This window comes from Pomacea canaliculata, linkage group LG10 (assembly GCF_003073045.1).
Source record: "Pomacea canaliculata isolate SZHN2017 linkage group LG10, ASM307304v1, whole genome shotgun sequence".
Lineage (NCBI taxonomy): Eukaryota > Metazoa > Mollusca > Gastropoda > Architaenioglossa > Ampullariidae > Pomacea > Pomacea canaliculata.
This window is the reverse complement of record NC_037599.1, coordinates 10,123,914-10,331,185: the sequence shown is the minus strand read 5'-3', so window position 1 is coordinate 10,331,185 and position 207,272 is coordinate 10,123,914. Positions and strand designations below refer to the sequence as shown.

Sequence of the window (207,272 nt, the reverse complement as noted above, 5' to 3'; positions counted from 1 at the left end):
GCCACGAGCAAGTATTCTGACGTGGCCGTTACGTCTTCATGCACATCGCCAATGTGTCTGTTACATCTTTTGACATGCTACCGGATGAAAGCGCCTTCATGGTCAGGTTAAGTGCCAGAGCACCCGCTTCACCACGAGTAACCATGTAGCGTTGCAAAAGCGAATCTGGACTAGAATAAGACCAGAGCCCCGCCATTTACCTCCCTCGACACCTGTACAGTTGCTTCCAGAAAGCAAAGCTACCGGACTTTCTCGACATTACCATCACCTCTTACAACACTTTCCCTGCAGACTGTGCGCCATGCAGCCAGCGCAGCAGCACTCAAGCACTGCGACCACACCACGTCGGACTAGAGCGCCCCTACGGCGTCAGCACCAAATCTGACAGAGAGACAGGAACTGGCAGTCAGCGCCATTCACGTTGTACCGTCCGAGGTTCGAACAAGAAGAGATCATCGTGGTCAGACGACGACATCCTGAACGACGTGGAGGAGATCTATCGAGGAGAGCCCCGCCCTCAGCCCCACGAGTGCGCATGTACGTTCGAAACGGTAGACAACAACGACGACGACTGCAAAAAAACGTCGGACCGACAGCTACGGGCCGGTGGAGGTACGAAGACATTTTGCCAGTGTTGGGAGGGTGTTCATCAGGCAGGTCTGTCACGAGGGAGTATCTGAGGAACGACTGGACTGCGGCAGACTGGTGGGATCCCGCAGAAGTCCTCCTCCCGTGTGCTCAAGTTATTCTGAGTGTGTTGTCGCAGGGTTTTTCTCAGTGCACAGCCCGAACTGCCCTCCGTCTTTAGATGATAGCTAGAGAAGTCATGGTCTGTGCTCCTATGATGTCTTATATATTACATATGATTTATAATAAATTAATTGAAGTGTATAATGTTTCGAGGTTGCTGGCGGGTATAATGTTTGTTATCAGCGTGGATTGCGTGTGGCATAAACAACAGACAGCTCTCAGATTGTTGTGCTTCACTCAGGCACACATGCACTTCACTATGGGAATAACTCTGGTCTTCTTAAAGAAAACAAGTCCACGCTCCGTTGAGCACAAATCACTTTTTTACAGAAACAATGACCAGGTTCAGGAAGTGCAGAACAAGTATTTACATGCAGCTTTTCATATTATTTATTTAGTGTTTCGACGGAGGTTCTGATACAGACCTGGACCTCATAACCGCGACATGATATTGACTCGATGACAATAGGACTTGTCACAACTATTAAAGATCAATCTGATAAACAGCACTTAATACAAACCACCTCACATCTACATGGTCATTCAAGTCTGTGAGGATTGGCGCAGTGTGTGGTGGGAAGCAGGATGGATGAAAAAGTAGAGCATGCTCCGTAGGACAGTCGTGATATACGCTATACAATCTCATTTATTGGGTGTGAGGGATTAAGCTTACCGTATACTACTTATGTGATGGAATAGAAAATTATAGAGGTTGATTGCCAGAAAACACTAGGTGCTTGAAATTGCATAAAAAATATGGTGTATGTTTGGCGGGCACTAAATTGAAAAACACACAATTATGTCATTTTCGTGGGAAGGTTCATACGTTCCACACTTTTGCTTGAATGGGGTTTGGAAAAAAAAATAATCGAAGGGTGGATGGGAGGACAAGTACCTTAGGGACAGTTTTTATATTTAAATAATAAATTTTTAACCAGGGTTGATAGGAAATTACAAATCTCTGTATCTCGCAATGTATGTAAAACAGCTATGGTGTGTTTGTGGTCTGAAGTAGAAAAGCTCACTTACGAACACTCAAATTAACCTCTTTGATAAGTATGTTGTAAACAGAAAACGTCTATTTTGTGTAGGAGACTGAATCCTGAGGCTATTTGAATCTCTTGTATTTGTTTTGATAGATGACAACTCTCGTAGAGGAATGATGTTAATGTAAATATTACAGCACACCCATAACATGTGGTGGGTCTTGGAACTGGCGATTTTCCGTTCACTGTTAATGTGCAAGGGGTATTTGGGTTATTTGTTGCTTTTGGAACACTAACCATGATGAGGGCTTTTGGTCTTGAATCTGCCCATTGCTCACTCACTGTGTCCAACTTGCACGTGCACTTTGATTGCCCAGTCACCAAAATGAAGAAACTAGCCGATTTAGCTACATCAATGTACTTTAATGTTAACTTTCCTTCATAATAGAATATTTATTGTAAATTAGCTGTTCCATCACTGTTAAAACTATTCGCCAGCGTCGGGTTTAAAGGATATCTTAGTTAAAAACTGAAGGACACATATACTAGATACATTGATTGCCTTTTATGTCTTTCCTAACTAGAAATTTTTGGTTTAAACATATTTTTTTGGTCACATCCGTTGAAAAAATAATTTGCACTGTGTTAATCAAAGTTGGTAACGTGGCCATAAAGTTCCTTATCAGAACAACTGGAAGTGTTCACTCAACAATTAAAGATCTGTCAATAATGTGTATCTGCAATGAGGTTAGAGTGCTAGGAAGGATATTTAATCATGTAATGTTTATGAGTGCTAGACACTTCGTTGGTTTAACACATCATTTTTTGGAGGTAGATAATAGATATTGTCGGTTAGACACTGCTGTTTAGTCATCCAAATTTAGGTATACATTGTGCATCAACGCTTCCTTATCACATTTATAGTGATATATATTTTAAGAAATGTCTTTGTGTAATTGGATGAAGGTAGTTGCTGATCGGGAATTTATCTATGTTTCTGAGTGCCTGACCTTTGTTAATGGGTAGTTGTGGGAACTCCAAGAGTTGAGAGCGCTATTGTTGGGAGGTGGGATGGATGTGGTCCTGTGAGTAGTTATGTATTCAAATTCAACCTTCTAAATATGGCCGACTTATTTCATTTAGCAGACATATTCGAATCGCATTCTCTCTGTTAGGTAATTTATGTTAGACATATGTTCATGTATCAGCATATATTTTGCCATATTTGATTTGATGACATACCGAGATATGTTGGTGTGATGTGTGTCTTATCTGATGTAATGGCTAAAAATGTCTCCGAGCTTCTAGCGAAGAAATAAAATGAAAATGTCATAAATTAAAGAAGTCTTAGTTCTTTATATTTTATCACATTTGGACTAGTGAAGACAAGGCTAGGAACGGTCATTCTGAGGAAATGTTCACTGATGTGAAATTTTAGAAGAGGAAAAATTAAATACAGACAGCGACTATTGCTTGCTATAATTATAAATGACTGATTAATTAAGCTTGCATACATTCGTGCAAAATATTATTAAGGATTGAGTTAAGTTTGTTTTATTTATTTATTAATAAATACATCAAGTCAGTTTTCGATTTGATAACTAAATTTCAACTAATGTACTTATTTATAGTTCTTTGCACAAAATATTAATATACAGTACAGTATTCTACTTTATTTAAGGTGATCTGTCTCAAAGAGATAACAAATTACTTGTCATTGAGACAATTTGATGTAAGGTTTGACATGTTTATCGTTATCTTACAGGTTGCAAGACAAGCCACACTTCATGGCCACTTGTATCCAAGCCTCCTTGGGAATATTCTAGATGTTCAGTACTGCATGGATCAACAGAAGAAAAATTATTTGGCAAGAATGAATTCAGGAGCACTCCCAGCTCAAGAGATTATTCTGCTATTCTCGTCTTAGATATCTCTAAGAAACTCAGAGATCCCCCTGCCTCAGAAATCCGCTCTATAATGCGCATGCGTGATATTTAAATATACTTAATCAGGCATTGTTTTTTGTTTTTTGCTTTGTTTTGTTTTGTTTTTTTGTTTGTTTTTGTTTTTGGGGGGGAGGAGATACCTTCGTGAAAGTCAATACTCTGTATAATCAGTGATTTATTCACACAACACACGTGATTTTAATATAACACATGCGAATTACAGAGGTTGAGGTGTAGTGACGGAGTGGTGGTGGTAAGAAGAGACGATTCAGCCTCGGTGACCTTTGCTTTTTTTTCTTCTTCTTTCTTTCTCTTTCTCAGATCAGTGGACTGTGCACAGCTGTAATTTGTAATTGCCATAAACCTCATAACCAAACGTGACATATACATAAAACATTTTCTCTCCCGGCATCGTTTGAGCGCCGAGCACATACAAGTACGAACATGTGTTCTCCAGAAAATAACAAAGGCCTCGCACATGGTATCAAGGTTTGAAAAGCAGTTAGGTCAGGCCAAATAGAAACGCAGCCAACATATACACTAATAACCAGTGTCAAATGAGTCTTTCTCTCTGAATAGAAATATTATACTCAGTAACAACTTCCAGTCTGACGATGGATAAACATCTGTCAAGCCAGAAATAGATGTTGCCCCGGAACTCCCACATGAGTCTGCACTCAAGCGAACAGCTAAACATCACACAGCTAAACAAACATTTCTATGTCTATCTCTATCTCATTTTTTCTAAACTTTGCCTTCTCGGAAATTGTGCAGATGTCATGGTGCTAAAAATACTGGGTGGTCAGTGTCACGAGGAAATAAACAAACATTATTACTCACAGCATAGTTACCTGACTACTCACCTTCAGTCTGAGCATTTTACGATGTCATAATTCTTCAGGTCTTAGAGAGTACTTATTCACCCAGTAAACAAAGAACACTCGACCTGACAGAGCTGAAGGATAACAGCGTGTACAAAGATGAACCGCCCCGCTCGTCTCGTCATTAACCGTTTATTATTATTATACTTATTATTATTCAAACCCAAGCATAAGCTGTACACAACAGTCAACATAAAATTCAAGTTTTATATATATATGAAAGTCATAAGATTGAGGATTATCCTTGCTGCTGTTACATATAACTCCAGTCGGATTCGTCACAAGGACACGGGTGATACAGTGGCGTAGGAACCAGGGGGGCAGCGGGGGCAGCCGCCCCCCCAAGGAAAATACAGGGGGGGCAGGAATATCCTTTTGCCCCCCCAATATTTGAGACGTAATTCTCACAAAGAGCAAAGAACTGAAGAAAGGTAGGGGAACGTAGAGAGGAGACGGTCATCACCGTCACAAAAGCGGGCCCTGAGGCAAGTGGAGGCTCTAACACTGACGATCAGATCGGGGACAGTCCGTTGGTATTGTTTGCCATGCTAATTGCAGGCTGTGGTTGAAGCCTGAGCGAAGAAAGCAGCCGGACAGTACATCGGTACATTGAGTGTGGTCTCCCTCCCCTCCCCCATAATGCGACGCCTTTTCTTTGGCGTTTTTCGTTTGACCAACATAAAACATCCCCACCCACTCGCTGTCAACCCTAAAATTATTGCTATCGCTTACAACCGAAGGGGCCGCACTGGCCATCGGGAACACAAAGCCAGTAACGAATTAGTTGCATACCAATACCCCAGTCTTGCCAATCAGACAGGAACCCTTACACTTTGTGAAAAGCTAGCGAAGCACGAGGACTTCCATCTTACTAGACACCAACGGTTTAGTGCGAATTGACGGCTTTGACTTCACCTAAGTAAGGCAAAGACTCTGAGTCCCTATATTGGTAGTTTTCTTTAGAGACAGAGAGACTGGTATTATTGCTATCTGCGACTCAGGGGGAAGTGCATAAGTAACATTTCTAAAACTACACAAGGGCACTCTTTTATCATCAACGACTGTGGCTGGTACTCAACATAAGTTATCTGGTGTTATACTGTTTGGTTTGTATATATGTGTCCGTGTTTTGGTAGATGGCCATACAACGTGTCGCATCGCTGGCTCAGCACCGTCGGGTAGCGGAGCGATGAAGGGGTGGCTCTGCGGCCATTCCCACCCTAGTTTCGTCCCTGGCACGGTGGTCTGGCCAGTTTATGGCCCTTTAATTTATAGGGTAGCCTTGCGTCCCTTCCTCTCTGGTCTCTTTGATTCTCTTTGGGGTGGATGGGGCTATTTTTCCCAGGGTGTGCGGACACCAAGTTCAGGTATAGGGCTGTGCCTCTTTGTAACGTGTATTATCTCGCGGACGCTGGTCCCTGTGGGTAGGGAAAGGTTCTGGAGGTTTCTCGAAGCCTATAGAAACCTGCCACACAGGACTGGGAGGACGGCGGGGCGGAAGAGGAGTTTTTGCGGTGGTGGAGAGACCTGTGCCCGTCTCTGGGAGTAGTCGGGCGTTTGCCACGTGCTGTGTGGACTGTCGCTGGAACTGGCGTGGTGTCTAGAAGAGGGTTCCAGCAACCAGCGTATTTTCCCCGCGTTTGTTGTGAGATAGAACAAAGCGTGTCACGAGCCGTTGGGTGAGTAGGCCTTAATTAATCTTTACCTTTGTTTTTCCACGCAGTTTTCTTTCCTTAAAACAAACAAAACATACCTGAGAAGTTCCATGACACAAACGCGCTTGAATAACTGTCTCATTATGCATGTATTTAAAGAGAGGGTTGATCTGCTTAATCTGGACGAGATTGCAATTGGAGTTCATTAATAGAAAATCACCGAAGACGCAGTTTGTTTGGCACACTGACTTGCCAACATTGATTAATATGATTTATATGATTATAACGTTTATCACATTTCTTGTGAATGCGTTAGCCGGGGAGTCATTCTTTAATTTGTTTTTTTCTTATTTAATGCTGCTTTGCCTTTTAACAATAAAGCAGCGTGTTGTGATACTGTGTACGTGCGTGCACTACCCCCCCCCATCCTTTTTTACGTAATGTGCGAGTGCGAACGCGCTCACTGTCAGCAGGGAGTTTGCCCCCCCAACGCCGAACATCTTCCTACGCCACTGTGATATTCTAGTCACGTGTGATTACTGCACAAAAGGACGCACCTGGCGGAAGTTGACACTATCACACACCCACATGCACGAATGGACATTCATCTTTCTTCAAATAAAAGCACACGCACACTAATTACTATCTCATATATATATATAGAGACGGATACACATGTATATAAACTATTTTCACACACATGCGCACTTAAACCCTCTATCTTTCTACATACATTAATACCCATGTATTATTGCTATTATTATGTCCTTATTATTACAAATTATTCAAGCCCTCACACCACACACACAACAAATATTGCATTCACACACACTGGCTTCTTGGTTTGGCGGGAAAGAGCTTCACTGTACAAGTGATTTCGCACTTTGAGGGGAGAGAAAGGAGAGAGGAAACCGGAGAAAATCCCGTTGGCAGGAACTGGGATCAGGTATGACATACAGAGAGTGTTCCAGGACGAGATCTCCACCCGGGGCCTCCCACCTGGCGACAATCGAGTGTTTTAACCACTGCACTACCCGGGCCCACACACACTCTCTCCAAGGGAGGTAATTACGCAGTGAACAATTTTATTTCCCTTTCTGACAGATTTTAATTTTGTATTTATTTTTAAAAATAGACAGAAAAGAAGTACATCAACAGTCTTTTACAACCCTAATTATATAATATTCCACGAGCTGTTGCGAGTAAAAAGGCTTGAGCTAGTCATTTTAATGTCAGGAATGTGGATGTTGCCAAAGTCTACCTTATCGGAAATTCCCGGTTGAAACGAACTATCAGAAACTGCTTCATGTCGGAACAAAGTGTGTCACATTCGAGCGGGAGAAAAAGGTAAGAAATAATTGAGAATATTAATAAATTCATGATAGTGTTCGTTACCTAGTAACATGCTCAAGACAATCCTATTTACATATCGGCAGTTCCCGAGCCGTTACATGTAGACTACGTACTACCGGAGCTGTTCCCTCTCTGACTTTCTGAACTTGTGCAGGTTACAAATGGCTGCCACAGGGAGCATTTATCACAAGATTTTATTATTATCAGTGAGCTAGCGTGCTTCAAGCAATCAGGTTCAGCATACAACTGATTCAACTTGTAATTAATATAAGACGAATAGCCATCGTATGACAGAGCTGGTGCAGCGGGTATAGCTCCATTGACCGGTGACCTCTTTGCCCTGAGAGGAAGTGTGATTGTCAGCGTGTTTATTCCTGCAGTAAAGCAGACGACAGTTTTTATACAGGCTGTGTAGTGTTTAAATCACTAAATGAATTGCTGGTAGTTTTTACAAATGTCGGAGACTGATATTTAATGTGGAGTGCGTCCGTGGGCGTTTCACACACACATACAAGTACGCGCGTACTAACGGTTAGAGGTCAAAACATAATCCCTGCATGATAACAGTAGCGATAAGATTGAAGAGAACCAGGATAGTAATAAGCTGTATGGCATTACTTTGATACCCTTCCCTACCCAGCACAGCTCAGCACGATATATTTATCAGCAAGAACTGCTAAGCAACACTAAGCCCTTGTTGTGAGCGCTGTGACGTCAGCGCGACCTGTAAGAGGTTAATATTGGGGTCATGAAGCTACTTTCGTTTCTCATGATCAGGCATGTTCTGAGAAAAATAAATTTACGTGAATCTCTTACCTTCATAGACTTCCCTATGACGTCTGTCACTCACCTGTGTGAGTCTGTGAGTCTGTTTGTGCTAGCGAACGAACTCTGCAGGTGGTAACGAATTGGCAACGTGTAATTTCATGGTATGTTTTGTTTATGTACTTTTTAGTCTTCAGGTGATTTTGTTTTTTAAAAATATCCTATGTGGACACCTCTCTCTCTTTCTTTCTGGCTCTCGTTTTCCTTTCTCCTCCTTTGTCTATTCTGTTGTGATTTTTTTTTTTTTTTTTTTTTTTTTGCATGTAACTGGATTTTTCGAAGTTATTTTGACGATGTAGGAATCATATTCTTTTTAGCGAAAGCAAGACCGGAGACAGTAAACCTCATGACCTCCACGGGAAGTTCAACATCGACAGACAAATACATCTGCACACCTAGCAGACCACGGGTAGCTGCCCTGCCCACCCCGTATTCTCCGAGGACAGACTGCAGTAGCGGATGGGAGCAAGTCTGATCAACGCTGTTTTATCACCGACCAAAAGGGTGACAACTGCGTCTGTGTCGAGACCGAGAGTTGCGTACCCTGGCTTCCATGCTTCGCTTCGTTCCAAGTTTCGAGAGCAACATCAGCGAGAGGTTAAAGTTCGATGGGTGTGCTAAGACCGACAGGACAGCCGGGCAGTACAAGAGCGCCCTCCCAGTCTGGTGGTCACGGCTCACTACAGGCGCGACTAGAGGTCAGCCAGTCGGAACCCTGTCGAACTGCCAAGTTCTCCTTCTACAGTCAGGGAAGTCCCCACGAGGTGGAGCTCAAAGAACGCTGCGGTCTCCTGCTGCGCCTCGCGCCTCGGGTTCGTCCAGATGATGCTGAGTTGTAACAGATGTGACAGCGGCAACTTCCATACCGTCGCTTAGCAACTGTGGCTTACTCGCTACAAATTCCTGGATCTCACAAAGACACTCACTACAGAGTACAACTATTCTTGTACATTCCATTACTCAATTTAATTTTACATAACTCGGCGGAATATCTTGAGGTCGTTTCTAACCGACGTTCGTAATCAGGCCTGTCAGTGGGATTATTCAGTTCACCGTTTGTGGTTAAGGCTTGTGTGTCCTGTGGAGGAATACTATTCTTTGATGTGGATGTGGATTACAGAAGATTGTGGACTTGAAAATACGTTTTTAAGATCATCATATCATTAAAACCACTTTTGTCACATAATTTGCTTTTACTACCTTCCACCGAGTGGACTTCTTTGACTACTGTTGGAGGGACTTTATTCTAAAGGTTACAAGAACTGTTGGAATCTTTCATTATCTCGTCACTCGTGACCTTCTGACCTATTGTGGTAAAGAGATCTCACTCGTCCATCTCTGGGATAGTAAAACCATTCAACTAATATAAGTGAAGGCGTTTAAAACTGTTGGACAAATTTACCAGTGACAACAATGGCGAGAAAAAATCGTTGCAATTGTTTTGACGAGGAAATAAATGCAGTGCTAACAGGGCTGAGAAGGGAAGGTCCTTCAACAGAAAGGAGTATCCTAGAAAGACTAGTTAACCTGTTGTCCAGGGCGGCGGTCAAAGACAGGGGTGAAGTCAACCCGCAGAAAGTCTGGACTAAGGAACTAGAACCCGTGTGGTGGAAAGAGTTCACCGATTTGAGGTGGAAAAATCCGAGAGAACATCCCAAAGATAGGAAAGACGACCTTAAAAAGAAAGTTAACATTTTGCACAACAGGCTGACCGAGCTTGGTGGCATGACCACAGTGTTGGAGGAGGAGTTTCAGCTGGCCACGAATAGTAATAAAGCCGACATCGAGCTAAAATCGGATTTTGAAGCCATCATCGCTAAAGTTTCTGGGCTTCATTTCATGTTGGAGAATGTGTCAAAGAAGCTTAAAGCAGCTAAAGATTTTACCGAGAAGATAGCTCACTACGTCAGAAAAATCAGTTCCTGTTTTGAAAAATGTCAGTTGGTTGTACAGGAAACAACGCTGATAGTGGAGGCCAAAGACAAGAAGAAGGATCAACTCTGGCAATCCATGGGCGTTGAGCGACCAGGTACACAACAGGTCGGTTTCAAAAAGAAATCATCTGACCCTATCTTTTCGATAGAAAAAATACTTGAGTCAGAGGAGTTCTTGTGTATGTTTGATTCGTCCCCAGAACCCAGTCCCGGAGTTGATACGGAAGAGATTTTGTTTCGTTTTCAAACAGACGATATTTCTGAAGACAATACGTTGCCAAAGAGTTCAACCCAGACTCGGCGACCGATTCTGCCAAAATGACCGCTGACAGTTCACACCCTTCCCTTGTAACCCTGGCTTCGTGGCCACTAATAAAGAGTGAGAAAACTAATGATTGGTCCCAAACAAATAAAGAAAGTTACCTCTTGACAACTTCAGTTTCCTCTGCGTCAGAACCATCCCGCCCAGACAAACCACAAACGCCTTCGTCCTCCAAATTTATTTCCTTAGACTCACTGGTAGACACATCAAGGCAACTGCATTCGAAACTCAACACGATCTCCGTGCAAAAAACAAAGGACGTAAAGAACAGGGTGGACGAAAAGACAGGAACGAGGCTGTCCAGGACAACTCCAACCAGTACCGTGACTTCTGTGGAGGAATTTTCCCCTGACACTAACGGTGAGAAAGAACTAGCGCCACAAAAGACGAGAGACTCAAGTTTCGTGGACCGTTCGAAGTCGAATCGTGAAAGGCCCGTGTTCAAGCCTTATCCTCCCCAGAGACCGGGACGAGAAAAGAAAAACTGAAGCCTCCCTCTCCCGCTGAAAGCACTCTCGAACGTCAAAGGAGATCTTCATCAGAACGCAGTGGGTTGCCAGTCAGAGATAGCAATAGAGACAGGGCGCAAACTGAGCACGTCACGAGAAATCCCGAGAAATCTCTTGCAGAGAATCATGGGAAATCTTCTAAAGAAAATCTCGGGAAATCTCACAAAGCTCACGATCATATCACTCGGCTGAAGTCGCATAGCAGCAGCACTAACCAGAAAGCGAAGATCTTTGCAGGAGGGCCTGGTGGTGGTGATGTCGTCTGGGTGTCGGACTGCTCCAGTTTGGAAGACGTTGTGGAGATCCTGGAGGAAAGGCCGGCGCCAACCGTCGACATGTACGTCACACCCATGGACGTCGACAGCGGCTTGGGGCGAGTCTCGTCAGACCCCGAAATTCCATCCTGTGAGGACATCTTGCCCAGTGTGGAAGGAGTCATCATGGAGGGGTTGCCAACGGATTCCACTCCCAGCGCACCTAGTATATCAGTAGAAGATAATACTGAAAAAATCGCTACAACTGTGGAAAAAGTGACTGTAGAGAGTGCCGGAAGTAAAGTTTCAGAACGTCGAGATTCTGAGGCATCAAAGAATGCAGATGAAAAAGTCTCGGACATGACGAGGCAGGAGCCTGTCGAGTGTGTTGAGCACAGCAGCGGTCAGACTGAACTGCAGCAGAAAGTGCGGGTGGATAGTTTGTCAGCTGCTATAGGATCACAGCTTTCACAGCTTTTTGTGTAGTAGACGTGTGCACCATTTTGCTTTCTTGCACAGACTAGACAGTCCCAGAAAACCTTCACGTGTTTCTGTCACGAGACTGAGTCATCTGTGCACAGCAACGGCTCAGAACCACATGGTTCAGAACCACATAGGTCATGGTAGAACTCAGGTTTGCTGACACTATTTAAGGTGCAGGAGTTCGAAGAGTGTACTACGTGTACTATGTGTACTACGGTGACATCTCATTGATGATTGTATATACTTGTGTACTACAGGGACGTCACATTGATGAGTGGACATACATGTCTACTACGGTGACGTCACATTGATTTTGTCTGGGTGAGAATGCGGACATTTAATAGTTGTAGCTGATTCCCTGAAATAAAATTTATTTTCAAGCTAAGCTTAACACAACCTTTAAAAACGAACGCACTCCAGATAACTATTTTGAACAGATTTTCTTCCCTACGCTCGTTTGGTTTTTGTTTCCTACTTCTGTCTCTCCTTTTTCCTCATTTAACTTCTTTTTATTCCTCTTTCTCCTATTTCTTCTTTCTTTCATAGCGTATGTGTACAGACTATATAGATGTATGCAGAATAGGGATGAGAGGGGTATAAATGGATAGGTGAAGGGATGAGTGTGTGAGAGTCTGCTATACAGTGTATACGGATCATATGTGTGTATGATAGAAACTAGACGGTTATGAATGGACAGGTGATTGGAAGAGTGAGAAAATGGCTTATACATGTTCACCCTGTACAATTGACAATGGATTGAAATGGCCGTAAGTCAATAACATGTTCGAGTTCTTTCCCACTTTGTATTCTTTTTATTTTTTAACCACCTGCATCTGAATGTAAGTCCTTCGTTTAACGCCGTCTACAGGTTCTTGGAAACTGTGACTGCGAAATGACATTTTACTATAGGCTAATTGATTACCTGTAAACAAGAGTTTAGTTCCTGCGGTATATTTCTAATCACAAAAAAAGTTCTAAAGACCCAGAACACGTGAGAGGAAAGCGGAATACCAGAAGGAAGTTCATGGAAAGAATGTTTAAACTGGAATTTTCTCAGACACTGGATCCTGTCGGAAATCAGTTATTTCCCCCCTAACCCCAGCAACTTATTAATGAAATGACAACTTTGTGATCGTAGTTATGAAGCGAGGGTAAGTATTTGTCCTGGGGCAACATGGGGAAGGATAGGACAAGCCTCTTGTCTCCGATGTTATAAAACAGTGTCCAGCAGTAGTTTAAAAAGTAGTCTGATGATCACATTACTAGAAAAGTAAGAGAATTTTCATTACTTTGCCCTAGGGAAACGACTTACACTCGCTTCATTACTACGGTCATGAGTGAGGATTTATTAGGTTTTGCTTTTGAGAAAATCATGTGCAGACCTGGTGTAAATAATTTGTATTTACGTTTATTTGAGAGGGGAGTAGGGTCTGCTCAATAAAGTTAGTGCTCAGATTATTGTTTTGGTTATGACAGTGTATACATGTGTGTGTATGTTAAGTGAAGCCGCAGATGATTGTGTTGTGGCTTCCTACCATGGTTCTCTCTCTTTCATACACACACCCTAATACAGGAAATGCAATAAAGAAACCCGAAAAAATGAACAAAAACTCTGTGGATAGCCATGGAAGTAGCCTAACCCTTGTTTCCGAGATCGCAAAACCAGAATATACTGAAGAAGCTCATGGTATTAGTGCCACACCATAGAAAATGGAATGACCAACATGATGTCTTTGGCTTGATGTCAGAATACTTACTAAAGTTTCCTAAGATAGCAATCCAGTTACAAGCTCCAGTAACAATGGAAGCTCTGTAGGAACCTCGCTTCTTTGGGATAGTATGTTGTAGGTGTGTGTGATGTGTATACTTGTTTGTGCAATCCTTCCCAAGTACAATTTAGTACGAATTGTGAATGACAAGAACACGCACACACACCCGAAACACACTCTCTATAGGATGCCAGGAGGGAATTTTTATAATTTACTCTCTAGCTATACAATTCATTTTATAATTATAGAATGAATTATATTTGTTCAAAATGAATTGTATAGCTTTAAAATGCATTTTATAATTATAAAAAATACTTAAATTATTTGAATAATTCTACATTATAAACAATTTGTATAGTTAGAGAAAGAAACAAAAATTTCCCTCTTAGTGTGCCACACTCTCATCTCTCTCTCTACCAGAGAAAATAACACGATATAGAAAAGGTATTGAATCCATAAAAAGTTACAAAACGTGTCTATTTAAATATGCTTAAATATATTTACATACAACTCGGCAATCATGTGAGCAAGAATATAAAATTTTGCCTTCAGATAGTTTGCTAGTAACAATCGTGGAGTCCATTTCAAACGAACTTTGACATTAGAATGTTTGAATATCAGACAAAAGCTTTGGGATTTTTTTTTCAATAATCCACTGGGACTAAGACCAAGGAAGATAGAGATGAATGTTTGTATATGTTCGACTTCATGTGTGTGTCTGTGTGTGTGTTCGAGTACATGCATGCGTGAGTTGCATGTGCAGATGTAATTTTATGGACATGCGTAGTCTGTAACTCTAATCAAATTAAAAATAAGTTTTAATGTGGAGTTCACTCTTTCCGCATTCCCTCCATTGTCTGTTTGTTCATCTAGCTTTTCCTTCGTATCACCTGCACAGAGTACGATGGCGGCTTGCAGGATAACGGCAGTCTGAATAAAACCAGGAGCATACGGGGGTGGAGAAACCCCGGGTGGGGAGCAGAAATCGAAATTCTGGAGCAAGGTGACAAGGTACATGAAGAGCCGCGCACGCGCAAAGCTGTCCCCCGGACAGTGACGTCTCCCCAGACCGAAGGCGGCGAACCTGCGAACACGAAAACATTTTAGTCGGTTGTGTCAGAGCATCAGCTCCTGTCTTCTATGAATACAAGTTGTTCCTTTGTTTCTGTATCAGTAGGTGTTAGTAGGTTAAGTGTTGGTGATACAAAATCTACGTCACTGTCATGTCAGTTACGTGTAATGATACAAATTGTTCGTCACTGCCATGTCAGTCGCATGATCCATGAATGTAAAAGGGACTTAACTTGGGTCTGACTTTGGATATTGGATCTGACAAGGTTATCTCCCATGTGTATTTTTCCTGTTCTCTCTTTACTCCCAACAACATTTAGTTTTGTTTGACGACACAGCGATAAGTGTTAACAATCTTTCAGTTAGTATGTATCTTCCTCCTTTTCTACATATTTCTTTATCTTTCCCGCTAATCTTTTCTCTTGACTACTTGTCTGAATTTGAATTACTCCAAAGAAACAGATAAAAAGGTCTCTTCCTCAGAGTAGCTCGAGAAACTATATCAACATATATCCTCTGTATCTAAATCTAGAGAATATACGCACATAGAAACACCTTCAGCAACTGATAACAAAGAACCGTCACTCACTTTAGTCGAACAGGATGCGTAGCTGAGAGTGGCTGCCCTTGGTCGTCCAGAAACCTTTCCGGTCGGAAGGTCCAGGGGTCGCCCCACTGCTTGTCGTCATGATGAATGTGCCACATATTGCAAAACAGCTGTAGAGAGGAGCACAGTGAAGTTTAGTTCACATACAACAACTGTGAACAAAAGATAAGTTGTCAGCACATGAACACTGAGGTCACAGTCACAGGTCATCAGCAGCAGCTGAATAATTCCACCAGCTGATCTGGACATGCCAAAGTTTGATAGAAACCTTGTTTTTTGTGGGTTTTTTAATCCCCATGGTCAGTTTTTAATTATAGCTTTTTTCTGATGTCTTTTACAAAGCACTGATTAAGTTTAATTGTAATTTTGAAATGTCTGTCTTCATCTGTATATTTGTATCCCACTAAAGGAATGAATGCTCGTTCCTTACCGTGGAGTTCTTGGGAATCGTGTAGCCGTTGACCGTGATCTCCTCTCGGTTGCATCTTGGAATGCCCAGCGAACCCTGACTAAGAATGCGTAAAGTTTCCATGACAACAGCATCCAGGTAAGGCATGCGCAGTTTGTCCCAAAGCGGCATTTCCTTTCACCTATGACCTCATCGATTTCCTTCTGTACACGTTTTTGGACGTCTGGATAATGCAGGAGAAACAGGAGACAACCAAGCAGAGAGCTTCTTGTTGTCAAATACGCTGGAAAAAAGGATTTATGCAATTATTATTTGAAGCACTCGATGTACAGAATATCACAACCATGATTCTATGTAAAAAAAAAACAAAAACTGATGAGCAGATGATTGCTACCGTAATTAGACAAAAGAACAGTAGAGAGTTAGTTGGTAAAGTATGCTGACATTAAAAGCCATCCAGCTGTGAGTTAATGAATCCAGCTGTTAGTTATTTGAGGAAAAGTGTTGGGGGTAAGGACAGGAAGTGTCCGTTACCTCCCGTGACGATGTTGAGCAGAAGACACTGAATGCGTTCGTCGCTGAGCCACTGGTCGGTGTCCGACTGCTGCTGAGCCAACAGAACATTAACCAACCCTCGCTGGTCGCCAGGGCTTTGCGTCTTCTAGCAACAGAAACAACAACACTAGTCTCCTTGCTCTGTGATTAATTTGGGACATGATGTCAGTGATGTTTGTGACATTGACGTTTGTGATATAATGGCAGGCATGATGACACTGGTCGGTATATGATAGCAATGATGATGATGTTGTTGCTGGTTGTATAGTGGGTGAGGATGATGACGTTGATGTCCTTGCCTTCATGTGATGGAAATAGTAGTCCAGGAATTTTTTCTTGTAGCCATCCGCGAGTGACCACAGATGGCCAGCGCGGCACGGGAAGAGTCGGAGCCAGGGCGCCACCTGCAGCAGGATGTCGATGTCAGGGGTCAGCAGGGCCGAGAACCAGTGGTCGAACTCTCGCATGTTGAGTACGTTTGGATCCCCCTCCTCTGGACGACTTCCGGTTAGCTGTGTGGTCAGATTTCGTTAGTCGATGCTGGGTGCGCAAAACGCAATTTATCCGCACGCGCGCACTCACTCACGCACTCACGCACGCACTCACTAGCGCACACACATATTCAAGATACAGAGAGATAAAAGTTTTTATACTCACGAGAATGTGGATCACGCTGAGGATCGAATCTGACACGAGATTCTCGAAGTCCTGCCCCGAGACAGCGTCATGCGTTCCGTGCAGTCTGGCGATCACGTGGTCGATCTCGCTGTGCACCGTTTGCTCGAACTGCTGCACGCCGTCGCCATAGAAACGCAAGGACGCATGTAGCGCTTTGCGCATGCGCTTGGTGTCGCTGTTGTAGGGCGACATGCAGGCGTCCTGGCAGTTGAAGAAGATGTACTTGCCGGAGAAGGTTCGAGGCCTGATGAACAAAGCACACGTCAGCGGACTCGTCACACACACTCACACACTAAAGAGGAAAGATCAAGCATAAACTTCGAACACAGTGGATGATAAAGCGGATTGTGTGAACAAATCAGGGTATTTCCAACTTCTATACTACTCATCTTATCCTCTTTGCATACATGCTCGCAAACACGAACTTAGGGAGATGCATCTGACCTGTCAGAACAGACTTCACCAAACTCCTCTCCGAAGACCCGACGGAGATGTCAGCCGAGTTGAGGAAGATGATGTTCTGCCCTAAAATGTTGCAGGCGACGATCTCGCCGTACTGCTTGGCCCACTCCGTGGCCGTCAGGTGCAGCTCGAACTTATTGAGTCCTCGGAAAAACTTCACCAGTCCCGCCAAGCCTGTAGGGCCAGGAGGCAGCTGTGGGCGACCCCGACTCTTGGTGGTGCTGCTGCTGTGATCAAACTTGGTGTTGGGCATCATCGACGTCGACAACCAGAACAACGCCGCCATCGCTGCGGCGCACAAACCGTATGTGAGAAGTGAGCCGAGGTCAAGATCCAGCAAGAAGTCCATCAGGAGCTCCTGTGGCTGGAAGGTAACGAGATCCCCAAAGACCTGTGCTCAGGAAGGGTGGACAGACGGGTGGAGAAGGGATCAGTGAGTCACTATACTGGATACGACTAGACTGAAACAAAAAGGGGTAGACAGCCAAACATGAGCTCTTGCACGTATGGGGGAGCATGTTATCCTCATACTCTCTTCTAAGTCTCAAGACAGATTGTATTTCGGTTTCTTCTTTCCAGGTCACACACTTTTTGTTTCAGAATCTGCTACGTGAAGCTTTCAGACACGACTTTTCGCGACTAACAAAGACAGAAAAGAGAGAGAGAAGAGTTTGACAGTTGACACTTTCATGTCATTAACTTTGTCATTATGACAAAAGGAAGATTCAAGTATGATATTAACAAAGTAAAACAACATGTAAAAGCAACATGTAAAAGTAGACATTTTTTTTTACGTTTAAGGGTATGACTACGACCTTCAGACACCAAATATTAATGTATGATAATGAATTTATACTTTTAGTGTAGAGGAGGATGATATCTTCATCTTACAAGAATGTAGAACAATAAGCACACACAGAACGACGTATACTACTTCCATGTTTACATATGCTTACCCACAGACCCGTACACATGTTTACATTTTTATCGTGCAGCATTGCGCAACCAGCTTTTTCAGCTTGTGTCTACTGACATCGTCTACTGACATTGTTGTCCTCATTTGACTCGCTTCATCTTTGCATTTTGCTACAGAGATAATCAATCTTCATTTTAAAGCGTCAGTACATTCTCTGACATCTTTGTACGAGAAATTTGGAAAAAATACATTTTTTTACGAATAATATTGTCTGCCTCACCATCATGTAGAAAGGAAATTCATCTTCAGTGACATCAGTCTTCCAACACACTACACACCCTGTTCGTATTGTTGCTCCTCGGTCAACGACCTCTTATTGGCATTTAGGAACCACGGGATGGAACCCCGAGAAAGAGGAAGAAAAAGAGAGTAAGAAAAGAGAATAGAAGATAAAGAGGATGAAAGAGAGAAACAGAGGAAGGAGTGTGGTCCGACAAGAAACATGAGTTGTTAGAGGAAGGACGAGCTCGCTAACAACTTTACAAATCCCAATTATGCTGTCGTGTCTAAGTGATTAATCATTGTGTATTGCACATCCATGTGTGTGGTCAGTTGGTGTTCAATGTGTGACAAACAGACCAACAGACACCGTGGCAAGTATTGACTCCAGTGACTCAGTTGATTGATTGTCTGGTACAATTAGGTGAAGTGTACTGGTGATTGTGCAATGTTTTGAACTCACGAAGCTTGCATTGCACGCCTGAATGAACCTATTTGTTTTTTTTGGGGTCATTTGTACAAATCCTTTGGACAGGGGCTCGGGTTTTTGTTATAATTTCTACTACTGCTTATGTAGAGATTTTCTCAAGACTTAGCATTGCAAGTGTAAAAATACAGCTTGACATTTGCTGGCTGTTTACTTGTTTGCTATTCATTACTAAATCCAATCAAATTATTCGGTGAGATTTACTACGGTTAAGTTTTTCGATGCTTTGTTGTATTTTGTATTGTATGTTGTATTTGTGGTGGTGGTGGTGGTGAGGAGGAGGAGGAGCATGACGATGGTTGTTGTTGTTGTTGTTGTTGTTGTTGTTGTTGTTAAGGTAATTGATGACGTTAGAGTTACTGCTACAAGACTCTCACCTTGAACCTTGTTGTCAGTAGAGCCGTTGGAGTCTGGTTGGCTCAGTGTCTTTGTGGTCAGTGTCCCTCAGGGTCGGGTTGTCTTGCGGTGGTCGGCGTTGTTCGCTGGTGTCTTGCTGGTGTAGGGGTGATTGGACATGGACTGTGGAGGCGTCGAGTATTGCTGCAGCTGCTCTCACCATCCTTATATCCATCTGCTGACATGCGCACTGCTCGTTTCCCGGATCAGTGGCGACAGGCTGTCTCCCTTCCATCCCACCCCCAATCTTCGCCACGGCTCCTGGCCAGCGTCAGGTGTTCCACTCAAAGGTCATGGGCACTCCGCTTCCAGACTTCTGTGCCTGCAATTCCAAATGGTACCACCGGGGTCAAGGTCATCCCATCAGGGCAATGAAGCCTGAAAATCGAGGGAAAGTGTCACGGTTGGATAAATTACCTATTGCTCGTTTTTATCATTGTTACTGTTGGTATTACTTTAGCCACAACGTATTCCCTATCCCCTAACAACACAGACCACACCACCCTGCAGGTCTTAACTAATTCTGCTCCAGCCACCACCATACCAACACCAACACCACATCCACTATCACTACCACCACAATTTTTCACCAGCAAAGTCGATCAACAGCTTACTTTGCTCTACAGGGGATCGGTATCAAGGTAAAGGTCGACTCCTAACCTTTCTCGGTCACCAGGATAAACTGTTCGTGAGGGCGGTGCCCATCTTCTTCTGCTTTAACTGGTACCAGTTAAAGGGATGATGATGATGATGAGGAGGAGGAGGAGGAGGAGGAGGAGGGGGGATCCTTTATCGAGTCAGGCACCCATTCTCAATAGCTGGATCGACTGGGAGGAAGTTTGCTGCTCCACACAGGTAACCACTCAGCTCCTCCCTAGCCCAGGGTAAAATGTCCACTAAACCCTTTTTCATGAAGAGACCAGTGAAATAACATCAAGAAACACAGAATGGAATCCAGCACAATGAACAAGTGGGTAAAAGTGGGGATAAGGACAGAATGAACGAGTGTGTAAGTCAATGAACCATAAAGTCAGCAAACAAACAGAACATCACAAACCAGTGCACACGAACGTAAAATTCTCAGCTACAAAAAAAAAAAAACCACACACACAAACAAACAAACAACAAACCAGGAAGGCATGAAGCACTTTTTTTCTCCTCTCAATTCGCTCTCTTTCTGTCACCACCCCGGCTTGTGTGACACTTGACCTCTCTCTTAATCATCAGTCATTATACATGTTCCCCGCCATGTTTCGTTGTGCGACGCAAACAAGATGTTTTCGAAGCAATTTCAGCCGGGAATGAGTTCAGAAAAACAGCATGAGCAGCCAGCAGTTGTGAGTTAATTACTTTATTTGTGACAAGGGATATGCTCCATGCTTCAGTGCGTGAGTACCCGAGTCTCGTCTGTCCACGCCTTGCCTCGCCGGCTCCAGTGACAAATTAATTCCCCAGCCATCCTCCGGACACGGATCGCAGCTAAAGTACAGTTGTAGTGAGGTCGAATAATGTAACTTGGTGACATTCTAGAAACTGAGAGGTAGCAGAGCCAGCTGCATGCAAATTTTAGTTGATTGATCGGTTAATTTATTCGCGTGAATGGGTGATTCTGTAATTGGAAATCTTGTAAGTTATTTTTTTCCGAGTTCCTGCCGGAGAAATTTTACATGTTTTTGTTACCAGTTTTTGTTTATGTTTGTGTGCATTTCACTGAGTTTATCCATTGGGTAGTGTAAATTTTTGGTATCCATTCACGAAAATGTTCTTAGAAAAATACAGAAGCATACACACATACAAAGGTCTGTCGGCTTCTTTGCGTGTTCACAAAGACCTTGAGGACATTATTTATGAGTTGGACATCGAGAATATTCTGACTTATTTCATCTGTAATTTGCTGAGTCCTGTGTTATGTAGCCAAGCAGACTTTTTACATTTCCCCAAACTCTGTTAGTTTAATCAAATTTATCCGACTGTCTGCGTGTATTCGTGTGCATTCGTGCTTGCGTGTACACCAATAATAATAAGTATTATGATGTAATAGACGAATGTTCACTTTTTCTTAATCGAACTCGGGGAGATGTCCGTGAGCTGAGAGACTAAGGTATGTAAAGCAGGTCAAGGAAATGTCATTAAAATGCACTATACAGGTGATGACAGCGAGGTCAAGGGCGAGGCCTGAATAATTTGTCCTCATTACCCAATTATTCCGCAGCAGCTGCAGTCGATAAGAAAGTACATCTCGTGTCTGAGATTACAACACTCTCGTGGCGACTACCCAACCGACTTCCTTCCCGTTGCTTCATCCTCTCCTCCTTCCCTCATCATGAACGGTTCCCATGACGACACCACGAAATGCAATATGGCGCGATCTGGAGCCACGTCACGTGACAGGAACGAGAGAGAGAGAGAAGCCGCACAGCTACACATGACGCGAGGCCAGTGAACAAACCATTACTTTCTGATAATTTATATTTTCCTTCCTTTTGTAACTTTTAAATATGTTTAACATTTATGCTAGGTCCGCTCCAGGAAGCTTTTTTCCTCCCCAAGAACGGTATTCCTTTCAGAAATAAATTCTGATATGAACACCTATAACGGATTCTCGACTATTTTTGAAAACTGAGCAAAAGGTTTTTAATTAACCGTGTAGCACAAAAAAATTATGATGATCCCTTTTTTTAATATATAACCATTCCAGCTATTGAAAGGGATGTAATAGGTAAAGGTCTGTGATTTTGTGCTGCTCATAGGGATGCCTGCAGAATGGCTCTTTGAGTTCACAAGCCATCTTGAGAGAGGCAGTGCACACCCACCGATATAATACTTTGAAGACTTTAAGTACTTCTTAAATACTTTGAAGACGTTCAACTGCTCATCACCCTTCATGAGTCCAGAGACGCTTCGCTTAATAAAGGGAGCTTACTGAACGTCAAAATGTTTTGACTCATTGTGTAGTTTTCTCCCTTACTTTGGTAGATTATATTGGGGAGCTACAATAATTTACTGTACAATAAATCTTTATTGTGTACTTCTGTTCACAACAGAGACAGAAATTTTCCTTTTTTTGGAACTCTCATAAGCAATAAGCTAAGCAAAAGGCAGTCACATCCCACACACTCACACTTAATATCAGTAATTGATATTTGATTAGTCAATTAGTTGGGAATTCTCTGACCGAACCAAAAGATGAGAGACTGCTGCACATCTCTGTCCAGTTCTTTCTGTTTGGTGCCTTGTATCCTGTGTGCCGCACTGCAGGATGACACGAGATGCGTTTTATCACCTGACGACATCAACTCAAGCGAACTGATCGAAGATGTAAAACCTTAACTAAGACTGTAGCAACCTGCATGGTCCGTCAAACAATGAAAAGGAACCTAGTTTACAAAATGGAAAAAATTTAAGTGTCGATAAAGAAGGCTCATAACCTAAAACAAGATGGCAAACCGAAGCCATCATTTGATGAAAGTGTTGACTGGAAGAAACAACCCATCACAAGCAGTGAAGAACATTCGAGAACAGAGGACAACGGCTCAACAAACATCACACGTCGGTAAAACACGCTAAAACTTAATGTCGATCCATTAACAAAACAAAACGAGAGATCGAGCTAGTCCCCTCTAGCCAGCTAGGCCAAGTAATATCATTACTGTAAATAAAATTTAATGCCAGTATGAACAACGTGTATGAAACAATCGCAGTGTATTTAAAATCATGTCTTTGTATTGTGAAAAAAGCTTTGTTCAAAGTAATGCAAGTAACAGCTGCTAACCAAATACGATGTCCTCCTTCGCTCTTTCCCACTTATCCACACCCCGCCTTTGACAGGGATGGCTACCTTGCCGTGATGTAGCCTTAGTTGCTGGCTCGGCGTAAAATGCCGATCCCCCTTCCCTACAGCCTCCCCTTCCCTACACCCATGCATGCCCAGATGTACGCTCGTCAGCAGCAGCAATGCACACTGAAGTTGTCGGTGGAAATTTTGATGTCGAAGTCGACCTCAGAGTTCAGATTGGCGATTCTGAAGAGCGTGGACTGCCAGCAGGAAAACCTACTTACGGCAGAAGGTCAGAGGTTTCTGACAAACGCCGTGTACCCAACCGCTGATAATTGCTAATGCTTTCTGAGAAGTTTCATTAAACAGGCTTAATCGGCTCTGCCTCACTTTCATCCACAAGGACTGCATACATGTATGTCCTTCGGTGACTCGTCCCATGGACTATTTTTCCTTTTATGTGTGATATTGAGAGGGCCAAGCGGAACAAACAGTTGCCATCATCTTGCAATGGCGACAACCCAGAATATGGATGAATACGTTTTCTTTTTAGCTAGAAACTTGGTGTAAGCTTGTGTTGATTATTATATTAATTTTGCTATCCAATCCCATATACCTTTACCGTTTTAAATACAGCCCCATGAAGTTCATGGATGTTTTTATTTGAAGATCTTCAGTCGATAGGAGTTGGACATGCGCAGGCTAAAAACTAAAACAATAATTATGTTTATTTGTATAACTATATCTCAGCCAATAAACACGCTCAGTACGCTGAATATAATCAAAAAGATGTAAAACGAAGAACAATGTGAAGACTCGCTGCAGATTTAACGGTGACGATTCCAGAAAATAAGGGTTATTGGTGTCAGGAGAATATTTAAAATCTATCGAGAAATGGGTTAGGTTTGAGAATATGAAGAAATGTTTTCAATATTAAACAGCAAAAAGGTGATTGTCGTGTCAGCTTATTAATTGCAACTCATGGTCTCTTCTGAAGCGAATGAAGCAAGTCCCAGCAGAAATGCTGTCAATAAGATTCAATGTTCGCACTTCAAAATAACATTCTGTACAAAACAGAAAGGGCAACAAGGGCAGCAAGGGCAACAAGGGCAACAAGGGCAGCAAGAGCACGTGTAGACATGAAGCTCAAAGACTTTTATCCAAATGACTACAACAAAGAAACAAAATCAAACAAAACACTAAAAGAAAACAATCTCAACCACACACAAATAATTTTCCTTCTAACCAAGAAATAATAACATGAACTGAGCTCATCGTCGAAGTAGTACAAAGATAACAAGATGTACAAAGACAATAAACATTTCTACAGTACTTTATTCCTTTGAAGAGCATTTTCTATAATTACATCAAGGACAGTAGGTTTCACAATACTATAATGGTCTACAGGTTATTAAAATGTTTCCTGGATATTTCATACTAACTGGTGTGTATGCGTGAGTGCGTGCGTGTATTAGAGAGAGAGATGAGTCCCTGTAAACGTGGATTCTGATGATTAAGGATTATTTCTCATTAGTAAGCAAGTAAGTCTTCTAATTCCCAAGCCACTTGACGTCTGTCTTAACCACATGCAAATCGTGTTATCACAGGACACCTTGCGGTTGAATCCGCTGCGTCCTCTGACAGAGAGAGACGACGCTTTCCATTGGCCACACCCTCCACGTACGTCGCCAGCGATTGGCTACAAATACATCCATGATTCTTGAGTGTTTCGGTTCGTTTCTCCGCCTTTACGGTCTGGACGATTCTCCCACTTTGATTCCAGTTGGCAAGCGTTGGCACTAAGTGTTCATCATCTTTTTATCGTTTCTATCGTCTTTCACTTCAATTTCAAATGATTTGATTTCTGTTATATTTTCCCCCCGTACAAGTTTCTTCTGCTATTCAAAAGCAGATCATTCACATGAGACATTTTAAAGATAAATTGAAACCACTAAATGAATAAGAAATTACCTTTGATTTACATATAAGTAAACAACCAAAACATAGTAAAAGCAGATATCATCCTATAAATACACAACGACGGTATATACTAAGTAGACATGGTGTTACTGTTCACGTGTACATTTCTCTGCTCTATATTTTTGTTGTCCTTTGGCCTTTTCAAAACATGTCTCCTCCCCTCTAACCTCAAACCTTTGTTTGTTTTTTATTTTTGCAGTTTGTAGTTGTGCTAATGAATTTATTTTTCTTGTAGCTCTTGTGTTCTAGCTTGTTGAGCTCGCTGCCAAGCGGGGAAATGAAGTAGGTAAGTGCTAGTGTTACATGTAGATGCCACATCCAAGAAACTGCTGAAGTTTGCAGACATACTGTAAATGGATAGAGTTAATTAATATTGAGGCTCTTTGAACGATTTTATAAGCGTTCCTTCTTTACCTCAGAGGGACACAAGCTAACCATGTGCCAACTTTTCTTCCTCATTGTTCTAACCTGCTCTGACCATCATGGACAAATTTAAAATACTTGCAAAAGCGCCGCCAACAAACAAATCAATTTTATAAACACCTAACCCTGTCAGTGTCAGTAGTCCAGAGAGTTCAGTAAGTGGAGCTGGCTAATAAAGCTGAGTATCATTAGAATAACTCACATGTGACATGGCATGGCGTAACATAACATCAGACAGAGGGGAGATATCTAATGCAAAAATTATTGGATCCAATACAGATCCCTGGGGGACACCATATCTCATGACAGAAGCCTGATAAACATCATTCACAAAGTCTAGGTTCGGTCCCTGAAATAGAATCGAAATCAGGACAAAGCAGCATCATGAAAACCAAAAGACTGCTGAAGTCTGTGTAGAGGCAGAGAATGATTCACGGTATCAAATGCACCTGACAGGTGTAACAAGGCCAGAAATGACACTTTATCATCAGCACCCTTTCTATAACCGACTGGAAGGGATCAAGGAGATGAGTTTTGTCCACGTGCTCAGAACCTCAGAACCCGGGGTAGTGTACCGGGTGGACGGGTCAGTGGAGTGTGACTACCTAGCGTAGCATGGAGAGTGCGGAACAGCTCGGTGATAGTGGATTCAGAATGTATGACAGTATACATGGACAATTACTATGATACATAATTGTATAGACACATCTTTGCGTCAATATAGGAATTCTCCGAGTTTCAATAAAAATCCAAACTTTCCAGCCAACCCACCACGTGTACAGTCTGTGTACTACTGCTGGACTGTTTGGGAGGCCTCACACAGGAAGTGACGACCTCTGAATCCAGAGTAAACCCACCATCACTTGCTTTGAAAATTATAGTAGAAGAATACAGCACTGTGCTGGGTATTTCGAAGTTTGGAGAGGGTAGGGGTTGCAGGAGAGAGGCTATTCAACCCGCTGACCCTTTCCGCATCAACAGGAACACGCGACTGTCCTCACCTCCGATAAGCTCTTCAACCACTTCCGTCTCTTGAGAAATATCACCTATCTGTGCTGGACAAACGGAGTCCACATCACCATAAACAGGATCTCCAACAGTTTAAATTCTCGCGTCGGACAGCTTGAGGACCAACAGCCTGCACCGACTGGCCAGCAAGAAAGGACTGAGGACTGACTGACCGGAGAAGCATCCACATAATCAGAGGTGGTCTTGACCAGGTCTTTCATTACGAAGTGAGATAACTGTCATCAAAATGAAGAGTTTCTACCTGTTGCTGGCCTTGTGCCTGGTGATGGCTTTTGTTGCTAAGGACGCCGACGCGGCCAGCCTGGCGCTTGCCAGCAAGGAGGACGCCGAGCTGGAAAAGAGGATCTGGCCGGCTTTGATTGGACTTGCTGCACGGGGCGCATATCACTGGTGGAGAAACAGACAGGTGAGAATTCTGTCTCTTTCTTTCTTTCTTTCTTTCTTTAATAATAATCAACATGTGATTTATATGCATAATCATAATCACTATCACAAAGGAGCATGCTCACAGCGCTCTCAATTTCTTGTCTTTTTTCTGGCTAACCTGGTCTAATTGAGTGTTCCTTGATTTCGACTAACTTTTTGTATCTTACTTGTGTGTGTGTGAGAAAGAGAGAGAGAGAGAGCTCGCCTCATTATCTTTTTTGCTTGTTCATGTCTTACCTAAAATGAAATTTAGCAAACGTAAATGGAGACTAGGACCATTGTGTCAGTATTTGTACCATATGGTGACTAATATAATTTCACCCAAATGTATCCATGTATGTAAGCTGTTCCAAAATCTCTTTGTCTCCAGTAAAATTCCGAACACATTTTATTTTTCAGGGTAAAAAATAAAGACAAGAAATGACAAGAGATATTTCAAATGGTAATTATCCTTTATGAATTCTATCCACTTTATTCAAGAGCATTTTGAGAAAATAGAACTCTTGACATGTTTTTTTTTAAATGCGTGTAAAAAATAACTTCGCTTCTGTCCATCAAACTTTCCTTATTTATTTTTTATATAGATATTACACTGTATTTTACTGAGATAGTTGATATAATGGAGATACGAAATACATCAATGTCCATGACAAGCGGGAGAATAAAACATCAAAGTTATCAAATTGTTATGAGTTCATCTACTTAATGCGAAATGGACACAAGTGATGATATTTGTGAATTGATGAAGTCGTTTCCCATGACATCTTCCTTTGTCTACAGATCCACAGCAGGAGGCAGGTCACGTGGGGCACCGCTGCTGACTGGCATCTCGTCATTTCACCTTTGACCTCTCACAGTTGTCGAAGTCGTCATTCTGATATTTTTCCCTCCCGGCCAATCCGAGGTTTCTCTTCCCCACGTTTTGAGAAAATAAAATATGGAAATTTTATAAAAGTTTTGGTGTTTTGTGCGAGTTGTAGTCGTTCTTTTAGAGGTGGCACGTATTGTTTTCTTTAAATGTCAACATTATTTATTTCTGTATTCGTTGTCTGTCGGCCTGTGTGTGCAGTCACTGTCTATTTTAACACTCTGTGTAAATGTTTAAGATTTTAGTCAAAGGAATTTATCGCAAAAGTAACCCTCTCCGACAGCAAGACACAGAAACAAAGAACTCTGCCTTCAAACATTTTGACCTGTCTACAGTTTCATAATCCATTCTTTTCATCTACAAGAGAATACAGGCTCATACATATTATTCTTACATCCAGAGTGGATGACAAGAATACTACAAACACTAGTCACAATGCATGCTGTGCCGACTAAGTACTGTCGCTGGGAGGATGTCGTAAGCAGTCGTAACGCATGACAACTGCGATCTAATCCGGAAGCAAGGGCACACAACTCTCCGATACCTCAAACAATCGTTTCCCTTTTGATGAATTATCAACAACTCATGAGTACGAAGTTAAAGTGAACAGTACTCGTATAAAATGAACTGGCTTTTTCCGAGTCGCCCAATTTCATAGCGGGAGGATCACAATTGGTTAGAAAATTTAAAATTGGCGGCTAAAAGATCACGTGGTGTGACACTTCCGGACAAGTACTAAAGATGTTTGAAGCGGCTTACTGTCCAAATCCTCTACAGCAGCGACAGAACAAACATCAGAGATTTAACAGACGTCGTGTCTCCAGATTGGTGTGATGACGACAACGACGACGATGATGATAATGACGCTACGCGACACCAAGAAACAGAATTCTAAAATCTCCCTCCATCTCTCAGAAGTTGATGGCAGTTGTCCCTTTTGTTCCGTGATAGTAAAATTCTGTATTGCAAGACAGTACCATTATTAATAATGACAACATCACAGACAACTTATTTAGCTCTTTATTCCACCATCAAAGGCTAGCTCACAGCGCTTTACAGAAAAATTAAAAATAATAATAATGGTCTCAAAGAGTTCAATTTGTTCTCATGTTGACGTCTGGCCTCTTCGCTCTTTCATTTAGTTAAAGTTACAGAAAGATATCAATAGGTCTGCACGCTTGGGGTAAATAAGAATAAACGGAAAACATTATACGCTCGACAAAAACGCTTAATCACAACAATAATAATAATATATGGAGTTCTTTCCCTTGCCCTCTACTATATACCTTGCAACCATGTTTCTTTTTTCCCCCTAACCCCAACTTGAACGTTTGTCGACGGATCTTTTATACTAGAATATATTCTTGTAAGAGCATAACGGATATCTTCATCACAATGTCATTTTAGTGTTGTGAACTGCCAGTAAGTCCGTATCTTGGCATCACAAATAAAGGACCGGTTTGTCCTCTTGCTTGAATTGAAAACTACTCATAATTTTTCTTCTATCCAATGTCAAAATCAGTAAGGGGCCAAAACAACAACAGCAATAATAATAAAGAATTTTTAAATAAACCTGAATATAAACGGACTGATCTCTACCTCATCAGTTTTTAAATCAAAACATTAAAGCGGTTGAAAGACGCAAAGGGTATGACTTTGACAGTTTACGAAAAATACGAAAATAGAGGGGCAAGGCATTCCCAGTACTTAGTTTCGACAGTTCCGATAGAGATTATTGGCTTTCAGCAGACCCAGCCAGGGTATTGTCATTAGTTTCATTAGTAGTTGAGGGAAAACCAGGATAATGATATATTGGAATGTGTGTGTGTGTGTTATCAAACATCGCTGGCGATGGGTTTGTTTTGTCTCAACGATCCTTCCACGTCACTTTTGTCACGTGAACAGAAAGGTTGACAGACTGGTCTTGGAGAAGAAAATACATGTATATACAGTGGAACCTCGGTTAACGAACTTAATCCGTTCTGGAAAGCTGTTCGTTATCCGAAATGTTCGTTATCCGAAACATTTTTTTCCATAAGAAATAAAGGAAATAGATTTAATTGGTTCCCAGCCCCTGTTGACTCGCTAATATTTTGAAAGTTACAGGCTATATATATATATAGGTATTTGTTTTAACGAGAGCAGTTATAGTGCAATATAAATGGAGTTAAATAAACATAAAAACATTAACGAAAGCATTTAAACAACAGAAAACTTGCCGTTTTGACGGCGTGGTTGGAAGCAAGTGAGGGGAGGAAGGGGTGGAATTACTGTTTGATTCCCCCTCCATGAGCACACGTGACATTATAAAATCGGGGATAACTTCCTTTTTCTGTAGCTTTCAAGTTAAAGGACAAAACTTGTCCAGTGTCTGTTGCTTCTGTCTTTTTGTAAAACTCTTGGGTAATGCATCACATATCTGACAGACGCATGCCACCTTCACACTTTGAAATCATTTCATTTTTCAGTTCATTTGTTGGCCGCTTCCTTGACATTACCTCACTACTGTTAATTGCTCTTAATCTTCTTTGGAGCCATTATTGGGGATTATCTTATTAAAATAAAGCACAAAAATCACTAAATAAGAAGGATGCTCATAGATAAAGAACGACTGATCGTAACTGTGTCTCGAGCGCGAATGATGACATGCTGGTCGGTCACGTGTGGTTCACGTGGCTGTTCGTTATCCGAAATTTTGTTCGCTATCCGAGACAAATTTTTGAAGAAATTTTTGTTCGTTATCCGAAAAATTCGCTATCCGAGGCGTTCGCTAACCGAGGTTCCACTGTATCTTAGTAAACACGAGAGAGAGAGAGAGATTGTGGAGTTTGTGTGTGTGAGAGAGGGAGAGAGAGAGGCAATAGCGGAGGTACAATAAAGAGATGAAGATGTGCAAAAAAGCAAGAAATGGCTTTTACAGATTGCTTTTCAAAGGGTAGCATTGTCTCTATTCTATAGTATGTAAAATTGTCAAATTCTGGTTAAAATTACAGTTGTGCTTGCTCTTTGTTTTGCTGTATCAGCTCTGCTTATATGGTAGGCTTTATATGTGAAAGGTCTCTTCTTTGATAATATCATGTAGCCACAGTGAACTAAATAAAGTTACAGAAAGCCTACATTGTTATAAATTCACTTTTTCTCTTACAACAGCAACTGAGTTTTTAAAGGAGCAGCTAAAACTATTGTTCCTCTCTAGAAGTCTGGTGGTAATGTCACGGGCACTGGGAAATCACCAGGGTATATTAAATTAAATAACCTCCATGTCTTTCCATATTGCAAAAAAATCCCTTCGGGTGGAAGCACTTTTCTCTTCTAACATCAGCATCTTTCCATCCATCAAGACATGTAACTTCAAAGTGTGTTTGGTCAAACGTACCAAGAGACAGTATTCACAGAGTGAATGAAAACTGTGTCGCATGATTCTCAGTTAATGAAAACCTTCTGCTCTCCGGATAATTTCGGATTGAGGAGAGAGGTCAAATAAGGACTGATTACCTAGTGACACTAACTGTGTCAACCGGAAGAACTAGTAAACCACTTTTCGATGGCTTTCTTCTATGAAGAGCGAGGTGAGCACCACAGTAACCAAGAATGGTTAGGAAACTGTAAAGAACAATAATGATTTTTACAGATTAAATCTTGGGTTCTGTCCCGTTGTTTTATTGTCCATCTTCGATGTCAAGGATCTGCTTAGTTTCTTGCTCTATAAAAGAACGGGGTTGTTAAGGTAAACTGTTCTAACATCCAGATGTTGCATGTCAAAACGTTAGACCTCACTGAAGATAGAGAAAGTATCAATCTCCACTACCTAGCGAATTTTTTCCCTTTAAAAAGTTCTTTTGGTTTGGTGGTAGTTTTACCAGCATCTGGCTATCACAAGGAGGAGTCTGGGTAACCGAAATGTGTTGTTGGGGTAATAGAGATGAATATGGGAGGAATAGATGGGTAAGGGAAGGGGTGTGTCTTTGTTTGTTGTCTTTGAAGAGAAAGGACTGAAGACTGGATCCGATTAGTAGTATAGTGCATGCGTCTATCAAGAGACATTTCACATGAAAACATCCGAGTGGAACAAAAGCTATGAAGGAATAAATTTTATGACAGCTGGATCAGCAGAGAATCACAAACTGGTTTTTGTTCTAACGCTTAAAAAAAGAAGAACGGATAATTGTGGTCCAAGTTCGGACGGTGATGGACCGAAGGTCGCTGGAACTGGGACTTCCAGAACTAAGCCAAACGGATATGGGTTAACATTTTCCGATAACACCATTAATCCCATTTTAAGAAGACGGATCGCTAGACCACGTGATGTGAGGCTGTATTAACCACTGGAAGAAGAGCCAAGATTGAAATATAAAAGGGACAACCCCGTGGACACAGGCAAAGCGTTGGATCCAGGTCCACGAAGAAAGAAGACATTTCTACAAGATGAAGACCTTCTACCTGCTGCTGGCCCTGTCCCTGATGCTCGCCCTTGTCGCGGGTGGCGCTGATGCTGTCTCGGACTTCGACCTGGCTGACGACAAAAGAGAGGAAAAACGTGAAAAACGAATCTTTGGATCGCTTGCCGGCATGCTTTTTAGGGTAGTCAGAGGTTTTTTGAGCAGAAAAGGTATTGATGCTTTGTCTTTGCTTTGGTGAATCCCTGTGTTGGTTTTTGTGTTTTGTGTCTGTGTTCAGCTTCGTGTCTACACCCCTTGTCTATGCATTTCTTGTCAGTTTGTCTTTCTCTGTTTTTCTCTCTTTTCGCTTATCTCTTTGTCTTTCTAATTTATTCCTTGTTTTGTCTATGTATGTGCATGTTTGTGTGTGTGTGTGTGGTATGACGGAGAAAGAGAGTGTGTGTAATCGTGGGCGTGTGTGATTATTTGTCTTGATAGTTTGGGTCTTTGTGTGTGCGTGCGTGTTTGTGAATATGACAAAGCAACTGTGCTTAGTGTATGCTTTGATTTTTTTTTTTTGAGCGCGCGTGTGTGTTTGTGCTTGCGCGTGCGCCTATTTTTTTTTTTTTACAAATGTTTTGCTTTGTTGCAGGTTAAAGGTCGCGGCAACTCACGCAAATCAAAAGACGGTAATGTCCATCTACCTTAAAATGTTTTAATGTGTTCTTTAAAACTTTACTGTCAAGTTGTAGTGAGTTGTGGTCTCGTATTGTCTCGTGTACGAATGACGTCTTGTGTGCGTCATTTGTTTACGTCAATTGGAGCGCTGGAGTTGGGCGGTGGGGGTGGAAGACGTCATATATAAGAGAACAGAAGTTGCTCTAAAAATAGCCAAAGCGGGGGAAAACACAAGTCCTCTCCGCCATCTTCTTTATGACTCTCTCAGTGACATTCCTCTGAAAGTTTCGGGAGGGAGGGAGATAATTTTTTCAGAAAAATTGGGGGGGGTGGACATTCAATCGTGTCTTTGTGTGTGTTTTCGAATGTGTCCGCATGCGTACGTCTGTGTGTATGAGAGAGTCTATGTGAGTATATTACAGACGAAACGGAGAGAAATGTCAGTATTTCAGTATTTCTTTGCAAAATGGTGTAAAAATAAAACATTTACTTTTTTCTGCAGATCAAATCCTAGCAGCCACGACACTTTCAAGCAAACTCACACTGACCATGTTGACTTCAATTCCATCTCCTTCTTAGCAGCTCAAGGGCTGCTGATGTTACTACTCAGACCTTCTACACTTACAGACCTGTTTCCTCTGCTGGGTTGAGAAATAAAACTGTAAACTGCAGATTACTTTAAACGTGTTCTTAATTTTTGGGTGTGTGTATGTTGATGTTAAGACCACCTGTGTTTCTTCTATAATATTTTTTTTTCCTTCACGACTAGTCTGTCAACCAGTCTGTTCACGTGACATAACTGACGTAGACGAATCTTTCAGGCACAGAAGAACAAAAATGAAAGAGAGAGAGAGAGGGAGGGAGGAGCCAAGGAGTAAGAAAGAGGAATAAAAATAAAGAAAGACAACATAAATTAAAAACAACACCCTTGTCAGACATGTAGAGAGGAGCAAGTACTTAATTTTGCCCCCAAAATATCAAAGACCAAGAAAATGATACAATATAGAAATAAAGAACTGCAACAGACTTCTTTTCCTTACCTATAACTAAGCCTTGTTACTCTTCTTCTGTTTTAAACAATCCAAATGTTCAGAGAGGCTATTTAAAATTTCTGGCAGGATGAGGTGTAGCAATCTCTTTCGGTGTTGTTTCAACTGTTTTTTAAAGCAGCAAAACGTTTGTATAGAAAATATGTCTTTTACATTATTTGAATTCTTTGATATTTACTAATTTTTCTATCATTATAAAATTACTAAATTATTCTGTAATTTTAACCACTTTCTCAACTTTTTAGCAATGATCACTCTTTTTACTGACAGAAAGACAGTGTTCCTCTGCATCAGTTATTATTTTAGGGATGACTAGCTCCTTTAAGGGCTGAATAAACTTTTATTGTTAGAAATTTGAAAAATCAGCATAATCAAGAAGCAATAATTTCAACAGATGTCATTATCCCCGGTACGAATGCCTAAAACTTTTCTAAAATAACTTAACTCTCTGCTTGCTCTTTGTATTGTTGAATCAGCTCTGCTTGTATGTTATGCTTTATACTTGAAAGGTCTTTTCTTTGATAATATTATGTAGTCACGGTGAACTAAATAAAATTATAGAACGTCTACACTCTTATAAATTACCTTTTTCTCTTACGACTGCAACTGAGTTTTTAAAAGTATTGTTCCTCTCTAGAAGTCTGATGGCAATGTCACGGGCACTGGGCAATACCTATGGTATAACAACCCCATCTTTCCATCTTGTTCAAAATCCCTTCGGGTGGAAATACTTTTCTCTTCTACAATCAGCAACATGTTTCCATCCATCAAGACATTTAACTTTAAAGTGTGTTTGGTCAAACGTACCAAGAGACAGTATTCACAGAGTGATGAAAACTGTGTCACATGATTCTCAGTCAATTAAAACCTTCTGCTCTCCGGATAATTTCGGATTGAGGAGAGAGGTCAAATAAGGACTGATTACCTAGTGACACTAACTGTGTCAACCGGAAGAACTGGTAAACCACTAAACCACTTTGCGATGGCTTTCTTCTATGAAGAGCGAAGTGAGCACCACAGTAACCAAGAATGGTTAGCGAACTGTAAAGAACAATAATTACTTATTTTGACAGATTAAATCTTTGATTGTCCCGTTATTGTCCATTTTCGATATCAAGGATTTGCTAAGTTTTTTGCATAATAAAAGAACGGGGTTGTTAAGGGTAAAATGTTTTAACATCCAAATGTTGCACGTTAAAGAGTTAGACCTCACTGATAATTGAGAAAGTATCAATCTCCACTACCTAGCGAATTTTTTCGCCTTTATAAAGTTCTTTTGGTTTGGTGGTAGTTTTACCAGCATCTAGCTATCACAATGATGTCTGGGTAAACGAAATGTTTGTTGGGGGAAAAGGGGTGAATATGGGCGGAATAGAGGTGTAAAGGACGGGTGTGTCTGTGTTTGTTGTCTTTAAAGGGAAAGGACTGAAGACTGGATCCGAGTACTAGTATGGTGCACGCGTCTATCAAGAGACATTTCATATGAGAACATCCGAGTGAAACAAAAGCTGTGCAGAAATAAATTTTCTGACAGCTGGATTAGCAGAGAATCACAAACCTTTTTCTTCTAACTCTTAAGAAAGAAGACAGGATAATTGTGGTCCAAGTTTGGACGGTGATGGACCGATGGTGGCTGGAATTGGAAGTGCCCCAACTATGCCAAACGGATAAGGTTAAACATTTTCCGATAACATCATTAATCCCTTGTAAGAAGACTGTTGGCTAGACCCACGTGATGTGATGCTGTGTGAACCACTGGAAGAAGAGTCACTAGCATTGAAATATAAAAGGGACAACCCCGTGGACACAGGCAAAGCGTTGGATCCAGGTCCACGAAGAAAGAAGACATTTGTACAAGATGAAGTCCTTCTGTCTGCTGCTGGCCCTGTGCCTGGTGCTCGCCCTTGTCGCCAGGGGCGCTGATGCTGTCTCGGACTTTGACCTGGCTGACGACAAAAGAGAGGAAAAACGTGAAAAACGCATCTGGGGAACGATTGCGGGCTTTGCTTTTAGTGGAATCAAACATCTGGTGGACAAAATAAAAGGTAAAGATGCTGTGTCTTGACTTTGGTGAATCCCTGTGTTGGTTTTCAATGTTTTGTGTCTGTGTTCAGCGTCGTGTCTACACCCCTTGTCTATGCATTTCTTGTCAATTTGTTCTTGTCAGTCTATGTTTCCCTCGTTATTGTTTTTCTCTTTGTCTTTATAATATATGCTTTGTCTCTGTATGGGCATGTTTGTGTGTGTTTGTGCACGCGCATACGCCTATTTTTACAGATATTTTTGCTTTGTTTCAGGTTAAAGGGTGCGACATTCATACAAATCAAATGACGGTCAATAATGAGACGGTAATGTCCATCTACTCTAAAATGTTTTAATGTGTTCTTTAAAACTTTCTATCAAGTTGTAGTGAGTTGCGGTAGGTCTCGTATTGTTTACTGTACGAATGACGTCTTGTGTCTGACGTCTTGTGTGCGTCATATGTCCACGTCACTTTGAAGTAGAAAAAAGACGTCATCTATAAGAGAAGCAATTGCTCTAAAAATAGCCAAAGCGGGGAAAACACAAGTCCTCTCCGCCATCTTCTTTGTGACTCTCTCAGTGAGTACTGTTAAAACTGATCATCTACAGTCTGTTGTTCACAGTAACTGCAAAGAGAATTTCCTTAAAAAAACTTCCAGGCAAAGGGAGAAGCGTCAAGGGCTTAGTGACTTTAAATCCTGTGGAACAAGTTCCACCAAAGAAATGTCAGTATTTGAATAATGGTGTAAAACATTTACTTTTTTCTACAGATCAAATCCTAGCAGCAGGACCGAGGCAAACTCACACTTACCATGTTGACCACAGTTACAACATCGCTTTCTTAGCATCTCAGGGGTTGCTGATGTTACTACTCAGACCTTCTACAGCTTAGAGACTTGTTTCCTCTGCTGCGTTGAGAAATAAAACTGTAAACTGCGGAATACTTTACCAGTGTTCTTCCTTTTTGGGTGTGTGTATATGTGTGTGGGTGTGTTGATGTTAAGACCACCTGTGTTTCTTCTATAATATTTTTTTCTTCAAGACCTGTCTGTCAACCAGTCTGTTCACGTGACTTAACTGACGTAGACGAATCTTTCAGGCAAAACGAACCCATCACCATCGCCACCTGATTTCAAACGATTCCCAAACGATTCTTTATGTCAAGACTTCTATAGACTTATTACTTGTTGATAATTAAGTAAAGGAAACCTCAATGTAGCCAGAAGGAAGGACTGGTTTCTCATTACACTTTGTAGACGCCTGTTCGGCTCTCTTTACATCTCTACGGTATTCGAGGGTCTCTTCGCTCTCACCTTCAGCTTGAGGTTCGTTAGAACAAAGTCATGGTGGTCCCTGGGTACGTCCTTGTCTTGGACTTGTTGATACTGGATACTTTTTACAAAAATACAGACAGAAAGTCTTGATATAACTTTCAGTTAGTCCCTCAAACGGCTTCCACATGGATCCCAATTCCTGCATCAGTGAATCGTCTGAAAATACCCTGGCGGCTCTGCTTGAAGCCAATAATCATCTATACCGGAACTGTCGAAAATAAGGACTGGAAATGCCTCGCCACTCTAATTTCGTATTTTTCGTAAACTATCAAAAGCATGCCCTTTGTGTCTTTCAACAGCTTTAATCTTTTGATTTAAAAACTGGGGAGGTAGAGACCAATCCGTTTATCTTCAGTACTGGTTTGCATGTGGCTTGAGCCAGAAATAGGAACATCAAATTCATAAACAAACGAAAGAAAGAAACAAACAAACAAAAAAGAAAGAAAGTAGCATGAGTAAATAAAGACATTCTCCTCTAGTTTTTAAAGGAGCAGTTAAAACTATTGTTCCTCTAAGCAGTCTGAAGGTAATGTCACGGGCACTGGGCAATACCTATGGTATGACAACCCCATCTTTTCATCTTGTACAAAATCCCTTCGGGTGGAAGTACTTCTCTCTTCTACAATCAGCAACATCTTTCCATCCAACAGTACATGTAACATCGAAGCATGTTTGGTGAAACGTACCAAGAGTCAGTATTCACAGAGTGAATGAAAACTGTGTCGCATGATTTTCAGTTAATAGAAATCTTCTGCTCTCCGGATAATTTCGGATTGAGGAGAGAGGTCAAATAAGGACTGATTACCTAGTGACACTAACTGTGTCAACCGGAAGAACTAGTAAACGACTTTTCGATGGCTTTCTTCTATGAAGAGCGAGGTGAGCACCACAGTAACCAAGAATGGTTAGCGAACTGTAAAGAACAATAAATATTTTTACAGATTAAATCTTTGGTTCTGTCCCGTTGTTTTATTGTCCATCTTCGATTTTCAAAGATCTGCTTAGTTTCTTGCACTATTAAAGAACGGGGTTATTAAGGGTAAAATGTTCTAACATCCAGATGTTGCACGTTAAAGAGTTAGACCTCACTGATAATTGAGAAAGTATCAATCTCCACAATCTAGCGAATTTTTCCCCCCTTATAAAGCTCCGTTGGTTTGGGGGTAGTTTTACCAGCATCTAGCAATCACAAGGAGTCTAGGTAAGAAAGAAGACAGGATAATTGTGGTCCAAGTTCGGACGGTGATGCACCGATTTTCTCTGGGACTGGGACTGGAACTGGGACTGGGACTGCCACAACTATGCCAAACGGATAGGGTTAAACATTTTCCGATAACATTATTAATCCCTTGTAAGAAGACGGATCGCTAGACCACGTGATGATGTCATGCTGTATTAACCACTGGAAGAAGAGCCACTAGCATTGAAATATAAAAGGGACAACCCCGTGGACACAGGCAAAGCGTTGGATCCAGGTCCACGAAGAAAGGAGACATTTGTACAAGATGAAGTCCTTCTATCTGCTGCTGGCCCTGTGTCTGGTGCTCGCCCTTGTCGCGGGTGGCGCTGATGCTGCCTCGAATGTACCGGCTGAAGACGAAAAAGAGAAAAACAGTGGAAATACACTCGGAACGATTGCCAACTTTGTTTTGGGGCTAATCAGAGCTTTTAAGGGCAAAAACAAACGAAAAGGTATTGATGCTTTGTCTTTGCTTTGGTGAAATCCTGTGTTGGTTTTTAATGTTTTGTGTCTGTGTTCAGCTTCGTGTCTACACCCCTTGTCTCTGCATTTCTTGTCAGTTTGTCTTTCTCTGTTTTTCTCTCGTTTTTGTTTTTCTTTTTGTCTTTTTAATCTATTCCTTGTTTTGTCTACGTATGTGCCTGTTCTTTTTATGTGTGTGTATGTAAAGGAGAGTGTGTGTATAAGCGTGTGCTTTGGCTTGATAGTATGGGTCTTTGTGTGTGTGCGCGTGCGTGTTTGTGAATATGACAAAGCAGCTGTGCTTAGGTGTATGCTTTCATTTTTTTAATCGTTTGTGTGTGTGTGTGTGTGTGCAAGCTAGTGCGCCTATTTTTACAGATACTTTGCTTTGTTTCAGGATAAAGGGCGCGACAACTCATACAAATCAAAAGACGGTAATGTCGATCTACTTAAAAATGTTTTAATGTGTTCTTTAAAACTTTCTATCAAGTTGTAGTGACTTGTGGTAGGTCTCGTATAGTTTACTTTTTTTTTCGCTGCGCAATGAGCATTCTTCTGAATGGATACCTGCGCATTACAAATAGACATCATCATCATCATCATACTGTACGAATTGTGTCTTGTGTCTGACGTCTTGCATGCGTCATTTCCTCCACGTCACTAGAAGCAGAAAAAAGACGTCATGTATAACAGAAGCAATTTTGCTCTAAAAATAGCCAAAGCGAGGAAAACACAAGTCTTTTCCGCCATCTTCTTTGTGACTCTCTCAGTGACATTCCTCTGAACTTGTGCCTCGAAGGATTCACCTACAAATCTCTTCATCCTCATCGTCGTCTGACGGGGTCTCTTCGAGCGTTGTGTTGTTTATGTGTAATATACGTCATGTAAGTGTATGTAAGTGTACGTTCGTCATATTACACAAGTATTTTTGCTGTTTGTCAATGTCGCACTCACTATTGTACCAAAATACTTCTCACTCGTTATTATTATTTCGTATTTTTCTTTCAAAATCGTCGCAGTAATGAATTCCAGACAACACTTATCTCTCCATCACACTAACACTTACCAGCTACAGCATTTACCGCATGTGGCCAACATCGTTAACAGTAGCAACATGATTACATTATCTGTAACAATATCTGTAACTATATATGAGGGTTTTCTTCTCATCTCTAATATAAAATCATTTCATCGTTTTACAGATCACGGATGTGATGTCAGCTGCCTCTCGTCGGGTCCTGGACGAGACCCTGTCACGTGATTCAAGCTATCAATCTATTCTCATCGTCTTCAGAATCCATCAGTGTTGACAATGTTTTTATTCCAACTGTTTCCCGTCTGCTGGATGCTTTATTTTTTCTAATATTTAAAAAATAAATTTTGCACTCTACGTAATTGTTTGTTTTTTACGTTTAAGGTTTGAGGAGTCAAAAAAATTTGTTTTTTGTCACTCAGGGCATTTGTGTTGTGTACTCTCCTTCCGGACCAGATGACTGTCTTTTTCAGTGCTTTTCGCTCTGATCTCTATTTCTCTCCTTCCTTTTTAATTAAAATTGAAGTGCGTGCATTCGTAACAGCCTCTCTGTGAGTGAAAGACAGACAGCTATTATGAGGAAAAGGACGTTTGGTGAACAATATAAAACATAGAAATGAAGATTCTTGGTCTTTGTTTTGGTGAATTTCTGTCTTGATTTTTATGTTTTGTGTCTGTGTTGAGCCTTGTGTCTATACCCCTGTCTATGCATTTCTTGTTAATTTGTCCGTCTGAGTTTCACTCTCTCTTTTATTCTATTCATTCTCAACATTTTGTGCTCAATGTGTGTGTGTGTATGTCCTTTGAAATGAAAGGACTGCAGACTAAGTTCGAGTCAAAAGCGCATTAATGGCCTTTTTAAGCAGCGTTCTTCCGTTGTCTGAACCAGCTATTGAATAGATACATGATCTCATCTAACTGAAGACAGACAGACAGACAGACAGACAGACAGACAGACAGACAGACAGATAGACAGACAGTAAAAGCTGTCACTGGGTTAAATGTATTTTTTAGACCTCAACCATCGAACGGCCAAAACGTTAAGAGACTATTTTTACCTTCTTTAAACAAAAATGGATCGGAATATATGTCGTATTACTGAAGAAGTGAAGGACAACAGTATAGTTCTATTTAACAGAGTTCAGTGGATGAGAACGATGGTTTTTAGTTCCTGCTGGTTATTTGTGAAAAAGTAGAGATTTTGTTTTTAATTTAGTGGGTGCTCGTTAATATACAGGTGCGCTCAATAGACCGAAATTGACGATAGATTCTTACTATACAGTGGAACCTCGGTTAGCGAACGCCTCGGATAGCGAATATTTCGGTTAACGAACAAAAATTTCGTGAAAAGTTTGTCTCGGATAGCGAACAAAATTTCGGATAACGAACAGCCACGTGAACCTCACGTGACCGACCAGCATGTCATCATTCGCGCTCGCGACACAGTTACGATCAGTCGTTCCTTATCTGTGTGCATCCTTCTTATTTAGTGATTTTTGTGCTTTATTTTAATAAGATAATCCTCAACCATGGCTCCAAAGAAGATTAAGAGCAATTAATAGTAGTGAGGTAAAGACAAGGAAGCGGCCAACAAATGAATTGTAAAAGGAAATGATTTCAAAGTATGAAGGTGGCATGCGTCTGTCGGATATGTGATGTCGTATTACCGAAGAGTTTTACAAAAAGTCAGAAGGAACAGACACTGGACAAGATTTTTCCTTTAACCTTAAGTTAAAGAAAAGGGAAGTCACCCCCGATTTTATAATGTCACGTGTGCTCATGGAGGGGGAATCAAAGCAGTAATTCCACCCCTTCCTCCCCACACCTGTTTCCAACCACGCCTTCAAAACGGCAAGTTTTCTGATGTTTAAATGCTTTCGTTAATGTTTTTTTTTATGTTTATTTAACTCCATTTATATTGCATTATAACTGTTCTCATTAAAACAAACACCTATATAGCCTGTAACTTTCAAATATTAGCGAGTCAACAGGGGCTGGGAACCAATTAAATCTATTTCCTTTATTTCTTATGGAAAAAATTGTTTCGGATAACGAACATTTCGGATAACGAACAGCTTTCCAGAACGGATTAAGTTCGTTAACCGAGGTTCCACTGTATCTACTTCCATGAATTATACATGGATGTCATCTTTAATGTTTAGTGTTTCAAGATAGCAGGATTTTGTTTTACAGAATATCTTGCTTACTGGGATAAGTGTAATGTACTTGATTTACCACCAAGTATTTCGTAAATCATATAAATATTTGTTTGATACAGAACTTTCATTTTATGAGAAAGTGTTAAGTCTGACAAAAATTAAAAAGATATTCTGATCACACATCTTGAATGGTAGAAGGAGCAACTGATTGACACACAGAAAACGTCATCTCATAAGCTTATCTTCAGTATCTTCAGAATCCATCAAAAGGAAAATTCTGAGGCAAACCACTCACACAGGCCGGAAAGTTTGTTTTTTTGTTTTTTTTTTTTAATGAGTGGAGACATTTTCTTCACACAGAGGCACATGCGTGTTATTGGAACAAAATGATGCCTGATGTGACTTCTCACTCGGACCGAACAAATTCTTTGGTAACACCAATTCTGCCATAACGAATCATCATTTTTTTTTTTTGGTCTACTTCTACACATTGATGATTGCAGAGACAAATTTGCAGAATGATATCTCTCTCTCTCTCCTTCGTTTAAAATTAAAATTGGAGTGCGAGCATTCGTGATAGCCTCTCTGTGAGCGGAAGACAGACAGACGAAGACAGTCCCACACATGTATATTCCGATAACATAATAAATCCGTTGTGAGAATACTGGGAATTAAGGATACATACTATGACACCAAGCTAAACATCCAATACTAATGTATCACTCGCGGTACTGCCATCCTAATCCACTCACAGACAAGTGGTCTCCATACTGGACTATTTAAAAGAGAGAACCGTTCCTTGACCTCAGACACAGAGTTGCATTCAGAACGTGAACGAAGAAGGAAGACTCATTTCGACAAGATGAAGACCTTCTGTCTGCTGCTGGTCCTGTGCCTGATGCTCTCCCTTGTCGCGAAGGGCGCTGATGGTGTCTCGGACTTCGACCCGGCTGACGATGAAAAAGAGGAAAAACGGGAAAAACGTAGAATGACTGCCAGCTGGGCTGCTCATGGAATCGGACATCTGGTATACAATAGAAGACGAAAAGGTAAAGATGCTTTGTCTTTGCTTTTGTGAATCCCTGTGTTGGTTTTTGCGTTTTGTGTCTGTGTTCAGCTTCGTGTCTACACCCTTGTCTCTGCATTTCTTGTCACTTTGTCTTTCTCTGTTTTTCTCTCTTTTCGTTTATCTCTTTGTCTTTTTAATTTATTCCTTGTTTTGTCTATGTATGTGCATGTTTGTGTGTGTGAAAATATATATAAAGGAGAAAGAGAGTGTGTGTAATCGTGGGCGTGTGTGATTATTTGTCTTGATAGTTTGGGTCTTTGTGTGTGCGCGTCTGCGTGTTTGTGATTATGACAAAGCAGCTGTGCTTAGTGTATGCTTTGATTTTTTTTGTGTGTGTGTGCGCGCGCGTGTGTGTGTGTGCGCGCGTGCGCCTATTTTTTTTTTTTTTTCCTTTTTCGTTACAAATGTTTTGCTTTGTTTCAGGATAAAGGTCGCGGCAACTCACACAAATCAAAAGACAGTAATGTCCATCTACTTTAAAATGTTTTAATGTGTTCTTTAAAACTTTACTGTCAAGTTGTAGTGAGTTGTGGTCTCGTATTGTCTCGTGTACGAATGACGTCTTGTGTGCGTCATTTGTTCACGTCACTTGGAGCCTGTGGGGAGAAGACGTCATATATTAGAGAAGCAGATGCTCTAAAAATAGCCACGTGAGCGGGGAAAGCACGTCTTCTCCGCCATTTTCTTTATGACTCTCTGACATTCCTCTAAATTTGTGCCTCTTCCATTCGATTCATCTACAAATCTTTTCATCCTCATCGTCATCTAAAAGCGGCTTGTCGAGCTTTGCGTTATGTGTAACACTTTGTGCTTATATACAAGGTAAGTGTACGTTCGTCATACAACTTCCAGGCAAAGGGAGAAGCGTCACACCCGTAGTGACTTACAATCCTGTCTAACAAGTTCCACCAAAGATCAAATGTAGCGAACGTTTGCCCAAAATCATTTTTTCCCCGTGATCTTCATACACACATTTTCAAACTTAGTTGCCTCGTTAGGAAGAACCGTTATCTTCGTTATTATTAGTTCGTATTCTTTTCAAAAAGGTCGCAGTCAACACTTATCTCTCCATCACACTAACACTTACCAGCTTCATAATTTACCGCCTGTGGCAAACATCGTTAAAAGTAGCAAAAACATTACATTATCTGTAGCAATATATGAAGGTTTTCTTCTCATCTCTAATATAAAATCATTTCATCGTTTTACAGATTACGGATGTGATGTCGGCTGCCTCTTGGCGGGTCCTGGACAAGAACCTGTCACGTGATTCAAGCTATCAATCTATTCTCATCGTCTTCAGAATCCCTCAGTGTTGACAATGTTTTTATTCCGACTGTTTCCCATCTGCTGGATACTTTATACTTTCTAATATTGGAAAAATAAATTCTGCACTCTACGTAATTGTTTGTTTTTTATATTTAAGGTTTAAGGAGTCAAAAAAATTGCATTCTGTCACTCATGGCACTTAATTGTGTTGTGTACTCTCCTTCCTGACCAGATGACTGTACTTTTCAGTACTTTTCGCTATGATCTCTATTTCTCTCCTTCCTTTTTAATTAAAATTTGAGTGTGTGCATGCATAACAGCCTCTCTGTGAGCGAAAGACAGACAAAGACAGTTAGCTATTGTGGGGAATAGGAGTTTGGTGAACAATATGGTTGTCATCTTTAATGCTTGTTTCAAGATAGCAGCATTTTGTTTTAAAGAATATCTGTCTCATTGGGATAAGTGTAATGTACTTAATTTACCACCAAAGTATTTCGGAAAATCATATAAATATTTGTTTGATTCAAAACTTTCATTTCATGAGAAAGTGTTAAGTCTGACAAAAATCAAAAAGATATTCTGATCAGACATCTTGATTGGTAGAAGGAGCAACAGGTTGACACACAGAAAACGTCATCTCATAAGCTTATCTTCAGTAGACTTAATCGTGACATAGCTGAAGCCTTTCTTTTGTCCCCAACCGGTTCGCCCCATACCGGGTATAGATGAGGGTAGGGGGCTGTTGCAAGTGATGGGTAGATGCAGACTGCCGACTGTTGATGCAACTGTTGGTGGGAGTGCCGAGTTTTCCTCTTTCCTGTCGCCGTCAAAGTGTTTGATCCATCCACACAGGACCGGAAGTTTTTTTTTTTTCTTTTTTAATGAATGGAGACAGTTCTTCACACAGAGGCACAGACATGTCCAACCTCCGCCATGATCATCGCTCATCCCCACAGTCCTTCCTTGACTGTGCAAGGAACGAAATACAAAGATTCCCCTGTCTGTCTTCACACCTTTACAGGTAGGACCAACCATCTCGCCTGCTGCATTGGGAATCTCACGAACTGTTCACTAAGCGAAAAATAAAGACCTCGAGGTGAACTCTCGTTACTAGGGTTACCAGTTGCGCTCCTGCACGGGGTTTCCGAGTAAAACTCTTTTTTTTCAATTCTCACTCAGTACACACACACACACACACACACTCGCACACTCTCGCGAACCACGTTTACAAGGGAAATAAAGCATTTCCTTTAATTGTCATCAGTTACTATCAGTAGACGACACTGATCAGGATGTGAATATGAAACTTCGTGTCTGTATACGTGTTATTGGACAAAATGTGTGATGTGACTTGTCACTCGGACCAAACAAATTCTTTGGTAACACCAATGCTACCATAACGAATCATCATTTATTTTTTCTCTACTTCTACACATTGATGATTGCAGAGACAAATTTGCAAAATGAATAAAGTACCTACAGGCAATAAATAACTGTTAATCCTATAGTTCAATTAAAAATCGTAAAAATAACTGTAGTTGTCAAATTTTTCATTTGGTCTGAGATGTGCTTATAAAATACTCAGCAACTGGCATTACAAATGTTATTCGTCAAATGATAAATATTTATTTAGCTTGTCTATGGACTCTTAGAATATGCTGTGGATCTCAGTGACAGACAGCAACTGGATCCATTCACAAAATGAAGCAGACAACAGAATACAGCTGATGTTAAAATCCTTGTGCTACAGAAAATTAGTCCCACAGTTCCTCCTTTTGTTGACCACAAAAATATATAAATTTTGATGTTATCTCTGTTATTTGCTTAATGGGGCACACACGCGCGTGAGAGAGAGAGGAGAACGAGTCGACGAGTTGAGAAACCGAGAGCAACAAGACCGTTGTTGTAGGATAAAGTGATTTAAAGAATTATTTAAATAATGTAGTTCATAAATTGCGGAATATTAAAGGCGATTACGAGGTCAGAGAGTTAAATCCCTTGCTGGGTATGCGGTTACAGGCTAAACCGCTAAAGTAACGCCCTAATAGCTTACATAGCATGCTGAGTAGTTGTTTATTTATTTAGTAGGAAAGTGCTTCCATATTGCGTCAAATTCACACTAGGGTGAGGGCGGGGTAGAGGAGAAGACCGGATAATTGTGGTCCAAGTTTGGACGGTGATGGACCAATGGTCGCTGGGACTGGTACTGCCACAACTAGGTCAGACAGATAAGGTTAAACATTTTCCGATAAGAAGACGGATCGCTAGACCACGTGATGATGTAATCAGCCACTGTAAGAAGAGCCAAGATTGAAATATAAAAGGGACAACCCCGTGGACACAGGCAAAGCGTTGGATCCAGGTCACACGAAATGAAGGAGACATTTGTTACAAGATGAAGACCTTCTGTCTGCTGCCTGGCCCTGTGCCTGGTGCTCGCCCTTGTCGCGAGTGCGCTGATGCTGTCTCGGACTTTGACCCTGCTGACGATGAAAAGAGGAAAAAAAAACTAGGAAAAAACGTATCTGGGGAACGTTTGCCCGCTATACGGGCTATTGGGCAATTCATAAGGAATCGGCGTCTGATGGGAAATAGAAGACGAAAAACGGTAAAGGATGCTTACAGTGTCTTTGCTTGGCGAATTCTGTGTTGGTTTTGTGTTTTGTGTCTGTGTTCAGCTACGTGTCTACACCCCTTGTCTATACATTTCTTGTCACTTTGTCTCTCTCTGTTTCCCCCTTTTTTTTCTCAGTCTTTTTATTCGATTTCTTCTCTACCGTTTTGTCTGTATATGTTTGTTATTGTTATTGTTGTTGTGAGAGAGAGAGAGAGAGAGAGAGAGAGAGAGAGAGACGAGAGAAGAGAGAGAGAGAGAGAGTGTGGGTATAAGCGTTTGTGAATATCCGTTGTGAATGGACGAGAAACTGTGTATAAGTGTATGCTTTGATTTTTTTTTTTTTTTTTTTTTTTGCTCGTTTGTGCGTGTGTGTGCGCGCGCGTTGTGAGGGTGTGTATAAGTATATTTCTTGACCATTTACCTGTTTGTTGGTGCGTGTATGTGGATATAAGCGCGAGTGTGTAAGAGTGTATGCGTTGATATGTGTGTGCACGCGCGTGCGCCTATTTTTTACAGATACTCTGCTTTGTTTCAGGTTAAATGGCAACTCATACAAATCAAGACACTGTCAACAATTAGACGGTAATGTCCATCTACTTTAAAATGTTTTTAATGTGTTCTTTAAAACTTTACAGTCAAGTATTACTGCTGTTTGTTGATGACTCACTATTGAACCAAAATACTATCTCAATTAAGAAGTTCGATTCTGCCTAGAAAGCGTTTAAAAAGTAAATCCAGAGATATGTTGAAATCAGTTAGAAACAAACTAGGGCTAGTGTTATTATGAATCGTGACTGATCCGACGGTCTCAGATAAGCCAAATGGAGAAGCGTCACACCCGTAGTCACTTACAATCCTGTCTAAGTTCCACCAAAGATCAAATGTCGGGAACGTTTGTCCCAAAATCATTTTTTTCCTGTTACGCACATTTTCAAACTTAGTTCGACGATTGTTGCCTCGATAGGAAGAACCTTTATCACTTGTTATTTATTATTTCGCAATTTTTTTTTTCAAAAACGTTGCAGTCATAAATGCCAGGCAACACTTGCCTCCCCTTCACTCTAACACTTACCTCCACTTTACACTAACACTTACCTCTCCATCACAGTAACACTTACCAGCTACATAATTTACCGTATATTGCAAACATCGTTACTAATAGCTACCAAATTACACTATCTGTAACAATATCTGAAGGTTTTCTTTTCAGCTCTAGTATAATATAATTTTATATCTTGTTTCACAGAGCACGGATGTGATGTCAGCTGCCTCTCGGCGGGTCTTGGACAAGAATCTGTCACGTGATTCACGCTGTCAGTCTATTCTCGTCGTCTTCAGAATCCCTCAGTGTTGACAATGTTTTTATTCCAACTGTTTCCCGTCTGCGGAATACGTTTTTTTTTAATATTTGAAAATAAATTCTGCACTCTAAGTAGTTGTTTGTTTTTGACAGTTTTGGCTTGGTGAGTCGAAATAAATTATCTTCTCTCCTGGCATTTTCATTGTGTACTCTCCCTCCTGACCAGATGACTGTCCTTTTCAGCGCTTTTCGCTCTGGTCTCTCTCTCCTTCATTTAAAATTAAAATTGGAGTGCGAGCATTCGTAATAGCCTCTCTGTGAGCGGAAGACAGACAGACGAAGACAGTTCAACACGTGTAAATTCCGATAACATAATAAATCGGTTGTGAGAAGACTGGGCGTAAAGGATACATACTATGACACCAAGCTAAACATCCAATACTCATGTATCACTCCCGGTACTGCCATCCTGATCCACTCACAGACAAGTGGTCTCCATACTGGACTATTTAAAAGAGAGGACCGCTCCTTGACCTCAGGCACAGAGTTGCATTCAGAACGTGAACGAAGAAGGAAGACTCATTTCGACAAGATGAAGACCTTCTGTCTGCTGCTGGCCCTGTGCCTGGTGCTCGCCCTTGTCGCGAGTGGCGCTGATGCTGTCTCGGACTTTGACCCTGCTGACGATGAAAAAGAGGAAAAACGGGAAAAACGTATCTGGGGAACGGTTGCCCGCTGGGCTATTGGGGGAATCGGACGTCTGATGGGAAATAGAAGACGAAAAGGTAAGGATGCTTTGTCTTTGCTGTGTTGGTGTTTGTGTTCAGCTTCGTGTCTACACCCTTGTCTCTGCATTTCTTGTCAGTTTGTCTTTCTCTGTTTTTCTCTCTTTTTGTTTATCTCTTTGTCTTTTTAATTTATTCCTTGTTTTGTCTATGTATGTGCATGTTTGCGTGTGTGTGTGTGTGTGTAAAGGAGAAAGAGAGCGTGTGTAATCGTGGGCGTGTGTGATTATTTGGCTTGATAGTATGGGTCTTTGTGTCTGTGCGCGTGCGTGTTTGTGAATATGACTGTGCTTAGGTGTATGCTTTGATTTTTTTTATTTATCTTGCGCGCGCGTGTGTGTGTGTGCGCGCGTGCGCCTTTTTTTTTTTTTTTTTTTTAAACAAATGTTTTGCTTTGTTTCAGGATAAAGGTCGCGGCAACTCACGCAAATCAAAAGACGGTAATGTCCATCTACCTTAAAATGTTTTAATGTGTTCTTTAAAACTTTACTGTCAAGTTGTAGTGAGTTGTGGTCTCGTATTGTCTCGTGTACGAATGACGTCTTGTGTGCGTCATTTGTTTACGTCACTTGGAGCCTGTGGGGAGAAGACGTCATATATAAGAGAAGCAGTTGCTCTAAAAATAGCCACGTGAGCAGAAAAACACGACTTCTCCGCCATCTTCTTTATGACTCTCTGACATTCCTCTGAACTTGTGCCTCTTCCATTCCATTCATCTACAAATCTTTTCATCCTAATCGTCATATAAAAGCAGCTTGTCGAGCTTTGCGCTATGTGTAATACTTTGTGCGTATATACAAGGTAAGTGTAGGTTCGTCATATTATACAAGTATTGTTGCTGTTTGTCAATGTCGCACTCACTACTGAACCAAAATACTTCCACGATTAAGAAGTTCAATTCTGCCTAGAAAATGTTTAAAATGAATATCCAGAGATATGTTAAAATCAGCAAGAAAAAACAGGGCTAGTATTATTAGGAACCATAACTGATCCGACGGTGTCAGATAAGCAAGTAGGGGCTGTAGTATTAAAACTGATCATCTACAGTCTCTTGTTCCCTGTATTTGCAAAGAGAATTTCCTTAAACAACTTCCAGGCAAAGGGAGAAACGTCACATCCGTAGTGACTTTAAACCCTAAGTTCCACCAAAGATCAAACGAAGAGAACGTTTGCCCAAAATCATTTTTCCCCGTGATCTTCATACACACATTTTCAAACTTAGTTGAGTCGTAAGGAAGAACCGTTATCTTCGTTATTATTAGTTCGTATTCTTTTCAAAAACGTCACAGCCATGAATTCCAGACAACACTTATCTCTCCATCAGAGTCACACTTACCAGCTACATAATTTACCGCATGTGGCAAACATCGTTAACAGTAGCAACAAGATCACATTATCTGTAACAATATATATGAAGGTTTTATTCTCATCTCTAATATAAAACCATTTCATCATTTTACAGATGACGGATGTGATGTCAGCTGCCTCTCGGCGGGTCATGGACAAGAGCCTGTCACGTGATTCACGCTATCAATCTATTCTCATCGTCTTCAGAATCCCTCGATCAGTGTTGACAATGTCTTCATTCATAATTGGTTTCCGTCTGCGGGATACTTTATTTTTTCTAATATTTGAAAAATAAATTCTGCACTCTACGTAGTTGTTCGTTTTTTTTATATTTAAGGTTTGAGGAGTCGAAAAAATTGTTTACTGTCACTCATGGCATTTGCATTGTGTACTCTCCTTCCTGACCAGATGACTGTACTTTTCAGTACTTTTCGCTCTGATCTCTATTTCTCTCCTTCCTTTTAATGAAAATTGGAGTGCGTTCATTCGTAACAGCCTCTCTGTGAGCGAAAGACAGACAAAAACAGCTGTTATGGGGAATAGGACGTTTGGTGAACAATATAAAACATAGAGATGAGGATTGTTTGTCTTTGTTTTGGTTTATTTCTGTCTTGATTTTTATGTTTTATGTCTGTGTTCAGCCTTGTGTCTATACCCCTGTCTATGCATTTCTTGTTAATTTGTCTGTCTCAGTTTCTCTCTCTCTCTCCGCGGGGGGGGGGGGAGGGTGAACTCTGCTCAGGACATGGGTCGGACGTGTTTCTACAGTGCTCCCGCGGTAGGACTACCTAATTATGTCACTAATTAGATTGTGGTGCTGGACCCTTCGGTGGTGTGTGGTGCTCTTAAACAACACAACATGCTTCTGTCAAAACGTCTTAATGAATTGCAGAAAGAAATGGAGACACTGGACAGAGTCTCAAACCTAGCGATGGAAATGCTAGACAGACAAATTAACCTACAAGAGCAGAGTTCACGCAGAAACAACTTACGTTTCTTCAATGTTGCTGAAACTGGAAAAGACAGTTATACGTCGTGTGACGAACAGATTCTGGATTTACTAAATCATGTTTACCCAGAAAGAGGCTGGTTCAGAAACGACATCGAACGATGCCATCGCGTAGGGAATAGACAACCCAACGGCGGTCAGAATCCCCGTCCGGTAGTCGTTAAATTTCTACACTGGTCCGACAAGATGGCCATTCTGACGACAGGTAGAGACAAACTATGGGAACACGGTGTCAAGGTGGCAGGCGATTTAACAAAACGCCAAGCAGAAACTATTAAAGAATTCAGAAAACAGGGCAAGAGTGAATACTTCGAAGCAGGACCACTGTACACAGGAGTAGAAAGCCCATCCAGAGATAGCATCCCACATAATAAAGGTGCCAGTCTTCCAGAAGAAAACGTACCATACAGAGAGCACGGTAACGACGACAAAGACGACCATACTGATGGGATCAAAAGAGACACAAAAGCCGTCACTCAAGTTACCAATAACCGCCCCCCCCCACCCCTCACAGAGGCCGCTCCCCCACCCCCAACGCGGAACCACCCCACTCCCTAACCCTTGACCAGACCCCCTCGATTGTGTACAAAGAGAGGGCCAGTCCTATTATTATTTAGTTGTGGGCGATCTCAATGCCCGGACCGGTAATTTATGTCCGTCCTTACCAGATGTGGAAGACACAGATGAACTGGCGACGAGAGACAACTTTGACGCAAACCGACAGTCCCAATACCAGACAGTTTCACACTTCGGTAGAATACTGTTAGAATTGTGTGCGACATGTGATCTTATTATTTTAAACGGTGCATGCCCAGGGGACGAAGCAGGTCATTTTACATATATCTGTCCTACAGGTAGTAGTGTAGTGGATTACTGTTTAAGTTTAAGAGAGCTAGTCAGTAACGTGTCCCTTGTGGTAGCAGAACGTTTAGAGTCAAAACATCTCCCCCTGGAACTAACTTTAAATCATGTAGCCAGGCAGTTAACAAGAAAAAAGCTATAATACAGAGTAGTATGGAATAAGGACAAAAACCACATATTTCTAGAAGCTTTGCAAACTGAAAGTTTCCGGAAGACACGGCAGAAGCAACCAACACTATCGAAACATCTGTTGATGAAGCAGTCAATGGACTGACAGCCGGGCTTCTTCTTGCCTCAGAGTGTATGAAGCGGAAGATATGTAAAGGACATAACAATAGCAGATGGTTTGATGCCGAGTGCCATATGACTAGAACAGCAGCTCGAAAATACCTCAGGAAATTTCGTCGCTCAGGAGAAGAGCGTGACCGGATAATATACGTGGAGAATAGAAAAAAATACAGGAAAATGATAAGAGATAAGCGTAAATAATTTAAGCAGAAAACAATAGCCTCTTTAGTGTCCAATTTACCGAAGGCTCGGACGTTCTGGCAGGAGGTTAAAGCCATTGTTAACAAACCCACTCCTGAACCTACTATCGAGAAAGAGCAATGGTTATTGCATTTCCAACGAATTATGCAAGGCGATCCCTCGACTAACCCAAACTATGGACACGCCTCTCAGGATAGCACTGATAAGGTGACTGGTGTGGAATGCCTTGACAAGTTTTGATGTGCTAGAAAGAGCTCATCTATTTGCTTGCAAAAGATTTCTAGGTGTGGGGTTGAATACACCAAATAAAATAATTTACGGCGACCTAGGTAGATTTTCAATATGTATACTATCCAAAGTAAGATGTATCAAATACTGGATTAGGCTTGTTAGGCTGCCAGAAGATAGATTACCACGTGAAAGTTACAATATGATGTTACATATGCAAGAGTTAGGTAAGTGCAGTTAGGCACACCACGTGAAAGATTTGCTATTTGTAAATGGTTTTGGACTTGTATGGTTACAACAAGGTATAGGGAGTGTTAATATATGTATACGTACATTCCGACAACGATTGAAAGACTGTTTTGTCCAGGGCTGGCACTCCGACTTGGAAAACAGTTCTCGACTAGAAGTGTTCGAGTCAAAGGCGCATTAGCGTACCCCCCTTGACTGAACCAGCTATTGAATGGATACACGATCTCATCTAACTAAAGAAAGAATAAGACAGACGGACGGACGGACGGAAAAAAGCTGGCACTGGGTTAAATGCAGTTTTTTGCACAACACTGGTTGTACAGGTTTGGGATGTCACTACAGCAGCCGTGTCAGCTGTGGTCATTGCAAAGGGTAACGACACGGATGGAGTACACCACCCCACCACCACTCATGTCGGCCATGTTGTGGTGAGACGAAAGGTCAGTGGGAAACAAATTCTCCCTTTGATCTTCACCACCTGAAGACTTCCTTTTTCCTGGAAGACCTGTGGTTATCGACTCTCTTGACAGACTTCTTACATCGAAGGAATGCCACCTGTGACGATACGTCCTGCAAGTCTGCAAACCGCGCAGGTCATCGGGTCAGTCGCGGGGGCCTGCTACGACCGGGTGGCACTTGTGGCAGAGAGTGATGATGCCATGTCAAAGGTTCTAGCCTCCAGGTCACAAATGCAAAGTCACTGGCTCTGCTTTCTTCTCAATCTGCCCCCAGATGTTGTCTGCTCTTCCTTTCTCTGCTACTTCTTGATTAGAGCCTGAGAGTAGCCGTTGTCTTGCTTCTTATTTGTGAGGCAATGACTGAGTGACAGTTATACCCTGGACTGGACAATGACAACCGTACGTCTTGTGGCGTCACCAAATTAATCTCACGCCCTCGGGTGATTACCTCAGGTGACCCAAGCAAGAACTGGTCGTAATTTCAGGTCAGCGAGTACTCGCATTAGACTGAAAAATAAGTCTTGTTTGTTTTAGACATTTTAGCTTTGCAGTTTTGTTACGATAATCATCAGCGTTTTGAAATTTAGTTCCTCAAATTGTTGGTTTTTTTCGACCTTTTCTTTTCGCTTTTGCTTAAAAGAAAACCAAAATGAAAACAAATGCTGACCAAGTTTTGATCCACTCACACAGACCGGAAAGTTTTCTTTTTTTTTAATGAATGGAGACATTTTCTTCACACAGAGGCACAGACATGTCCAACCTCCGCCATGATCATCGCTTACCCCCCACAGTCCTTCCTTGACTGTGCAAGGAACGAAAGACAAAGATTGCCCTGTCTGTACAAGTAGGACCAACCGTCTCGGCGGCTGCGTTGGGAATCCCACGGACTGTTCACTAAACGAAAGTAAAGACCTCGAGGTGAGCTCTCGTTATCGTTACTATGGTCATCAGCTATGCTCCTGCACGTGGTTTCCGAATAAAACTTTATTTTTCCATTCTCACGCGGTACACATACACGTTTGTGGAGTGCCGAAAAAAGCAAATAAAAACAAACATATATGTGGTAATATTCTAAGCAACATGAACTTAGAATATAGATTGATGTCCGCGTTGCATTCCATAAGCCCTCGCGCGGCTACATCGTGACGTCATCTGTATAAAGCGCCATTGTGGTCCAAGTTCGGACGGTGATGGACCAATGGTCGCTGGGACTGGGACTGTCACAACTAAGCCAAACAGATAAGGTGAAACATTTTCCGATAACATCATTAATCCCTTTTAAGAAGACTGATCGCTAGACCACGTGATGATGTGATGCTGTAATCAGCCACTGGATGAAGAGCCAAGATTGAAATATAAAAGGGACAACCCCCGTGGACACAGGCAAAGCGTTGGATCCAGGTCCACGAAGAAAGGAGACATTTGTACAAGATGAAGACCTTCTGTCTGCTGCTGGTCCTGTGTCTGGTGCTCGCCCTTGTCGCGAGTGGCGCTGATGCTGTCTCGGACTTTGACCCTGCTGACGATGAAAAAGAGGAAAAACGTGAAAAACGCATCTGGGGAGCGATTGCCGGCTGGGCTGTTCGTGGAATCGGACATCTGGTAAACAGAGCAAAACAAAGAGGTAAAGATGCTTTGTCTTTGCTTTGGTGAATTGCTGAAGTTGGTTTTAATGTTTTGTGTCTGTGTTCAGCTTCGTGTCTTCACCCCTTGTCTCTGCATTTCTTGTCAGTTTGTCTTTCTCTGTTTCCCTCACTTTGTTTTTCTCTCTCAGTCTTTTTATTCTATTTCTTCTCTACCGTTTTGTCTGCATATGGGAATGTTTGTTGATATAAGCGCGAGTGTGTAAGAGTGTATGCGTTGATATGTGTGTCTGCACGCGCGTGCGCCTATTTTTTACAGATACTCTGCTTTGTTTCAGGTTAAATGGCGTGACAACTCATACAAATCAAGACACTGTCAATAATGAGAAGGTAACTTCCATCTACTTTAAAATGTTTTAATGTGTTCTTTAAAACTTTATTGTCAAGTATGATTGCTGTTTGTTGATGACACACTCACTATTGTACCAAAATACTTCTTCAATTAAGAAGTTTAAAAGTTAAATCCAGAGATTTGTTGAAATCAGTTAGAAACAAACTAGGGCTAGTATCATTATGAATCATGACTGATCCGACGGTCAATATCTGAAGGTTTTTTCATCTTTAATATAATTTATATCTCTTGTTTTACAGAGGTCGGATGTGATGTCAGCTGCCTCTCAGCGGGTCCTGGACAAGACCCTGTCACGTGATTCAAGCTATCAATCTATTCTCATCGTCTTCAGAATCCATCAGTGTTGACAATGTCTTTACTCAGACTGTTTCCCGTCTGCGGGATACTTTATTTTTTTCTAATATTTCAAAAATAAATTCTGCGCTCTATGTAATTGTTTGTTTTTGGTAGTTAAGGTTTGGTGAGTCGAAATAAATTGTCTTCTCTCATTGCATTTTCATTGTGTACTATCCTTCCTGACCAGATGACTGTCCTGTACAGCGCTTTTCGCTCTGTTCTCTCTCTGTTTCTCTCTCTCTCTCCTTCGTTTAAAATTAAAATTGGAGTGCGTGCATTCGTAATAGCCTCTCTGTGAGCGGAAGACAGACAGACGAAGACAGTCCCACACGTGTATATTCCGATAACATAATAAATCCTGGTGAGAAGACTGGACCTGAAGGATACATAACATGACACCATGCTAAATGCGCAATACTCATGCATCACTCCCGGTACTGCCATCCTGATCCACTCACATACAAGTGGTCTCCATACTGGACTATTTAAAAGAGAGGACCACTCCTTGACCTCAGGCACAGAGTTGCATTCAGAACGTGAACGAAGAAGGAAGACTCATTTCTACAAGATGAAGACCTTCTGTCTGCTGCTGGCCCTGTGCCTGATGCTCTCCCTTGTCGCGAGGAGCGCTGATGCTGTCTCGGACTTCGACCCTGCTGACGATGAAAAAGAGGAAAACCATGAAAAACGAGGCTGGAGCAAGTTCACCAGTTGGGCTCGTCGGGGAATCAGACGTTTGGGGAGCAAAATTAAAAAATTAGGTGAGGATTCTTTGTCTTTGCTTTGGAGAATTTCTTCTTGGCTTTTATGTTTTGTGTCTGTGCTCAGCCTCGTGTCTGCACCCCTGTCTATGCATTTCTTGTCAGTTTGTCTGTCTCTGTTTCTCTCTGTCTTTCTCTCTTTGTTTTTCTTTTATTCGATTCATTCTCTACCTCTTCTGATCGGTGTGTGTGTGTGTGGAGTGAGTGGTGTGTGTTTTTGCATGTGTGTATATTAGGTTTGCATAATAAATCGCACATTTGTATGCAGCTTTTTTCAGCATCAGCCAGACTCAAGCCGCTTTACACGTAAGCACGCAAGCACATCATATTAATTTATACATATACTAATAATAAATAAATATAATAATATATATGCTTTGTACTGTGTAATGTGTGTAAATGTATTAAATATGTATTTTGTGTTTATTATGTTGTACTGTGTATGTAATGTGTATGGAATCTGTCTATATTATTGTGTTTGATATTGTTTTTTTTTCTAGGCTAAAGAAGGGGAGACACCTCAAGAAATGAGGAGACAACTCTTACGGATGATAAAGACCCTCTCATTTCAAAGTTTTTTTTTAATGTGTTGCAAGGATAACGAACTTTAACCATCAAAGATCGAAGACACATCTAATCTTTTATCAAAGTACTCTTCATAAAAGAAATTTGAAGAAAAACTCCACAGTTCCAGAAACTACACATCGACAAAATCAGCGAAAGAAAATACAAACTTTTTTCATATTGTATCAAAAATGATCTCTCTACTGCAGGTAGTCAATTGTTAAAAATTTCAGAACTCGTTAGTTCATGGTCTGTCCACACACTTTTCAATCATGAATGTCCTGCAATGAAGCTCTTCACCCGCGTTCAACACTTCCACTCCCTACCCGATGAACTGTTTATTGTCGCGTGTGACAAAAGTGTTGAAGAAGGAATGGTTCTGACAATTGTCTACCAAACTTTAATAGCAATGTCTGTAAAATTTGTTCCTGCACTAAATAAAACCATTGCACATTGCTTTACTCCAGGTACTGTAGACTTCACCTGTCAAATGATTCACTCTACTGGTTATCCTCTCATCGTCTGCCGACTGTACTTTAGTCTTTTCCTCAATGAAGACTACTTCAATTCTTTGCAGTTTGAGAAATAAAACCTATATTGTACACAATAATGAAATCAATTAATTTCTTGTTTGACACATGACAGTGTTGAGCAGGTGCCTGTGAGTGGGTTGTACGGAGGATGGACCACGTGTGTGTGTTTGGGTTTATCACCAGGAAAACATTAATAAACCTCTTCCATGACTTAAACATCTCTTCCTCGTCTGAGAATATAGCTATATTTAGGATGTGCAACACACTTAATCTAAAAAGTTAATAGTTTCTATCATCTTTATCCAATCAAAGTTTTGCATCGAGAACAGTCGTATCAAACAGCCAAAGGGGTTAGACAGAAAAAGGAAAAAAGTTCGGGTGTCGAGCAAAAGTCTTGGGGTGCACATCTCGATGGTAGGTGCTTCTGGTGTGTTTTCAAGAAGCAGAGAGTGTTTCCCGGGTGGTTACAGGGACAAAATGAAGACCTGTGTCATGTTGGTGTTGTTCCTTGTGCTGGTCCTTGTTGTAACGGAGGCCCAGGCTGCTACCCGGGACCTCTTGGGGAAAAAGCTCACCCGTGATAAACGGCTGTGGGGCGCCGTGTTTAAGGTTGTCTTTCACGGCCTCAGTATGGCAAGTCGTAGAAAAAAGGTGAGAGTCCTCTGTTTGTCAAAGAGTTTGCTTGCACCTTTGATTGTGTAAGGTCCGTGTAAGGGCCTATAGACTACAGAAGCCTTTGTTTATGACCCTCTGGGTGTCTGACCCTATCCTGGTCACTTTCTTTACTATTGATTGTCTGTCTGTCTGTCTGTCTGTCTGTCTGTCTGTCTGTCTGTCTGTCTGCCTGCCTGCCTGTCTGTCTGTCTGTCTGTCTGTCTGTCTGTCTGTCTGCCTCTGCCTGCCTGTCTGTCTGTCTGTCTGTTCTGTCTGCCTGTCTTCTGTCTGTCTTCCTTGTGACTGTGATGTGCCTGAGCATCTATTTGAGTGTTGATTGCCCTACGAGTGACTTAAATAAAACAAAGGAAATTATTACCATGGATTTATTTTAAATTTGTTTATTACTATTCATATTTCTTTTTAAATTTGTTTGGTGGTGGCGATGTGTGTGTGTGTGTTTGTACGCGCGCGCGAGTGTGTGTGTATACGTATGTATGTGTGTGCACTCTGATGCCATTACCTCCTTATGTTCGTTCTTTAACCTCAGAGTTATCTTTTTTCTTTACATTTTGTTTGTTATCTCCCTTCTCACGCTACATATATTTTTCAATTTTTTTTCTCCAGCACAGAAATGGCTAGTTCAAAAAACTGATGACAAGTCTAAAAGATGGTAATGATTTTTTTTTACTTTCATTCCTTTTTATCATGATTTGGAAAATGTAAAGCAAAGCAAGGTGGAGGGGGAGAGGGGGATTGAAAAATTCTTGTAATGTTACAGTGGACCAGTAAAACACCAGTCCAGTACTTTTCAGGAGTCAGACTGGTTGTCACACTGCAGTAGAACTTTGTATTAATGGGAGTCTTACTTTAGGTCTTACAGAAACTCCACGACATGTATATCACAATGTATACAACTTTTAGAAGATAGATATAAGGATGGCTACGATGTGTTCTTCTCTAGGGTCAAATAGTTTGTCACCTGTCTCCTCTCCTCTTCTGACTGTTAAAACAGTCATCAGCAAATAAACGAATCTCACAAGCACTGTTCTTTCTCTGTTTTTCTGAAGTAACATTTACTTACACAGAATCATGTTCTTTCAGAGCTGAAGACTTGACATGTAGCTGTTCGTGACAGAGGAGGATTGGGGCATCCCCTGTGGTCATCACCTACCCTGCTTGCCACCCTAGTCTAGTCACATGTCCACTACCGTCTAGGAATCCAACTGGACATTGGTTATTTCCACTTTTGTTTTGGGGAATCCAAGCTCATTTTTTTCATGCTCTTTGAGAATAAAACTCCAAACCTGCAGTGGTGTTATATCTTACTTTCTTCATAACGATCATTTATTAAAAGTATCACACATTTTTTTCTGTCTTGTCTTTCAATCTATGTACACATCCAGACATTCAAGTAAGATTTTTTTGTATGGAGTGTGTGAATTTATTTCTAGCCCCTTTCCATGATTTTGTGAACCTGCATGCTTGTCTGCTGTCTGTCTGTCTGTCTGTCTGTCTGTCTGTCTGTCTGTCTGTCTGTCTGTCTGTCTGTCTGTCTGTCTGTCTGTCTGTCTGTCTGTCTGTCCAAGGCCCTCACACTGCCCAATACACCAGTGTGATGCAGTGACCCAACTTTTAAACGGGTACTCTGACTCTTTAAGCAAGGATGAGGAGATAAGCTACCCCCCTCACAACAAATGGTGATCCCCGAGGTGAGTGAGGTATCTAACTAGCATCTCTATCACACAACGACCGGAGGAGGGCTGAGGTTATCACCTTATGTATCGCGTAGTATCATTCGGATTCTTTGAGTCATGATCTGGGTAATCATTCAAAAGAACATCCCACAACTAAAAAGGCATGTAATAGGGTAAAAATTCCAACATTGTCATTTCAGAATAATCCATCTTCAAATCAACCTTATTGCAGAGAACTCATAACTTGATATTCTTGTCAGCACTATCTAATTGTTTGTTGTAGTTGACTGGTCTGATTTGTGTTGCAGTTTGGGTTAAAGAGTTGAAGGTGGACTGGACTAAGACTATATAAGCGAATGTGGTGTTTTAATTACATGTAATTATTTATTAACCATTTAATTAATTTTAAAGTAAGTAAACATATACATAAAACAGCTTTAAAATAAAGCAGACTGTGGCGATATTTGTGGGGCTAGTGATCATTGTCTAAGTCTTCGGTTTGTCTCATCCTCATCATTTTTGTCAGGAAGATTTTTTTTTTCTTTCTTTCTTCGAGAAGGTCGTGGGATGTTTGGTTGGTGTAGGCTACGGTGGGATGTGGTTGATTTACCCGATCTGTTTTTAGTGGTTTCACATTACTACACACAGCAAATTGCGACGTGCCTCTCCTACACTTGCATACTGTGGTCACGTGACAGTAATGAGTGAGTAAATTGTTCTCTCTCTTTACTTCCAACAGCCAGCGATGTCTCTCCTTGCTGCGATCTGCTTAATACAAATTCTCTGACTGAGGCCATGCTTGGCTGCTGATGATACACTGGTGACATCTGATGACAGGGAATTCATCAACATGAAATTCAAATTAAACGGGAAGACACTTCAGAGCTGTGCGGTGCCCACGACTGTAAACCGCGCACGAAGATTGGAGAGATAAAGATAAGAAGTCCGTTTCAAATCATCTTGAGCTTTAATCTCCCCGATTAACCAACTGTCAAAGGAATCTCTCGGCGATGATAGCGAAACTGAAAGTGGTCAAACCGGAATATTTGGCAGAGTGTGGGCCAGCCACGACTTCCCGCAAGGAAAGCCAGAGACTTGAGTCTTGCTTATCCCCGACTGACAATACTTCCCCCTGTTGTCTTCCTCTGCCAAATCGTTAAGCTCATTTCCATCTGGTGCTGAGCTTGTCGTCTGTTCGAAGCCTCATCCTGTAAGCAACCTGTCAGTCAAATGCACAAATATAGAAGATTCTTATTCGTGTGTGTGTTGGAGGCGTCGACTGAGCCCCACGATGAAAATTTATAGTTGGACATCTTGCCCTCTACATTATCACCTTTACCAGATTATCTTGAACTGCCTTCTATGCTTTGATGCCATGTTTTGTCCATGCATATTTGTTGATATATTTTTGGGCTACATATGTGTGTGCGAAATTTGGATGTCACCCCACAACCCACAAGCCTGACTGGTTTGATGACAAGCGGGTGACCCTCACTTGCTATTAACTCCGTGAAATATTTCTGTCATGTTAGCCATCATGTACCTTCCTCCATTGCTTTATCTTCTACTCTTGTACCTCATCTTGATGTTGTTCAGTGTGTCTATATACTTCACTGTCCATAGGAATGGGAATCCCATGGGAAACGTCCCATGGGATGTGGGATGGGATGGGACAAGCACACTTGTATTTCCATTAAGTCGATACTTGATATAAAATAAATTTACTGTTATCTCATTCATCAAGGATGTAAATCTTTCTCTGAATCATGCTATTGTATGTCGAAGTACGCAGGAATTATAGAACAAAAGCCGAAACTAGTATGGTTTTCAGTGTGTCCATAGGATGCCTTAATACATGGGAATCCCTCTATGGGAAACATCCCGTGGGATGGGACGGGATGGTTTCTTTTTGAGCAGGCATTTGCCATGGGTCACGGGATGGGACGGATAGAAAAATATGCCCATGGACAACCCTGTATATACTTCACTGTCCACTGGCTGTCATCTTTTATTTAAGTCGGCTCTGTGATACCACGCCATCTCACAACATAAATATAATAAACATAAACACCATAACTTCGCCCAATATTTCTTGCCCTTAAATGTCTACCCCAGGGTACTCGTTCGCTTAGCACCGGAAGCTGCTATGAACTGAAGAGCTACTCATCGTCTGATTCCTCGTATCTGGGGAAGCAGGAAGATTCGTTCCCTCTGACGAACACAAATAAATGACTTCGTCCTAGATGTCCGTGTACCCCAATCGCCGATACAGACTTACTAATATTTGTAAGTCTTAGTTTCGTTGACACCAACGTGGACATTGACAGTTAATCTTCGAGCTTTATTATAAAAAAAGCCCGCACCCTTTGCACATTAGCATTTCAGTCGGTAAACTGAAGAAGAGAAGTTTGTTTTTACCCGAAGCAGGTGTCACATACTTCCAGCTATAAAAAAAAAAAAAATTCATCGACTGTGTCCAGTGTCCTAAAACAGTAAGTGAAGATAATGTTTAGATAGAAACATCTAACTAGAACAAACAGTTTTAGCTTAATTAAACACTAGGGGAGGGGAGTTACTCACCTCTCGAACTTTAACTCAGATGTAGCAGCCATTGCAGCAACCTTCTGGAAACTTCCAGACCATACTTCTTGACAAAGGATGTTAGGAGTTGCTTTTTATTTTTACCGTCAGAAAAAAATCACTGAAGCATTATTTTCTCTCTCTCTCTTTCCACCTTCCACTTCAGTCGCCATTTTGTAATTTGTAATCACGTGATGGCGATTGACTGATTTAAGGAGCAAATTGTTTTTTCTCCAGGCCATGAAGACAGCGTATCTCGCAGCTGGGTCTGTGCTTGATGTTGGTCCTGGAGGTGATGATCGTTGAGTCTGAGGAAGAGAACGAGGAGGAGAAGCGCGGCTTTTACAGTAAAATGCTCAAACGAAAAGCCAAGTTGAAGAAATACAAGGCGAACAAGGTAACGGCCAACAGTTCCGACTGCTACAACTTTGTCACGAACTCATCTCACTGGGTGTCCTTTCCACAGACACATGCAGAGAAAGAAAATAACACAAATACATTAACTAATACATAGACACACACAGTCAGTTTATTAATTTAAAGATTAATGTCGACTACGACGATGACGACGATGATGTAAATATTTGTGACTTGATTCCTATCTAACTTTAGAGTGATGTGCTGACTTCGTGAAAGACCTTATAGCCAGGGTTTTTCTTCTTTTTAGAGCGGAGGGGTGTATATGTGAATATGTCTCTAAATTGAAGACCTTTTGACTCCGTTGGTTAGATAGCGGGTGGATAGGTCATGGCAGATGAACTGGAAGGTCAGACTGTCAGACAGAAGATGACAATGGACTATGTACCTCGATAGTTTCGTATGTCGCCCATCAGCTAATTCACATCCTCGTAGCAGCTGTAGTGGTTCGAGATGAAAATTAAAAATGTCGGACATGGATGTCTCCAGAAGTGCCGCTGCAAGTCGGGTGGCTTGGGGAAGTTTTTCTTCGGAAAGCTCCCCAACAAAGGCAGAGACCAAGAACCTGCTCAAGCCCTTCCCACCGACAACCAAGACAACACCCAAGGGATGGCCAGGAGAACCAGAACCAACCTGAAGCCTCCGACCAAGGGAACACAGATCAACAACCTCAATGACTTCAAAACCTTCTCCAACTTGTGTCCGCTGTACAAGAAGGCAAGAAGGAAAAACAATCCTGTCATTATGTGTTCTGTCAAACGTCCCACGCACGAAATTTTAATCAAAAATTGTCATTTTCTATTTCAAATAAGGAGAGAACCAATTACAAATCCACTTAAATCCTGTTTTCCCGTTAATCTGGAATTCACTTTCTTTTTCATTCTTTGTCTTTCTTTTTGTTTCGTTCTTCTTCTCCTCATTTTTGTATTGCTTTGTTGTCATTATCTTCGTCTACTTTTCTTGCTTTTTCCTCTTCTTGTTTCTCCTTCTTTTGTTAATGATTCGTTTACATTTCCATTGTCTTTAATCCCGTCTTATCCATCATAAGACCTTCATGGAAAACCTTATAAAAATTCTTGGCTACTTATTTTTGTTCTCGTTTTGCTGTGGTAGCATCACACGCTTAAAACATCTCCTCAAGAAAAATATATGGGACAAATGTTTTCTGAATTCTGTGCTACTAAAGTGTTTTGTAAAGAAAAATTAACAGTCGAAATAATTTTTTTTAACGTTGCTCTCTAAATGACAATTTGTAGGTGTGAGTGGTTCAAGAGACAAGAATCCTACAGAAGTCGACGGCACTTCGCGGAGCTGAAACGTTTGTGACCTGGAAATGACCTTTCAGGACACTCTTATAGATGTCACACTTTATGAGTGTTTATTCATTGGTCATTAAATTCTTCCAAGTTCTAGAGTTCTCAACTTGTATTCAATATGACTGTGTGTGAGAGTGGACTGGTTGCAGCTTGTGTTTCTCAGAAACTACATCCATGTATCAGATATTAGTGGATGTGAGAAGTGTATGTTCCTTGTGTAGAGGCTGAGGTCAGTGTGATTGCAAGTGTGAACAAACAAACATGAACAAATAGCGGTAGGGTGTTGGTCGGCTTGCTCAAACCACTTTAATCTTCTCAAGATGATTTCCTTGGGAAGAGATGAAGGCAGCTAAGCGATATTATAATTTAAGCTGTAATTAGTTCTCAGAATGTTTGCCAGTTATTAGCCAAGAAGATGGAGGTTTAAACTTTTATTGATTTGTTTCTTAAAGTTCACAAATATTGACGGGAAAGTATAAAGTTTTATTTCATCGAAAATACTTTGTCGCATTTGTATACTTGAATAAAACTTGCTAAATGTTATCTTGTACTGAGTTTGGTCCCATCATCTACAAGCTAGAGCACTTGCAAACATTTCAGTACAGACGACATTTCGTGATGCAGATGATGACCACCCTAGCATTGAAATTGTCTTGGCCAGTCCCTTCTAGAGTCAGTGAAAGCTGGTGTCTTTTACATGCAAAATTTTGTGTGTACGTGAGGATGGCAGGTCACATGGATCACATCGGGATTTTCATGTAATCACTTTCAATACGAGACATTGATTCCTTGAGATTAATCCAAGATTGTCGTAACGTAAAGATTAATAATTATTTCTATTTCACCACCACCTGCCCAACATCAACAGTCCTCCCCTCCACTTCCTCCCACTACTACAACCTCAGCTATAAAAGTTTCAGCAGGTTCCCTCTCCTGCGTCTCCCAGACAACAGAAGATTGGTTCCCGCTGATCAACAGGACTGCAGTCGTCAGCAGCATCAGCCCAACAGAAGACAGGAACATCAGAGGTCCCGTAGTCTGACAACAAACTTCTTCATTAGTGAGTGATGGAAGACAATTAGATATCTTACTATAGACACCTATGTTTGTGTTATTAATGTAGTCTTCGTTTGTATGTTTACATATCTCTAGTCTGTGTGTGTGTGTGTGCGCGAATGTATCTGCACGTGTCTCTATATGTCTATCATGTATATTTATAAACATTAACATCGGACTGGAATGAAGACCACGTCACACTGATCAGATTTATCACGTGACTTACCGAAACCCACCCTGTCGCCTTAGATGCTTACCATCCAGCTGACCATCTGTCAGTTTAAGGTGATTATTACTACTAAGCTCGCCTCCACACGGATGGAGCCCTGCTATTTTTTATTATCATTATCATTATTAAGATTATTAAGATCGTCTTAATACCAAAGAGTTTCAAGCTGATGACAGAATCAACTGCGAAGACTGTCAGAAGCTGCGGAAGATCGGGATCCCCCATCTGTTGGAGATATGCAAGTGAATGCGAGAGCAGCTCTACAAGTTCATGTATTGTTGAGGATCAACCCATCACTTGCCCATCATCAAAGTCGTTTTTCTTTATGTTTGATCAACCGACAGAGCAGACAAATTGTTTGACACGTGTTGTTTGTTTGTTGCAGCCATGAAGACTCCGCGCCTCATAGTCACTCTGTGCTTGATGCTCGTCCTCGAGGCGATGATCGCTGAAACTTTTAGCACAGAGGAGGAGGAAGGCCTGCAAAAACGAGGAAAGTTCATTGAAAAATTAAAAAACTTTGGCACGAAAATCAAAGGCGCTTTCGGAAGAATAAAGGTAACAATGATTCCAGTGCAGCTCTCTCTCTCTCTATGCTAATCATGGCACATTATAATTAGTTAATAAGTAAATGGTTACTGCAATCAACCCAAATCATGATCGGGCAATGCATCCATTATCCTCACCCAGCCATACAAAAAAACTCACTTCTTAGACTGTTATATGTATTAGATCGATCTAAGCACAGAAGCCTGTAATCATGTCGATATAAATTACTTGCCGCTGAGTGACCTTTTGAATGTTTATTTGCAAAACATCCTACTGATTTGAGAAAAAAAAATCTTTACCATAGGAATTTTCCCAAGAAGCTCTTTCGCTCTTAGTTTAGCAATGATTGAGACTATCGTCTGGTTACAGACTTCATTACATTGTCTTACATTGCTTTGTTCTGATGGTTTCTTCGAATACTTTTATCTCGTCTGAGATTTTGCTGATCGAGATATATTAACACATTTTACTCACAACCTGTCAAAAGTTTTCCATACTATACTCTTTTTTTTTTCTCCCGGTGTAATATTTCCAGAACAAAATTAAGAACATGAGAACTAAACCTCAACCTGAAGAACAGCCAGATGGAGAAAACCAAGGCGGGGATGAAGCCTCTGAACAAGGCGACAGCCAACAATATCTGGTAATATTCGTCGACACCTTTTTATCCAGCATTTCTTTCTCTCTCTCTCTTTCTCTCTCTCCCAACCCTGTAGGGTGGAAGGGTGAGTGGTAGTGTGTGTGTGGAAAGAAGGCATCCTATGCTCGCGTGCGTGTATAAATGTGTTTTTCTGTGCTGTATTTACTCGTCAAGTACCAGGACCAGCTGACACAGAAACAAGATAAAAATTGTGAAGAAATTATTTTATCAACACGGTGGTCACAATAATAATCTTTCAAACAGGTTTCTCTACAGGCTGTAAGCCACACTGACAATAAAAACTTGATGAATAATTCAAAGTCTTAAATGATTTTCATTTTCAGAAATAAGTGACAGGAGGTCAACGATGTCGTCTACCTGTCTCCCTAACAGGACCTATGAGGACTTCGCTCAGCGGTCAACAAGTTTCAGCTCTTATAACATTCTTGTTTATATAACAAATGTTTGCTTTTGCTGGACTTTTTCGTTAAATTCAATTTCCTAATAAAAAAAAAACTTTGCATTTATTCAGCCTCTTGGAGTTTATTGCTATTTCTGTTGGAAAGGTCTTTAAATTATTCATAGAAGTCAGTGTGCGTGCGAGGTCGAATCGCATGATAATGTTGATGATCGCAAAATACCTGGAATAAAACTTGTGATGGTATAGACATAAAATTGGGATACTACTTGGGAAGATAATGATAATAATTAAGATTGTAACTGAGATATTAACGTTTGTGCACATATATATATATAAACAGCTCGCGCAAACACAAAAAATTCGTTAGTCAAGAGAGACCGATGACAATCCTATCAATCTTGAGCTACAAAAGGTACACAGACGATAACTAGTGAAGGTTGAGAATAAAAATGCCAGTGAAGGTGTTTTGACAGGATGTGACCAGTTGTTGACAAATTGTTTTGTCTGCCGATGCTTTGTCCAGGACTGAAGATGTCAAGTCTGACAGCGTCTGTAGGTCAATTCCTATATTTCTTATTCCCCATTCACACGTCCATGTAACAGCAATTGGTGGATGTGAAAAGTGCATTGCCTTGTGTAGAGGCTGAGGTCAGTGTGATTACAAGTGACCCGAAGATCAATCAGACGACATCAAGGCAAACATGAACAAAATGGTGGCAGGCTGCTGGTCGGTTTACTCAAACCACTTTAATCTGCTCAAGATGATTTCCTTGAGAAGAGATGAAGGCAGCTAAGCGATATTAAAATTTAAGCTGTGGTTAGTTCTCAGAATGTTTGCCAGTTATTAGCCAAGAAGATGGAGACGGTTGGTTTTTAAACGTTCACTAATAATGGACGAGAAAGTAGAAAGTTTTATTTCGTCCAAAATACTTTGTCGCATTTGTATACTTGAATAAAATTTCCTTCAGTGGAATGTCCACACCCCTATCCTACATCACCATCCTCCAGGATGGTAGGAACCGACAGTTTATATGTTAAGTTCTCGTGAAACAATACTCTTCATGGTTAAACATGGGTACATAGCTGTTTACACCTCCACACGAAACATAAAACTGTTACATAAACACAAAATCGTCGCACTAAGCATTTGTTGACCACAGAAAAATATGGTGCTTGCTGACTATGAGTGACAAATGAAAGTTAATCTTAACGGGCTAGACCCCTAGGTCCTCATGATACTTACTGACCCTTTGTGTAGTTCATACGATATTTCACAGCACAGATACTGCTTTTCTCTAAAGATATAAAACAAACTCCTTTGCATGTAAACAGGGCAAGAGGGCCTTTCCGTTAGATTTTAGGCAATGTTATCTTGTACTGAGCTTGGTCCCATCATCTACAAGCTAAAGCACTTGCAAACATTTCAGTACAGATGACATTTTGTTATGCAGAAATATTATCCAGATGATGACTCCCACAGCATGGACATTGTCTTGGCCAGTACCATCTAAAGTCAGTGAAAGCTGGCGTCTGTGACGTGCAAGATTTTGAGTGCGCGTGCGTGAGGATGGCACGTCACGTGGATTACATCGGGCTTTTCATGTAATCACTTTCAATACCATACACTGATTCCTTGAGATTAATCCAGAGATTGTCGTGACGTAAAGATTGATAACTATTGCTAAGTCACCACCACCACTACCGCCGCCGCGGCCATCCCCTCCACACCCACCACCACCTCGCCCACCAGCAACAGTCCTCCCCTCCACTTCCTCCCCTACTACGACCTCAGCTATAAAAGTTTCCGCAGGTTCCCTTCTCCTGATCTCCCAGACATCAGAAGATTGGTTCCGCTGATCATCGGACTGCAGTCGTCAGCAGCATCAGACCAACAGAAGACAGGAACGTCAGAGGTCCATAGTCTGCCAACAAACTTCTTCACCAGTGAGTGATGGAAGACAATTATATATCTTACTATAGACACTGTGTTATTAATGTAGTCTTCGTTTGTATGTTTACATATCTGTTTTTGTGTGTGTGTGCGAGCGCGCGCGAATTTATCTGTACGTGTCTCCATGTGTATCATGTATATTTATTAGAATAATCAATGTCCACTTTTCAATAAACATTGACATCGGACTGGAATATAGAACACGACACACTGATCAGATTTATCACGTGACTTTTCGAAACCGTGTTAAATGCTTACCCTCGAGCTGACCATCTGTCAATTTAAGACAATTATCACTACTTATCTCTCCTCCACACGGTGGTACCCTGTTGCTATTTTTTTATTATCCTGATCCTCATTATTACTATTAGTAAGATCGCCTTAATACCAAAGCTGCTGACAGAATCAACGCACGTGCCTATAAAATAATGCGAAGACTGTGACTGTTGTCAGAAGCTGAGGTAGACTGGGATACCTCATCTGTTTTCAGCAGTCAATTCCACTAATTCCATCGCAGGTATACAAGGGAATGCGAGAGAGCTCTACAAGATCATGTATTGTGGGGGATCAACCCATCACTGGCCATCATCAGAGTATTTCTTTTTATGTTTGTTCAACCGACAGAGCAGATGAATTGTTTGTTTGTTTGTTTATTGCAGCCATGAAGACTCCACATCTCATTGTGGCTCTGTGCTTGATGCTCGTCCTGGAGGCGATGATCGCTGAAACTCTCAGCACAGAGGAGGAGGAAGGCCTGCAAAAACGTGGATGGCTCAGAAGAACATTTAGAAAATTTAAAAAATTTGGCAAGAAAATCAAAGGCGCTTACGGAAGAATAAAGGTAACAATGATTCAAGTACAGCTCTCTCTCTCTCTATGCTAATCATGCCGCGGATTATAATTAGTTAATAAGTAAAAGGTTACTGCAATCAACCCAAATCAAGATCGGGCAACGTATCCATTATCCTCACCCAGCCATACAAAAAAAATCACTCCTTAGACTGTTATATGTATTAGATCGGTCTAAGCACACGAAGCCTGTATTCATGTCGATATAAATTACTTGCCGTTGAGTGACATTTTGAATGTTTATTTGCAAAACATTCTACTGATTTGAGAAACAACAAATTTTACTATAGGAATTTTCCCAACAAACTCTTCGCTCTTATTTAGCAGTGGTTAAAACTATCGTCTGGTTACAGACTTCCGTACATTGTCTAACTAACACCTGCTCTTGTTCTGATGGTTTCGAATATTCTTATGTCGTCTCAGATTTTGCTGATCTTAAGTAAATTAACGCATTTTACCTTGCAACCTTCCAAACTTTTTCCGTAGCGTACACTTTATTTTTCTCCCGGTGTAATATTTCCAGAACAAATTTAAGAGACCTAAACCTCAACCTCAACCTGAACCTCAACCTCAACCTGAAGAACAACAGCCAGAAGCAGAAAACCAAGGTGCTGACCAAGGCGGGGGTGAAGCCTCTGAACAAGGCGACGGCCAACAATATCTGGTAATATTCGTCAACATTTTATCCCAGCGTTTCTGTCTGTCTGTCTGTCTGTCTGTCTGTCTGTCTGTCTGTCTGTCTGTCTGTCTGTCTGTCTGTCTGTCTGTCTGTCTGTCTGTCTGTCTGTCTGTCTGTCTGTCTGTCTGTCTGTCTGTCGGTCGGTCGGTCGGTCGGTCGGTCGGTCGGTCGGATGGAAAGGTGGGGGATAGAAATTGCTAAGAATTATATATTACCAACACGGTGGTCACAATAATTATCTTTCAAACAGGTTTTCTCTACAGGCTGTAAGCCACACTGACAATAAAAACTTGATGAATAATTCAATGTCTTAAATGATTTTCAGTTTCAGAAATAAGTGAGAGGAGGTCAATGATGTCGTCTACCTGTCTACCTAACATGACCTATGAAGACTTCACTCAGCGGTCAACAAGTTTCAGCTCTTATAACATTCTTGTTTTTATAACATGTTTGCTTTTGCTGGACTTTTTTCGTTAAATTCAATTTTCTATTAAAATATTGTGCATTTATTTAGCTTGGAGGTTATCGCTATTTCTGTTGAAAAGGTCTTTAATTTTTTTTTATAGAAGTCAGTGTGTGTGCGAGGGTCGAATCGTATGATATTGGTGATGATCGCTAAATACATGGAATAACACTCTTGATGGTATAGACATAAAATTGGGATACTACTGGGGAAGATAATGATAATAATTAAGATTGTAACTGAGATATTCATTGTTTGTGCATATATATATATAAACATCGCGCGCAAACACACAAAAAATTCGTTAGTCAGGAGAAGACTTGACGAGAATCCCATCAATCTTGAGCTACAAAAGGTACACAGACGATAAATGTTGAGGGGTGAGAATAAAAATGCCAGTGAAGGTGTTTTGACAGGATGCTACCAGTTGCTGACAAAGTGTTTTGGTTGCCGATGCTTTTTCCAGGACTGGAGATATCGAGTCTGACAGCATCTGTTGGTCAATTCCCTTATTTCCAATTTCCCCATTCACACGCCCAACTACTGTTGTTCATTCCTTCCTTTATTTTATCATATATGTGTAGATGTAACCACATTTATTTTTTATCTCTGAATGAAAAGTGTAATGATGATCTCACACACATTAGTGGACAGATGCACACAGCACATTAAGGGTAGTTCATTTAGTAGGAAAGTGCTTCCACCTTGTGGTAATGTGACACTATGGGGGGAGAGGAAGAGGGGAGGAAACCGGAGTACCCGGAGAAAAGCCCTGATTCCCAGACCTGTGGATAGGCGTCACATTACATGAAGTGTCGAGATCCGAACCCTGAGCCCCTGACAGCAGTGGAGACGAGCGAGTGTTTTAACCACTTAACTACGGGCGCCCATACTAAAAGTAAATAAATAAACACAGTAAATAAATCACTAGTATTAGCCTGTGGAGAGGTTTAAGCACTTGTGTAAGTCTTTGATTAGATTCATAATATTTTTGTTTTGACATGCTGACAAACACTTGTTGAATGAGATGGAGTAGAACACAAAAGTATCATCACTCAATTACAATCATCACAGGACTTCACAGAAAATCCCGACAAAAATATCGCACACCTCTTCCTTGACATTATCTCCCTTTTATGAGCGCTTGATGACTGCCGCAAGGGGCGCTGGCCGCAACTAAGTCTTTACATAATTAATTTTTAATAATTATTGCTGCCTCGTGACATCCTTGTAATCTACGGTGTTGATGTCAGCATAGCATCCCTGTGTTTACTGCCCGAAGCTCAGTATCAAACTGTTGTGGGCGATTGTAGAAAGGAAATCAGTGTGAAGTTGAATTTATGGCAAGATGGCGCTGACGTGGCAGCAGCACCAAGTCATCTGCATGGACTGACCTGTCTGTTTCCACATTTGACTGCCATTGAACATCTGTGGGATTTCCTGCAACATCAACCACCACCCCAACATTTCACCTTAACCCATCTCTCTTCTGTTTTCATTGATATCTTCAACACATCCCTCCAGCTCTCTGTCTCCCCCTGCTATTGCAATCAGTCCCTCCTCTTCTACCGAGAGTGACTTTATTATACGGCATCTTGATATCTGTTGTGATGAACGACTGGCTCTGTGTGGAATATGTGTGGTGTAAGTAAGCAAGTGAGCACCCGTACACCCAGTCTACACACGCAGTCAAGAGTCAATCTGAAATATTTGGGTATCGTATATTGTTTCTGAAAGAGATGGAGTCTGCATTCATGCATGCGTTCGTGAGTGTGTGTGCATTTGCCGAGACAGTGCCGGACATTACCAACACATATTCCAAGCACAATATAACTTGGAAAATAATTCTTCTTCTGATTAGTATTTTCCCCTTTATACTCATTTCAAAGTTTTAAAATACTTCTCTCTCAATTATAATATGCTGCCATGTAAAATTTATGGGATAAGTATGAATGTCACTGGTAGTGAAATAATTATACAATAAAACCTTCCTATTTAGACTAAAGACTCTAAAATCCACCAAAATCAGGTCGTAACGAGGATTGTAGCAGGGAGATCAACTGATGTCTGTGTACTTGACCTCTTTTTGTCAACGGGCCTTGAAGACGTGACCATCAGGAGCAGAAATACGAGCTTCTGTTGTTACTCTCGTTGCTGTTGGTGAGATGCGGTGTGACATGCAAGCACGTGCGCACCACTGCATGAAGCCTAGAAGAAAGCTGTGAAGAGCAAAATTTTGTAAGTCATCGTATTCACAATTGGTGTCATTTTTCCATCGCAATCTTCGTACACGTGGTCTTTCCTCTCAGAGAGTTCTCTTTCCGTAGTGGCGGATACAGATAGTATAAACATCACTGCACTGCCACAGACAGATGGCGCTGCGGGTCATGTCTGACTTGCATACGTCATGTTAAAGTTGTCCTCTAGTAACCCCGTGGCCCCCATCTGTACACACTATAAATGTGATTGCAGTTGCACAGTGGCTACACTCCCACAGTAGATCATCGCAGGTTGTTACACATCGTTGGACACGTACCAGGATCGTTGCAGTGGTTCGTTAGGACTTGCAACAGTAAGTGACGGCGGTTCATGGTGGATGTTGGGTACAAAACAGTTTAGAAGAGAAACGTGAACCCCACTAGACCTTTAAATATTTATTAATTATTGTTTTTGTACCCACAATGTCTACATTTGCTATAAGGGTAAGCTATCATTGAGTAGACAGTCGTCTACTTAACTCAAGAGTTAAGTTTTCGCTAACCATCGAGAAGTTCTGGTTTATTCTATCGGAGAGTGTTAGGAAGTCACCTGAAATCATCCGTGACGTCATCTACGTGACCGTTAATCATAAGCAGGGACTTTGCTGCACACCTGTCGTTTTGTCATTCTCGACAACTCAATTTCTTGCTGATGACCAGCAGACAACACCGCTACCAAATAAATACAAAAAGATAGTTACAATGACCAGTACTTTAATAACGGATATGACGTGTATAAATAGACAACCTGGGGTCGTCATACAGTAAGTATGGGAGACAATATGTTCGAAACTTTATTCAGAAATGATGATAAATGTGGTGATGATCTGCTGCCTATTTGTTGACAGCAATGAAGACTGCGTACCTCGCTCTGGGTCTGTGTGTGCTGCTGATGATACAAGCGATGGCGGCGGAGTCTCTAGACACCAATGAAGACAACCTACAGGAACGGTCTTACTATCGCAGGAGACGCCCAGGCAAGAAATGGCCAGGAAATACCAGAAGAAAGGTACCACTGAGCTAAATTGCACGAAGGCAAACCAGTCCTTGTAATCATGATCTGCGTTGTACAAAAAAATCAACCGTTTAAATGTTCTTGTTAATGAATAATAAACGCAGGTAAGTGATGCACACCATCAGTGACAAAATGTGTGTGTGTGTGTGTGATTTAGCTGCTGAAAAGTGAAATAATCTTGTGAGGTAACTTTTCATCCATTTTCTTACTAATGACACCCGAAGCTCACCCAACTGTCTTGGTATTAGTTTGAGGTTAGAAGATCAAGGTATCTGGCAGGATGGGTAGACATGGGAGAGAACAAGAGATCCAGATACCGGGAGGGATGTATGAGAAGGTAGATAAATGGTGATGGTTAAAGTCCCTGTTTATTGCGTAAATTTTTATTCGCTTTGATACTAACACCACGTGAATAATTACTGTATCCTTTCCTTTAAAAATATTTATTCAAAGTTTCTTTGATTGCTTTGTCTCAACAGAGATGCAGATGTAGATGCAGACGCCTACCGCGACCCTACCAAAGAGAACTTGCTATGGACGAAAACCTTGATGAAGAATAGCTGGAGTGTACTTATATATTAAGGAAACGATCATGACACGTGAGTCTTTTCCTATTATAGTAATAAAATGTAAAAACAATGATGATCACGACGACGGTGATGATGGTGAATTGTATTAGCTGGTGAAATAAACCAATAATGATTAACGCTGCGACAAAACATTGTCGACTAAATTAATATTCTAACTGTCCATTAATTTTGTGGAAAATAGGAATTTTGCTTCGAAATTCGTTTCAAGTTTTACCAGACAAACCAGCACCTAGCGTGTGCGCGTGTGTGTGTGTGCGTGTGTGCGTGTGTATATATATAATGTCTGTGTATCTCTGATTTCCTATTTGATTTTCATTTATTTTCAGACCTAATTAATGCCATCTCTAAGTCTCTGTCAGAGCTGTCGACTCTGGAAGGTCAGCCTCACGACTCGCCAGTCAGATTCTCAGTCTCTGGTGGTTAATAAAAGCTTCTATGTTTTGGCTTTTATCTTGGATTTTGGTCTTTTTCATTCTTAACAGTAGTTTGCATGAGAGCGAGGCTAGAATGCGAACAGATGTTTTCTATATGAATGAATGTTTCCTGCAAGAATGAATAAGAATTATAAAGTCGAAATAGAGACAACAAAGAAACTCTGCATCCTTGGCAATATAGCTTGGTAACAGAACAAAATCGCGGCTGGATTATTTAAACCATCCTGTTAATGTTAAAAAAAAATTCAGGCATTCGAGACGAAGTGCTTAAGAAAATTTTGATCTCCCACATGAAACACATGACAAACGGATATTATGGATTATGATATCCATCAACAAAATCTTCAGACTAACGTGGATGCTGTTCGACGCCAAGATGGAAGACGAAAAAGGAAAATAAAACTTGCTGGCAAATAAATTTACAGGAGAGAGAAATTGTTACATTATACACGACTGGCTCAAGTGACGACCCATGTCCTCGCTGTTTGTCCAGATCCCCTAGAGGAAGAGGGGGACTAGCAGAGCTGATCATCTATTGAAATAATGAAGTAACCTTCAGTTCATACTGCATCCATGGTGTGTCCATTCTCTTTAATGCCCCACACCAACTCGTACGCACGCACGTACACACATTACACATCACAATAAGACATTAATACATGTAACTGCACACAGACAGGAAATTATCTTCTACAATTAACAGCACTTTGCTCGTTGCCGCTAGCTGCGTGCTCTTAACCGAGATTAGGATTTGCATACATTAGCATACGAGACATAAGGAGAAATAATTTTGGAAAGCAAAGAGCTACAGTTCATGGAACATACAGTCTGCTTGAACTCTAGCATCTCCATATAACCCACATCTTTTCTGAACGACTTCTAACCTTTTGAGTAAAAGGTAGAAACAGAGAGTGGTCATCACTGCACGGAGAAAAAAACCTGATTAAATAAGATTTTAGAAAATGTGAAAGAGGGTGTGAGAAAGAATCCTGACCAAAATGAGGCACACACACTCACACATCTGCTTAAAATGTGATTAGAATATCTCCAGTACATGCATACATGTGAAGATGAAACCCTAACAAGTTAGTTGCTGACAAGTAGGCTGGCACAGAATTTGGTAAGTTGAGTTAAATGTAGTCAAGCCATCATTTTATCAATGTGCTTGGAAGGTTGATGTGACAGCTTTACTACGACACAAAGGTTCTCAAAAAATGATGTTAAGCCCCATTTTCTGTTTGTCCTCAATGGCATCCTCCTGGTCCCCCTTCGTCACTACCTGATTCATCAACAGGACACTACAAACATATGAAATTGAGATATCTATCCATTTTGTAGTACATTCCCTCTCCAGCTAACAGAACATCTTTTTAAAATGGCATTTACAAACCAAAGTGTACAAAAATAAATATATAACCGATGCCAATTCAAATATATAGATACTGAAACACCTGTTGTGTAGAGCTTTGTTTCCCCGGATTTGCATCCTTGTAATAACAATTAGTGGCTATGTGCATGACCCTGTGTAGAGGCGAGGTCAATGCCACTACAAGTGACCCGACAATTAAAAGGACAACAGGCGAACGAACAAGTAGTTGATATGAACAGCTCGGCTTACTCAAAGTATTTGTCTTGTGCAGATTAACTTCCTTGAGTAGAGATAACACCACCAAGGCAATATTATAATTTCAGCTGGGGTTAGTTTGCCAGTTATTCGCCCAGAAGAAGAAAAGTGTACTCTTTATTCGTCCTCTTAGATACATTGTCACATTAGTATACTTAAGTAAAATGTTTCTCCAGTTGAATGTCCTCACCCCTCTTATACCAGGGTCTTGTAAGATTTAAGCCACGGGGTGACACAATGGTAGGAACTTAGGTTCTCGTTAAAGTCTTGAAACAATACTCTTCACGGTTAAACACTTCGCATAAAATTGTTACATAAAACAGTCGCACGAAGCATTTGTTGAACATTCATTACAGCAGACATCTGCAGATGATGACTCCGACAGCAGTTGATAAGTGAAATAATCTTTTGCCAGTACCTTCTGCAGTCAGGGAAAGCTGGCGTCTGCGACATGCAAGATTTTTGCGCGCGAGTGAGGATGGCACGTCACATGGATCATCTAATCAGGTTCAATAAGTCTCCTGTCCATGAAATTAATCCAGAGATTGTAGTAACAAAGATTGATAGTTATTGTTAGTGGGAGGGGCGTGATATTCAAACTTTTCTCTCCTTTTAGATGTTGGTTGCTGATTCACCGCCACCACCCCTCTACTTTCTCCTCGACTATAAAAGTTTCTGCAGGTTCCAGTCTCCGACATCTCCCAGATGAAAGAGGACTGATTCAAACTTGTGCTGTCTTCAGGAGGATCAGCCCAAGCTGTGGATAGGCTGCAGACAGGAACGTCAGAGGTCCAGTAGTTTTCCAACAAACTTCTTCCAACAGTAAGTGATGCCAGGCAATTATATAACTTACTATTATAAACATGTCTGTTTGTGTTATTTTTGTGATATTTTATTATCATTATCATTATTATTACTATTATTAAGATCGCATTAATACCAAAGAGCTTCAGCTGTTGACAGAGTCAACCCATGTGCCTCTAAGTTCCTGCGAAGACTGTCGGTGACTGTTGTCAGAAGCTGATTGTGATCCCCAATTCGTTTTCAGGCAGTCAGCAGTCAATGTTACCAATTCCATCGCAGTTGAATCTGAGTGTCGACTGACAACACTCTCGTCAAGTGTTATTACCAAAACAAAAATCGTGTCGAATAAAAGCGGTGCAATTTGATTACAAGGCAGGTTTGTTTCATTTAAATACATTTGGAGTAAAACTAAACTAGAGAGACTGGAGAATGCCCTAGACAAGAAACTGAGGCAAGAACAGACAGGTGTTTGGAAGGGTAAATCATGCACAAACCTTATCGCTACACTATGAAATATTTTTGAACAGTCCTTCGAATGGCAGTCTCCACTCTACATAACATTTGTGGATTTTGAGAAGGCATTCGACTCCGCAGACAGGGAAACCATCTGGAAACTGATGCAGCACTACGGATTTCCACCCAAGTTCATTGCCATCATCCAGCAGCTGTATGAGAACTCGACATGCCCGGTGATCCACAACGGAAAGCTGACTGACCCCTTCGCAGTGATGACTGGAGTGAGGCAAGGTTGCATGCTCTCGCCGACAATCTTCCTGATCGTCATAGACAGGATCATGAGAAGAACAACATCTAACAAGCAAAACGGGCGTTCAGTGGACCTTCGCCATGCAACTTGAGGACCTATACTTTGCGGAGGACATCAGCCTGTTGTCCCACAAGCAGCAACAAGCACAAAACTCACTCGGCTCTCAGAAGAAGCAGCGATGACTGGCCTGACCATCAACATCAAGAAGACGGAGGTAATGCGGGTCAACAACAAGCAAGAAGCCCCACTCCAACTACATGGGGAATGTATTACAGAGTCTGATCGTTTCACCTATCTTGGCAGCATATGCAGCAAAGATGGAGGTGCAGAAGAAAATGTAAAAAGCCGTATAAATAAAGCTATGCTTGCATTCCAAACCTGTCCACCTATCTGGAACTCCTTGGCTTTATCTCTACACACCAAGATCCGCATCTTTAACACAAATGTAAAGTCAGTCCTTCAATATGGATCTGAGACATGGAGGCAGCTGGCATGACATGGTCCCAACTGGAAAGGGACGCCCAGAACCGGGTCCGATGGCGGGGTGTAGTTGTGATCCTATGTTCCACTTGAATTGGCGTGTGTGTTTGTATATATTCATCGAACAATACAAAGACTAAACTGACTGAGATAAACACTAATTGTTAATTGTCATGTTGTGACAGCGTCTATTGTTTTTAGTAGTAAATCCTATGAATAAAGGTAGGATAGATAATCTTAGGTGTAGCTCTGGGACCTAAGTGTCTGTGAGCGTGTACATACTATTTACGAGAATCTCGCAGAGTGACGAACGTTGTTGTGTTATCACACAGGTAGGTATACAAGTGAATGCAAAAGCGCTCTACGAGTTCATGTATTGTTGAGGATCAAGCCATCACTGGCCATCATCAAAGTCTTTTTTCTTTGTTTGATCAACCGACAGAGCAGATGAATTGTTTGACACTTGTTGTTTGTTTATTGCAGCCATGAAGACTCCGCGCCTCATAGTGACTCTGTGCTTGATGCTCGTCCTGGAGGCGATGATCGCTGAAACTCTCAGCACGGAGGAGGAGGAAGGCCTGCAAAAACGTCAGGGTTGGCTCAGAAAAACATTTGGAAAATTTAAAAAATTTGGCACGAAAGTCAAAGGCGCTTTCGGAAGACTAAAGGTAACAATGATTCCAGTTCAACTCTCTCTCTGTTAATCATGGCGCATTATAATTAGTTAATAAGTAAATGGTTACTGCAATCAACCCAAATCATGATCGGGCAACGATCCATTATCCTCACCCATCCATACAAAAAAAATCACTCTTTTGACTGTTATATGTATTAGAGCGATCTAAGCACAGAAGCCTGTAGTCATGTCGATATAAATTACTTGCTGTTGAGTGACATTTTGAATTCTTATGTGCAAAATATCCAACCGATTTAAGAAACAACAAATCTTTACCATAGGAATTTTCCCAAGAAGCTCTTCGCTCTTATTTAGCAATGGTTCAGACTATAGTCTGGTTACAGACTTACATTGTCGAACTAACGCCTGCTCTGTTCTGACCACTTGTAAGAATATTCTTAACTCGTCTAAGATTTTTCTAATCTGAGGTATATTTACACATTTTACTCACATCCTTTTAAATGTTTTCGAAAATAATCGAAATAATTTTCCCGGTGTAACATTTCCAGAACAAATTTAGAAAGTTTAGAAACAGACCTCGACCCAGACCCAGACCCAGACCGAGACCGAGACCTGAATATGAACCTGAACAACAAGAATTTGAGGAAGAAGGTTATGCCCAAAGTCCTTACCAAGGCGGGGGTGAAGCCTGTGAGCAAGGCAACAGAAAACAATAGCTGGTAATATTCGTCGACACCTTTTCCCAAGTCTCTCTCTCTTTCTCTGTGGGTGGGTGGATGTGTGTACGGATGTGTGTTGGTTCGCACATATGTGTGCGCGAGCGCGTGTGTGAGAATCAGGCACACTGGTGCGCATACGTGAGTGCGTGCGCAAGTGTGCTTTTCTGTGTATATTAGTGTTTGTGTGTTGCTGTGTTTACTCGTCAAGTACCAGGACCAGCTGACACAGAAACAAGATAAAAATTGTGAAGAAATTATTTTATCAACACAGTGGTCACAAAGATTATCTTTCAAACAAGGGTTCCTCTCAGGCTGTAAGCCACACTGACAATCAAAACTTGATGAATAATTCAAAATCTTAAATGATTTTCATTTTCAGAAATAAGTGAAAGGAGGTCAATGATGTCGTCTACCTGTCTCCCTCATACGACCTATGAAGACTTCGCTCAGCTGTCAAACAACTTTCAGCTCTTATAACATGCTTGTTTTTATAACAAATTTGCTTTTTCTGGTCTTTTTCTGTTAAATTCAATTTTCTATTAAAATATTTTGTTTATTTAGCATCTTGAAGTTTATCGCTATTTCTTTTGAAAGGGTGATTAACTTTCCATAGAAGTCAGTGTGCGTGCGAGGGTGATATCGACTCCCGTACCATGAGTGATCTGTTTAATCGCGATAAAAATCGCCATAATAATTGAGATAATAATCGTAGAAACTGGAGTAACAATTGTGATAGTCAACAAAATAATTGAATAAAATTTGTGATGGTATTCTTGGGACTATAGTTATAATAACTGGGATTGTACTTGTGATATTAATCGTTTGTATGTAGAAAATGTGAAGCAGACATGACACAAGGCAGGATGCGATCTACCTGCTGTGCTGTGCAAGGTAGTCACGATCTCTTAGAACTTCTAAGAAGTCAAAATTTCTCAGATTCATTAGCCTGCACTCACACACACACAGAAAATTCGCGCCAGGAGAAGGCAGGCGAAAATCCCATTAACCCTGAGCTACAAAGTGAACCCTGACGGTAACATAAGAACACAATACGTTCCTGAGGCACACAAAGATAAACCGAAGTACACAACTAGAAACAGAGGTAAGCAAAACATAAACTGTAAGTACACAAAGGAAAGCAAGGTACGAGAGCTCTCAATCTCTACACCCGCCCCGGGTTCAGATCTCGTCTCGGGTACGCTGTTCTTTTTCTGCGTGTGGCATTTGATTACAAGACAATGCTGTCTCTCTAGCTCTTCACTGAATCTTGGTGCCAGGTCTCTTCGAGAACGATGATGAGTGTGCGTACCACCAGTAGGTGAATCACCTGGTGGTTTGGTGCAGTGAAAATGGTCTACAATTCAATGTTTTTAAGACTCAGCAGATGACAGTTGACTTCCGTAGGAAAAGAGGTTTTGTGGAGCCTCTTGTTATCAACGCTAGGAAACTGAGCAATTTCAGTGTTTCAGATTTCTGAGACCTACCATCTCGCATTATCTCAGCTGGGAACACAAAGTGGTGTTTATCATCAAGAAGGCTTAACGACGACTTTACTTCCTGAACCAGCTGAAAAACGTTTGGCCTTACGAGGAACATTCTGGTCTAACTTTACCGGCTAGTGGTTGAGGTCGTACTCACATTCCTAAACACCATATGGTATAGCAGCATCACCCAAAACAAATCGAGTACCATGTTCGGGTGATGTGTGCAGCTAGCAAGGTGAGTGAGAAAAAAATGAATTCGGTTATTCAAGGTACAAAAAATAATGAAAACATAAGGTAGACTTGTAGCCCTGAAGACAGAGCTATTCGAAAAAAATTGCAGCCTGTCCGTCCTACTACCCTATAATATATGCCAAGGGTCTATATTCTCACCCTCAACCTTAATGCAACACACCCATATGATGCATGCACACTCACCCGTGTGAGCATATACCCGTCAAAAGGAAGAAAATGATCATGAAAATGCACATTTGAATAGAAACTGCGATCACATGCTCATGTTCATTGGTGCATGCAAAACTCTGCTGAAACAATAACGGGCGACTGAATTTTAATATCAACCGCTTCAGACTAAACAGTGCATAATGTCAAAAGATTGTTTCACAAACTGGCTACAATTTATTTAAAGTCTGCTTAGCACAACAAACCCAGATAAGACTTAGATCGAATATTTTTGAAATGCAAGTTTTTATTACAAACTGTGAATATAGAATGGTCAGTAAAATTAATCATGTTGGATATGAGGGAGAAAAAAACCCTGATTATGTAAGTTTTTAGAAAATATAAATGAAGGCGTGAGAAAGAATCCAGACCAAACTGAGGAGCACACACACACTCATATACAAAAATCTGCTTACAATATGATTAGAACTTCTCCAGCAACGGCATACACATGAATATGAACCTTTAACAATTGATTTGCTAACAAGTATCCTGGCGCAGTTGAATTATAAGTAGTCAAGTCTATTTCCCTTCAGCCATCATTTTATCAATATGTTTGGAAGGTTGCTGGGGCAGCTTTCCTACGAGTGCTTCTGCTCTACGACATAGAGGTTCTCAAAAAATGATGTTAAGCCCCATTCTCTGTGTTTGTCCTCAATGGCATCCTCCCGGTCAGCCTTGGTCACTTCACAGGTATCCCCTATAAAGATTATCATAGTTTCAACAACAGGACACTGCATGTATCGAAAATTGCTATACCTATCCATTTTGTAGTATATTTCCTGTCCAGCTATCAGAAAATCTCTTTAAAATGGCATTTACAAGCCAAAGTGTACACAGTATATATATATCTGCCAATTTAAATATCCTAGGAACACCTGCTGTGTAGAGCTTTACGTATTAAAAAATACTTAAACAGAAATATTAATTTTCTTACAATGAATGCAGTGTGTCCGAACTTTAAAAAAAAAGGAAAGAATGAGTGGGTAATTTTAAAATAGGTAAACGCATACCATATAATTTTTGCATTGCATCATCTGTGACATTATGAGGTGGACCTGTAGACATTTTTAAAAAATATAAATTAAAACTGTCAGATAATATTACACCCACATATATTAAAAATATATACATATAGGGACTACTTAATATAATACATAATAATACTATTACGCAATCTTCTCGCCAATGACATTATAACAATCATCAGTCATATCAATTCTACTAAGATTGGCAGATATAAATATCCGCCCCAAAAGAGTCACTCAATATCATATCGCCGGAGCGATAGATGTTGGTAATGGTGGTTGGTTTTTGGTGGTGCCTCATGCCGGTACATCACAGCCAAAGTCCAAAGTTCAGAACTTATCTATTGGTGCAATACAGATAAATATTACTTAAATGTCTTCCATTAATAAAGTATTCCATACTAATCAATTCTCTTGAATTAAGAGTATTCATCATTTACCACGACGGTTTCTTGTAAATAAGGTTTATGATTTTTTTAATGGCTTACACTTTACGTCACATTTTTATATGTAAATTGCACTTTCCCCGACAAGAAACTAGTTACAGACAAAACGCCATTTTAAGTACGATTTCCTTGGCAATGGATGTTCTTTGGGTGAAATAATCAACATGTTCTTTTGTACTGAACACAATCAAAGCCCCAAAACATGTTTATTTTCTGTTACATTGATGTAGTTCGGCATCTGTAGACATCACTACGCGCTTAAAGAGAATAACCTCCCTTGATTCCAGTGAAATCTTCGTGCTTTGACTGAACCAACATTTACTTTTTCATATAAATTAACAGCCAGGAGAAAAGATCATATATTACCCTCTAATATTATTCTAGTCTTTCATGTTAACATGGTGATAAATATTTTTTTCCCATAGCAATAACGATAAAAAAATAAAAATAAAAAAAAATTGTTTGCTAAGGGACATAATTCTGAAGTGTCCATTTCATTCCACTTACCCTACAATCACATTTTTTTTTTTTTTCTAATGCAGATGTATAATAGGTTAAGCGCGTGACTCTGTGTTTATAAACATGAGAAAGTAGGAGGCATTTGTCTCCACATTTGTAGAAAAGGAGTTCCAAAGCCTAGCAAGTGTAGTTTCAAGTCATTGTATATGGTTCACAGCCTTGGGTACGACATTAAATTCAGGTGTAGTAGAAGGTCGCTGATTTGAGATATGCTTCGACTTAGGCTGGAAAACTATGAAGGAGATATTCAACAGAAATGGGTAGCTGATACACTAAAAAAAATAATCGTAGCAGACAATGAGGATAGTGCTCTATAAACCCTATTTTTTTATTGGATGTAAGATTTGTCCTTAATTTGATGCAATCCTTTGTTTGTGACTTGATATCTTTGATTTCTTTAAAATAAAAATAAAAAGTATGAATTGATTAAATAAAATTATTGCCAAATTATTTATTTCCTGTCTCCTATTCAATATCTATTGCAGTGGTTCTCAAAGTGTGGTCCGCTGCTGACAGTCATCATATGTCAGTAAAGTGGAGTTTTTCACCTTAATATCTTATCAAAAACAAATGCATTCATCACATTAACATTTTAATTAATAAAGAACTTTGCGAAGTATGTAATTTTATGTAAACTTATTACTATTCTACTGTCACAAAAGTACATTTACTTTTGAATTGTAATAAAACAATGAAACAATGTCAATTTGAAATTCACGCTACAGAGTGATTTTAGGCCTTGGTGGTCCGCCATATTTTTTACTTTAGTTAAGTGGTCCGCGGTCTGAAACCTTTTTAGAACCACTGGTCTATTGTACACCGTTGATTTCCTCTATTACTGTTTGAAAGTATGAAATTTAGTTTGGATAAAGACTGTAATTCCGTACCTTTATGCTTGGTTTCATCATACTCAACTGTGCAAGCAAGATACTTGCATCCAGGGGCCATCAGGGATTTTATTAAAGCTGCATACCTGGTAACATATCCAAACAGTTTTGTCATTTCACCTTTTTTGATCAAGGATGGCTTCAAAATATAATGCTCAGCAAAAATTAACAGCATTAACATCATTAGATCACACCATATTTTAGCCTAATGAGTAAAAATATTTAATTTCATTTAAAAGCATGTACATGCAAATTACATTAAATCACTTAATGGTCTGGAAAGCCTGCAGTAGCATTTCAAGTCATTAGCATTAACACATTTCTCATTATCAGTGCAAAACACTCAAGCTCTAGTGTGCCACACATATATATATTATACAAACTTTCATGTAACCAATGAGTTGTTAACATCTCATTTTTAGTATGCCCTTTTATTTAGTTTTTTAAACTTAATATTTATCTCCAAAACAGCTTACTTTTCTCTGTCCTCTCTGTTAATTGCAACTAGGGAGCCACGGTCCCAGATAATGTCAAACTGACCAACAACATCACTGAAAAAGAAAATAATGATGGTTTAATCTGACCATGTTTCTCTTCAATCTTTGAATTCTCACTGACCCTCAGTGCTTTTATGGCTTGATTATTCTGAAGCTACAGTTAAAATATATTAAGAATTACAAAATCTCAGTCTAATTTATGACTAAATCATGTACCAAGATTAAAGTCATAACATGTGAAAATATCTATGGAAGGTATGATATCCACTGTAAATGCTGCAATTATCACATTCTGCCGCTTATTTGTACAAAGCTTACTTAGAAATTCTGAACAGGTCACAGCAGTAGAGAATAATTCTTCCATCATCACTCTGAAATAAAGTCATGGCAGAAGATTCTCATTTAGATATCTGGTATGTCAGATGATTATGTGACAAAATTATGCAATACTAAAGAACTAGAAGAAATTTAGCTGGGTTTTTTTTCTTATGCACTGATGAACTCATGGTTTAATTGGGACCCTGGTCATATCTATCATTTGTAAGAGGTACACCCAATTTCATTTCTGCATGTACAATGGTTGCTCTTTCCAAAGTTTATCAAGTTTTAGCTCTAAATTCCCCCCTCCCACCATTTTCTTTGAACTGGATTGAAAAATAAGTATTTACCACCTACAAGTCAGAAATGTAGTGAGTCATAGACCAGTTGATACAGAAAAATAATTCTCTGCAAAAATCATTACCACAAAAACTTTTTAAAAAAAGGAATAACACTGCTCACCTTGAAAATTATCCCATCAACAGATGGGGCAGCCTCAGTGGTGAAAGGTATATCATTTTCTTGAAAGAAATCCTGCAAGGCCTTTTCAGCAAGTTCCACACCAAACACTGTGTATCCTTGACTTGCTAGCCTAAATATAAAAGAGTACTTAAACCTCTGAATATTTTCATGACTTTCTAATTTGTAAAAAAAAAAATAACTAAAAAAAAAATAAATAAAATAATGGTTCATGATGAAAACAATATATTCTACTTGTAATGTGCAATATATACCATTTTATATCCAGTGATTTTCCACATAATGGAACAAATACTCTCAGGTTTTTTTGGTCTCCAATAACATTTCCAATGTTTCTCTGCAACATGCTGAAAAAAAAAAGTGATAAAGAGTTCATTATAAAAAAATTAAAGCAAAATTTTCTAACAACTTTTTTTATGGACTGATAAAGAGTTTTAGCAATATCTTAGTTTTTGTTGACTTTTATTTAATTTCCACAAAGAATAAAGTGGCAACTTTTCCATATATTTCCGCATTGTAATATTTCTGCAAGCAGGTCTTACAATTTCCATGCATTGTCTATTCACTGCATCACCACTGACTTGGATGTTTGTTTTTCAGATAATACAACAAAGTCTATAATTATGCTACATTTCAAACACATATGTTTTTAAATCTCAAATATTTACAACAAAGTAATATTTGTTAGTACATAATTATTATTACAACATGCTGCTTCCAAAAACACATGACTTCATTAATGTATCATTGACATGAAATGTGTGACATACGGGTGGATGTACGTATTGTGAAAACCAATCTGTGCAGCATCCCATCGCTCAACCCAGTCTTTGTTTTCCATGATGGTAAATTGCACATCGCCATTTTCTGTTTTCTCTTCCATTTGTGATAAGCCCACCTTTGCAACACACAGATGATGAGAAAATTACAATAAAATAGAAAATATTGATAAGAAACCTGTGTAAAAAAAAAAGCAACGAAATACTACTGTCAGATATAGAGCATCATACTATTAAATCCTTCAGGAAAACGAGTTTAACCAGAGCGTTTCTTTTTTAGCTGTTGAGTCTTGAAGTGATTACATGAGCATATCAAATGTGCATTCTGAGAGAAATCGCTGGCCAGCTACTGCAAAAAATCTCTAATTTTCTTTCACGATCCTATAATCTCGGGGCTGGGTTAAGTGCCACATGACTTTTATACCATCTACTGTCATACTGAAATCATTAGGCAGTCACCTCGTAAGTGATTATTTATCGTGTTTTGATGCACGTCATAGTGTGTTAGTATCGAATTGTGTGTGCGCGTGTGTAGTTGTGTGTCCGCGCCTGCCCAGTACATCCGCAAACCCTTTTTCCCACCTATAGTTTCGTCGAAAAACAAGATAATTGTCACTACGTCACACCTTAAATCAGATTTTAGCGCCATCTGCATTAGACGTTCCTTACAGTACAAAAATCAGTTGCTACAGTGCTTTCAACTATTCTCTTTTCTTTGTTTTTTAAAAAAAGAAGAAAATAATATGTAAAACCAAGACCGTCGATGTCTTACTCTTTGCCCGATTCGCCTACTGACAGGGGAAGCTACTCTGCGTACAACCAAGGACGATAAGTCAAGCCCGTCTGCATGTAGACCAGAGAGTGTAGCGCTGAGTTGCGTGCTTCAGCTTGTATTTCTTCACTGCATGGTTAACTGTCGGTTCGTTTGAAGTCTTTTGTACACAGCATGCCTTCACGTGGATTCTACAAATTCAATTATTTTATTATAACAGGTACATATGAGCTATTCACACGCGCAACACTATGTCAAGCTGCCAAGGTACTAAGTGTAAACCCATTGAAAAGAGAGAGTGGAACTGAGTAGACCAGTGATGATCAACCTTTTTCGGCCTGCGGGCCATATCCACTTCGGACAACCGTGTCGCGGGCCACTTCACCGCAAAAATACAAAAAGAAAAAAAAATAGAGCAGATACCATTTTTTATTAGAAACAAGTTGTACTTACCATTAATTATGTAGTAATTTGTGGGATATTTGAAGTTGTTTTCCCGAAACCAACTTCTGAATGTCCGGCTGCATCGTAGAGACACCAAGTCGGAGCACTGAATCGAAATGTTCGTCCATCGAAAAAAAGATTGGGAAACGCCCCTACGTGGGGATAAATACTTCTTCTTCCTTTTTTTTTTTTTTCGTTTTTTTAAGGTCTTCTTTTATTACTAACATGCCGATTTCTTGCACTGTGGGCAGAAGCGTCGCGGGCCGGATATGGCCCGCGGGCCGTAGGTTGTGCATCCCTGGAGTAGACAAGAGTGGGGCGTGGGTCTGTTATGGAATAAATAAACTGCATGCCTCTAAAGAACAGGGTATTTAAGTTGGGGTTTTTTCTTTGGTTTTTTTTTTGGGGTTTTTTTTTTTTTTTTGCATCGGTTAAAATTAGGCCAGGAAGGAAAGAATCATGGGCCATAAGATTAAGTAAAAGCCAGCTGCTAGTAACAAACTGTCATTGTGACAGACGTGGAATTCAGTTCAGCTAATTTTGCATTGGTCAGAACTAGGAAAGACAGGTAAAGCTCACACGTTACATACCACCTGAATATGGTATTTGTTTCATAGCTTTCGAAAGCAGTGAAACCACCAACACCACCACCACCCAAAACAAAAACAAAAAAAAAACGACAGTAAATCTGCATCCTAATATTAACATCACTCTTTCAATTTTTACTGAATGTCTGGTGTTTTATAAATGTCTCACATCACGTTCACAAATAACAAATATATGGCACTGGGAAATGATTACTCTCATATTCACATTCTTTTTTCTTCTCAAGCATCTGATCAAAAATGCAGAATTTGTATACACACTTCTATGTTAACATGACATTTTGATCCTCAGTTACTTATTTGTTATTGTTTCCTGATGTTATCTAATAAGTACCATAGGTTTGAGATTCTAAACGTGGCCATTTCATCTTACAATTAATATATCCCTCATGCACTCGGAGTGTGTTCAAAATAATTTCACATTCTGATTTCTGTCTATATTTATAGGCATAAAAAAGGCAAAAGCTATATATTGACAATAAAGCTAAAATATGTTTCCCCAGAACATATTTTTACAAAAATCAACAAAAAAACAAAGTAAAAAAAATGAAGGTGTTAACTGAGTAGGTATCACCATTTAATAAAATTGATTAAAGCTCAACATTTTGAAAATAATATGTGGTCACAAACAGTTGAAAATAATCGATCAATATATCAGTCCTCTCTGTGCCATCTGGACCTCAATCTGGTTCTGTCTGCTGCTGTTCTGGGGGCTATTTCGAATGATAGACCTATACTCTTAAGGTCCTCAATAGTTCAGCTCCATGTCTCTTTGGGCCAACCTTTGTTCCTTCTTTTCTTGTGTTCATCGCAGTGCTGTTCTGTAGACATGTGGCACACGTGACCTATCCATCGCCAGTTCCGCACTTCGATTGCTTCTGCCAAGGTACATGTCCCTGCCCTGTCTCACAGCTCTTTATTCTAAATGGTGTTGGGCCAGAAGATCTTTTGCATGTGCCGCAAACACTTGGTTTAGAACACTTCTAGCTTTTTCTCGATGCAGACTGTGGTCTTCCAGCAGTCAGAGCCATATAAGAGAACACGACGGGCGTTACTTTTGAAGATCCTGATTTTTGTGTGGATGTTGAGGCCAGTGGATCTCTAGGTGGGCATTGCAAAAGCTTGGTTGGCTTTATTGATCCTGGTGTTAACTTCTTGTTCAGTCACTATCAGCTGTCACCTTACTGCCCAGGTACACAAATTCTTTTACATCCACTAGTGATTCCTGCTTATTGTGATAAGGTTATTATTTGTCACATTGTTCCTTAGGACTTGTGTCCTATCATGCTGGCAGTCCTACTAAGGTTTTTGGTCTTTAGTTGGAGGTTTTAAGAGAATAGTATCGGTGGCAGGATGCACCCCTGCTTGACGCCTGTGTACACTCTAAAGGATTCTGTGAGCTGGTTGTTGTGGATGACTTGGCACTTAAAGCTTTTGTACAAAGACTTGATGACATTGACCAGTTTCTTTGGGATGCCATAGTGACACAGAATCTTCCACAGAGAGGCACAGTGTAGGCTGTCAAATGCTTTCTCAATCAATGAAGGCCATATACAGTGGACTGTTCCACTCCTGTGATTGTTGCAGGATCTGTCACAGCACAAAGATATGGTCAATATATGATCGTCCTTTCCGGAAGCCGGCTTGTTCTTGTCGAAATGTGGAATCTACTGTTTTTGCCATGCGCTGGAGGAATACATGGCTGAAAACTTTGCTGGTGAGGGATAACAATGTGATGCCTCTCCAGTTATTGCAGTCACTAAGGTCTCCTTTCTTCAGTATCTTGACAATAATACCTTTCCTCCAAATGTCAGGGATTTCTTCACTGTCCCAAATCTCCTGTAGGATGCTTTGTAGGATATGTTGAAAATAAAGATAAAGCTAAATTCAAGTGAAATGTAAAGGAAGAGATAAAGATTTTTTTTAAACAAAAAGCAATGGTTTTAATGAAATCATTTATCTTGACCAACTTGCCAAGTGGCATGCAGTGACAAATGGTAAGTAGTGAGTAAAAGAAGCTGAACAGGACGGGGAAAGAAAGAGTAAGGGAAGGTTAATTGATCTGCCATTATTGCACATCCAAATACATTTAACTCATACACTCAGGTCTTGCCATATACTGAAACAAACCATTCATTGTAGAAATATGTCATTAATATATATTTGCAAACATTTTATTATGGCAGAAACACAACTTAGAAAAACATGTAAACAATCTACTATCAGAACTTCAGTGTAAGCTCACATGCAAGTGTATGCATGCTTGCATATGTGTACATTAATATATACATGGCCGAGAATACACTACAATGTTCAACTGACATATACAAGGCATAAAAATGTGACTGCATCAACAGTTAAAAAAATTGATTCTTTAAAATCAGAATCCTTTTGTGTGCTCATACTGATTTTTGCACAATATATATCATTGTTAATGATGAAAAGAAGGGCAGATCTCTTTCATTTGAACTTTTTCATGCATATATGGCCTGGACACTGTAGCTGTTACCTTAGACATGTAGTACATATGCAACAGATATAATTTTCTCGCAAATATTACAGACATGAATCATGGAAAAATTAGCTAGCTGAAGCATTTCCAAACACTGCTATCTGCATTAGACCATAAGGTTTAGAAATTTCCCATCACAACCCTCCTTTTTGCATAAAGATGGCAATAGCCAACAGTTCAAAGCAACAAACTGCAGAAATTTTATAGTTGGTTTTCATCACAAGAAATGGTGAGTCATTTCTACTTGCTGTGTGACTATCAAAATCACTGCCTGCAAAAACAGACTTTCAGAGGATGACTGTGTAAAATATTTTCCAAAATTCCTTTTGACATATCTCAGTCCTTTCAAATTTACAAAAAAAGTCCCCAATCTACATGAAATAGAAACAACTGATTTCTGCTTATGTTTCTTTTGTCGAAGTTCCTTTTCAAACATTTTTTGAAAACGGGGTAATTTCGTGCATTCAAGGATTAATGTCATCCTTGTATCTCAAATAAGAGTAATTCAAAATGCACAACAGCATAAGACAAATCTACAGCTTTGTATTTACTACACAAACTTGTGCTCAATCTGCTACTGGAGAGTCTAAGAAGTGGAATGGATGTACGACTGTTTTATTCAAAACAAGCAGAGTAGATGGTAGGAAAACCTTTTCACAGCTACTTTCCAAAATGTTCATGTTCAACAATCAAAAGCTCTCGCAATAAGTTTCAGCTAATATATGTGTGTGTAGAAAGGTGCAAATCAATGGCAATCACAAACACATGGACAAGGATAGTTTTAACTTCAGACAAACTAGACTGCTGTTTAGGGTGCAAGAAAGGAGATGAAAAAAATATGAATGAAACTGGGAATAGTGTTACTTTACAAAACTAATACAGATTTTTAGCTAATGGCCTAAATAAAGTTTGTGTTATCAGTACTTTTTTGGGAAAGGTTGTCAAAGCATGTACTCTTTTGTCTAAATTTCTATACAGCACAATACAGGCACACACACACATAGCTTTTTAATACTGCAACATGAGGCAACTATATCAGTACATTTTTGAACCAAAAATATCCCCAGTTCCAGAAGATCCTCAAAATTTCCTTTAAAAAAAATCATCATCTTTTCAAACCTTTCCACAAATTCCAGCACAATATTTCCAAGGTCTCTATCTGATTTGGTTGACACATTTTCTCTTTCATCTAACCTCTAAAACCCTAATCCCAATCTCACCCAGTGAGATAAATGAGCTTGTATATAAAAAATGAGATGTGGTTTTACCTGTAAAATGATACTGAAGACCAGAAACTCTCATCATTAGCGTCCCTATAACTTCAGGATGAAATTATGCTAATGTACTTAAAATAAAAATCACATCTGGCTCCTGTGCAATATGTACATATTTATGTATCTTAGAATATGTCTGCAACTACAGAATTAATGGAATCCACATCAGACTGTAGGAAAACTGTCTTAGTAATCATTAATTTTACACATCTAAAGCATACTCATATTTCACCAGAAAGACAACTAAAGAAACACATATGTGAGCTTTTCCAGTTAGAAAGTCCAATACCAGTATCAGTATATCAACAGTTGCAAGCATCTTTTTCTTATTGAGTTATCTGCCTTATATATAAACTACTTAAAGCTTGTGAACCTGAGCTGATAATTGCATAGGGAGATCGTCAAGTTTGCTGGTCAAGCTAGGTGCTATCAGGATTGCATCTGCATGTTAACATTGACCACGGACAATTATGAAAACCCACTATTGTTTTTCATGTATGCAGAGTCAAGGAAAACCTTCCACATTAAATAGTGCCATCCCAGTCTCCCAAAGCCTGTTATACATTCAAGCACATTGTACAATGAACAGGAAGGAAATGATGAAATAATAGTTTTTGTAAGGAAAACTGATTTTAAAATGTTTGTCATTTTATTTATGACAATTCCAAAATATGCTGATCATTAAAGTCTGATGACCTCTGCCAGTGTATGTGGCGCACTTTCAAGAAAAAGCAGAAATACAAGGCAATAATAAGGAAGCCAAAGCCAACACACATCCTGGGAGTTGACAAATGATGCAGAGCAACTCCATCGTCAGGCAAAGGGACATCACTCATTTTCTTTTGGTCTTTTTGCCACTATTACCAGCAGGTTTTTTAATTGTGTCTTGCTCACAGGTTTATAGGTTTACCAGCAACATTTTGCTACCTATGAATAAGCTAGTTTTTGTTTCAGAACATTACATCTGAAAACACTACACTTTTTTTTAAGCCAAGCCCCTTTTATCTACTGCTGAGAGAATTCTGGCATCATCAATAAAGCTGGGCTAATCAACCAAAATGATCACAGCAATATTGAAAACCAACATGAAGGTTTTCCACCATTAACAAAGACTGTATACTTTAATACAGCTAATGCACTTGGGAAAATAAATTGTGCATTTTAGACATCTCTATACATATTTCTGAGCTTACTATGACACAAAGCTACACTAAACAGCATTTAGACAAGCACATACAGTTTGAATACATAATCATTGCTCACAAAAACTGATATTCAAGAACTCTTGCATGGAAGAGAAACAAAATAAGTGAATCTGGAGTTCTCATACATAAAATAGTGAAAATAGTGCTCTATAATTCAGGCAAAATAATGTAAATAAAACCTCTAAAACATGAATGATTTCTTGGACACATTTAGAAACATGAGATCATCTAAAGTACTTAAATACTTGAATATGGGATTTGATTCACAGTTAAAGTAAGATAAATTCAAGGAAAATAATCACAAGAAATAAAATAAGTCAAAATGATTCTAAGATATACATAATTTTGCATTTTCCTAGTATAGGTAAAATAAATATGTTTATGTGTTAAAAGTATGCACAGGTGCCATGCCTTTACAAAGTAAGGTTTATTTGATATGCTGTATCAACCTATGCACTAGAGAAATAGATTACAAAAATGTTCCTCTGAAAGGAAAATAAATCTTATATTCAAAAATGACATTTGAAGTTTGACACTTAAGTATTTTGTCATTGACACAAAGTTGAGCACATATAAAAACAATAAAACTCAAAAAGAGCTAAGCATAAATAATTAAAACAAAGATAAGTAACAAGCAGGGATTGCACACATGTATAATTATGGCACATCACGGATGCAAACATGCATCGGTCACATAGTAACTAGACTGACAAACAGGCAATTTTGGGGTAAATATTTTGTTCAATAAGAATTCATTTGGCTCCTGTTATCCAGCTCCTTCATTTTTTTCTTGATATAATGTACACTTTTATCTCTGTCTACACAGATGTACATCTTCATAGGTCAGAATGGATAAGTACACTTCGTATAACAAACCTCTGCTAACTCAAAGATTCATCTCTTTGTAATCAACAGTTTCATAGTAAGCAGCGACATAAATAAAGCAGCTTTACAGATTTATGATTCTGTCATTGAAGCAAATGCATGATGCATCTATACAAAATCTCATTACTATATGTATTATTAAAAATAGAAGAATAATTTACATGAAGGAAACAGTTACAGAGGGCCATGCATAATTTGAAAATTCTATAACCGAAAACAGGTTTGTTATAAGTACTAATAACCTCATTTTAATGGTTCCACACTCCACTTTTTCAGCACAACTGCCAAGGGTAAAGAGCTTTCACTTGTGCCCTCTATATATACATGCTAGCTGCCAACTTATCATAATCATATAAAGCAAGCACTTCCAACTTCTCTTCTAAAATCGTAGCCTTTCAAAACTGCTTTGAGAAGAAATTGACAGTTAACTGGCAGTTCAAGCATGATGCTTCAGCAAGCCCTGTTATTTAGACAACAAGTAGACGTTAAATGCATGTAAGTGAAGATATTAATATTTCAGACAATTTTAAAATTCAGTGTCATGAAGTGATACAAGGATGGTATTAAATTGTGACTACAATTTTGGTCACCAAAAAAGCATTATAAACAATCATGGCAACAAAACGAAGTCCGCATGAATGATTTTAATAGGGAGAGAAACTGTTCTTTCAAAAATTAAAACCCCAAAAAACAAACCTTTCAGCTGCAAACTCTAATATATTTGTATGTTTGCCCATTTTATCAAGAGTTCATGCCCGTTTTTGTGCATCCACATATGCATAGAAAAAAGAAGGCATTGACTCTGACATATCTATTCACAAGTATGACTACTTAACAAGCAAACACAAAGACCATTTCTTAGAGGCCAAATGAAGAAATTTGCTGCTGAAATATGAGCTTGTTTTCATAAAAAAATAATAAAAATCATGCTGGCCTATAACACTATATTCTTCCATTATTTTTATGGAAAAAAAACACAGTTTGATTTACTCTTGCTAAGGCAATGACTAAAACTAAAATAATCATTGGTGAACTCCTTTCCTAAGATATTTTATACTAAAAGAACAGAAGTACGTGTAGCTATAGATGACTTTTCAGGCAAACAGACTACACTCAGTGCTGCCACACAAGCAGCGTTATAACTGCTTTACATATAGATTTAACAACTTTTTCAATGACAAGTTTTACAAAGTACGAAATGAGACATATACAAGGTTGTCTACCTACATTAAAATATTTACACTGCAGGCATGGCTTGCAAGGCTGTCAAAATCTTCTGCACAGCACCCTTGTTCCCATCAGTTTAGATATAATTGGAACAGGCCACATTTTAAAAACAGTATGGCTGCACTATTGTTTGTTAATGTTCTCCTAAATATGCTAAATTACAAGTGAGAAGTTTAAGGTCTTTCAGAGTTGCACAGACGTTAACTTCACGTATTCATCACATCACTACATAGTGATGTTTGAAGGACAAATGTTCCTGCTATCCCAACATTTGGGGTGGATCAGAAAAGAAACATCAAAAAGTGTTTACAGAAGTCACAGACTGGAAAAAACAAAGATGGATGTACAAGATGGGAGGAAGAATGGGAGGGACGGCCCGCACAGCGTGACCGCACTGACCAACAATGCACAATCAGGATAGAATGGTTACCAAATACTGCTGTTTTCTTTTTTTCACTGACACCCCAAGAGTACACAGAACACTGCTCTGTCCCTCAATCTGATTCCTGATTCATTTCTCACACACACACACATACAAATGCACATCATCACTAACATTTGGCAAATTCTGCAATAGATGACGAGACAGATAAGACAGATGATCACTGGGTCTTTAAAGCAGGTATCATTCACATGTTCTCTCTCTTTTCTGGTGTCAAAGTTCAAAGTTAATCCGTTGGTTGTAAGGCTGACGTCCCAGCACAAGGGCTTCCTCGGATTCAGTATCATTGGAGCTACTTGTGGGTGATCCTGCAAATTTAAAGCAGTGAAATTTTATGAGCTCTTCATGGCCAGAAAATTTTTATAATTCACCCAAGCAAAGCAAAGTGAGAGAATTTTTTTTTATCTTTGAAAGTTTTTTGAAGCTTTTTTCCTGCAGCCATTAACAAATCTTATGCTGTTTTACCTGAAACTCACACAAGTGTCTATACTGTTCTTTGTGACTGACAGGGTTATTTTCACAGCAGAAAATGTATATGTATCTTGGTGTTAGATGTTATAAATAGTCTTCTTTTATATTTTTTAATGTTTCATTATGTTATGATAGTATTCTTTTATTTTATATATTTTTTAATGTTTTATTATGAGAAAGATACTTTGAAAGACAGTGACAAGAATTATGAGGTTACAAGAATTATTAACATAGTTTTTGTACACACACTACATCCTAATTGATAAAGTTATGGGTACACATTCTCATTAATGTTTAACAACCAAAAGAAGATTAGTTAATAAAAGCTCATACACTTATTTGCAATTATCCATTCCTGTATATATCTGTACCTGCAGAAGCATACAAATATAAGCATTCATACTGGCATATATTTACTCTCCATATCATTACATATGATTGTTTCATGTGCAAACTCCAGCAGCTATCCTATAATCCACCACCACACAGCACACTCATGTTGTCTTCTGTAGGCGATAAGCAGACCATGCTATACTCCTCCTTGGTGAGCTCTATTGGCAGCTAGTTCAAGGTTGCATCATTACAAGATCGCTGTCTGAGCTACTGACACCTTACCACCCAAGTCTCTAAAACCTGCTTGTGTTACCCTGCTCTTTTTACCACACATCATACAAGAGAATCCCCCATTTGAAATTCACTGCTCCCTTCTCTTCAAACTGAGTCTGTTTGAATCTTTCAAGTTTTGCCCCAAGATCCACTGCTTTAAGAAGTATCTTTCATAATCAAGTGAACTCTTCTGCTTATTCATCTGTTCTTCATCTTTATCCATGAACTGTTTCTGTATTTGCCATAGTGGTATCCATTTGCTCTTGTATGCTTTTCACTGATGTATGGTTGACTGTCAGCTGGTTTGTAGTATTTCCCACACATCATACTGAGCTCGTCCCCATCACTGGGAAACCCCCTCTACAAAGTCATTTATTACGGATGGTGATAACAATCTACAGGAAGAAGAAGAGAGGAGGAAAATGAAGAGGACTAGATAATACTTAAACCATCTGACCACGAAGAGGAGGAAAAAGAGGAGAAATGAGTTGGATGAGAAGAGGGAGTGGAGGAGGAAGAGAAAGAAGAGAAGGTAAAGGTTCATTTGTATAAAGCAATATCCCAGTCAACATGCAAACTCCTTACACTGGACACGCCACAGCACCTACAAGGAGGAAAATTGGTGTTTTACACCTAAGCCAGCAACTAAGGCTATATCACGGCAAGGCAGCCAGCCCTGTAAACAGATGCCACAAGCAGAGAAAGAACAGCGCGCCCGAGAAGACAGCTGAACCCTGGACAGCCAACCCTCACTATATTGGTAACAGGTGCTAACCATTGCGCCGCTGTCAGCATCTAAAAGATAATCACAGTCAATGATGAAAAATAAAGAACAATGCAAAGATGTTACCCACATGCCGTTACATGGTCAATGGGTGCTCACTGCAGATTGAATGGCAGAGATGCACACATTGGAAAGCTTCAGAAAACAAAGGTTAGTAAGATCAGGGTATACTATAGCGATGACATCATATCAAGCAGCATATCATATGAGCTTGTGATAGGGTTAATACACTGCAACATAGTTTTCTTTTGCTAATAAACAATTACCCATTCTGAAGATCAAGATATTAGTTTTACCCAGATTTACTGTTAGTTTGTAATCTATTAGCTTCTTTATGTAAATTAATTAGTTTTGTTTATCTATCACTGGAAAACAGCAACAAGAAAATTTCTATTGCTTCTGAAACTGTCAGGATCTCATGTTTACCTCTAAGATATTCCTCAATCACTAGCTCATTAATAGAGATCAACAACTGCTTCCTTGATTCCACAATGACAGCTAAATAAACTTTATACAGAAAGAGAAAGTGTAAGTGAGAGTGTGTAAAAGAGTATGTAAAAGAATGTGAGAGAGTATGAGATGGAGAATGTGCAAGAGTGTGTGCATGCGCATATGTGTGAAAAAGTGCTTAAGAGTATTAAAAAAAAAGTGAGAGAGCAAGTGTGTGTTTTCCAGGGTTATTTAGGAGGAGGAGAAAATATTTTAGTCAAACAATCAAATAACAGCGAAATAAATGCTTAGCATGAGAGTGTTTCAAAGGATATAGCATGAATACAGTTGTCCAACCTTTAGCCCTCAAAGGAGGAGGAAGCAAAAAGATAATGCTCATGGAGAGTGCAATGTGCCAGGCGCTGTGTATATATTTGTAGTTAGCTCCTGTCTCGAAGAATGCAAACAGGACTGCACCAGTTATGGCAATCAATGCACCAGGCAACATACAGAGGTAGCGCCTTTTAGTTGGGAAGCATTTCCTTTCAAGGTAACACTGTCTGCCCTATCAGAACAAAAATGAAACAATTTACAATGAGGTTGTCAACTAGACAAGCAGATAGTGAAATAAAAAAAACAACAACAAAAAAAACCACACAAATTTGTAAGTCTTGAATCCTGAACTGTAAAGTCAAGCACAATAGCTAGAAAACTAGTCTGTTCAATCACATTATGCAATTAAGGCATAGACACATGTATCACACATAATGAATGCAATAAAGATGTATTACACATTACAATGGGCTTTAATTTTTATTTTTAATCTTTGATTTTAATTTAAATTTAATATCCACTGTGTATAGTTTAAGTAAATGGATGCATTTTTTCTTACCCAGACAGCTAGTACAATCAAAATCCCTGAAACGGCAGGGACAGCAATAAGATAAACACTAGTCCTATCCAACAGAACTCCAACTATGAGTGCCAGTGGCCCCAGCATCTGGAGAGTAAGGCTGATTTTGACACGTAACTGTGCCATGGCGATGAGTGTGACCCACAGTGAGCATGCCGACCCTAAAAAGTCACAGTTTGCCAGCACAGAGTACTCTGTCAGGCAATAAATATACTTGGCAATTCTGTTCCCATCACATGCATGGTAGAACTGAAATTTAAAAAAAGGGGAAGCTCAATCAGATGATATTCTTTGTATTAAGTTTTTTTTCATTTAATTAAGTTTATAAGATACAAGCCTTTTAACATCAGGATTCTCACCTACTTTTTAGAAAAAGCTCAAAACTTCAGTTTTTTTCTGTAATTACAATGACTCATTAACACAAATGCTTAAAACTCTCAAACTGACTATAACATATGCAGACAGCTGACATTAATGATGTCAAGTTTTATCTTAGGTCAGTCAGAAGAATTTAAAAAAAAATAACACCCTTTTGAAAGTTAATAACTGAACAAAATATTTTTTCAAGTAACTAAATTTATTAGACCATCTTTATTTCCGTAATCTGAGGCAATAATAATTATAGTCTATTTGCATTATGGATGAAAGCCTTCAAACAATTCTTTAAATGTAGTTTCCTGTGTTTTCAGATCACACCAAAGACTTATTCCCTATCATGACCGCTTCAAACACATTCCTAACAGGTGCTCATAAACAGTTTTAGAACCAACAAAAAACTAACCGTGGAGAAAAACATGTTATAGAAATACACTATGGCTTCCAGGTAGTAATGTCTTTTCAGTGACAGTCCTATTGCTGGAATGAAGAATAGGTTGCTCAAAGTCAAAAGCAAAAGTTCCAGTAATTGGTCTGCATCTGATGCAGCATTTGTGCCATCTGTGCAACCATATCCATCCCATCCTGCCAACATAATATGAAGAAAAATAATAGTTATAAAAAACGCTAGTCATTATTTTTCTAAATGTCAGAGAAGTAACGCAAACACTGTAAAGCTGTGAATATTAATTCTGAATGGCAATTCACCATTTCTTGTCTTTCATCTCCATTGAAAGCCAGAAAATTAAATGCAGACTGCAATTTTTTAGCATTAAAACTGACTGGCTTTATCAGTATAATGCTCCAAATGTGGATCACTTTCCTTTGTTGGATAATACCACCTAGAGCTCTCAAAATTATTTATTTAATTTCTACATAAATGATACAGGACAAAGTAATAATCACAAACCTCCAACACATCTACATGTGGAGAAGATAATGAAGTCTGAACCAGTCACATAAACCTTGCATGTTCCACGACCATTACAGCTGCCATCAACACACCCTTGTATGCTGACTTTAACTGTCACATTTATAGAATCCCTTGAACAAGCTCCCAGCTGAGCCCTATTGAACATAGTTATAACATTTCTCAACCAAAGCTCAAATTTGGATCTTTTGTTGTTGCCTTTGGAAGGGAAAGTGCTTCCATTTCCCAGTGATTTTGCATTTTCAAATTTGGAATTACAATCATGTTATCAATATTCACTGGGAAAGTCTAACATTTTGGTAAAGAAGCTTGTAAATGTTTATCATATAATTTTTTTTAATTCAACCCTCACTCCAAGAGAATAAAAGTAAGACAGAAATAAACATATATAATGTATTCCTTATTAAAACATTGTCTAAACACATAAAGCATTGATAAAAGCTGAATTCAGTGCTATAAACATAGATAACAAGAAAAAATGGTGAGTGAAGGGCTGACATCAGATCACATTAGCATACTAAAAGATGTATTTAAAAAGATTTACAAATGGCCATTTGTGCCTACTGTGCTTCAATTATTAATGATAATTAATATTATCAAGATTATTCAATATAGCCCTTCCTGCATACCACTAGTGTTATCAACTCATTTAAGTGAAACCCTTTGATATATTTTCAAAATATGAATTTGAATTTTCCTGTCTGAACGCAACCTGAATATTTTCTAATTTTTAACCACATTAGAAGCGAGGGCTACCCCAGAAAACAATCTAAAAGAAAAACAAATACCTAAGCATGAAATGACAGACAACTGTTAAGTCAAAAGGTATGAAAAGAAGGTCATCTGCTCCTACTGAACGTCGTCCTAAGCATTATCATCACTTTTCCATTTGCTTCAAGCACCTACTCCAAGAACAAGGTCTTGCTGGGGGAAAAACTAGGGAGATAAATCCATTAGCCAGGCAGGAAGGGAGTGTGTGGGTTAAGGGACGGTGGAGAATCGACTGCTTTTTGTTGTTTCTGTTCATTGGTCATTCCTGGCCAATCAGGAGTAGACAACTGGAATTGGGTAGCTAGTGGGTGGTATCTCCACATGGTCATGTCATCTGGTACAGTACTCTAAAAAAATTTGGAGGCTTTAATTAAAACTTTTCGTTTTCATGCTGTTTTGCATAATCCTACTTGTATACCACATAGTCTGACTTTTGCATGACTAATTATCAAACTAAACCTTACGGTGTTGGTCCACTGTGGTTGGAGAATGTTGTGAAGCAATACATGCGTAGAGCCAAAAACCACCGACCCTCCTCTGGGTATGGCACATAAATTTTGGAAGACTCCAACTCCACTTCCTCCACAATATCAGTGTTAATCTGAAGGGCATTGGCTCCCTTGGGGCAGCTGTTCATATCTGAGGTTAACAAGTGAAAATAACTGCGTTCCACTATGCCACACACACGTATATGGCTTTGAGTTTCTGCCTGCAAGCAAATAATAACTGTACATCATACACTTTGTCAGCCACATGTATATGGTTTCGAGTTGGTGCCTGCAAACAATACTTGTAGATCATACACTATGTGCAAAGTTTCCTTTTGATGCTGGCCTTAATACCAGTCAACTGGTAGGCATTGTATGAGAGAGTTCGAACATCCCACCTTTCATACACAAGGATATTACTGATTTCATTGAAATTTGTGCCCTATCTCAATGGTTGTGAACAGTCTTGGGTTCTCATATATCCTTCAGGGAGTAAAATGGCTTCTACAGGTCATACCATTATAAGTGTGTTACTTATTTTTCTTGGTGAACTGCACATTAAAAAATTAGTCCCACTTTTTCATCACTATTTTTTTCAAATTTTTCTCTTTGAAAAACATTATAAAAAATTTTTAAATTCAAAGCAATAAACAGTCAGTAAAAAATGTGTGAGTAAAACAAAGCTTTCTCATGCTGATTTTTGAAAATTTTTTATCTGTTTGTTCCTCTGCTCTTCGCAAGCAATATGTACATGACATCAGTTGTTAAGGTTCTGCTTATCACCATCCTAGTCACAATATTGGTTGCCTTTGTAGCCCATGTTTTAGTTTTATGGTAGTAACAACATCAGTTCATCCAAACTGCCTATTTCAAACAGCTTTGCAAGACATCTATTCCTCATACTTACACGTTTCCCTGGCTTCTTACAGACTGCTGGGTCTGCACATTAAAGAATGAAATCACATCTACTCCTACATTTTGTGCCATCGATCTCAAATTCTTTATTACGTCCTTTCTATAATTTTCAGCCATCCCAGGTGTGAATGAACCACTTCTACGCCTGCCCATCCATCCCCCGTGACCACCACCACCACCACCAAAAAAAAAAAAAAATTGTTACAAAAACACCAGCTTCAGTCAGATAAGCAGATATGCAGATAAGCCAAAATAATCCTGTTGTCAGATATCAGAATCAACTTATAATAATTTCTCTCACCATGTTCTTATGGTCAAAAAGAATCTGCACTATCAGCGTGCCTCCAATATCAACATGGTCTTCAATCATGAAAGGCAAAAGTGTTGTGCGGTTATACAGAACTCTGTATGTTTCTTCCACTCTGTTGTTTACAATCTGAACATATCTGGTACTGTAGTCTGCATCACCCTGATATCGGTCTAGAAGTGGATGCAAGTAACACTGTTCTTCAGACACCCTTTGAGTGACATCAGGAGAGGAGCAGCCTGCAAATCATGACAAATTAACACGCATCATAATTATAATTCCACCAAAATCCATCCAAAGTCAACTAACCTGGAAAAAACCGTCTGGGAAGAACTGTTTAAGCCTGTTGGTCTTTTCTTTGTATTTCTCTGATCTTTTATGTTACACATGATATAATTACCTGCAAGGTTTGGCTATTACTACTGCTATAATCAAATGTCATTACACATGCCACAATAATGCAGTCATCGTATCCATCACAGCTCACTGAACAAAGTGGTAATCCTCTTCATATTTAGTGTCTATTTGCACAGCTGATGCTGGGAGGTGATGCTCACTAATTGGATCAGTCTTATTCAAGCAGACATTGCAATACTTCCTAAAATGGTACTGCCGAGATATTTCTGCATTTCCAGGTTTAGATATCAGGAAAAAAATCTCAAAAGTTTGAAATGGAGAGGAATGCAGCTCCAAAAAATTAATGTCATAATTTGAAATTTTTATCTGACCCTGAATCTGGTCTTTGCATAAATGCATCTGGGTAGTATGTATCCTTTATTATAAAGAATGAATTATTTATGCATACTGCTGTTTTTGCCTGTTGTGCAATATGTACTATTCTTTATTCCTCACTTGTTTAATGACACCATGCACACAAATATACATTTGTAAGAAAATGCATGCAATCAAGCACATAGAGAAATACAGGAAAAAATTAACATTTCTGGATCAGAAATTAAGAAAAGAAAATCATCATATAGTGTAGCTAAAGGCATAAGTCTACTAGTGGGTTCAAGAAAACCTAAAAGCTTCCATTATAAAATAAACAGTGTTATATATTATAACTTGCCTTAAATATAATAATCTCATTTGGCAAGTTTTTTTTTTCGTTTGCAGCAGTTCTGACCATAATAACATCAGTGTTTATAAACAAAGGCCTGCACTTACCCTGTGTAAATGAATTCAAAGCATCATGACACCACAGCAGCCCTTACCTTGAGAAGACAAACCAGTCACAACAGTGGCCCTGGTGGCAGCATCCACAAGAGCTAGGTGCACAAAGTACTGAAAGTCATGAAGAGGGTTTGTCAGGTTCACTAAACATGCTGTCTTGTCAACATTGGTGCAGTTTTGCTGCATCAGCTGGCCTTTGTGGTCCTGGTAAGACAGCTGTAGGTGACATGGTGTCACATTGCAGTTCTTCACCTCCAGACTGATGGCAAAGGAGGACTGAGGCAAGGTGAAACTGTTGATAAAGCATTTCAAAATTTGTTCACAAATTAAGTTTCCAAAGTTGCAGGCCAGTGCTCTTCTCCTCTTGACTAAACTAGCTTGATGTCAGTGCTTTTCAATTATATTTTAACTGGCTGCACTTCTGCATAGATTAATATCAAAATGTGTTGATGCTGCAGGCAGGAAGGTAAAAATAACAAAATAAAGGCTGATGATTTCTACTATAGGTTGCTTGCTGTCTTAACTCCTTTAAAAAAGGTTAATTAGTACATGAACAGGTACTTCCTATAAAGTTGGAAAAGGGAAATGAGCTAGAACTAATGAGTTTAAGGAACTGCAACTGACCATTTCTTTACACCACCATCCAGATGCTAGAAAAGCTTACCTAAACCATCCTCTTTGACAGGATTGGAATGGCTTGCATGACTAGCGAACTGATCCTACATGCTACAAGTTATGGTTCACAACACTTTTTTAACCTTCACAATGGTTAATTTATTTTTAAACATTGTAAATGTTTCAGCAAACTAGTATTATTGAACACCTTGAATGAACCATGAATGTTCTAGCAGACCAACACTATAAATCATCTGGATTAACTCAGTCCAAGGCAACAGCTTAGCTCCAGTAGTGACAACAGAAAGCTCCTTGTGATTGCTACAGCACTTTGTGTTGTGAGCAGGTCGTAAATGGTACTTACTGTTATATTAATTAAGATCAATGAGGAATTATGTTTTCGCAGTTTATTATTAAAATCAGATACCCTGCTTTATCAGCTGTCCAAAAAAAAAATTATTTCAGCAAAACCCATTCTTTCATTCCAAAACCATTAACCAGCATGCAATTTATCATGCATGTATACTTTTATTTTGACATAAATGCCACATGCACATAAGAAGACTGCCTTATTAACATACTTTCAAAGCTCATCATACAAAGCGACTTCTTTTTCATTAGCATTTTGATTAATGAATACAAAAAAGCAGATCGACATACAGAGCATAAGCAGCTTATGTATTTCTCTTGCTCAAGTGTGTGGGTATATATACATACAGCACAATATATATATACACACAATACCATAGGTATAGATACGAAATGCTGGATCATTTTCAAGACCCTAGGTCCAATTGATTTTTTTTATTTTTACAAAACAAAAAGCTCAGATTGGTGTTAAATTGTAGAATCTTACAAATGCTCTTACCTTACTTTCATCCTAATAATCATCAAACTTTATAAATATTTTATTTGCACAATTTAAAATCTAAATAAGCTGAATGTTTTTTTTTTCTATATGAAAAGTCACTATAAGCAAAAATTTGGTTAGAAGCTGAATAATTTTTCTGTTGTTGAAATAACTGATTAGGGAAAGGGAAAGACTGATATGAACTACCTAATCCCAAACTATAACTTAAAAATATGAGGGAAAATAAATATTATAACACCAAGTTTTGGTTTTTACCTAAATCCTTTTAAAGAGTATGGGTCAGAAGTGGGCTTTTTGGACCTTTTCTACAGCCTAATTTAAACTACAATGTCCACAGTCTTGCATCTTGTGAACAGACTTTCTCACTCAGATTATGGAAATGATTTATATTTAAATGACTTAAACCTGCTCATTTAAGTTTTAATTTTGCACTTCAGGTTAATTTTTTAAATCAAAAAGCAGCAAATAATTAAAAAAAATATATATATATGCATTATCTTGCTTGCTCTCATTAATTTAATACTAATCCTAATTCAGTCTAATTAGAAAACATCTAATGGACACTTTTGTGCTTACTTCCTATTCCCTGTACCCAGTGGCATACCAAGGTTTCAGGCATCTAGGGCAAAGTGTGCCCCTGGTCATTATCGTAAAATACTTATTTTGTAAAGACAAATAGAAAAGGGATTTTAAAGATTTAAGCCAATCATTGCTGTTTGTTTCATTTGACAATATATACAAAGATAAAAGCAGGAAAAGTAAAAAAATATTTTTAAGAAATAGAAATTATTTTAATAAAAGTTTTATTTACAACAAAGCAGTTAGAAAAGGTAAGAGTTGTTGCTTTTTTTCTTTTGAGTGCCCATCATTTGAAGCACTCACAACAGCTGCACCCTTTCCCCTCCAAACCTTTCTTCAGTACACCAGTTCTGGTGGTATGGCTTGTTCATTTTAAGGGATTTTCTAATGCAGCAATTTCTCATATCCAGCCACATGCAGAGATTACAAAATTAAACAAAGCAACATCTAAGCTAAAGCTCTAGTAAAGCCACACATTGACTCACCGCACCCACACACCACCACCGTCACTGCCAGGAGGCAGTGAGTTTAATGAAACGATGACTGGATGGTTAGCAGCCAGCAAGACATAATCAGGGACAGCCTTCACCTCCAAAGATGACATCACGTAGTAAATACAGGCGGTGGTCAGACCCTGAGAAGTTAAACTGATAGTGTCCATAAAGAAAACAAAGAAAATAAATAAAGGTTTTCTCATGCAGTATAACCACAAATAATGCTGCAATACCTCCATGCAGGCTTTTTTGAATTATTTTTTTGTTTTTGGATAAGGATCTTAAACATAGCAAAGTTAATTTCAATGTCCAAAGTACTCAAATAAGTTTTGGAACTGCAGATCAGCATGAAAATGCAATTAATAATAATAATATTTTCAGTTTCAATGTAACTCTGGGCTCAAGGTGGGGAGGTGTAAATAAATATGAATTTTAATGTAACTAACAGAACCCTTGGCTTAGACATGCTTCAAATGCAGACAATATAAATTTCGCTTGAAAGAAAAAATCATTTAGAAAAAAATGCATCACCACAAAATTCAGAGAACTAAGACTGATTAGGGAAATCTGCTGTTTATTTGATTATGTTCGTGCTATTAGTATACACTTCTTTTGTCGAATGTATTGAAATGGACCAAAAAACCAATCAGCCCCCTTGTGAAAGACAAATTCTGGGGTGGGGGAGACTACACCACCCTATTTGGTCTCTTTGAATGTATAGCATACTTCAAGCAAATGCTCATAACATCACATTAAGATACTGTAATCTTTTGTAACTATGACAAATGCTAGTGGATCTTATTTAAGACCTGCAATTCTTCTACCCCCCCCTCAACCACCAACCATCCAAATCTCTCTAATTCACTCAGGCCAAGTCTCTTGTTTAGAGTCATAGATTTACATATATACAATGAATGACATAGATACTATAGGTCTATATTTAAATAGAAATATCCTTCTGACATGGAAATAAAAGCACTCAAAATGGAAAATGCTATATCTTATTAAAATACATAAATGATCTTTTCAACAAATCGTTAAAATGTTTTCAAGAAAATTCAGAACAGCTCAATAATTTTAGTAGAAATGCAGATACAGGTTTAAAAAAAAAATGATTAATCAAGGTGACAGGCTTGCTAAATTTCTGTTTCTAACCTTTTGTTGGATTTTATCGTTTTTCTCTGGAATAAGTGCGATTGCAAACCAGTTTCCGCTCAGTGGGAAAAGTTCGGTATGATGGATAGAAACATTATCAGATTTAAGGCTGAGTTGAACTAGGTTGGTACGATTTAAATAGAAGTCGCCTGGAAAGGTCGCATTCATGGGGCTAACTGCTGGGAGGCTTCCAAACTGCAAATATCTAAACATACCAAAAAGAAGTACCACAATCAATATTGCTCAAAATGATGCATATGTGCATATATATACTCTCTCACTTATTCCCCCACCCCAAGTTTAAGCATATTCACTTAAACTATTAAACACAGTTGCCCAACACACACACACACAAACCCCCTCCCGCCACCACCCAAACTCAAAGCATATTAAATATATTAATGAATTAAACACACTTGCCTAAAACACACACATCCTCATCCAGCCCCAACCCTTGCAATTCCAGACATATTCACTTAAACTATTAAACACACCACACACTCACGCCTTACTACAATCAAAGACAAGAATATCTGACAAGATTAATTTGTAATATACGAACACATCGATGCCTTTGTCATCACAGACACTGTTAGATTTGAAGGCTCGAAAGGACCATGTAGCGGAACTAGTGTCCTCAGGGATTGTATAGCGGTGCATTGTGACAGAGACATAGCCTGAATAGTAGGTAACAGGTTCCTCTGACTTCCATACTAATCCCTGGACGTTTTCTGGAAAAAAAAACAACAAACTATTATAATAAGATTGCTATTTCATCAAATTTTCTGACACATGAAGGGTGCAAAATATTGTTCTACCGAGTGGGTTCTTCCCATATTTGGGTGAATCCCCCCTACTTCTTGAGATACATGCCAACAAATATCAGCCCACTCGATCTTAATCATATAGAGATCAGTATCAGTTAACTAAGCCCTTTATCAACCTGACTACTGTTAGTTTTTTGTCAATGTTAGTGGTGTCCCTTTGCTTAACAGGCTTGAGAGCCGTTCTCCACATTTTTGTTTTTTGCTTGGATTTGTGGTGCTTTTACTAGTGCGCATTGCACCAACTTTATGACATCATCAGCACTGTGCTGGACTGTTTACTTGCCTGTGGCTTTTTGTTTTTCCTCTTTTGATATCAACTTTTATCGCCATTAGTCTTCTTTGGCTTACGTGATTCAATTTCTTCATTTTTACAAGTCGTTCCTGAGATTAACTTTCCATCAATGCCAAGCAGTCATGTGCTTCAATATTTTATTGCAATTTCTGCTTTGTGATTATGCAGAAATTCTTCTGATGATTTGATCAAGGTTTCTGATCTAGTCTGCTCTAGTTCTAACTTTTCAATCTGTAGATCTGTCTCACAGACATCTTGGTGTATGAATGTCATCCAGCCAAAGAATGACCTGGCATTCCCATTAACTTTATAGAGAGAGCCAAAGGAATTTTCTGTGCTGTTTGTTGTGTTTGTAATGAGCAGAGAACCAGGTTTTGGCTGGGATACCACATTATATAAGATTACATCATTATTATGTTTATTATTTAATTCAACAACTGTCACTAGCTCAGATCACTAACAATTCTGAGATGATATGATAAGCAAGCAAGAATAATACACATTCTAGAAAGTTCTTGTAAAATATATTTTCTCTTCACATACAGCCACAGATCACTTCTAATAGGCTTGGGGTAAATAGTATACAGAAGCAAGCCTTAAGATTGTTTCTCTACACCATTCCCACTGAAGCCTTCCCTTCCTCCTATGCTTTTTCTCCTTTCAGAATTACCTGTTAGGATTATCACACGTCAAAATCTCTAAAAATTAATTTCTTGTCAGAGTAGTAAATATTGCTGCTAGAAGAGTAATAACCTTTTCCAGTGCACAGCACTGATGTTTCACAACTTTGAATTGACTTATAAAGAACCATCATGCTTAATGATCCTAGCATTCTTATGTACAATATCCCTTCACAGTAGTCGAGTTGACAGATGACAAAACTCTGCTCAAGTTTTGTTATGGAAGGTCTATATGACAGTCAAGGTTTGCCCCAGTATAGCCTCCATATTTATCTATTCATACTGTTAGAATATTACATTTCTGGGCTATCTTAGACCGTATGCTATCCATGACATTTTAAAAGTGAGTTAAATTTTGATCGCTTTCATTCAAAAAATGAAACGAAAATGTATTTCCGTGAGTTCAAATCGTTTTGTGTACTATTTCATAGGAAATCCATATTGAGCAAATACACAAACGCCGTAACAAACAAAATGTAACAACATTTATCTCTTTTCTTTTTTGTGGGACACTATATAGCTACAGCAATTAAGTCGGTGGTGAGCAGTGGGGAGCCGAGAGCCTGCACTGCATGTAACCATGTACGTCTGCAGTTGTAAAATGACAACAGATGAACTTCGACCAAAGTTCTGTCCTATGACCGTCTCTCTATCAGACAGTCTCTGACTAGTCCAGTTTCATATAAAATAAAACAGCAAGATATCCTTGTGATTAATAAAAATGTCTGAAATTTTTTTTAATTTAATTTTTTTTTTTATTCTAACATTTACTTTCGACGAATTTTTCAACGACACTTAAAACTCACCCTTAATGTCAATTATGAAAAGCAGCCAAATAGGTATACATCGGTAGTGCCCCCTCATTGTCGATTTGATTGTCGAAAAAAGCGATGTTATAATGTTACTTTTGACCAAAAAAAAAGATTTTAATAATACGCATCAGTCACGGGCCACATTACAGATTACAGATGATTATCGCTTCAACGGTCCATGAAAACCAACGACCAGCGAGTTACACGACGACAGAGTGACCTCCCTCAAACCCGTTACTTCCGGACGTCAGCGCCCGGTATTTTCAAACATGCTAGACTTTCATCTGCTGATGTTTTGATTACAGTCCTGTGAATGTGAGTAGCAATGAGATCGCTTGAAAGTTAGAAGCCTCCTTAATTCTATGCGCTTTTACGTTCAGTAGTTATTTGTGGTGTCTCATTTTGAAATCGAGCAGAATTGCTGCTTGACCACAATCGACCTTGGCTTAGATTTCTGACGAGACTGGTCATTGATCTGAGAAGTACAAACATATTGTCTGTTTTAGGCATATAAAGACGATTGTATGCATGTGAGTGCGCGCAGAAATAGGTTCTTGTGAATAATGATTATACAATGGTCATAGAGTGGTATTAGTAATGACTAGTCTCTTCCTTACTGTACAATGTAGAATACACTTGCACCACCATCAGATGTCACCAGAAATTGCAGTAGAAATGCATATGTTGTAGATGTTTGAGATATAGATCGTTTTCATGACGCTGAGAGAAATAAATTTCAGTTTAAAAATTAGACTTTATCCCCTACTTTGTTTTGATATTAAAACAATGATTTCTTGATATTTATTTACAACCAAAAATGCACTGGATATGAGAAGTGGTAAAATAAAACCAACACACAAATGACACACTATTAGTACCATTGGTAATTTATATAAAGAATAATTCAATATGTAAATTGGAAGAAGGAAAAAAAGGTCACTATTTTTGCTTTGAATCTGTTACAAGCTTATGCAACTTATTGACAGTTGTGGAAAAGACTGCTTGGAAATTGGAAATGAGAAAAACTAATATTGATTTTTGCATTTACAGGTCTTAAGCTGTAGAGTTTTAGGATCACTACAGATATGGATGTGATCGAAGACATTGAGATAGTTTTTATGCTTGTGCGAGACCATCTCAGAACAGTCCTTCTGCATCTGGTGAGCAAACTGCAACAGAGTAAGCATGAAACTAGAAAGTAGAATCAATTATTTATTAACAAGATAGAACATGTTAATTAGAGTGTAAAAATTGTCAATAGTTTTTTTAATAGTTAATATTCATATTTTTTTTAAGCAAAGAGGATGGCAAGTAAACCAGAGGATCAAAAGCAAGACTTTTATTCGCAGACTTTGTAATTTTCTTCCCCAAATGAGAGCTAAACGCCTCCATATTCAGGTAAGCTGTTTTAGTAATTGGATATGAGTTGACAAGGATGTGGAACACAATGTTATTGATATATTAGCAGAGTAAAACTGTTTTAATGCCATATATTTGGTTATTTTAACAATCTTGAAAATGGAAAGACTTGCCATATAAATTTTTAAGGTTTCAAAATTTCATTATCATCATCTCAGATTCTTTTTCTTACCTGTGTATGTGATCTCAGGGAAATTTACTAGGAAATGCCCGACTCACCAGCACACGCTTTGGTAGTCTCGACAACAGCATGGAGTCCCTGATCAGCACATTTTCTTTAGATGATGGTATATGGGTTGACGAGGATTTGGAGCATAATATTATTAGGTATGAAATTTAGTTGAATAAAACTGTTTATGAGCATCACATGTCTATGTACATATATGCATACATTAGAGAGAAGAAAACCCTGATCATCTTTACTTTTTAGCATTTAAAAAATTTTTTTTTTTAACATTTTAACACAAAAGTTTAGTAATGATTCAAATCATCTGGAGTTGAAAGGACATGCTTACTCTCTACTTCAGCTATCACATTGTCTGCTATGCAGTACACATTAGGTTTTAGCATGTAAATCTGTTTAAGTGAGAAATTTATCAGATGTCTTCCTAATTTGTGAAGTGTGTAAGTAATCTTTAGCTTACTTTCTGTTGAGGTAGCATGCATTTTTGAAATGTATATTACAAGGTTTCTTGTAAATGAAGTATTTTGTTTCAACCACAAAATGAGGTTTAATTATGTATGGGCTGACAGTGCAAAATGGTTATTATGATGATTATTTAATGAGTATTATTTTTTACTTTTTGATAAAGGGCTGGTAGAAACAAGTATGTGATGCAGGATGACTGCACAACAGCAAGCACTTCTGCAGCTTACAATGCTACAGAGTGTGCAGATGACCATGATGATGCCTGCTTCTCTTTTGACAATAATGCAGACCGTACATCCACCCCACTCCACTTTTTGTCAGGCATATCAGGGGTCTCTTCAAGTCTACAGTCAACTGCTGACCCAGTGACACTTAAAAAGATATCTGATATGGAGGAGGAGCTGGCCTTATTACGGCAACAGATTGCTGCCCTTGTTGTGGCACAGGAGGAGGCAGCCAGGGCTGAGATAGGTGAGGTGCTGATGAAGCTGGTTCCTAATAAAGATTTTGGCCAGTCGACATCTTAAAGACATGCAGTTGGTTTGCAATAATTATTTCTCATTTTCTATATATATATTTTTTTTTTCTTTCAAGATTTCGTTTCTTAACATTCTCCTATAAGAATTGAATCAAAGTATGATACAATTTTGATTGTTCTTTTACTCATGCTAGTTGAAGAATGTACAGGTCCTTCCATGTGCCCTCCACCACCACCACCACCACCACCACCTCCTCCTCCTCCACCACCACCACACCACCACCACCACCACCTATGATGCTACCATCTTTAAAACAGACTAAACCTGTAGTTGGGGGTTCTTTGTCTGAAATTCTCAAACAGGTACAGTATAACAAGGCTTCTACTTCAGTCAAGAAAGTTTTATCACATCGATGAAAAAACTTTAGGTGTAAAGATTTATTTGAGCTAGTTTTGTCTCTTTATAATTATTTTTTTTAAAGTCTTGCTTCTTTGTTTTTTCACTGCAGAATTAAACCATAAATGACAGCTATGACTGAAATCCTGTCAGGAAACATCAATTTCTCTGATATGTCTCTTCATTGTTGCAGTAGTATTTTGTCCTCAATACAAAGGATAGAACTCTCTCACCCACCCACCCCACCTAATCCCTTTTTTGCGTCTTCACCCCCTCCCCTGCCAAAAAAGTAAAGGTTCTGGAGGTTTTCCATAACTTTCATATTTTCAGGTATCACTTACGACACCATCTTCTGACAGTAACAGTAACAATAACAACTCTAAGAAAGGGTCTCTTGACATGACAACTGTGCTGAAGGACCTGGGAAAGGTCAAACTGAAACCAGTGGAAAGGTAAGTTGCCTTTCAGAGTGATATTTAAAATGTGAATATCTGAAGCGCAGACCCAGTTTGGGACTTTCTGAAAGAAGCACTGATTAATAATAATAATGAATGGCGAGCCTAAAGAAACCTTTATAAAGACCTGGCTCGCCTAATTTAACCTGCTACCAAAAAGTATTGTTTTTGTTGTATTTTTTCTGTGTGGTAGACACACTTTGCTGTCACCTGATTCCAGTGCATTGTGCTGCAGAGGCTACGCGACAGGATTCCACTTCTGAAGACTAACTTGTGTTTTCTATGATGCATCATAGTCCTTCACTATCACTCTTTAAAATTAGCCAGGGGCAGACATTTACACGAGAAAATTTACTTGAATATAAGTAGAAGTCTGTTTAGTGCTAAGTGTTAGTCTGAATGTGTTTTTGTCTTTGTTAGAGATGGAAAACTCAAAGCAGTCCTTCAAATGCTTATTTTCAGATCACCAGGGGGAACACCTGTAAATAAAAATCCAAAGCCATCTGCAACAGATCCAGCTTCTATTATTGCTGAAGCACTGAAGCGAAAGTTTCGGAATCATGTACAGCATAGTCCAGATGTTGACAAGGAAAACGAGAATCATGACTTTGATTCTTCTGATAATAGTCCTAAATTCAAGGTCACTTTTTAAAAATTTATTTTATAAAAGGTGGGTGGGGAGGGAAATATATTCTCTTACAGGCATGCGTTCCCCCATACACATGCACATCCATGGTCACTCACTATTACCGATTTCCTGCATAAAAATGTTTTAGAATGGTAAGACTGACCCATATTTGAAATTCTGTTTCTCACACCAGGACAGGACTGAAACGATTCTTGCCTTGGCCTAAGAGAATGAAAAGGCATGCATTGCAGTGCCCTCGTGCTATTTATGTAACTGTGGGTTACATTTTAAGAACACCTCTTTTATAATCATTTGCCTACAGAATCAAAAGGCTCTTTAACGGACTACCATGGGGCCTTTAAATTAGAGCTTTGGTCTCAAATCATATACCACGATATAGCCTTTAGTCCAGGGGTGGGCAACTTCTCCGGTCGGCGGGCCGGATATGGGGAAATGAAGTCCTTGGCGGGCCAGATTACTGGATCAATACCTTAATCGCGTATTTATCTACATATGCAAGGAATAAATCGTGTTTAATGTAAAACTCCCTGGTGCAATCGACCTCTGCAACACGGTCACTCAATCTCTTCAGTAGACCAACTTTCTTTCCTGTCAAAGATGGACAACCATCCGTAGTACTACTGGCCATTTTCTGCCATGGTAATTGCATTGTATTTTCCACACATCTAAAAATCTTCTCCGGTAGTAGTGTCTTTCATTGATTCCATTGACAGCAATTCTTCTGTGATTTCAAAGTTTTCTGAAATGCCTCGTACAAAGATGAGCGACTGTGCAGTGTCATCGATGTCAGTGCTTTCATCCAATGCCAAAGAAACAGCTGAAATGAAGTACCCGCCTTTTCAGTTGTGATGTCAGGTCTTCACCAATTGCTTCAATGCGGCGAACCCCAGTTCTTCTCGACAAACTGACTTCTTCAAACTTCTTTCTTTGTTGTGGACAGACTTGATCAGCTACATGGAGCATGCACTTGTTGACAAATTCACCATAACTGAATGATTTGCTGTGCTTGGCAATGTTGTATGCGACCACAAACTGGCATGAATAGCAGCTTTCTGGGCTACTTTGGTTTTTACGAATACATTCTGCTGCTTTACAAGTTTTCTGTCCAGTTCTGTTGCTCTTGTTTGCGGGTCCGCTGCTGATAAAAACCTGCCATAGCCTGCCATAGCCTGCACGTTTCGTCGCATCATGGCGGCTACCGTTGTACTCTTTAAACACGGCAACACTTTCACTGCACAACAAACATACTGCTTTCTTGCCGACTTCTAAATCTAATTCTAACTGAAAACAAAGAACCAAAAAATAACTAACAGTCACTATTATTCGACGCAGTAAGCAAGTAATTAGTACATGTAGTGGGAGATTGCGGCAGAATGTGGCTGCGGGCCACATTATCATGTACGACCAGAAACAGTCTGCGGGCCAGTCAAAATCCTGTAGCGGGCCAGATCCGGGCCGCGAGCCGAATCCGGCCCGCGGGCCGTATGTTGCCCACCCCTGCTTTAGTCAAATGCTCATTTCCTTTTACTGACAGGTTTGAAGAATATAACACTATTATCAGCTTGTGATGTTGATGGTTTTTATAATTTTTTTCTTTTGGCTTGGCCTAGGTTTCAAACCCATCATAATCTGGTCCCATAAAAATACATTCGGAGCAAGCTATCTGATAAAGCAAGGGAAAACGTTGATGAACAGAGATTCAGATTTTGGGAATTTAAATATTGTAGTGAGCTGATTGCTGTCTACAAATAATATTATAATATTATAGTGTCAGTTTAACCTTTAAGCAGATGTACAGTAAAGTTGTAGTGATGCTAATAATGCCATTGTTTTGTTGTTAGTTTGGACAGCATGTTCTGCGGAAGACACAGCGTCGTCTTTCTCTTATCCAAGAAACAACACAGCTGGCAACTTCACCTGGGACTTGCTCACCTGTGAGTTCGCCTTTGAAAATACTCAACTGTTTGGCCCCAGATGAGATCAGCAAATACAGTGGACAAGGACAACATGTTCTGGATTGAGAGAGTGAACAGTTGCTACAAATTACTGTGGAGAAATGTCTGAAAGACACTTTAAAACAATGTGTTTAGTATTGGAAAAAGGCAAAGGAGTTAGATTTTTTAGAAACAAAAGAAAAAAAAAAAGACTGGCTGACTTTAAATGGCTGTTTTTATCTTTTGCACATGTACATACATCTGTCCCACCATATGTGTATGTGCATAGACACACACACACAAATTTATATATATGGGATTTTAGTATTCTTAATTAGACTTGGTTGTCAGTTCAGATAAATTGCATGCAGCACATTGTTTTGGAAGCAAACTGAATTTTCTTGACATCATTTATGCTCTAACGCACTCAGCTTTTGTAAACTTAGTGTAAGTTATTACATTAAAAAGAAAGTGAAATAAAGGTTTTGCAATATAGTTTAATAATAATAATAAATGCAAAATTTATAAAGCACATACTCACACTCCTAAGGAGTATCCTCTGAGCACTTAAGAGCAAGAACAAAACATGGACAGCATACGAGGGACAGGAAAACAAATAACATATGAACTGTAAAAGAATCAACAACTGTACTAAATAACGAATAAAATCAAATACAAAGAGGAACCAAAGAACCAGAGCTGAGAGTAACATGACATTGCATAGGGAAGGGTGTGAAAACGGACTAGCATTATGGGAAAGGTTATTAGGAGTAATTGTTTACGAAAGTGGTGAGTTTTCAGTGCATGTTTAAAGGATCCAATAGTGGGTAGTTGGCAGATATGGAAATAATAACCGAAAATCCTGTGGCCATATGTTGCTCTAGTGACAAGAAGAGTAAGGAGACAATCATCAGACAAGGAGTGGAGTTGTCTAGCTGGGATGTAAGGGAAAAGCAGTTCAGAGAAATAATCAGGGCAGATGACAGCAAAGAAATTAAAACAGCACGGACAGTTTGTACTGGATGCAGAACAGATGGGAAGCCAGTGCAGAAAATGAAGCGGTGGCGTGGTCCTGCTTCCTAGCTCTAAGCAGCAGAGTTCTGTACTTTCTGGAGTTTGTGTTAAAAGTCTGTTAGTCAATGGTGAGCCAGGTCATTTGCTTCATCTCTCATGATCAGGCCAAAGTAAAGAGAATACCATTTTATTATTTGCAATGGTAGTTACTAGACAAATAATCTGAGCAACAACTTCAGCTTTTCATTCTGTTCATCCTTTACACAGACAAAATATCAGGGTCTAAATATATTTGCTCTCATTATTGGATGCTAGAACCTTCATATACTTTGCATCTTAGGCATTGCACCCACTAAAAAAAAAAGTGCATATGTGCACACTCTCTCACAAGCACACACAAAACCCACAATAAATAAATATCAACATGTAGACAACCAGAATGGCTAGATCTGAATGAGATAATTTAGGGTTACCACTAAATTTCAGTAAGCATTGAGATGGATGAGCTTGCTCCTTTCAAAAATTTGAATGTAGATGCAGTTTTATCTCCAATTAGCATGTAATACACCTAGCATAATTACCACAGTCTCAATGTTCTGTTATCTTTTTTGATCTTGAGTTTTTCACCACCTGGTCAAAATCCTGGAATGTGTAAAAATGCACACAAAAGCAAGCTATAATCAAATATTAAGTGGTAGTACTCTTCCTCAGAATTGTAAGGAAAAATGCTGTAAGATTTTAAATCAAAAGAAGGGCTATACGTATGAAACAGACTTTGATGTTCAAGGTGTTTTTAATATCTTTTATTTGTGATAATGTATATTTATCAATGTAAATTTGAGGGACAAGGTAATAAAATAAGTACCTAACTTAAACACACGTGAAACTATTTTCAGATGCAAATTCAGACATATACATTGATGTTTAAATAGGAAAAAAAACCTTTACATCTTATTCTTTTATTAGAAATTTTTCGCTAATGACAGTCACAATCTTGCACACATTTAATAGACTAAAAAGAAAATGGAGATGGTCACATCTTGACCTATATATCTTTAGCAAATAATTGCAAATAACAAAATCTGGGGATTTTCCATACTGGCCAATTTCAATAAATATCTCAGCTAAACAAACTTCACTAATGACAGTTTTCTGTGGCATCTTCAACATTTTAGGTGTACATGTAGGGAGTGCTTGTAGTTCAAAATGTCTGCCTCTGACCATCTGAGTCGGCCTTCCCTGAGGATGCTGTTCCATGATACAGGAATGATTTTAAAACTTACCAACCAAACTAAAACTTTTTTTCATAAAAAGTGTTTCGTACAACCAACATTCATGAGTCTGTCATTTATTTTACTATTATTTTCTCTCAAGTCTATGCTGCTCTTTTTACTCCGTCACATCAATACCCAGGGTAGGCATCTACTTGATGATACGTCTACATGTATATATACATGTATATATTAAGTTTTTATTTCCAGAATTCCTAATAACCTGACTAACCTACAGCAAAGGTATCTTGAGAGAGGTCTGGTACTAGAATTTTTGCACAGCAGTTATCTACTTTTTAAAAATATAAAAGCTGAATTTAAAAAAAACATTAGGTAAAGTGTGCAGTTTTACTGAGCAGCTTATTGTTGCACTAAATGTAAAAGCAAAGCAGCAAGATACAGGTCAAGGCCAAAGGACAGATTTAATTAATACTTCTCTTAGTTTAACTACAGTTAACTAGTTAAACTAGAAAGACCCAGGAAGTAGTTTACAGGACTGTTAAGCGTTGTGCTGCTGGAGCATCTGGATAAGTACGTCCTAAATATGTTGACAGCATCTGTGCTAACGCACTACCATGAAACAACATGTCAAAAAACTGCTTTTAAATTAGAAAAAGAAAATAGACCTTTTACAGAGAGTTGAAGGCTGAATCTATTTGGGCCGACTGAGTCTTGCTATAAAGTTTTAAAAACTATTACCACGAACTATCAATACACGTTCATGCTATTACTGCCTTCATGTGTCTTAAAGAGGGATTTATGCCAATTACCTTTACAACCTAAATATAGAGAAAAGTATGTGTGCTGTGAGAGTAACCTCAAATATTCTGTATGCAGCAAAATATCCATACCATGGCAAGACCACAGTTACTCTAAATTAAATGACAATCCCTGAAAGAGACAGACAAGTCCTGAGCTAGACATTTGAATTAAACACTATATTCAGGGTTCTTAGTGTGTGTAATAGTGACCACTATTGTATGTGTCAATGCAGTGACCAACAGATGCATGTGAACTTAAGTCAATAGCTTGAATATGTTAAACCAGAGCATAAATTGTGTTTAGGTAACACTGCTGTGGCCAGTCTCAAGAAAGTCAGTCATTTATATACCTTCACATAAAAACTGTCTGCAGCGAGGTAAGCTATGTACTTGGATCAACATGCCAAAGCTATTTATCCTACATAATCATTCATAACCCGGAAAAAGAAATTTTTTTCACCAAATACAGCAAGCTGATACCATCCAGATTCTAAAACAGTTGATGATAAAAGATGGATAAACTATGCCCTTTGGTTGTGTTCAAACACATAATTACAATGCTATAAAAAAACAAGTGAAGAAATGTAATGGTCACAAGATAGTCTCATTTAAAATTTAAAACTATTAAAACATTCATTTCTCCAGAGCTGCCAACAATGAGTAGAGGTCCTATTTAGCAAACATGACATGCTATTACATTGTTATTACCCAAATACTCTACAGGCATTATTTTCATTACACAAATGGTAAAATTCTCTTGCACCAAACATGAATCATACCATTAGCAAAAGTGTACAGTATTCTCACAATAAGAGGATCTAGAACATAAAACACACATTCTGGACACTTACACAGAGCTCAGCACTATGATGTAGAAGTATGCATGTCACAACCCTGTTAAAAACTTTCTGCTAACAGGTAACTCATCAAATAAATTAAGACTGGCATGGGTATTCACAAACTTCTCATGATTTCTCTCTCTCTCACTAGTCACCATTAATGTTTCTAACAGTCAGCAAGTCCACACTTGTCAATGATATGGAAAAGGGCTGGTCATGTTTTTGGAAAACAGGTGAATATACAAAACCTATTCTACTAGAATAGTATGTTTGTCTGGTCATGTTCTGAAAGGAATGATGTCTGATACACATTAGCTCCAAACAAGAAAGAAATAAGTGGATGGTCTCCAGACCTCTGGATACTTGGTAATGATCTATACTTCACCTGAGATGGTTGGCTGGAAGTGAGAAGCCTTTTAAAAGTTGCATCTATGTGTCACACAGTTAATTTTGGAAGCAAGCAGACAAATATGCTTCAATACATCTTGTTGCTACTGAACGCTGCCCTTCAAATGAGAGCATGCATCCATGCTTCACAAATGCCACTGTGTTTCTGAAGATAAGCAGAATGCAAAAACTATACAACCAAAAAACTGTCTTTAAAGTTAACAAGCAAAGCCTGTGTTCAATGTTTCACACGTTGCAAGAAATATGATTATTATTATGCCGCTTTTGGTAATGGCCAACACAATGTGTTCAAAGAGATAGGGAGCAGCCTTTGGAGAAAATGTGCAACTATTTTTTTTCATTGTTCCTAAATTCAATGTGGCCTGTTAAGTAAAGAATCCACTTCTGCTGGTTGTGGATGTGAAAAGCAGTTGTGAAAATTGTTGCTGTTGTGGTTGGTTGCTTCGTGCTCAGATTCTGCATTGCTGTCAGCAACAGACACTACATAAGTGTCATCTACTGTCCTGCTGACTAGATGCTTAATACTTGCTTGCACGTCTCTGTTTCCCATATTAAGGATGCTGGGCCAGCTAGCTGCCAGGCCAACCACCTCTGGCTGCTGCAGCCTATCACCAGCATGGGCTCGGCTCATTGCATCCCCAAGCCTATCAGCATCCTGTACTAGCATCTTAGAGGGCTGTCCCAATGACATGCAGCCACTTGCTTGCATGCAGGTGTCCACAGTTTCACCCTGCAGCATGTGAGTCTGTGTGATCAAGGGCACAAAACTGAGGTAATCAAGTTGCATGTCAACAGTGGAGATGAAGCTGGATATCTTGGGCCGTGAAGTCAGCAGTTCCACTGACAGCCTCTTGTCTTTGCTATGTTCAAATTCAGATATTCTAGTTCCCGTGGACCCTAGCGACTGCAGGACGGAGGAGCAAAAATGGGTGGAAGGCAGGCTTTGGCGGCGAAGAAAGTTTGGACGGAGAAAACTGTCATGATGAAGGCCCATGTAGAAACTGAGATCTTTGCGCACGTTGGGCATGCTGTGGCGTCGCTTATGTGCTGTGAAGAATTGGAATCGTCTGTTTTCTGAAAGAGGAGGCAGGAGATGCAACTCTTCACTGAGGTGCTCATGATCTATCTCATGAGGAAACACTGCATGAACCTCATTCTCCCTAGCACCAGTCTCCTCACAAGCATCTCCATCCTCTTCCTCTAATTCCTCCTCTTCTGTTTCACTAAGTTCAAAGTCGGGCCCACCATGAGGACTGTAGTTAAGGTTGCTGTCTGGTGCTTGGCTCCGACTCTGTGAGCTGTCACCACGAGAGGAAGAACTGTCGGTCTCTATTCTAGCAGCTGCAGCTGCCTCCTGTTCACTGACGATCTGCCAGCGCTGTTTGATTTGCAGTTATATTGTCCAGCATCATCTGGCTCAGAGGTGTGGGTAGGAATCGCTGCCATTCCACAAATAGAGGTCGCACCAGTACCTCCATGAAACCTGACAATAAGTGAACATTTACAGTCAAGCACAGAAATTTTTTAAAAATAAAAACCATATATACCTCCCACGCAAAATGCAGAGTACTAGAATTCTAGAAAATTGTTAAGGAAACAAGAATATCCACCTGAATTTTATTCTCCAATAAACAAAATGTTTATTGACACACTATACTTTGTGTAGTTTTTTTCTGTATCAAATAAATATGAATATAATAAGATTAAAGGTAACCCCTAACAAAAACCAGAATCTTCCATAGAAACTGTAAGCAAGCAAGACTTTAGTGAATGCTTTGCTAACACAAACACTAACATTTGTAACTATAAAAATAGATGTATAAACATGAATTAAAGGAAAGGCATGGGCTTAATCATAATTTTAAAAGAATAAACCCTTTTGAATAATCTTTACACAATGCTCACCAGTCTGGACTTTTGCCACTGTGTTGTTAGTTCTATCACATATTGGGGTGACAGGAACCTGAATTTTTCTTTCAAGATCTCCTGGAACAGTAATTTATCTTTGTTCAAGCACAGTCACTTAGCAAATGCTTATAGCTGCTTAAACTGGACAATCCACACCTGTAAATATTTTTAAAGTAACTAATGATATTGCAGAGTGATACTCTCATGAGGTGCATGAAGTGAGAGTCATGCTATATCTTTTTAAAGAAACCAATGTTATTACAGAGATGCTATCATAAGAAGCATACATACATAAAAGGAAGGTCACACTATGTCTTTTCATTTCTTGCCCCATCTCCTCCCTCCCCCATCCATCTCTTCTCATCTTCATCTGTTTCAGAAATAGCTGTTTGACGACTGTTGTTAGCACCAGCAGGTTCTACAAAAAATATTGTTGCAAAGCCTACCTAAACTTTAGGCAAGCAAAGCATTTCATTCATGATACATAAGATGTATAGTCACCTTGTCGAAAAAACTCTTCCACCACTTGTTTGCTCCATCGCTCACTGATGCTCCATATTCTGCATGGATTGCTGATATCAGCACACTTCAGTGCAATCTTGTACCAAGGCAGTAATAAAATAGTGTCACTATCAATGCACTTCACAGAATGAGATCAACATATCCAGCTCAGATATTTACTAACTGAAGTGTCCACAGTGCTATACTTAAAATCAACCTTAATGTGGTAGTATGAAAAGTGTACGTGCACTTTATGGCATGGTATTACAAAGAGGATTACAATATGAAAGAGTATTACACTTAGGTGTTACAGAGTCAGAATAGGAGTGCTTGAATACCACCAGACTAACACCTTACTCCCTAAAGACACAGCATGATATTAATAATTACCTGAAGAATAAACAGACGGTCAGAAGCGCTGGTAGCAAGATCAAACTCATTCAAGTCCAAACACCTCTGCAAAAATAAACACTGATTAGATTAAACTTAAATATGTTTTATGACAGTTTGGTCAGCTTTCCCCTATTTCATATAAAATGCAACCCCATGAAGCGCTCTAAGTGAACATCAAGTTCATAGCATTGCTATGTTTTGGACTTGCGAACACCAGAACTGCTTTCTGTTAGTTGTAAACTTGTAATTTATGTCTCCCTTGCTGTTCTACCCATGGTGCTGCACACCCACCCTGAGTTTCACAAGGAATTCTTGCTGTCTAGAGATGTCTGTGGCCAGGATGAGACATTTGATCTGATAGATGGCTGAAGCCCTGGAACATCAAAAGTTAAAGTAAGAACAGCAATATTAGTGCTGACAGCAAAATACAAAATACTACATATCAATAATGAATATCACCAACATACAGTTAGCACTTTTTCCTCTTTGCAAGGTGTCTGACACACTGGAAAAAAAACCCAGAAGAAGTGCTCACATAAAAAAATTTGGATTTACTATATCTGCACCTGAATATGCAAGACTGTCCTATGATCATTAAAACAATATGTAGAAAATTGGTTAAAAAGTAAACAGATGACTGTTTGGAGCTACACTGGCTGCATGTCAAGAATGCTTTTAATCAAAATGCACTCCCTTTTCAGTGCTATCCAAAAATACTTCCTATATTATGTAGTGCAGATACAAACTGATTTTCTTTTGTATGTCAGCTTTTTGTTTCACTTGTAGCGGGAGTGCTTGTTAGGACAGATCGATGTATTGCTGACAGTTTTTTGTCCCCTCAATCCTGCACTCCCTTCCACCCCTGTACTCAGTGGCGCAAATGAGGCAGTGTGACACAGACAACAATATAGCAGGTGACATAGCACCCAAATTTTCTAATATAAATGGCAGGCAAAACTCATTGCCTGCACCATTTTAGGGGCGCCCGGTAGGGTAGGTGTTAAAACACTTGCTCGTTATCACTGCAGTGAATGGCTCAGATCTTGTCTTGGAACACTTTCTATATGCGACACCTACCCGCAGGGCTGGGTGTAGGGGGTTTTCTCTGGGTACTCCGGTTTCCTCACCCCCTCCCTACCCCAATGGATAACACACTCAATGAACAAGAACTAGAATTATAGCAGAAAATTCTCCTTAGTAACTTCTGTGCTCTTTCCTGGAACACCAAAAAGAGGAATGGAATGATTGGTGCTAGGGCTGTTAATAGGAGCCACGACTAACTCCTGTCTTTCTAGAGTCTATCTAAGTAGTCACTCTTGGATAGACACCTCACACCACTTCTTATTCTTCTTCTGCGTGTATTATATTTCATGAATACTCTCAAAGAGAGCTCACCACTGTGCTCGTGGTAAATGGTGAAGAAGCCCACATTCCTGCAAAAGGCCTATTGCATATCTCCAGTGATGCATTTCCAGCACAGAAGTGTTCTGCAGACAAAATGGGGTAAAACACCTTTAAGAATATCCTTTAATTTTCTTAAAGTAAAAGTATTTGTTTTTTTCACACCACAATCTTTCCAATTATGTAAAAAAAATTTGGCTCCTTAGAATCTGCACAATCACTTAATTACCCTTTCCTCTTAGTCTACAAACATGAAAGTTGAATTTAACACTGTGAGAAAGCTAAATGCTGGGTCTGTACCATTTTTGGGAAGCATAATAAAGAGCATCCTTTAAATTCATAAAAGAAAGTGTTTGTTAAGTCAAAGCAAATCAACTGAAGCAACATTGAACAGAATAGGGAAGGTCCAGAAATACCATGCTGTAATTACTAGGAAATAATAATTCATTATTCTTCTGTCTTCATTCCTTATTATTTCTCCAGAAACAATACTATGCTTCTCCCAGTGTCTTGAGCACCCCCACCCAAATTTTGTTTTTAAATTTACACAAACTTTGTATCCATGAGATCTTACCTGGTAAAGCTTTGCTAGATGATTGGCTGTATGTATAAGGAATGTCTGATTGACACCTGGATGATCCAGATCATGAGACATCGATGCAATTAAACATATCATAGCTTCAAATGGAGTCATGGTCTCTTGCAACTTAAAAACAAAGATGCACACATACAAACATGTATGCACACACACACACACAAAGAAGAGAAGAATGTTAATAAAGAAAAACAAATGATAATTGATACTTGTTTTTAAGATAATAATTTAGTGGATACCAGATCAAGTATTCATAGTATTCCATCAGTCAGACCTTCCAACAGTTGATATACACAGGGTAAAAACTTTTAAAATACAAGACACAGCTATATAATTATATTTCAACTCAACTATGCAATGATTAGAAGTTCTTTTTTAAACAAAAATAAGGTGATCACTAATTTGCTGCCAGAAAGTTTTTGTTTTACTTCAGTGGATACAAAATAACTGCTTAAAGGACTGAACATAACAAGGTAGGAAATGTACCCGTTTTTCCTGTATAAAGCAGCACATAGCTTGAGTGACGTCTGCTGCGTGGACAATGTTGTGATACGGATTGCTGTCATGATAATTGTCTTCAACTAATGCTAAAACAGAAGATCATTCATACATATATGACAGATATAAGGAAAGAACTTAGGGACAGCACAATAATTCTTACATGTCTTCTATATTATTCCACTTTAACACTTTAACCAGACTTGTCACAAAAGTGATAAAGCTCCAGGTAAATTAAAAAAAGAAACAATTCAAGTCAACTAAATAATAAATGGAAAGAAGATGAAAAAGAATCTTCAAAATCAATGAAAAGTTTTCAGTGTAAATACCTTGAAAAAAGGCTAAATATTTACATAAAGGAAACAAGTTAGAATAAAGAATTAGTAATAATTAAATATTCCTGATACTACAACCATTGTAGTGGTATGACTAGACAGAAGTATGCATGTACTCTGGTATATGAAGAGATGCACAAAGGTACATATGTATACATGTATATCTTTTTATTTATGGTAAATAAATAAAGAAGATCCAAAGACCAAACTGATAATAATCTAAATGTGAACAAATGTTTATGAGTTATGCAGACAAAGTGTAGCTGGTGATGAAAGGTTTGGAAAATTTCTGAAGCACTGTTTGTGGCTTTTACAAAATGTCCTTACACGTATACACCTTTTCATTAGGTAGCAGATATACATGTAAGCATCATATCTAAGATGAATAAGTGGGAAAAAATGAATTGGAAAAACAGGATTAATCCAACAAACAGGGTTTAGGTTCTGAGGAGCAAATGATGTTTATTCTGCATGCATGAACTTACAAAAAAACTGCAACAACTTGATTGTGTCCAGCTGAAATGTCTGGATGAAGTTGTATTCCTTGAATATGTGATATGCAAGATACAGCAATGAGCGACCTGAAACATTCATATCTTACAGAGAAATCATGTAAAATTAAGAGAATCAATGTATATCAAAAAACAGACATACATTGTCTCTTTTTCAATAGGAGCATCTTTATGATCATCATTAGTTTTGGAAATTTGCAATGAATTGAATTTTGTTCTCAACAATGATGGTTATAGAGAAAAACTGATTTTAATATAATAATACCCCTCACATTTCACTTTCTTTTTTATTCACTGTTGGACTGGAGTTTATTTGAAAGGAGGGAAGGTCAGGAAAAAAAGTGTTTTTAAACACTGATGTATAATATAAAATAGTCAATTTATATTATATACAATGTAGCTTTAATACATACCACCTGTCAATGTATCAAAATGAAAAATGTCGAAATTCCAGGAATAAACTTGCGACAACATTTTCTGTAGATAAATCAAAAGACATAAAATAATAAGTATGGTTAAATGGGAATGTTGAGCTAGACAAATATGGCACTGTCTCAGCACAGCCAACATATTGAATATGATTCCAGAACAGCAAACAAAACATTCTCACACACATTACAGATAATACTGGATATTTTCTAGTCCAGTTCTAACACAGTCTGCCACTGCATTCTTCAAAGTGTTAATTTAATATTTGTGTTGAAAAATGTATCTGTGGAGACATGCAATGATGTGCATGAATGTGAGCTTGTGCTTGTGTGAGTGTACACACATATCCATGGAGATATCTGCAGTGATATGCATGAATGTGAACTTGTGCCTGTGTGAGTGTGTATCTGCGTGTGTGTGTTGTGTGTGTGCATACATCCGTGGAGATATCTGCAGCGATGAGCATGTGAATATGTGCTTGTGTGAGTGAATACATATACACAAGAATACAAAAGTATAAATGCACATGCTATGTACGTGTCAGCAGAAGTGTCATACATGTGCATATTTTATATGCTTATGCATTTAGAAAATAAATGCTTTCTAATACCTGAACACGAGTATATCTAAATCTGTACATATATCAATGTCTATATCTGCATCTATCATTTCATTTACCCATACAATTATGTACCTACATGTTAAAAATCTGTCTGAGTCTCACAAGATATGTTTACACTTCTTACTACACTATATTTCAAAATGGGGACCATCATACATGTAGTCTAGACATCTTTTCTACTATGAATCGACAGACCCAGAGCAGACTCTGTGAATTCTCACCTGTGTTGGCAATGCATAGTAATCATCCAGCACTTGCTTATTTTCATAGCTTAGTGTCAAGAAACTCCGCCGCCGCCTGTGAATCTTGTGAAAACTAAGGAAACGTGATCTGAAGCGAATTTTGTAGTCTGGTAATCTGAGTCCTGAAGAGATAAGGATAAGAAAATCAGCCCCAGTCCCATTTCTTCTTTGATATCATCAAATATATAAACACATTTCAGCCACACTCAGCCAAAGAAAAAAGTAATGAAGGGAGTTCAAGAAATAAAAATTGTCCTGCAACATATGCAATTTCCTTTTACTAAAGCCTACATAGTTTAATATTATGCATATTATTAATGCATAAAAATGAGAAACAGAGTGAAAACAAGATAATGGACAGAGTAAGAGATGAATATAGATGGCAAATTGCTTGTATAGAAAAATGAAAAGTGAAAAGAACTGAGTGAAGGTGACCAAACCAAAGCTTACTTTCAAGTAGCCTGGAGTCAGATTCCCTTATCACGAGGGCAGTATCACTGCCTGATTCTGGGTGTATCAGCCTCATCCTGCCATCACCTGTTAGAAAAAAGGGGGGGGCAAAATGAGTAATCATGAGTAAGTGAGCACACTTTAGTTTACTTTAACTTTACCAATCAAATGATTATTCGTCATTTCAGATGTTACATGCTACATCATTGTGTTTGCATGTTCTCTTGTTCATGAAAAGTTTAACAATAACTAAAAACAGCCGTTTATTTGTTCATTATTACAATACATGTATTCCTGAAACTTTTTAAATTGATCATTAAAATTAACCAAATATAACTCAGGTATCCCCAGTAGATATATATCTCATCATCCATTACTTGACTGGTCTTAGCTGATCACCAGATAAGTTGGCCTGCCAGTGGAGCTAGTCCACCGTTGTAGGGGACCTGACTAAATCCAGCAGGGGACAGGGTGCGCCACCTGTGACAGTCGTGCTGAGCGGTCAGTCCACTCCTTCACGTTCGTCATCCACTTCTTTCTCTATATCAGTGGGGCCCTCCTTTGGAGGACGGTTTTAGAAAAGGTGTCGTGCCTGGGGGACATAGCTGAACCAGACCAGCTTGCGACGTTTCACCAGTACGAACTGGGTTTCCTGAGGACCCGCAAGGGTGTCGACCAATGCAATGCTTCGGATTTGTGGTCCTTGTAGGAGATTCTGAACAGTCTGACGAGACAGTTTCAAATGCCTGGATGGATCGGCCTTCCCTTCTCACAGCATGACGGGAACGACGGGACCTTGTACAGCCTGTATCTGGTGGTCAAGCTTTTGTGATTATTCTGTGCTGTGCTGCTCAGCTTGGTCATTGCTGTTATGGTTCTACTGCGAATGTCAGCCGCACAGCTGCCATATTTTTAGGGGAAAAGCGTAGCCGCCATAAAGGAATTGAAGCTGTTTATCTCTCCAAGCTGTACTCCATTCACGTGGATCTCTGCTCTAGTCCGTGCTGATCTCAAAACTGTGTGTCGTCCGACAGTAAGTGTACAGTTTCTCGCATGAGATTCTCCGGGAAAATGTTGAGCATATGAGGACAGTCCTGGCAAAGCTTATCTCCTATCTGGGTGTTTATCAGAACTAAGCTCTGTATAGCCTTTGAACAGTTTGAGTATGACCCTTCTCGAAGCTGAATTTCCGCATCACGTGCCAAAGCCCTTTGTGTCAAACTCTATCGAATCCTTTTTGAAATCGATGAGGTTATCGTAGAGCTCTTTTGCATATTGTAGATCGATAACATAATATTACATTAACATATGCTACAGGTTGAGATGGCCAAATTGGAAGCTGCCCAAAAAGTGGTCATGGACTTGAATGGCATGAAACAATGATAATGTCATGTTTGGACAGAAATGTATAATGATCTCCACACACTGATGAGACATCTGACGCTGAGGTTGAAATTTGTGGTGACCACCATTTTCGGGGCGAATGAGCAGAAGACTGGTAAGTATATGGACATGGATGCAAGTCTTTATGCCTTACTACTGCACTTGTAGTTTAAGCGCATCTTGGCTAAAGCGAATGGCAAGAAAGCTACTTTCCCAGCACATCGTAAGGTCTCCAGTAATTTCCACCTTCACACTGTGAAACACGGTTCCAGCGTGAACAGACAGCGAAAATACGGACTTCACTTGTGTTTCTACCTGCCGGCTGACTATATTCAACCAAGTCTTATGTCCTGTCCTTCCCCTACAGGCCCTTCACTTTCAGTGTTTGCTTTCAACATCCATTTCAAAGGCAGACTTCCCCCAACCCCTCTCTCCTTCCAAGACAAGCAAGTCGTTTGGGAGCTTCAACTGTTTTTCCAGCGCGGGTCGGTATATTCAATGCAACAACGCTGGGCGTCCTGGCAGCCTCTCCAGTCTCTACACAGCCGACATGGCAGCCACCCGTCAATGACGTCAATAACGTCAAATACAAAGTCACAGGAAGGCGGGTATCAGGACTCCTGATCACACCTGATTAAATGTCAGCTCTGTTGTCATTGAAGTGCTCTCCTCTTTCGCGCTCTTTCTCCTCTCCCCTGCTCCCACACACACTCTTTATTTTTTTTTTCCCCCGCAAGAAAAATACACACACACGCACGCACACACACACACGGATACAATGCCAGGTAGGCAATAAAAAGCAAAAGGTGAGCGCTTCCAACGAAAATGAATGAAACGAAGAAGTAAATAATTGATTCGGTGTGACGAAGAGAAAAAAAAAGTGCGAAATATGTCGCATAATGAAATTGAATTAAACTATCCTTAAACCTCTTTCCAAAGAATGTCTAGGGTGTCAAGTGCTAATTGTTATGTGTTATTTTCTGTCACAACAGGAACCGACGACTATGTTCGAAGGGCCTTCATCTACTCGGAAACACACTGTCGAATGTTTGACTAAAGCCAAGTCGTTCGTAGAAAACATCTACCAAACACAATCACATATTTGACATGTCCGGTTATGAAGAGTCTTTGTTTGTGTTATTTACAAACTGCAAACATTTATTGCGTGTACGCAAGATGAAGAGCGAGAAGACGAGGCTTAGCTCAGCCAGAAGTGGGCCAGTCCCTTGTTTACACCGTAACGTCTGCCACCTCTCGAGGTCCGAACCACTCCTATCATCATCAAGCGAGTTCACACCCGCCCATCCAATTGTTACGCTTCACGCGTTGCACGACTGCGCAGCTGCATGGCTGAATAATTTGTGGCCTGGTCTGAGGCCCTTCGATACCTGCGGGAAGCACCCCGTCCCCCTTACTGTGTGTGTGTGTGCGCGCATGCGTCTATGTCTATGTCCGCATGACATAAATTTCTGTGTGCAAAAATTTCCAAGTTAACAATTATAAAGTTCTGATACACACTTTTACAGAGTCGGTCATATAGTTTGTGGACAATGCACTCTGTAACACTTGTTTTTTCTTCTCCCTACTTGCTTGGTTAGCTGGTTGGTTGAGGCTAAATCTCGGCGAGCTACCCAGCCCTGTAGTCAGGTGCCATGCATGCCTGAAAGGACGTGCGGCGGAGTCAAGCTCTGAACCCACGATCCTTGCTCTCTTGGTGACAATTTTACCGCCTTACCGCTGTGCCACCTGGCGAGCACTCCACCACCCACCTCTCCCCCCGCACGGTAACATTAGCAGAAATATAAATGTGCCTTTAGCAAATTTTCCAGCAAATGTGCGCTAAATAATGCATACCACGTGTAAGTGGACACGCAGCAGAGCCACATTCATTATCTTCTAAACAATAAGTTTCGGTGAAATTATATAATTCATGCCCGCTGCATAAACAAGCCACACAAAAGCATAAACAGCCACAAGAAAAAAACATGTCCAATGGGCTGGCTATACGATAGGTACGTATGTAGCAAGGACAATAAAACACAATAAAATCAACGTAATAACCAGAGGAATGTCTACAACAAGAAGCAACAGACTACACGATACATAAAGCATCCTAACCTTTAACCTGTGGATGGACTATATAACATACAATGTACAGCACACTAGCAAGCCCAGCCAGTAAGGGCAGGTAATACATACCCAGTGCCCGCACGTACACTGCATTTTTGTCCGTCCGGTCGTAGGAGATGCCCCCTCTCCGCTGAAAAATAACAAACATGAGAACAGTACTGCAACGAAGTGATCTTCAGGCGTTCAGGTGCATATCCGTGTGCATTTCACGTCAACACAAAGCTAACGACTTAGCAAGAGCTCCCCCTAGCCCACCCACACCCACACACACACATACACGACTTGTCGTTCCTGCTCTAGAGTGCTGGGCATTGTACCCGGGCAGTGAGGGAGGCGAGCAAGCGAGGCGAGTCGTTGTTTTAACGGCGGAGTGCATTTCTAAGATGAGTCCGGTACCTGTAGGTCAAGTTTGGCTGTTAACAACTTGCAGCACGTGAAAGGCGGATGATGCTTCCATCCGACTCCCTCCTCTAGTCACACATTCAGTGGCTTCCATCGGGGTAGAAAGCGCCGCTAACTAATGTGCTCCACCCATAAACCGTGTAAAGCACACACACACACAACTCAACAACAAAGCTGGACGGTTGAGGAGTTTACTTGGGGAGGCGGAGCTGGAGGTTGCTAGGAAAACACCGGAGGACAGTGGATGGTCGCACTAAAGTTTGACCATAGAAAAGCAGGCAAGAAAAGGCCGAGGACGTGTAGTCTGTGCCGTGGAGGAGCGGGGATAAGGGGAAGGGCGAGAGCGAGTGGAAATGAGGTCCGAGTCCACAGTAATCTTCACAACCTGGCATGCCAGTTGTCATAACGATGATCTCTCACGCTCTCTTCAACCATGGAACACGAGGCGATTAGACCACTACTCGTCCTATTTTGCGCATGAATTTAATCCAAAGATTTTGTCCTGGAAACCCGGAAACCAGAGGACAAACGAGGGATTTTTCTGCTTGCCTGATTGTTGACTGATTACCAAAGTCGCTGACCATCTATCCCCGTGACCAGCCAGCGGAAAGTGTGACGGAAGAATAAAGAAAACAATTTCGGTGCTGTCTGCGACTAAAAACGGGGTGAGGGGGACCCTAATCCAAAGGAAGCCTCGAAAGAACCACAGGTATTACTCTCCCCCACCACCACCACCATAAGCGCTTATTGAGAGACAAGCATTGTTCTGAGACTAGTTTGTGAGGAAGTCAAGAAGCTGGGAAAGAAAAACATGGAATAACCCAAATCCAATCAATTCTAAATTCGACACTATCCTGGAGTTAATACGGTATGTGTAGTCTACGTACAAGATACTCAAAATGACTTTCGATAAATTGTTTGTTTATGTTTTTTTTAATTTATCTTTGTTTTTTTATTCTTTATTTTGACTTGTGTTTGTTTTGTTTTGTGTATTTTAAAGATTTTTGAGTTTCATTGCCTGTTTTCAAGGGACTGGGGAAAGACACCTATACACGTGGGGCCTCAACTGAGTGGTAGCAGACGGTAACTGTGTGGCCGAGCGGAAAAGCTGTGCAGCTCTGTGCTATGTCAGCCTCTGCTCCCGCAGCCGATGAAAGTGAGCGGACTGAAGTCTGGCATCTGCCCTCTGTAACCGGATGAGGCATCGAGTGCAATGTTCAGCGGCGATGCTGACGATGACAAAGAAAACGGGCGACATAATACGGCGGCGAGAAGGCTGAAACTGATGGCTACTCACGTGTGCCGTCAAGCCCCTGCAACAATATCTGATTAAGTGCTCACCAACGTTCTCCAGACTCGATACAGACAGGTTATATTTCAGAAACGACCCTCGGGACATGTTTGCTGGAGGACGGGCACTAATAAACATTCGGAGATCCAGGATTATTTATTCTCAGAATACCCAGGAAAATATTAACTCTGAGGCATAAACTCAGAAATAATATTTCTTGAGAAGGACACGCAGAAATGTTTGTTAGGGACAGAAACTGGTGTAATTTTCTGGAGGCAGACATCCAAAAATATTCTGTAGACAAGGTCTCCAAGAAATGTTATATTTCTGGAAAAGAACGCCGAGAAATAACTTGTAGAGATGGAAACCAGAAAAGTCAGTACACAGATGAACACCGCGAAGTGAGTATTTAGGTGGGGAAAAAAAACATGCGCATTTTCACCAAGAATTTTATTTAGGACTATTGTTTATTTCTATTGTTTACATGACAGGGATGCCCCGGAGCACAATCTGATGCTAAAATAACCCATTTGCGCTCAGTGAAACGCAGTTTGTTCTTAATTTGACTCAGAACTAATGGTATTGTCTCTCTGCTTTCCTTTAAGAGCATGTTCTGTTGAACTGGTTTTACAACTTGTGTCAGTCCTGGGGACAGTGACATGCAGTCAAAATGCTTTTTGTTTGCACCCTAGCTCCCTTACAAACATTTCCTACGCTGGTGACAAGTAACTTAAACCACGCTGACTGCTGTTTTATCATCTTACGACGGTGGTGTGGTATCTAGCACCTTCCACCCTCATCTGCCTGACATCCGGTGGGCGGCCAGACAGATTTGATCACTTTATCAGCGAATACGTTACGTACAGTGACGCTTTCACACGCACCCGCATATCGCAGATGTCAACCATTTTTTTTCGATGAGAGCATTTGAGTTGTTTACTGGATGAGTCGTGAAAGTATCTTTCTTTCCCTCTCAAGAAATGACCTGTGTGCGCACGCGTTTGTAAACACCAGAAGCGGCTTTGCTTCCCTGGTGACATACCCTGAACAGACGTCACCATGTTTTTTTCATTTCTGCAGACAAAGGTGCATTGGCACCGACTGGAAATGTGGTGTATGATAAACACAATCGCTGGCTTTAGTAGGGACAAGGACATCACCTACCCACAGCAAGTCTCTGGAACGTAACTCGTGTTTAGCATGATTGTCATGTGTCCCCCATCACCAGGCAAGGTGCAGAAGGTACCTACCAGTGCCATGTGAAGCAGGTCCTGACCCCTCTGTTGGCCCCTACTGTCCCTGCACGCGACAGCCAAACCTCCGCTTGACCAGAACCTTCGTGGTCGACGTTAACCATCTGATTCCTTGCCAGCCGGTAGAGGAGGCGGACTATTTTGGGAACTGAGATAAAGATTTTATTTTAAAATCCTGCTTTGCACAAACTATGTCGGTCATCGGAACGCTTGACATGACGACATGACGGCGAGAGTGCCGAGCCTTTCGCTTAATCAAGGGAACTGGGTTAAGCTCCGCTTTGGGGCCGCTTGTGTTTTTCTGCATCGCCCTCATTATGTACAAACACTTGAACCACTTTGTCTGATCCTCCAGCACCCCTTCTTCATATCTCCTTATTTCAAGTAACACAAGCCCTCCTCCCCCAAACTCTGTATGCAACTGCGTGTTGGTTTGTGGTTTCTGCAGGTCTCGCTTATCAAACTTTCGACAAAAATATGTGTCGCGTCTTTAAAGATCCAATAGGGTGCAACTTTTTTTTTTTCTTATAAAGACTGGGTAAAACTCAGTGCACGATACTAGTACCCTAAATTATGGGGGAATCCACTCTTTTTGTTCTCGAGATACATCGCTTCAAACATTGCAAGCACTAACAACACAGTCACCAGGACTGTACGTGGATACGTTTATCAAGGCTTCACAACGATGAACGCAGCTGCAAAAGGTCAGCCAGTCTTCGACCAAATAATGAGAGAGAGAAAGTGAGATGAGGAGTCCATGAGCGTCTTTCGTTTCGCTCGGTGTCCTATGGCAACATTCAATCATCATTTAGCAGTTCTCTTAGTGCCGTGAAAGAATCAGAAAAACAGTCGAGCGTATAATCACGTGCGGGGTTTAGCTGACAGAACCCTTTCCCGGCGCTCGTCTTGTACAAAGCTAAACAACTCCAGCTTCACGGACATGGACAAAGAGCGATGGGAATCAAAGAGAAGCTTTGGGGCTGACAAAGCCGCTTTCACGGTTGCCTGCTCATAAAGCCAAGTCACAGTTTCAGACAGCGGGTAGCAGAAACAAAGCACGATGATAACAGCGAAGCGTGACGGCCTGCTTCATGCGTGAAAGAGTCCAGCACGGTCTGGCGGTGTCTGGCTCTTCCACCTTTAAGTGTGTTGTGGCCGAGAGAAGAGTTGTTTGCTGCTTGCACTATCGTCAGCATCTTTCTTCCGGAGTGAGGGGAACTGGACAGGAAGGGTGGACCGTTTGATAGAATAAACCCGCTGTAGCTCATTTCAACTGTAGATGTACAGTAGCTCATATAACATATTATTAAAATGCACAACAATAAGTCAGAGTAATTATAACTAGTTTAAAATAACAATAATTAGCTGACTTATTTTCTGGATTTTGCCCAATATATTTTAGGTATTTAAATGTACTTGCATGACATACAGACATACTCTTCTTAATGCTGGAAAAATTATTTTCCCCTTTTATGTGTGTGTTGGGGTGGTGGCGAGCGGGTGGGTGGCAGATCGTAAAAACTGTAATTAAAGTTTTCTTTTATGCTGCTGGATATATTTTTTACGATTTGTCAATCACTTCCCAAGGCGGTAGGCAAAACATCCTTCTGCTCATTTCGCTGTCTCCGCAAGGGTTCATTCTTGTAATAAAAAGTAATTTTATGGCAGCTTTGTTGATATTTATTAACCTCTATCATGCAACAGTGTTAATATTCACACTTATTCTTTCCGCCAACTGATATTTCGAAATCAATGCCTGATGCTGCAACACGCATCTTCCACACTACTTTTCTTCGTCTACTCCGCCGGATTGAATCCATTCCATATTGCGGGACAATGAAAGCTCGACCTATTACGTCTTCGCCTACATCGCTAAGTACACTGCCGAGAGTGAATCCTACAATCCCCACCTCCTGACCTACTGCCTCCCAGCAGCTGACTCAGGTTCTTTACTCTCTTATTTGCATCAAACCCCATATTTTCGGGGGTTGGGGGAAAGGCTTAACAAAAAGCCGGTGTGAAAAGCCGGTGTCCGAGGAAATAGGAGGAAGACGTCGGGCAAACGTCACAGGACCTGTCGGCTCGGCTCCGCTCCGCATCAGTAGGCCACGCGAACGCATCCAAGACCTGGCATTAGAGGTAATGGAAGACACGGCTCGAATACTCTTACGGAAAAGTGACACCTTTAATGGTGCTGCTCCAGGTGGGCAGGAGGGCGCATGCTCCACGTTCTCTACCCTCCTCTTGTCTCTGTCTCTGTCCTCTCGTGCGCTTTTCTGACAAGCCCTCGACAAAAATTCAAACGAGGCGACGGGTCACACTTCATGCGTGACGACATAATTGTCCTCACAGCCCCGTCATTTAACCCAACGCCGCTGACTTTTTCTTCCCCCCCCCTACCCACCCCCCTGTCGGGCTGATGGATTTCGGGGAAAATGACAGGTCTTCGGTAAAGTCGCTGGACTGGCAAACAAGTATGGACATGGAGTGTTGACCGATGTTCCAAAACTGAGCCAATGGTCTCCTCTCACCCTCAAACATAATTTGCACAGCCTGGTCAAGAGTTCGGAGATCTGCCCCTTTGTAGCTGATAGAAAGGATACAGACAAGAAACGATCGTAGCTGGAAGTATTCACGCTTTGCAATGTAAAGACATTTCCGAATATTAATTGTTTCAGTGATTTATTTGTGACGTTGGGGACATATTTTTACGGAGACTTTAGAGGAGATATCACATGTATATGCACGTACCTGTACTCGTATGATCATGCCGTTGCAGCAGTTAATAACCATATCTACGTGTATTTGCTTAGATTCGATCACATCATTTATATTATACCTCATAAATCTCATTTCAACTTGAATAGCATAGCTGTTATTACTATATTTGTCTTTGAACTGAAGACACTTTTATGACATTCTCTGGTGAAAGTGAGAGGCGGACCAAACCAAACGTGTTTTGAAAACTTGGCTACGATCCATAATTTTCTCGCTTGAGGGAGTAGAAGGAATTAAGTTTATCCTTAAACCTTGACCTACAGTGAGAAAAAATTAATTACCTACTTCTCCTGTTCATCATAGCCGATGGCCAGAATGGGAGCGGGTTAAATTTCTGTCTTGTCGAAGCAGCACAAAACCCTCCCTCTATTAAATACGCCCACACTCGCACTCACACACACACAAACTAGAAACTCCTTTCTCAAATATAAAAAAAATGTGTTTTTTTTTTAATTTCTGAAAGGCAAAACAAACGTGAAACAAGTATTTTATCAGCAATCGAAGCGTTGGCCAGCGTCTGCTGCTGGAATCGGACTGCAAATGTGTGACGTCAATGTCTGAGGTATCAGGACAACAGTCGTGGTCCCCTACCCCTGCCCCTACCCCCTCGTGGTAATACAGCTTGATTTCTGAGTGCACCGCGACTCCGGCACAAGCCTGGTGGCAATTAATTCCGCCAGCTCGCCGCCCTACTTTCCTGGCAGCGACGACATTAGCCGCGGCAAATTACACGCTGCCATCATTGACCACGCTTTTGAAAGCCCACCTAAGCGTGCCTTTACAACCTCGTGCGGCGTCATTACGCCGGTCGTCAGCGCCATACCCCTCTCCCCTTTCCAGGAGATGCGATGGCAGAGGGAGCGTTCTGTTCTGTCAAGAAAGACGAAAAGAAAAGAAAAAAAAAAAAAAATCGGAGTGGGGGACCCACTTCTATTAGAATTTCTTTTCAGTCCAAGCACTACTCCTCGGCTGATTCTCGACTTTACATGTGCAACCAAATGTAGATTAATCAAACACTAATCAAAAAAATGGTTAATCCATTAATCAAGGGTCCCGAGCGACAAAACGAAAAAAGGGTTGGGAGGAGAAGGTGAGGTAAGTGGAAGCCCAGACGTGACCTTTAGGGGACTCGTGGCCACAAGCCGAGGCGTGACCTTGCGTGACCTGCACCTGACCTGGAAATGACGTGCGCGTGTTGACAGTAAAAGCCAACTGACCTGTGCGTGACACGGACTGAAAAATATCGCGGCGCGGTGATTGGATGATTAGGATCTCGTGACTTCCGGGTCTGCGACTGGGCAGTACTTACGACTTCTCACACATCATACAGCTGGAAGATGAAAGCGCTTGCTGCCTTTTCAGGATAACAAATGTCCGTTGTTAGATGACCGTGTGGCATACTCCGCAAACGTTTGGCAAACAGTATGGGAAAATGTTTCTCCTTGTGTTTGCGGTTAGAATATTATTATCATTCCTTTACATCACATTCAAAGAAACCGTTTGATCAACATAGCGGTATATGTGTTTCTTTCACAAATTTACCTGGGATTTTTTTCCCTTAGAAGCAATGTTAGACTCATTTTTTTAGAGCGTTGACGCTAACCTGCAAATCCGTAGAGAGAATGTCACTCTCTAGTAACAAGGAACTGTGAAATAAAAGACGGTTATTTAGTATTCTCTGGTCAAATAATTATTCCTGAGAAAAGTGCCAATATCAGTTTAGTAAACATGAAAATTTATCGAAAATTATAATGCGTGTTCTGAATCTGCTCAAGCTCTCTATATTTATATATTTCTCTCTCGCTGATGCGCGAATGGTGATCGATAATTAATGATGCGCAGATCCGTCTCTTCCCGTGCGCCAGGATGTAATTAAAATGACAAATGAAAAGTCTGCGTTTGAGATTACTCTCAAAATTCGATTGTTTAATTTTCTCCCCTTCCAATATTAGTGGAAGAATAGGCTTCCTCTTTCATCAAAAATATTTACAACCAAGATTCGTCGTTAACGGCATTGCATCAGATATCTAATGGGGAGTTGGAAATTGATATTTTATGCCAAACCTGCAACAAAAGTTGTATCACACCACCCCTGTAAACAGATGCATCATGACACATCAGAGAAAAATAGCGTGCTCGAGACGAGAGCTGAACCCAGACAGACGCGGTTCTCTTTTTCAGTGTTGGAGTTCTTTTCACAGATCCCAGGTCTTCATCTTCCATCCCAAGGTCTGTAACGGAACGCCTAAAACTAGGAAGAAAATATATACCACGAAAAAGAAGACCCGAATGTTTCCGAGGTCAAGAGTGTTATTGTCTGTGGTATGCCCACCACCACATGCACAATAAAGTACGTGCATCCAACTAATGTAACAGTAAACAATTACTACTTTTCCCTCTCAGATTAGCAAGGTCTGGCAGTAAAAGTGCTACAGCTATTCTGTTACATTATCTGGTCGTGAATAAAAGATATCAGTCGATCAAGCCACTTCCTTTCCGCATATCCTTCCTCTGGCCGCCAAACTTGCGGTAGTAGTCGGAAGGCAACCATGAAATCAGAGTTTCTCTCTCTCTCTCCATTTTTATAATGGATTTGTCTGTTGGGATTTAGACAACGATAGTCTGTAAGGGATCTTTTGTGTGTGTGTGTTCAAGCGTGCGTGCGTGCGTGCATCTCCGCTAACCCGGCACCACAGGGATTGGCAGATGCCGGATAAATGTATTATCTGATTGCTTGAGAGTTAATACTAAAATAGGCTAATAATACTGCATACCTTACTTAAATCTCTGTATTGACTGGACAGTAATTCAAAACAAATAATCCAAGACAAATTTAACTTAATGTAGCAAAGTTTTATGATAAACACTGCTCTGTGAATACAGTGTGAGATTTAATTAAATTGCAGCCATAACTTTTTCAAAATGAACTTCACTATCAATTTTTAAATCTCCAAGTAACGCAAACACACGAGCGAGCGCACATACACAACTCTCAACAGTAAGGGGAGAGAATTTACTGAGCAGACAAGGCATCACAATCATCGTATGAACTGACATTTCTGTAGGAAAGTGGTTTTATTTTAGTTTTTATTTAAAGTCTCTTTGTTTTTTGCCAATTGTTTGAGTTTCGGCTCACGAAGAGTCTACTGTATATGCTCACCTATTTCAGTCAAGGGCCATAACCTAGACTAAATAAAGCAGGTCATGCTCTCGATCTCTCTCAAAACTTTGAGATTTGACTTTTTTCCGACATACCTCCGAGTTGGAGTATTTAAAGGCATTATCAATCTGAAGACAGACATCGGGACCTCTTAGTAACCCCTCAGTTCCAAGTTTGGCGCTTTTTATAGGAAATGGATTTAATGACTGGCTAGCCTGATGGCCGTCCATGATGCAAGCCCCTCTCACCTGACAACATTGTCAATATGATCTTCAAGGGATTCAAGAGGCAAGGGCGTCCCGATGCCGGTGAGCGCGCGCTTATCAGACTCGTCTTGTTGCTGCGTGTCTCTCGTCGAAGGTGAGAGCAGATAACTGCTGAAACTTTGTGTCGGAAATATCAAAGAGATCACCTGGGGCTCGTGCTTGTTGTGACCTAGGCCTCGTCACGAAATACCTCGCGAAGATGAAAGCAAGTGGTGTCTGCCACGCGGAAAGCATCAAAACCACATAGAGGATTAACACCTAACTCATGTAATTTCATGTCCAGTAAACCATGAACTGCGAGCGTCCGTTCTTATGAATGTGAATTAACAGCCACAAAATGTTCATGCGCTTTGTAGATTGACCAGTTCTGCTTGTCGTCTTGCCCACGTCCTACTCCACCCTCCCCGCTCCTAGCCACCTGCCTACGTGCACGTCGGGCAGAGCAGCGTTTATCATTTACTCTTCTAATCTGACAGAGACGGGAGTCGTTATTAATGTTCACAATCGTCTCCTTTTCCCATGGTTCACGTGTCTCTAAGAGACAGCTCGGGAGAATGGGAGGGAGAATATCAACTGAAACAATCTACTAAGTGCACTGGAGAAAGAAACTCACTCTAACACAAGGCCACATGGGGAGAGCACCTGCTGAAGCTTCGAGAAGACCGAAATAAAAAAAATTGCGGCTGCTCTTGAATAAAGTTTTCGTAAGAACTGTTAGAAATGCTATGGCACGCACTTGGTAGGGGAGTGGGTTGTGTTGCTTTTGTTCTACCCCACCCCTTACCCCCTATCGCCCCTACCTCCACTCCGTTCAGCGTAGGTGTACGTGTGGACAAGGCACCCATCGACCTTTAGGTCAAAGGGCAAGTCCTCTCTCAGGTAGGCCTTGTACTGGAGAGAGAGGGAGCGCGCGCACCTACACCCCCAAGCAAAACTAAAGTGCGTCTAGGTGTGTCTGAGGTGTAGTGGGGAGTGGGTGGTTGAGGGGTGGTGGTGGTGAGAAGACCGGGGCACATTGCCTATGCCCAGGCGTAAGTCTGTACCTCGATATCGTTTCACCTGCAATGGGAAACGTGACACACCACACCTAAGAAGATGTATGCACCAGAAGCACCAGCTAGAGTATGAAATGAAGACCAGCTTAACAAACCATCAGTTTCAATTACTTCAGAGGTGGTGGTGAAAGCAAATGTAAAAAAAAAGCGACTTGGGTGAAATAAATGGAGGATGCCATCAAAAAACGAACAAAGTGTTGAAATGCATTAGCCAGATGATTGAAATGTATGCACTGGCTACAGCAGCAACTTTGGCGGGATACATTCATAATTAAGGTCATGGTAGTTAAGGAAAAACAAAGTTGTGAAAGCGTGTCAGCTGGTGCAGGCCGACGCTGTAGCACAGAGAAGGTCCAAGTCTCGTAATCTCACGAGACACTACGTGTCCACTGTGTCCCACTCTCGTTCAGTGTATTTTTAGGTGCGTGAATCGTACCACAATCCCGGGATCCATACTGGCTACGAGCAGTATTTCATTATACATGACCACATCGAGGAAGCTACGAGTCTTCCGTGTGTATCATTGTGTCCGGCATCACCCGACACATCTTGTCCTCTGTGTACTGCCACGAAGAAGCCCTTTGAGCACGACGCGATCTTATAATAATAACAACAACAACAGATCCTCCTGCAATCCGCAAAGCTCTGCGGAAACAATTGAGAACGTCGGTGTCCATCTTGTGCTCTGACTTGCCTTGTTGTTTGAGTACGAGAGAGAGAGACGTGGGAATTAGGCTCGCTCTCTCATTAAAATTGTAGACTGTGTACCGTAAACTACAAGAGCCAAGTTGAAGTGGCCGCTGTCTCTTGACCAGCCGTGAGAACGTGACAGATCCCCCGTCAGGAGGTGAACGGAAAATCGCTGTTGGTGACTCACGCCGTGTCCTCCTAAGACTGTTTGTTTTTCCGACATACCGAGGCGGCAAAAAGAATGTAAACATCGGGAAGAGCAGAAAGCAGACGTTAAATTTACTCAGCGAAGCTTATACTTCTTACGTAATTTGGTGTCAACTGGAGTGAAGGTAAAGGCATGGAACTGGGCCATTGTGGCCAACACCTGTTTTGAGGGCGTCTCTTGTATTATTATACAAATGGAGCGATCTTTCCTTTGAAGTATGAAGACCAAAAACGTGTTTTATAAAAGAAGCATATCTCTTTTGTCACAACAAAATTCCGGTTAACAATCAAATCTACTTTTCACGTGTTTAGAAATGTTTGCTCGCACTATACTACGGTTGAACACGTGACGAAATTATAAAACGAAATGAAAAACCAAAACAGATTTTATTTAGTCATCAAACTTCTATATCAGTGTCTGGAAATATATGTATAAATATATGTAGTCCATTTTAGTCCTGCATTAAAAGGAATAACTGCAATTTTTATATGATCAAATTCTCTTGATAACGCAATATCAGCAAAGGCTTTCGACGCGCTTTAATGCACCTTTTCATTAATATGTCCTATTCGCTAGATAAAAGGTTCAAGTTGTAATGAAGGCACGTTCAAGAGAAGTAATGGAAACCCTAACTGACTTGAAAGGTTTTTAAATTCCTTAGTATACAAATAAAAAAGCCGAAAGTGCTTCCGAGGGAGGCACAAACGCACGCACACAAACACACTGAGTCTTTACAACACTCGGGACAAAGGGATTTTTTCTCCCTTACGGTCGTCCTGTTATCTTGAATATACAATGAACTAGAGTGACTGGCGTGATTAATTAGACTAGGTGTGGAACGCGCCATGTCCGTGTAGAAGTCTAGAGACTCTACATCACTCAATCGATACTCGCACGAAGTGTAACTTACAAAATTATTCACGAACCAAGTCCTCGAAAAATCTGAGCAAGAAACATCACCTATCTTTTCGCCCTCGGCTTTTTTCTCCTTTTAGTTTACTCTTCTTCCTTTGTCCGCGACACAGTGTGATAGTCCGCGAAAATAATCATCAATAACAACGAAAACTAATTGAGCGTTGGAGTTCTGAGGAACTCTACTGAAACCCTGGGAATATGATTGACCCTCGTATTCAGAAGTCAGAGAACGCCATACGCATCAATGATGTCCTCGAAAGTCTACAAAGGCCTCGAGGCAACATTTCAAAATTTTGAAAATGCAGAAAATGGCATGGGAGTAGATGAAGCGGGAAATTTGAAGCAATCCATTTCTTTACAAGGCTATTAACCTCGACAATTACTAACAGGAATGACAGGGTGGAGGATGGTGAGAGAGACAGAGAAAGCGGATGTGAGAACAACCACCAGCGTGCTTCTCCACATCTGAGAGGTGTTCGGGAAGAAGGAGAGAGGAGAGGAAAGAATGAGAGTTATCCCGTGCCCTGTGTTCCAGTCTCGCGTATGTCTTGGACTACACTATCAGACTTCCGCCATCGTTATTCCAGCAAAAAATTCTGATGTACACGATAAGCTGGTGGACTTTCGTGTCCTGCCATTCACTCTCGTGCCTCTTGGGTGAACGCAGTCGTGTATGTCCAGTTCTTATTTGCAATCGCGTGTCTGGGGAGGTGTAAGGGATGGGGGATGTCGTGATCGGGGCCTGAATGCAAAGGAAAGGTGAAGCTAGCATCCTCCGTAGCACTTACACACGACAAATGATAACAACTGACTCACTGTTTACCATCGCGCCCCTCGTGCTCTTCAAATGCAGTTCGTGAAAGCAGAAATAAATATTTTTACCTTGTTTCCGGCGCATTCTGCTTCAGAGGGCGGAAGAAAAGAACATGTTGGTATGAGAGTAAAGGGTACAGGAAGACAGCTCTGAGAGGAGGGTAAGGATACCAGAGTTCACAGACAAAGCATTAGAAGCTATGGCAAAGGCTACTGCTAAATGGTTGAGAACAGTGTGCAGTGTCAGCAAGTTCTATCAGTCTTGCACTTAACATAAGGTACCCTGTTCACAGCCAGCGGGCATGTAATCAACAGTTCAATTGTTGCTGTTGCCACCACTCGTAAAACTAATCACAGTGTTGGCGGTGTTGTCACTGATTCCACCGGTTCGAAATATTCTCCCGCTATTACTACCGCCTCCAAAAATGCAGCGACAGTTAAATGCTACTGGTGGCTGCGTCTTCTACATTAAAGGTCTCGTGACAAAATGCAAAATTGTTTTCTTGTTTGCTTTTCTTCAAAAGACTTGAGATCATTGTAAGGAGGAATTTGCAATTACAAAATACAAGCCTATCACCCACTACCATATGTAAATCAGAAAGAGGTTAAGAACGTACATTTAAAAGACTGCGGCCAATGGGAGTGGTGGGATAATATTTATGCGATTAAGGCGTAGTTGTAGACATTTGTGACTTGAGATTTTACCTCTCGTGATATTTAATGCCCGTGATAGCTACATTATCATAGATACAGAGTCGCTGTATCCCAAAAAATTCCCCACGAACAGGTGTCATATACGGTCTCCCGGGGCGAGATATGAACCCCGAACCTTTAACTGCAATGGTGATAAGCGAGTGTCTTAACCACTCCAGTACCGGGCGAGCTCCTACTTGTCTACTAGACAGACCGCTCGCTGCACGAGAAACTATCACACGGCCATCTACCTGTAACGTCACTAAAACATCATGGAACGCAAATTGAAACTTCTCCTCTCAGTTCTAAAATCAAAGAACTCAACCATTTCAAAAACAAAACAAAAAAAAAAATGCATGCAAAGTTCACAATTAATGAAAACTACAAAAATACAGAAGCATGGCTTTAGTTGTCAGCCTCAAGCTAAGCCAGGATTTATCTTAGTTTCAGATCAGTGCGACCATAATGCAATATTGCAGCGAGATCTGGAAAAATCGTTTACTATCAAAACTGTGTCGGTTTTCAACGAAAGAAAATTTTGCAGAATAAGGTCGAGATGGAAAAAAAATCGTCTACCATGGCGAAATGATACGCTCGTACACGCACGCCAACTCGGATATAGAGAAAGTGCACATAAAGCTTTGTAAGTAATTTCTAAATATCGGCAGGTACGTTAAAAACGACATTACCTTCAGTGAATGTGGCAGATTCTCTCCTGGAAAGAACTTGGTTTTACGAATTATCAAATACTGGTGTAGATTTTTAACATTATCGGAAAACAGATACCCAACGCAAAGTGACAACATTCTGTATCTTCAAGATAGGGCTGACAGATATCACTGAGCTTCTCAGAATCTGACTATGCAGTCATGACTTTGGATATATATGTAAATGGGAAATGCAGATGGTTGGCAATCTTCCTTGTTCACAGCCACTGTGGAAGAAAGTTTTGCGGACTGTCTCTGTCAAAACCAGAACGATTGACTATTGCCTTTTCTTGAATATTGTATGTACCACCCTGAGTTAATTAAACACCAAATATAAATCAAAACGTTCAAATCTTGTAGACCCTGAAGACAAAAAGAAATTATGCTTATGCCCAACCAATACTGAGATGCATATAACCAGCAGTATTTCATGCTGATATGGGCCAGATGGCCTTCCAAAAACTGAATTAAAAATAATATTATTACACACATTCACTCCTGGACGCAAAGTGTCCCAAACAATGGCAGGATACTTTGTCAGTGATGACATACTCTGTCCACACAAAGCCAGTAGATGAATGCTCTTCATGGGACGTACCCGACACCCACAGCGGATCATCTATGGCAGGGGTGGGCAATTAATTTTCCCAAGGGGCCGGATGAGAAACTGGAATGGTTCTAGAGGGCCGGACTAATATAGTTAACTCAGTTTTATCCAATACTGTATATATAGTATATTTACTGGTGGGCGGCCAGCTGGCGGGCCGGTCAGAGACAGGAGGCGGGCCGGATCCGGCCCGCGGGCCGGCGTTTGCCCAGGTCTGATCTATGGCGACCGTTGTCGTCAAAATGTACACCCGAAGTTGTGCGAGCTAGGGTTGGGGGGGAGAGAGGATAAAAAAAATATACAACTTGTCGTCGTATCAGTGAACATGAAAGAACAGAAGTTGTTGGTTAGTTCGATTTCTCCCTCCCATCGAGACTTTCTATTACAAAGTAACAAACAGGGTACTTGAGACCCCTGTTACATAAGGCATCAATACAAAGGAGCCAGGAAGCACTAAAGATCAGCCAATAAATTCGCGGCACCACTTTGTATTAATCCGCCAGACGTATGTGCTATCTCGTATTTCTCCCTTCCTCTCTCTCAAAACATCCTCTTTCTCTGTGTCCCCCGTTCTCTCTTTCACTGTTTAGATCTGGGGCTTTTCAGGTTAACAATTCGAATGTTTTGGCAATTAACAATGCAATTATCTTTTGAGGTTGACGATTCGAATTCATATTCGACACAGTCTTTTTTTTTTTAATTTGTTTATATTTGTTTACATTCTGAATATTTAGATTGTATACAAGGTGCTACCGTAATGTGTAAGTCTATTTATGTATGTGTCTATGTACATATGTCTGCTATACAATCATGCCCCTCTCCCACACACCGGTCCCGCTTCCCCTTGAGATGAGCGGATGACCTATCAGCACATTTCTATTGAATTTTTCCCTGCCTCAAGCTCTAAAACTCTTGTAATTAACAAGACTCAAGCGGAGTCCCCACGTGGATGCTGACAACTGGCCCTCAAAACAACAGCTGCAACAGCTTGTGCCACGTCTCTTCTGTTACACGGCATCAACATCCTGTGGCTGCACAACGATGGTCGCTGAGCTGTCTCTGCGATGGAAACGACTCACAGCCAACTCTTATTTTGTCATTGCTTGTTATCACTCAAAAAAAGTGACATTAGGGATAAAATTCCCGATAACATTAACGTGGCTGTCTACTTTTTTCTCTGCTGCTGGTTCCTGGGAAACAGGGGAAGCGTAGAGCCCAGTGGTTGGGTTTAAACCTGTAGGCGCGCTGAACTTTTACCTTACTCTAAGACCTCTAACAATTAATGTCATTTAACTCAGGGTCAGACGACCCTAAACAATTTTACCAGGCCGTAAAATCTCTTGCATTTTATGGATGGAAAACCTTTCTGGCACCAAATGCCAGCAAAAACCGAAGCCGAGGAAGCGTAGGAACTAGAATTGTGCAGAAAATGACCTCGAGCCGACAGCTTGTCAGGACAAGAAAAGCGAGGATTGCTGGGAACTGCAGTACAAACCTATTAAGTGCAGCATAATGAGAACAGAACGATTAACTTATGTAACATTCAGAGAAAGGCAGAGACTGTGTGTGTTTCTGAAGTACAGGATGTAGTTATTCTCATAAATCTTAAATCTTAAATTTTCTTATTTGTTTTATTTTTACGGGACTTAGAGTGAAGACGAATGAAACAAAATTCAAAAGGTGCAGACGGAACTGAGAACTTGGAGTGAGCACAGTGCACAGTCACAACAAGAGAACAGAGAAAAATGTTTCTAATGTTTAACCGAGTGAGGTCAAGAGTACTATGAGGACGGCCACTCGTGTTGCTCTGCAGACCATCTCAATCACTTGAAAGCTTGAAGCAAATGTCGGCCCCTAACAATCATGTTTGACCTTCCCCTAGCAGCCGTCCACGGGAACCACTTCCCTTTCGGGGATCGTACTGCAAGCGATCGGCATCCCTTACAAAGAAAGCTAACAAATATAAATCTTTATATGGAAGTCGTGAAGGCCGGCAAATATTATCAATCTTCAAATGAAAGTGAGGAAAGCTAGCAAACATAAATCTTCAAATAGAATTCCCGAGTGTTCTTCCGTGTGTTCCAGTCTCTATGTCTGATGTATTAATATTTTCGACATTATAAACACTTTAATGGGAATGTTCCGTCCTAAATGCAGGCTTCTAGAATCATTGCTTCCCTTTAAAACAAATTCTATATGCAGAGCAAATAAGAACACCGAACAGATGACGAGAACATTAATTAAAGATGAAACACGACTGCGTTTGCAGCTGTGTTTCTCTTAACCCAGGAAGTCATCAGCTCAGCCTCCCATCTTCCATCTCTAGGTCGCGCATCTTCCCTCTAGGGGAGAGTACTCTCGGCGAGTCAAAGCAGATGATGCACGTTCGTAAAACAACGCTGACAAGAGCCTGAAGTTTCTCAGAAACAAAGAGCACGTGACGTCCTCGTTAATCAAACAATATTAAATCGCATCCACGATAACTATAAATTACTGAGTGATGCAGAGAAGACAGAAACAAATAACAACATTGAAAAAAGGGGGAGGGCCTACCTCAAGGCGGGGTGCAGTGACATAACTGGTACTGGAGCAGAAAGATACCCCATCTCTTCGCCGGAACAGCACACTTCGGGGCACGGCCTGGTCGAGAGGCAAAGTGGGCAAGTAATCCGTTGCCTCGACACCCGCAGCCATGGCCTGCAGCCCCATGGTTCGAAACTCGAGCCGTGGTGACGTCGTGGTGTCACCGTAGTCGGTGTGTCACTTCGCCGAACTGCCACAACTTTCCGCACCAGCACGCGGCGGAAGATGAGAGTGGAGGTGCACGGTTTGGGCGGTGGGGAGTGGGGGAGAGGGAGGGTCAGATGGCAGGCGCGCTACACACACACATTCACGCACATCAACACACACACACAGCTCGATACTCCTACCACCACTAGCAGAACACGCCCGCCACTACACGCTTCCTCGTGACGTCTCAGCCTTCTGCGCGCTCACACACACACGCACGCACCGCACCACGCACTCACACACCGACTCCACTTGCGCGACGTTAGCGGGCGCAGCACACGCACTCTTTCCTCTCACTCTCTGCTGCCACCACCGCCACCTTCACCACCACCAGCACTGCCTCGCCCGCTCGGAGAAAGCGGTTCCAGGTTGGTCGGGGGCCGTGCTTATTTTTCCAGGGGCGTCGGGTTCTGCCTTGCATGTGACCTATGGCGGCTAGTCTCCAGCGCCTTGTGCGCACGCGCACTCGCTCTATCTCCAGACACCAGTTTGACGCATTGATGGCGTCACCGTACTCGCTAATCAGACAATCCCGCGAGAACCTTTTCTGCAAGAGGGTGAAGAACGGGTACACAAAGGAGAGAGAGAAGAAGGGTGGAGGATAAAATGTTGCTCTAAGACTGTGGTTATCTCTACGCCATCGCTTGATGCTCTTAGTGGACACGCGAAGACCGTGGAGGATGGCGGGAAACGGAGGGCTGGCGCCCGAGGAGGAACAAAGAACACGTTGCACACGACCACACAGAAAAAGGCGCGCGTGTGCTTCTTTTGTCCCCCCACCGGAGTGCGGGGCACGTGACAAGCGCTCACAGCAGATAATGCCTCGCGTAAACAAATAAACCAGCTCATAAACGAGCCCTCGCCACTTATCCTATGCTCGGTGCCTGATAAATTACGGCTTATATTCCGTATCCTCGCCTGAAGGGTGTGTATTTCAAGCAATTATCAAGGAAAACAAACACCACTTGATCTGATAGCACCGAAACCCATGTGCAGTCTTCCTCCCCTCGAGCTCCTTACACAGCCACACAAAGCAACTTCGGAGGCAGCGAGATACCTCCGGTCACTATAGCTGTGAACTCGGGTCGATGTAGTACTGTGTCTCAATATCATCTGTGACGGTTTATTCTCTCACACTCTCTCTACTTCTCTCATTCTTTGGACGTGTACATGCATACAAATGTAGAAATACCTAGTCACGATACACATGCTCGTACGCATACATACGTATTAGCACAAGTCGGAAAGAGTGGGTGTGGACAAAGATACTGCAGGAACACACCGGCGACCTGACCTGTAGGTGGCCAATAGTTGCTCGTCTCCTACGTTAGTTGAAACGTGCATTTCAGTGGTATCGACGTTAGAACAATTTAAAAATAAAACAGCAATTGTTCTGGAGATAATCAGAGATGAGTCACGTGCTGTCCCAGACAACACTCCAGCCACTACACTGACGTCACTGGCGCGGACTGTGCCCCTCAGATTAGATTATGTTAACTGAACAGCGATGTCCTTTGCAGACAACACTAAAACCCTATCGGGGAATCGTCAAGAACAGAAAAAGAGATAGGAGAACCCGATCCGGCTAACACTATCGTACAAAAGGATACACGTACAAGTAAAAAGTTAGAAAGAGAGCTGAGAACGAAAGTAGGGAAATGTATTCTTTCCATCCTAAATGCAATCCTTCAGAGTAGGTCACGCACTGAAATAACAGGAAAAACAAAAAGACATTTGTGAGAAATGTTCTCGCAGCCAGTGTGAGTGTGGAAGCGTCCGTGAGCTTGTACGTTCAAAATAATGAATAATAAACTGGGGTCTCATACACTCTATCTATCTTTTCCTCTCTTCCACACATGTTGTGTACAGTCGACACATGTTTATAGATAAAGCATGGCCTTCTAGAGGCAACGGGACTGTCATTTCAGGATTATATAAGCCGATCTTATCGTTATGTATGTGTATATATTACATAGGGAACACCATTTCGAATATTGTTTACAAGGGGAGCGCGCGCGCGCACACACACACCTCCCTGTCTATATCCCTACATAGTTTCGCTGCTCATAAGCATTGTATGTATATATAAGGGAAAAGAGCCCGCAGTACTGATAGCAGCAAAACCTAGTCCTGAAAGCACAGATCGGAGTGGGGTGGGGTCGAGGGAACCGATGCTTTGCGAAACACTGCCCGCTGTGTCTACCTTCGCGTTTATTGTCTCTCTCCCTATAGTCCTCTCACCGCAAGACACTGCAAACAGAGACAGCTCTGGCCCAAGTTCTTTTTTTGTCCTTTGAAAGAGTTATTAAATCCCTCGTACACGATCTTTTCATCTGTGAATGCCTCGCATGCGAGACACAATTGCACAATTGTTCACGCAGATTGAATATCGCACGGCGCGACGTTTTCACTTCATTCGCTCGCAGCTTTCTGCTGGAAGCCTTGAGCCTGGCGGTTCCTTTCCCTAATGCTTCGAAAACAAACGAGACAGTCGATTGTATGCACGGCCCACGCAGCTGTGCATTTATTTCCTTTTTCCTGCTAACAAAACAGCCCAAGGTTGATGAGTTTCCGCCTCTTAATAATATTTTGAGAGTGTTTTCCAAGAAAAAAAAAAAATTCTTCTCTCCAGGTGATGGAAGTTTCAATTATACTCTTTAATTAGTATGCGGCAGTCAGGTTCGGTAAGAGGTTCGCAATCAGGTCGCCGTGACTCTTTCGGAGACATGCGTAATATAATCCAGATTTTTAATTAAAAAAAAGTTTCTTGAATTAAGTGTACTCCATAGAGACTAGGCTCAGCGCTATAAAAGTAATCCGCTCAGTACAGTCCACTCCATTCTGCGCTAGTGCCGAATGTTTTAGTGGAAGTTCGTCTTCACTTTATCTGACTGAAAATCAAGGAACTAAGGAAGTCAAATTTACCGGTTAAATATTAAGGGATTCGGCAATTGAGAAAATTCTCACAACTAAACTTCTTCCTTCAAGAAAGTTTAAATAAAATCTGAAAGTTCACAACAAGAGACCCGTTAGAACACATACACCAGAGTTAACTGCGTGCTGCTCTTTTATTTCTGGCAGAATCAAAAAGCAACTGGAATTTGCTTGACAAAAATGCACCAGTTCATCGTCACCAAATCAAGTTTGTGCGGTGTGAAACACGGTTTGTTGGCAGTCGAAAAGAGCGAGAATTCACACTGAAACACGGTAACCGAAGCCACGACTCACTGTTTCAGCTCTGATTTCTAACTCTCAAAAGATGAGTTATTTTGCTTTTCGTCAGACAAAAACCTCTTATTTCAGCCTCAAGCTCTCTACCTTCAAGTCAATTCTGTGCACTGTCTGGGGGCTTGAGTTGTAAACATATATCGTCTCCACTACCCACCATTTATGAATCCTGTGGACTCCACATATTTTCTGATTTCTACTAAAAGTCTCCAAGGTTCGGCGCGATCTTTATAAGCAAAGTGTTTCCTGCTGTCAGTCGGAATGTATCGGAGTCTGAACACTTTCAGTCCCTTACTACCTCACCGCTCTCTAAGTTTATTCAATAAATCCATACCAGCAATTTTCTTGGATTCTATTCCCATCCCATTCACCCGTCTGGGGTCGTATTCATGAAGCTAAGTTGTCGTCGTCTAGGGCAAATCAAGGATAAGTGTCTTGTATCCATAAGTGTCCAGACTCCGCAGATATCGCTTTAGCCTCGAGACTGTAGTTATGTAAGTGGTAAAAGATTTCCTGGGAAAAGTAACAGTAAGCAATATGGACAGTGTGCTGTAATTACGGAAAAAGACCCACACACACACTCCCTGATTTTCCCGTCCTACTTACCCTCACTTCGTTGACCCACTTCTGCCTGCTGTCACCGACATAATTAATAACAAGTTCTCTTCCTGATTATGTCCATCACCATTCAAGTATTCAGTGCAGCATTTCACACAGTTACTGAATCTCTCAGGCGCCTGAAAATAATCTACACTGGTGTCATCCAGGTCATTCTATCAAGTCATCTTCCCTACTTTCGTCAGAGTGGTAACTCTTACTCACATCCCTGTCAGTTTGGACTATAATAGTCTCTGATGACATATTCCTGGATATCGCTGATATTTTCTTTCGGATTCTGCAGATATTTGTCAGATCAGTACCACCAGATCATATCTTGATGTTCAGGCAACAAAACTGATCTGTTCCTTCCAGACTGGATTATGCCATCTCTCTCTCTCTCTGGCTGTTCCTAACACTTGACAAATATAGAGTTCAGAAACTTGCAGCTCGCCTTGTTCTCAAATCAAGAAAATGTAATCATGTAACACTCCACTTGCCTTAAGTTCAAGCCCTGAGTTAATTACAAGCTAGTTGTGGTATGAAACAGATGCCTGTATTACTAACGTGCTCACTGTCATACAGACGCTTCGTTCCTCGACAGATGTCACCATCTTCCTGCCAAAACATGGCACCTGATAGTTTGGCGAGCGAAACCTTCTCCTACCCTGGAGAACTATTATTGAACTCAGTACCACTACATTAGTGTTTCCAACAATTCAGTTAGCTACATGGGTCAAACAGACGTTTAAGACTGTCCTGTCCTTCGAAATACCTCTCCCACCGCAGTTCAAAGTTGCTCATGGTTAAGATGTCTGTAAAATAACTATAATATATAGATATCAGACAGAGGGTGGCAACAAGAGAAGTATATTTTCCGAGAGCCTTCTCCCATCAGCTTTTATTAATGTATTCCTGGTAACACGAAGTGCAAAAAGCCTTGCAAAATGCTGGGTTTTCACATTATATATTCTAATAATAATTATGGTTCTTAACAGCGTTCATATTTTGTGACTTCCGGTATAGATCAATCCTGCTTACAATAAAGGCTTGTAAAAAGCAAACAATAGTGTCTTTTTTTCTGTCAACACATACATTTCTTTAGCCCGAATGTAGGGAAACGTGTCGAATAATTGTAAAGTTGCTTGTGGTATCTTCAAAATATTATGACGGGGGTTGTTCTGAAGTGCCTGCCCGTATGGACAAGAGAAACACAAATGCTGTCCGCACCATAAATCGCGGAGCCCGGATGTCGACAGGTACGTCATCTGGTCGTCGTGCTTGACCTCATCAACTGCCCCGCCGCAGTCCCTCCACGTACTAAGTCCCGCTACGCCATCCATTTCTCTACCTACCTTCGTCACAGCTAGGGCGGTACGTGCGTCACAGAAGGCCGTTTGTAAACATTCCCTGTCATCTATCAGGCCATTTTGACTGAAAGATTCCTCCCTACTTTCTGTCTTCTTTGTTGCTGGCTTTCCTGGTGTGCCAACAACCTGGACATGCGTCAGCATCCTTTGTTATTATTTCACAACGCCTAGTCCATCACCGGCGTGATCGATACATCAAATGCCACATCCGTCATTCCCCCAATGATGAAGGATCGTTCTGCGGAGTAAAATTTCGTTTCAGGCAAGCCAGCGCAATGGCAGAGGAGCTTCCCATCCATGCTGTGGTTTATTGCTGCATGTAATTCTAGTTGTACCGGTTGGGCTTGTGCCGTTTTCTGCCGGAAGCGATCTACAAACAAGCATTTTTTTTTTTATTTTTGGTCTTTTTCTACGAGGCATTGAAAACTCCTGTGGCTGCAGTTTGTAGGTGAAGTGATTTCACCCTCTACCTGAAGGATAACACCCAATATACACATTTCTGGACCAATAATAACGAACTTGTTTCCCAACCTGAGTTTGAGTTCTCAAAAGCTGTTTTCATAAAGGCTTTAAAAAAATAGAGTGACTTGCGAAACTGTCTTTGTCAACCTGACTCTAACGTTAAAACGTTAAAGTCGTTTATTTCATCCATCCAGCCGTACATTCCTTCTCCAGACCACCCCCAAACAAAAAACAACCAAAAAAACCTCAAACAAGTGAATACGAGATGGGCGTGCTTTCCGTGACTTATCTTTGGTCACTATGAACAAAGAACCTTGTCATTAAGAAGATACTGTACTTCTTTAATTCAGACGGTGGCGACATTTACTGTGACGAATTGCACCGATCTACCATGCTACACACTCGCAAGCGGGACGACCTGCTACAAGTACAAAGCAATACAACTTGCTTCATCCTGATTGAATCCCAAGGGGAACAATTTTTTGGTTTAACATTAGCTCTGTCGTCAATGATCCCCGACAAAGACTGCAAACGGGTTTTAAAACTAAGTAAATAGCACCAGTGCTCATTTATTCGTTCTGAAAGAGAAAATAGGGGTTGTGGAGGATCTCTCTCACTAACTCTCTCAAAAACGGAGATTTATCCACAATTCAGGTCTTTCATTTATTAAACATTGAACAGGATGATCAGTAACAGCGTATTCCATCATTTATCCATAATGATCGAATGAACGCCTATTCTGATTTAACAATGATTACATTGTGTGTATGTGAGAGAGAGAAAGGGGGAAAGAGAGTCTGCGCAGTTCGCTAAACACTTGCCATAAAACGTGCGGTGAAGGCCACCTAGATGTGGGAAAAAAAGAATAGTGGGTCCGATTTTCAAGGACCTGCTAACTCGCTCGAGCTTAAAAATAAAACATTTTTTTGCAGCGTACGGCGTCCCGGAAAAAAGACTAATCAGTTGCGCGGCAAAGCACGTTTCTGGGACGCACCACCCGGACCGTACCACTGTGCTGACGTCACTTGGTGTGAATCGCAGCGACACCTTCCTGAAGCCCCCATACTCTCAGACGTGCATGCTTCAACGGTCAATATCTGTGACCAGAGCCAAAAACCCGCAGAGACCCAGCAAACCTCTCAACTTATTACTGCCACCGAACTAGGTGTCCTCGACCTAGAAGACCTTCTTGACGTATAGACCACTGCAGCCTTGTAGATATAAGTTACTATATTCTTGTAGACCTAGCGGCCTACAAAATCTATCAACCTGACATAAGCAGCCTCTTGGTTTAAAGGTTGCAAAAAAGGATGAGATGAGAGCAACAGCCTACTCAACGAGACGTTTCAAGTCTTTTAAAGGCAGTAAGATATTGTTTTCGACTCTTTGTCTTTTACAAACATGGTCAAACGGGTTCTGCCCATTTGTTTGGTTGTTTATAGGCATTGACCATATTACTTCCGTCTTTGATCTGCCATAAACTTGGCCAGATACTGTTTCCAAACTACTTGGATTTTCATCTACGTGGGTGTTCTTAGATACTGTCCCCGAGTAGTAGATTTTTAGGAACTTTCTTTTTGTGTGTGTGGCAAAAGCAGGTCTTAGCGCGTGTTTCTGTCAACAAAAAATCTGAGTACGTGGAGACATCAAGAACGCATCTCGTCCTTCCCAGTGAATTTTCCCTCAAATCTCCTGCTGTTTAGGTCAGTAATCTTAAATACTCAGCCAGCAAGTATAAATCGAAGCAGAAAATGGAATTCATTACCCTGCCATTACGTAACCCAGAGCTGAGGATGATTAAAAAAAAGTGCGTGGCAATCATACCCAACGGTCTGGAAAAATGTCCATTGATTTTCAAACCGCGTACTCAGTTTTATAATACCTAAGTCACGGCAGTGCTTGTCGGCAATGCATTTTAGACATGTTTTGCAACCCGAAACGTTAAGCTTCCAACGAAGTGTATAAAAAGTATAAAATTGTGTAAAGTTACCGGCGCGTGTCAACAGAGCGCTCGCTCGGCAAAGGCTTTCTGGCCAAACGACGAAGCGAATGAAGGACAAACCGTAAAGTAAAAACCGGTGTCTACGTCCCGCCACGAAACATGGACAGCTTAAGTACACATTTTCCTGCAAGAGACATGTCATCCATCAAAGACAAAAATCGATGACGTCTGGATGGTGTGTCCTTTGTCGCTGCAATACCAGCTAAATCACGGAATTAAAACACGCACAGCAAGCTGACGTCATATCCGGTCGACGGCTGCTCATGCGCGCGCAAATGGTTTGTAATGTCTTTTTTTCTCTCTCTCTCTCCAGCAGTGCCGCAGGTTAAAGATTTTTCCTGGGTTGTGACGTGCGACAGTCGGCACCATCTGTGCCTCATCCCCATGTAAGCAAGCGGTGGCACGCACTATCGAGTCCGTTTGAGTATTAATCCCTTCTGCGCTTGTTTTGATGCGCACTCAAAGCTGCTTCCTGTTGTTTCGTGCGGCGGTGATGTTTGTGAGAAAAGCAATAGGTGTTCGGGGTACTCCATCAATCTTATCCAGTATGTCAGATTTATGGTTAAGATAAGCAGTTCGTAGGGGTTTATACTGTTGTTGTTGCTGTTGTTGCTGTTGTTTTATGGGAGGGAGAAATTAGAGGCTTGGTTTTCCTCTTTGAGCGAAGTAGAGAGAGAAGTTGAACAAGCTTTTGCACTAGATGAATGCTTTACGCTGCCAGAATTTTAAGACGCTGTTATCTTTTGCTTTTAAGTTTTTCATTACTGCTACAGCATTACATTTTAATGGTTTTTACATCAGTGCTGTCAAGCAAAGAACAGGCAGTGGGAGCAGTCTATCAGTTCTTGTCAAAAGGTCAACAACTTCCATACTCTTTCTTCATTTCCCACTTCCGCCCCAGACAGCAAAAGACGGACCGAGAAAGAAGAATGACTATCGAAAAGGTTAGTTTAAATCTCAGCTTGAAGGCAAAGCGCTCGGCAACAATCTAACACCCTGGTTTACTTCCGGCCACCGCGTCATCGTGGGGTGGATGCAGGGTGGGGTGGGGGAGTGCGGGACTGCGGTGTGCGGCAACCTGAGAACGAGCACAGGCCTGTGACATTCCCCATTGAGCGCTGCAGCTGTAGATTCGACTTCCGCATGCCGGCTACACACAGCGAGGCCAGTAAATCATCGGACTGCTTTCTGTAGGACTGGGAAGAAGGGGGAGAGAATTGAGTCACGGCTGCTGACTCCCACCCGAGGACGACGTCCTCAGGCCTCTGGCAGTGACCAAGGGCGTTAAATCAAATGAACCACCGTCTGTAGCGCGGAAACAGATTACTTGTGACGCGCATGCGCTGGACTGAGGTATCACCCTGTCTTTTCTGGTGTTCATTTACACAGTGTGTCTCAGAGCTACAGTCATATTTATTTGTTGAGATGCCAGGCAGGAACTGTCGGATTCCAGACTGTCCTGCATGCAGAGGTCAACAAGTAATCTGTGAATGTAACATAAATCAGCGAAGCAACACACTGTAAACAATGAACAACCCTCTGAAGTTTGGTGCACTACCATTTAAAACTTTTCTTTTTTTTTCATGCTGAATGAAATGCTTTATCCAACCTTTCATATGAACATTTGGCACATCTTTCCCAGGTAACTGACCTACCTCTTTGCTGTGTCCTTGTTATTCATTGCTAGTACAACGTTAGGCAAGATATGTATGTTGCCCCAACCTAGAAAGACAGGGTGAGATTTCCAATAACTGTTCCGACAGGGGAGATCAATACACAGCTACTTCCGGTGGTAAAGGCAGCTCATGCACGATAAAAGAAATAATATCTTGTATTTGATGCATCTGAAAGACGTGCGGAAATGAGGCTTGTTTGTAATTAATTTTTTTTTTCGGTCGGCTTAATCGTTGAAAATTAAGAAACATAGCGGTCACTTTGCAAGAAGTTCAACCTAGTACCGACCACCTCTGGCGTGAAGTAGAAAAATACATGCTGCAATTCACACCTGCACGCCGAAAAAAAGATTGTAAGGCATTACAGAGAAATCAATCACTTGTCAATAAAAAACAGAACATTACAAAAAATATTCTTCTTACAATGAAATTCCTTTCGTCGATATACAAGACATCCAAGATATATGATTGCTCGTGTTCTGAAATAGAAAGTTACAGCCAATGCTGAAATAATCATCATCATTATCATCATCATTATCATCCCCACCACCACCACCACCACCAGACTATTTTCACTTGTCTTCCACTGACTGCCACATTTCCCCATTCATATCATCTATCTGTGCCTATGGAGCTTTTGCGCTATCGTGTTAGTAGCGCAATCCAGCGCTGCGTGCGGGCGCATGCGTGGTGAGATTAGGTATACATACATTTCCGTTTGCCTAGTAATGACAGTATATTTTAAACGAAGAAGCCGGATAATGTAAACACTGCTTTGAAACACATCTTGCACACAAAAATAGTGCATATCCAGCTCGTGCTGCGATGACAAAAAAAATAAAATAAAATAAATAAATAAACAACTCATAGCTCAAATCTCATACCGCGGTTGGAATGCGAACACGAACGGCAGCTCTTCAACCGTTGGTTAGCCGCAGTTATACGAGCCCTGACACATTTATGCACCATAAGCCATTGTAATGAAAATTAAAGGCCCCCTTTAACCAGCTACTCATAAACTAATTCCCAAAATGTTGCAAGCAAAAGTTCAGAATACTACTAAACTCAGACTCACCGACTGAAGGGGAGGGGGGGGGTCTCTATAGTGCAAATGCTGCGAGAGATGTTGTGTGTTTGATTAGATGCTGATGAAGCTGTCAAAAAACCCTTTTGATTGAGCGAGCAATATTACGTTAGGGAGTGATCTATTTTCAAGCTGTATATAAGTGCAAAATGTTCTCTATATCGTTGCGTAAGTGAAACTCAGCTATGAACATTTGCGGCCGTCTGCCTGTGACCCTCATCAAAGACAGTATATACCAAGGACCAGTGGGAGAAGAATTTCCCACGTTAATTTATGTTTAGAACAAAGCTTTAATGAGCTTTTGGTTTCACCATCATCATGAAGAGAAAAAGCAGACTAATGCGAGAATTCTCTTTGCGGAAGTACAATAAACTGAGGTGAAAGGGGAAGTTGAGATCGACAAGTTTTGCCGAGTAAGAAATAAATAATAAGTAAGGAGCAAATTTATGGTGCTATTTCCGTTAACATTACGAATTTCGGCCCATCCTCCACTTGACGTAGCTATGGATGTTGGCTTTCAGATTGGCGCGACCTGACAGCTTGTCACTTTGCGAGAGCTACGCCGATGAACGTTCTTTGTTCCCTCCGTGATTTCATCATTCTGTCTTTCGGTCTCTACTGCGTTTCTTTCGATGCGCTTTCGATACTGTCAGTAGGTAAGCGCGGTCATCACAACGGCTGCTCAGACAGAAAACACAATTATCTAGTCAGGCGAACAACCAGCAAAAGCAGCCAAGGTTTGACTGCCACTTGCGACGTTTGGCTTACCAGCCTGATATTTGCGGAGGTTGAGTAAGCTGAGGTCATGCTCCAGGCCGGTTGGACGACTCGGCCGTCGTGCTTTAGACAGAATGGACGTGGGTTCGCAGACAACGCAGTGAAATGGCAATGCAATGCGATCCTGAAAGTACGGCATCTCTGCCATCACAACAAACATAGACCTCTACAAGCGTAAGTGTATGATCAGGAACAGAAAGGAGAGACGGGTATGGGAAGAGAGCATTAAGTAAAAGGATACCAAAAAAAAACACAGGAGAAGCTAGAAAACACTCCAGAGAAGGTTTGAAAAACATACGAATCTTTAGTAGTAGTAATAATTAATAATAGTGATAATAATAATAAGTAATCAAGAAAAACCTTTCCCGCAGGAAGGCGTATGAGAAAACGCTGCAAAACGCCTAGATCCCAATGGAGAAGGAAGTCACCTGGCATGTTTAAAGCACTATGCATAAAAACAACAAAGATTTGGTAAGTAAGAGCTTCAGCCTTTTAATGAACCACGCAAGCCTTTCTCCCCAAGTCCCTTCTGTGTGTGTGTTCCCCCCCACTCCAACGTTCACCTTCTTCCACTTTTGAGCTCTCGCTATCCCCCTGGGTGGCTTTAAAGGGAAAGCACTGTACAGTGATAAGACAAGAAATTCCGTTGTTGTTAAGTTCAGGAGTGTTGTGCCGATGTCGGCACTTTGTATGAACTAACATACTTCGCTCTTAGTTGCGCGAAAAACCAGAGCTATAGATAATTTATGTAGGTGCGTGCTAATTTGGGTCTGTTGACATTCGCGTTAGCGGACCACAGAGGAGCGAAGAGTGGGCCAAGGTTAAAACCTCCTTACTCAATGTTTTCTTATCTCTGGACTAAAAGAAGATCAAAGTTTATCTCGCGTCAGACGAGACGGGCGCAGGCGAGTATAAACACACACACCTCTGAGACGTTTGACGCCCGTAAAAATTAGGTGAGAAGACTCAAAGAGCATGCTCTTTCACACAGTTGGCTATAAATCTTCAAGTTAGTGATATTAAGATATCATTAAGAAAAGCTTCTGTATTAAGCTTCTTGAAGTTAATTTTTTTCCATTTACAGACAGGTCGTAGACTCTTTATCATGGACATATCTATTCCAGATAACAAAAAATACTACACATTGCGGAAATAAGAAAGTTATGCAAAATAGGATACATAGACATGAACACGTAGACACACACACACACAGAGAAAACCATGCACACACATACGTACAAATTTTCTTGATCCTCTTAGATGTTTGCAGATTGTGACCTCCCACCTGGTATCGTGCAGTCTGCCATTATACAACTCCTACTGGCGTCTCAACAAGAAGTGTCATTCGATGCAAACGACCCTTCAGTTTCAAGTACAACCAAGTTAAGATTTGCGTAGGGCTAAATGCGTTCTTTATGTCAAGCTGGGGAAAAGTGAACTTGAGACGCATTCTATGAACACATTTTATGCAATGCATTTCATGTCCCCAGACCATCACTCGACTGAAGAATGGGGGTATTATAATGAGTTGATTTTCGTTTTATCAACGCAGATTGAACACTTCACTCAAGCTTACAAACAATGAACCTAAGCTGCATACCACTAGTGCAGTTTATGAAAGACAGAACATGACTGAAAAAAAAAGCCTCACTTGACTGAAAAACGTGACAGCCGCACTTCTTCTCAGCAGAAGTGGTCGCTACGCACAAAGGAGGATTTGTTTCGGTGCAGTCAACTTAAGAAAAGTCGAGTAGACATTATACTGCCAACCCTTTCCGCCATATTAGAGTAGAAAATGCACTAAACTCGATCCCACTCAGTCTTGTGCGAAAACAAAAGGTTCTGCGTGATGTTGACTGATTGCGCCAGTCCACAGCTTAAGGAATCAGTGAGCATTCAATCATTACCAGACACACAATCAAAGTCACACTCACGCTCGCTCCTAGAAAACACATTTTAAGAAACACACACACAGAGTAATTAGATTTTAACACTTAGAGATAGATGGACCAAAGAAAATGATCTTCCAAAAACTTTTAATGTATATGTGGCAAATTACTTCCAACCATCACTGTCATATCATTATCAGATCATCATCATTGTCTCATAAAAGTGTGAGCATGACGCCCTAAATCAGAAGATCTAAAGGATGAAAGTTTTACCTGAACTTTGATACAGCTGGTCAAACGTTCAGCCATTTTTCTACGGGGTTAAGAACGACTTTTAGCAAACGACTTAACTAAAAAAAAAAACTAAAAAAAACACAAGTAAAAATGAAAAGGCTCACCTCTTCGTCGGTCTCCTCGATGCTGAGATTCTGTTCCGTCGGTCTCGATCGACTGCACTTGATCGCTACGTCCGAGTCAGCCACTCCGACTTTGGTATTTCTGCTGAAGAGGACGGCCGAACGGCCGCGGACTATGAATCTCTCTGCTAAGATTTTCCGGACGTCCTCCTGGTTGTCATGTCCCGCTCGGTTCGCCGAGTGTGCCGGCCTGCTGTACCTCACCTTAAACCTCCTGTCCTCCATGCCTGGACAAATAGGCCAGCCTCTCAAAAACTGATACCACCAAGGCAGGTATACATAATGATGATGATGATGATGATGATGATGATGATGATGATGATGATGATATCATGATGCCTCCTCCTAAAGGTGAGCTCATGACGCTTACCAAACACACACACACGCAGTCTCGCCCGCTCTCTCTCTCTCACACTCACAAATAAACAAAGTATTTAAATTTTAACGCTTTACACCTCTGTCCAATTGCTCAACCGACTCAAACATATCTCATACAGTCAAATGTAAAACATCGTAAACAAAAGCTTTTTTTTTTTTTTTTTTTTAAAAAAAAAAAAAGCGTTTCACTGTCAAGACTATTATACAGACTGGAAAAGAAGGGAATTTATGAAGTGATCTGCAGTATCTGAAGGGTTTTTTGCTTCTTTTTGGATTATAAAACCTTCATAAATTACAGGATTCTGTGAAACCCTAACCCTGACGTCTAAGATTTACATATACAAATTATACAAACAGATTGAAATCAAATTTCCGAGCTATCCTGCTGAAGACCTGGAACTAATCCTAACGTTAGGTCTTATTTTTTTTAAGCAGTGATCTTTTACCTGAATAGTTTCCCCCTCACTAGTAGCGGCAATTAACACCATATAAAAGATTATTACTTCTGAATAAAGTGCATCTTACAAAAAGTTTTTAAAAAGGCCAGATATCCAGTTGTTAGATCTAATTCTCTAAAAACATCGACTGGTTCCGGTAACAACAAAAATGACTGACTGTAAGCAGCCGATAAAAAATGTTAACAAAAGATGGTAACAGCGGTGTATATATATGTACTTACGCTTTATCTCTAAAGAAATATTTTGGTAGAACTCATAAAGTCAATAGAATCGTAGTAAATATTCACAGAAACTGTCAATCAGAATACAAACGTTTCTAATTTAGTTTGTATAACAGTTGTAGTGTTCGCGACATTAGCCATCTTTAAAAAAAAGGGAAATAACCGAGGCAGTCGCAAGAGTGATCGATCGTTGTTATATTAATGGGAGAAAATGAGCAAACAAAGCTGAGAAGTGGTATTCTCGATTGACAATACTGTTTAATGACAAAGGTGCTTTCAATGTCACTATAATAAATAACCCTTTTCATAAAACAAAAGTAGCAAGACAAGAAGATTCCAAAAAAGAATGAGATCTAAAACAGACAGTATGTGAATGCAGACGTAAGCAAAGTCATCTTTACAAACTATAACAATTGTTCTCACAGATTGAGTATCAGTTTATCGAGAAAGGAAAAATATACTAAAGCAGGAGGATAAAGTCGATCAGGTCCTTATAATTACTTGAGTTAACGAAGTGGTGAGCGGGAGAGGTAATTAGTAATTTTACACCAAACGACCAGCTCTGGTAAACGACTTGTACACAGCTGCCAAGTAAAATTACATCGCCTGTCCGGAACGAGATCTGAACTAAGAAAATTGTTTATTAAGACAATAGTTAACGGGTACTTTAAAATAAAATATATAATATTAAACTGCAGAATTAGAGCTGATCTTAAGCTGACAAGCCCAGTATTAATAATAACATCTCAGTCAAAATCAACCCTTCTCTCTAGTTTCTGTGACACTATTTCTCACAAGCAAGCACTGAAACATTTCACTTTAATTTTTTCCACAAAAGTGTGTTTCTAAGGTAAAAATAATACTTGAATCAACAGTAATTGTTCCAATCAGTACGCTGTCAAAACATAAAAGGAAAGCAATTGTAGTTTAGTAGACGTACAAAGAGATGAAAGCATAGATTGACTGTTAAACGGAACATGCCAGTTTTGTAAGTATAAAACCAAGAAACAAGTCGTTAGAATCATTTAAAATACGGAAATCTCAATAGCTTATAGTTCCTGTGTTGCTAACAAAATATATGTCCATTAAAACTAAATTGTTCATAAATATTCATAAAGCATTTACAGCCTCAATATCATTTATAAACCTTGCCCTGAGAAGAATATTTTGACTACAGACGTTTTGCTGTAGCAGGCCGTACAATAATTATATAACTTTCCATGGACATATTTTTCTAATCCCGTCCCATGGCAATTTATGCTGTCCCATCCCGTTGTTCCCATGGATTCCCATGGTAATTAACAATCCTAACAACACTGAAAACCACTTTGCTTTTGCTATTTCCTGACCACATAACATGTTTGCAAACACATTTTAAAAAAATGGGATATTCTTTCACTTTCGTATTTTCAAATCAAAAATTATCCATTTCACATTTTAAAATTATTTTAGAAACTTTTTCCATGATAACAACATCTTTGGCTGTACGTGGCCATTGCAATCCTGTCTTTAGTAATGAGCAAATGGGTAGACAAACATACCTCAGAAAACCCACAATAAATGATAACAATTGATCTTCTTTAGAGGCATACGGAGATGTCAGGTACAAACGCCAGATGAGGCGTGCAGAGCTCCAGCCAGGGGCAGAGAGAGAACAGGAAGGATATGAAGAGAAGGTGTGCAGTCTGCATTAGGTATTCAGACACAAACGGGTGTTGACATGCAGGTTTATTGTCCAGTCACGTGGTATGCCCTCTGCAGTCAAGTGAGTGCAGATGGGGAAACTGGAGTTGAAGTCGACTCTCTGCGACAAGTAATTTTTTGGGTGGACAGCAATGGAACGCCTCTCAGGTGCGGCCGCGATTGTCCCGGTAGGTGAGCCTAAGAGCTTCTGAAAGTTTTCGGTTTATGGTTTTATGAAGGTTGAGGAAGTTTGGAGGTGAGTATTCCAAAGAGGCCATTCTTCGGTGATTTATTGACCTTCACCCAAAAAACTGTTGTTTCAATATCAAACTAAAGAAACACTATAAACTCAAGTGTGTCATTTCTGAAAACTTTAGGGTTACCTAAGCGGCAATCTTTTATATAGCTTGCTTTTACCTGCAGTATTACAAACTGCTCTCTCGTGTGTCCTGTATATAAGAATGTGAATTTATGAATGTGTTTTAGAGTTCTGAATAGTTTTTAACGTCCTAATAAGGATATAATATATTATGCAGATTTGAATACAATCACACGTATACCAAATATTAAAATTCTGATCACTTATCCTTTGTGTTTTATTAGGACTTATTTCAACACTCTAAAAAGAATTTTAGTCATGTAAAAGGGTGTTCCGTTTTTACAGAAAAAGAGAGAGAGAAAAAGAGACCTAGCCTGCTCCGTGTGCCTGCACGCACTCAGCGCATGTTAACGTTGTAAGTGACAATATATTTGTTAGAAGTTCGACCACATCCCATGCTGGATATAAAAAAAGTCACCTGAACGTTATGTTTTCTATTGGTGGTATAAGGGGACTCTATAGCCGATTGGGTGTAAAAGCAGCAAAAGTAAGTGGCTCACTATGTCAAGGAGGTGGTCAACCATGTCTAGGGCTCAACCGTCTTTTTCAACACTTCTTTGATACATCAGGTTTCCAAAGGTCACGACGCCTGGGAGCCGAGCCTCCTCACCAGTTCTACTCAGCAACAGCTTCCAACGGTTTGTGAATGTTCAGTCATAAAATACACACGGTTAATCTCAAATTCACCGATTGTTATTTATTATTTCTTACTTCCATGTGGTTGTGTTTACTTAGACAATATTTATGTCCCTGTTAATGGTCGGTACTGCAACATCATAGGTTCGATAGCTGCTTGTTTACGTACGTGTGTGAGTGGGTGGAGAGGAAGGTGGGACGAGTGGGGATTTGAACTATGACCTTAACATGAAGACATGGTTATTAACTCCTCGGAAAAAGAGTTTGTTTTGTATGGTAGTGTAGCAACAAACCCAAGGACCGTCTGTCCCTTTCAACGTTGGTATTGGCCGGGTGAGTTGGGGAGGAAGGAGGCTACGTTCTACAGGTTGTTTGTCGGTCCCAGAGGTCGTCGCGCATGCTCAGAAGGCAAAAGTTTAGGTTTAGACCACTTCGCCGTCTCTTTAATGATCTAACCTCATTCGTACACATGTAGCGCAGAACTTACGAACTTAAGAAGTAGAGACATCTGCTATCGTTTTTGAGGCAACAATACTTTGTTTACTTCACTCTCTGTTTTTCCTGGGTGTAGCCCACGATGGGGATGGGGAAGTCTAGTTCATTTGAACGAAAAATAAAGGAACTACTCAAACAGAGCAATGGGGGCTTTGGGATTTTAGGCCGGGCCAACAGGTTATATCAAGCCTGTAAACAGGGGCCACATGCAGAGAAAGAAAACCGCGCCCGAGACAAGATCTGAACCCAGGACAGTTAATCCTCACTGTATTGGTGACATAAATGGAGACGTAATGAAATGAATAAATTTTCTAGAATTGGCAAGCTTTTGTTTGACAGCTCATCAGCCGGTGAGATTTAAAGATGCAATATTTTGTTGATAATCTTTCGGACTTACATACATACTCTCTTTCTGACGTATAAGTTGCTTTCTTTTTACCTTAATGGCTTAGCAGGCGCATTTTTGCTTCTTGTAATGACTGGGTTAGCGTTTTATCTCGTATCTTGAGAACGGAAGTGAGGTAAGCATTCACTCAGATTTGGGGAAACAGCATCTTGTAATGAATCATTATCAAAGGCTTCCATGGCCTGATATTATAAGTAAATGAAACGATATCGTAAGCCAAGATTAGGCTATATGCTGGCACAGTTTAGCTAATTATAATATAAAGTATAATGCTACGATATTTGTGTAAATACTAAAGGGGAGACAAAAAAAAAAAGAGACAACATGAACAAGAAAATGGACTAGAAGTGTGTCAGGGGTAATTGTAAATGGATGGAAGGGGTTTGAATGAAAATGGAAGAGAGAGTGGGGACGAAAGTGGGATAACAAAATATGAAACGGATAGAAAGTAGGATAGACAGAGAGGGGGGATACAGAAAGTAAGAGAGAACAATTAAAAAAAATACAATAGAGAGGAGAGATAGGAGAGAGAGAGACAGCAAAACAGAAAAAGATAAGGAAAGACAGAAAAACAGTCCGGAGTTGAACGGATACAGAGAGAGAGATAAGTGCGCTGTCTGCTCTACCTGGAAAGATTCTGTTCCATTAAACTATCCACCCGTTAGTACAAGTCAGCATCCACCTGGCCCAGTCTTCTAGGAACGACACACGTGAACACATCACACGAAGGGCGCGAAAGATGTCAGGGTGTTACACTTTAACAGCCGGAGACTCACTGCCGAGAGCACACATCGTGGGCTGCTGTAGTTTGCACATCTGAGAACCCGACAGACCCCGCGCCTCGAGGAAAACAAAATGCACCTGAAGTATCGTCAAGGACCCTACGCCAGAGAAAAAAAGGCGGTCAGCCCTTTGCATGTCGTTGTCACTACATCAAATTACACCCTGAGTTACACAACTGACAAAACGCCACTTACCCTCGGCTTTGATTTTCTCCCCTTTTTTCCTCTCTCCTACACGGGTGCGCTTGTGACGTCATCACTGTACACTGTAGTCGTTACCTTTGAGTACAGATTGTCACAAGTGAAGAATCTATAGACTTTTCCCAACCTTTTAAATTGAAGCAAAGAATTCTGTCTGAATCGAAGCTTTGGACGCTGTGGACTTTGAAAAGAAATTCACCTGTCAAGCAGGACGTACTTCCAAAAGATCAAAGATGCCGTCGCTGTCGCATGTCTGTAGGTTGCGAAGGAAGATCATGTCACGTTGCATCGAGGTCGCTTTTCTGTATGGCATTCTGTCCTTCCCCAAACACATTAAATGACTACCAAATTAGCGAGGATCCTCATTAATTATCTGATAACGCTAACAGCATTTAACAGTTGCCGATTCACGTACGATGTTATCGAAATCCCCATCATCAGCGCTCGCTCCACATTCAGGAAACGTTCACCGAGAGTTACATACCCGACGAGGTTGTCGTTTGTTGGTCAACTTTTTAACACTGTACTGCCTTGAAAGGGGCTTTCTCTCTTCACCTCCACCACAACCCACCCACTCCCCACCCCGCCGAGATAACAACCGGAGGCGTGCAGGCTGAACGCCGCACTCGAAGGAATGTCGTCGGAGCCCAGGTGCACGGTCACGCTAGTTACCTCTCTGTGCCGAAACGTGCAGCCGTGTCTTTGAACGCTCCACGTCACAGTCGTTGTAGGACACAACAACAATCTCTCCGAGAAACGGGTGTGTTGGTAGGAGGGTGGAAGTAGTTGGGTAGAAAAGAGAGGTGCGTGCTGTGCGTCGAGTATCTCTGTGACATTCTCTGACCTCTTCAGACGATACGAGACCGGGGTGTTAGATACTGATCAATACCAGATCAATACTGAGGTCAAAAGGTGACACGCTTCGAGCGGCCTGGCACCCGTTCGGCCAGCGCCTCCCGTGACGTCACACACCTGACATGCCACGGTCGGGTGTAGGTAACGCCACAGCAACGACACCCGCCTAAGTGAGTCATAATGAAGTGGTTGTGTATGAAGGTGGGGACTCGTCATTCTCCGGCAGCATAAACATCTTAAACAAGGTAAGAAATAGTTTGTTTCTCTGGACGTGAATGAGAGGGACTCAGCATAGAGAGGGACACCGCGAAAGCAATGATAACAACTGATAAAGAATTGCAGAGCTGTGTCCTAACATGAGCGCTGGCACTATGGAACCTGACAAGCACAATGGCTGCCAGTCTTCGCTGGAACTGTTTAGAAGCAAAAGGTTGAAACACCTGCGTGTAATAAAGGAGTCTAAAGGGTGGCGTTGGGGTTGGAGGGGTGGATGTTTTCCCCGGTCTGACACATCTGAGCCTTTTTTTCATACAGCTTATAAACTTGCTGGTCATCGAGGTGTTGATACAATACTGCAGATTGAGGGAGTGAATAGGACAGGGGTTGGAACACCGACTTATGAGGCCATAAGTGGTGCAACGTACTTCCCCCAGTTGAATCAATATAGAGTGGGTACCTAACCCTCCCCTTTCCTCCAATGAATTGGAAAGACAGGAGATAAACATCACCCTCATAAAAAAAGATTGCCCCCGAGCAAAAATACTAAAGTCTTTTAGTACCTCACTCCAAGGGCTGAAAGGTTTCGAGTCTACCTTTACCTTTATTGCGTTCTGCCTCGTGTGTGTCAAATCATGGAGCGGTTTGTGTTTCAATGACAAATTTAATGACAGGTGAACGACTTTTCCTCATATCTAGTTACTGACTCGATCTTTAATCATAGCTGCATCCTGCATATCAAGAGGCATTAACCCCGAGAAATTTTAAGGCAAAAAAGGTTTTAAGGATAGTCCCATGATCTCACGGTCGTTGGGAATTGAGACACCAGCTTTTTTTTTTTTTTTTTTTTTTAGGGGGTCACTCCTCTCCTCGTCCTTTACCAGTCACCAAAGGAGTCAGGAAGAGAAAAAATAGTGTGGGACAAGGAAAAGGCACATCTATTGTTTATACAGGGAGAGTATTAACTACAGTTTGTGGAGCCAAGACGTCAGTATAAAAAAATAATCAAGAAGAAACGATTTTAAAAGAACGGTTAAAAAGATAAAAGCAGATCGAACGAATGTCACAACAAATAAAATAACCAAAAGCTGTTTTAGACAGAAATTAACTCAGTCCCTCAGTAATTATAGAAGAATCTCGCTAAGCAGTGTGATTGGTAAATGTTAGTTAGTCTGAGCACTAGATAGTATGATTGACCGGAAAAAAAAATTAGTGTGAGGTAATGACTAACAATTTTTCATTTTCCTGATAGCTGCCTACCATCACTTTGTCGCTGCCATGAACGCAGCGGGGAGGGCGAAGAAACGAACGGTGGTGCTGCCTGCCATCCGGGAGGAATCTCGTCTGAGCACAAGTCGTATACCAGTACATATCATCCCACCCGGCGCCACCCTCAACCCTTCGCTCTTCAGGAGCTCCATGGTCATCCAGACTCTCCCTTCCGACACGATAAAACCTCCACCCAAGGTGCTCACCATGGTCTCAGTCTGGTGTCTGCCAAAATCTGTTGGGAATTCGGATCTTGTCCCCACAACACCCAATCTACCTGGATGTTCGTTTGAAATTTGATGACTAACTGAAAATCTCTTTTGGTGTTCCACAAAATCTCATTCTCTCTGACTCAGTCTATCTGGTTGCCTGCGTGATTTGTTTGTTTGTTTTTTTTTAATCTTCAAGTACCGCGTGATGCAAAAGTACCTTATATTCATCTCTTTGTTTCCTTTCTTCATTTTCACCTTCCACACACACGCAAACTCACGTTTATCTTGCAACACACAGCACAAGCGAGTACGCAAACATATGGCATAAACTGACAGACACGTGTGAAAGGCGACATCACATTATGCCCTCTACTTTCAGGTGATGCCTTCTCTGAACAAGATGCGGGATGAAGGTGTTGAACAGGTGGTTGCACATTACCTGCACTTCTCACGCTACCGACAATCACTACCAATCACGTGCGGCTTCGCCCCGCTACCTTGTCCGTGCTGCTCGGACAGAAACCGAGAGAACCTAAGATTAAAAGGACATCCTCTTCCAAATCCAGTTTCAGAACCTAGTTTAACAAAACTGGATCGGGATCAAAACGTGGACAGTGCTACCCGATCACCACGTGCAAACCTTGATGACAGCTCTTTTAATCGAGGTTCTCCGCGACAAAAACAACCGCAACAACATCAGAATCACAGACTGCAGCAGTCCATGCCCTACGAACCTTCGTTGAATAGAACTCTCATGACTTCCTGGATGGATTACCAGCCTTTGCTGCATGCCAGGACCTATCTGAACCCGGAGTTCAATCGTCCTCACTTAGTGCGCGAGTACGAGGAGAACCGGAAGCACCACGAGGACGCGTCGCGTGCTTACGTCACCAACCTCGTCTTGAACGCCAATGCCAAGTACCACCAGGCAATGCAAAAGCTCGAGAGGACTGCCAAGATGGGGTTCAACGATAACGAAGATCTTCTGTAACCGATACGTTTGATAGTCGATATGGTTCGGTAGTTCGTTGTCTTGTGGTGGACGAGGTAATCTTCGTAATGCATGAATTTCATCCTGGAACTGGATAGACTATGGTGCATTTATTTAATGAAAAACAAAAATACTCCAAAACCGTTCAGCATTACATCAACAGTTTCTTTTGTTTGTTATGGATGTATTAAACATTCGTATTGTTTTCCTCTTAATAATCCCAGAAGGTATTTTAAAACATATCTTGTAGTGTTATTTATTGGTTTAGTTTTCATGATTTGCTGACAGATGCATGAAATCTCGTCATGAAGGTTATATGATTTGAGTTTAAGGTCAAAACCGAGACCCTGGTGGGCGAAGTGGCTTCAGCAAATTTGCTGTGGCAACCAGACACGTGTTAAAAAAAAACGAGATTTCTTTCTGTCGCTTGTCCAGCTGTTGCACGCATTGTCTCTGGGGATTTCACACTACCTGGACACAGCTGTCACCTTGCAATCTAATGGCATTCCCATTCCCCCCGTCCCCAACTTCCCTATTCCCACAGCCCTGTGGGATTGGGTCACATTGCGCAAGTCAGTACTAAAAAAACTATAACTCAGTTTACGTTCGTGTGTATGGTTTGCGTGACAAGCCACCGGCTGGCAAAAAAAGAATAAGGTTTCATTTCTAGGCGTAATGAACTGCGATCTCGGCATGTGTGTTCTTTGAAAACGTAGAGAAGGGCTTGTACAGGTGCCCTGATTTCAAGGATATGTCGAGCCTATGCATTTAATACTCATTTCATTACAAATGTAAAAGGGACGTGTAAATATACAAGGACCCCATTGACTTGATGCTCACATGCTGACAAGTGGGTCTTTGTACTTTATTTTAATGCCCAGTTGATGACAAGAATACGCAGCAGCACTTGTAAGTAACATGTTGAAGCTAGATAGATACCAACTCGCAATCTTTGAGATTTAACTACCAAGATATAAAGATGTGGCTTAAAATAGAAGCATATCTTTCGACTAGTCAGGTTCATAATATGGGATTTATATTCAGATTAATGTCGAGGGAACAAAGAAAGAAGCAGGTACATAAAATAGAAAAAAAGAAGACCATAAAGATGATGATGAGTAGGAGGAGGGAGGAGGAGGATAATGGTCACGATGATGATTGATGATGATGATGAGGAGGAGGAGGAGGAGGAGGAAGAGGAGGACTATGATAATGAGGATGATGATGATGATGAAAGAACTGCAAGAAAATCCGACGACAACGGACGACAGGGGATCGTCAGGGGGTCTGGCCACCGCCAGACATTTACGTCACGCGGCATCTCATCTACATGTCTCTCACCCAGCCCTGCCTCCGGCAAGACTCGATCGAACGGAATCAATAGCACGAACCGCCGCGAGCAGCAATCTGAAATTTTGTTTCAGCAAATAAAATGCAGCGCAGAAAGGACACAGCTTGTGTGCTTTTCACCTCCTGAGCGCCGCAGTGATGACAGCTGTGTTGTTCTGTGTACACTTGGCCAGGGAATCTCTTTCTGGTATCTGCTTCCTTGTTTGTGGGAAGCCCAAGTGTTGCCATGACATTGCTGCCGTGTTTTAGTTTCTCTAGAGTCTACAGCTTCCGTTTTTGTTTGTTTTGTTTTTTTCCCCTTTGAATGCCTGTCGGTCTTTATCTTTTGTTTTGGTGCCTTCCTGACTTTCTTCTACGTCGAAGACAGATTAATGTCAGTACTGTCCCATTTAATAAGCAAAATGACTGTTATAAATTTAGTATGTGTTTCTTTCCTAGAAATAAAGCAATGGATGTATTTAATAAACAGGACGTTTCCAAATCTTTCTCTCTTTCTTCTTGTCATCAGTTATAGTCTCTTGTGAAAGCAGTTTACAAATAACAATTTTTTTGGAAGAAAAGTCAGAATAAAGAAAATCAAAAGTATAATCTTTTTGTAGAGAAAAGTCTTTTTCAAAACAAATTCTTAAATGTGACACTGATACCCTATAATGGACGAGGGTGCAACTGAAGATCCACGCTTCAGTCTCTCAACAAACACGAGCTTGTAGAGAGAGTGGGGAAGAAAAGAACGAACAAGACACACGACCAATAAAAGCAGGCACTAGCGAAAGAACATTTAGTCCAGTAGGAGGGCGAATAGCAATGAAAGAAAGATTATTCCCACTCAGAAAACATCGTCTTGACAACTAAGACTTTTTACCGGAACTTCTAATGGTATTGTTCATTTACAAGAATTTCGCTGATCAAGACGAAAGTTTTCGATAAAACACTAGGACGGCGTGTAGATCCGTGCTCTCCGGATCTTCCACACAGTTCCGGCATCATAAACTATTCACATACACTATAATTATGTATATCCTGCAATATATCAGTATATTACACATCCTTCATCGTCAGTCCGCACGTCCGTAATGAAATACTGCAGCACCTTAAGCTAGTATTTAATTTTCAGTACATACAACCTTCATCTTTAGTACATACAACCTTCATCTTCATCATCTGATTTCCTGAGTTTCGATTTTATTTTAGATATTGTTTTGTTTTTTTTTCTCCACATGTAGCTCCCGTTTAAAAAGTCCACATACTTTTCCATGATGTATGTATACCATCAGTTGCTGGTTCGTCGTAAAATACCAATTACAAAAAAACCTCACATGCCCGTTTCCTTTTAATACATGCATCCTTTATCATCGGGTTATACACATTTCATATGCTACATTCTGTGCAAATAACGATCTGGTTCTGCGTGTTTCTAGCGGAAGCAAATAATTAGGGGAGCACGAGGTTCTAAGGTGTCCAGATGGCCGACTTGCTACGTCAACGCCAAGCGGTCTGATTTCGTTCTTTTTCAACCGTACAAAACGTCCGTTCCAGATGCTCTAACAGTCTACATCAACCGGATGTTTTAATCTCCTCTGAGTTGTCATGCCCAGCACTTGTGAGGCTAAACATTTACTACGGACACCGAGGACACAGTTCCCTAATGCTTTCTCGGGGCTCGAACAGCGACTTTAACTTTTACTTTATAATTACGATGCTTATCAGTAGTATGTATCATCTAGAAATTATGTTGCGACCAAGAGACCAAAGCACATCAAGTAAAGAGGAAAAAAAGACAGACAAAGAAGGCTTTGGAAAAAAGACCAGAAAGAAGAAATAAATGTGTATTTCTATGAGACTATGACCCATTATATACCTCTCATGAGCAGAGTAAAACTTATGGCGCTGAAAAGTAATTATAAGACACCATTGTCAAATATTCTATTATTTAATACACTAAGATTTTACATGTTAAACATCATAGCACTGAAATGCTCTAAACCCTCTCACTGTAATGGAAAAGCTGGTGGCAGCAATTTTAAAATAATCGAGAGCTTTCAGTCGGATGATGATGATGGTCACGTCTTCGCTTCAGGTCCTGCAGTCATGTCCAAACGATGGCAGTCAGACTGTGCTTTCATTTGTCACCGACTTTTTTTTCACCTCGGAGCCTGATAGGACCGTCATGCACCACGAGTGGTCAGACGGCGGTAGTGTCGGAAGTGCGTCAGCACGGGGTCGGTGACGTCAGTAAAAAGGGGGAAAAAATCGTTTGGCCGTCGTGCCACTGCCCTCAGCGATGGAGAAGAAGCTGCAGGGAGGAAGTGATGAGGGTATGTGTGGGCTGGCGGTGAGTGGGGGGCGGTTTGGAGGAAAAGGGAGTGTAGCTAATGAAGTCTCAATCGATCTAGGGCAACGCACACATGGTGAGAGAGAGAAAGTGTGATTTCCCTTGGGATGTTTGAAGTGCTCATTTTTCTTATGCTCTTCTCGAAACGCTAGTCTCAGCAAGCTCATATTGTTAATGTTGTTGAAATGAAGAAATAAAACTAATAATCCAACGCCTAAATTGTAAAGATGTGCAAAAACCTCACACGCGAACGCGTGCGCACACAAAACTTATTTTTCAAAAATGTAAAAAAATGCTCTCTCAAGCAATAAATGCATACATAGAAAAGCATTGTAGAAAAAAAAAAATAGAATGAACGCGGCAAGTTTGAAAGAAGCCCAGGATAATTTTTGTACTCATTTCTTTTTTCTTGCTGCCCACACAATGCATACATAGCATAATACACGCATACAGACCCACAAATCCACTCGCACGCAGAACAGAGAAAGACGGAAGAGAAAGAGTCGAAATCGATTTTGTTCAATAACCAACTTTATTCACCTTTAGAACAGAGTGGGTGACACTAAAAACAAAAACCACAAAACACACACACTTTCTTGTAAGGTCATTTAGCAAGATGATATACCACGAAATGTCGGTCTCTATTGATGTTTCCATATCCTCATATCCTCTCCTCTGAGGAAAATTGCTCCGCTCTCCATTTCTTTGACTAAAAAAAGAAAACAAACCCAAAGAAAATGCCTTCTTGTACCACTCCCTGAATCTGGTAAGACATTCCACTTCTGACAACTCACCGACTGTATAGCCAATTAGCTCTGTCTTTTATATCGTCGTCTGAATCAAAATAACTAAAGCAACAAAAAAAAAAGAAAAAGAAAAAGAAAGAAAAAGTAGAAAAAAAATAAAACAAAGCCCTTGAACAGAAAGAGGAAATGTCATCGTTCATTTGTGGGTGCTGTCTTTATCTCCAACATTCACCAACAACATATAAAATGAGAGGCTTGTCAAATTAAGGATTTTGACAATGAAGGTGGCAGAACTTTACCCACACTTTATATCTAGCGTTGACCTTTGTTTACATAAAAAGAAAATGCATAAACTATGTAATGTAAAAAAAAAAGTCATCGAATATCATGCCCACACATACATAAAAAGAGAATAATGGACAAATTTGTGTTTCCTTTTTTATGTGGATTTCCGTATAACCCACTACCACGTACTCTTTGGATATCTTCTCGAAGTGTTGAGTACAATACAATCAGACTTAGTAAAGAGTATAAAAACACAAAAAATATTAAACAAATATTATGAATACGATAAACTGAGATAACTCGTGCATAAGGAAATACCTGGCAATATGAATATGATACAATGTTTATTTTTCAGAATTTATACTGGGTTAATATCTACAAAATATTTATTATTCTTTCGGTTTCTTGCAAAATCCTGGTGTTGATGCTTACTTCAGCCTCAATTACAAATCCCGACCCCACTCGAGGCTTGTCGGATCTGTGGTAACGGTGTAACATTCGTGGAGATAGGAGAGTGTCCATCTTGCTTCTCTTGTGAAGCATCGGTAGCATAAAGTAGCAATCTTGTAATCAATGTAATCAACAGGCAGCCAGTGTCACATGGTCGGATTGTACGAGCACAAAAGACAATAGGTGCGGCATTATTCTGAACCCTTTGAAGTTTGGCCAACAGACGGTTAAGGAGGTCAGCAAGTAGAAAGTTATAGTAATTCAGCAGGGACAGCACAGCAGATATGTAAAGATGCAGAAATGAGTTTTTTTGATGGCGAAATATTATAGGAAAGGTCAGGCGTGGCTGATGCGGAATATGACAGGAAAGGTCAGGCGTGGCTGACCCGGCTGTTCCAGGAAGAGAAACTCTCAGACTGCATTTACATTAGATTCACAAGACACTGGTGTGTTGATGATTCCTGGTGGTCTGGGGATGTTCAAAGAGAGATGTTCACTCCAGAGAAAGTAACTGTAGTAGTAACAAAGATTATATTAAAATCAGATAACAGCATGGAGAAGCAACGGGACTGAACTCTGATCTCGTGCTTACGGAGTTCCCCAAACTGGGTGGTCTTATGATAATAGTGGTGGTAATTGGTAATAATAGTGGATTTAGTTTCTTCTCAGAGGCTGTTGGAAAGATCTCAGTTGTGTCATCATCCATTTTCAGTTTGTCGGTTGACAGCTGGGCCTTTTCACATGTTCTACTGCTCGCTGATTATTCCATTATTTAGTTCTTCACAAAGTCGCATACACTGAAATTGAATATTTGTATATTAATGAAAGCCGATCTGTGGTAATCATTATTCATTTACTTAAATGTTATTACTTCGCCACAATCATTTATGTCCTCTTTCTCCCCACCCTGCTGTTTTCCTTATTATAATATCAGCTTATTCTAATTTTCCTTATCTCACCTCTACAATCTTATTTCCTCTTGTCGCAAATTGGCATCTGGTGGCGAGACTGGCAATTAGTTGAAGGGCAGAGTACGCGTATCCCAGTGTCGAGCTTACGACACGAATAATAGGGATTTGACCTTAAGTGGGGTCAACACGTACAAGCTGATTGTCTATGATTCACCTTCCGCCCTTTCCGTCGCTGTTGTGGATTTGAATGATCAGCCAGTCGACACAAGAAAATGCCCTCTGCCACTATCAGTTGAGAACAGCACCGCATGAAGATCATTCTTTGTCAAAGGTGTGAAGTATTTCTGTATTTGCTTCGACTACCAGCTTATGAGCGAGGAGCTCAGTGCCCGTGGCGCAAAATAAGCCCGTCGTTAAAGTCAAATAGTTTTTTTTCTCTCCTTCTAATGATTAGATAAAGCTCGGTGAAAGCATTTGCCCAAATCTGGGTGAACACCCCTACCCTCTTGATTATCATGCACTGAAAGAGATCATCAACACAAAGGATTGGATCTGAATATATGTACATAAGGAGAGAACAAGATCCACAAGGACCATTTATGTTAATTAAGCGTGTCTCATAGGGATTTGTGAGTTGTTAGGGGGGAAATAGCCTTATTAAACATTTTGAAACCGATCCATGGGTCTCTTTTCTCTCTTTTTTTTTGCAGCTATTAACAGGATAAACATTAACTTTATGGACAGCCTATAAGGCCTTGGTTCTTACCCATTAAAAAAGTTCAGGACATTCATTAATGTGACATCATGGTGCAAGGTATGTTTCTGAGAGAAGAGTAGGCCTGCCCACTCTGCATAAATTACAGTCTTGGTGAATTGGTGTGACAGAACTTTGAATCCAGCCCAATAATCACAAAGGGTAGTGCATCTGTTAGTCTGGCTGCTGATTCCATGTTACAGTAATACCACAGATGGCAGCTCAATAAAGGCTTTGAATTTTACAGAAAAATGTGTGGGAAGTAAATGCTTGTGCAACAAAGTTTGTGGCACTTAACACTGGCACCAGTTATAAATATACATAACATTTAATGGCAGCATCTAGGTTTATGGCTGGTTATTTTTTGTAGTCCTTTCTACATATATGGATATCTACATTGTGAATTTATAGATGTAGGAATACTTGTGTCAGTTTTTAAAAACTCAGCCCTATAAAACCACTGTCACAAAACTGATATATCAATAATAACTTTCCCGGGGTCTCTCTCTACTGCTCCATGAGATGAAAAACTAGTTACTGTCAACTCACAGATGTCGTCCAGCCATTTCATTATGTACTGCAGATGATAGGAGATAGATTGCACCTTTCAAAAGATGATGGCAACAACCTATTTAGGGAATCAGCAGCTCTAACATGGCACCTGAAAACGACCTCTTTGTGAGCTAGTCATTAACACCAGCTTTTGTAAGATTTTGGTTGTGAATGTGCACCATACTAAGTCCCACGCATGCTCTTTTTTTGTTGTTGAGGGAAACAGTTGTGTAACAAATACTGAATAGTGTGGAACAATTTTTCTGGTCCAGCAAAGGTTGGACTTGCATTCAGGTATGAACAAACAAGTACGGGCGTTAACTGATGGATTAGACATTTCAATACCTTATTAATCTGAAAGGGCAATAATTGGTAATTATGTGTTCCTGAGCTTGCAATATCAGTACATATACATGTTGACTACAGAGAATAAGTTTTCTATTTTTTTATACATACACAGCAGCAGTAGAAACAACTGGTTCACTGGATTAGGTCACCTTAGGCTAACACATCACAGCCAGTAAAATTGATCTAGTGTATGGAAAGTGCAATGAGCTGTAGTGACAATTTGCTTTGAACATTTGAGAACCCCCTCATCCCCTCCCCCAGCCTCTCACACATAAAAAAGCCTGGTGTAAGATAGTTATTTTATTTCACGTATAATTTATAAATGCATTAAAAGTTTCTATTATAGATGAACAAAATACAATTTCTCAAGTAAGATACTAAGCCACTTTTGTTCCCATGAGAATGGAATGGACTCTGCCAAAGCAGTGGGGTGAACAAAAACCACTTTTGGCATCTAGGCAATTTTAACACGCTGGCTCTGGCTACAGGGTCCCCGCCGAGTGATGCAAGAGTAGTATACTCATATCGTAAAATCTGCTGGATCAGTATGTTAAAATAAAATCTTTGAAAGAAGACTGCTTAAGATGCTATACAAAACCTTCTGGTGTAAGGTTATTTCTGGTGTTCAGGCATGAAAAAGAAACCCAGGAAAGCTTGTCTCTATTTGGGGAGGAAGGAAACTAGGGAGTAAGGTGCAGTCAATCTGGAATAGCAGTGCTAGTGTTTTGTTTTTAGCAGTGCCACATTTACAATTAAATGCAGAATGACAGCATGTAAGCATGACAAAGGAAAAAGCATGGTACTGAACAAAAGAGAATTAAGCAAATGTGAAAAGCAGTAGTTATGAAGTACAAGCATCATGGAAATCTAACATTCCATTGCTTTTAGCCAGCATATCCAAGGTATATACAGCAACTAAACAAACTGAAATGCAAGGAATGTGATTGCCAGCATTTACAATAATGTACAATGCTGAAGCACATGTTTAAGCTCAAAAGATGCAGCCTGCAAAGCTCATCCTCACAAATGGTCCTCGTAACCATTTTTGCACGTCAGGTTTCAATGGTTCCACGTCTGCGAATGTGCATTTCAGTGTAAATATTACACTCTTGTATATAAATCATGCAAGAAATAAAGTAAATAGCATTACAAACATTACGCTTCAGGAATAGGGCAAGGACACTTGAACGCTTGCTCCTGCCAATTGGTCCCAAACTAAGGAATGCATAGAATTATTTTGCGGTCCAAATTATCATGCAGGAATGCAGCAGTAAATATCAAATATGTGCCATCAGAAATGTTACCTTCATAAAACCAAGACTTTGTCATCCTCCCTACCTGGCTATAATGCCATTTACTCCCTGCCACAAGGCAAACTGTCACCAAGGGAGAGCATACACTATCAAGCATATAGGAAACTTTTCGTCTTGTCCTTAGCACAAAGCAAATCATGCAGAGCTGCACTTACAAAACATTAGGTACCGCATATTTGCTGTAGTAGGAAAGACGCATAAAAGAAAGAAATATTCAAATTTCCATACACCTTATTCACAAGATGGTAGCGACATACATTTTATCCCCCTTGCCACAGTTCACATTTTATGCAGTTGCAATTTTACCACCTTTCAGGTGATCTATTATTATGAATTATTTATGTCTATGAAAAAAGGGTACTTTTTCCCAATACACCATTTCTCTTTAAAATGATCATTAAAGTGAAGATGTTCTTCTGTGAGATAAAGATGATCTAAAGTAGTAGTCTTTATTTGAACACGCAGACTCTTTTATAAGATGCATAGAACGAAATTAACCCAGTTTTCTTATTCTATGAACAGCTTGCAAGTATTTGCAAATGAACTATTTCATCACCCTAAAGAACTAAATGCAGGTAACTGACATACTAGCATGATGAAAGACACCATGGACTGCAGACACTCTGATCAAAACAAATCTGGACTGTCGATACAGGTTGCATGTTAAAAAACAACTCCTTCAGACCAGCACAGCTACTCATCATCTTTTTCCTTCTTGCCATACTTAAGGATTCGAGTGAATTCTATATAGTCAAAGTTGCCTTTCTTGATCGGTGCATCCCGGAACATCTCGTCAACCTTCAAAAAATAAAAATTTCTTTTGGATTACTACTAAAAGTGACTTTCTCTGAATGTGTAGAATCTGATGCAACAATATGATACCCTTATATACATTTAATGCAGGATAAATCAGAATAAATGTAATGAGTTTATACAAGATTTAGATTACTGCCTTTTAAACTCTTATCTCTGTCACACATGAGTGTATGCACATCAATGCACACACCCTACCATTCATCTGAAATAAAAGCAAAAACTCCTTTTTAACTACAAGATATAATAACTAAAATATATGCAAGCAGAGAAACCAATAATTATGAAATTATACATATATAAAAATAAAAATCAACATGCATTATTACAACTCTGATATGCATGCGATATAATAAATCACGAATGATGTCCCAAAAAAGGCAATAAAATCCACATTCAATTACATAAAGCTAGCACTGGGTAAGGCATACCATGAAGATAGCAAAACAACAACTGACCTCATCATCTGTGAATCGGTCACCCATCGTTGTTAGAAGCTCTCTTAGTCTGTCTTCTGGGATAAAGCCTAATGAGAAGATCCATCAATGCAATAAAAGCTTTAAAAGTATATAGCATATTACAAATACAGAACATTACACACACTGATGGGATTCTGTAGAAAAAAGACCAAAAAACAAAAAACAACCAAGTGCCTTTTAAGGCAGGATTTCATTGCTACAGAACATTTGAATACCCACAATTTTTGGTAGAGTGAAAAAAAACCCAAACAAAACAAAAACAAAACAACAAACAGTAAAATGTCCCCAAAAAATGAATCTACAATGATATAACATGGCATATCCAACACAGTGTGCTTTGTTATTTAAGTGTAACTTTCAATTTCCAATAAAAATAAAATTATTTATGGTTTACCATTTCCACCTTCATCAAAGCAAGCAAAGGCATTCTTGATGACGTCCTCGGGGTCAGTACCATTTAGTTTTTCACCAAACATAGTCAAAAACATAGTGAAATTGATTGGACCTGGAGCAGCATTCATCATCTCATCCAGGTAACATTCTGCAGGATCTTTACCTGTTTACACACATGAACAGGGATGAGCAAAATGATAAAAAAAATTAATTACAAAAAACACAAAGCATACAATTTCTCATAAACAGTATGTCAAAGCTACTTTGATATTTTGCAAACACGAGTGGCAAATGATATCCCTTTCACATCACAAGAATACCTAATAAAGACTAAATCTACATTTTATTATACACATTCACACACACACTTAGTAAGTACCAAGTGAGGCCAGCATATCATGAAGGTCTTCTTTATCAATGAAGCCATCTCTGTTCTGGTCAATCATGTTAAATGCTTCTTTGAACTCCTGGATTTGTGCCTGGTCAAACATGGCAAACACATTTGACGTTGCGCGCTGAGCGCGCTTCTTTGTTGTCTTTCCCTTTGCTTTGCGACTCGACATGGTGAATGATGTTCAGACAGTACTGAAACAAGACAATACCACTGTAAGACATAATAAATTTAATGATACTTCACATTTTACAGTCTAAATTTAGTGTCAGTAAGCAGCTAGGGATCAGCAGAACACTGATGACATACTAATACTAGTATTTAGCCATGCTTTTATGTTCTAGTAACTCTCTTCGACCATTAAACAGTCAACTTAATGAAAATAAGGATGGTCAAACTACAGATGAATGATGACAAACCTAAAGTGATTCTAGAAGCCTGTGATTTTAGAATGTATGTAGCCCATCTTCTACCACTCTTACATTCCCTCATACAGCATCTAACTTTTCCAGATAGAAATCTTGTGTGACCATATATTCCCCACCCTCTCAAGAAATTCATATGAAATCAATCTGCAAGTTCTTCAAGTTTCTGAAAAAAAATTAATCTCTTTACTTGCTGGCCTCTCCAGCTGCCTTGACAAGCTTCAAATACTGTTCATATTGCCTTTTGAGAATGCAAACAGGCCATACATCCCTCTATAAATGGCACTGGTTGCCAGCTTGATTTGGATGTATGCTGCCTTCATGAAGTTTATGGTCTGGCTCCATCTGGACACCCAATATTTTGATGCCTTACAAGCCATGTTTAGTAGTTCTAATCTGTTCATACAGACCTCCTCTCTGTGCATCACAGCAGACAAGATCTGGGTACTGCTTGTTTAGTTTCATCTTCTCTGAAACTTAGCCTAACTTTAAATCTTCATCAACCTGTTCTAGAAGTGAGGGGTGTCTGTTAAATGAGAATATGACTGTATGGTTGTTGGTGATTTAGTTTACTTCTGTATATTATTTCTGTACACCATTTTGAGCAAATCGTTGGAAAAGCTCTCTATAAATGTTCATTATCTGATGACCCATCATCATTATCTTATCTTATAGAGCCTATCTAGCATAACAATTGTTGGTCTTAAGTTGTAAAGAATAAGACTTTGATACATGTATATTTACCGCCTGTACAATTCATGTCATGTGTAACATATTAACCAAACATTGCTTCTGTTTATCGCAATTCCAAAGCCGTCTGCCCGCCAAACACTCGAAGTGTTCAAAACGACAAAGCAAGCATTGTCGTTCGTAAGTGCGAAACTGACCATACTACAGGACTTCTCCATAAGCTGGACTGTTTGCCAGTATAAGGAAGTAAACTGGTGTTTAATTCTAATACATTATAGTGTGTAACCATACGTTAATCTGTCAAGAAATACGAATCGTACAATAAGAACTAATTTATATGATTCACATACGATAACGCAGTATTTAATTTAATCACTCTAAAACCGGAACTGAATACAAATTATTGGTGAGCGGACAGAACAAACAGCAAAGTTTCCAAACTAGCAGACATACCTCAACGACTGTCTTCTACCGAAGAAATGAAGAATAAAATAAAGAGCCAAAAGTATGTCGTTACCTCCTTTTAAGGAACAGAGCTGTACGGTGACAATCCTAGAATGGGAACAATCGAATGATTCATACACACCCTACGACCACCAACAGAGCAGCGTAGTGGACAGGAATTTGACTCGGAAGTGAAACAGTCAGCATTCTCTTCCGAAACTTTGAAACGTTTAAATACCCTTATATACTGTTTGGTTTGCACATTTAAGTGTTTCAGTCTGTGATAATTTTCGTTCGTAAAAGAAAGCGAAAGAAAAACCCAGTGAAAAGAGTTTAAAGAAAGTAATATTACTTACCCGTTGCTAAACCGGTTATCTCTCAGGTCACCAGAATCTCCTGACATGCGCAGTGGTGGCGTGAGACACTCAACAAATATTCAATTTATCAAAATATCAAGGGGTGGGAGAAATCGTCCAAACTGTCAGCATATTCAACAAATGTGCTTTTAAAATTTATTTTAATATTTTGCTGATCAGCCTAAAACACAACTTTCAAAGCAACACAAATTTATACATTATGTTCTTTGCAAAATATTAAAATAAAATAAAAGTGTGCAATAACAATGAAAACTAAAATTCTGTAACTTGAAATATTTAAAACGATTTATAAAATTTCAAATTATTTTTTCAAAAGCTAAAATGTCGTGAGAGATCATTCCGCAATTTATGAAGCGGAAGTAGCATGCTTGATGGCGTCTTTGTTACTGTTAGTAAACATGTTGGTGTTGTGGGATGTTTAATGAACAAAATCAGTAGTTAACACGATTGAAACTAGTTTGGAGAATACTTATTGGTGTAGATCCTATGTCAGATACAAAGAAATACGATGAACCAGAAGACGGTCGAGCAACGCGTCGGGGATGTGGTCGCAGAAATCTTGGTAAAGGCAGCAAAATGTTCAAAATCAACTTCACCAATTTCTGCTTACGTAGTTGTGTTATAAATGATTATTAAATTGAAAATTATTTATAGATTTTAATGACAGCTTCTGTATGCTTGGAACATACCTTTTATTGCACAAATGTTGTTGCAGAGGAATCAGGCCATGGAGGAGGCTTTTTGCCCAGTTATCAACCACAGCGATCCAATTGTAGCGTACAATAAACAACAGAACGTCAACAAAGTGAAAAGTCTTTGGAGTTCTTTATCAGAGGTAGGTTGCAAGCTAGTTTCTGAGTGAACGAAATTTTTCATTTTATAACCACGTTTCATAACACTTTTGATGAGTTTCTTTGCCAAAGCAGTAGCATTATTGAAGTCCTTTGAGGCATGGAAGCGGTCAGAATGTTAAAGGTGTCTTTGAAGTGTGTGGGCAATATGTGTATCGCAAGTGTGTGAGTGAGCCTCTTTTTGAGATATATATATATGTGTGCATGGAGTGGCATTTGCAAGAGTATTTATCACCCATAAGTCCCCTAGGTGTCACTTCTGGGGTATGGATGACCTAGGCAAGTCTCACATCACATCTTTATTTGTAGCCAATGAAGCTTGGATCCTCTGGTGTAGCAATTGTACCTATTTAACATTTTTACAATCGATTAACAGGCACCTTTAAACAAAAAATGTTTTTCAACCCAAATTACTATTCTTTCAAAACCATTAAAATAGAACAAGGCGACAATACTTTTGAACAAATACATAATGACAAAAAATGGTTGCCAAAACCTTGCTGGGAAGGCACATCTCCTTCCCCAAATGTAGGCTGTCATATCTAGATGGGGAGGGAAGAGCTGGTCAGCATCACTGCCCCTTCTAGAACCTTTTAAATCTTTTGTTGAGAAGCAAATTTTAACAATTGCTTGTTCAGCATGTGTGTCCTGATCTGTCCGCAGCATGCTGACAGTCACATGGCTTTCACTCCAAAAAAGTGTAGGATATGTCAGCTGTTTGTGATATCTATAAGTTGGTATTTGGGTTTGGATTGGGGAGTGCAAATGGTGAAATGGTGTAAATTTATTCATCAGAATCAGAAGACAGGTTGTATCATATAAGAATCATACAATCTAAGGACTTGATATAAAAGTACTGATGGTCTGCAATTGGCTTTACGTCACTTAAATTTTTTGGCAGTTTGGGGAAAATGAAAGTAGGTATACAGGCCTTGCCTCAGTGATCTGTAGACAAAAATATGAATGCTTGAGAGATTTCTGTTGGGGAAATATTTTCAGGAATCCAAGGAGAATGTTGACCTGGCATTGCGAACATATGTGCGTAGTATATACAAACAGCAGAATGCTGCGAGGGTTGGAATACTCTGTGACATCCTAGAAGCTCTTGTTGAAATTAGTGCTCTTCCAGCTAAGTAAGTATATTCACACCTTTAGAGTACTATTTATAGAAATGGGAAATTTCTTAGTATGCCTTTCTTCTTTATTAAAGTGGATCATTTACCTGAGAGGACATGGCAAAAGACAGCGTATTGCAAATGTCTGAAGTGAAGTATATTAATAGTCAAATGAAAAGTTTTTTAGTTCAGAGATGACGGACTATTTACTGTAAATTGTTTTTTCTTGGCTAACATTTGGCCCTAGGATATGTTGTCACAAGAGACAGATTTAGAGGCATTTGTGAATGATCTTTGCTGCACATGGGGATAATCATCGCTGTTGGTATTACTACTATAGCATATATGACTTGTCACTACATTATCTTGGTTATGAGTTGACTAAACATTTTATTTGGTTTCTTTCTAAAAAATTTTCTGCTGTAAATATTGCTTTTGTAACAGAAATGTCTGCGATGCCCTCCTTTCTCATGAAGATCTGAATGTGAAACATCCAATCCACTGGAATGCAACCTTCAAAACCATTCGTCGTGTCATAGGTGGAGTTGACTACAAGGTCTGGAACTAAAAGTTTTTCTCACCCGAATATAGTCATGTACTGCATCACAACTGATTTATGTTATGTGTGTATTATTTTTTAAACATTCTTTATAGTTTGAGCCTGACAGGCCAGAGATGTAATGTCTATCAGCAAAGAGTGATCTTAACCACTGGTCATGTGTGTTCAAGATTCTTTGTTGCATTGTTAGCAATTAAAATGTTTTATGTGGTTGTAGTTAGTAAATGATGGCATGATTGTTGCTTAAAAACAGATTTGGGTAAAAGGATGTTTGCTTTGATTGAAAATGTTAATTCTGTAAGACTTGTTTTAGCTAATAATTACTACACTTTATATAATGATCCTACTCTTAACAGGGCGTTCGAGATATGCTGAAGATATTTCTTGAGAAGAGCATGGAAATTGGCAGCACAGAAAGTATCAGTGTGCTTCCACAGTTACAAATCATCACACAAGTTGGTACTTTTCTATGTTCTAAAGCAGTGGTTCTCAAAGTTTTTCGGACCGCGGACCACTTTACTTAAGTAAGAGCTACGGCGGACCACCAAGGCCTAAGTAAAAAATTATGGCGGACCACCAAGGCCTAAAAATCACTCTGTACTATGAATTTCAAATTTAAATTGCAGCATTTGTTTCATTACAATTCAAAACTAAATGTCCTTTTGTAAAAGTAATATAGTAATAAGTTGACATAAAACTACTTATACCTAGTTATTTGTAATTAAAATGTTAATGCGAGGAATGCATCACTTTAAACATCACTTTGATGTCAGCCGCGGACCACCTGACTTATGCCCGCGGACCACTAGTGGTCCGCGGACCACACTTTGAGAACCACTGTTCTAAAGCTTAATAGTTTCACATGTCTAGCTTAAGTACAATCAAAATAACTTGTACATTTATCATAGTATGAGCAGAGGTGATTTCATGACAGTAGCACTATAAGTGATGTGTAAATGACATTTTACTTATTCACTTTTCTATCTAAGTTTATACATCATAGACAAGATAAGGGATATATACTTTATATGATCTTAAAAAATCTTGTGCATCTTGGGCACATGTTCAGATTGGTTGTGGGTATAAGTAATGTAGTTTGTGTTTATTGTACTTCTTGACTGATCATGTTTGTATTTTTGTTCTTTCCAGACAATCTCCTATGTGATAGATCGTAATGCTTGTCTCATGCCTGCCTACTTTGCAGTGTATGAGCTTTTGAAAGTGTGTCCTAATGCTCGGCTGTGGCCACATTGGGTAAGATTTTGGAAATATGAATTGCAAATGAAGTATTTCGAATGTGTTGGCTGCATATTTAAGCAGGCACTTCCGCTCATTTATGCAGCTTGGCTGTATAGCTGCATTGGGAGAATGTTAATGAGGATGAAATGTCATTCTTGAAACCTATAATCTGGAATCCTAAATGAAAACTTTAAAAAGGGCAAGTCATCTTTGCTGGAGAAATATTAATGCCTAGTACTGATGAAAACTGATAGTGACTTGGCCTTATGCCACAAATTTTATGATGTGGCATTCATGAAAAGGATCATTAGATAGGTTTGAATTATTATTATAAAGCTTACTCCTGCTTGCTTTATGTCATAATCTAAGAGGTAAATTTATCTCCCTCCCACCAACTTTGTTTCTTTGTTGCAGCTTGGCAGGACTTTGTCAGGACTAGTTGACAGCTTTCGTCCAGCAGCCCAGATGGTGTCAATAGCTGGTATAGTATAATCTATAAGTTTTGTTTCTTAAATGGTAGGAAAAGTGTAGACTTTTTGATATAAAAAATTTATTTATTGTTTTTATCATAACAGAGTCAGAACAAAAGATTTGAAAATTTTCAATTGCAAAATTATATAGGCTGATAATCGTGCATCTCTTTGGTGGTGTGTTTATGTAGTTATATAGATTTGCAGTCAGGGTAGTTATTTACTTTTATATTTTTTGTCTAAACTTCAAAAGGTCGAAGTCGGTTGCTACCAGTGGTAGGCCACTCCATGGCCATCAGCAATGTGTGGCGTCTAAATTCTCAGACCCTCAGGTTTCAACTGAATGGTCCTCTGCCATATGACCAGGAACTTTTAGAGCCACAAACTGGACTTCTTCGATATGTGCTGGAACAAACATACTCAAGAGAGCTTGTGTGCACAATGCTAGGATTAAACAAACAGGTAAGAAAAATGTCCCTCTTTTTGTTAGTATTAAGCTAAACCTTTAGTTGTTGAGTTTTTTTGAATATCATTTATATCATATCAAGCAATGGTGTATGGTCTTGCTCAAAGAAGGTCCCATTTCTGCAGTCAACAGCTGGATTGTCTCATAGTATCACGTAAGGAATGCATGTGTACAATTGCATGTGTAGTAGATACAGGACTGTCAATTTACAAAACTACCCCTGAAATTAGTGATTTTGCTAAGTACAATGGTCGGTCTTACCTGAAGATGCTACCTGACAGAAACATAAATTTATGCATTGTTATGTTCAGGAGCCTAAGTGTGTTATAGACTGTTGGTGTATTCACGATTAATAATTAAAGCTACAAATACCCTGGCAACAAAAAATTGTGGTTTGTAGAAAGACTTTTTTGTTCCCCTCCAGAGCTTTTGGCAATTTTTTGTTGCAGGCAAAAGTACGCTGTGAGGCCCTGGAAGCTCAGCTGGTAGACCTGGTCATCTCAGCACTAGAAAGATGCGAAGAGGAACCTGATCCAGCAACTGTTGCAGCTACTAGCAGCAATCTTGATGAGGCAGATCCTAGTCAACTGCACTGGCAGCACCTGTCCAGCCAGCTCATCTTCTTTGTTCTTTTTCAGTTTGCTTCTTTTTCACATATGGTGTTGGCTCTTTATGAGAAGGTAAATGAAGAATGCAAGTAAAATGCAAATTGATATGAGAAGCAAGTATAGTTTGAGTCTTTATCTGAGTTTTCCAGACCTTTTTTTCCGTACTCTTTTCAGCAGTATTTTTATAATGGATCTCCAAAATTTTGATGTCAGAATAAATGAAGAATATCCTTTTCAGGAGTGAAAAGGGTAAATAAAATACAAATGTAACTGATATTTTTGAACGCCTTCTTTGTTTTGCTTGCAGCTTAAGGGAAAGCAGCTACGTAAAGGTCGTGATCATTTAATGTGGGTTCTTCTGCAGTTCATATCAGGCAGCATTCAGAAAAATCCAGTAAGTTTATGTGCCATTATGTGCTTATATATTTGACACTTCTTTTTGGGAATATAGAAGGTTTTGTACCTCCATTTGTTTAGTTATGTACATATTTTTGGTCTAGGTTCTGAGGTTATTTCTTTGTGTTTATATCATGTTAACTACTTCAGACCCAGCAATGGTGCATGTACTTTTTACACATTTTCTGACAGTTTTATTTATTACTGGATTTTGTAATTATTAGTTACTGTAGGTTTACAATACACTAAGTATAATAGTAATAACAAGCACATTTATATAGCATCTTTTTTCATCATCAGCCAGACTCAGAGTGCTTTACATAAGGTGTACGAGTACACCTTTTAGGGCAAGCATCAAATACACATTCATGTACACACATACACAGAAACATGCATATACAATGCACAGGAAAATACGAAGAAAATTGATTGAGAGTAATACATGTTCTATAGAATGTCACATGGGATGAAAGTCATTTTGCCAGAAGTTGCTCCCAGGGAGCACAACTCATTTGAAAAACTAACCCAGCCAATAAATGATCTGATCTAGTTTTCTTAGTTTTGCTCTACATAGGGTTGCCTTCAGAATGCAGTTCTGAGGTTCTTCTGCTGGGCATTTCTGTTACATTTTGTTGCCTGTATTGGTGCTTAATCTTCATTGTATGTAAATAGCTTTCTGGTATTCCCCATTTCTGTTATCATTATTTCTTTTTAATGTATGTTTTAATGTTAATAGTGTTGGCTCTAACATTTATATTTATTATCAGTTGGTCACCAAAACTTGCTTATTCCTGTGATTATTGGTTACATTTTACAGATCTCTGACTTCCTGCCTGTGCTGAAGCTGTATGACCTACTGTACGCCGACACGGAGGTGATCCCAATGCCAGACATTACTCGTGCCTCAGCAACACATGCTTTAGCCTCTACATGCATCTGGATTCATCTCAACAAGAAGGCAGAGAATGACAAGTTGTCGAGACCCATACCATTTGGCCTGAGAGAGCATCTGGAGTAAGTCTTTTAAAGTGTTATCGCTCCAATTTCCTGCAACACCTTCCAGTTCAGCCCATTTGGTAATTCACAATGTTTGTCTGCCATTCACGTAGTATTACAGTGTTATGCTTAATTAGTATGTGTGTTTTTAGTCATACATTTTAATGAAATTTCTTTTAGATTGTAGTTGTAATGAATTTTTAATTTATTTGATAAGGAAATGATGAGAAAAAAATGTGTGGCTCCTGTTTGAGGCATCTTTCTTTTTAAAATGGTTGCAGCTTTCTGAAGCAGACTTTGAATATGAAATACATGCCTAGTAATGACTACAAGATTGCACTCTTGTGTAATGCATGTAAGTATACTTTTCATGCATTTTTAAACATTTTTGAGACTGCTCTGTGTAGTACATGAAATGTAGATGCCTTCTGAGATAAGTTTGTTCTTGATGTTTGTTTCCCTTGCATCTATAAATGGATACACTAATGTACCTGAACATGAAAAAACTGTCTGCAGTTTAAAGCTTTCTCATCTCAGAGTTTCTTGCTTAGGTTTTATGCGACACATAAAAAGAACTGCCTAGAGGTAATGCTTAGTTCTACAAGGGCGTAAATCTGTCCTGCCTGGCCTGAAGTGGTGCTATGCTTCGTGTTGCTGACTTGTGTAAGGGCAAAGAAGTAGTTATCTGCTTTAAAAATAATGTGAGGTGAATTTAAAAAAATATGGCATATCACGTTTTGTTTTATAGATGTGTGGACTGGTGTTTTATTTCCAGACAGTACAGATACAGAATACTTTGCACGACCAATGGGTCACCTGATCGACAGCATCTATGGCAACCAAAAGAGTACAACTTTGCTTCCTGGCAACATTGTGGCATCTGCTCCTACACAGCCCTTGTCCATGAATTTATTGGATTCCCTGACTGTGCATGCTAAGATGAGGTGTGTCTCCTTTTAGAAACAAATCCACAGACATTGTAATTAAACAGTATTAACTCCCCATTTGTCTGCTTTTCTCAAAATACAAATATGGATTATCAATATTTATTTACCCTTTAGAATGTAAATGCATAGCCATGTTAGACATCAATTTTAGACTTATGTGATGCTAAATTGTCAGAGAAGCCTCTGGTTTGTTTCAGCCTGATTCACAGTATTGTTACAAGAGTAATAAAACTTGCCAAGTCAAAAACTACAACAGCCCTAGCACCAGCACTGGTAGAGACGTACAGCCGATTGCTTGTTTATATGGAAATAGAGTCACTTGGCATCAAAGGATTTATCAGTAAGCAAATTTTTTTCTTGCTTTGGCGAAATCTGCTTTCACTGCTCACTGTTAGATTTTTGAATGCAAGTTGTTGAGTGTAAAAGCACCATGAATGGGGAATTCTACAGTTTGTATGATTTGGTCAGGTCTTTGTTTGATCATCTGACTTGATCACAGTCTAAATGATTTACTGAAATTATTAATGGAGTGTTCTTGCTGATGATCACAGTCTGAATAGTTTACTGAAATTATTTATGGAGTGTTCTTGTTGATGATCAGGCCAGCTTTTGCCCACTGTGGTAGAGCACCAGGCCCTAGGCATTCTACACACTCTGCTGGAAATGTTTAGCTATCGACTGCATCATACTCAGATCCATTATCGGGTACAATTGCTCAGTCATCTACACACTTTGGCCACCATTCAGCAGTCCAATCAGAACCAGCTCCATCTGTGGTAAGAAGACTAAGTCTACTGTCTTTAAGTGCTAGCCTGTAGTATGGTCAGACTATTGATCTATTGATGTGTAATCTCAGAGGTATGCCACGGATAAACTCACTATCTAGGCAGAAGGGTTGGGGGTGGGAGGTGAGGTAGTTGATTTTGTGTTCTCCCTGTTCATTGGTCATTTCTGGCCATTCAGTTGTGGACAACTGGAATTGAGAGGTACCTAATAGGATGATTTCCGTATAGTGATGTCATCTAGTAAGTACTAGGAGAAAGAATTCTTACCACCAATAATGGTATTGTTGTGAATTTATTTTGAGACTGCCTTAAAATCATGTTGTAAACACTCCGGTCTTCGGTCTTGATGCTTCTTATTGTTTAAAAAAGTTTTTTCTTTCCAGCGTGGAGAGCACAGCCTTGCGACTTATAACCAGCCTTGGAAGCGCAGAAGTCCAGCCCCAGTTGTCACGTATTGCCAGTGAATCTAAAAGTCAGTCCATCTTGGCAGGCGAATCTGAGGAGCTCAACAAGGCCTTGGTGCTGACGCTGGCACGTGCTATGGAAATCACAGGTAGAGCAACTTTTATTTTTAAAACATAGTCATAGCTTTTTAAGCAGGCTCATAGTTAATTTTACAGATAGAATTGTGAATTCTTTTCATTTAAACAGGAGTATAAAGCAGAAGGAAGAAACTGTGACTTCATCATTATAGACTTTAGTACTAGCTTGAAATTTCTTATTCTTAGATACATGTCTGTGCAGGTGCTGACAGTTTCTCTACAGCCTGGTGCAAAGACATCTTGCTGTCCATTCTGCAAATGACACCCATGGGATGGGCATCAACTACTCTGCAGTACTTTCCCTCCAGTCTGGCTGAATTCTTCCGTGAACACCCAGTAATGCCTGAAAACAAACAGCAGCTTAAGGCCACTGTTGATGCTGAATATGCAAAGTGGAAAAGTAAGTTTTATGGTTTGTAATTCTTGGGTATTAATGGCTTATTGACTTATCTGAACTAGCATAGGTTGGGAGACTCAAATGGCAATTTTGTCATCTAACAGTATAAGCTGTTGGTTTTTTACCCTGCAGATGTGTCTGCTTTTGCAAATAGATGACATTAATTTTTTTTATTTTGCCAGCATCATTGATAATCCATTTACTCCATCAATGCCATGTTTCACTTAAGTGGCAGGGGAATATGGAAGTAATGGAATATATGGATGTATAATAGTGTTGTCATTGTTACTTGGGCATAAAGATATGTTACTTTTTTTATTTTTTCGGTGGGCAGCCATGACCAATGAAAATGACATCATCGCTCACTTCTCTATGCAAGGGATCCCACCTCTGTTCTTAAGCATCATCTGGAAAAACATTTTGGAAGAAAACCGAATCCCAGCCACAGCTTTTAAGTAAGCTGTTCATGTATCTGTTGATTAGCATAAGTTCTTGAGGACTGCTGTAAGGGCCAGTCTAGGATATTGTATTGCATAATATCTAATCTGCTAAATAACTAGTTGTTAGAACAGTCCAACGTTGATAGCTGCCTAGTGCTCATTTAGTCCATAGACAGCAAATATTAGGTACACTTAATCTGATTAAGGTGGGTAAGCCATTTGGTTGTACTTAATGCCTTTTATTTTAGGGTTCTGGATCGTCTGGGCCCAAGGGCATTAACAAGCCACCTCCGTAAGTTTTGTGATTTCCTGGTGTATGAACTATCCACAGGCACCTCTCAGCATTTCACTAGAGTAAGTTGCTTGTCGCATTTATTTTTGAATTGCCAAAACCATGATTGAGAAATATGCATTATGTATATGCTTGGGTGGTGATCTGCTCAAAAATAATTCTGAATGTATCAAAAGTTTTATAAAGCATTCAAATACATGATAATATGCAAATATGGATCTCTTTTTGAAAAGTTTATTTCTGCTTTTGCACCTTATTAATAATAGTATTTATATGGTGCCTAACGATCAAAGTATATATATACACACAGAGGCACATAAAGAGCAATGAACTAACAGATGAAAGGTGATGAAAATAACAAAAGAAGAGTATCTTGAGTGATATTTTGAAACAAGAGAGACAGAGAATTCCTAAGATAAAAAGGAAGAGCATTCCAAAGCTCAGTTTATTTATCATTAATGGAGAGTTGAGATCATACCTACAAAAACTGCACAACGGCATAATGAGGGAAAAACCTTGAACTATTTACAGCTTCTGGAGGCTGTGAACGACATGATGTGGAAGTACAATATCTTCACCATAGATCGCTTCATTCTGTGCATGGTATGTCTTTGTTTTATCATCAGGGATGGACAAGATTATCACCGTTGATTGCTTTGTTCTGTACAACAGAAATGTAGACGGCCTCATAAAAACCAGATTAAAAACTGCAGGTGGTTAATGTATTGTAACATGGCAGTGCTGTAAGACTGAAATATAAGAGTGAGCAGATGGTAGAAATGATGCCCCCGAGAGGTTTGTTTGAATATTTCTTGAAGTGATGTTATTTGTTTTGTATAACGTTTGGTTTGATGCAAACTCAGGCTTTGAGAAACCTGGAGGATACAGAGGCACGAGTGTGCTTCATCATCTTGCAGTTTCTGGTCACACGAAATGAATTCAAGAATCGTGTCATCGACTTTGTTCGAGAGGCAAGTGGATGATGCTTGTCTTCCCTTCAGAATTTTGCTGCCCTTCCCTCTTATCTTTCATAATTATTCTTTATAGTAAAGAGTGGCAACAGTTAAGGTGTGGTGGAAGGTAATGAGAAATAACTGGTGGGTTGATAAGATTTTTTTACCGTACAAATAAAACAGTTAAAATGTTTCATTATTTGAATGCACATTCTTGAAAATTGCAGAATTCTCCTGAGCATTGGCGCCAGAACAACTGGCATGAGAAGCATATTGCATTCCACAAGGTAACCCAAATCAAAGTTTGTCAATGTTTTCTTTTGCTTATGAAATCTTCTTATGAAATACTTTTTAAGCTCAGATTGTTTATGAATTGGTGGTCAGGTATTTTATGTGTTATGATTGTCATGATTGTTTGTGAATACATTAGATTTGTTTGTAGTAACGATTAAAATAAATGGCAAGGCATCAGAATGCAAACTGTGATGGTTAAACATGCTTTCACAGGCATATCCAGAGAAGTTCTATTATGAGGGCATACAACAAGATCTCAGCAGTCCTATTCAGCATCAGCATCTACCTGTTTATTTTGGGAATGTCTGTCTTCGTTTTATTCCTGTGAGTATTGCTTTCATTATGTATGTGTGTGTGAGAGAGTGTGTGTATATGTCAGCAGGCATTTGTGCACATGCACATTTTAACTTATTAGCCACAGACCTTGACCCATGAATTTCAAGCATTTTCAAAAAAAAAAAAAATGTAAAAAAGTAAACTTAACGTAACAGGAAAATTATAAGGACAAATTTTGTTTCACATTCTTGTACTAAAAATTATTGCTTGTTTTTAGGAGCCGAAGGGACCAAACAAATTTATACGCAACATGCTTATTGTGTTAAATAGCACTTTATTTGATTCTTTTTGAGAATTAAATTATCAAATATTATGTGAAGTCATATTTATTACAGTGATTGTGAGAGGGTATTCTGATATTTTTTGTCCACAGGTGTTTGATGTGATGATCCATAGGTTTTTGGAGACACCTACAGTCCAGAAGGTGTTTGACATGGTGCTGGAGCACATCGGCTGTCTTTATAAGTTCCATGGTCATAATTTTTTTTTTAATTTTCTGTCAATCCATTTATTGTGTATGAATTTTCTATTAATCTCTTTGAGGTTGAGGTCGTTTGTATAGAAGCTTGTGAGTAAGAAATAATCCCTTTAGCGATGAAATAGAGTGAGCTTCAAGTTACTGGCATCCATCAGCCATCTTTGGCTGAAATGTGTTTCATCGTCTCTTTCTTCTTGGATTCTATTTGATCAGTTAGTTGTGCCAATATTTGCCAGTGCATGGTGTAGAAAAGCTCATGAATGTTTTACAGTTTAGTCAAAAAACTTCTAGTCAAAAAACCATGTTTACACGGTGGCTGAACAAGAAACTTTAAAGATTCAAGAGGTCAGCTGACTTTCATAAGATACAACACATGATAGTATAATAACATTTAGAATTCAGCAACCAAACCCAGAGAAAGGTTGGTAGAAGACATGAACTCATACTCAGCTGTGCAGAAAGCTAAGTGTATTTGTGTGTATGTGTATGTACACACACGTGTATGGTCATTTGTGTGCATGCTTAAAAGTGCACTAAATGAAACTAAATTAAAAAAGGCTCATTATTTTTGTGACACAATTACCTTCTGTATCATTGCTTTGTACACTGTTGCAAGAAGATAACAATTGACAACATTTCTGTCAGGAATTTATATTCTATTTCTGCTGTTAGTGCTGTCAGAAACATGTAAACAATGCAAACAACTAGCTATCTTCTGTTTCAGATCACCCAATCACATACCTATACAACACACTTTTCTACTATGAGAAGAGACTCAGTGGGGCACCACTTCTCAAGCGGCGTCTGGTTAATGCTGTTATTGGTAAGTAGCAGCTTGTGTGCTTAGGTGCAGTGTATTATGCATAATATGCTACTTATGTACTGTTGTATCATGTGATACATTCATGTAATGTGTTGCCTGCATACAGATGCAGGGTGTTATATGGATCTGCATATTTCTTGTTGCCTGTGTTCAGGTGCATTTAAAGACATTCGTCCCAGCAACTGGTGTCTGTCAGAGAAGTACCAGGGTTACCTGTCACAGCCTGCTGATGACTCTTCATGGAAACCTGACCATGAGTACTATGTTCACATGGTGTCCCGCCTTGTCAACAGTATCCTTGTTGCCTATTCCTTGCAGCTGAAGAGCATGTGGGGAGGAAATAGTGGGGGAACTGGAAGGATAATTATGTGTTAGTTTCATTTCCTGATGACAGTTTAGGAATCTTACTAGGTTTAACACAGTCGCGACACTCTGAAACACCTCTTCCAGTTATGTACAGAATTATAAGTTTTGTGTGATTCATACCGTGCACAGAAATGACTTAATTCTTTAAAACTTCAAAACTTTAGTTCTGTTTGGCCAATATTTGATTATCTTGGTGTCAATGTACCTAGGTTTTCAAGATGTCTAACTATTCCATAAACTTCTGCTGGTTTATAGCAGGTAAAAAATGTCACTTTGGAATACTTAATTTTATATGTAATTCAATAAATGCTTGTGCTATTCATTCTAACATTGCTTGATATTTATAATGCATAAGCTGCATTTACTTTGCAAACTGTGATATCAAATAATATTGAACACAGATCATCATCTTTTCTGCAAAGTTATTTAACAAAAATCTTTTAGCATGTCAGGTCATTTTAGAACAAGAGATTGTGAGATAATCAAGTCTGCAGCATCTTTTGCACCTGTTAAAAAAAAATTCACTTAAATGGGATGTCAAGTTGCATGGAGCATTAAGTTTGTAATGCTTAAATAGTCCATGAAGCTGTTTGCTAAATTAGTGATGAACCTTAATGCAATCATTAGCTATAAGCGGAGAGAATCCACCACCTTTTCCACACCGTGACTGGCGTTTCAATGAGTTTCCCAATGCTGCGGCACATGCCTTGTATGCTACATGCGTGGAGCTGATGGCTCTGCCTATGCCTGGACAAGTAGTTGGCTCAGCACTGCTGGATGTTGCTCTCAAGAGGTAAGGATTTTCAAGTATATTGAGTGTTTAGATTTTTTCTCCTCTTGGGAACTGCTTTAAAGCATTCATTAGTATGCTAAGCAGTTATTGTAAACAATTCTGTTCCTGTATTTTCTTATGACTTGACTGAATATAACTTCAAAGGAAGTTGCAGTCTTGTAGCTGAGTATCCACATCAGTGATTACACCTGGAAGTGAGAACAATAATCTTTACTCAGACACCAGTTGTTGCCTAGAATTTAGATGAAACTTATAGGAACCTGAGTGACTTATATATATATGTTTGTGAGAAAGAGATAAAACTAATTTTTTTTTTCTCCTCCATTTCTATGTATCAGCTGCTCACAGCTTCCTCATGAGAAACTGATGGATTGGATGAATGCAATAGGCCTCATCCTGACTGCTCTGCCGGTGAGATCCTTGTCAGTTTTGCCTTATATCCTTTTATATTTTTACTTTTTATATCATTCTGGTAGGACTGGTTTATTTTCTTCATTATTGTCTTCACTGCCAAACGAGCAGCAAAACAGACCAACAAAACTTGCGATCTTTGTTGTGGTTTCTTATCTTATATCAACATTGAGTCAGTGTCATTAATTATGTCAGGGTTATCTCATTTGTCAGGAATCTTACTGGGTGATGCTGAACGAACGCATTATGGCTGCCATGCAGAACCCCTGCCTAACTGCCCCTCCACCTGGGCTGAACCCCTTTCAGCTTTTTGGCTTCAATACATGCCATTCCATGCTGGCAGAAACAGACATCTCCCATGTGCTGGGCCTTTGTCATGCTGTTTGGCACCATGCGGGTATTGGGCAGCTTAGTCACCTGCCACAGTGAGACTTATGATGTTTTTTAGCATATTAGAAGTGAACAGTTTTTATTTTCTGGTTTATATTAAAAAATTGGGGTTTATTATAAGTTTTGCATGCGCCTGATGACCTTTCAGCTTCATTGCATTACCAAAGGAGTCTCTCTCACACTTGAAGACAAGGAGTGGTATCCTCAGCATCATTTGTTGATGTACATTTGTGTCATAATCTACCTAGCCTTATTTATAGAAGCAGATAGCCGAGTGGTTAAAGTACTGGCATCCAAACCCAGTGGCACACCAGTTTGATACCCGTGTAGCATAGCAAACTTTCCCAGCTGTTGGGAATGGGTACCTTACTCCATAGTGGGTTTGGGAAGGTAAGGCAGTGAGGTCTCGAACACATCACTAACAACCTGAAAAGGTTAGGGGACATCCTTTACATTTAAAAAAAAAATATTTTTACCTTATGTATCAGAATCAAATGTGTTTGTTGAGCATGTTTCAATAGCATAATAGGTGATTTCTTCAATCAAGTTTTGTGGTGGAATTCAGGACAAGAAAAAAAAACACACCGAAGTTCAACAGCAAAACTTGTTTTCAGGTTTGTTCGTGAGCAGCTGAGACCTGTAATCAGAACCGAAGAGCAGTTTTTGTACCTGTGTCACCTGATTGGACCTTTCCTGCAGAGGTTCCACCTCGAACGCACACGATGTCTCATGGAGGTAATACATCTTTTTCATGTTATTGGTCCATTGTTGCATGAAATTTTTGCAAACCTGTGTACAGATATAAAGTGCATTAATGAAGGGACTGACTTTTTAAACTCATAATAGTTCTAGAGCCTACACAATATTTTCTACTCAGTGTTAACTTACTGCTGAAGCTGTTTGTGTGTGTGTGTGTGCAGCTGACAGTGGAGCTGTACGAGATGATGGTGAACGTGGACAAGCACTCAGATCACATGCGATTTATTGACCCCATCAGTGACTTTCTGTATCCTTGTTTGTTTCATTCACATACTCCAAGCTGACATGCTGAGCTCTGATGTACTGTAAAATGCTTATTGTATATTTTTGTTTGCTTCTTTATTTAAATTTTTTAAGCTGTTGTTTCTTATGTAATCTTTCATTGGGTTTATAATACACAAAAGAATTCAAGATTTTCTTGATATGCCTGCCTTTTGTATTAACCCGACTTTTCTTTTTATTTCTGTGCAGAGGCATGTATTTAAAAATAATTACTGCTGCATATGCAACACACTGACACTTAATATTATTAATTACCTTGACCTCCACCCTCAGATATCACATCAAGTACATGTTCGTGGGAGATGGTGTCAAAAATGAGGTGGAGAAACTCATCTGTCATCTCCGTCCTTCTCTCAAGCTGCGGCTGCGCTTTATCTCCCACATTAATGTTGAAGAACTGACTCCACCAGCTACAGCTTGAAGTGTTGATAATACATCTGGCTTGTTCGTGCAATCACTGCCTGGGGCAGTAACTTTACCTTCTGACAAAAGACATGCTGGATTCCACCTCTCAACTTTGTTATGAAGGTTGTGTCTAACAGCATCAGGTGTACTTCCTGTTATTGTTTTGCATCCTTTTTTTCAGCTGTAATGGCTGAAGGAACCAGAAAATTGTTGTGGGCCAGCTAGTTGAATAGTTGCCTTTTAATATGGATTAACACACCTGTTCGCTGTTCTCAAGCAGCTTGGCTTGCATTTGTATATTTTAATTGTCATGGCAGTCATGTTTTTTACCATAACCATCCATTTACTTGCTCGTATCAAGCATATACATTTTCCCAATGACTGCGATTGCATAAATTTTGTGCGCCACCAGGAGAAGTGCAAGAGGATTCCAGTGATGTTCTTGGATGTGCATCACCAACCATTGCATATTGTGTCCCTCCCAAGTGAATATTGTCATTTTGTTGTTTTCTGTGATTCTGCTCATGAAGAATAAAGTTCAAGAAATCCTTGGCAAGGAGACAAGTTTCTTTGGATGTTTCTCAGCATTGAGAGGTGTTGCATAAGACTTGTTTTTCATGTGTAGAAAGCACTTTACTTTATTGAGAAGTTAAAGTTGTTAACAGAACTGCAGAGTGCCCTTGATGACTATTTGATGTCATATTATATTCATTTTGCTTCCTCAGAACAAACACCTGAACTAGACTTGGTGGACTGTTTACAGCTAAGTTCAGTGAGACAAAACAAAGACCTTTCAAACACATGCCATAAGAGCAAGCCAGCTTTAATATCACCACATAAGTGTGATTATTGACCTCTTTGTCAAAAATCTTGGTGTTTAAAGCCCTGTCTTGGGAACCAAATTATTTATGCAGACTTGACGCTAAGTAAACCTAGTCATTAAATAATTTAGGGTTAGAATCATGAGTTTATTTAGAAGTTGTTCATTTTACAAAATGCATTCATGGAACAAAAATTGTGGCATTGGGACTGCATGTTGTCTGCCTGTCCTTTTTTATGCAGTGCCAGTTGACTTAATCAAAAATATTACTTTTTATGCTTACATGAAAAACGAAATGCCAGGCCAATACTCAGGTTACATCAGTTAATATGATTGTACGTAGGCTTTCTACATGGGTTTGATGACTATATTTTTTATTACATGCACATGAACTTTCTTGTGTGGATGTTTATCTAAGCATATATTTCAGAATATTGACATGTAAAAAATGATAATTCAACCATGATGCTTACATTTTGTAATAAAGTGTTTATAATTGTTGTATGATATTTTTAAAAATGTGCAGTGCAACCATTCAGATTACCAAGGAGCTGTCAGGAGTAAAAGTTTTCCTTAGGACACAGCTTTCACTTTCATCTTTTTTTTGATATATAAGATAGCAAATGTTTATGTTGTCTGAGATATCTTTAATGAAAAAAAATGTAAAATTTGCATGATCATCCTACTTTAAAATATTCAACTACCACCTACAACATTAAAATAGAATAGTACACCATTACAATTACCTCAGAGTAACCCACACTGTGTGTCGTTCATTTCCGCGGCTTCGACCGCTATCAAACGTACCTGCAGGATAGTCTTCAACAAAAATGTCCAGCCAGGTTACATAGCCAAACCAGACTAGCAAGTAGAGGTTCCTGGTGTTATACAAGTGTGGCGATCGTGCTTCGTACAAAATCATTGGTTTTATGTGCAAAATCTGGATGAGCGTCCTCAGACACTGGTTCTATAATACCTTGATTCTCCTCTTCCTATCGGCAAGCAGGATGTGGACAGATTGTACTTCGCAGTAAACTTGATGTAACTGCTGCGCCACACCCTGAAAAAGTTGAGGAATTTTGGAAATATTATGCAGCTTGTGGTGGAGAAGGGTGAGGGATGAGGATGGAGGGAGAAGTGAGAGTGAAAGAAGGCGTGGTTGTACCCAGAGAACTATTAAATCATGCTATACGATCTGAGATTGAATGATATGCTGTTTGTGGATTTCTGCCACTGACCAAACAAGGAGTCGGCACTCAAAGCCTGGCCTGTCACAGCATGAATTAATCCTCGCCTGTAAAACGAGTGATGCATGACTTTCCCCCAGGGTGCGTGGCCACGGTGCACGCGGTAAAACTAATCCCGAGCGCGCTCTAGACCGGAACAGAAGGAAGGTGATTAACACAAGCCATGAACTTCTTTCTGAGAACGAGTAAGAGGAACGTGAGATGACGGTTTGTTTCCCAGTCGAGGAATGTTTTTCAACAAGATAACTAAGGGGGGGAATTGGTGTTTTACGCCGTGGCAGCAACTAAGGCTATATCACGGCAAGCAGCCAGCCCTGTAAACAGATGCCACGTGCAGAGAAAGATCAGCGTGCCCGAGACGAGAAATGAACTCAGGGCAGCCAACCTTCACTGTAGTGGTGACAGGCGCTAACAGCGCTAACCGTTGCGCCACCGGACCGCTCAACAAGATAACTAAAAGATGGAGAGTATCAGCCAATCACCTTACAGTCAAGTCCTACAGTCACTCGCTCTTAGTGGACAATGGGTGACTGGGATGTTTTCCCAAGGGTCTACCTGGGTTTCCGATCCAGGTTGTAAGGAGGACAGAGTGAGGATATGGTGGTGTCCTGGTAATCTTCCCCTGCCTTTTCCCTATCTTCATCTCCAACCACCCCAAACCTACGTAGTGAACAGAGGAGTATTGCGATTGCTGAAGTGTCATAGGGACGAAGCATATGCAGTCCTGACATTTATTTACAATGTTGCTTGACTACCTGCTCCTATCCCACTTCTCTCTTACAGACACATACCACATACACATCACTCTCTCTCTCTCACACACACAGAGGCAAAAAATATTATTCTTTCCTTTCCTCTCTCCCATCTTCCCCCCACTTTCTTCCTTCCCTCCCTGTCTCTCTATGATGTAGTTTTATATAGCGCGCTAGTATCCGCATCACAAAGATGCGCTCAATGCGAATCTCTAGCGAATCGATGGTCAGTAACCCCCTCTTGGCTACCATCACACGTTCATTGATCCGTGTCGGTGATTTTATTTTTATCCGGAAACCAGTTCCCATCAGAGTCATGTGTGCGTCACTCTTTCACACTATACTTCATATGAATGCTACCACATTAATGCTTGCAAGCAAGTTGAAGAACAAGAATACTATTCAGAATTTGTGTAAGCCGCTGTACACCCACTTTAGTACATTTTATGTACATTTAACCGGAAAAATCTATGCTAGCAAAAAGGAAAATATAATTCAAACCCAAGACACATGACCAGGGTTAGGGTTACTTGTTTCTACTACTTGTTCTATGTAAACTGTTTTAGCATACTTTGTTTTGTTATTGTTATTATTGATATTTTCACTAACAAAAAAGCGCGGACAGTTCAGTCTGGTAAAATTTTTATGCAATCGTGTGCGTCTGGTAATGTCGACCTTTAATTTTTCTATTTCTTTCTTTCATTTTTTTCCCCAAAGCCAGCAGCATTTATCCACACGTCTCCATTCCGCCAGCACGCAAACAAGCATCACATCAAACATCAAACTATACACACAGGTCTGATGCAACTGCCGTCTCCAGGGACGACGTGGCAGGAGCCAGAGACCAAAGTGGAGGAAGACTTGCTGAGGGCGGCACGGTAGGCGCACATTAGAGTCTCAGTTACAAGACAGTTTAACAGCAAACATCACCTCAGGAGATCGATTGACTGTCGTAATCAACACTCAGACCTGGATCAGAAATTTTAAAGGCCTAGTAGCCTGCTTAACCTTTTTTTTAAAGAAAATTTTTGAACCCAGACGTACAGTGCAAGAAAACCATTTCTCCAAATTTGGAGGACTAGCCTCTGGTTTGTTCTCGTAAAGATCGTATATATATATAGACACACTTATATTTAATGATAAAATAATATTAATTAATTAAATTACATAATGATTGTGCAACTATATAAGTT

General features: G+C 40.0%; 12 protein-coding genes and 9 long non-coding RNA genes across 32 annotated transcripts; 16 read left to right on the top strand and 5 right to left on the bottom strand.

The window, feature by feature from the left end:
• Window positions 1–14,125: 14,125 nt before the first annotated feature.
• Window positions 14,126–19,947, bottom strand: LOC112574499 (steroid 17-alpha-hydroxylase/17,20 lyase-like). Its single transcript, XM_025255624.1, has 8 exons — window positions 19,509–19,947; window positions 17,432–17,910; window positions 16,967–17,231; window positions 16,609–16,821; window positions 16,289–16,415; window positions 15,776–16,037; window positions 15,328–15,455; window positions 14,126–14,751 (listed from the first exon to the last, which is right to left on the bottom strand). Exons 3-7 carry the CDS (start codon window positions 17,177–17,179, stop codon window positions 15,329–15,331), a joined length of 942 nt encoding a protein of 313 aa, XP_025111409.1. The 5' UTR covers window positions 17,180–17,231; window positions 17,432–17,910; window positions 19,509–19,947; the 3' UTR covers window positions 14,126–14,751; window position 15,328.
• A 6,880-nt stretch (window positions 19,948–26,827) lies between these two features.
• Window positions 26,828–28,109, top strand: LOC112574365. The gene is made up of 3 exons (XR_003101423.1): window positions 26,828–27,140; window positions 27,560–27,602; window positions 27,941–28,109. It is a non-coding gene; the product is annotated as an uncharacterized LOC112574365 (long non-coding RNA).
• A 4,284-nt stretch (window positions 28,110–32,393) lies between these two features.
• LOC112574188 lies at window positions 32,394–33,761 on the top strand. The gene is made up of 3 exons (XR_003101374.1): window positions 32,394–32,637; window positions 33,060–33,096; window positions 33,588–33,761. It is a non-coding gene; the product is annotated as an uncharacterized LOC112574188 (long non-coding RNA).
• A 2,159-nt stretch (window positions 33,762–35,920) lies between these two features.
• LOC112574189 lies at window positions 35,921–37,099 on the top strand. Its single transcript, XR_003101375.1, has 3 exons — window positions 35,921–36,179; window positions 36,432–36,482; window positions 36,927–37,099. It is a non-coding gene; the product is annotated as an uncharacterized LOC112574189 (long non-coding RNA).
• A 1,801-nt stretch (window positions 37,100–38,900) lies between these two features.
• Window positions 38,901–40,582, top strand: LOC112574191. The gene is made up of 3 exons (XR_003101377.1): window positions 38,901–39,182; window positions 39,590–39,626; window positions 40,395–40,582. It is a non-coding gene; the product is annotated as an uncharacterized LOC112574191 (long non-coding RNA).
• Window positions 40,583–43,117: 2,535 nt separating this feature from the next.
• LOC112574192 lies at window positions 43,118–48,771 on the top strand. The gene is made up of 3 exons (XR_003101378.1): window positions 43,118–43,433; window positions 47,875–47,921; window positions 48,586–48,771. It is a non-coding gene; the product is annotated as an uncharacterized LOC112574192 (long non-coding RNA).
• A 324-nt stretch (window positions 48,772–49,095) lies between these two features.
• LOC112574190 lies at window positions 49,096–51,079 on the top strand. Its single transcript, XR_003101376.1, has 3 exons — window positions 49,096–49,424; window positions 49,828–49,864; window positions 50,887–51,079. It is a non-coding gene; the product is annotated as an uncharacterized LOC112574190 (long non-coding RNA).
• Window positions 51,080–56,781: 5,702 nt separating this feature from the next.
• On the top strand, window positions 56,782–57,874 carry LOC112574269. Its single transcript, XM_025255215.1, has 2 exons — window positions 56,782–57,157; window positions 57,658–57,874. The coding sequence occupies exons 1-2, from the start codon at window positions 56,797–56,799 to the stop codon at window positions 57,660–57,662; spliced, it is 366 nt and encodes a 121-aa protein (XP_025111000.1). The 5' UTR covers window positions 56,782–56,796; the 3' UTR covers window positions 57,663–57,874.
• Window positions 57,875–62,918: 5,044 nt separating this feature from the next.
• On the top strand, window positions 62,919–65,014 carry LOC112573599. The gene is made up of 4 exons (XM_025254106.1): window positions 62,919–63,097; window positions 63,423–63,582; window positions 64,092–64,319; window positions 64,859–65,014. Exons 2-4 carry the CDS (start codon window positions 63,463–63,465, stop codon window positions 64,862–64,864), a joined length of 354 nt encoding a protein of 117 aa, XP_025109891.1. The 5' UTR covers window positions 62,919–63,097; window positions 63,423–63,462; the 3' UTR covers window positions 64,865–65,014.
• Window positions 65,015–65,467: 453 nt separating this feature from the next.
• LOC112573598 lies at window positions 65,468–67,924 on the top strand. The gene is made up of 4 exons (XR_003101264.1): window positions 65,468–65,978; window positions 66,589–66,761; window positions 67,288–67,395; window positions 67,737–67,924. It is a non-coding gene; the product is annotated as an uncharacterized LOC112573598 (long non-coding RNA).
• A 1,694-nt stretch (window positions 67,925–69,618) lies between these two features.
• LOC112573594 lies at window positions 69,619–71,805 on the top strand. The gene is made up of 4 exons (XM_025254105.1): window positions 69,619–69,757; window positions 70,424–70,605; window positions 71,137–71,277; window positions 71,618–71,805. Exons 2-4 carry the CDS (start codon window positions 70,426–70,428, stop codon window positions 71,627–71,629), a joined length of 333 nt encoding a protein of 110 aa, XP_025109890.1. The 5' UTR covers window positions 69,619–69,757; window positions 70,424–70,425; the 3' UTR covers window positions 71,630–71,805.
• A 2,362-nt stretch (window positions 71,806–74,167) lies between these two features.
• On the top strand, window positions 74,168–76,068 carry LOC112573595. The gene is made up of 4 exons (XR_003101262.1): window positions 74,168–74,327; window positions 74,862–75,022; window positions 75,508–75,627; window positions 75,945–76,068. It is a non-coding gene; the product is annotated as an uncharacterized LOC112573595 (long non-coding RNA).
• Window positions 76,069–78,366: 2,298 nt separating this feature from the next.
• On the top strand, window positions 78,367–81,647 carry LOC112573596. The gene is made up of 4 exons (XR_003101263.1): window positions 78,367–78,498; window positions 80,210–80,394; window positions 80,912–81,082; window positions 81,462–81,647. It is a non-coding gene; the product is annotated as an uncharacterized LOC112573596 (long non-coding RNA).
• Window positions 81,648–83,249: 1,602 nt separating this feature from the next.
• On the bottom strand, window positions 83,250–88,901 carry LOC112573593 (probable thiopurine S-methyltransferase). Of its 3 annotated transcripts, none has more exons than XM_025254102.1 (9): window positions 88,752–88,901; window positions 87,971–88,098; window positions 87,455–87,547; window positions 87,183–87,312; window positions 86,721–86,773; window positions 86,382–86,456; window positions 85,906–85,991; window positions 84,039–84,083; window positions 83,250–83,725 (listed from the first exon to the last, which is right to left on the bottom strand). In XM_025254102.1, the coding sequence occupies exons 2-9, from the start codon at window positions 88,081–88,083 to the stop codon at window positions 83,607–83,609; spliced, it is 714 nt and encodes a 237-aa protein (XP_025109887.1). In that variant the 5' UTR covers window positions 88,084–88,098; window positions 88,752–88,901; the 3' UTR covers window positions 83,250–83,606. The 3 variants fall into 3 exon arrangements, with proteins under 3 accessions (XP_025109887.1, XP_025109888.1, XP_025109889.1); XM_025254103.1 differs by lacking the exon at window positions 88,752–88,901 and adding an exon at window positions 88,606–88,730; XM_025254104.1 differs by lacking the exon at window positions 88,752–88,901 and adding an exon at window positions 88,439–88,463.
• A 2,057-nt stretch (window positions 88,902–90,958) lies between these two features.
• LOC112573436 (post-GPI attachment to proteins factor 6-like) lies at window positions 90,959–111,960 on the bottom strand. Its single transcript, XM_025253809.1, has 12 exons — window positions 111,828–111,960; window positions 109,785–109,953; window positions 109,223–109,427; window positions 108,059–108,207; window positions 105,550–105,800; window positions 104,330–104,574; window positions 103,090–103,334; window positions 101,834–101,991; window positions 101,330–101,508; window positions 100,528–100,797; window positions 99,993–100,200; window positions 90,959–97,653 (listed from the first exon to the last, which is right to left on the bottom strand). Exons 1-12 carry the CDS (start codon window positions 111,883–111,885, stop codon window positions 97,559–97,561), a joined length of 2,232 nt encoding a protein of 743 aa, XP_025109594.1. The 5' UTR covers window positions 111,886–111,960; the 3' UTR covers window positions 90,959–97,558.
• A 58-nt stretch (window positions 111,961–112,018) lies between these two features.
• On the top strand, window positions 112,019–118,309 carry LOC112573437 (formin-like protein 18). Of its 2 annotated transcripts, XM_025253810.1 has the most exons (9): window positions 112,019–112,148; window positions 112,884–112,993; window positions 113,130–113,231; window positions 113,443–113,579; window positions 114,065–114,372; window positions 114,574–114,742; window positions 115,107–115,228; window positions 115,694–115,871; window positions 117,722–118,309. In XM_025253810.1, exons 2-6 carry the CDS (start codon window positions 112,919–112,921, stop codon window positions 114,675–114,677), a joined length of 726 nt encoding a protein of 241 aa, XP_025109595.1. In that variant the 5' UTR covers window positions 112,019–112,148; window positions 112,884–112,918; the 3' UTR covers window positions 114,678–114,742; window positions 115,107–115,228; window positions 115,694–115,871; window positions 117,722–118,309. The 2 variants fall into 2 exon arrangements, with proteins under 2 accessions (XP_025109595.1, XP_025109597.1); XM_025253812.1 differs by lacking the exon at window positions 112,019–112,148 and having other exon boundaries at window positions 112,884–113,012.
• On the top strand, window positions 114,677–117,901 carry LOC112573713 (mitochondrial fission regulator 2-like). The gene is made up of 4 exons (XM_025254293.1): window positions 114,677–114,742; window positions 115,107–115,228; window positions 115,652–115,871; window positions 117,722–117,901. Exons 1-4 carry the CDS (start codon window positions 114,677–114,679, stop codon window positions 117,899–117,901), a joined length of 588 nt encoding a protein of 195 aa, XP_025110078.1.
• Window positions 118,310–119,615: 1,306 nt separating the features above from the next.
• Window positions 119,616–170,818, bottom strand: LOC112573480 (high affinity cAMP-specific 3',5'-cyclic phosphodiesterase 7A-like). Of its 7 annotated transcripts, XM_025253898.1 has the most exons (16): window positions 170,266–170,818; window positions 169,915–170,169; window positions 164,615–164,859; window positions 133,576–133,636; window positions 129,994–130,080; window positions 129,523–129,665; window positions 128,664–128,727; window positions 128,224–128,319; window positions 127,392–127,492; window positions 126,885–127,016; window positions 126,305–126,396; window positions 125,201–125,282; window positions 124,907–124,972; window positions 124,517–124,613; window positions 124,013–124,093; window positions 119,616–123,590 (listed from the first exon to the last, which is right to left on the bottom strand). In XM_025253898.1, the coding sequence occupies exons 3-16, from the start codon at window positions 164,855–164,857 to the stop codon at window positions 123,466–123,468; spliced, it is 1,470 nt and encodes a 489-aa protein (XP_025109683.1). In that variant the 5' UTR covers window positions 164,858–164,859; window positions 169,915–170,169; window positions 170,266–170,818; the 3' UTR covers window positions 119,616–123,465. The 7 variants fall into 7 exon arrangements, with proteins under 7 accessions (XP_025109683.1, XP_025109685.1, XP_025109684.1 ...); XM_025253900.1 differs by lacking the exon at window positions 169,915–170,169; XM_025253899.1 differs by lacking the exons at window positions 169,915–170,169; window positions 170,266–170,818 and adding an exon at window positions 165,690–165,841.
• A 54-nt stretch (window positions 170,819–170,872) lies between these two features.
• On the top strand, window positions 170,873–175,645 carry LOC112573481. Its single transcript, XM_025253905.1, has 3 exons — window positions 170,873–171,371; window positions 172,595–172,809; window positions 173,203–175,645. Exons 2-3 carry the CDS (start codon window positions 172,621–172,623, stop codon window positions 173,812–173,814), a joined length of 801 nt encoding a protein of 266 aa, XP_025109690.1. The 5' UTR covers window positions 170,873–171,371; window positions 172,595–172,620; the 3' UTR covers window positions 173,815–175,645.
• Window positions 175,646–181,827: 6,182 nt separating this feature from the next.
• Window positions 181,828–186,984, bottom strand: LOC112573406 (myosin regulatory light chain 12B-like). 3 transcript variants are annotated; one of them, XM_025253732.1, is made up of 5 exons: window positions 186,847–186,984; window positions 184,920–185,125; window positions 184,542–184,703; window positions 184,127–184,194; window positions 181,828–183,653 (listed from the first exon to the last, which is right to left on the bottom strand). In XM_025253732.1, the coding sequence occupies exons 2-5, from the start codon at window positions 185,101–185,103 to the stop codon at window positions 183,549–183,551; spliced, it is 519 nt and encodes a 172-aa protein (XP_025109517.1). In that variant the 5' UTR covers window positions 185,104–185,125; window positions 186,847–186,984; the 3' UTR covers window positions 181,828–183,548. The 3 variants fall into 3 exon arrangements, with proteins under 3 accessions (XP_025109517.1, XP_025109518.1, XP_025109519.1); XM_025253733.1 differs by lacking the exon at window positions 186,847–186,984 and adding an exon at window positions 186,564–186,718; XM_025253734.1 differs by lacking the exon at window positions 186,847–186,984 and adding an exon at window positions 186,500–186,652.
• Window positions 186,985–187,202: 218 nt separating this feature from the next.
• LOC112573405 (mediator of RNA polymerase II transcription subunit 23-like) lies at window positions 187,203–204,664 on the top strand. The gene is made up of 32 exons (XM_025253731.1): window positions 187,203–187,429; window positions 187,583–187,702; window positions 188,718–188,851; window positions 189,278–189,389; window positions 189,749–189,847; window positions 190,542–190,646; window positions 191,046–191,112; window positions 191,355–191,563; window positions 192,017–192,247; window positions 192,483–192,569; window positions 193,389–193,585; window positions 193,849–193,922; window positions 194,343–194,511; window positions 194,712–194,854; window positions 195,116–195,290; window positions 195,683–195,852; window positions 196,044–196,241; window positions 196,573–196,693; window positions 196,927–197,032; window positions 197,502–197,573; window positions 197,834–197,941; window positions 198,151–198,210; window positions 198,431–198,541; window positions 198,927–199,026; window positions 199,756–199,854; window positions 200,009–200,146; window positions 200,848–201,013; window positions 201,352–201,424; window positions 201,638–201,849; window positions 202,429–202,549; window positions 202,735–202,820; window positions 203,129–204,664. Exons 1-32 carry the CDS (start codon window positions 187,376–187,378, stop codon window positions 203,274–203,276), a joined length of 4,065 nt encoding a protein of 1,354 aa, XP_025109516.1. The 5' UTR covers window positions 187,203–187,375; the 3' UTR covers window positions 203,277–204,664.
• Window positions 204,665–207,272: the final 2,608 nt, after the last annotated feature.

Excerpts from the sequence above, each read along its gene's own strand:
- LOC112574499 (XM_025255624.1), bottom strand. The coding sequence starts at position 17,179 with ATGTCGCCCTACAACAGCGACACCAAGCGCATGCGCAAAGCGCTACAT. Across the intron at positions 16,416-16,608 it reads ACTATTTCCATCACATGAAG|AAGACGCAAAGCCCTGGCGA; the intron begins GCAAGGACATCA and ends TTCTGTTGCTAG. Across the intron at positions 15,456-15,775 it reads CGATTCCCAAGAACTCCACG|CTGTTTTGCAATATGTGGCA; the intron begins GTAAGGAACGAG and ends TCCTCTCTACAG.
- LOC112574269 (XM_025255215.1), top strand. The coding sequence starts at position 56,797 with ATGCTAAATGCGCAATACTCATGCATCACTCCCGGTACTGCCATCCTG.
- LOC112573599 (XM_025254106.1), top strand. The coding sequence starts at position 63,463 with ATGTTGGTCCTGGAGGTGATGATCGTTGAGTCTGAGGAAGAGAACGAG. Across the intron at positions 63,583-64,091 it reads AGAAATACAAGGCGAACAAG|AAGTGCCGCTGCAAGTCGGG; the intron begins GTAACGGCCAAC and ends GGATGTCTCCAG.
- LOC112573594 (XM_025254105.1), top strand. The coding sequence starts at position 70,426 with ATGAAGACTCCACATCTCATTGTGGCTCTGTGCTTGATGCTCGTCCTG. Across the intron at positions 70,606-71,136 it reads GCGCTTACGGAAGAATAAAG|AACAAATTTAAGAGACCTAA; the intron begins GTAACAATGATT and ends TAATATTTCCAG.
- LOC112573593 (XM_025254102.1), bottom strand. The coding sequence starts at position 88,083 with ATGGAAGAGAAAACAGAAAATGGCGATGTGCAATTTACCATCATGGAA. Across the intron at positions 87,548-87,970 it reads CACAATACGTACATCCACCC|CATGTTGCAGAGAAACATTG; the intron begins GTATGTCACACA and ends TTTTTTTTTCAG. Across the intron at positions 85,992-86,381 it reads AACAGAGAGGACAGAGAAAA|GTATGCAGCTTTAATAAAAT; the intron begins GTAAGCTGTTTT and ends ATATGTTACCAG.
- LOC112573436 (XM_025253809.1), bottom strand. The coding sequence starts at position 111,885 with ATGAGGGGGCACTACCGATGTATACCTATTTGGCTGCTTTTCATAATT. Across the intron at positions 103,335-104,329 it reads TTTTTGACCATAAGAACATG|GCAGAAACTCAAAGCCATAT; the intron begins GTGAGAGAAATT and ends ATTTGCTTGCAG. Across the intron at positions 97,654-99,992 it reads TCCTCCTTTGAGGGCTAAAG|GATCACCCACAAGTAGCTCC; the intron begins GTTGGACAACTG and ends TTAAATTTGCAG.
- LOC112573437 (XM_025253810.1), top strand. The coding sequence starts at position 112,919 with ATGGATGTGATCGAAGACATTGAGATAGTTTTTATGCTTGTGCGAGAC. Across the intron at positions 112,994-113,129 it reads GAACAGTCCTTCTGCATCTG|CAAAGAGGATGGCAAGTAAA; the intron begins GTGAGCAAACTG and ends ATTTTTTTTAAG. Across the intron at positions 114,373-114,573 it reads GGCAGCCAGGGCTGAGATAG|TTGAAGAATGTACAGGTCCT; the intron begins GTGAGGTGCTGA and ends TACTCATGCTAG.
- LOC112573713 (XM_025254293.1), top strand. The coding sequence starts at position 114,677 with ATGCTACCATCTTTAAAACAGACTAAACCTGTAGTTGGGGGTTCTTTG. Across the intron at positions 114,743-115,106 it reads TGTCTGAAATTCTCAAACAG|GTATCACTTACGACACCATC; the intron begins GTACAGTATAAC and ends TCATATTTTCAG. Across the intron at positions 115,229-115,651 it reads AAACTGAAACCAGTGGAAAG|AGATGGAAAACTCAAAGCAG; the intron begins GTAAGTTGCCTT and ends TGTCTTTGTTAG.
- LOC112573480 (XM_025253898.1), bottom strand. The coding sequence starts at position 164,857 with ATGGAGGACAGGAGGTTTAAGGTGAGGTACAGCAGGCCGGCACACTCG. Across the intron at positions 130,081-133,575 it reads AGTGTACGTGCGGGCACTGG|GTGATGGCAGGATGAGGCTG; the intron begins GTATGTATTACC and ends TTTTTCTAACAG. Across the intron at positions 125,283-126,304 it reads CATTTACCACGAGCACAGTG|GGCTTCAGCCATCTATCAGA; the intron begins GTGAGCTCTCTT and ends TTGATGTTCCAG.
- LOC112573481 (XM_025253905.1), top strand. The coding sequence starts at position 172,621 with ATGAACGCAGCGGGGAGGGCGAAGAAACGAACGGTGGTGCTGCCTGCC. Across the intron at positions 172,810-173,202 it reads CGATAAAACCTCCACCCAAG|GTGATGCCTTCTCTGAACAA; the intron begins GTGCTCACCATG and ends CTCTACTTTCAG.
- LOC112573406 (XM_025253732.1), bottom strand. The coding sequence starts at position 185,103 with ATGTCGAGTCGCAAAGCAAAGGGAAAGACAACAAAGAAGCGCGCTCAG. Across the intron at positions 184,195-184,541 it reads CTTTGATGAAGGTGGAAATG|GCTTTATCCCAGAAGACAGA; the intron begins GTAAACCATAAA and ends TCTTCTCATTAG. Across the intron at positions 183,654-184,126 it reads ACCGATTCACAGATGATGAG|GTTGACGAGATGTTCCGGGA; the intron begins GTCAGTTGTTGT and ends TATTTTTTGAAG.
- LOC112573405 (XM_025253731.1), top strand. The coding sequence starts at position 187,376 with ATGAACCAGAAGACGGTCGAGCAACGCGTCGGGGATGTGGTCGCAGAA. Across the intron at positions 193,923-194,342 it reads TGCACTCTTGTGTAATGCAT|ACAGTACAGATACAGAATAC; the intron begins GTAAGTATACTT and ends TTTTATTTCCAG. Across the intron at positions 198,542-198,926 it reads TCTGTCTTCGTTTTATTCCT|GTGTTTGATGTGATGATCCA; the intron begins GTGAGTATTGCT and ends TTTTGTCCACAG.